The sequence below is a fragment of the Squalius cephalus genome (genome assembly GCF_949319135.1).
Source record: "Squalius cephalus genome assembly, chromosome: 23".
Classification (NCBI taxonomy): domain Eukaryota; kingdom Metazoa; phylum Chordata; class Actinopteri; order Cypriniformes; family Leuciscidae; genus Squalius; species Squalius cephalus.
In genome coordinates, this window is record NC_137144.1 from 7,617,139 (window position 1) to 7,885,037 (window position 267,899).

General features: G+C 39.7%; 9 protein-coding genes and 1 pseudogene across 22 annotated transcripts; 2 read left to right on the forward strand and 8 right to left on the reverse strand.

Annotated features, from left to right (window-relative positions):
• Nucleotides 1–348: 348 nt before the first annotated feature.
• On the forward strand, nucleotides 349–23,582 carry cdk10 (cyclin dependent kinase 10). 5 transcript variants are annotated; one of them, XM_079858619.1, is made up of 14 exons: nucleotides 349–615; nucleotides 1,091–1,329; nucleotides 2,327–2,399; nucleotides 2,524–2,595; nucleotides 11,861–11,963; nucleotides 12,092–12,173; nucleotides 13,078–13,145; nucleotides 14,283–14,335; nucleotides 16,249–16,318; nucleotides 16,412–16,471; nucleotides 20,493–20,616; nucleotides 21,758–21,897; nucleotides 22,126–22,178; nucleotides 22,519–23,582. In XM_079858619.1, the coding sequence occupies exons 3-14, from the start codon at nucleotides 2,363–2,365 to the stop codon at nucleotides 22,611–22,613; spliced, it is 957 nt and encodes a 318-aa protein (XP_079714745.1). In that variant the 5' UTR covers nucleotides 349–615; nucleotides 1,091–1,329; nucleotides 2,327–2,362; the 3' UTR covers nucleotides 22,614–23,582. The 5 variants fall into 5 exon arrangements, with proteins under 5 accessions (XP_079714745.1, XP_079714744.1, XP_079714746.1 ...); XM_079858618.1 differs by having other exon boundaries at nucleotides 350–615; nucleotides 1,088–1,329; XM_079858620.1 differs by having other exon boundaries at nucleotides 422–515; nucleotides 1,088–1,329.
• Nucleotides 23,583–24,381: 799 nt separating this feature from the next.
• vps4a (vacuolar protein sorting 4 homolog A) lies at nucleotides 24,382–39,302 on the reverse strand. The gene is made up of 11 exons (XM_079858616.1): nucleotides 39,042–39,302; nucleotides 36,304–36,415; nucleotides 34,972–35,116; nucleotides 34,820–34,881; nucleotides 34,600–34,719; nucleotides 32,455–32,611; nucleotides 32,226–32,374; nucleotides 31,249–31,330; nucleotides 30,955–31,174; nucleotides 29,372–29,512; nucleotides 24,382–25,004 (listed from the first exon to the last, which is right to left on the reverse strand). The coding sequence occupies exons 1-11, from the start codon at nucleotides 39,060–39,062 to the stop codon at nucleotides 24,903–24,905; spliced, it is 1,311 nt and encodes a 436-aa protein (XP_079714742.1). The 5' UTR covers nucleotides 39,063–39,302; the 3' UTR covers nucleotides 24,382–24,902.
• Nucleotides 39,303–40,221: 919 nt separating this feature from the next.
• sntb2 (syntrophin, beta 2) lies at nucleotides 40,222–68,922 on the reverse strand. Its single transcript, XM_079858701.1, has 7 exons — nucleotides 68,153–68,922; nucleotides 60,775–60,976; nucleotides 60,163–60,370; nucleotides 50,844–50,986; nucleotides 50,464–50,660; nucleotides 49,210–49,388; nucleotides 40,222–41,621 (listed from the first exon to the last, which is right to left on the reverse strand). Exons 1-7 carry the CDS (start codon nucleotides 68,697–68,699, stop codon nucleotides 41,529–41,531), a joined length of 1,569 nt encoding a protein of 522 aa, XP_079714827.1. The 5' UTR covers nucleotides 68,700–68,922; the 3' UTR covers nucleotides 40,222–41,528.
• A 1,649-nt stretch (nucleotides 68,923–70,571) lies between these two features.
• Nucleotides 70,572–133,757, reverse strand: spire2 (spire-type actin nucleation factor 2). The gene is made up of 15 exons (XM_079860185.1): nucleotides 133,154–133,757; nucleotides 106,606–106,646; nucleotides 106,137–106,514; nucleotides 93,725–93,805; nucleotides 93,421–93,585; nucleotides 93,092–93,178; nucleotides 89,820–89,940; nucleotides 89,508–89,674; nucleotides 89,044–89,266; nucleotides 78,281–78,405; nucleotides 77,928–78,065; nucleotides 77,758–77,825; nucleotides 77,603–77,630; nucleotides 75,896–75,987; nucleotides 70,572–71,467 (listed from the first exon to the last, which is right to left on the reverse strand). Exons 1-15 carry the CDS (start codon nucleotides 133,431–133,433, stop codon nucleotides 71,251–71,253), a joined length of 2,211 nt encoding a protein of 736 aa, XP_079716311.1. The 5' UTR covers nucleotides 133,434–133,757; the 3' UTR covers nucleotides 70,572–71,250.
• Nucleotides 133,758–135,170: 1,413 nt separating this feature from the next.
• chst6 (carbohydrate sulfotransferase 6) lies at nucleotides 135,171–140,691 on the reverse strand. Of its 4 annotated transcripts, none has more exons than XR_013819782.1 (3): nucleotides 140,611–140,691; nucleotides 136,619–137,893; nucleotides 135,171–136,442 (listed from the first exon to the last, which is right to left on the reverse strand). XR_013819782.1 is itself a non-coding variant. In XM_079858419.1 (2 exons), the coding sequence occupies exon 2, from the start codon at nucleotides 137,873–137,875 to the stop codon at nucleotides 136,682–136,684; it is 1,194 nt and encodes a 397-aa protein (XP_079714545.1). In that variant the 5' UTR covers nucleotides 137,876–137,893; nucleotides 140,611–140,691; the 3' UTR covers nucleotides 135,177–136,681. The 4 variants fall into 4 exon arrangements, 2 of the variants coding, with proteins under 2 accessions (XP_079714545.1, XP_079714544.1); XR_013819783.1 differs by having other exon boundaries at nucleotides 135,177–136,431; nucleotides 136,591–137,893; XM_079858419.1 differs by having other exon boundaries at nucleotides 135,177–137,893.
• A 786-nt stretch (nucleotides 140,692–141,477) lies between these two features.
• tmem231 (transmembrane protein 231) lies at nucleotides 141,478–146,877 on the reverse strand. The gene is made up of 7 exons (XM_079858626.1): nucleotides 146,283–146,877; nucleotides 146,036–146,202; nucleotides 145,808–145,936; nucleotides 145,551–145,694; nucleotides 145,185–145,266; nucleotides 144,561–144,666; nucleotides 141,478–141,904 (listed from the first exon to the last, which is right to left on the reverse strand). Exons 1-7 carry the CDS (start codon nucleotides 146,419–146,421, stop codon nucleotides 141,742–141,744), a joined length of 930 nt encoding a protein of 309 aa, XP_079714752.1. The 5' UTR covers nucleotides 146,422–146,877; the 3' UTR covers nucleotides 141,478–141,741.
• gabarapl2 (GABA(A) receptor-associated protein like 2) lies at nucleotides 146,873–153,465 on the forward strand. Its single transcript, XM_079858627.1, has 4 exons — nucleotides 146,873–147,057; nucleotides 147,764–147,819; nucleotides 149,974–150,146; nucleotides 153,005–153,465. The coding sequence occupies exons 1-4, from the start codon at nucleotides 147,024–147,026 to the stop codon at nucleotides 153,093–153,095; spliced, it is 354 nt and encodes a 117-aa protein (XP_079714753.1). The 5' UTR covers nucleotides 146,873–147,023; the 3' UTR covers nucleotides 153,096–153,465.
• An 839-nt stretch (nucleotides 153,466–154,304) lies between these two features.
• adat1 (adenosine deaminase tRNA specific 1) lies at nucleotides 154,305–177,191 on the reverse strand (the record flags this gene model as incomplete). 4 transcript variants are annotated; one of them, XM_079858622.1, is made up of 10 exons in its annotated part: nucleotides 177,031–177,191; nucleotides 176,796–176,940; nucleotides 176,642–176,710; nucleotides 176,505–176,559; nucleotides 175,383–175,513; nucleotides 166,737–167,304; nucleotides 164,005–164,150; nucleotides 157,311–157,410; nucleotides 157,055–157,141; nucleotides 154,305–154,437 (listed from the first exon to the last, which is right to left on the reverse strand). In XM_079858622.1, the coding sequence occupies exons 2-10, from the start codon at nucleotides 176,935–176,937 to the stop codon at nucleotides 154,305–154,307; spliced, it is 1,431 nt and encodes a 476-aa protein (XP_079714748.1). In that variant the 5' UTR covers nucleotides 176,938–176,940; nucleotides 177,031–177,191. The 4 variants fall into 4 exon arrangements, with proteins under 4 accessions (XP_079714748.1, XP_079714749.1, XP_079714750.1 ...); XM_079858623.1 differs by having other exon boundaries at nucleotides 176,796–176,877; nucleotides 177,031–177,129; XM_079858625.1 differs by lacking the exons at nucleotides 154,305–154,437; nucleotides 157,055–157,141; nucleotides 157,311–157,410 and adding an exon at nucleotides 160,960–161,075 and having other exon boundaries at nucleotides 177,031–177,137.
• A 3,632-nt stretch (nucleotides 177,192–180,823) lies between these two features.
• On the reverse strand, nucleotides 180,824–237,387 carry wwp2 (WW domain containing E3 ubiquitin protein ligase 2). 3 transcript variants are annotated; one of them, XM_079860182.1, is made up of 24 exons: nucleotides 237,310–237,387; nucleotides 236,485–236,586; nucleotides 234,506–234,662; nucleotides 232,979–233,100; nucleotides 229,467–229,604; nucleotides 211,768–211,846; nucleotides 209,735–209,886; nucleotides 209,051–209,246; nucleotides 208,882–208,971; nucleotides 206,626–206,800; nucleotides 197,110–197,164; nucleotides 195,428–195,509; nucleotides 194,313–194,441; nucleotides 192,247–192,325; nucleotides 192,068–192,139; nucleotides 190,879–190,967; nucleotides 189,591–189,750; nucleotides 186,497–186,630; nucleotides 186,247–186,387; nucleotides 185,091–185,211; nucleotides 184,841–184,945; nucleotides 184,651–184,747; nucleotides 181,607–181,679; nucleotides 180,824–181,503 (listed from the first exon to the last, which is right to left on the reverse strand). In XM_079860182.1, the coding sequence occupies exons 2-24, from the start codon at nucleotides 236,555–236,557 to the stop codon at nucleotides 181,404–181,406; spliced, it is 2,619 nt and encodes an 872-aa protein (XP_079716308.1). In that variant the 5' UTR covers nucleotides 236,558–236,586; nucleotides 237,310–237,387; the 3' UTR covers nucleotides 180,824–181,403. The 3 variants fall into 3 exon arrangements, with proteins under 3 accessions (XP_079716308.1, XP_079716309.1, XP_079716310.1); XM_079860183.1 differs by having other exon boundaries at nucleotides 189,591–189,746; nucleotides 190,875–190,967; XM_079860184.1 differs by lacking the exon at nucleotides 194,313–194,441.
• A 3,531-nt stretch (nucleotides 237,388–240,918) lies between these two features.
• LOC307151635 (putative nuclease HARBI1) lies at nucleotides 240,919–242,191 on the reverse strand (annotated as a pseudogene). The gene is made up of 2 exons: nucleotides 242,185–242,191; nucleotides 240,919–241,837 (listed from the first exon to the last, which is right to left on the reverse strand). The product of its transcript is annotated as a putative nuclease HARBI1 (transcript).
• Between the last annotated feature and the right edge of the window lie 25,708 nt (nucleotides 242,192–267,899).

Below are 267,899 nucleotides of genomic sequence, written 5' to 3' on the forward strand. Positions count from 1 at the left end.
TAGTTTTTGTTGCATTCAGTGTGAAATGCCTGTGTGTTTAAAATATAGGTTCAACATTTCTAAATTAAAATGTAGGCTAATAGTGGAAATGCGTCATCACAAATTAAAAAAGTTTACACAAATGACTTTCATGGTATTTTTAAATGTGGCATAAATCCAACAATTTGATGCAGTCTTTACTACAAAAACACAAACAAACTAACTTATCTAAAAAATGTTTTAAAAAAGTTCACAGTTAAACATAAATAGTGAGAGATTTGTTTTTGATTCACTAAAAAGAACCGAGTCATTTGAGTGGTTCATTTTGGTAATCCTACAACAAGTAGTTGCTTCTGTATGTGTTTAATTCATTAAAAAAGAACCTGCTCGAGGCATTGGATTAAACTGCTCGGGGAGTCTCTGCTCAGGGTGTGTGTTTAGCGGTGTTGTGTGGTGGTGCAGTTGAAGAAGTATTGCGTCTGTAGGAGACTGTCAGTGTATTTAAGAGGAAGAATGCCGGTGCGAGAAATGCCAAAGTAAGAGAAAGAAATATTCACAAACAGAATTATTACAGAGAGAATCATTCCGTTGCGTGATGGGGAATGGGCTCTGCACCAAGAAAGCAGGTTCTCCCAGGTAAAACGACCATTTTATCGGCTTTATGTTTCAAAAACGAGACGTAGTTTAAAATATCCATTTAGACATTAATTTGAATTAACTTAATTTTTAACTAGCCTACTGTATGCAATATTGTTTGTCCTGCGGTCAGATTAATTAGGTTAATCTATAATGTTTTTCTTCTGACGTAAATTTCCCAGTAATCCAATTTAGCGTGCACTTAAGTGTGATTAGAGAAATAAACAAACACACTAAAATATGACATTATGATAATGTAATGGTAAATATAGCCTACTGTAAAATATTTTACATTATGCTGAATCAATTTTCGATCAATATGCTACTCGTTGTAATAGCTAAGCTATTAAATTCAAACTTTCAATATAGTGATACGGCTTATAGTAATTAATGGGTGGTTGCACGTCACTGTTAATAATTTGTAAAATGCTGATTAATAAAGATAAAACTGTACTTTTTTTCTTTCTCACAGTAGAGGAGTCTCTCAGCAGTGAATCATCATCATCATCATCATTATCCTCTTCACCACCACCTTCATCATTTAATAATTCTGCTGTACCTATAATCATCATAACAACTCCATCTCGAGAAAACCTTTTGGAAAGGCCAGTGAGTCTGAAAATAGAAGAAGCTAATAAAGAGCCCCGGCCCATGGGAAGTCCTGTGGTTGTTGGTCGAGGTCGTTTTGTCAAAGGCACAGTCTGATTTAATGAGGTATGAAATAAAAATGTTAGTTATTCTAGACATGGTGGTAAATGTTACCGAGCTAATGTCCTGTTTCCATATAAAGTTATATTTCCTTCAGAGGGTCAGAAAGTTTCATAAAGCAGAATTCTCCACTGAGAGACATTCAAATCGCAGGACTCTTTTATTTTGTACTCAAAACAGTTCTGTATTCATTTCAAGGACTGGTCCAATACAAAGCCAATACAAGCTTGGCCATCCACTAATGTAAAAAGTAGGCTAACTTACGTGACAGCGTTGTCTTGAGTGCTTTTTTAGAAAGCTGAATTGTGTCTAAACCAGAATAATAAAATAAAAATAATTTAGACACATAGCCTACCGTCTGCTACCCTCCGTCCATTTTATACACCTTACTTAAATTACCATCAATCCCTTTGTCTAAACAACAACAAGGTAATGAGAAAGGCCTATAAAAATAACCCCCTTTCAAAAACAAATAAATCAATTACAAATACTCTGTCTTGAAGTCGCTTTTTTATTCAGTATCTGATTGTGCTAATGTACTGCCTGATCTCCTGTATCAGCGTCTTATATTTATTTTCAGTTATCATATTTACATTTGTGTTGTGCGAGAACATAAACTCACTAAACGCTGACGGTTGTCCATGTGGACGTTCAAATGAGCGACTGTAAGCTTTCACGGAGTTACCCTTCCGCTTGTTACTTGAGCTGTACGAAGTTAGATTTGCTCTGTCTTTACGTGAATAGCCTACTTACAGTAATGAAACGTTAAAGTGTTATATTAATCCGTATTGATCCGGACGAATCGGAGTGATTGGAGATGGAAAGCACAGCAGAAACAGATCTAGAGCCTTTAAAGCTGAAATCTTTAAAAACAAACAAGACGTTTGTAATACCCCACAGTGAACGGGTAAGACCTGCTGTCTTTTAAATATAAGCTGTATTTGTATTATAAAACAAGAGTAACATAAACATTTATTGCAGTAATTGTGCGTGATGTGTGTAGTTGGGGAAATGCAGGAGTGTGAAGGAGTACGAGAAGATGAATCGGATTGGAGAGGGAACATATGGAATCGTGTGTGAGTCTCACAGGCAGGACTAATAATGCTCATATCAATGAAAATATAATGCATCATTATATCTGTGATGTGGCATACAGAAATATAATCATTTCTTGATTGAGTGATTGATGTGGTTTTACAGACCGAGCACGTGATACAAGGACAAATGAAATTGTTGCGCTGAAGAAAGTGCGAATGGATAAAGAGAAAGATGGTCAGTTTGATACTTAAAAGGAAAATAGTTAATCCAAAAAAATAATAATATTTTGTCAGAATTTATTCACTCTCATGTCGTTTCAAACCTGTATGATTTTCGTTTTCCATGAAACACAAAAGAAGATCGTGTATTGTTTTCTTAGGCATTCAATGAAAGTGGACCATATTGCATTAATCTGAAAGCAATTTTGTCCACATAGGGAAAAGAAAAAACTGCAATGGTTCTTGCACATATACAAGTCAATTTATTCACAATACACAGCTACATGATATCTATCCTTACTGTGATAGAAAATTACTAATTTTGTGGTCAAGTCACCTTCATTTATATAACGTTAGCGCTTTTAACAATACATATTGTCTCAAAGCAGCTTTACAGTGATAATAGGAAATTACAGTAACAGAGATTGTTTTGGCTTTACAGCAGCTCTAGAAAAAAGTTATCGTCCAGCTAAAGTAAGTTTTTGATTGATTCACTTCCATTGTAAAAAATCATTAGTTATTAACTTGGGGACCGCTTACACAACACCGTTTTAACTGAAAACAGAACACTTTTAATGTGTTCTGGCCATTCATTTGAACGACAGCAGTGTTTTGTGCTCGAGAACGCAAACTTTGAAATAGGGTACAAGGTACAAGTTTTGAAAAATTTTGAAAACGTTATCATCTCTGTGTAAACTTAAAAAACTTGAACCTGGTATAAAATTAGAGGTTGAAGCATTCTTATCAGGGAGCTACGGTAGTATTTCAGTCTTAATCCCCCAATTTTAAATTGATATTGTGATATTTATCGTTACCAACACCAACACCGAACATCATCTTCTCCAAAGTGAATCGCATTAAACATGTTCGAAAACTTTGGACAGGCATCAGAACTGGTGAAAATGTACATCTGATACGAGTTTCAGAATTGGGTGGGGCAAAATGGCTCGTTTATGTTTATTATTTATATTTCTTGGATCTAGTAAGCACTCTAGCAGCTGCACCAAATGGAACTTATTTATTGAGCTTGCAGAACAGCAACCCAATAAAGCACTGCAATAATCTTGAAGTTAAGAACACATTGATTAGTGGTTCTACAATGTGATTATCAAAAGCAAATTGCTATCAAGCACAACATATTTACATTCTTAGCTGTAGAAGATGATGTAATGATACAGCCATCAAGTGACAAGTTCTATTCTAGCATTTTATGTTTACATGTGATTATGTGGTGAAAATCTTTCCCAGGGAAGCAGATACTGTGAAATACTGATCCTTGTGGCACTCAGTTGTGCTTGATCAGGATCTAAAACGGGTGCAAAACTCAGTTCCTGGAGGCCACAGCCCTGCAGAGTTTAGCTTCAACCTTAATTAAACACACTTGATCCAGCTTATCATGTCTTTCATGGCACTTTTGGAAGGGGACACCATTTATAGTGGCGTTCCAAAGAAAGTGAACAACCAAATCCCTTAGCAAAGGGAACATGTGTTGGTCACTCACTTCAAGGAAGTTATTTAATCGTTTGTGGTCATGTGACCCAGGAGGGCGAATCATCATGATTCTTTTTAAATCTAGATTATGGCGGGAGAGTTGGAGTTAATGTATAAACAGAATAATATAAGTTGTTTTGTTTTGGTGTGATGTATTACACACATTGTAGTCATGCATTTCATATTAAGTTTTGAAAGGTTTCATAGGTACAGTAAGAAATGTGTTTAATGCTTTATGTAAAGTGCTTAAAGGGGTCATCGGATGCCCATTTTCCACAAGTTGGTATTATTCTTTAGGGTCTTCATGTAAAGTTTGTAACATACTTTGGTTGAAATTCCTCAAATGTTGTGTAAAACAACACCCTTTTTACCTCCCCAAAAACAGCTCTGTTCACAGCTACTTGTCTCTTTAAATGAAAATGAGCAACTGCTCACCCCACCCCTCTCTTCCATGGGGGGTGTCGACACAAGACACATAAAGTGCTGCCTTGGCGGATAGTATACAAATGTCTGAAGGCGGAAATATGCTAATACGGGACAGTCCGTCAGCAGTCGTGGGCGGAGCATGAGCAATATGACATCATATTGCTCAGAAAATCTAAACGCCTTGATTATTGAGTGTTTATGCTTTTTGAGGAGTGAATGGATTTTTTTCATTGTATGGTGGTTGTGTCCACACACTACAAAGACACATTTATGCAAATATAAAAGTGAATTTTGCATCCGATGACCCCTTTAACTTATAAAGTTGAGAGCACATTGGGAATGCACACACACACACACAATATAATTTGTATATATTAGGGCTGGACGATTAATCGCAATCAATCCGAAATCGCGCTTAAACTGATTTAGATTATGAAATCGCAAAGGCTGCGATTATTTATGCGCAGCTTGTCAGTGAAGCATGGCTCTGTGATCAGTAGTAAAAGCTGCTTCATCTGAAAGCACTGCGAGTTTGACTCGCTTACAACATGCATTTTAAAAGCAACACTTTCCAAACATAAGATGCATTTACGAACCTCTTGTCCAACAAAAGACAACATTTAGTAACATATTCCCTTTCAAAAGCTACTCTCATTGCTGCGCTGAGCGCTATGGAACACTTTTTGTGTGACCGGCTGTGAATAGTGTGTGTATTGTAACAGGCCAATGCAATTGGCCTTGAACCTGAACCTCTGACGATGACGTCACTGAAACACACGCTTGTCAGTTGTGTCTACAGCGTAAAAAGGAAAATGAGCGTCACTCAAGGTTTCTCTGTGTTCACAGCCCATGCCTGAATAAGACACACCAGTTTTGCTTTGCGTGTTTGGGGGAAGAGCATGCTGTTCTTGCGTTGGAGCACGGAGATTGTGAACACTGTGAACTGTTCAGTGCTTCACGCTCGCAAGTCGATCTGGCTGAGTATGCCCCGGCGCCTCTTCGATTCGGGCAGAGGACAGTGCATCTCTTGTTTCTACCGAGATGGATTATGAGTCCGATTACACTGGCCCCAGAAATGAGAGACCCCCTTGACAAGTTAACTCGTTCATAAAAAGAGGCATTTCACAGCAAGTCAGACTGGTACAAACTTGCAGTGCACACCATGGCTGTGTTACAGGCATACCAGGCTGATCTAATGAAAGATTTAAGCACAGCCTTTCATCCAGACTGTGTTTACCTGTCTGATTGATATTTGGCTGCATTTAATGCTGAGGAATTAAATGATGAATACGAAAGTTGTTCAAGCCAGGGTTGTCAGGTCTGCAGTTTTTCCCTATACTAAACACTATTTTTAGCGTGCCTCCAATAATTGCAAATAGCTCTGTGTTTTTTTAATTCTAAAAAGACACAAAGTGGCATCTTTCGAATTCTGGCCATTTTAATCACGAAATTCAAACAATAAATGGCGTTTTGACTAGGGATGCACCGATACCATTTTTCAGATCCGATCCAATACCAAAAATTCTGAGTATCGGCTGGTAACGATCCGATATCAGTGCAGAGATTTTTTTTTAAAAAAGGAAAAAAAAGTAGAATTTCTGTACATCTGTGTGTTGAACTGACAATTACTCTTTTGTGTGTTAAACATCATTATAAAGAAAAACAACACATGAAAAAATTATATGATCATAATCTATGACAAAATACGATTATAAACTAGATTAGTGGGAAATTCAGCAGCAAATGTTACTGTCGAAAAATCATGAGTGCACAATAATTGTATTACATCTAAACATTTAGTGGAGATGAACAAATAAAAGTTAATAAGTGTAGCACTAAATCTTTTAAAATGTTTGTATTGTTGTAAAATACATTTACGAAAAACAAGTAAATATATGTAAGGGATAATGTATAGAGAGGCGGTCGTTATAGCGAATAACAAGCCCGACAGGCTGAACGAGACAAGCCTGAAGGGCTTGTTATTCGCTATAACGACCGCCTCTCTATACATTATCCCGCTTATTACATGGCTACCTACAAAATAAATAAATCATTTGCCACGAAATATTGATTTAAAAAGGAGTTTATTGATTTTAAAACGATTGTATTGCTTCCGCCAAAGAAAATAGTCCGTTCCGCGTCCATAGCAACGCGCTGTTTTTCATGGCAACGGTCTGTTATACTTTGCAGTGGTCTGTTATCAAGAAATAACAGACCGCATTCTACATTGGAATTCAGCCCAGCCATGTAATAATTCTATATAATATATAGCCCTACTATAAAATTAAGACATTTCTTTTAAATGTATAGCGCAGCTGTTTAATGAGGCAGAAACATATTCTAGATAGGACAGAAGAAAGGCTATTATTGCACAAAAGTAATATGAAAGGCTCCAATACAGAGTAGCACAAAGCATTTTTTTTACGCATCCCGTGCACAGAATGATGCGCTTGAAGCAACATGGAATCGCAGCGGTTCGCATTGAAAAGTTTAAAGCCAAAAGGGAAGAGCTATTGATGCGTAGTATTATATCAATGCAATAGTTTATTTAGCCGTTTCTTTTAACAGATTTAAATTTCAGTTACTGTGTGCGTGAAGAACAATTCATAGTGCTCTCTACTCCAGTGCTGTGATCTAAAAGATACCTGGGAGAAAGTTACATGAACAGCAATAAACTCCAGCAAGATAAAGTCATTTTATACCATAGACTTTTCGCTTTCGGGGGTGAAGCTTACCAATACCAGGTTCTTCCATTCAACCTAGCCTCCCCGCACATACACAAAATGCATGGATGCACCTCTGGCTCCGCTGTGACTCCAGGGCCATCCACATTTTGAATTGTGTAGACGATTGGCTGATACTGGTCCAGTCTCAAGAGCTTGTGCACCGAGATCGATCTTCGCTCATCTTGTCTCTCTGGGGTTGAGACGCAATGCCAAGAAAAGTGTTCTCTCTCTCGCCCAGAGGCCAAAGTAATTAGGGTTTAAATGGTCAGACACCATGCGGGCACAACGGTCTCCCGCTCGTGTCGAGACCATTTTTAAACATCCTAAGCATCATCCTTCTACGTCAGGACATTACTGTTAATCAGTCCTAGCAGCCCATGACAACTGCATCCACGGTGATCCCTGGATCCCTGACACATGAGACTGCTTCAGTTGTGGCTCAAAGCCAGGGGATTTCATCTAAGGGCCAAATAAGGGCAAGGGCATGCACTGAGTGCTTTGTGCCCTTTCTAAAATCCATGTTTATGGACATTCACATGCTGAACGCTTCTTGCACTTTATAAAATTCATGTTTATGGTAAGGGTTATGCGCTGCGACATCGTTCCCTTTCTATGCGGCTCAGACCCGGTTCCTCACCTTGGGTCCCACTCTAGGTGCGTGTTGTCGTCGCAAGATGCTAACGACAGACACTTCCCATATGGGCGGGGGAGCGGTCTTAGGTGGCCGTCCAGCCCGGGGATCTGGTGAGGTCATCATCTCGATTGGCACATCAGTTGCCTCGAATTGATGGCTGTATTTCTGGCCCTGAAGTACTTCCCACCAGTAAAGGGGCTACCATGTCCTAGTGTGGGTGGACAACACTACAGTAGTCACCTACATAAACCCCTGGGCGATACTGAACAGGAGGGACCTTCTTTCTCAAGTTCAGGGGACCTTCATAGCAACTGAGGGACTCTGGGCTTTCAGCTGATGTCATAGAGACCACTCTCAGTGCTAGGACCCCCTCCACGAGAAGAATCTATGCCACTAAATGGGGTGTCTTTGAAAGCTGGTGTACTGCATGTCATGCAGACCCAATTAACTGCCAGATTTCTTCAGTACTGGAGTTTCTGCTGGAGAAGTTATCATCCCCTATTGAGGGGTTGGTTGAGACCACATTCAAACCTCTAGAGTCAGCACCTGACAAGCTTTTGACTCTAAAAATGATTTTTCTGATGGCATTTACTTCACTGAAGAGAATTGGGGACTTGCAGGCTCTGTTGACTTCACCATCCTGCTTAGACTTTGCCCAGGGAATGGTGAAAGCTATTCTGCATGATCACCCTGACTACTTGACTGTACATCCGATCACTCTTGAAGCTTTCTGTCTGGAGCAGGGGAAACTTCACTGTCCAGTCCGTGCTCTTCAGACTTACGTCCACCGCACTAGCCAGTGGCGGGAGGCAGAGCTTTTCATTTGCTAAGGGGGTCGTAACCGGTGAGCGGCTGCCACCAAGCAAACAATGTCACACTGGGTGAGAGATGCCATTGCTCTAGCCTATGAGGGCCCATTCTACCAGGGTAGAATGCTTTGGCAAGGGGCGCCCCCTTTTAACAAGTACAGTATGTGATACGACAGGCTGGTCCTCTCCGCATACATTTATAAGATTTTATAGTTTGGATGTTCATGCTACTAGGGGCTCACAAGTCCTTGAGTCAACATCCCAAGCTCATGTCTGAGACCTTTTGCGTGCTTGTGAGCACACACTACACAACCGTGAGGGGTCCAGAAACAATCAATTTTGGGCTGTCCCATACGAAAGATGACCAATCGTGGCAATTTTTGTGGTCGTTGCAACTAAATGATGGTCCTACGTCGAACAGTGAGAGAGGTTCAAAGACGGCTGTTGTCACGATCCTGCGACCAAAGATAGCCTGCGATCATTTCCTGACAATGACAGAAATTTAGCATGATCATCTCACAGTGTGTTGCCGCTACAATCTACGTCAAAATGCAAAAATGAAATGGCGTATTGATCAACGCTACATGACGCTTAAACTTAAAACTACTTACCTAAAGCTCTATTTACAAAATTGGCATTCCTCGTTGGCATCTTTTCTCTAGTCAATACTGCATCCATTTATTTCATTTATAATTTATTTAAATTTTTATAGTCGTAGCCAGTAGGTGTAGGTATCAGTAGGTGTCATCACGGTACAATCTACATACATGTTGCACCCAAGTTTATTAGATCCATATCGTACTGTGTGATTTGTAATGATCTTAAAGGATTACTGAAATCTGTCTGTAGTTTATAGCAGGCATCAGATAAGAGAGACATACAAAAAGTGGTGGGTCCCCAGGACCAGCATTAAAAACCATTGATCTAAACTGATGCTGTTTCTAAGCAAAAAAATTAACAGTTTTAATTGTAATACTTCTACTTTTTTGTAATATTTTTTATAAAAATGGGAGGTTTTAGGCCTATAATTAGCTAATTCTCCAGGATCAAGCTGTGGTTTCCTGGTAAGGGGTTTTATTACTGCCAGCTTGAAAGTTTTTGGTGTGTGTCATAAAAGATAATGAAGAGGTAATATCAGAAGAGGCTTTAATGTGAAAGTGAGAACGGAAGTTTGAGCGTCAGGACTAAAGGCAAGATTTGTAAATTTGTGTCCACACACAATGCTAACCCTAACTTTAGAAAATTTGGAGTATAGCACACACGCCATATGGATTTCTTTTATGGTGCTTTTTGTCCTTGTTGGTGTCTGATAGCCCCATTGTCCATTTATTGTATGAAAAAGAGAATATGGCATTTACCCATCATACAGAAAAAATTTAATATATCATCTAGCTTTTTATTTTCAGAGACATCAGAGTGAAAAATAACCTTACTGACAGAAATATTACATAACTGATGAAATGCAAGAAATATGGAAGCTGAAATTTGAAGCCAAAATTGTTTAGTATAAGAACAGAAGTAGAATAAGTGTAAGATAGATTCTTCCTCCTCTTGGCAAAAAGAGCATAGTGGGGAAATATTACTGTAGAATTTACTTAAATATTTATTACAAGGGTAATAACGATGAATAATTTTTAAATGGATTTCTTTTATTTTATTATGAAACAAAAATTTGTTTGGCACTGTCCATACCTTATGAAATGTTATATTTGGGAAAAGTGCTAACCATTTCCCATAAGCTTTAATAATTGAATTATTACCATCAGTGATAAAGTTTCTTAAAAAAATATTTGTACATTTGTACATCCAGGATATTTATGCCTTGTATAAGTAGTTGAGGGACATTCATATTTAAATTACCATATGATTTATAAGATTTCACCAAAAACAACAAATTAGAAGGGATAGCCTTTGTAAGTTTAATGTAGTTCTGTTTTGATACATTTAAACCATATAGTTCAGTAACATCTTTATAAGAGTAGAAGTCTCCACTATTGTTTACTAAGTCTGAAACAAAAACAATGCCCTTATGAAACCAATCAGGGAAGAAAAAAAGATTTGCGGGCAGATAATATATATTGATTATTCCATATGATATGAGGAGAAAAATTGTGTTTAAAGATCAGCTTCCATGACACAAGAGCTTGCTTATGAAAATTTGAAAGTTTCACAGGTAGTCTCGTACATTTAAAATCACAAGAAAGCAAAAAATTAAGTTTCCACATCTTTTAAAAATCATATTAGGAATCCAGAACCAGACTGAGTTCCCCTTTAAACATTTTTTCAACCAGTTTATTTTAAAGGCCTGGTTCAAGGAAAAAAAATCTAAAACATTCAAACCTCCCTTTGAGTACGGTTGAGTTAAAGATTTCCTACTGATGTGTTCCCCTTTATTTTTCCATATAAATTTAAAGTTAAGAGAGTCAATAGATTTACAGGTAACAGAATCAACATAGAGTGATACAGAAGGATAAACAAAGCGTGAAATTCCTTCAGCCTTAGAATTCTGCCATATAAAGTAAGGTCTCTTTGTAACCACAAGTTAAAAATCTTTTTGGCAGATTCCAATTTAGGATAGAAATTTAGAGAAATTCTCTCCTGGGCAGATTTACAGATATAAATACCAAGATATTTAACAATATTTTTTACTGATATTCCATCAATAGCTCGACCGAACTTGCTTGACGTGCAAGAACAAACTTCTTGCAGAAGCTCAAATGTGCTGCTGAGTAACACAAGAATGAACCTGTTTGGTTGTTGCACGTCAAGTGAACATTAAGCTTCCGTTTATCACAACAGATGAATGTTTATAAGTAAATAAAAGCCTAAATTCAATCTGTTCATCATGTAAAGCGATCAAATCTCTTCAGTTAACTGCTCAATTCAGACGGATTCATTTTACGATCTCTTTATGAACTTTTTGAAGTGTAAAGTGGTTGTTGTGTAGCTGTCAATGGAGGGACAGAAAGCTCTCAGATTTGATCAAAAAGATCTTCATTTGAGTTCCGAAGATGAACGAAAGTCTTGCAGGTTTGGAACGACATGAGGATGAGTAATGAACTATCCCTTCAAGTGTAACATGAACCAATTATTTTACATTTTTATAATAATAAAAAATACAAATATAGTTAATAAACAATACAATGCAAGAAACAGAAACCTTGTATGGTGTTTATTTTGTTTATGTATGTTTAGGGATTCCCATCAGCAGTTTGAGGGAAATTAACTTGCTGATCAGACTGAGACACCCAAACATTGTAGAGCTGAAAGAGGTGGTGGTTGGAAGCCATTTAGAGAGGTGACTAAAGAAAATATAAACTGTTCATTCACAGATCTAAACACAGTTGTATGAAATGTATTTGTAATTAAGTTGACACTTGTTATACCTTGTCTTATTTCATAACGCCTTATTATTTTTAACATCAGCCTCTTTCTGGTGATGAGTTACTGTGAGCAAGATCTCGCCAGTCTGCTAGAGAACATGCAGTCACCTTTCTCTGAAGCTCAGGTGCGTTTGATGAATTACCTTATCTTTATACACTGAAATGCTCTGCCATAAGTCTGAAATCAGAATAGGTTTTTAAAGACATGTTAAGAATTCTCTATGAGAAATTTGACTTTGACTTGAAAAGTTAAATGCATACAGGTATTAAGAAAGAAGCAACAGTCTGCGGCTTGTGTATGGTTTTATCAATATGAATGTGCAATACAGATAAGGATTATCAAATTAGTCAAATGCATACTATGGTTTCAACTTGTGCCCAACCAGAATTTCTGTCATTTAGAATTTTTTAAATAGACGTGCTTTTTTGAGCTCTTTCCTCTGGCTAGAGCATTAGCAGTTTTCGAAATGCTCCTACTAATGATTTATAAAACATCTGTACGCACAAAAAAGTCCTTAACTGCATCCCTCTTAATAAATTGTAGTTCATCTTTAATTCAAGTGAACAAGCGCTTCGACTCCATCTACAGATCGGGCAGAATACAGAATTTCGCTTTATGGTTCATAAGGAGTATGGCGCTCATCATCATGCTAGGCATGGCCCAGTTTCTGGCCAACGTGTGTATGTGTAAATTTACACACAAGAAAATTCATAAACATAAAGAATTAATTTCAGTGATGTAATTATCACAAAGCAGTTAATGTTGCTCACGTGTGCATAGAATAATATTAGTGCATATTGGACATGATTCTCTATTTATCTTTACATTTTAGTAAATTATGTTAGATATAATATTTGTATGCATGCTCTTCTGCTGGCATACGCATAAGAACATTTTCACATCGGTTTTAAAATCCCGTTTTGTTCCTCACTTTTGATGCAGGATGGAAGCCATGGAATTTAGCGTCAAATCTCATTGTATGCGTGTTTATAAAGGAGCTGTATTGATCTTTTGTTTGCTTTTCACAGGTGAAGTGTATAGTTCTTCAGCTGCTTAAAGGACTGGAGTATTTACATCACAACTTCATTCTTCACAGGTCAGAGCGTACTAATATTAATTAAAGCTTGTTCTGTTCAGTAAGACATTTCAGGTCTATTGCTTCAACTGCACAGTGAACACTGAGTGAAAAATAAAGAGCCCCTGCTACTGAGTGTTACTGTACCTGTCAAAGGATTCACCAAGGCTGCATTTATTTAATCAAAAATACAGTAAAAAGAGTAATATTGTGAAATATGATTACAATTTAAAATGATTGTTTTCTGTTTGAATACATTTAAAATGTAATGTATTACTGTGATGATTAAATTACATGATGACTCCAGTCTTCAGTGTCACATGATCCTTCAGAAATCATTCTATGCTGATTTGCTGCTCAAGAAACATTTCTTATTATTATCAATGTTGAAAACAGTTTTTGCTGCTTAACATTTTTGTGGAAACAATAAAACCATTCAAAAATGTAAATTTTTTACAGTATTTATACATTTCTAAATACTATTATCTAAAGTGACAGTAAAGACATTTGTACTGTTACATAAGATTTCTATTTAATAAAGGCAAATAAATGCTGTTCATTGAACTTCCTATTCATCAATGAATCCCGAAAAAAGCATCACGATTTCCACAATATTAAGCAGCACAGGTGTTTTCAACATTGATGATAATCAGAAATGTTTATTGAGCAGCAAATCAGCATATTGGAATGATTTCTGAAGGATCATGTGACACTTTTTTCTTTTTTTTTTTCTTTTTTTTTTCTAGAAACAAACTTTGTTGTATTATTTTCATGTTATCAATGTGAAGCTGCTTTGGTACAATCTGTATTGTAAAAAGCGCTATATAAATAAAGGTGACTTGACTTGACTGAAGGCTGGAGTAATGATGCTGAAAATTCAGCTTTTATCACTGGAATAAATTACATTTTAAAATGCATTCATATAGAAAACAGTTATTTTAAATTGTAGTAATATTTTGCAATATTACTCGCTGTTTTCACTGTATATTTGATTAAATAAATGCAGCCTTGGTGAGCAGAAGAGACTTTGTCAAAACCATTAAAAATTGTAATGTTTCCAAACTTTTGACAGACACTGATTATCCAGTGTGAATAATGTGGAACTTAAATGATGAATTTCGTTATTTCTCATGTTGATGCTTATGATTTTTATTAAAGGGATTTGAAGGTGTCCAATCTACTGATGACAGACAAGGGCTGTGTTAAGATAGGTGAGTGGATATAAATAAACTTTTTTTTTTTTATAAATAAAATTTAGAGAATAGTGTGAATTTGAGTGGGAAATGTGATTTAATTGGCATGAATAATGTGAAAATGCTCTTGCAAGTAGGCTTGATTATCTTCAAGCATAAGCGGAAATCGCAGGGGGGTCGGGACCTCCGATTCGGGTTTACCCCCCTAAAATTATCATAAAAAATCATGTTGTGAATTTTAAATAATAAAATTATATATATTTAAAATAATTTAGTAAGTAGTACGGGGCAAAAAGAAACATTTTGAGTCCTCCCTCCCTTGCCTTACAGTGCTTCGGTCCACTGTAGCCGTGTTGCCAAGTCTGTGGTTTTCCCGCAGAATTTGGCTACTTTTACGCTGTTGCCCCAGGTTGTTTTTGAAGTCCGCGGGTTGAATCGACACCAATAACGTGATATACCAGGGGAACTCTGCCAATAAATGGATTTTACCCTCCAGAATTCTAGTTTTGGGATAGTTTTGAGTAGTGTAGGAAACTCAGAAGCGAAGACCAGGAGACTTGGTTGTATCTTCAGCAGGATTCTTTATTGGGAACACGAGCTGTCATAGCTGCAGTCATCAAGTCTAACTAAGGCAGTTTATATACATTTAGAGGGCAGTGCTTAGAAATGGAGACAAAGCACCTGGGTGACGGCCTTAAACAAAGCATGCAAATGAAGTATACAGCTATAGGAACCCGCCCCAGACTCTAGAGTGTTACCAATCCTAATCCAATCAGCATAACTATTCAACGACTGGGACAGGGGCTCCAAGAGCCATTAAAGACAAAGGGTGAGAGTCTCAGTAATCTGACTAATTTAACTGACAATAGAGCGAACAGGACTGACAGGAATCTCTTGCTTGAAACTTTGCTAAACAGCTGATAACATCATCATAACCTTAAATGCTAAATTCAATGGTCTCTACCTTAGTTTTTCATGTTATATTATGTTATGTTATGTAAGGACATAAGATCAGCAGATCTTAAACAGATTCTTAAATTTGTAATCCCACAGTTGCAATTGGGAGGGTTTTGTTGTGAACCTGGCAACCCTTACCTCACCTACACACAAAAGTCCGGTGGGAGAGTTCTCAGTAGTTGTGGAACTAGGCTTATTTTATTCACTTTAAACATTGGATCAAGTGATTATTTTTTATTTAATACAGATGATGCTGAGTCATCAATAAATAAATAAAATAAAATAAAATAATGATGATATCCAATGCATTTTTCTATGAGTCCGCTATATTGGCAATTAAAACGCTACCTAGCTTGTTTAATACTGTAGCTTGTTGGATAGTACTGTAAGTCACCCACTACATCTAACATGGCGATAAGCCAATGTGTGAGCTGGTATTAGGCTAATATTGTAGATCTACCATTGTGTTGGGCTTTGCTCAATATAATGTTAAGTGGCAGATCAGTGGACTTACTACAGTTGAATTTCTAAGTAAGAGACGTCCTCTGTCCCAGACGTAACCTAAAATACTATGTGGAGGACGCAAGATAATTTAATTATCATAATATGACCACATGGTGAACCTAACTCAAACAACTATCGCTTTGTGTTGTTGTTCACTGTAAACAACTATCGCTTTGTGTTGTTGTTCACTGTTAACAACTATCGCTTTGTGTTGTTCACTGTACACATATCCTTACAAATACAATTTTGGCTGTATTATTTGTGTCCCTTTCAAAAATTGCTCTTGAGAAATTTTATGTTTATTGTCCCCCCCGACTGTTAGATGTTGGGCTGAACTATGACCTAGACAATGTTCTTCGCAGGTTTTATGAGATTCACCCACATATTCTGATTCAGGAACTCAATGAGCTACTCTGTATGTGGACTTCTGTTTTCTGTCAGTAATGGATTTCTGATGGTTTTTTCCTCAGCTGACTTTGGTCTGGCGCGTGTTTATGGTATCCCTTTACAGCCCATGACTCCTCGAGTAGTCACTCTGTGGTAAGCAGATAAACTTCGGGCTGATTAGTCTCTCTATCATCCCGCTAATCCATCAAATCCCTCTTTCCATTACTGACAATGTTTTCTTCACAGGTATCGTGCACCAGAGCTCCTCCTAGGGACCAAAACTCAGACGACTGCCCTGGACATGTGGTGAGAACTGGACAGACAGTGCCAGAACGAAGTCTTGAGTAATCAGATTACCCTTTTAGATATTAGTCAAGACAGAGTGGAAAGAAGCAGAAGGAACGGAAAGTCTTTAAAGACATAAGCTTTTTGGTTGTGTGTCTCGAGCCAGTATTTCAGATTGGTCAAAATGGAAACAAAAAAGTCAGTAAAAATAGGTATAAGAAAAAAATGTGAAAGTGTGATGAATATTTTTTATATATTTAAGTCACCAACTGTACCTAGCACCCCTTTTTTTTACATCAGCTTTGATATTATTACTCTTACTGCTATTATTATTTAACAGTGCATCTCCATTATTGTCATTATACTACAATTATAAGAACATCTAGGTCAATGTAACCCCCGTTCCCTAAAGGAGGGAATGGAGACATTACGTCAGAACTGAACTGACGAATTGGGATCTCGCCTGACAGCCCAATCAACCTTAGACTGTAAACTAAACAAGCCAATGGACATTGGCGTGCGAGATTTGCATCGCACACCCCGCCTCGCGAAGCGGGTATACAAGGAAGCGCGCTTGCACTCACACATTCCCATTTTGCGCTGAGGAGCCGACACGGTGTTCAGCTGTGGTACAGTAATTGTGGCGCCCCAAGGGGTCACGGCTGGTCTTGGGCCTGATATGCCAAGACTATGGTGTCCACTATCCAGTGGGCCAACCTCTGCTTGGTGACAGCCTTTCCCTTCTGCTGGCAGAACAGACAAAGAGCTGGTCTGAGGTCCTGAAGCTCTGCGTTTGGTCCACGTACAGGAAGCGTGAATGGGACAAAGAGCAAAGCAAGGCTGGGTCTGCCTCCTCTGTGGGCAACTTGGAGGCAGGACCGGATTTACCTCATATTGTGACATAGGCAAAAGCAAATTTTGGACCCCCTCACACCATATGACTAAAACCGCTACTTTTGAAGGAAATGGGGGGGGGGGGGGGGGGGGGGCTTGTCTGAAGTTTGAAATCATTGGTTACCTTAAGCCAATCACATAACGTTTGGTTATGACGTCTGTTATGCGCATGCTCAGCCGCATCTAACTTCCACTGTAAACACATGTATGATGCGAAAACAAAACCATCGAGCGAAATACCGGAGTGAACATGGCTGTGAACGACTTTTGCAGATTATGTGAAGTAAATCTACGCATCCACGGTACAATCAGCGTCTACGTAATGGCTCTCAGCCCGCCCTCTGTTCGTTGATTGGCCGGCTGTTTTGAGGCCGGAGGAAAACGGGGAAAACGGTCGCTATCTCAGACTGAGTACAGAAGCGAACTGAAATTGAGCGGAAGTATGAAGTCTGACGTAGTCAGGCTAGCGGCTCTGTAAGCCTTGACCGTAAGCATGGATGAGAACTTACAGGCCTTGGATGGGAGATGTCGATTACAGCACTTTGTGGACACAATTGCATCACAACTGCACGCTCCACCGTGGTGATCTCCATGTTCCCCTTGGCCACCCCAACACTGAGGGTAGTGAGGGGGGAGGAGGCACCAACTCGTTTCAGGCAGAAAAAGGTGCCTTCTACCTGGTAACCTCTTCATGCACTTCCGGAAAGAAAGGCACTGGGGCAGGACGTCTCCACTTGAGCCCGAGTCTCTCAGCCGCCTGGGAAAGCATGACCGTCAGCTAAGGGAGCAACGCAGCCGAGTCTTCATCCCCGGAGGACTCTAGCCCACCTTCGGTGCAGCGATCGACATCTGATCCTCCGCCGGAGCCCTGAATTTAACGCTCGATCCCTCATAAGAAGGACAAGCAATCTCAGCCGGAAGCTCCACAGCTTGCGATGCACTAGTGGAGTGGGGGACCCATGGAGATGTACTCAGCGGTAGAGCCCCCACTGTGATCCTCGGGTCACCCCGTGTATTCACTGAAGTAGCCCTGTGCTGGGCAGAGGAACTAGATCGGGGCATAGGGGAGGTGACTCACCTCGTTTGAGGTATTTGAGCTTCGACCGCTGCACCGTGATGCTCATCTTCCCGCAGTGGGTACATGACTCCTCAGCGTGCTTTAAGCCCAGGCACGTGAGGCAGCAATCGTGACTGTCAGACAGGGCCAGGTGATGACTGCATCCAGAAACACACATCTTAAAAGGACATCTTAAAAAGAAACGGTGTCACACCCGTACTTGCTCTTTTTGGGAAATAGCTCTTTCGTAGTGCTGAAGCGCACAGCGGAAGTATTGCTGCACAGCGTGCAAGACTATCAGAAGCCTGCAAGTGAGCACAGGAACTCTTTTAGCACAATTAATGCAAATAAATGCTCTTTTAGAGGGCAATGTCCCTTTAAATGGCATCCACCGCTGACGTGCCATCACACCAACACTCTCTGGAGCTTCTTCTGGGTTCGTCAACACTCGTAGATGATTGCAGAGTAGAATCTACGAAACGCTCGGCTCAGAAGCAAAAGCTTGAATATGCGAGTATTATTTATATAATGCGCTTCCTTATATACCCAGTTTGCGGGGAGGTTTGCACAATGCAAATCTCACACGCCAATGCCCATTGGCTCATTCAGTTTACACTCGAAGGTGATTTGACTATCAGGCGAGATTCCAATTCGTCAGTTCAGTTTTGACATAATGCGAACATGACTTATCATTGTATTATATCACATCACTGTAATGAAGCACATTCAATTTATATCACCAGACGGCATCTATTTTGCATTAAGGTGAGTGAAATCTCTTGTATGGTGACTTGTAGGCTGTATGTCTGTATAATCAGATGGGTCATATTGCATTAAAGAACATGAATGACCTGAGTGAGTTTTCGAAGAGAAGGTTTGTAGGCGATTTGTTTTGTTCATGATGTGAATGTCTTTCTGTGGTATGTACTGTGTAATGACCCTGTTGGTATGACTGTGGTATGACCCTGTTGACGCATTGTGTTAAGATCTGTCTCAGATGATCTGATTGCAGGTGGTCAGCACTAAATAGATGATGTATGGAGATGTGTCAGAAACATGCGACCACCTGCCGCCTACTCACCTGTCAGTCAACGGGTGTGAAGTAATGAATTACAAATTGATAATGAACATTGAAATTTTATGTTCAACAATAACTCACTCAGTGTTCATTAATTAAAATGACTTTACTTTTTTTTATACATTAATTAAAATGATGATGAGTATACTGAAAGTAACCTTTTCATCTTTTCATATTTGTAGTATTTCCCTGTTGTTTTAGATAGTTTATCACTGATCAGTAATGTATTTTAAAAAGTCAAAATTAAAACTGTTGAATGATACATATTCTTCATTCTTTCTGACAAACTACAAAAGAGAATGTGAATTTCAGTGACTATGGTGTTTATTATAAGGGTGTGGAATCCGCAGCTCAATACTCACAACTCGCTACTCATGAGTACTTTTAAATAAGCTATACTCTTTTACTCAAGTAGTTTTTTGGACAAGTACTTTTACTCTTCCCACACTACAATTTTTGGAAAGTAATGGAATGGTACTTGTACTGAAGTATATTTTTTCAGTACTCTTTCCACCCCTGCAGTCAGCCGCTGCACTAAAAGGGTTTAAAATGGCTTAATTTTATTTATTGTTTATCAACACACAGTGACATAGTAATGCCTATGCCTAGTAATGTATGCAATCAGAGACTCAAAATCTGATTAGAGAAAGTCACAGAAGACACATTTGAGTTGCATGTTAAAAGGTCTAAACAGTGATTTGTCTTGTCTGGCCAGTTGTGATCGGATCACCCAAGAGAGATCAAAATACTGTGTGTGTGAGTGTGTGTGTGTGTGAGTGAGATAAAAACACCCTTTCCTTCAAAACAAAATGTAACATCATCAATTTTGTGGAGAGTGACACTTAAAAGTTATCAGCGGTTACTCTACATATAATCATAATCTGTCGCTTTAAAGTCTAGGTTGTAGATCTTTCTTAGCTCTTTCTCTCCCTTTCCTGATCTTGGACTCCCACAAACCAGAGCAGAATCTTTTCAGCGCTTCATTAACAGATGTCTATGTTCTCCTCTTGCAGGGCCGTTGGCTGCATCTTTGCTGAGCTTCTTGCCCATAAGCCTCTTCTGCCTGGAGCTTCAGAGATCCAGCAGGTGGATTTGATCGTACAGCTATTGGGAACGCCCAACGAGAGCATCTGGCCGGTACTGAGTTTGGCTTCAAAATGAGATCCATAAACATAGGAAGTGTGTTTTAGAAGTGAAAAAATACTTAAAAACTGTGATGAACGTTGATACTACAAGCTAAATGCTTAAAGTCCCCCTATAGTCAATAATTGTAACCCTTAAAACAAATTTGTGACCACCAAAATTCACATATTTCATTTTTGTTTTGTTTTTTCGGTGAAAAAAAAATTCTTCATACCTTAAATTAGCTTGAATGTTGAATTGCTTCATTTAGTATACGCGGATTCATGAATATGCAAATGAGCCCCGTCTCCACTCAATCACACAAGCTCAGAGATCCATTCTGTCAAATTTAGTATAGATTTACTATAGTAAACTTTGTACAATGGCAAGTGGAAATACTGGTTTAATTTAACCATATACTGTATGTTTGAACCAGAAACTGATTCAGAAGAAGTGGAAAAGTTAATTATTCAGCCTCGTCTACTAGTCAATGCTAGTATTTACTAGTAACAACTAGTATTTCCTGGTAATGCGTTTTATGTATCGCTCTCTACAATGTCAGACACAACGTATTCAAGCAAAAGGCTATTCATATTAATTATCGTTATCAAACAGCTAGTAATGTGTTGCTAATGTTACACAAACCATGTTCCCGTTCACCATCTCAGAGTCGGACAGCGGCCTTCTAAAAAACAGCATCCTTAGAGACACTCAGAACATCAGTGGAAAAAGGCATATAGTTCATCATAACATCGTAACATAAATCATTTACATAATTCTCCCGCTATATTGCTAAATGTACACGATTTTTCATATCAACAGAAAAATACACCGAGATAAACTGCTTCTCTTGAGACTCCACTGCTTCAGAGAATAGTAATGATATGCTAAAGCCCGCCCGCATGTTGATCTGATTGGTTACAAGGTAGTTTGTGACGTCAGAAACACCAGCGATTTCAAACCGTGTTTATGAGACTGTCTTTGGTTCACTGCAGTTTTAAAGAGAAAATATTCAGCAATGGTGTTGACTTATGAATTTACACGTTTGTCTTAAAGCATATTACACATTAAAAACACCACAGACATAAACAACATTAAAAACTTGATTTTCACCACAGGGGAAAAATGTAAATGTGGAGTTTCTTGTGAATTTTAGGGATTCTCGCGTCTACCTCTGGTTGGGCAGTACAGTCTGAGGAAACAGCCCTACAACAACTTAAAGAACAAGTTCACCTGGTTATCAGAAGCTGGTCTGAGACTGCTCAACCTTCTGTTCATGTACAACCCACAGCGCAGGTACAATAAACACACATTTCAGATATATATATATATATAGAGAGAGAGAGAGAGAGATTATTTGAACTATTTGAACTATTTTTTTGTTGTTTTTTCTATTTAGATATGTATTTTAAATGTTACATTAGCTTGAATCTAAGTGACAAACAGTCGATGTTTATGGTCCTAAAATTATGTTTATGTGGAAAAAAAATGTCATGCTATTTAATATTGCACTGTTTCTTATAGAGCCACAGCTAACGATTGTTTGGAAAGTTCCTACTTCAAGGAAAAGCCCTTGCGTAAGTACAGGCTTATTTAGTTTTACACATTTCTCTGTAACACTTTATGATAAGGTTTCATTAGTTAACATTAGTTCATGTATTAATTAACATTAACAAAGATGAATAAATACTGTAACAAATGTATTGCTCATTGTTAATGTTCATAAAAATTCAGCTATTCATGTTAGTTCACAGTGAATTGACTAATGTTAACAAATACAACCTTTGATTGCCATCATGTTAATTTAAACATTTATTAATAAATGAACTAATATTTTTAAAAAAATGCTTATTATGATGTGTTCCACATTTATCTGTATTGAGATTTTGCTGATGTTTTCCCCATGTTTCTCTGCAGCATGTGAACCAGAGCTGATGCCCACGTTTCCTCATCATAGAAACAAACGGGGTGGTTCTGTGAATGAAAGCCAGTCCAAAAGAAGCAAAGTATGATATTCTGCGGCCTGATGCGTGACGGCAGTCACATATATCGCAAAGGAATTTCACTTTCCTATTGGAAATGAGTGTTCTTATACTGTAAGATATTTTGCAAATTACATGTTAAAGTAATTCTTACAGACACAAGATACATTGTAAATAATACAAATATCCTTGTTAAGCTAGTTATACTTCAATTATGCTGCTGCATTTTTTTGTACAAATATTAAAAAAACTGTTCTAAATACAATCTAATGTCACTTTTATGTGATTTATTTATATAAAAACGTAACCCTTTGCTGGGTTGATTGTGGGCTTAACCTGTTTTTTGTTAATGTATGAAACAGAAGAATTCATGGGAAATGTAGTTTTGATAAACCGTTGGCCTAGAATGAGCTTAAAAAAGTATGATTTGGAAGGGCCTTACGATGAGATAAGTCTGTCCCGGCAGCTTTATTATCAGAATTAATTGGATATATGCAATGCAATGTATTTCTCTGATAAAGCTTGGCAGAAAGTAATGAATTTCACATGAATGCTTTCTAGTAAAACAAATATATATACATCTACACTTGAAAAAACATTTCAGCACAATATCAATATCAGTATCAGTATGAATGCTGATTTTGTGGAGTATCCTAATTTCTTGCCACATAAAATGAATACCTGGATAGGTACACATTTAAAGGGACATTTAATACTAAACTAAAAATTCTATCATGTACTCAACCTCATGTCATTCCAAACCCATAATATTTTTGTTAATCTTAGGTTTCATTAAAAATATCTTGTTTTGCATTTCTGAGAAGATACTGTCATTCCATTTCATGTCCAGGGAACCAAAACTTGAAAGACCCTGAAAGCTTATGGAGCTTAATTGTAAAACGTATACATATGAACATACAATCATATGTTGACGTTATGATGAACAGATATAATTAATATTTTTAAAAAAATGATTACCACACAAATGTGAAATGTGCGTGCCTCATACACTAGAACAAACCTCATTGGTTTTCATTGCACACACAAGCTTCATGTTTAATGTGCTCTTTTTATTCTTATTTACACACACGCAAACAGAGTAATGTTCGCACACTTGAGTTTACAGCTCCAAAAACATTTATTAATAAACAGCACAACATTTGATCATCAGGAATAAAAGCCTAAATTAAATATGTCCATCATATACATCAGTCATATCTCTTCACAAGACTTGGATTAAATCACTTGATATATTTTTCGTTTTACGACACCTTCATAAACGTTTTGGATCTTTCTAGTTTTGGTTACCTGGACTTTCATTAGAAGGGACGGAAATCTCTCAGGTTTCATGAAAAATGTCTTCATTTGTGTTTAGAAGATTAACCAAAGGCTTATGGGTTTAGAACATCATGAGGGAAAGAATTATAGCAGAATTTCAATTTTTGGGTGAACTAACCCTTTAATTCTTGTATATTCACTTCACAGCATTCTACATTTTTCCGGAACATTTTATGTTCCCTTTCTGAAAACATACACAGCATGTTCAGAGAAAATGATCCTTTGATTAAATCAAAATTGTTAATGTAACAACTATTGTTAGAAGACAAGTTTATCCATTTTAAGCAGACTGGATTGATTAAAGTAAATACAGCTGCACACTTTGTTTTAAAAGTCATGTTTTATCAGGTCAGGTCAGCGTGGTTTTCTTCAGAATAAGTGACAGCTATCAATAACACACAGTGAAATGCTGATGGTGAGCAAATGTATTCACCCCAGAGACAAAAGGGGAAAAATCTGGAAAATTTATGTCACTTTTCATAAAGCAAATTTAAATTTCTATGTGCAGAGATAAAAATCATCAGCATAAATAATACATTTCCTTCCTTTTAATTCAGGGGTGAAAGTGACCCAGGCATTGTCTCGGTGAGATTAACCCAGACCGCGTTCATAAATTAAAGTGCTGCAATACTGAGCTGGACAAAATAGATAAAGCTCAAAACAATCCAAAGTATTGAGAATAAATTCAAATAAATACTCAGCAGTGAGAGCTGAAATGTTAAAGCCCGCTCGAAATAAAGGGCAGACAGGCAAAACAACTTCATTAAATGAACGCTTCAACAAATTTGATCATGTCAATGTAAACATAAAACAATTTACAGCAAGCTTCATGCTTCTGGATTAACATTAAACTGATGAATGTAGTGTTGGGCGATTAGAGATGTTAGATCACATGCTCCTGCTGTTCAGTTTACAGTGGTTGTCCTGGTTGAGTTGGGACAGCTACATATGAATCGATGTTTGAACAAAGCATGTGGTGGTTCAGCCCTCCTGTCCAAAATCCTCTGTGAACTTCTTCACCTTCAGCAGGTCTTCTTTGTTGACGGTGGGGCGTGTGGTGGCCAAAGAGCGCAGCATGTCAGACTACAAACACACACACAAACTGCGTTACACAACAGCACATGTATATAAATTAGCCATGTATTTGCCACCTTAAACTGATTTCCAGGGGCATTTTCACCTTTATAAAGGCCACTTTTTGCAAACTTCATTAGATGTATCATCTTTAATGTCAAATTCTTACATGTTATTTACACAAGTTTTTTTTTTTACATTGCAGAAGAGGCACAGAAAATGATTATAAGGCTTTGTGACGGGTGCGTAGCTGACCTCACATATTTAACTCTACCATGATTTAAATTGGTTATTTTATTTTTATTTAAATCCCCTTAGTATAAGAAACAAACACAGGATACGTTAACAAGTTAAGTTTATTAAAGTTTGAATGTACAGAAGGGTGCACACTTCTTAGATTCTTCTTTGCTGTTTAACTCTACCTGAGTCCTAGATACCTCTGGTCCATGGCGTGAACGGCCGTTCCAAACTAATGCTGTTCCAGAGGAAGTTGGACTGTACCATCACGATCCGATCGGAGGGGATCTTTTATTTCATTTCATTCAGTTTCATTTTTAGTTTGTTTGTTTGTTTGGAGTAGTTTTTGTATTGTGCTTAAAGTATTTGATTGTATTATGTTAGGTATGATACAGTGGATATTTTGTTGTTAATATTATTGTTAATTGGGGAAAGTTTTATTTGATATTTACCTTTATTTTTGTTTGGTAGAGGCTAAAGGAGTATATCTAGCAGTGGTGAATATCAGAGGGGAGTCAGATTTGCCTAGCCATAGTAACATCATGATCTGCTTCCCTTAGTGGTTTTTGGTTTGTTGTTATTTTGTTAACGGGAGATTTATTTCTTTTCTAAACTAATTTTTGTTAGTTTCAGTTTAACTTCCATCTTAAGTCTTTGATTTTTATATGGACTTTATTTTGGAAATTATTTTCATAACATCTGCCCCTGTATATAATTTTTGGAAGAAATAAATCTTCTCATCTGTACACTACCTTTCATGCCTGTTCTTGGCCACACCACCACAGGCTTTTAGATGTATTTACACTTTCATTACAATTACATAAATAATGCTATGAGATAAAATGTAGGGATGTAGCTGTTTAATAGAGTTGTGTGTGAATGTAAAAGGTCTTCAAAGATCAAAATGTTATTGTCTGATTGAACTGATTCTGAAAACCAGAAACATCAGTGATTCTAACAGTCTTCAGTAACTTCCTGCACAAACTTTGCATAATGTCTGCCTATGGTCTTCACTGGCTGCCCATGAACTACTTTGACAGTGTGAGAAATTCACACTGTAGTTGTAGCTGAGGCCTGGAAAAGTTTGGTTCGTGTTTTCATCATGTCGAGAAAACGCAGTTTTTCTGCACTGTGAAAGCAAATCCACTTTGTATGCACTTCCAAAGAACAAGAATCAGGTGCAATTCAATCCGGTTAAACCGACACCATTGTTACTGTTCGTATCGCTGTGTATCTAGTGTTGAGGAAGAGCAGAAGTTCAGATATGTAATCATCGTTTTGTTTCTGACACGTGCTGCAAGCGGTCGACCAATCACAACAGACTGGGCCATCTGACCAATCAGAGCAGAGCAGGCTCTCGGAAAGGAGGGGTTTAGAGAGACGTTAAGTAAGTGTTTCAGGCACTGTGAGAAAAGAAATGATGCTGCAATGTATATTACAAGAAAATGAAAGGGTTTTTTGACCTTGGATGAATGTAAACCTATAGGAGACCTTCAAAACCAAATTAGGAACCTTTAAAATAGCATAATATAATATAATAGGGGCACTTTAAAACATGAAATTATTATTAGTATTTTTGAAATGATACATATACCCCCAGTTTCACACACAATTACAATACTATTGTAGACAATACGCCTGTAGCCAGAGATCTTTCACAGTTCTTTAAATATACGTCGCCTCTCAGTGTTCAGTGCTAGCGATTACTAGCGTGACGTTCTGCTCACTAATCTGCTCTGTGCCAGTTGCTCACGGCCCATGCGAAGCTCCATGTGCCGCCCATGCTTAACAGAAAAGCAAGGTCTGCTCAAATAACATGCCAACATGAAATTTCTATGTAGTAGTAGACTTGTTTCTGTTTGCAGTAGCCCTACTGTGTTGTAATATGGTGTGTGTGTGTGTGTGTGTGTGTGTGTGTGTGTGTGTGTGTGTGTGTGTGTGTGTGTGTGTGTGTGTGTGTGTGTGGCCGTGCTGGGCAACACTGGTGAAATGACGCTACCCTCTTGTTCACTCGTACGCTACGCACTTCTCACATGCTTGGATAATAATAGGACTATACATTATTTGGATAATTGGTCAAAAAAGTAAAGATTTAAATAACCTGTTAAATCTGATTCTGTTGCATAGAACTGAATTAAGAATAATATATTGATATTTAATATTAACACTTTCCCCGCCATTGACAGAATTTTCCAGTTTTCTGTGTTACACGGTAGGGGGCGCTATTACTCATCTTCTGAATAAGTACTGAATCTCCTGATCAAAACACATGCGAAGAAGAAGCAGAAACGAGCGATATCATATGTAATCATATGCATATGTAAAATAACACGATCATCAACATTAAACAGCATATAAATCAAAACTGGCTAATGTGACTGAATGAAATGTCGACCCAGGACGAGCTACAGGACTGTGAAGCTTTGGGGTGTTGATGGACTCGATGATGGACTACTCCATCTGTGTTTTGATCATCGTTCTGAATCCCATCTGGATGTAGTCTTTGACAGAAACGTGATTTTCTCAGCTTTTTGCTCAAAACGTTGCTGTTTAAAGTTTAAAAAGAAAAGGTTCTGTTCTTTCTTTTGATATATTGCATGTTCATATATACAACAAAATATTCTGTGGGCCATGAAATTTTTGTGAAAATGGCCAAAAACACTGGTGGTGGCTGGCAACTTTTTTTTAAAAATGCTGGCGGGGAAAGAGTTACTATATTTTCTGTCCAATTTTAGTGCGTTACTTTTAACACACTGTACTTTTTTATTGGCTTGTACTTTTTAAATTCAGTATTAGGGCTGTCACGATGTTAGATTTTTCACACCACGGTTATTGTGGCCAAAAGAATTCACGATATCGATATATCGCGATATCTATAGAATCTATGGGGGGGGGGGGTAGTTATCAGTCAAATTAATTTTTACTTTGTTTATATAGTTTTTCTTTTTTACCCAACAAACATAAGGATACTGATAAACACAAGGCACATGCATTTTTACTTCTTGCGTACTCAATCTATGGCAAATTTTTGTGAAGGAAGACAAGCATGTGAAGTTTATCTGGTTTCAAACTGAAGCCAAACACTGTCTGAAGGTTTCCTGAAGAACTGAAAAGCTCTTAAACCTGTTGTTGCACTGGCGCCAATAAAGTCATGCAGATAGCAGATTTGAATAAAAAAATCAAGTGCAAATACAAATACAAAAATAATATGAGTAAAGAAAACGGGGTTCTTAATTTTAATAATCACCCTTTATTAAATATATGAACACAGAAACCCCCTGTTAACAGTTAATGCCACGTTTCCCATTCCATGATGACTAATAGCCGCGTCGCGTCTATGACAACTCGAGGTATTGCACACCGGACACGCACTTTCTCAGTTTATGGCCAGCAATATCATTATGTTTAAGGACATTATGGAATTGAGATAATGTCTGTACTATGTTATGATTATACTGTACAAATAAATACAATAGTTGCTGAGTCTGTGATCTGAACACTTTTTTCTGCGCTCTGTGGTGTCGCGGCAGAATTTTGAACAAGGTCCTGAGCCGTTGCTGGGCGCCGCGGACAGACGCCGAATAGAACCGCGCTGTGCTTCTCGTCCGGTGTGTGTACACCTCTATGGTGTACACTCGAATACAGAATGTGTTCGAATTTTAAAGACGTGGCGCTGCGCTTCTCGTCCGGTGTGCGACCACCTCTAAGGTGCTGTTTTCTTTGAAGCCGAAGAACTCTGTTGTTAATACTGGCGAGCTCAGCTTACTTTTTTCGGGTGTGGACAGAGTGTTTCACTCTAGCTGCGCGGGCGCGGACGAGCGCTGCGTCTAGAAAACGCCAATATCGCCAATACCGGTATATTGTATTGCTCTAAATTAACACAATGTCGATATTTCATGCTTTGAATATCACGATTATCGTCAATACCGGTATATTGCAACACCCCTATTCAGTATCATTAAAATTATTGAATTTCAAGTCTAATATTAATACAATTATACAAAAGAAGCATTCTCCTTTCAGTGCATCCTTAATTTCTATGGTGATATATGTGTGAAATAATTAGTACTTATAATGTGCTATGTAGACCAGACTTGAGTTCAGACATGCTAAATGTGAAAAGAAGTAATTGATCTCACCATGCATACTATGGGCTCCAGTAGTTTGTCGCTTGGTACATCCATCCAGGTCATCTCTATGGCCTCAGGGTCACCGGGAGAACACGGGGTCAGGAGGTCATCCACCATCAGAGAGCTGTTACTGCGAGATGGCCCTCGCACCTGATGAGCAAAGACAGCAAAATAACCTAAAACTACAGTTCTAGAACATTGAGTTTGATGTTAAAGATTTAACATTTCATTTAAAAGCCATACACTAATTATGTCTTTTAGTTACCGGTAGTCATTTTCCCCTCAAATGCATGTAATAACGCCCGCATGTGTTAATTCATTAGCGGTCTCAAACCAGATACGCAATAGAAAACTACTGTATCTCTGATGTACAATTCAATCATCCTTTTGCATCAGTTCTTCTCATTGTATCAGTTGAATTAATATTGAACTGAACTGAATGGATGATGATGTCTTCTGCAGAGCTGCCTTTGAAGTCGTTTTATAATTGACGCAATTTGCAACATTGACAGTTATTGAAACAACATTGATTTGAACTGAGTAGAATAATAGAGCTGCTTATAGCTGGAACTAGTGGTGCAACTGATCACAAAACTCAGAGAGAGCGATATATCTCTCTCAGAGAGAGAGATATATATATATTTGGGGGGGGGGGGGCGTAAATGTAACTTTCCTTTTCATTTATTACTTAAAGCTCACTTGAAGTACTTTGATACCACATCAAAAACTGCTAACATAACTGATAAAGTTCAAAGATTATTAAAGACAAGTGAACAGTCTCAAAATAAGAACAAATACACAAATTAGAAGCAAAGATGAATACTAAAAAAAAAAATTGTAACAGTAGTGTTAAGGTACAGAAATTAATAATTAATCCTAAACGTAAAATAACACCATTTGTTCACTGTAGAAATTAAATATAGGTTCATCTCTGTTAAAACTGTATTTTGTTGTTTTATTAACATTAATGACAGACATCAGCAGGAATGTTAGGCTTCACTTTAAGACCGAATAAACTGACAAACATCTGGTTTCTTTCACAACTGTTCACTAATGATATAACCGAGAGATTACTTGCCGAGACGGGTAGTTTGAGCGTGTGTGTCCGTTCAAGTGCAAGGAAACACGAAAGAGGAATCGATTGAGTGTTCGAGCGCTTATCTGAAATGCAGCTCTCAATTCAATTCAATTCAATTCAAAAGTGCTTTATTGACATGACTGTAAATAATACAATATTGCCAAAGCTTGGAATACATAGAATAATAATAAAAAACATAAAAATAATAGAAGACAATATTATAACTACTTAAATTTAAATAAATGGTGTAACAATCTCTCGCTCTCTCTCTGCGTGGCTGTGTGCACAGATAACGCGCGAGTCCCGATTTTTGCCTCTTCTTGCACGTTTAAAATTGTTTGAATGTGTAAATTGGCAAGACAAAATGCGTCCAAATGATAAACTTTCACTCTATGATGGTTCAACTTAGCAGTTAATCTGCGAATCACATCACGGATCAACTGCGATCTATTGCACCCCTAGCTGAAACAAATTTATTTCATAACTTGATGAAACGGCTGATGACTGTGGTTACCTTTTTGAAGTGCGTGGCGGACTGCACTTTCCTGACCGGCTGCATGAGAGCATCTCGTACTATGACGCTTATATCGGCTCCAGAATATCCGTCTGTTTTGCGCGCCAGCTGCCGCAGGTCTGCCTCGGTCAGACTGTGAGGAGTGTTGCCCAGATGCAAGCGGAACATGGCCGACCTCGCAGGCTCCTCGGGGAGGGGGATGTAGATGCGCTTCTCAAACCTGCACACCACGGGGAGTGCAGATTAAAGACTGGTGTAAAACATGATCTTTGTTTTTACATTCATTACACTGACCTCCTGCGAATAGCAGCGTCAAGGACCCAGGGAATGTTAGTTGCACCGAGAACTAATATCCCATCACTGCTATTACCAACACCTGCCAAAGAGAGACGCCAGCAAACCATTACACAATGTCAAGACAGATGAGTTCATAGCAAATTATGAGGAAATCCTGCAACATTCTGTATGTGGGTCAATATTCTTTTTTAATCATGTTTAAAATGTATTCGCTAAGTACTTCACCCTCCTACTACATTAAAAACCTTTATACACCTGTCGTATTCCCGGTTCCAGTTTAATTCCACCCCCAGTTTCGACCCGGTGGAACGTGAGCTTATAAAACCGGTATCATTTTTTTTTTTTAAATCAACTAAAACTATATTGTATCTGAGCAGTCTCTTCTTATTAATGAGTGAATGTGCAAAAAAGTTTTGAATGCTACCGTGGGTAATACTTTATTTTACAGTGTCCTTGTTATGTTACATGTTCTTAACATAGTAACAACAGTAAATTATGCATAATTACATGCAACTAATCCTCAACCAAATCCTAATCCTACCCTAACCCTATAGTAAGTACATGTAGTTGCGTAATATTACTCGGACCTTAAATATACAATTACGCTTTAACAATGACACCTTAAAGTAAAGTGTAACCCTGTGTTTTACTATGTTATTACTACATTTCACCCATTTTTTTATAAAAAATAAATAAAAAAATCCTTTGTAATTTCAAGAAGTCCTTTGACATTTAAAAATTTACAAGAACCACTGTGATGCAAAAATATATATTTTATAATTTTCTTTACCATGGTATACATTTACTATATACTGCAGAATATATTAAGAATGCTAACACATTTATACATGATTTGACAGTTCGAAGGGTTTGGTGTCAATCTACGGTGTCTGTTTTATGATGTAGATGCTCCAGCAACAGTAATATTGTAATTTGTGTTGTGAGAGCTCACAAACTGCCATCAGGTTTCTCACCCTGCATCTGGACCAGGAACTCCGTCTTGATCCTCCGAGCGGCTTCACTTTCATTCTCATTTCTGGATCCACAGAGAGAATCCACCTCATCGATGAAGATGATGGAGGGCTTATGCTGGCGAGCCAGATCAAACAGATTCTTCACCAGTCTGGAAGACAAAATACATCATTCAGAGAGTCCTGCACCTCATGCAGTCGGTCAGTAAAGAGAGCAGAGAATGAACCTCACTTCTCACTCTCGCCGAGCCACTTCGACATGAGATCAGATGAAGACACAGAGAAGAAGGTGGAGTTATTGGCCTCGGTGGCGACAGCTTTGGCCAGATAAGACTTCCCTGTGCCGGGCGGCCCAAACAGGAGAATGCCCCTCCACGGGGTGCGCTTGCCTGCATCACAATGTACACACAGATTGTCTTTAAAATAATAATAAAAACAGCATCTTGAATCATTAAAAGAATGAGCTTAAAAATGACATAAGGACATCAAGGTAAAGAAAAAAAATTACATATTCATTTATAACACAGATTATGTATAAGAAACAAAGGATTTTTTCATGTTTTTGTTATTTTATTAATTTTTTATGCTTATACAGTAAAAACAGTTTTTTAATTTAATATGTAATTTAGGCAAATGTTATTTATTCCTGAGATGGCAAAGTTGTATTTTCAACAGCCATTACTCCAGTGTTAATGATCCTTCAGAAACTCACTTGAAAACATCTGTGCTGCTTAATATTTTTTGGGAAACGTGGTAAAAAACATTTTTCAGGATTCTTTGATGAACAGAAATGTCACAAGAACAGCGTTTACAGGTCTTCACTGAAATTCTTCATCCTTGTTTAATAAGAATAATAATTCATTTATTTTAAAAAATCTTTTGACTGACCCCAAACATTTGAATGGTAGTGTACATGTGTGCCAACAGAAACAGAACCATTTAAAGTCCCCCTGTGGTGAAAATCACGTTCTTAATGTTGTTTATATGTCTATGTGGTGTTTTTAATATGCGATATGCTTTAAGACAAACCAAATTCATATGTCAACACCATTGTTGAGTATTTTCTCTTTTAAACTGCAGTGAACCAAAAACACGGTTTGAAATCGCTGGTGTTTCTGACGTCACAAACTACATTGTAATCCAATCAGATTAACATGCGGGCGGGCTTTAGCATATCATTACTATTCTCTGAAGCAGTGGAGTCTCAAAAGAAGCAGTTTATCCCGGTGTATTTTTCTGTTGATATGAAACATCGGGTAGATTCAGCAATATAGCGGGTGTATGATGTATATTACGATGTTATGATGAACTATATGCCTTTCTCCACTGACATTGTTCAAAGCGTTTCTGATGATTGTTAGAAGGCAGACTGAGATTTTCACAGGATTTTTTTTTTTTTTAAATGAGTTTTTAAAAAACTAAAAAAGTTTGAGTTTTAAGGGATAAAACAGGGGGACTTTGAGGTCTTCAACACTGCTCCTGGGGACCCATACTGTATCTGAAATCACACACTGTATAGTGGGTACTACATTTGGTTTGAAACTTACTTTGCGACCGTTAAAAATATGTGTGTATGAATGAATAGTGTGTATAGTGTGTATGAATGAAATTAAGACACTACATCCACAATACTGTCATTGTCATGTGACCTACAGCGTCAGTTGTGTCGCTTAACTGCCATTCACAAATCTGTAACGTGTCCATCGAATGCACACTTCAGAAACTCGCCAGAAGTACTAGGTCATTCTGGGATTTTTCAACTACTGTTTTGTGAATTCTTTGAATTTGGACATACTACTCGACTCACATACTGTTTTTTCAGCAGTCGTGGCTTAATGGTTAGAGAGTCACACTGGTTATCGGAAGGTTCCGGGTTCGATTCTCAATATCGGCAGGAAGTGACTGAGGCACCAAACCCCCAATCGCTCCCCAGGCGCCACAGCAAATGATGGCTGCCCACTGCTCCGGGTGTGTGTGTCCACGGTTTGCTGTGTGTCTGTTCACTACTCAAATTCAGAGTATGGGTATGAGTATCACATGCCAGTTTCACTTTTACTATACAGTAAGGAAGAAGGGATATTCAGACACAGTGCCTCTGTCCAGCACATCTCAGCTCCAACCCTATTCAAACACACCTGAACTCGCTAATCAAACTCTTCAGGATTGAAAAACCACAGACAGGTGTGCTGAAGCAGGAAATGAACTTTGCAGGACAGTGGGTCCCCAGGGGCATATTTGAAGACCTCTGATTTAAAATGAAAAATAATTTAATACAAGACAGACAGCTGTGTGTTTATAATTGTCCTCGGTCTCTCCTGATAATAAACATTACATAACGCTAAGATTTCTACGATTTCTCTTGATTTCTAAGACTGACCTGTGAACAGGTGTGGAAATTTAATGGGTAGAATGACAGCTTCCTTCAGGGCTTCTTTTGCCCCCTCCAGTCCGGCCACATCATTCCACCTCACATTAGGCTTCTCCATCACAATCGCACCTGAAAACATACATTTTCATCATTATGATCATTAACCAAACAGCAGGTGTGTATTGTTTTGCATTAACAAAAATTAAACACACAAGACATACAGACTCACCCATCAGATGCTCCTGGAGTTTCTTTTTCTCTGGATTTTCTCCCTCACTGTCACTGTCACTTCTGCACACACACACAGTATCAGTGTGAGCGATGCACTCCAATCAATTCATCAACAACATCCAGCAGAACAAATAATAAATGAAAGCGTACTTGTCATTGCTCTGTGTTTCCTTCACTGGTTTCTTGCCCTGTTTGTCCTTGTTTTTCAAGTAGTCCTTGAGTTTCTCGGCTCTGTCCAGATACTGCATACACTTCCCACGTATGCTTTCCTTTGCCTTGTCACTGTGTGCTTCATCTGAGACACAAAAGGATCAAAGGTGCCTCATCTCTTAAAATCTTTTGTAAGAAATGCTACAATTACACGTTTAGAATCCTGAGAAAATGTCATTTCAATTTGATCTAACTTTCATCAAAAAACTTAAACCCCCATAAATGCCTGAAAGGAAATAGTTTATGACTCAAGTAAACATGAAATGCCCCTGACAAGCCTTTTTGATATGAGTTTGCAGTGGATTTGCAGGAGTCTCGAAACAACATCGGCATCTGCTTTCCAAATGGTAACACTTATTTTTCAAATCTCTCATGATCTGCGATTCAACATTATGAGGTCGAGGTGTTTCAGAAGTGGAGACTTGTTTTTATATATATATATATATATATATATATATATAGATAGATAGATAGATAGATAGATATATATTTAGATAGATATTGCGCACCGATTAAAGGTGCAGTAAGTGAAACACTGTTGCAAACTTAAATCAAAACCCAAACAAACAATTTTGAGAATATTTGCTAGATGTCTGTTCAGTGTGTGTGCTGAAAAAAATATATTGTGTCTGTACATAGTCCTGGCTGTGTAAAAAGGAGAAGAAAATAGTGGAGCACCAAAACACTCCCGTAGCCAATCAGCAGTCGGGGGCGAATACGCTCAAGCAGGACATTTGTAGAAAGACAGCAGAAAGAGAGATAACTGAGAAAAAGAGAAAAGGTCAAAAAAATAATTGGAAAAAGAAGGGTTATGATCAGGCAAAAGCTTTAGGACCCGCGTTAATATAAGAAAAGCTTTCCAGCGCTGGAGAGACGTTAGAGAGCGGGAAAATGGACTCAGAGGTTACTTTGTTTCTTGTTCAAATGTGATTAACATTGATTTTGCCTTGTATGTTTCACAGAAACAAGATACGCTGTAGTTGTGATGTTAGCTATAGAAACAGTACAGCTTTGAGTGTCATTGTTTGTCTGGAGCTGCTGCTGGAGACTGTGTTGCTTTGCATGTTGGTTATTTTGGGGGCGGAGCAAAGAAGTGAAGAAGTGTTTGTTTGGATATTCAAATATCAACAGTGTTTCTCAGAAATTGCTTACTACACCTTTAACTGTGCAAAATAAGATCAGGAATGTGTGTTAGAGAGTAGACAGGGTCAATTTTGATTTAATTTTGAATAACATTCTATCAGATGTAGTTCAGCAATAAGCTCGACTCACATTTGATGGCGTGCAGGAAATACTCCACGGCGTGCTGGTAGAGTCTCAGCGCCTCCTCATAGTTCTTGGCCTTGTCCTCCTCTGTGGCTTTAGTCACCAGCTCAATCGCTTTCTGAACAAGAAAAGACATTTAGAGTTACTGATTTAAATAGAGTTACCGAAGGCACAGTGAAATGACAAATTATATTTTAGTATATTGATATTTAAGGCCAGGCCTAGATAGCTAAATCTCAAAGATTTTAGGCTCTTTGTGAGGCTTCATGTGAGAGGTGGTAAATTTTACAATTTTTTATTGGTTATAAGACCAGATAGTATTTGCACTGTTCTTTTCCAACCAAACAAAACTCTGGATTGCTTTACAGTACAAATTCTATTGAAACTAGAAATGTAACAAATTATGTACATAAAAAATAAATAAAAGTTCCAAAACACACTTTTCAAATTTCAAAAAAAAAAAAATTCCCGTGGGTCAATTTTTTGGGTCTAATATACAATTTTATAATTATGCAATTGTTTAGATTGAGAGAAATTAGGCAAACTCCTAGTTTAAAGGTGCTCTAAGTGATGTTGGGTCATGTCACTTCTTGTTGACGTTTAAAGTATTGTCAAACAAAACGGAGGCTAGCTAGACCTTCCCTCCTCCTCATCCGTGCACTAATGGTGCGTTCAAGTCATCTCGTTTAGATCGTATTTACGAGTTGAACGCCACCACAATGTCGTAAATACCAGTGGGGAGCTCGGGATTTTCTCTAAGCTCCGATCTTTACGAGTTGGGGGCGTGTCAGTGATTAACATGGCGGAATACACAATACGTAAAGGTATTTAGCTGTGATATTGTCAGGCTTTTCTATTAACAGCTCAGTTAGCTAATCACCAACACAGAATATGATAGTATTATAATATAACAATGCAACATGAAACGATGTGTTGGCAGTGGCTTCATAAATTAATTAAAAACATAAAAATACAAAGTACACCTGATGCACATTTCTTTGTTCTTCATTTTCTAGAACAAGAGTTTAAGAACCTTACTGTATTTTTGTGTAATTAATTAAGAGAAAGTACTCCGCCATTTTGCTCCGACGAAAGTGACTTGAACGCACATGCCGTTATAAGCACGACTTCCCACCTCATACGTACGAACTTCCCAGGAGGACTTGAACGCACCATAATCCCCCAAACCACACCCCAAATCCTTCTTGTCAGTTATTGGCTGGAACAGTTTGTTATGTTTCGTGGTCCAGGCTGGGCCAGTTTGTTTATGTTGCCGTTTGTGGAGCCTGGGCTGTCTACAGAGACCGCGTTATTTGACCGTGTGTTCAGGGGACAGGCAGCTAGCGGATAGTGAGGAGATGTTTGCTGTATGTGACAAAAAATGTCTTGGCCTAAAAAACGCGTGGCATCGCTTAGAGCACCTTTAAACATCATTTGTTTATCAGACGTTCCTCTTTGCAGACAAAATAATCAGGTTTTGGATACAAAAATGGTCAAATGAAACATTTTATTCCTGGAGCCATACTGACAGACCCATTTGTAAAGAAGTATTCTCACTTATCACACCATGTTCGTTCGTTGGCCAGAGGAGAACTGGTTTCTGAGCCTGGTTTCTCCCAAGGTTTTTTCTCCATTCTGTCACCTGATAGACACTTAATATTCAACAATATTATTGATCTGACTGTACTGACGCTGTTGTATGAAAACTGAACTGAGCTGGATCATGACATTTTTTGCAGAGCTGCTTTATAAATGAATTTAACTAGTTTAATAATTGATGATCTTTTACAACGGAACTGAACCAACACTGAACTGACTTCAGCCGAAATGCATCTTTCCTGTTTATCACTGTGAAGCTGCTATAGAAATAAAGGTGACCTGACTTGACACTTAAAAGTCTATTAAAAGCCAGAAACATTAAAGATATTCAGGTATTTTAAATACATTGGAAGCAATACTCACCCAACTTTTTGTCTTAGTCCAAATTTTGTCTTAAATCAATGTGTTGGGAAGAGACATCAAAGTGTCAGTTAAAAAAAAAAAAAAAAAGCCTTGCAAATGGTGCTCAATTTCTTTTTTTTCCAACATGTTTTGGGAGGATTTCTGTGTATATTGAGTTTCAGAAATTCTGTGTGCATCTAACTTAAACTGTATTACCTTTAAATTTGGCCCTTTTCCAAATAGACAAGAGTGTGTCAGAACCCTTCCGACAGCTTTGTAGAATGGTATTAAATGTGTTCTTTATTCTTATTTTCTCGGAGTGAAAATATTGTGTAAAGAAAATTGAAAATATGTGTGATTGCTTATTTAATTTCAGCAATCGCATGTACTGTGTACATTTGATTTGCTGTCATTAAATTGCAGACCGATAGATTGACAGATAGAAAGGCCTAACGTTACTGGTAATATCTACATCAGCCTTTCAAAAAATAAAATCATTAATGCATTGTACATTTACAAATACATTTCGCTTGAGAGCGCTGCAAAATGCAGTTCAGTCTTAAATTCAATATCTTATAAATTAAAATGAACTGAAATGAGGTTTTGTTTATGGTTGCTTATTATGTGCCTTTAATATATCCGCCGATTTCTGATATCATGTTTACAACTGTTCAAAGCCCCTGATGTGTGTGAATTATGAACGACCAGTAATTACAGATTATTTGTTCAGCCAATGTTCAGTAAATAATATTTACTGAAATATTGATGATGATATGCTAAAGCTAAAGCTAATGTAAACTTACCTGCAGTGTTGACGTTGTCATTTCATCTCACGCGCCTGCGGTTTCACTGCAGTGTCCTATTATTACTCTTTATAATATATTTAAATTGCTCGTTAAATAACGACAACAGTAAAATATTGTAAAATAGTATAATGAAGGTTCATATTATGTGGTATAAATAAGCATAGAAAAGGAAGTTACTTGCTACCATCCAGTGTTCACTACAGGACTGTCCCCCGGAAACAAAAGCTGTACACATTTGTTCCATACCTTAATAATATCAAATAATATCTATATAAACATTACTTATAATAATATAAGTAATGTCATGTAATGGAATTGAATATATCACTCATTTAATTAGATGTTTTATTTATATATGAAATCTACATACAGACATAATGCATAGCTTCTGGTTACAGGCTTTGAGTTATCATACACGCACAAACAAATTTGCTTTTTTGCATTTGATTGTGTACTGCAAGCTGCCACAAGTGAACTTTGGTTTAAACATTTCCTCAAAATAAAGAAGAATCAATCTATTAACTCAAACCCCTACACAAATAATGAAATGAGGCATGTATCTATGGGTCTATAAAGTACATTCATTGTCATGTCAAATATTAGGCTGATGACAAGTCCAAACATATCACTTACACAAGTGCAATTTATTAACCTGGCCAAGTGTTTTTAACACAGTTTTATAGTTAAGACAATGCACAAAGCAATGGGTCTCAGTAAGAGGTCTGACATCATTACATTAATGAAAATAATGAGGCAGCACATAAGATGTCCAAAACTATGATGGATCACCAACCTCAGAGAGCGAAAAAGAAATCAGTAATTACAGCCAAAAGTGTCATCTTTTATTTTAATAGACACTTTAGAAGAAACCAAGAAGGTCTCCGTGTAAATAAGAATTCACTTGAATTTTCACAAATTCACTCTCTTATTTTCAAATATTAATTGTATTAGTACGTACAATAGACTATAAAAATTGAAGGGCACTTAAACACATCACAGAGGTTGTATCTGTGGTCCTTTAAAAAAGAAAAAAAAGGACCAACCCATCTTACTTGTGGAGTGACTCTTATGCTAAAATATTGCTTCTGTTAACCTTGTGCAACGGTTGTGAAGGAATGCGGTTCATACAATCATCTAAATGACATTAATACTTCTATACATTGTCATATTGTTCATATTCTCCTCCTACAAAAACATACTGCCTCCATTCTGCATGCTGTCTAATGCAATGAAGGTTTCGAAGGCATGTTTTCAGTACTGCCCCAATATGGCGTCTGATTGCTTTTGCAAAGTCTAAAGGCTGAAAAGATTGGTTACTATAGGAGATAATGAGCTCTAACTCAGTTTGCATTACATGCATTACATAAAAAGCTAATATGTTAATAAAGAATATATACTGATGCTATAATTGATATTACTGATAAGACAAAGCGAATTTGCCAAAACAAACCACATATCAGTGCTAATAGCATGGTCGCCACACCTTCGGACCAATGAATTCCCACGACTTTTTCAGTTTTGCATGATAAACGGACGATTAAAAGTTGTTTTATAAAGATTGTACTCACAAAAGTCTAAATTGTTTAAGAGCTAAATATATCTAGAAAAAAAAATACAATTTACTATAGAAAAAAATTCTCCATGATTTCTTTCATTTCAAAGTTCATTCATTTTCTTCACATTTCCAAACATGGAAATCAGAAAATTCACTAATATTTGCAGATTTCTAGTGAGTTGGGAATCCCGTAATGAGGACTAATCACTTATCTAATGCGGATCAAGAAGCAGTACATTAATGTACAGTGGAAAAGGACAAAAATAATCAAGGCCTGGAGCTGGTTTGGTCATAAATGAGAAAAAATATTTTTCATGAAATGTAAAGAACAGATATAAAACATTCCTATACTTTATATTGATTTCAAAATATTCTTTGAACTCAATTAATCCTATTCAACACCTTATAGAGGAGAATTTTAACTTTAGGAAGGTTATTTTTGGTCAATGAGAGAATGTATTTAAAGCTTCATTTCTGCATGAACAGCAGTCTGTTACTGCCATCTTCAATTGACATTCATTAAGATTATAACACATAGATGTAACAGTCTTTGCCATGCAATACATATAAACATAAATACAAAAGAGTTACATGAAAAAACAACATAGATAATACAAGAATAGTATTCGTTTTGGTTATTTTGCAAAGCTTCACTGTGATCTTAAGCCTCAAAAAATATCTGTAAAAGCTTGTTGACTCTAGATGAAAAGGCACGACTGGTGTTCCTGATCAGAAGAAAATAAGATCGTATTCTGCTTTAGAAAGCCACACACAGACACACACACACACACACACACACACACAACAACAACAACTGAACAAATGTGTCGGCTAGAGGACAAGTGGAACTATGAAAACACTGCTTGAGTAAAATAGTAGCTGTCAATAAAGCAAAGAAATAAAGGAACCTCAATCATTTCCTGTAGGTTTTATGTGAGCAGTCCCAAGCGAGCCAGTTTGGCGGATAGAAAGGAATGAAGCACGAAGACCACAGGCTTCGGCCCCGAGTGAAGCTCAAACACCTACAAAAGAGAAAACGAGAAAAGTCCTTACTTTAGTTTCCTTTCTACAAAACATTTTGGTTTGCGATCTGTACGGGAGGGCGTTCTCACCCGATGCTCCTAGACTCTGGAATGCACTTCCTTCTCATATTAAAGATGGACAAAATCTAAGCATTTTTAAATCCAATCTAAAAGCTCTTTTTTTCAGGTTAGCTTTTTCTTGGTGGTTTTAATTATTTTGTATTCTAGTGTGTTCTTGTTTTTTGTATGCTTTGTATTTCTGTGTTTTTTCCTCTCTTTTTGTATTTTTATTGTGTAAAGTGCCTTGAGAAACTGCTTTAAAGGCTCTATATAAAATCAAGTTTAATATTATTACACATTATAGAAATAAATGATAAAATGAAAAATGACCTTAAGATAAATGCTTCAGGTAAATAAAGCTATAAGCTGCAAATGATATCTTCACATTCATTTGAAATTGTCCTGTGATATCCTATGACATGTGATTCATCCAAATCGAAATGTTGATTATGAGTCCACACATACACTATATGGACAAAAGTACTGGGACACCTGAACATTACACCAACAATGACATCGCATTCAAAATGCATAGACATTATTAATATGGAGGTCTTGTTTCCCTCTTTGCAGCTATAACAGCTTCCACTCCTCTGGGAATGCTTTCCACAAGATTTTAAGTGTTTCTGTGAGGATTTTTTGCCCTTTCATCCAGTAGAGCATCAGGGGTCAGGGACTGATCATGGACGAGAAGGACTGGCTCGCAATCTCCGTTCCAGTTCATCTCAAAGGTGTTGGATGGGGTTGAGGCTCAGTGTAGGTCAGTCAAGTTCTTCCACACCAAACTCAGCCAACCATGTCTTTATGTACCTTGCTTTGTGCACTGGGACACGTGCTGGAATAGAAAAGTGCCGTCCCCAAACTGTCTCACAAAGTTGGAAGCATAACATTGTCCAAAATGTCTTGGCATGCTGAAGCATTAAGATTCCCTTCACTGGAAGTAAGGGTCCTAAGCTAACACAGCCCCACACTCAATAACACCCTTCTCCACCAAACTGTACAGTTGGCATGATGCAGTCAGGCAGGTAACGTTCTCCTGGCATCCGCCAAACCCAGACCATTCAGACTGCCAAACAGAGAAGCGTGATTCGAAGTTTCCACTGCTCCAGAGACCAGTGGTGATGTGCTTCACACACCGTCCGACGCTTGGCATTGAACTTGTTGATGTGAGGCTTTCATGCAGCTGCTCGACCATGGAAACCCATTCCACGAAGCTCCCGCCTCACAGTTTTTTTGTGCTGATATTAATGCCAATGAAAGTTTGGTGACTTTACACTCGATGACCAGTTCGTTCTGTGACTTTACGTGGTCTTCTGCTTTGTGGCTGAGTTGTTGCTGTTACTACATGCTTCCACTGTCCAATAATATCACTCACAGTTGACCGTGGAATTTCTAGCAGGGATGAAATTTCACAAACTGACTTATTGCAAAGGTGGCATCTTATCACAGCACCACAGGCAATGGGTTTGATTGAAACAACTAAATTAAAAAATTAAGAGTCCCAATACTTTTGACCATATAGCGTAAATTATGTGCAGTATCAACATTAACCACTGCCAATTTGGAGTATCTAACTCAATCCCTCTAGGGCAGGGGTGGGCAAACTACGGCCCGCGGGCCACATACCGTTAGGCTGTTTAATCCGGCCCGCCGAGTATTTAAAAAATTGTCTTAAGATCGCATTAATTTTGCCTTTTTTCTTGCAATACTTTGCCTTATATATTTCGTTGCATATATTTGACAATCGGAATATCAGATATTGCATGCATGCCATAGCTAACAAACGTAAAAAAGGAAAAATGACATAAAAGCTGATCATCATTCATTCAGCGCTGTTGTGGCTGCGGTGCGTCACGTAACAAGCAATGACGCGTCACCATGGAAACCAAACAGAGCGACTTAAGCGCATAGACTGGTTGCACGTTAATGTTTTTTCCTTTTTTGGAAGCTCACAGAGAAAAAAACAGAGTTTGGTAACCGCTTGCACACCTTAGTTTTTCCTTTGATTTGTCTGCTATTTAGTTTTAGTTATTTTAAATATTAGTTATTTATCTCCTCTGGATTTGTGGATGTATCCTGACTGATTCCGTTTATCGCCCGGCTTTCGACTACGCTCGTGTCTGCCATGTAGTGCTACAGAACCCGTTTTTTTTCATTAAATGTTCTGATCTGCCTTTGCTTTTTATGTTTTAATTTATTATTCTTAAAATAAATTTGTATTCGTTTATTTCGTTTTTTTTTCCACAAATGTATGACTTTTGGAAGTGCAAATTGCCATGCAGTTTTGATAAAGTTGAATTAACGTAACCTTCTGTCATTTTTACTCTTCTAAGTGTACACTTGCAGGTATTTTGTTTCTATTTTACTGTTGGGCCCATTAAATAATAATAAGAATAAACAATATTTAAAAAGTATATGCTATCTAACATCTGACTAATTAAAAATTAACATCAAGACATAACATGCTAAATGGGGGATATCTAACATAAAAAAATGTATTGTCAGAATATCGTCTCTCAGTTGTTGAATTTCGCGCAGACGTTGCCACAACGTAAATGTCTGTCTGCTCAGCCCGATCTCATGAAAGTGCGAATACCACGAATTGTATTTGTAGTGCTTATGATACGCAAATTTCGCGTGCATATACGCACTTTTTTGGCATGTAATAGGCACGCACTCCACACCCCTAATCCTAACCAAGGGGTTTACAGTGCGTAGCATATGCACGCAAAAAAAAAAAACAAAAAAAAAAAACCTTTTTGGCGTATAAATGGCACGAGAAATAAAATTTGTGGTATACGCACTTTCATGAGATTGTGCTTCATAATCTGCTACTGGGCCGGCCCTCTGTCAAATTTTAAAACCCAGTGTGGCCCTTGAGCCAAAAAGTTTGCCCACCCCTGCTCTAGGGCCACCAACTGTCCAAAGTAGCTCTCATGTTTATGCTAACAACTTTTCAATCCTAAGGGCTAAAAAAAAACTATTTCCTCTCAAGATGATTTTATTTCAATTTTCCAAATAAATAAATAAATACACTTTTCAAATCTATCCTAGATTCATATCCAGCTCATTAATTTTTCAGTATAATTGGCTCTGATCATATTCAGACCATGCTGGCAAAAAAAATTATCAAAAGCTTTTTTATAAAACAAACTGTTCTCAAATAACGCACACATTAATTTGACGAAAAGCATGTCAAAATGGATGCAAGACTATAGCTGTGTCCCAGATTGGATTTGAGAGTGCATTCTTTAAAGGAAACAGACTTCGAAGGCCATGAAGGTCTCCATAAATGGGACGGTCTGGCCTACGGAAGATTGTTCTTTTCGCCTCGCAACTGTGTCAGCTGCTGATGAGTGACTGTAGCGTTTGTACTGGACTTTTTAAAAAACAGAGGTTCACAAACTGTCTAAATATGTTCACCATTGTCCATCTCTGTATATAATAGAGTATAAACTATATATAATTGCATCTTAGTAAGATATAAGTCAACATTTACATTTGTATCATTAGATATTTAGATTATACAGATATGTAAGTTGTAACACAATACTTATGTTTAAACATGTAATTAGGCAATTTCTCTCAAAAAACATCCTGTCGTCACTGGTGCGCGATGAATTTTGGGATAGGCAAGGTCGCGAAGGATCCATCTGTTGTTTCCTTCATTGCACAGGAAACTAAGGATGCATTTAGAGTAGGGCTGGGCGATACGGCCAAAATTTATATCACAATATATTTCTTAATTTCGGTCGATACGGTGCAATTCTGGTATGGACATGAACAGTATAAAAGCCTCAGAAAAACTGCCAAGAACGTCCTCCACAACGAATGTCTGTATCTACAAATGTGAAATCAATGTCAAATAAAAATAAACAAGACTCTCAATTTATTCATATTAAAATCTTTAACTTTAAACTATAACATATGCTGATTATATTATTCTTATAGATTGAAACAAAAGTGCTTCAGCCAGGATAAAGAATATGAAAAGTGATCAGTTGCTGCAGAAAACAGAAAAAAAAAGATTGAGCAACAACAAAAACACAAGTTGCTTAGGATTGTTGAGTGTTTATGACAATCTGAATTCATTCCCATTGATGAATCTGAATGTGGTGTTTACATGAACAAGTGATCGGGTCGATGTGCGGGCTATGTCACAAGCTTCAAATCAGTATTGATATATTCACATAACAACTATTCTTCTACATTGATTCTTTATTTGATTTAAACAGCAGACTTAATATTTATCCATTTCTGGTCATAATTTAAAGACAATGAACATATGAACCATTGTGCCGTGCTGCTTATATTTATCACACAGTAAAAATGCCTATACGCGTGTGTGTGTGTATGTATATATATATATATATATATATATATATATATATATATATATATATATATATATATATATATATATATATATATATATATATATATATATATATATATATATATATATATACATACAGTACCAGTCAAAAGTTTGGAAACATTACTATATTTAATGTTTTTGAAAGAAGTCTCATGCTCATCAAGCCTGCAGTTAAAAAAAAATAAATAAATAAAAAAATAAATAAAAAAAACCAGTAATATTATGAAATATTATTACAATTTAAAATAATGGTTCTCTTTTTTAATATATTTTAAAATGTAATTTATTTTTGTGATGCAAAGCTGAATTTTCATCAGCAAGTACTCCAGTCTTTGGTGTCTTATGATCGTTCAGAAATCATTCTAATATGATGATTTATGATCAATGTTGGAAACAGTTGTGCTGCTTAATATATTTTTTTGGAATACTTTTTTCAGGATTCATTGATGAGTAAAACGTTAACAGCATTTATTCATAAAAACAGCATTTATTCAAAATAAAAATATTTCTAACAATATAAATCGATACCCTCACCTTTTATCAATTTAACGCATCCTTGTTGAATTAAAGTACTAATTTCTTTAAAAAAAAAAAGTTATTGTTCCCAAACTTTTGAACGGTAGTGTATATTGTTACAAAAGATTTCTATTCTAAATAAATACAGTTCTTTTTAACTTTTTATTCATCAAATAATCCTGAAAAAAGTATATCAGGATATAAAAAAAATATTAAGCAGCACAACTGTTTCCAACATTGATCATAAATCAGCATATTAGAATGATTTCTGAAGGATCATAAGACACCAAAGACTGGAGTACTTGCTGATGAAAATTCAGCTTTGCATCACAAAAATAAATTACATTTTAAAGTATATTAAAAAAGAGAACCATTATTTTAAATTGTAATAATATTTCATAATATTACTGTTTTTTGTTTTGTTTTGTTTTTTAACTGCAGGCTTGATGAGCATAAGAGACTTCTTTCAAAAACATTAAATATAGTAATGTTTCCAAACTTTTGACTGGTACTGTATATATATATATATATATATATTTCTCATTAGATCAGAAGTCAGAGTAGACCAACAGACTTTCATTCTTAACCCCTTAAGCCCTGAAGGCATTTTTAGAGTTGTTTTGTCTGAGTGACACACACAAAACTAAAGACTCATAACTCCAAACCTATAACAAGGAGAGTCAAAAGGTAGGTATCGTTTGATAGAACACTTTTCAAATTTTTCGAAAATATAAATTACATTACATTTGGACATTCTCCTGCCGAGAAACTGCTGATAAATACAAAAAAATATATAAAATATAAATGTATATAATTTTTATAATGATAATGCATATCTTTCTTATTTGACATGGAATAACTCAAGAAGGAAATAAGGTAGGAGGAAAATTCTTTTTTGGGGAAGTCCCTCTACATATGTGCTGCATCTGGATAAAATTCAAAAGTTACAGCATTTGGAACCAAGATAGCATTTTTGTTGAGACCCTGACGCCCCCTCATGGGCATTTTTAAAATTGTTTCACCATGAAGAATATCTTGTCATAAAAGCAATAGATTAAGTTAATTTTGGGCTCATTTTAATTGTAATAATATGCTGTAAAAAATGAAGCCATTTTCAACGATTTTTGAATGTTTCATGAGATGTATGATGTTTTTGACACATTGCAGTACATAGTACTAAAACGTATTTTATAGATTATGAAAAAAATATTCTATTTATCAGCAAATAACTCAGCAATACTTAGGAGTTTTTCAAATTGGCTACATTCACTGTAAAGTTCAGACTCTAAGCTTTCAAATGACACAAATTTTGTGTTAATAAAGGCAATATTTTTGAAAAATATGATAATGAATATTTTCGCAGCTAGGTGGCGCCCGTGGGCGGTACACTCCGGTTTAGAGAGACTAAGTCAGCACTCGTTCTGAGTTGATCGAGTGGAAGTGGAAGCTTTAAAAAGCTGAGATTCTAAGCTTTAAGATGATATATATTTTGTGTTATTCTACGTTCGTGTGTTACAACTCCACGAGGAATATCTTTAGATCTGAGTGATGGATTATGCTGAGTTTGGGCTCTTTTTAATCGTGCGAGTCTGCTGAAAATAATGATGTGCATTTTTCTATGATCTATGCATGCTTCGTGAAGTTATAAATGAAAACCAAACGCAAGTGCTTCATGAGTATATACTAGGATAGGAGCGTCTGAGGTATTTTTTGTGTTAGAACGGCATGAGGAAATATCTTTAGATCTGATTGATGGAATATATTGACCATAACGATATGTTATGTTTGCTACGTACTTCTGTGGATTTTTTGTGTATTAGAACTCCATGAGGAATATCTTTACTTCTGAGTGATGGATTATGGTGGGTTTGGGCTCTTTTTAATCTTAACAATCTGCTGTAAATAATGACGTGTCATTTTCCGCAATCGGAGCATGTTTCATGAAGTTACAAGCAGAAATGTGTCTAAAATTCAGCATCCATATATGGTTTACACATGGGTCTCTTGAGGGGCTTATTTTACAAAAACCTTGCTCAAGTTTAGTAAAAAGCCTGAAACAATTATGCGTGTTTGATTCTACTCATTGAGACCTTTCAAATGACATATGACACAGGACTATCTGAGCTGTATGATGTTTTTGACATATTGCAGTATGTAGTACAAAAAAGTAGTTTATAAATTATGAAAAAAAAAAAAAAAATCTATTTATCAGCAAATAACTCAGCACTACTTAGGAGTTTATCAAATTGGCTACATTCATTGTAAATTTCAGACTCTAAGCTTCCAAATGACATCTATTTTAAGTTGATCCAGGTAATATTTTTGAAAAATATTATGATTATTAATTTTGCAGCTAGGTGGCGCCTATGGGGGGTACACTCGTTTTTAGAGGAATAACTCAGCACTCGTTAGGAGTTGATCAAAGTGATTAGATGCATTAAAAAGCTGAGATTCTAAGCTTTAAAATGATACATATTTTGTGTTGTTCCATTCAGTGGTTGCTTAGTAATTTGATTATGATTTTTTTTCGCGGGGGGGTGTCCTTCGGGTTTAAGGGGTTTAAGGGGTTAATGACATTAGGGACTTTCCATCCCATGACATCATCACAGGTAAATATGATATTTCATGTCATACCATTTCGCCCTCTGGAGCACCAAAGTCCAGGTAAAGATTCCTGACTCCATCATCTGCAGACATTTTGAGCCGCTCATAGGGGAAGTGGAACAGCACAGATTCACCAGATTCCCGTGTCACGGTGAAACCTCTGTCATAATGCAGGATCAGACAAACGTCCTGTCCGTTCAACACACAGCCTGAGGAGTGCAGACAAACATACACAGATATGAACCATGAGAGGGTGAATTAATGTGACTATATTTTATTGCCTGGCTGGAACTCAGGAAGGAAAACACTAAATATTTCCAACATTTCCTCCAGCCAGCTATTGTTCCACACCACAGGAAAATAAGAGGCAAATACAATAAGATCTCTCAATCCAGCTTTTTTCCCACTCAGTTATCCCTGTGCTAAGCCCCATGGTTACTCAGACAAGTGTTACAGAACATCCCACAGGAATGAATTTGGACTGAATTTAGACAGAATTCTCAATAAAATGTACTTAAAATGTTGTACTCACTTAATGGATATTAATCTTACAAGAACCAGAATAAAGTGTGACTTACACTTTATTCTGGTTCTTGTAAGATTAATATCCATTAAGTGTATAACATTAAAAGTACATTTTAAATAATGAATAAATGAAAAGCATTTTATCTGTCTTTTAATTAATTCACTCATTAATTGTTAAATTACAAAAAGTCTTGTGATTAAAAACGGCATAATTTCAGTGCAATTGGTATGATATGGTACAGTGAACATTTATTAACCATCATAACCACAATCAAAACTAAATAAATAGACATTAACCTATTAACATTTGTTGATAGGATGTTAAGATGTGGGTGTTGCACTCAAAGCTTGAGGCAAATGAACACAAGCTTGCAGGGGCGGGGTTTAAGTGAACTAAATGATTGGAGAAGTCCTGCATATGTCACCAGAGAGAAGTCTGTCAGTTTCACCAGAAGATCGAGCTTTTTTATTACTATGAGGTCAAAATAAAAAAGGAAACTTACATTAATCATTCACAATAAGACCTATTACATGAATTTAGAAAACTGTTAAGGTGAATTTTCATTTCATGCCGAAATGATTCAAACTCTTATACATCTATGGACTTACATAATGACAAAAACAATACAAATGTGCCTAATAATAATAATACAGGGATGGCCATCTTCTAAGGTAGGATTGGTCTGTCAAGTTTTTAAGGCGGGGCTTAGCAAAGGGTAGATTCCTTTCTTATTTGTATATTCACACACACACACACACCTATGGAAACCTCTTTGATGAGTTCAGCAGCCGAATGTCCGCCCTGCACCAGTGCACGTGTCCATGTGGACAGATCCCAGTGTGTCTCCACGCGAAACACATGAGACTCGATCCCTCGACCTGTGCCTGTACGTGTAGCAAACACCAAATCTCCACCCAGAGCCGGAGAACTGCGGACGCTGCCTGAGTGAACTAGCCTGTGGACAGAACCAAATACAAAACAGCCGAGGCAGAGCAGTGTGAGTTTATTCAGAGGCTAAACTTATTAAGACAACTAAAAAAAAAAGATGTTAAGTAGCCTGTGTTAATGGAGGGGTCACAGATAGGGTGGAAATACTAAATTACGAATGCTTAAAACTTTGCTAAAGCTAGAGTTTTACCGTGTGGCGAGTAGTGGGTGTGTTAAGAGAGGAGAGGTCCAGCTCTCATACGTCCACGGCACTGACTGGAACAGCAAGATGTCTTTCTCTGTGAGCGCCATGACGACACGTCTGTGCTGATGCCGCCCGCCATCCAGCTCAAGCTAAACACAGACACAACAATCAGCCACTGAATTCATAATCCATTCAGTTTCCATATGCAAAGGAAAAAAATCTCTCTCAACTAATGCTGTAAACTAGGCAACTGTCTTACTTGGAACATCACTATATGCAAATATATTATTGCACAGCTTTAAATAAAAAAATGTGGATATCCAAGTACGGTATATCCAACTTTACCGGCACACAATGGGTGTTTCCCATTCATTAGATAGACTCTGGTTTCAAAAGTTTCATAATGGACCGAAAATATTTTTAAACTCATAAAAGGTCTCTAATGTTGTTTTGTGTTACTGCTTTGGCAAAGCATGTCAAACAAACTCAAATTGAAAGCATGATTTGGCTAGGTGCCGTCATCAGATTGCAAAAGGCTGTGATTTAATTAAATAAATCTATAATCTGATGCGATGCGTGCTCAGCTTGTGATCAGATGGACTCAGAATATGAATTTAACGCGCAAAGTTTCATGCTTAGCGTTTCCCAGTGATATACTGACGAAACAGTTCGTTAGAGACCGTCTCTAAAGTTACATACGACACTGACATACACGTTTCGAACCTCAATAGCATTTGAGAAGAATGACTTATAGTCATAAAACTAATTGTAAAGTGTTCATGTAGGTGTCAGGGATGATGCTTACGGAGCTATGGAGATCATGCATTGACACTCTACTGCTTTTCCTGCAGTTCCCGGATGTGAAATGTTGAATTTTTCTGTCGAATTTGAACCACTGAATTTGTAGAAGCGAATTTGTTTCGGTAGAACCGAAAATTGCCTGTCGAATATTATAGGTTGTATTTCTAAACAGAATTCATATTTTGGATGTGAAATCTGAAAGGCGAGTATGGATTATTGAATTTTTAATAATATAAATGTGTGTGAAATGTTTTGAATTGAAATATTCACAGCTTAAACCAGGTTGAATTTCAGCTTATAAAAATGCAAGCACTTTATTGCAATGCATATTTTTTTCAATTAGTGCAATTCAACAAGCTTTTTTGTTTCAAAAACCATTTGGCCTTATTTTACTTCCATATACATAATCCTGTATCTGAGGCAAAATGATTAAATATTGAGAATGCAACAGCGCGCTTTATATTTTTCTAACTCCAATCGGCCACTGATTGGAACCAGCAGATAAAATCTTCCTTTGATTCGACACACCTCTCAACTTGACACTCAATTAACCGATCGCATTTTAATGATGCAAAAGACACACTGAGGCGAATATGAAAGGCTGAGCGGTGGTGTGTCAGTCCTCACCGGGTTACAGTAAAATAATGACGCAGTTACAAGGTGTGTATAATTTAAACTACTTAGTCAAGACTAACAGAAGCTGCTGTTCAGTTTGCATACAGCTCCTTCTAGTTAATTCTGAACTCTTCCCTCTCTTGGTGAAAGGTGAAAAGGTGAAAGGTTGCCAGTTATCACAAAAAAAGAGCAAAACAAGCCCCTTAAAAACACAGTATAATAAGTAGAACTGTACTGGGGAACATATTTAAACAATATAACTAACATTACTAACATCCTACAAAACTAAAAGGAAGTAAATGTCATTTATTAAGATAAGAATAGACTAGTTTAATATAAAAATAATTAGATAATATAAACTGATTGATGAAGTAAAACAAGAACATGAGATTTAAAAATAATTCAGCAACACTTTATTTAAAGTTTATTTGCACCTACGAGTACTATATATTATACTATAGTACTTTCGTTTACTATATTTATCAATATAGTTTACCAAATAAATAATTTTACAGAGTAAAAGAAAGATCAAACAAGGTGAAGTAATTTCATTTCTAAAGTATTTGAGATTAAGTACTATATAAAGCCCTTTTTGTTGATTTTCCAGAATAACTACAAATATAAATGACTATACCGTGAAACAGAATTTTGATCATATCCCCCCCTATCGAGGAAGATGTCGAACCCACAAAGAGATGCACAATGGAGCAAGCTTTTGTTGATGGACTTGATCTACTCAATCTATGTTTTCATCATCGTTCTGAATCCGAACCAGGTGGAAGTCTTTGACAAAAACATGATTTTCTCAGCTTAGAAATGTAGTTCTCTTACGAGAGGTTCTCTCGTATTGCGTAGTTACTACGCTACGGGAAAGCCTTTCTTTCTCGAGATACTGAAGCCAAAAATTATCCTTAATTTTTATAATCTTGTCAACGCAGTGCGGCAGCCTGCAGACCTAGGGCAGGCTTACTAGCGTGCCCATTGGCTGCCCTGCGGCAACTGCAGCAGCCTACCGCTGAGCCCTTGGCGTGACGTCACGACCAATGAGCGCGCTTGGCGCGCTTAATGCGTCACAGCCCGCGAAAAGGGGTGTGGCTTAGCGTATAAAAGCGGGGCTCGGAGGCTGCTTCTCTGATTTCTGTCTTTTCAGCGAAGCTCTACGCATCGCTGCTCTCTGAGGAAGCCGCCGTCGAAACAAGCGACCAGCACGCCGAGGATCTCAGCCTGAGGACGCCGGCCGCCTTCGCCGCCTTCAGCTTTCCCTGCCTGCTTCGCTATCCGGCGAATATATCCTTTTACTGCTCTGTGTTGTATGTGTTTGTGTGTTCGCCCCGCGACACACTTTGCATCTAAAAGAGCGCGAGGCGTTGTTGCAAATGCCTCGCTCATCCTGTGGCTCGTGCAGAGCCGCGCTCAGCGACGGAGACCGCCACGTGATCTGCGCTCTCTGCCTGGGTTTCGACCACGCAGCCCGCGCCCTTCACGGGCGGCTGCGAACAGTGTGAGGACTTGCCGATGTCGACCCTGCGGGCTCGACTCGCCATGTTTCACGATCCTCCACCTTCTCCGGCTGCCTCTTCCGGGCCGCGTAAGAAAAAACGCCGCTCTCAAAGGCCTTCCGAGCCGGTGGTTATAGCTGAGCGCTCGCCGGAGCCCCTCCCGCGAGCCTCGCTCTCTCCTTCTCCCCCGCCCTTCACCGACGCGCAGCGGCCGGCCTCTGCCCGCACTGCCGTCGCATCAGGGGGTGAAGCAGACCAGCTGGTTACTCCCCTCTGTCAAGCCGCGCAAACGGCGCCGCTCACAAGGGATGTCAGAACGGACGGTCACGGGCTATAGCTTCCTTTACGTTACAAGGAAGCTACCCCCCCCCCGGATGACGCACGCCCTCTCCCCCTCTGTTCGAGCCGCGCAAGGCGCCGCTCACAAGGGATGTCAGAAGTAGACGGTCACGGGCTGGCTTCCTTTACGTTATAAGAAAGCTACCCCGCGTCTCGGTCGCGCGCGTCACTCTCCGGCCACCTCCGTTTCTCACACATTTCTCAGTCCCCTCCTAGCTCAGGCGACTAGAAATATCTATATTGCAGTAAACGAGCCTGTTGTTATACACGCACGCCTGCAAACAAACGATGTCACAGCACATAATGACATCTTCCCGCTCTCTCTCCCTTTGTTCGAGCCGCGCAACTGCGCCGTTCTCAAGGGATATCAGAGCGGACGTCACGAGCACCGGCGAAAGGAGGAAGAGAGAGTGATTTCGTCCCGCTTAGGCCGGACTTCCTCCAATCCTCGCATATTTCTCAGTCCCCTCTAAGTTCAGGCGGCTGGAAATACTAATACTGCAGTAAACGAGCCTGTTTTAATACACGCGCGCCTGCAAACAAACGCTCGGTCATATGCTCGCACTGACTGGAAGCTCATGTGTGCCCCTGTGGCTCAGTGGCAGAACATTAGGCTTCCGCACCAGAGATCCGTGTTCGAATCCGGCTCTGGCAGCAGAAAAACTTTTTTCTGCTTGCTTCTCCGAGTTCGCGGCCAGCTTTCTTACATACAGAAAGCAAACCCGCATCTCACGGGATACATATTTCTCAGTCCCCTCTAAGCTCAGGCGGCTGGAAATACTAATACTGCAGTAAACGAGCCTGTTTTAATACACGCGCGCCTGCAAACAAACGCTCGGTCATATGCTCGCACTGACTGGAAGCTCATGTGTGCCCCTGTGGCTCAGTGGCAGAACATTAGGCTTCCGCACCAGAGATCCGTGTTCGAATCCGGCTCTGGCAGCAGAAAAACTTTTTTCTGCTTGCTTCTCCGAGTTCGCGGCCAGCTTTCTTACATACAGAAAGCAAACCCGCGTCTCACGGGTTAAATATTTCTCAGTCCCCTCTAAGTTCAGGCGGCTGGAAATACTAATGCTGCAGTAAACGGGCCTGTTTTAATACACGCGCGCCTGCAAACAAACGCCGAAACACGACGCTCGGTCATATGCTCGCACCAACTGGAAGCTCATGTGTGCCCCTGTGGCTCAGTGGCAGAATATTACGCTTCTGCACTGGAGAACCGTGTTCAAATCCGGCTCTGGCGGCAGAAAAATATTTTTTTCTGCTGGCTTCTCCGAGCTCGCGGCCAGCTTTCTTACATTCAGAAAGCGAACCCGCATCTCACAGGATGGTGCTTGAGTATTTATGAGCGTCTAAACATATGAGCCATCAAAGCATTTGCTCTATAACGCCGATGGTGTTACAAGTGTAGAAAATGTGCCCACTCCCATGTGCTCACTGCTACACACAAAACACGGTCTCCCCGGTAACGCTCACAGAGCGCACTCTCATAAAGCGGACACATGCCGCTTGAGTACTAAGTGTAGTAAATGTGCCCACAACTCTGTGCTCACACCTAGCTGCTGCCCGCTCTATCACACAGTTACCCGGGTTGCAGATCCTCTAAAGCTCACAAACATTCCGGCTCTGGCCGAAGGTGTCATAAGTGTAGAAAATGTGCCCACTCCCATGTGCTCACTGCTTCACACAAACATGGTCCCCATGGTAACGCGCATAGAGCGCTCTCTCATAAAGCGGACACGAGCCGCTCGAGTACTAAGTGTAGTAAATGTGCCCACAACTTTGTGCTCACACCTACCCGCTGCTCGCTCTGCCATTCAGTTACCTCGGGTCGCACACCCTCTAAGCTCCCAAACACTGGCCGTGTCATAAGTGTAAACTCTGCGCCCGCTCACGTGCACGCGCACTCACTTTTAGACATTACAATCCCCACGCCGCTTTCGCGCCAGGGGTGTTTGTCAGCAAATCGCGCTCCATCCTCTGGGACCGAGCTACCGAACGCTGTACAGCCGGCCAATACTGTTTACCAGCCCCCGTGTTCGAGCACCAGCGGTGCGCACGCCGCTCCATCCTCTCTGATACAGGTTCCCCAATCCCGCGCAGCGCGGCGATCTGAACCCAGAGACCATTCGACCCCTAGCTATGCATGCGGAAGCATGGGAAGCTATTCAGGGCGCGTCAGAATGGGTGCTGAGTACTATAAAACACGGCTATTCGCTTCAATTCGCTCGTCGCCCTCCGCGCTTTCAAGCACAGACGGAGACGAAAGTGAGTTCAGAAGCTGCGCACCTGCTTCAAGCTGAAATAGCGAAGCTGCTGCGCAAAAGGGCTATAGAACAGGTTCATCCTTCTCTGAGCGAGTCGAGCTTTTACAGCCGCTACTTCCTCGTACCCAAGAAGGACGGAGCGTTAAGACCTATTTTAGATCTGAGACATCTGAACAAAGCCCTCATGAGACGGCCGTTCAAAATGATCACAACCAGAAAAATCCTCGCGCAGATTCGCCCAGGAGACTGGTTTATCTCTCTCGATCTAAAAGACGCATATTTTCAGATCCAGATAACTCCCCGTCACAGGCCATTCTTGAGATTCGCCTTCAACGGTTGAGTATATCAGTACACAATCCTGCCCTTCGGCCTGTCTTTGGCACCCCGTACATTACGAAATGCATGGACACGGCTCTCGCTCCCCTGAGAAAACAGGGAATGCGAATACTGAATTATCTGGATGATTGGCTTATTCTAGCGCTGTCAGAGACGGAACTTGTGTCTCACAGAACAGCGCTTCTCAGCCATCTGGAGGATCTGGGTCTCTCGGTCACTGGACCAAGAGCTCGCTATCGCCCCGTCAGTCAATTTCCTTCTTGGAATAGAACTGGACTCGGTGGCTATGACGGCCAGACTGTCGGAGCAGCGCGCGCGCCGCATCCGCCTCCTCGCCGCATCCCTCCAAATAGGCAGCCGGGTTCCGCTGAGGACATTCCAGCGTATCCTGGGGCATATTGCCTCAGCTGCAGCAGCGCTCCAGCTGGGCTTACTGCGCATGCGCCCGCTTCAACGCTGGCTGAAAGCGCGCGTGCCCCACCGAGCCTGGGCGGCCGGCGGCTTGCGAGTCAAAGTGAATCAGAGCTGCATTTCAGCCCTGCAGCCCTGGCTGGCAGCCGTATGGTATCACACAGGAGTGTCTATGGGAGTGATTTCACACCGGAAAGTTGTCTCGACAGACGCTTCCAACCTAGGTTGGGGAGCGCTCTTCGAAGGCAGACCGGTCTATGGCCGCTGGTCAGACCAGGAGAATCTCCTACACATAAACTGTCTAGAGATGCTCGCGGTCGAGAAAGCGCTCAAACACTTCCTCCCATTCCTCCACGGTCACCATGTTCTAGTCCGCACGGACAATACATCGGTAGTGGCCTATGTGAATCGCCAGGGCGGTGTCAGATCAAAGACGCTCTGCACCCTGGCGGAACGCCTCCTCGTGTGGGCTCAGCACTCTGCGCTCGCTGAGAGCCGCGCATGTGCCTGGCCACCTGAACGAGGGCCCCGACAGACTGTCCAGGGACAACGTTCCCCCTGGGGAGTGGTCTCTACACCCCCAAACAGTCCAGTCACTGTGGCGCCGTTTCGGCAAAGCGAAAGTCGACCTTTTTGCGTCAAAAGACAACGCTCATTGCCCAGAGTTCTTCTCGAAGAACGAGGACGCGCTGGCCCAGACCTGGCCCAGCGGCCCGCTGTATGCTTTTCCCCCGGTCTCTCTGCTGCCTCAGGTCATCAAGAGAATCAGGGAAGCGCGCCACACAGTGCTCCTCTTAGCCCCATACTGGGAGAACCAAGCTTGGTTCCCGGATCTAATACAGCTGGCAGACTCAGCCCCCTGGCCGATACCGGTGAAGAGAGACCTTCTCTCTCAAGCCCGCGGCTCGATATGGCATCCCCATCCAGAGCGCTGTCTCTGCATGCGTGGAGCCTCAACGATTACACGCTGATCTGCCAGACGGGGTCATGAACACGATCATACAATCTAGAGCCCCCTCTACGAGGCGGCTCTACATGTCGAAATGGTCAGTGTTTAACAGATGGTGCACTGCTAAGGGGCTCGATCCACAGACATGTGGGGTATCGCGAGTACTGTGTTTCCTTCAAGAGTTACTGGACGCGGGCAGGTCCCCCTCCACGCTCAAAGTCTATGTCACGGCCATTTCAGCGCTCTCTGTTCAGAGCTGGGCCGCGCATTAGGAAGGAACGAGTTCGTCATCCGCTTCCTTAGAGGAGCCAGGAGGATGAACCCCCCGCGACCCCCCTCGGTTCCTATGTGGGATCTTTCACTGGTCTTGGAGGCCCTGAAAGCGCATCCCTTCGAACCCTTGGAAACTGTGGATATGAAATACCTCACGCTCAAAACCGTTTTTCTGATAGCACTGTCTTCAGTCAAACGAGTGGTGGAACAGCTCTTTGTTTCGTTTGGCGGGCGCACCAAGGGTCTCGCCGCCTCGAAACACAGCCTGTCCAGATGGATAGTGGACGCTATTGCTGCTGCTTATGCGTCTAAAGACCTGCAGTGCCCATTGGGCATTCAAGCTCACTCCACCAGAGGCATGGCCTCGTCGTGGGCGTGGTCCAGCGGGATTCCCATTCATGACATTTGTGCAGCGGCAGGCTGGGCCTCCCCCTCCACATTTGTTAGGTTTTACAACCTGGATGTTCCCGCCTTGCAGGCGAAAGTGTTATCAGTCTAAGTCTCGCGTATGCCAGCCCACTATCTGTGCGCGGGCTACGTTGTGTGATTTAGCTCTACTGGTTGAGCTGCACTATACAGGGAATTGTCAGTTCGGACCGGCCGTGCCGCTCCTAACCCCCTAGTGTGTGCTTATGTACGGCGCTAGCCCTCTGTGGGCCGCCCGGCTCTCTGCTATCACGTTCCCCGGGCTCTCCCTGGGACTCATTCAGTGGATGCTGGGCGCGCACGGCGTTGACAAGGGTGTTCCCGTAGCGTAGTAACTACGCAATACGAGAGAACCTCTCGTAAGAGAACGTTTCGGTTACTAACGTAACCTCTGTTCTCTCTAGAAGAGGGAACGAGTATTGCGTAGCCCGCCGTGCTCGCGCCACGAGCTCATTCGCTTCATGCGACAGAAACCAGAGAAGCAGCCTCCGAGCCCCGCTTTTATACGCTAAGCCACACCCCTTTTCGCGGGCTGTGACGCATTAAGCGCGCCAAGCGCGCTCATTGGTCGTGACGTCACGCCAAGGGCTCAGCGGTAGGCTGCTGCAGTTGCCGCAGGGCAGCCAATGGGCACGCTAGTAAGCCTGCCCTAGGTCTGCAGGCTGCCGCACTGCGTTGACAAGATTATAAAAATTAAGGATAATTTTTGGCTTCAGTATCTCGAGAAAGAAAGGCTTTCCCGTAGCGTAGTAACTACGCAATACTCGTTCCCTCTTCTAGAGAGAACAGAGGTTACGTTAGTAACCGAAACGTTTTGTTTTGCTTTTATATGAAACTTACCCACATTCAAGTGTAGATAAATAAATAAAAAATAACAAATGAAGCTAGAAAAAAGAGGTTCTATGCTGTTCTTTCTTTTGTTACATTGACTGTTTACATATTCATAAAACTAAATATTCTGGGGGCCATTGTGAATATGGTGGGGAAAGAGTTAAAGAAGCCAAAATGTAATATTTACATTTACTAGACTGCATCAGCTATTATTTGTACATTGTTAATGAGGATCACAAAAGGTTTGGTAAAGTGACCATTTACTTCACATGTTTTTTGAGCTGCATGTCATGATTGACCTCAGAACGCAAGAGACATTCGGTGTATATGTGTCAAGTCAAGTCACCTTCATTTATATAGCGCTTTTAACAATATGGATTGTTTCAAAGCAGCTTTACAGTGATAATAGGAAATTACTGTAACAGATTGTTTAGGCTTTACAACAGCTCTAGGATAAAGTACATTTTTTGATTGACTGATTCACTTCCATTGCGAAGACCATTAGTTATTAAATTAGGGGGCGCTAACACAACACCGTTCTAACAGGAAAACCCTTAATGTGTGTGTGTGTGAGATACCTGCTCTGCCAGCCAGCCGATGTGTTTGAGCGTGCAGTGTGTGTTGGAGCTAGGGTTGCTCAAGAAGGAGTTGATGTGGGCCAGCATCTGTGGCAAAAGGGCAGCAATGTTTGTGTGGATGGCCGTGAACCAGGAGTGAGCAGTGGCCCCGTCTTTACACCGCAACACCACAGTGTGCTGGCCGTCCGGAGAGTGAAGCTCCAGCAACCTGTACAAAACCAAGCATTACTGAAAACAGTTCTCATTTCAGTGCTGGGGTTACAAGTAATTATATAATCAGTAATTCTTGAAAGTAATGAGTTGAGTATCGATGTTTTTGAATGTACAAAATAATACCCTAGTTTCTATGTATTTATTTCACTATTTTTATAAGCAAATACTGTCATTATTGTAATATCATGAATAATATTTGGTTGAACTAATAATTCACAGCAAGCTAGAGTTCATTTCAGTGTGAAACATAACCTGGAAATGTTTTTATGAGATTCAAATCCAAGTGACATAGTCAACCCCTGGAACAAAATGCTTTTGCTTTCGGTTACTTTCGTAATCTTACACACACACACACACACACACACACACACACACACACACACACACACACACACACACCTGTTTTCCAGGTCAGGCATGGTGAGGTTTCGGCTGATGAAGCTCATTTTAAGCGTGATGACCTTTCTGTCACGAGTTACACTGCTCTTGGGCGACTCGTCGCTGCCGCTGAGGTTTGGAGACTGAAGATGTCCATCCCAAGGCAGATCTGCACTCATTGAGGACTTCTTAAAGAGTGGAGACACCTCCCTGATGTACTTCACTGCACACAAAACATACAGCCTTAGCTGACAATTCACTCTCAGGAACATCCAAAAGAAAAAGACTGCATTCACTGACAAGGCTCTCATTTCGTCACATATAGGTTGCACTGTACAGCCCTGGGCTAATAACACACACACACACACACACACACACACACACACACACACACACTAATCCATTTCATACATACTGCATTATATAAATATATTGTAGCTGCTTCTTAAAGTTTATTGACACATTAAAACACTAAAGAAACATGCATGAATAAGGAAAAACAACACTAATAAGCTACGAAAAAGAATGATAGAGGGATGTTTGGAGAAAAAAAATCCTCTAAACCAATAGAGAGCAGTTTGGTGAAACAGCGTCAAATCATATTGTTAAACTTCAAATCTAGTTTTTGTTTTTATGTCAAGCATGTTCTGGAAGATTTAAAAATTGTTTTGGAAGGATGTGGATAATTATGTTCAGGATGTTCGATAAAAATGGGTGTATTTCATGCATTTTGTATTTTAAACATATAAAAGTAATTAACGGAATAAAGATACTACTATACAGATTAATAATAAAGATGTAAGGAATAAATATATATATATTCAGTGTTGGGTAGGGGTGTAACGGTACATGTATTCGTCCCGAACTGTCACGGAACAGATGTCAAGGTTTGGTGCATATAGTCAGACGACGAATAGTCACAGGCAATCCACTGATTATCTCTGATTATCTTCACTGTGGACATGTATAATAAAATAAAATGACACAACCCTGTATCTTTTTGTTAAATGTCAGTTTTAATGATCAACATCCATTATTATTACACGGCTCTGTGGAATACTTGATTCTGATTGGTCAATCGCGCCATCCAGCGTTATGTTATTCCCAGATAACAGCCGCTGAAAACAGAAACGCAGGCTCATCCGGGTCACCGAAGTGAGCAGCGCTTATACCGCTGCTAGGAACGGGTTTTCTTAATGGAAGTTTTGCATTTGGTGAGCTAATAAAATATTAAAACCCAGTCAAATCAATATTTTGTGTAAAGTTATTTAATTATGCCATCCAATATTGTGGACTCGCTCTCTCGTTTCATACAAATGCAGCTGCTGCCATTTTGTGACTATTGTTTTGTACACTGTTGGATTATAGGATAACAAACAGGTACGATTTTAAAACAGTTTAATCTGAAATCAATATCCCTTATCTCAATTATTTATGTGGGGAAATGCTGTGTATTAAGTGGTAAGACTGTATATGTATCTCTTAAATGTCCGTCTAGTTTGAACTTGAACTCCGCTTTGCGTCGGGGTCCTCATCACCCTGTTGGGGGTTTATTCTGAGAGAACAACTGGCTGGATGTACATTATTCATTACTTAAAGTATAATACGATAAGAAATAAAGACAAGCAAACAGTTTGTACAACTATCTCAGGGGGGACTAAATGCCGCTAGGTAGAACAAACTGTAATTTGCAAAATAAATGAAAAGAAACCTAGCATTGGGGATTTGTTGCTTTTTCCTGTTGTACCGAACTCATATTGAACTGGGACTCCAAAACCAAGGTACGAACCGAACCATGACTTCGGTGTACTGTTACACCCCTAGTGTTGGGGTATGTTACTATTAAAGGCCCCTTTTCACAAGATGTAAAATGAGTCTCTGATGTCCCCAGAGTGTGTATGTGAAGTTTTAGCTCAAAATACCCAACGCATAATTTTTTACAGAATGTTTAAATTGTCATTTTTTGGGGCTCAGAAAAACGCGCTGTTTTAGTGTGTGCCCTTTAAATGCAAATGAGCTGCTGCTGCACGGCACAGGGGGCGGAGCCTCACGAGCTCGCGCTCAGTCTCTCAGGACAATTTCATCTCACGGAAATGATGATAATATCAGAAACTCTCAGTAACGGTGTTCATTTCGAGTCGGACAATAATGCCTACAGAGTCAGAGTGCTGTAGATGGAACAGGTATAGTTTAGTAGTTTAATTACGGTTATAACGTATTTGTCATCTGCTTGTATGTATCCATTATTAATAGCCTACAAGTCTGCTGTTTCGGACCAGGGGCCTCATTTATAAAGCTTGCGTACGCACAAAACGGGGCTGAAAACATGCGTACGCCAGTTCCTGCGCAAAAGGTGGGATTTATAAAGAAAAACTTGACGGGAAAATTTGCGCACCTGCACACAAACTCTGACCCATGCGTACGAACGTTTTGGAGATGGAGCACTTTGGCGATACCGATGGTGAGCTGGAGTTAAATGTATTTTTGGTCACTTTTATACAGAAAATCTAAAGAAAATTAAACATATACAGAAAGATTATACAAATACAATTTCAATCACCAAGCCTGTCACTTGAAGCAAATATCCATTCCTTCTTAAATGTCCGCGGCAGCGAGCGTGTTGAGCCGTTTAGTGAAACTGACGCAAATAACAGTTTAAATAAATAAAATACTTCTGATATAAACATTTATATTAAATATGCCATTCAAATTAATGGAGTTAAACACTTAAACATGAAATCATTACTGAAGTTACAACATTTTTTTTAAATTCAATCATTAGAAATATTTGTTGTGGATGCGATTGTTTTTGAACACTTTTCCTGTGGTGTGCTTTAATGTTTTAACCACAGAGATAATTGCTTATCATGATAATACCAGATTGTCTGAGAAAATAGTTTCGTGCAAATAATGCCCAAGGCCTATCTGTTTCCATTAAAAATATAAATCAATTAAAAAATACAATTCGGCAAGTGGAAAAGATTGAGAAAAACTTTCTCTGAAATGTATTTTATACTATTTGATTTATGTAGGCTATTCAAAAACAAGGCAAGGATAGACAACTACTTGATTTGTATTAATGTAATGTTTCTTGTACCGTTTATATCATTTGCATATGATTATTCATCCACGTGATAACGTTTAAGTTATCAAGTGGATGAATAATCATATGCAAATGATATGTAGATGAGGATCTGCATAGTAAAACTAGGCGTTGTAAGCTCCATATATGGTTATTTCGGGTGGAGACGCATGTACGCACAATCTTCCGCTGACTGGGATTTATAAAGTGAATTCTGCGCAGGTTCTGGCGTACGCATGGTTTTATAAGTCTGAATATTTTTTTGCGTATGCCATTTTTGGCTTTCGGGCGCACGTACACTTTTAGTAAGGTTCCTACGCACAGTTTTATAAATGAGGCCCCAGGTCCGAATGATGATCAAACATATACTGGTGATGAGTTTAATAAAGTTTTTTGTACATCACACAAAAGATGAAGCGTCAGTTTTACTTCAGAAAATCACTATAAGAGCTGAGTAAACACATTAAGTTATAAGAAGTGCGCAAGTACATAAACGAATTTCGGTGGATTTGAGGGAGCATTTTCTTTAAAAACAAAATAATTCCACCTCTTCTTGGCTGCCTCAGATTTCGGGAGTAAATAGAGAGAGAGCTATGTGGATTAATACATCCAGCTACACAACACCTACAACGAGGAGACATTCTCATCTATGGCTGTGAACTCGATCAGGGCGGGTCAAAACAAAGGTGATTTGACTCGGGATGAAAATAACAGCGTCTCGACGACATGGCGACAAACGTGTATTCCTTTTTTGTGTATTCCTGTGGGCGGAGGTTAGTCAAGAAACGGTTCTAGTGACGTCATTAAAGAAGGAAGTAGAGGGATGTAGTCCAAATCAACCGTTCACTGTAGGCGTCTTCTGTTAAATAAAATATCTCGCTTGGCATTGAACTTTGAGCGTTTATAATTTTACAGATATTATTTATACTCTACAACAACATTACACACTAACTAAAGTTTGAAACATGGGATCACGAAGAACAGGACCTTTAAAGGGGTGGTATAATGCCCTTTTCACAAGATGTAAAATAAGTCTTTGATGTCCCCAGAGTGTGTATGTGAAGTTCTAGCTCAAAATACCCCACAGATATTTTTATAGAGCATGTTACAGTAAAACGCACCGTTTTTGTTTTGTTATTCCACTATTCATTTCCTTCTCTCTGGGCCTCGAGTTTTTTCACGTAGTATAACTGCGTAGCGCATCTGTGTTGTACGTCACACGTAGGCTCACTATTGGCCGACGCTGGTCAAGTGTGTGATGCGTGTGACGTACAACCCAGACGCGCTACGCAGTTATACTACGTGAACTAACTCGAGGCCCAGAGAGAGGGAAATGAATAGTGGAATAAAGTCGTTATTTTTGGGGGGGTTTTGCGCACAAAAAGTATTCTCGTCGCTTTATAAACTTAAGATTGAGCCACTGTAGTCACTTGGACTACTTTGATGTCTGTATTAACTTTTCTGGACATGGACAGTATACCGTACATACATTTTCAATGGAGGGACAGAAAGCTCTCGGACTAAATCTAAAATATCTTAAACTGTGTTCCGAAGATGAACGGAGGTCTTACAGGCTTGGAACGACATGAGGGTGAGTCATTAATGACATAATTTTCATTTTTGGGTGAACTAACCCTTTAACATTTACCAGGAAGTTCCAAAAGTCACATTAAAATCCTAAGTTAAAGTTAATTAAATTAAAGTTAATGACCTACATAAAATACTTGAATTCTTACATTATATTTAAATGTTTGGAAAGCTGATGCATTTAGCTAAATGTTACAGAAGTTTGAACATACAGGACTGTAAGAAGAAAAAACACAGACACACACACGAACATAGTTTCTCAATGATACTTGAGCAGAAAAACACTTGGCTGGGCCAAAGACATTTGAGGAATTCAGTTTGGATAGATGAATGCGTGCAAGTATTCGCAGAACAAGAATAAGGCTGGCTGTATGTGCTTTTACGAACATCACAAAATCTACACAAAATAGTAGCTTTTTACTTTTATCTGGGCTTTCAACAAAAAGAAAATTCGACAGGTGCCAATCTACCAACATGCATTATCATGGCGTTGCCTATAGACGAGCACAGACTCCGCCGGAGTAGGTTCACAATCTGATCGAAACTTTATGTGGCAGTGTTTTTGACGTGTTTTCGTGCTCGTCTATAATAGGCAACACTATCTGGGTCGAGAACACTTATCAGTAACCGCACTGATTCCCTCTTCACCGTTCTGGATACATTTTAAGTGCATCATTCTGTATCCAATCATTTGGCCGGATCCCGTGATTTCCTCAAATATAATAACCACTGGTGGTGGATGAGGAGAGATTCCCTGAAATTATTGTAAAGTGCTTTTAAGTGTAGGCCTACAGTAGACATATGAAAGCGCTATATAAATGCCTCATTCATGCATTCATTCATTAAGATGGATATCTTGATCCAGTCTGAAAAGTGTTTTCGCCTGTAGGCTAAAGTCTATTTCGGCGCAGTATATTTCATAATGTCCTATAGCCTAATGCCATGTTGGTAGACCTGTAGATTTTCCTTTTGTTGAAAGGCAAGATAAAAGTAAAGCTATTATTTTGTGAAGATCCAGTTTACACACACACACACACACATACACACGCATGAATGCCTGTGCGGCAATGTGAAATAACGGCAAGCACACACGCAACTTCTACAGAAGACTGTATTCTGGTAATGTTTCGACTTTAATCTCGAAATATTTCGACTTTAATCTCGAAATGCTAGAATCTTTTTTTTTTTACGGATTTTTTTTATTTATTTTTTTTTATGTTGCGGTTCAGGGCTTCCGTAACTTCACAACTGTTTAAAAGAAAAACTTTCAAACCCTATGGTCAGATTAAAACCCCTCCAATTAAAAAACATTTTTAAAAAAATTGATCAAATTTAGCAGCAACAACACCTATTTGCGACCAATTAGGTCAATAACCCAAAGGTTGTGGGTTCAAACCCTAGAAGAGTGATTCTTGAACTATCAAGCGTGGCACTGGGTTATGTTTTTATTGAAAGCTGCTAATTATGGCTGGATATATTTCTCTTCATTTCAGAATTATAGTCTGTGTCAGTATCCTATTCCTTCTGCAAGCTCTTCTCACCTTCTCACTAATCACAGCTGAATTAATCACTCATTGCTGATTCACCTCAGTGTAATAATGTCAATGTTGTAAATGCACATCTTTTTCAGTGGAATATTCCAGTACTGGTATCGTGCATCATCATGGGATCATTTCTAAGCCATTTTAAGATCTCATTAGATCCACCAGGACCATCAAAAATAATTCTGATTTTAATTAGGCCAGTGCCACAGAGGATAATGTATGTGTGACTGTGAGCAGAGCCCATCTCATGCGGACCTGTTCCACATATTTCACTGTCAGTCTCCATCTCTCTTCATGGTGGTCTAGGCCTATTTGATTATGAATGAGTTATGCATATGCATAGTTTAAAAAATTCTTTAAGATACTAATGAAAAACTGACATGTGCTGTACCGTATACATCCAAACAAATTTAAATGAAATCAAGAGCTTGAATTTGAAATCAAATCGATTTGTGATATCGGTGTGAATAGCCATGTTTCCATCAACAAACAACAACAATAAAGCATGAAGTAGGTTGAACTTGATTTTGTCCATTGAGAATCGATTGGATTGTAGAAAGTGGGTATTGCAAACTAAATTAATGTAGGCTAACTGTTTTTGATTAAAGATAACAAAGACACATTTATTACAAAATAAATGAAATGTGTGCACGGAGAAATAATTTATAGTAAATACTGCAGCATTCCATAAAAAAATAGGAATTGTAAAGAACGAAATGAAATTTTGATTTTGTGGAGACATTAAAAATGATGAAAATCGATAAACAGAGATATGTCTTCACAAAAAAGATCGGCTTGATAGCCAAGTAACTTACAAAGTACAACTGTCAATCTCCCTCTCTCTAGGCTATATCCCATTCCCACACGTTCCCTCCGGATGTTTGGAGAAACATTAATAATCATCTGCAAGATAGATGATCTGCTTATTACCAGAAAATACATATTCATGTTAGCACTACTTCAATGAGTTTCATAACTTCTCTAAGTGATTTTCAAATGTTAATGTAACTCGGGCCTCTTATCGACCTGAATTATTTTTCTTTTAAAAGAATAAAATGAACTACTGTTTACTAGTTGAAAACAGTTTGAACTCAAAATAATGCCTAAATTAATGATCAACTGTGTGTCATTCTCAGACGCTTCGTGCGGGCCTGCTGAATCCCCGCGGCTCGAGTGATCGTCTTACCCTCCAGCGTCACCTCCTTCCCGGCCTTCTTCAGCGCCTGCACCGCCGCGTCGTGCGTGGCGTCGCGGAGGTCGCTGCCGTTGACGGACAGGATCGCGTCGCCGACGCGCAGGGCTCGACTCTGATCCGCCGCTAAACCGGGGAAGATCTTTGATATGAGGATGGGCATGCGATTCTCCCGACCCCCTTTAATACTGATCCCCAGTCCACCGGACTCCTGCTTGACTATCCGAACCCTCCGAACCCCCTCCGGCCCCGCCGGGTCACAGTAACCGCTGGACTCCGAGTCTGAGCCGGTCCCGTTGAACCGACCCGGGCTGTCGTATTGCCCGCGGCTCTGAAAAACATCTCGGTTCTGTTCGTTGCCATTGGAAACACCGTTTCTTAAATGCGAGTTGTGCTCCGAATATCCCGCGGGCCCGCCCGGTTCGCCCTCCGCCGTCAGTGTGAGAGTGTCCCGTGTGAGTTCCGCGGAGACCCGGACCCAGCGGTCACTCAGGAGCAGGTCCAGATGACCCTGTTTCTCCGCGCGGGTCCACACGGCCATGATCAAACTTTAACTCATCATAAAGTTTAAACTCTCTCGACACACCCACTCACACGCACATTTCCCCAGAGGAAGCGAGAGGGTTCGATTTTATGTCTGTTAATAAGTTAAAACATCGCTATATCTCTGCAGCGCTTTAAGTTTGTGATCACTGCACGAAGAAACTATAAAATTAAAAACATCCTTAGATCGGACGGCGGAGATAACCATTAGATTTGTATCTAATTAATTATTCATGAGAGGGGCGGGGAGTTAAAACTATGTCTCCTCCCTCCTCACTAAAGCCAACAGTGACAACAATCCGCTGGAGTTTGTGCAGAGCAGAGATTTAATAGGGGAAGGAGAAAACTGTGCTTGTAACGCCGTAGTAATGGACTTATTGCTTTATTTACTATTTGCCTTTTTCTTTTGGTATGGGTAGGATAGAAAAACTTTTTTTTTTTTTTAAATCCCCGCCTCTCTCATTGAAAATTAATTTATTCAAATCTAATCATTTATTAATTTATATTAATAATGCACCAAATAAATAATTTAATCTGCCAAGCAATATAATTCATTGGCCTAACACAGGTGTTGCTGTTGCCAAGAAATGTATTAGGCATTAGTAGATTTATACTGACTAGTCAAGTCACCTTTATTTATATAGCGCTTTTTACAATACAGATTGCATCAAAGCAGCTTTACAGAGATAACAGGAAAATAATGCAACAGTATTAGTTTTTTAGAAGAAAAATAGTGTCACGGTCCAGCTTAAGTAAGTTCAGTGATGGTTCATTTTTGTTGTAAAAAGTTATTAATTTAGTTCATTTATATATCTATCTCTGGAGAAAGCCATGATGACTATATTATATAGACTATTACTGCGTCTTTAGTGGTGCCAGAACTCAATGCATAAACAAATAACATATTTTGGATGTACATACACACTGGTAAAATGACAGATTTTTTTAGAATTTCAATGAAATGATTGTGCAAAATTTTCGTTCGATAATGATTTTTATTTAATATTTTGTATTTTTAAGGGATTTTATGGTACTAAATTATATTTATGCAGAAGTTATAATCCATTTATTCACTTTTTAAGCATGGACTTAAACTGTCATAAATCTTGAATGCTTTGAAGCTCATTAAGTTTGGTCTCTTTTTAAAGAAGACACTTGGCAAGATTTAAAAAGTGAACTTGAATTTTTTTTTTTTTTAATGTACATTTATTGTTATGAAAACTGCACAATTTGTATATGACATATGTATTTTCCAAAATACATTTTACTCTTAAACTGTCTGTAAATCTGTAAAACTGTAAATCTAAACAGGTTGATATCTCAAAAAATGAGCTTTCAGTAAGATTTTGTTTGGCCGATCATGATCTATTCTTATCTGTGACTGAAGGAAACTAAGCGATTTTGTGTTAAAGTTAAATGTTTGGTTGATCTACTGGTCAATATAACACATATGTGTCAGCTCTAAATAATATTGACTCAGTAAAAGATGTTGACTCTTCTCATTTGCTTTAAAGTGTTATTCATACTCTAAATGGCTCGGCTCAGCTTTCATGTACAGATTGTTCATTTATTTACAGTTAATAAATGGTAAATCCTTTTCATCACTTGCGTATGTGCAAAGAAGCCCACAAATTAATAAATAATTTGTTTTCTTTGAGCAAAATATAAGTCAATGTAGTGTTTTTCTTTTGATTTTGGGGTAAAATGTGGCTTGGAGATGTTCTTGACAGGTTTTGAGATGTTCATCCATAGTCTTTTTCAATAACACATAATAATATATAACGCAATAATCAGAAAATACACCCACATTTGGCCCTTGTGTCTCCTCTGAAATAGGAAAAAAGCACATTGGAGAGAGAGCAGCAGTTTTGTGGCACTGGTTTTATTGCAGACTTGCAGACCTTACAAAATAAGAGTGAGTTAAACATGAGCTCGAGCTGCGGATCAAAAGGCCACTTTATTCTATTGAGAATAAGATACTATTATCTGCTTCATTCTGACCTGCACTTTCACAAATCAGTCCCAAGGTAATTACATAACACTCTGGTGCTAAATAGATTGACTCCCATAGCATAAAAATACATTTGCTATTAGAAATATGCATTTACTGATGTCCTGTATAAGGATGTCTGCTTAGCATGGACAGTCCTGGATCAGTTATAATAATTTTCAAGCTAAAAATCAAGCAAAAGGATTGTCTTTTTTTACCATAAGCCTTCAAAACTCTCAGAAAAAAGGTACAAAAGCTGTCACTGGTGCACTACTCTTTCAAAAGGTACACCTTTGTACCTGAAGAGGGCATATTAGTACCTCAAAAGTACATCTCGGTACCAAAAGTGTATAAAGGGTACCATCTCAGTGACAGCTTTTGTACCATTTTTTTCTAAAGGGGGTGAAGCATTGCCTCGCTTAATCTATACAGACAGTCTTGTGGATAGATGTACATAGTGCAGGAGGGGGTGATAAGGCAGAAATGATTCATATCGTCTAACACGGTGAATATTTCTTAGTCTGTGAAGAGGCTTCGATTCAGACATCTGTTGATACATTCACACATGGTTGTGATGTGTTTGTGTATATGTCGAGGTTGTCCGTTTATTTCGTTTTGGTGTGTTGTTGATGAAGTCCAAGCTTCTGCGACTGGAGGAAATGACATCGGCCACAAACTTGGTGCAGTCCGAGCACACATCTCTCAGGTTGCAGCCTGCGGCGTACAGGTGTGGAAACTCCTCCTCGACTGAGTGTCTGGAGAGAGAACACAGAGACCTGCAGAGAAACACACACACACACACACACACACACACACACACACACACACACACACATTCTGTATAATGACAGATCTCATGTCGCAAATAAAATGACTATGAATTCTGTTTAATACAAAGTTAAGCTCAATCACAGTTCACATTTACTTATACAGTGCTTTATAAAATAGATTGTTTAAAAACAGCTTCACAGAAAATAAAAGTAGGCTATGGTATTTTATTATAAGGTGTCCTTGTTATTGTAATTATACTTTTAAGTACTGAGTAATATTAATTAACTACATGTACTTGCAACAGGGTTTGGTTTAGGGTTAGTTACATGCAGTTATGCATCATTAGCTATTACTAAAATATCTACATGTAACGTGTAGCACTATAAAAAATAAAGTGTTACCAAAAGTATTAGTGTTGAAAAAGTCTTTAATTATAAAACAAATTCCATTGAACTATAAAGTAGCTCTACAGAAGACAATGGTGTCTTTATTCAGCTCAAGACAGTTCAGTGTTGATTCAGTTCAATAACAGTGAAAAGTTTAGCAATTATGATACAAATTAAATTATACGTCTGAATTTGTGGCATAATGTTGATTAACACACGAAAAAGTTGACACCCCTTTTGCTTTAAAGAAAAGCACAAATCAAGGTTACAGTGAGATACTTGGGGCCAATTTTTTTGTAAGATTTGAAAGCAAAATTATAAAGCTTAGAATTGTTTCTTTTTTCTTTTTAAACGTACATTCATTCCTGTTAAAACTTGTGTATTATTCGAGCTGTGACGTCGTGTTATGGTCGTTTTAGGGTAATTAGGCATTACATTAATATTCAACAATATTATTGATCTGTCTGTACTGACGTTGTTGTATGAAAACTGAACTGAACTGGACGATGACATCATTTTGTGCAGAGCTGCTTTATAGATGAAATGAACTAATTTAATAATTGATGATTTTTTACAACGGAACTGAACCAACACTGAACTGACTTCAGCTGAACAACAGCCGAAATGTATCATTTTCCTGTTTATCACTGTGAAGCTGCTTTAAAACAATCTGACTTGACAAAAGTTGCAACACTATATCCAATTATAGCCAATGTTTCAATGAAGTTATAACATTTGATATAACTTAACATAAAAAAAGGTTAGTATTTTTTCACAATAAAATCATGTTAACATGACAGTATTTTAACATTTACCGATCAGCTTCATTTATTTCTATTCTAATGCCTCACTACAGATTTTCTTTTTTTGTTTAAGAAAAAAGGGACAGGACAAAATTATTTTTTGTAGTAGTTATCATTACATTATGCCACAAGTGATGTTGACTGAACTTAACTTATATTGAAGCCGCAATAATCCTTTACCAATCAGGGCTGCTACAAAATACAGTTTTTTTTAAATGCATCAATGTGCGTTGCAGTGATATCACAAAACGACACATATTCAAATACACTCTCCTTCTCTTGATACACATACCTGTACACTAATACACAGACTAGATCAACCACTTTTTAAAAGTTAAATCCCATGTTAGTGAACCACCTTGTGTTGTGACAGAACTGTTTTGAACATTTAAAAATATTTTTGTCTAGCAAAATTTCATTTCTTCACATTTCTTGACTAGTTGTCCACTTTATATCTAAATACACTTAATAACACTCTTGATGTCATGATTCCTGTCTTGTGTTCCCGTTGTCTGGACTTGTTATTTCCTGTTCTGTGCCATGTTTTGTAGTCCTTTGTAGTTTTTCTGGTTTATTAGTCTTCCCAGCTGTTTCTAATTAGCCACACCCCCTTGTTATCTTGTTTAGCTTGTTTGTCCCTGTGTATTTATAGCCCTTGTGTTTCACTTGTTACTTGGTTAAGTTGTTGTACGTGTAATGGTTGCCTCTGTGATTCCCCTGGTTTTGTTCCTTTGATCTTTGAGTTCTGTGTTCCCTGTTTCTTGTTACTTTATTAAATAACCCTGCGTTTAGATATTGTCTTCTCCTGTCTTCCTCAGCAACGTTACAGAACAACTGACCACTATGGATCTAGCAGGTATCCGGAACCCAATGAGCAAAATGTGTTCAATTTATCAGTATGATTGCAGCATTGAAAATTATGTGGAGGAGTTCCTTTTTTATGGTCACCTCGTTCCTGGTAATGATGCTATGCTAAAGGACTGTTTCTGGAGTGGACTAGAACAGGACATTAGCTTAAATTTACCAGAGGAAGACCCCAGCTGGACCCTGGCACAGTATATTGACTTTGTCCTGCAGTTTTGTGGATCCCCCTTCACTGTAGGAGAGATGGAGAAGGGTGTTATCACGTCTGCCGATCCAGAGACCGTTCACGTCACGTCTGCCGATCCAGAGACCGTTCACGTCACGTCTGCCGATCCAGAGACCGTTCACGTCACGTCTGCCGATCCAGAGACCGTTCACGTCACGTCTGCCGATCCAGAGACCGTTCACGTCACGTCTGCCGATCCAGAGACCGTTCACGTCACGTCTGCCGATCCAGAGACCGTTCACGTCACGTCTGCCGATCCAGAGACCGTTCACGTCACGTCTGCCGATCCAGAGACCGTTCACGTCACGTCTGCCGATCCAGAGACCGTTCACGTCACGTCTGCCGATCCAGAGACCGTTCACGTCACGTCTGCCGATCCAGAGACCGTTCACGTCACGTCTGTTCCAGTGTCTCCGGACAAGATGGCCGCCGCCGAGCCAGTGTCTCCGGACAAGATGGCCGCCGCCGAGCCAGTGTCTCCGGACAAGATGGCCGCCGCCGAGCCAGTGTCTCCGGACAAGATGGCCGCCGCCGAGCCAGTGTCTCCGGACAAGATGGCCGCCGCCGAGCCAGTGTCTCCGGACAAGATGGCCGCCGCCGAGCCAGTGTCTCCGGACAAGATGGCCGCCGCCGAGCCAGTGTCTCCGGACAAGATGGCCGCCGCCGAGCCAGTGTCTCCGGACAAGATGGCCGCCGTCGAGCCAGTGTCTCCGGACAAGATGGCCGCCGCCGAGCCAGTGTCTCCGGACAAGATGGCCGCCGCCGAGCCAGTGTCTCCGGACAAGATGGCCGCCGCCGAGCCAGTGTCTCCGGACAAGATGGCCGCCGCCGAGCCAGTGTCTCCGGACAAGATGGCCGCCGCCGAGCCTGTGTCTGTTCCTGTGCCTGAGCCAGTGTGTGTTCCTGAGCTGGTGCCTGCTCCAGCCTATTACCCCATAGCTGCCCCCAAGAAAATTTTTGGGGGGGTGGGGGGCTGGGCAGTAGGTCCCGCGATGGGACCATGGAGGCAGCGCCGCCATGGTCTCCTGAACTGCCGGCTCCACGGTGGCCACCCGAAGGGTCTTCTCCGCCAGGGCCACTCGAGGGGTCTTCTCCGCCCTGGTCGCCTGCACTGCCTGCTCCGCCCTGGCCTCCCGTCTTGCCTCAGTCTCCAGGTCCTCTTCCATTCCACGGACCTGGCCCTCCATCCCTCCCCCATTTGCCTCTGTGATTCCCCTGGTTTTGTTCCTTTGATCTTTGAGTTCTGTGTTCCCTGTTTCTTGTTACTTTATTAAGTAACCCTGCGTTTAGATCCTCGTCTTCTCCTGTCTTCCTCAGCAACGTTACACTTGACCTCAGTATAGCTAGGGTCCCTCCTTCAATTTATAGGATTTTTATGCCTTTTTATTATCCACTGCCATAAACTGTAAGTCTGATTTAGTTTACAAAGTAATACATTTCCTCAACACTAGATGTACAATTTGTCATATTATTCATGGTAGAACAAACAAATTCAGAGTTATTTAATAATTATGGTTAGGGGAATTTTTCTTCAGGTTTGTATTGCTTTTACAAAGCCTAAATAAAAGCAATAATCATGCTGAACACCACACTGAAAAACAAATGGTGTAGAAACAATTTTCACTCAGAAATTGCTAGGAAATTTAATAATTACAAAGAAACTGCAAGTAACACATTCAATTAAACATGAAACTTTGAAGTAGAAAGTCTGAAACTCTATTTTCTTGTAAAACATACCACAATAATCTTTGTTTTATTTACAACCTTGAAAAATCAACAAATTACAGAGCACTAATTAGTGAGTGTGATGAGAGGAGACCGGGTTGAGTCAGAATGCTGTCGACATAAGTAAAGTCTCCTCCTACTTATGCAAAGTTGTGTCGATTTTACTTGTAAAACACTGGTAATCACCAGCGACTACAGGCTAATATGTATTGATTGTTAAACTGATTTTAACCCATATCAAATGCTTACTGGACAAGCCCTGACTACAGTAATATATACTGGACGTTTAGGCCTATTTGGTCTTTTAAACTGTGGGGCGAATAACAAACAAGCATAGTTAACATTTTTTTTAGGATGTGAGCACAGACTGTTCCCAGTGTGGAATGTGGCTGTAATCCTTTAACTTAGACATAGTATATATTTACTCACTTATAGACATCACTCTTGTGACTCTTCGCACTGCTGTGAAATCCCACAGTGTACACTGGAATGTGTGCCATCTTTTTGTAGGGAATCTTCATCTGTTAAAAGGACAAATTAAAGCAAAATCACTCATGGAGTTTGTGAGTTTGAAATAATGTGTTATTAGAATTAATTGAGAAAACAGAGTTTAGCAAACAATTTTAAACAAGAAGCCCGTGGTCCTCAAATGGCGGGAGAGCAGGCAGGTAATAATAGACATAAAACAATTATGTTATGACATAACATATAATACAATAATCATGCAAAAAGCAAGTTAGCAAAAATAAATAAACATATTTGCTTTTGGAAGATATAATTTGTTGCTGACATTGAAAGCTGTGCATCCAATCAAACAATTATTATATTTTGGAGTAAATTCATCTATTACTGGCAGATGCCAACATTGTATGACATTGTCCCATCCTCAAAAAACATGATCAAAAATACACAGACTAAAACACACATTAAATATGGGTTCACTTGCCATTATAATGCTATTACCTAGCTTCACTGGGTATAGAAAATGTTAAATAAATAGATATAGATAACTAAAAAAAAACTTTCAATATGAAAATATGATTTCAGGCCTCTAAAGATGCTGATAAGAACATTTTTTTCAACAACTTTTATACAACGTCCAATGTCAAATCTGTTTGCTATGATCATTTGGCGAGAACTACTCATGATATGTGGATGGCCAAGGTTGTAAAGTAACATCTTTGTTACATGGATAACACTAAACACTGAAACATATTGGGGTGTCAAACTCCGTTCCTGGAGGGCCACTGGGCAAATTTCAATGGGAAGTGAGCATCCCTGTGCCCTACTCACTCCGAAGTGCAGAGCCTTTGTGCAGAAGTGGGACTTTTGAGACAGCAGGGCACTTGCGTGTCAATGTAGTTTGGAACGCACTTGGCGAAGGGAGCAACTAAAGACCACATCATTTCCTCATTAGCTTCACATGGAGTGTTGCCAAGACAACGCAAGGCAGCGACAACAGGAATATCTTATTTTTGCTGTTAATTTGATACAGATGAATATACATTTATAATGAAGTTTTTAAAATATGCTTTTATGTGTGAGTGTGTGTGTTCCTGATCTGCTCCTAACTCTATAAGTTAAGCACTAAACATAAAGCATTAAACACATTTCTTACCTATGAAACTTTTTTTAAACTTAATATGAAAAGCATGACAACAATGTGTGTAATTTATCACAACAAAACAAAACAAATTGAATTATTCTGTTTATACGTTAACTCCAACTAGATTTAAAATGAATCACAAGGTCACCCTGGGTCACATGACCATAAATCATTAAATTACTTCTTTGTCATGTTCCCTTCACTAACGGACTAGTGGAAGGGCCCTTCGTGAAGGGACTCGTTTGTTCACTTTCTTTTGAAACGCCTCTATAAATGGCGCCCCTTACCGAAGTGCCCTTGAAGGGTGCAAAAATGCTGTTTGGGATTCGCCTACTGTCCTAGAGTTCAGCTCCAACCCTAATTAAACACCTGAACCAACTAATCAAGGTCTTTGAGATGAAACGTCCAGGCAGGTGTTTTGGAGCTGGTTGGAGTTACAGTCTGCAGGACAGCAGCCCTACAGCAGCGGAGTTTGACACATGTGCTACTATAGAGCTTAATGAGGTTTATATGAAATAAATATTTAGTACCTTTGCACTACAACAGTTGCAGACAGACCTAAAAGAGAAAGAATCACAACTGAATGTTCAAAACAGTGAATCAGACCATGATAACATTCCTTGTTCCAGTTAATATCTACGATATATAATATCTATGTAAATATTTATGAAAATTAAACTGAGACCTTTTACACAGGAGGCACCTGGACGGCCATGAAAACAGTGGAAACTTTACTCGACAACAGCAACATATCTGAGAAACAAGATGAACAAAACAAAGACAAACACAGTTTTCATTGGGCTGTTGGACTGATGTTCCTCAAATTATCCATGAATCATATACAGACATTCACACCTTGCCCTTCCTCAGATTATTAAAAAGCTCTTTGTTCTGCATGTATTTCTCCATCTCAGCCTTGACAAGTATCCGGCGCACGTTGATGACCTCATCCACTGTTAAGGCCAGACTGTCGACTGGATGACAGAATTCCTCCTGTGTGGGAGGGAGATAAAGAAGGTCCTTCAGTCTGTAACAATTTTACAATAATGTAGTCCACTTACAATAGATCACTATAGGGGGAAATTTTGTTAAATATGTTCGTTTAAAGAAACAAAGGCAAATAATTGTCCGTGGTAATCGACAGCATGTTACAGATGCTGCCCACTTAATTCCTTTAAGAACTGGGGCAAAATACCAATACCACTGACCATCCACTGACGTCTCGAGAGCCCATGAGACGCTGCAGCACTTCCTGCACCTTCATTGCTTGTGTCATCTGAGCTAAAGGAGTGACAGGTGGACTGGGGCATCCTGTCAAACACAGGGAATGAGGCTGGAGAAAAAAAGAAAAAGAAAAAAGAAGGAGAAGAGAGAAAGACAGTCAGGCATCTTTATATATACAGTATACCATCTATCTGCTAAATCTGCTTAAACATGCTATCAATGTGCTCAAACATGCTAAAATATTCTAGCTTGAAGGGATAGTTCAGCCAAAAATGAAAATTCTGTCATTAATTACCCGTAAGATCTTCGTTCATCTTCGGAACACAAATGAAGAAATTTTTGATGAAATCCGATGGCTCAGGGTGGGCTCCATTGAAAGCTATTTAATTAACACTTTGAAGGCCCAGAAAGGTAGGAAAGACATCATTAAAATAGTCCATGTGACTACAGTGGTTTAACCTTAATTTTATGAAGCAACGAGAATACTTTTTGTGCAGCAAAAAAAAAACAGACTTTATTCAACAATTTCTTCTCTTACGTATCAGTCTCTGACATGCCTAACACCACAACGCATGCGTAACCTCGCGTGCGTCTTCCTCTGCTTGTAGGTCATATTTCAGAACGCCAGCTCCTGCACGCATGAGTCGTGGTGTTCTCGTGAATGCGCGCCCCTGAGCCATCGGATTTCATCAAAAATATCTTAATTTGTGTTCCAAAGATGAACGAAGGTCTTATAGGTTTGAAACGACATGAGGGTGAGTAATTAATGACAGAATTTTCATTTTTGGGTGAACTATTCCTGTAAACATCTATTGGAGGCAACTGTAACGCTAAATCCAAAGGAAGATGAAGATGATGAGAATATAATACCAGGTTTATTTCAGTAACAGCCAACATGCAAGACAGTGTGTTTACAACAATACTGGACAATGAACAGAATAAAGAGAGGAATTTAAATACACAGTGATGATCAACTAAAAGACGAACAGCTGTGACGATTAGTGTTCGTGTCCATGGTAACAGATCAGTGGCTGGCAAACACAGACAAAGAAACATGTGATGAATGAAAACAAACTAGACGTCATGCAAGCAAACTAACTTAACATAAATGTGACATCACACCCCCCTCCGGCAAGGCACAACCTCACACCATAACGAAAATATGGCAGAGGGAGGGATGGATGGGGTTTAAGAGGTGGATGAAGAGCTGGTGAAGGGATGGTGACAGTAGATGACAGAGGAGTGAAGTGATGATGACGATCCCCTGGAGAAAATGGTTGAGATAGTCCGCTAGAACAGGCCCAGAGCTTGCCAGTGCCGACAATCAGTGGTGCAGAGGCTGACGACAACTGGGGGACGGCCGAACGGAGACAAGGCCGATGGATCCACAGGCACAGACGGAGAGCCGATGGAAACGAGCGACATCGCTGGCACTGGAGACCAAGGTGATTCGGCAGCGACAAACTTTGAAGCTTTACACGAAGGCTGAGGTGGAGCCGGTGTGACGGAGGACAGAGGCGACGACGAGGGGAAGGAGGAACCCGCTGCAGCTGTAGGGGTGGAGGGATGGAACGCAGCAGATGGCCTGCAAGTTTGTGTTGGAAATAGAGTGGTGACTGACCATGGGGGAGCCAGCAGGACGAGGGTCTCCGGTGGAGCCGAAGGTGCGAGGAGCCACAGCGAAGCCGATAGGTCGGCAGGCCGAGATGGAGCGAAGAGATCAGAGGCCGGAGGTGGAGCCACAGGATCCTCTCGAACTGGCGCTGCAGGGGGATGCACGACCTGCGGCTCCACGTCACAGGGACTCCCCGGAGATGGCACAGGGCTGTAGACCTCCGGCAGCGGTGGGGCTGGAGGACTGGCTAAGCTTCGCAGTGCCACAAAACTTGACAGAACCACGGTAAGGATAACACAGTCCATGCAGATCGATGAAGTGAAGAGATCATAGTTCATTCAGTCCTTAGTGCTGTCCAGAAAAAGTGATGAAGGGTGGGGGTCAATTCTTCCTTATTGAAGTCTATCAGCCAGTCTATCATTTTCCGCTGTCACTACTCCCTCGTCTGCTGATGTAGCGGGCTCACACCCCTGGTCAGACTCCCTGTGGAGCTCCACTTCCGGGGCGAGGGTCAGCGCTGTCCTCTTCTCCTCGGGCTCTGGCTAACGCGGCGTAGTGGGCGGAAGCCCTCCATCTGCGGGGGGCTCACACGAATCTTCCTCAGTAGAAGTTGGTGATTCGGGCTCTGGATCTGGCTGTGTCCTGGATCGAGGATGGACTCTCTCCAGACACCTGATGATGGCTTCCTGCCAGTTCAGTACAGAGGTGTCAACGGGGTGATGGTAATTTGCCCCGACCAGAACAGTGACTTCAGGGTCACGTCATCAAAAGGGCAGGGGATAGCGAGACTGCAAAACTCCTCTGAAAAGATAAAACATTTGTGGCTCTTCTGAGCCACTGCAGCGAATTTCAAGGAGTAATCCCAATTTAATTGGTATTCTGTAACGCTCAATCCATTGGAAGATGAAGATGAATATAATACAAGGTTTATTTAAGTAAGGATAGACAGCCAACATGCAAGACAGCATGTTAACATGAACAATACTGGACAATGAACAGAACAAAGGTAGGAACTTAAATACACGGTGATGATTAACTAAAAGACGAACAGCTGTGATGATTAGTGTTAGTGTCCATGATAACAGATCAGTAGTGGCAAACACAGACAAAGAAACATGTGATGAATGAAAACAAACTAGACGTCATGACAGCAAACTAACTGAACATAAATGACAGCTACATGGCTTTTAAATTCACGCTTTTAAAACTACAAAAAAACCTTTTAACGTCAAGCCTTGATACTTAATTTATGGCCAGGCCTTCTCAAGTCAACATCAAAGTTTGTGTAAACAAACTTTTTTTTAAACCTGATGTGTGTCAATATTTGAATGTTAAAATATTTAAATGTTAAAATTCTACTATCCAGGTTTAAATGCAGCATGAAACATTTGTGATTGTTGTTTCTTCCCTATTGTGACTTATCCGAGTCGAGTGTAGAGGCTTCTCAAACGAGAAAGAATATAGGACGGGACCTCATTTTGTCATTTTCGATAAATGACTCGACGCAAATCTAAAATGGTAGATTTAGGTAGATGAAGAGGGAGATGGTGGATTTCTCGCCGGAGGTGGTGAGGGGAGTCCTCGGCGTCTTGGCATGTGTGGGGTGGATCATGTGAGCCGGTGTCCCCGATTTGAGGACGGAGGCTCGATGATGTTGGTGGTTGGAGAAGGATTATAGTAATAAGAAGAAGAAGAATCGTCATCAGCAGGGAAGAGCTCTATCTCAGACATGACAGCAAAAGGGCAGGGCCAAATGCTGTGAAACTATCATGGGACAGAGGTGAGGGAAGGATATATTTATACCGGCTTCCTCTTGTGCTGATTGGTTGATTACCTGAACGTGCTCCTCCCGAACTTTGTTACATAAAACTTCATTTAATGAATGGTTTAGTTCTTCATGAGTCATACACATGATTATCTGTGCATCAGTTAGGCATGAATTAAAGCATATTAGTGTACTCGTATTGTTTCACGAGTTCACACTTACATACAATTAGAGGGGGTTAAGTTTAATGTGTATTTGGCGTGCTATCCGGGGGGAGGGCTCAGAGCTCGGAGTTCGGCCCGAAACCAGAGTACTCCCCCCTGTATGTAAGTGGTTAGGACTAGAAGTGTGGAGAAGGGGTGGTGGAGGGATGCTGATGGATTGAGGTGAGACTGCTGAATATATACACCTCTTACCATTGATTGCTGAGTGCTCTCCACTTGTGTTAATTATATGAACGTGCTCCTCCCGAACTTTGTTAATAAAACATCATAAAGTGTTACCCTCACGGGGCAGAGGTTGAAAACCAGCTCCTGAACATTTCTGTGTGCATGCTATTTATTTAGATGGTGGACCTGCACCAAGACTCTCCCCTGTGAAGGCCTCATCGACACGACAGCCATCCTCAACAAACACGTCTCCATACCGGCGTGATGACTCCGATCTTCAACCAGATGGAACTGGATAATATTCTGAATGTTCTGATCCAATCTGACTTCTGACGTATAATGCTGCCTGAATCATAATCACACACTGTTTGTTCGTTGGCCAGTTCTCCCCCCGACTCAGACTGGTTTCTCCCAAGTTTTTTTCTCCATTCTGTCACCTGATGGAGTTTTGGTTCACTGTCGCCTTTGGCTTTTGGCTTGCTTAGTTGGGGACATTTAATATTCAACAATATTATTGATCTGCCTGCATTGACACCATTATATGAGAACTGAACTGAGTTGGACGATGACATCAGCAGAAAACAGACCTGTTATCACTGTAAAGCTGCTTTGAAACAATCTGTATTGTAAAAAGCGCTATATAAATAAAGGTGACTTGATGTGTTGTTCGCGAATGAGTCGGCTCTATGAGCCGGCTGCTTTAAGTGAACGGTGAGAGTTGGTTCCTGTCTGAGAGCCATTTTTCCTTTTTGTATATTAATACGAGACAGAATAATATTATTATACTTTCGCTACACTGCTCAGCCACACGTCAAGAAGTCACTAACCGGCGATTCGTCGCACGCACATAGGCTACAGTATAGGCTACACATTAATATAACATTCAGTCACTGCATGGCGTGTGTGTGGTCGAGCAATACGGCGAAAAGATCATCCTTAAATATTGGGTCAGAAAACAAGATGAGTAACACACGCAAACGAAGCAGCATTTGTAAGGTAAAACTATCATATTAAGCAGGGACTATAAAGAGTCGGAATTCCCATCATGAGGAAACATCGATTAGTCACGTGTTTTTAATGTTCACTACGTCAGAATTTATTAGGCAAATGCATTTCCATCTCCCATTATTCGCATACACTTTTTCGCACAAGTCAAAAACCATCTCAAGCGAACGTAAAACCTTTCATTCATAAAAAGGGATTTTTATTTGAAATTTGGCATTTCCATCACTCATTTCTGATGCAATACTTCAAAATGCGCATAAAAACAGGGTCATGAAAACACATCCGATATTCTCCCAATTTTTTACGTTCAATTAAGACATAGCCGACTGTGTTTACATGAATTCTTGCCAAAACATTTTGACATAATTTTGTGAGTATTTGTCCATTCAAGCACGAAAAGACACGAAAGAGACCTCAATTCAATATTCGTGCACTGTCTGAGAGGCGGCTTATATGTGCGCAAAGAAAACCGAACCGAATTAAGCTCTCTTTTCACGCCGTCACGCTTTTTCAGATTTATCCATATTTCTGGTCTTCTGTTTCTCTCAGACGTTTACATTTTTTAATGTTTTATGAGACCAAGAGGCAACCTTCCGGTCTCTCTCTTGAATACAACACGGAAGTGACTTAAACTGCAGTTCATCGATTGGCCGATAGAGACAGGCTCCAAAAGAAAGTAAATCCCATAGACCCCCATGTTAAAATGCCCGACTTTACAGCAGAAAAAAGCAGCCTGGCGCAAAAAGTGGTTTTGGTCTATATAGCTAATTTTGCCCTTCATGACAACTGTGAGGGGTGTGAATTTTTTTTATAACTCATCGGTTTAAATTATATTATGCCTTAAAGTTCTGCATAATTAAGGGAGTGGCCACTTAAGTGACAGGTGGATTGCCGCTAGTGTCACTACTAGCCGTTTGTCTGCTGTCTGTTCGCGTCACGTCACCTCAGCTAATCCCGCCTTTTTGTCCATTTTCGGTTATCCGGGAGTGACGCGCAGTGACCACTGATCTATATAGAATGAATCTAAATAGAATGTCACTATATAGATCAGTGGCAGTGATGCGCTTCCAAGATGGTGATGGCCGGAACATTCGGGTGACGTAACGGACACTACGTCCATTGTTTTATACAGTCTATGATGTCCTGTTGGGTAGATCAGCACATAACAGTTCAAATGTGTGCATCTACCACGCAGGACATCAGTTCTGACTGGATCTCTTCCCAAATCATCACTCCCTAACATTTTCATCTCGTTTTGTCTAGATTTAAATAGATTTTTGTCATATTTTTTTGTCATTCAAAACTGTTTTTTAATCGTCTCGTTTTCATCAGTGAAAAAATGTAGTTGACGAAAACTATGACAAAATGTATTCATCAACGAAATTAACATTGCCTTACGGCACACTGAAAATGCAACCCGTACTTGTATTGCATTTTGAATTGGAGTCTGATGCATTTTGTAATATACTGACACACAAAAAATTGCTTGTGTAGCTAGAAGCATCAGCATTCATTTACTTGTGTAGAGCATGTGCTGGGTCGGGTCTAAGGAGTAACTAGCTACAGTAGCAATAGAGTGTTGCAGGGATAACGTCAAAACCCTGAAGACTAATCTTCAAGATTTTCCTATAGGGTTTTATAATGAGGTTTTTCAGTTTATGAGTAAAATAAGGTCTATGGACAACATAACTTGACGATACTTGGACATTTTGTTCTACAACGTTGTGGCAATGGGGGCGTGGTTTAGCGAGGTCTGCAACGGGAGAGAGAGACAGAGGACGAGTAAGTAGGTTAAGATCAAATGATAAACATCTCTCTCTTGTTTCAGTAATTGGGGTGGAGAGACCAACAGGAAATGAGGAACGGGAGAGACACAAACTGGGACTCGCAAGCACGACTGGAGCAGAGAGGAACTGCTGAGTTAAACCGACGAACAGTGAAAAGATTATTGATTTAATTTGATGTGGCTGCGCTGAGCGCCCATATTTTACTTTATGTTTTGAAGAGTGCTAGAAGCAAAAATTCAGGTTTTTACGAGTCCCAGTAAGCTGACCCCTGTCTTCTTTCTTGCCCCACTCTGAACCTTACCACAAACATAAACTACACACACTCACACCCCAAACGTTCTTATCTAGTTACTTATTTGAAACATACATTTAAAAATAAATAAATAAATAAATTAAAGAAATATTTTTATTAATAAAATAAAGATTACAGCTTCTAATTTCACCTTTTTGGGTAACACTTTATAATAATGTTCAGTTGTAAGTCATTAATAAGTGGTTAGTTAATGATGAACTAATCATTTACAGAACATTCATAGATGATTAGCAAGTGATATACTAACATTTTATGTATGTTTTGTAAATTTCGTTACAAGTCATTTACAAGTGATTAGTAAATGATTAACTAATTATTTATGAAACATGACTGCGTTCATAAATGATTAATAAGTGATATGTTCATTATTTTATGTATGTTTTGTAGATTCAGTTATAAGTCATTTACAATTGATTAGTTAATGATTAACTAATCATTTACAAAACATGACTATGCGTTTCATAAATGTTTAATAAATGATGTTACATTTTTTGGTGACACTTTACAATGAGGTTCCTTTATTAAACATTAGTTAATGTATTAACTAACATGAACTAACAATAATCAATACATTTATTACTGTTTTTGTTAATCTTTGTTAATGTTAGTTAATAAAAATAAAGCTGTTCATTGTTTGTTCATATTAGTTCACAGTGCATTAACTAGATTTGAATAAAGTATTAGTAAATGTTGAAATTAACATTAACAAAGATGAACAAATGCTGTGTAAGTGCAGTTCATTATTAGGTAATGTTAACTAATGTAGTTAACTAATGAACCTTATTGTAAAGTGTTACCCATTTTTTTTGTATGTTTTGCTCACATCAGGTGCACAGTTGTGTCAAAAGCTAGTTTAGTCAAAGCTAGACTAAAGACACATCTCTTTGACCTAGCATTCACATAATACATTATAGACTTCTATAATTCAGTGTTAGGCTGCATAGATTAGGTCAGCTGGAACCAGGAACACTTCCCATAAATCCTGATATACTCGTTACATCATAAGAAGAATGGCATCTACGCTAATTTTAGTGTCTTTTGTTTATCCCGAGGTTTTCCCGCAGCCTGCCGGATCCAGGCCGTATCCAGATCTGATGAGGGGCCTTTGCCTGGACCCGATGACAACGCAGTGCTGAAGTGCCAACTAGTCTCTCCCTATGGAGGACCCATTTACCACTCTACAGATAAAGCGTCGTCGGGAAACTCAATTCGCGTACCTACCCCGAATTGATAAAATAAAATAAAATTCTGTATCAAAAATTATAAGGAAACACTTTGTTTAGGCTTGGTTTGTAGGGAATTTCCAAACCTGCGCACATATATTCAAACGCACATAACTATAGAACCAATTCTTAATGCGAATGTGAACGCCATCAGCGTTTCTCACAGGTTCGCGTTTAAAGTCTGTGTAGAGAGAATGGTGTCGTCTTAGCGACCCCTAATTTAATAACAAATGATTGTTGCGACGGAAGCGAATCAATCAAAACTAACTTTAGCTGGAAAATAACTTTATTAAAGAACCGCTATAAAGCCAAAACAATCTCTGTTACCTTAAATTATACGTTTATATCTGTAAAGCTGCTTTGAAACAATCTACATTGTTAAAAGTGCTATATAAATGAAGATGACTTGACTTGACTTGACAGTGGTTAAAGACTCCATGTGTTTCAGAGAAGACAGCTGTCTATACCCTCACCAGTCAGCACTTAAACTGCAGTACACACTACAGTGTTCAACACCTGTTATAGATGTGTAAACGCATGAATAAATAATTTACAACACTTTCTGCATCCCCTAACTAAAGTGTAAACTATTCATCACTTGTAAATGTGTTACACTTACCTGTTACAAATGATCTGTACGTGTATTCAAGGCATTTACAACACTTTCTGCACCCTCTAATTGCTACATACATACAAATTTTTTTTTTTTTTTTATTAAACATTTATGATAAGCATATTCATGTTTTGTAAATGATTAGTCAATCATGATTAGTTAATCATTTACTAATCAATTGTAAATGACTCACAACTGAATCTACAAAACATACAGTACATACAATAATTAACATAATTATTAATCATTTATGAATGCATAGTCATGTTTCATAAATAGTTAATAATTTACTAATCACTAATGGAATTTACAAAACATACAAAAAATGTTAGTATATCACTTGCTAATCATTTATGAATGTTCTGTAAATGATTAGTCCATCATTAACTAACCACTTATAAATGACTTACAACTGAACGTTATTATAAAGTGTTACCGAATAAGCTAAACAGCCAACATGCGAAACAGCATGCAGACACGAACAATACCGGTGAAGGAGTGAAGGTGAAGGAACAAAAACGAGGATAATTAATCATATACAGCTAACACATATGAACTAATGATGACGGTAACAAAGGAGACAAATGAGTGGCGGGATTCTGAACAAAGAAGACACATGACAAATGAAAACAAACTGAAAGTCCATGAAAATGAAACTAAACTGAACAGAATGGTGACAGAGTGTGTGTAATTTACATTATAAAGCAAAGAGTATCGTCAAGATGTTTTCAACATAGTGTAGCTTTGCAGATACCAGTTTGCTTTTGCAAATCGGTTTGTTCAGAGGGTTCATTCCAATTAACTGATTCAAAAACAGAACTGCTTTCCTTTTATCAAGTCAAGTCAAGTCAAGTCATCTTCATTTATATAGCACTTTTAACAATGTAGATTGTTCCAAAGCAGCTTTACATTTATAATAGGAAATTAAAGTAAAGTGTTTTGGCTTTACAGCAGCTAGAATAAAGCTATTGTCCAGCTATAGTTTGATTGATTCACTTCCGTCGCAACGATCATTAGTTATTAACTTAGGGGCCGCTAACACGACACCGTTTTAACAGAAAACACTTAAGTTCTTTCTCCGTAAACTTCAAAAGCGCGAACCAGCGAGAACGCCGTATCACACATCAGTTTTCACAAAAGTACCAGCATGTCATTTATGGTAAATATATTGTTATTAAGTTAAAGTCCCCCTGTTGTCAATCATTTTATCCCTTAAAATTCATATTTGATCATCAAAATAGCATATTTAAACTTTTTTCGTGTGAATTTTTTTTTTCTTGCCTTAAAATAACTTGAATGTAACTCTAAACTCTCGCTTTATCTAGTATATGTGGATCCGTGAATATGCAAATGAGCCCCGCCTCTCACTCATACAGGGTCGTCTACAAGTCGGTGTAGCCTATCAGAATGGTAATGCATTTTATGTATTGCTCTCTACAACGTCGGACACATAACTGTAATTAATATGACAATTAATATTACACAAACCATGTTCGTGTTCCTCAGCTCAGAGTCAGACAGCTGCCTTCTAAAAATCAACATCCTAGAAACACTTTGAACTACTTAGAACGTCAGTGGAGAAAGGCATATAGTTCATCATAACATCGTAATATACATTATATACGTATAACTAACCCACTACGTTGACCTGATTGGTTACAAGGTCGTTTGTGACATAAGAAATACCAACGATTTCAAACCACGGTTTTGGAACTTTCTTTGGTTCACTGCAGTTTTAAGGAGAAAATACTCAGCAATTCTGTTGAGTTATGAATTTGCAGATGGTTTGTTTTAAAGCATATTAAAAACACCACAAAGACATATAAACAACATTAAAAACTTGGTTTTCACCACAGGGGTCCTTAAATAAAATAAATACTGTGTTTTTAAGCATTATTAGTTGTATTTAGTGTAAATGTACTGTATGTGTTCAAGTTTAATGTTGAGACCCTTTTTTTTTACAGAAAAATATAATTATATATTCGTTAAATTTGCTGGGCAACTTTTAAGTCTTACAGATGTTTATCCAGGTCTGACCTTGATAGATGTGTGGTGGTCTGGCCCCCGTCAGCGTGTGTGATCGAGGTCTCTCTCCTCTCAGGGAACCAACGCCTGTGAGCTGAGGTGATTCTGAGCGGGATGACATCATTTCCCCTCTGAGCTCATCCAGGTCGTGTTCAGAGAAGGAGCGATCTCTCTTCAGAGGTGTAGGAGAGCTCTCCACCCGCCTGATATCCACACCATCTGGAGATTCTTCATCCTTCATAAAAAACATAGAGGCATTAATTAAATTAAAAATACAATTCAAACAAACTAAGTCAGGGAGATCTCCCAGAGTTTTCCAACAAACCGGCTTCTGGAATTTACGTGTGAATTATGCTGGTTGAAGTAAGCAAATCTTCCTTAAAGTCTTAAAGTCTACATGTTCTCCTTGACCATTGTTGCCACAAAGGAAAGAGCAAGATCATAAAAGAAATGCTGACTGCACTGAAATATCTTACCTCAAATATATTCATCTCCTCCATTTCTGCAAGTGTTGGAGCTTTTAGAAGAACACGTATGCGGGACGGTGGCCTGTACCCTGCTCCTGCGACTGACAGGTCAATGCAGGAAGTGGATTTGATGTCACATTGGCAGGTGTGTGCCAGACATGGTAATGAGCCAAATGCTGAAGAGTGACAAAACATTGCTGTGTGAGAGATCTACGCAACGCACAATTGAATAGAACTACAGAAGTCAAGGAGGACTGATAGTGTTAAGGATGCTGTTTCTAAAAACTTGTATTGTTCCGGTGTGATATGAGATTAACATACATCTCTTTGAATTGTGCGGCTCCACAGGTTTCAGTTTGTGATCCTGTCTGATCTCAGCCAGGACTCGATCATGGAGCGACTGCGGTCGCTGAGGGGCAGGAGGCAAGCAGCGTTCAGACACCTGCGGACGTCAGGAAAGTCTTCAAACAAAACCATACATACATGTTGCTGATGGTTTAACCACTCTTTCTTTCTCTTCTTCAGACAGAGCTGTGAATGCAATACTGGCTATGATAATTAATATAAATCGACATTTCAAGGAAAGGCAGCCTGCTACAGTATGTTTGAGAAAGATTTTCACAACCAAACACATCAGATCCTAAACACAATTAAAAAACTAGGAACTTTTAAAATACTTGCTAAGTTTTACACCGTGTCCAAACCTGGAACAATGTGCTACATTTCCATTGACAAGTAGTTTGTCTTGTCGTAACTAAAAGCAAAAATGCTTTCAATGTTGTTGTTATATTTAAGTGTCTCTACCTACTATATACTTATATTAAAAAACAGCATTTGATGCAAATTACTTATAAACATATGTTATTACATTGTACTTACATTTAAAAGTAGCTACCTGCATTTAATCACATTTTTAATAGTAGTTAAAGACACCTATAAAATGGTGTATAAAAAGGGACCAAATTAACATTTAAAAATTCAGTTAAAAACAGAACTACCCATAATCATGAAGAGAGATCAATCATATAAGTCGCAGTTACCATGAAAACGGAAATCACAGCACAAGAATGTCTCACTCCTGTCAAGCAATGCAAATAACATAATTAAAGCCGTCTTATAATATCTCTTCACTACTTCTACATTTATATTATGTGAATATGTTGCACCTGCCATACTGACATATTGTCAATCGTTTAGTCATGTACTTTTGTACTTGCGTTTTTGATTCGATTACATTCATTCGCTCATTGCAGCTCATCAAGTACAAGTAAATCTTATAAATGATATTTTCAGTTAATTTTTTTTGCTTAAAAAAAATCTTGAAGCTGGTTGGTTTGGTACATGAAATAGAATTCTTTATAGAAGTTTTTTTTTTTAAATGCCAAAGGAGAAACTTAATGTGAAAAATACTTCTGAAACAAGGGCTGCTGAAAAAGTGGGTGGTCACTGTTCGAATAAACAGTTATGTGGAGAGGAACGATGGATGTTACCCAGTGCAAGACTGCAAAAATGGAAACCAGCTGACAAAACAAAGTATCCTGCTTCTTGTCGTGATTGTGACTAGTACACTCACTGTAAATTATAATTAGTTAGACTTAAGAATGCAAACCGATTGCCCTAAAAAAATAAGTGAAAAAGTAATAGTTATGTTGTACTGACAAATGCTTAGTAAGTATAGTTCACTTACACGAGAGTTCTAAAAAGTTCTAAAAAGAACTGTAGAGAGTACTTGATAACTTACTTTAGATTTACTCTTGACCTACTAGCTACTATGAATTACTCCCAGAGTGCATTGCATACAATTAATAAAAATAAATAAAATTTAAAGGGTTACTTCAGGATTTAGCATTAAGCTTTGTATTAGTAGAAAACCTGTAGTATTTTCGAATTACCATGCTTTCCACCCTCATATCCCCCTGAGAGGAGAGATTTATGTATTTTTTGTCTGGAAAAAATCCTCCGATGACGCAAAAATCGTCATTTTGCGTCATCGGAGGATTTTCTGTCCAGAGGCTAAAGACTACAGCCAGTAGATGGCGTTGTTCCGCATGTTTACAACCCGCCCATACAGGGTGGGATCTCACTCACAGAATGTACACAGTATCAGCCGTCTTTCTTTGGAAGCTAAGCTAGCATGCTCTTGTTCTGTGGAGAAAGCTGAATAATAGGAGAAAGCTGAGTAAGTAGGGGTTACCATCTTCCTTTTCCCGGACTTGTCCGGCGGGCGAGACTGTTAAAAATGTCCGGGATTCAGCTTTTGCGTTCTGCGGTCGCCATTCATTGTTTACATGCACACCTCTCGTTTCAATCTAACTGAATTCATTCCGATTGGTGAATCTGAATGTAGTGTTTACATGAACGCTAAACAAGTGATCGGTTGATGTGCGTTTTACCCTTGCTAAGAAAATTTCCGCTCCTCCGTGAGAGATGCGAGACCCGGCGCGTCTCAGTAATGACGCACCGGCCTCGCGCCGTTCTCCCGCGGCCGTCAGCCTCGTCCTGCTCGCCACAGTAAACATGATGAATGGCGACTGTAGAACGCAAAAGCCGAATCCCGGACATTTTGGGTCTCTAAATCCCTGGCAAACTCATCACTTACTTAGGCTAGCCTTGTTGTTTTCAACTGTGCTCTCTAACCGGTAGGCGTGGCCTCCTAAGGCAGCGAAGCAAGTGCATTCTGGGAGTTGTTGTCTTTCATCCACATAAGCCAAAAATACATTTTCTGGCTTTTCTCAGTCTAGAAAGCTCCAAATTCAAAAATTTCTCCACATTTCTTCTACTTAAATGACCTATTTTAAATACACATTCATCTTCCCAGAGGTGAAGTATCCCTTTAATTGCCACCATTGTTGTGTTTGTCATGCTGAATGTTGACGTCTGTGTGTGACTCAAGTATGATCAATTGCAAGATATTGTTACATATATAGAGGGATTGTATCAACCCAATGAAAAAGTGTTTATCAATATTTAAAATGAAAAATAGATTTCGTCAGAAGCTATAGATCACCTTTTAAAAGCAACCTATTTATTCCCTTCCTTTGAAACCAAATAACTGTGATTCCTTGTTTCATCGCTGCATCAATAGGAAGAGAATTACAATAATATAAATGAAGTTCCAAGTGCCCAACCAAAGGGAACACTACAAACAAAAACATTTTAGGAAAATCAACATCAATTTATGAAGTCAGCTTATGTGGTTCCCACAAATTTTTCAGTTGTATTGACAATTCAATATTCAAGATGATTTTGGGAAATGAGTGAATGCAACTAGAGAAGTAAAAAGTCTATTAAGAATTGCCCCGCCTCAACATTTATTTATTTTTATTTATTTTTTGCTTGACAAAATGGCACTCAAACCAATCAATTATTCTGAACTTGGGTTTTCTGAGTAATCTGGAATGGGTTTTCTGAGTAATCATGGAATAGTATGTGAATAGTACATATTACTATAGAATTTTACAATTAAGTTAAGAAATATAAGTTAACTAAAAAGTGTTAGTTAGAATAACAGTGTAAGAAATTGTATTTGTATTGTGTCTGGTTAGGACATGGTGTTATTGCACATTAGTTACAAGATATTATCTGCGACTAACTGGTTTAAGAGGGGGTCTTGATCTGATAAAGTCCAAAATCATCTCATGAGCATTTCGTTTAACACACGTGGGAATATTTCCATCTACCTGCAAAAGAAAAAGAGGCATAGATTCATGATATTATAGTTATTATCAAACATAAAAACAATGGTTAATCACTGTCATGCTGCATCAGCTGAAAAGTCTTTCCAAAGCCATAATCTCACGCATAATATAGTCAACTTACCGAGTTAGGATAAGATTAATTCAGGGATAAACCACTTAAAATGTGCTTACTACAGCAACCTCACTGCCCTCAGCATGAGTAAGCATAGTTAGAATGGACTCACTACAACTTTGCGAAGTTTATATTTGCGTGATCGAATATCTTGCATGAGCATCTCGAAAGGCGTGAGGCTGAACTCCGTGGGAAGAGGGTTAAACGGCTGTTCCTCCACCTTCTTGAGCTTCACACCCTGCCTCAACTCCTTCATTAGCTGCACCCACAGCCGAGTCTAAATGAACAAAAGACAAACACACACAGTTTCCATTTTTACATGAACCATAGCTCATACACTGCTGGACATCACAAAAACAAATATGAGTAAATGAAACTACCATTTCATCTACTGTTCTAATAAGCACGTCTTTTACCCAGTCTGTGTGTTGAAGAGCATCGAGCTCAGTGGTGGAATTTTCCTCCAGAGGTTCCTCTGTTCTGATCTTCTTCAGCATCTACAGGAAAATATCAGATACTTATCAGAACATAAGAGAGGAGGGTATAAAGCTTTGAATATTAAATTCTCACACAAACTATATAATGTGGTGTTTTATGTGACGTAAAAGCATGTTTTTATCCTCAAGCGAACAAACCCCGCCCGCAGCTAATTCTAAAGTCATTTCAATCACAGGGCTGATTGGCTGTGAACTATTATTACCCCCTAAACCATAACCTTAATCTTAGTATAGTGTTGGCAGAACATCCTGATAGATATTTGGCGCAAATGAATATCCATTCATGATATTTCTGATATTTTTACAAAATATTTCATATTTTGATAAATACCAATACTCCTGTAGTTCAAATAAATCATGCTGCTATGGGACCAGCAAAAGTCCCTTGACTTTGCAGATCTGTTGCAGATCCCTGTCGGAGCAGCATCTAAAAAACACACATGCACCACGATAGTAACCATTTACAAGTATTTGCAATTCAAATTAAACACATCAAAATAAAACGACCAATAATATCTGAATTTGGAGCAAATTAAATTATCGATGTTAAGACCCATTTTACTTTCTTGAAAAATTTTAACCTAGTTCCCTTTTGAAGTGGGACTGTGGCGCTGTGTCATGGAGTTGATGCTATGGGAACGGTATGAGTACAGGAGTCAGCTCGTTATCTGATCTCATCAGCATAACAGTGTCAATCAAATGCATAGATGCTAATCCAATCAGCCTGACAGTATCACCCACACCTTCACATTATCATAGCTTAACTTGGAACAATGACACTGTTCAGGAGGTGCATAAAGACAAAAGGTTAATGTCAGACACCTGGGTTGCTTGACTTAATCTTCTTTGAATCCCATCATCTATGCCTCAAAATGTAAAACACAGTGTACAGAACTTTCTCAGTTGAAATACTATTGTATTGGAACCTAGATGTAACATTTTATAAATTTGTAATACAACACTACCATAGTCAGGTGATGGCACAGGCACGCCAATAGGCTACAAAAGGGCACCTAGAGAAAACGTCATCAGCTTCTTTGTCTTCAGGAAGCCATTTGTTTGTATATTTGGAGTGGAATTGCTAAAGCATTCTAAGGCATTCTAAGATTCAAGCACTCCAATACAATGGATATGAACAAATATGGAATTTTCTAACTCTACTGCTCTGTTCCACAGAAACCTGTTTGAACAAAGCCATTCCGGAAACTGCATTACATCTGCTGGGCTTCCAGCTGTTCAGAGCTGATCGCGATGCAGAATCAGCGGGGAAATCAAGAGGCGGTGGAACATGTTTCTACATCAGAAAAAGGTGGTGGACAGATGTAACAGCGTTGAAGAAGATGAGCTGTCCCGATCTAGAAGCGCTCTTAATCAACTGTAAGCCTTTCTATTCCCCGTGGGAATTTTCCTTGTTCATTCCTTGTTCATTCAAGCATGTGTGAATGCAGCGCTGCAACAGTTGGATGATCAGATCATAGACATGGAGCAACAACACCCGGACTCTGTTATAATCATTCACGGGGACTTTAATAAAGCAACTCTCTTCTGTGAACTGCCAAAATACAGACAACACGTTACATCACGTGTCCTACCAGAGACAGTAATATACTTGACTTGACTTGTTACACCACAATAAAGGATGCATATCACTCTTGCGTTACACGTGCAGCTTTAGGGTTCTCTAATTGTCTGATTCGTCTTATACCATCCTACAGGCAGAAACTTAAATCATCTAAAGCTGTAGTAAGGACTGTGAAGAGATGGACCAACTAAACAGAGTGGGCATTACAAGCCTGTTTAAAGTGTACCGATTGGAGTGTTTTTAAAGCTGCTGACATATCTGGATTAGCTCACAGATTCTGTAACATCATACATATGTTATATATCAGTTTCTGTGAGGATATGTGCATTCTTACCAGAACTCATTTAACATACAACAATAAAAATCCATGGTTCACAGCAAAACTCAGACAGCTTTATCATGCCAAAGAAGATGCCTACAGAAGTGGGGAAATAGTTTTGTATAATCAGGCCAAAAACACAATGACAAAGGAGATCAGAGTGCCTAAGAAAAACAAATCTGCATCCAGCTTTCCTATATGTCAGCCCCTCCGATTCAAATAGATATGGAGGTTGCATTCATTTTGCTTACCCATGTAATCATATATGAATGGGCTATACAGGAGAGGAGAATGGGCATGGAAACAACCAGCGTCTCACTCCCTCATCTGTTGCCCCTCCAGCTTAGTCTGGAGGTGATAGTGTGGACATAGTGATGGTGCTATGTCAATACGGTTTCCTGGCAGTTCACGAGGAGCAATGGAAGGACAGAGCATAAAAGGTGAATATCGTTGCCATTGCGACCCACTCTCTGCCAGTACTTTGGCAGAGGTAGAATCTTCGTTTCCTCTCTACCGTAGGGCTGTTTAACCACTAGCCGACAGGGCCACTTGGCTAACAGGTGGAATGTCCCTTGCAAGTCTTTCAGTAATGGAGTTCTTTGAGAAAGAAGTGGTTGTTATTGCCATGGCACCCCTCTTTCTTCGTGGCTCCCTCCGGATTATGGAGGTGGGGTGTCGTCAAGGACAACGCCCTTTTGGCTGGTCAGTAATAGAGAGCAGAAGGATATGGATGCTGCTATAGGTGCTCCATTCTCAAGTATTCTCTCACTAGGCTTCCTGAAAGCACTTTTCTTAGGTAGAGTAGAGCATGGCTCTCTCCTGAGGCCTCTTCAAGTCCTGAGGACGGGAGGCTTATTCTATGCTTCCTTTGGTTAGGTTACACCTGAGAGCTTATGTCCAGGTGTTCGGATGGTGGGACAGGATTGCTTTGGTCTGCACCCTTCCTCTTGGGAGTTGTGGGCAGACGCAGTGAAGCTGTGGTCTCCCTAGCAAACTCTGCCCTGGGTCATTTTGACTGACATATCGCTTGAGACACTTTATTTTAAGTACTTCTTTATTGCACAATGCACACTTCTTAATATTGAGATTTAAAATGTGTTTAATACCTCTATTAGTATAAGTATAGCAGAGATGTTCACAAGTCTTTCATCTGGAGTCCGAGTCAAGTCTGAAGTCTTTATCACTGGAGTCCGAGTCAATTATCACTGGAGTCTGAGTCAAGTCTGCAGTCTTTTGTCATGAGACCGAGTTGAGTCTTGAGTCATTTCATGCCTTGCAAAAAAAAACTCAAACTACACAAACCCATTATTTGTATTATATAGACAAAATATATGATCTTTCTATTATCTGTTTTGTTTGTACACTCAAAAAAAAAATTGTCTAAACAAGATTTATGTATTTGAATTGCATGTAAAATTTCCATGCATTTGGATTACATAGTTGTAACATAAACCAATCAATACTCTGAATGTGATTCATATTTTTAAGTCATACATAAATGAAACAGATAAGATTTATGTAATTGTATTAATAAACTGAATGTGATTTATATTTGTCAGTCATATGTAAATGAAACAGGTAAGATTTATGTAATAGTACACAGAAAAACGCCCATGTTAAATTAACACTGCTCAGTGTTCATATGTGTGCACACTACAGAGTTAAAGCGGTGTTGAAGTTAATGAGATAATTAAGTGATGATTGAGCATTAATTATGAACACCTGCTGTTAACAAGCAGAATCACTGAAGAACAGAGAAACACAAGAACTACAACTGACTTCAGACACAGTCTTAGATGAAATCAACTGAAGAGAAAAGAAGACATTAAATCTGTGAAGATCTCAGCAGAGGAGGATTAAACAACTCCACAAACAGAATTACCAGCTTCACTTATTACTAAACAGACTGACTTTATTTCATTTCCGGTTTAATGAAATCAATAGTTGTATTTTAAAGTCACCATGATGGTGGTTAGCGTTTGCTTTAGTTGTGCTCTTGACCATTTTCTCTGGCTGCTATAATTATGTGTTTATAAAACACATTTGTTGCAGCGAAAAAGCCAAGAGAAAATGAGATCAAGTGATATTGGCTGTTTATTGATGAAGGTGTAATCATCATATTGTGGCCTGAATCACTTATCTTTTTCAGTGTCTAATGCTTTGATTATTGGGATTATGTGATTTTGTTTTATTTATTATAGTAGCTGTGTGACCTGACAGCATTAGATCCAACAGTTAATCAAATAATATAAAGAATTTTAAAAACATTTAGTGCATTAAACTTTCTCTTTTACATTATTACTTAGACATCAAGAATCAGTGTATGACTCTCAACAATGGTGACAATCAATGAAATGCTTCATACTGCAGTGCATGCTGGGTACCACCAATCAAAACTCACCCATATCTCCCAGCATGCATTGCGGCATTAATAAATTATGCATCAGGATTTTTTGTATCTTTTGTCACCATTGTTGAGATTCATATGCTGTTTCTTGATGTCTGTGTGAGTCTAAGTAATGCCATAGATAAAAGGTTTTTGTGCACTAACTATTAAAAAAAAAAAAAAAGTATATTGTTTGATAAACAACACTGTTAGATTTCATGCTGTAAAATCAAATGGCTTCTGTTATGAATAAAACCATATTAAAAAGCATTAGACACTGAACAAGATCAGCGAATGAGGCAATTACATGATGATGACTTTGTCGTCATCATCATCAATAAACAGCCAACATCACCTGATCTCTTTTTCTCATGGCTTTTTTGCTGCAACAAATGTGTTTTATAAACACATAATTATAGCAGCCAGAGAAAATTTTATATTAAAGAGTCAATGGTCAAGAGCCCAACTAAAGCAAACGCTAACCACCATCATGGTGACTTTAAAATACAACTATTGATTTCATTAAAACGGAAATGAAATAAAGTCAGTCTGTTTAGTAATAAGTGAAGCTGGTAATTCTGTTTGTGGAGTTGTTTAATCCTCCTCTGCTGAGATCTTCACAGATTTAATGTCTTCTTTTCTCTTAAGTTGATTTCATCTAAGACTGTGGCTGAAGTCAGTTGTAGTTCTTGTGTTTCTCTTTCCTTCAGTGATTCTGCTTGTTAACAGCAGGTGTTCATAATTAATGCTCAATCATCACTTAATTATCTCATTAACTTCAACACCGCTTTAACTCTGTAGTGTGCACACATATGAACACTGAGCAGTGTTAATTTAACATGGGCGTTTTTCTGTGTACTATTACATAAATCTTACCTGTTTCATTTACATATGACTGACAAATATAAATCACATTCAGTTTATTAATACAATTACATAAATCTTATCTGTTTCATTTATGTATGACTTAAAAATATGAATCACATTCAGAGTATTGATTGGTTTATGTTACAACTATGTAATCCAAATGCATGGAAATTTTACATGCAATTCAAATACATAAATCTTATGTTTAGACACAATTTTTTTTTTGAGTGTAATAAAGGTCCTAAGATATAAGGGATCATGTAAATCCAGCTTGTTACTTTATAATCCATTACAATGTATAAAACAATCATCCTGGCAACAAGACAAGTAGTTGTTTTCGCTAAGTGGATGTCATTACTGACAGAATTTTCATTTTTGGGTGAACTAACCCTTTAAGAGAAACAGAAAAGTTAATGTGTGCGTTGACTGAAAAGGGACGACTTGGAGAACAATTCAAGGCGAGAAAATATAATAATTCTAGGGCTGAAAGAGAGGTTTGAAGGTTCTCAGCCCACTGTATGTCAGACCAGTGCTGATTCAACTCCACAATTTCGCCGACAAGCAATGCATCATGCCTGCTATAAAGGCCAAGCGCTACCTGGAGGTGGATGGACAGAAAGTCTTCATTCAGCAGGACTTTCCTTCTGCCGACAAAGAAACACGGCAGAGTTTCAACAAATCCCGCAAAGATCTGATTCAGCACGGTATTCGTTTTACTATGTGATTCCCGGCCGTGCCACACACGAGGCCGAAAAACATTAATTTCCCTGCCCATGAGAAGCGCAAGCTTTTTTGAAACATTTTGAACATTTGAAGGTAAGACGGGGATGTGTGGGTCAGGTTTTCAGTTTTTCCTTCATTTCTCACAGTAGGGGAGTTGCAATTTTATTTCATAAAAAAAAAAAAAAATAGGTTTGAGGATATGATAAAAGATACAAGAGGACTTCACATTTTTATTTTAGGCCAGCTTTCTGGAGAGAGAGAGTCCTTATTGGAAGTGTGTATGCCCCTAACACATTTGAACCTACTTTTTTTCCTGAATTAATTGCCAATATATCCACATTTTCTGTTAATCACATTATTATTGGAGGAGAATATAATTGTGCGCTCGACCCCAGCTAAGACCTCAACCCACCTAAACATACAGCAGCTTCGAGACAGGCCGTTAAATTGAACCAGATTTGGGCCTGCTTGATGCATGGAGAATCATAAACCCTAAAGTTAGAGACTTTACATTTTATTCACACCCGCATAAGATGTCCTCTAGAATAGACTATGTGTTTGTGTCCAGACAGATCATGGATAGAGTGCTATAACTGTGCTATAGACATATGTGCTATATCTGATCATAACTCAGTCTCTGCAGTTGTCTCTCCACCTTATCTTAACCCTGCATCTCGTCATTGCCGACTACAATCATCGCTGCTTAGTAACCCTTGTTAGTTTCTTGGGTGTTCTTTATGGAAACTAACAAGCAGCCTGATATAGAATCATCTCTCCTGTGGGAACCAGTGAAAGCTTATATTAGGGGGTCAATAATATCTTATTCTGCAGCACGGAAAGAGTCTTTCTCTCTTAGAACACCTTGTTAAGGATTTAGAATAGGTTTATTAAAAACCCCTCACGTGTTTTGAGGAAAGAATTAGATGCAGCTCGTTCAGCCTTAAATCAAATCTTTACTAGGAAGGCGGACACCTCAATGCTCTTTGCAAGGTAGAGGCTTTACGAATATGGAAATAAGCCAGGCCGTTTACTAGCACGACTGGCTAGAGGCAGGAATGAGGCAAGCATTATTTCATCACTCAAAGATGGTAAGGGCAGTTCAACTCATGATTCAAAACAAATTAACACTATTATGTGACAGTTTTATCAGAAGTTGTACTAAGTTGATTCATATAATTCCTTTTTAAACTGAATCAAGCTCCCTAGCCTATCTGAGGCAGACCTGAATCTGCAACAGGCAGACCTGAATAAGCCCATCTCAAAGGAAGAAGTGCTAGAGGCAATTAAGTCTTCGAAAGGTGGTAGGGCTCCAAGCTATGATGGTTTTGACCAGGAGTTCTACAAAAAAACAAGTAAATTTATTTTAGAACCTCTAACAGAGATGTACATTGATTAGTTTAAAAAGGGCTGTCTACCTGCTACGCTAAACATAGCATATATTTCATTGATTCAGAAAAAATAAACCATCTGACTAATGCGGCTCTTACAGACATGTGAGCCTGTAAAATGTAGACTGTAAGCTGCTCTCCAAGCTTTTAGCAAGAAGACTTGAATCATTCCTCCCTCAGCTAAAAAACAGACAGGCTTTATTCAACAAAGGCTGTCTTTCTCCAATGTCAGGAGACTTTTATAAGATAAATTATGTTAAATCAGAGGTTATGCCCCTAGGGGGAGATTTGTAACTTTACTAGCTCACTGTCAAATTGTCCTTTTAAATTGTCTAGAACAGGCCTCACATATCTTGGAATTTGTCTGTCACCTGATCTAACAGAGCTATGGAAACTTAACCCATCTTATTAAAAGTATAAAAGATGATTTGGAACGTTGGTTTAACCTTCTTTTATCTTGGATGGGAAGAATTAAAAATGAACATCCTTCCCAGAATATTATATCTGATGCAAATGTTACCACTTTTTCCATGTTTCCCATGAAGAATATCTTTTCATATTTCATTTGGCAAGGGAAAACATCTTACAACTGCCGGTAGATGGGGGGGGGGGGGGGGGGGTTTGGGGGGGTTGGTGCGTGCTTTTCTCAACTCGGTGTGACGTCGGTGTCTGGGTTAGCAGTAGCATGATCCGTCAGGCAAGTATTATTTAAATAAACTCCTGATGTACTTACAAACTTTCCAATGCCTCATTTTATGAGTACAGAACCTATTTGTACTACTGTAGAAGTTTGGTACCATTCTGGGCATTATTAGTTGGGTAATTTACGAGAAAACAAATTTAGAGCCAATAGCGCCTGCACTAAGCCATCCGGCTGATTTCTCTAAATAAGCTCTAACTTGTTCAACCAAGGGGAAAAAGGCTTCTGGGGGGGTGTTTGGCTCGATGTCATGGTGCAAAGGACCCTAGGTTGATTTTACTCCGAACCATCCCTTTAAATAAGAGCTAAATAGTGAACAGTGAGATTTCAGAAATGGTATTTCAAATACATTTTAGTATATTTATGTTTCACTAGGGAAATCATTGGTGTCTTTTTAAAGGTGCTCTAAGTGATGTCACGTGTATTTTAGGCCGAAACATTTTTTTGTCACATACAGCAAACATCTCCTCACTATCCGCTGCCTGTCCCCTGAACACATGGTCAAATAACGCGGCCTCTGTAGACAGCCCAGGCTCCACAAACGGCAACAAAAACAAACTGGCCCAGCCTGGACCACGAAACATAACAAACAGTGTTCCAGCCAATAACCGACAAGAATGATTTGGGGGTGGGGGGTTAGGGAGTGGAGGAGAGAGAAGCATGAAGAGGGAAGTTAGCTAGAGGAGAGATGTCCTAGACAACGACAACGACTAATGTTAGAATTATATTCTCTTGAATTTTGTGGCCGACACACGACCAAAAAGACAACATTCCAATGAACAAATAGCAAAGAAGATGGAAAAGGAGAAGGAACGTGCAAAGTCCCGTGCAAATTTATATCGGAAAAGCCTGTTTCAGGAAGCACGGAAGGGAGGGGGAGGGGATGGGATGAGGAGGAGGGAGGGTCAAGCTAGCCTCCGTTTTGTTTGACAATACTTCTTCGAACATCAACAAGAAGTGACGTCACCCAACATCGCTTAGAGCACCTTTAATAAGATGTTTTCATGCTTTGACTAGCCAAAAATCTACTTCAAAAAACTGAATCATGTTCTCCTGTTCTCTATGTTACCCTCATTCCAAGTGAACTTGTATTTAAGGGTGTACTCACACTAGGCGACCTAAACCATGCCAAAGCATGTTTGACCCCAAAATCTGGTTTATTTCAATAGTGTGATTGCTTCGTACCGTGCCCAGGTGGTTCCCTGGCCCCCTTGGAAGAGGTGAGCCAGAGCATGGTTCAGCTGGGCTTGGGCGCGGTACGCATGTGTGATCGCTAACCGTACCGGAGCACAGAACAGCTGCTACTCTTGTGTGCACTACTGTAATCATTACGACAGCAAACATCTTCTATTACTACTTGGTAGTACACTTTTGAATTATTTCAATTAATTTGATTATATTTAGGTTGATAACAGGTCTGGTTCTCACCTTATTGACGAACAGGAATTGTAGTTTTCCAGTAAAGCTGCTAATTCCTCCATCAATGTCAGCTGCCTTCGTAATCTTCTGATGCGTGCAGTACAATCAAGTGAAATTGCTGCGTGGCATAAATGATAAATCTTTTAGGCAGTCTATTAGCGAAAGCACTTTTCTTCCTGTTTTCTTCAAAACAAAAAGTTGCATCGTAAATGACGTATCCGTGCTCCGGCCCTGAACATTAAGTGAAATGTGAGTGCAGGCCAGCAGGCGAGTGGGGAGGGGGGACAATCGCGTCAGGGCACGGTACAAGGCAACCAAGCCTAGTGTGAGTACTCACTAAGTCTTAGCTGTTTTTTTTCTTTTCGTAACAGTCATGTTATGTTTAGTTTCATTATCATGTCTTGTTTAGTTTGTTTCATTGTCATGAGTTCTCATTCATTGAATTCTCCCTCAGTTAATGTCATTAATGTTCATTGTGTGTATTCCCTGTGTTGATTAAAGTCTCTTTGTATCGGATATTCTGTGTCATGCGTCGGTCTTCAGATTTGAACTACACAACACCTGTGACAGAACACCGAACCCTCATAACGAGTAATAAAATAAGAAAGAAAGAAAGAAAGAAAGAAAGAACGAACGAAAGAAAGAAAGAAAAGAGTCTACCCGCTTCTCCTCATGAAGTGGAATCGCTCCTTCGAGGATCACACAAGAGACTTCATAGATCTGACACGTTTCACTCATTACTCCGACTGCTCATTCCGTGTATTCTTCAACACCAGCCTCAGCGAGCGGTCGAGGCTTTTGCTTGAAGATCGGATTCATCACGCCAGTATGGACATGAGGCTGGTCATAGGTCTGTGCAGAGCACTTGTCTGGTTCTTGTGGTCTTTGCTGAGGGTCCCCACTAATGTATTATTTGATGAGCTGGATGATGTAATGTTGTATGGTCTACAGTCTCTGCTGGTCCCGTCCAGTCCCAAGTCGTCTTTGTCTCTGCTGGTTCAGCCCAGTCCCAAGTCATCTTTGTCTCTGCTGGTTCAGCCTAGTCCCAAGTTGTCTTCATCGCTATTGAATAAGACCAGCTCCAAGTCACCCTTGTCTCCATTGGCTTTGCAAAGCTCCAAGTCTCCTTTGTCACCATTGTCTCTGCCCAGTTCCTCTGCACGGCTCCTCTGTGCATCTGCCCTGCTGCTCAGATCCACCATGGGCTTCCCGGTTGTCAGCACCGTCTTGTTCTGAGGATCCCTCCGTGTGAGGCTTCACCGTGGTCTGTCTTCACTCAGGCTTCGCAGGTCCATCGTCACCCTGACTTTGCTTTAGACTTCCAGATCTTCGGCTTTGCCTTGAATCTTCACCCTTCTGACTCTGCCATGCTTCTCCTTCCCTCCATTTCCACCATTGTCACCACTGGTTCAGCCTAGTCCCAAGCCGTCTTCATCTCTGCTGGTTCAGCCCACTCCCAGGTCATCTTCATCACCACTGGTTCAGCCAGTCCCAAATCATCTTCGTCTCTCCTGGTTCAGCCCAGTCCTTAGTCATCTTTGTCTCTGTCAGTTCAGCCGAGTCCCAAGTCATCTTCGTCACCATTGAATCAGACCAGCTCCGAGTCACCCTCATCTCCATTGGCTTTGCCTAACTCCAAATCAAGTTTGTCGCTATTGGTTCTGCCCAGCTCCAAATCTCCTTTGTCGCGGATGGTCCCACCCAGCTTCCCTCTCACTCTCCTCTGCCAAAGTCATCTAGTTCCTCTGCCTCAACTCTGCTATCTCCCTTCAGCCCCTAGGCCCCTCCCTTGGTGCCTCTACCCTGCTGATCAGATCAGCATTGGGCTTCCCAGTCATCTGCTCTGTCACCTCGGCCATGCACGCCTGCAGCTCCACCTTGGCCCCCAGGCCTTTCGTGTCACCCTGGGTCTACGTCTCCTCAGCTCCGCTTGGGTCTCCACTAATCACATCGTCACCTCAGTTAGTAGGACTTTGGTTCTATCCAGGCTCCTCCCTCGATCAGATCTGCCATGGGCCTTCATCCCGTCTCTGCTCTGGGTCATCCTCTGGCTCCTCCCTCCATCACCTCCTCCCTGGCTCCCCCCTCCATCATCTCCACCTTGGTGTTTTTATCTGTCAGCCCCTCTCGGTCACCTTTGTCTCTAGATCCTCGTCATCCTCCGGAACCTCCTCTTTCCCATCTCTGTTGGTCTTTTGCTCTGCGAGGACACGCTTCCCGGGGGGTGGGTTATCATTTCATTTTCATGTCTTGTTTAGTTTAATAGTTTCATTATCATGTTCTGTATAGTTTACAAGTCATAGTTTTCTTTGTCACAGTCTTTGCCTGACATCTCATTCATTTGTTTCTAGGATTCTAATTAGTTCTCACGTTCCTTGTTTGACCATTCTCTGTGAATGTAAACCCTTAGTTCCCACAGTTCAATGTTCAGTGTCATAAACTTTTGTTTTGTGTATTCCCTGTATTGATTAAAGCCTCTTTGTATCAATCATGACACTTATACCTTACATAGTTTTGTTCATGATTTTCAAGGATGATAGCATGTCATACTACCTGTACCTGCTGTCATCTATCTAATTTCACTAGAACTTTGATAACAAAATCAAAGACTTTCTCCTCCCTTTTAAAAGATCAGGCTTTTTATTTTGCTATTTTGACTATGCATATGTTTAGTTATATGTTTAGTTGCATTTTATAACTTTTATTTATATTTTTTTCTCTACTGTACAATATCAGAAATGAATGATGTGTAAACATTTTTTGGTTTGCGAAAAAGCAGTTCAGAACCACTGATCTAGGCTGAGTGTTTTTCCCCCTACAATTTCTACTTTTATTTCAATGTTACATATTTTATTAAAGATGCATGAAATTAAATATTTTTAACAAGAAATATGATCACAGACATGACCCATGTGAGCACCATGGTTCCATCAGTATGGCTTCTCACCTCTTTGGCATCTCTTATCCTGCTGAGGAAGGTCTGAAGCTCAAGGGTCTCCAGAAAAAGTGCCCGACACACGGCCTGGTAGTGCTCTGGTGCCAAAGCTGGATTTGCCAGTCGGCGGGAACAAAGTGTCATCACCTGATGAACAGTATGAATGCCATGCACTTTGCCTTCTTCTTCCTCTTCTTCATCCTCCTCTTGGCCACTGTAGCCCTCATCTTTAGCTGCATTACTGCCACAATGTTTAGATTCGCTAAAGTCCTGACCACCGACCATAAACTCAATAAGCTGTTCAAGCTGAGGGCTCAATTCCCGTTCCTCACTGTCATCCAGTCCCCAGTCCAAAGCACCGTAGATCGCAGCACCCATGGACTGAACCAGCTGCACACATGTAGGGTGAAGAAATGAGGTTTGTTAGGGGATGGAGACCGCAAATATTACATAATTATATAATGTGTCATTATAGTCTCACCTTTCCATCAGCAGCAGAAGCACAGTTAGCATTACTGTCATCTAGAAAAGAAAAAAAAGATTAGAGGAAGAAAACTGCCAATTGCATTTCTAGATGTTTTTGTAACTCGACTGATCTACTAACACTGTACTAGTGTCAGAACCATTATAAGTGAATAAAAATACAAGGAATGCTAAACATTTTAAAGGTTTATGATTGCTATGCCTATGTAAGCTAAAGATTTGTGCAAGCTAAGCATATAAACTTGTCTTCTCTCTTTGCTTACCTTTCAGATTAGCAAACTGTACCAAAACCTATATAACTTAATACACTTTTACTAAATTTGGGTTAAATATATAACTATATTTTAAATGTCTCAAAGCAGGAAATTATTTTCAATTTGAATCTCCCACATGCCAAGTCACACAACATGGTCACACAACAGCCCCTTTTCTGCCTACAACAATAAATTACGAATTACGAAGTAAAACATTGAATTAAATGTAAAAAATTTGAAGTAGAAAGACTGAAACAGTATTTTCTTGTAAAACGTACTCCAATAAATACTTCGACAAATATTTTTTTTACGAATCATAAACATGTTTAGCATAACATGTCAACATTCCAAAAATTGAAACCTGTGTACATATGACATTTTTTCTGAATGTTGCTGAAATCTTAGTTGTCCACATATTTTATTTGCAATACTCATCAGTTTTAGTAAATATGTCTGATATGTTATTTTATTTGTATGTCAAAAGGACTAGATCATACAACAAGTGCCATCTGAGGGGAAAATAATGGTATGGCAGAAGTGTTCCCACAAACACATCCAAGGTCTTCCTCAGGTCTAGACATGGATGGGTTGGTTTCTGTGGAAGATATTAGGTATTGTAGCGCTCCACTACGGGAAAAGAGGAGAACAGACACAAAATGCTGTGAAGCGTCACCCCGGAGGGTGTCTTTATTTTTCCAAGCCGTGAAAAATGAGGTGCAATCAAACTCAGTCTCTGTGTTTCGTGCAGGTGAAGTGTAGTTCCTCCTTGCCCAGCGAAGAGAGGGGAGCTTAGCCAACTAGCTGAGTGATCCACATTCACTTGGGTAAGTCAGTCACTCTCTAGGCAAAGAAAAGAGACACAGGGGTTCGTCATGCACCCAGTTAGAGTCCAAACTGCTCTCCCTTCTTCTTCCTTGCTGGAGCTTATATCTCCCTTTGGGTGATTGCCTCATCGTCATCACCTAGGATAGGCAGGTGTTCCCCATGAATAGCTTTGTCAGGGGTGATGAGGGGGGAGCAAGCAATATTTTGTCCTCCTCCTGTCGTTCTATTTCCAAAGCACGCAGCTCCTCTTCTGAAAACTCTGGTTCATAGAGGTATGGTTCTGGCTCTTGACTGTCTGAGAAGTCACCCTCCTCGTCTCTCACAAAATCCGCCATGTTCATCGCCATTCACTATGTCTACTGTAGGAAAAATAGCCGGCTACTATTCATGCTGGTATGTTGACAGAAGTTGGGGGATTTGAGGTGTTGTGTGATATCTCTGCGCCCAAGTAGCAGTGCTTCGCCTGTGCTTCCCCCTAATATAGTCCCAAGTCAATATCTGCCTAGGAAATCGCCTGGTCTTAATCTGCATTGCTATTTGTACTCATTGTGAATACGTAGGCCACAAGAAGTAATTCATTTTTTTTATTATTATTTTTTTATCACTTTTACTCATGACATTCTAGCTGGCAACCAAGGGGGTAATCTTTCAGAAAAAACTGAAGCTTCCCCGGGGGCCGCCATTGATTAGCAGACCATCACCTGCTGTTAGCATTCCATTGACTCCCATTCATTTTGACGTCACTTTGACAGCGAATAACTTTACATCTGAGGCGTTTAAAGACTCCATTTGTCCATTATTTATTTCTAAAGAAACACGAAAATGTATAAAAGGCTCCATTACCTTGTATCTTACGTTATGGCCCCGTAGAAGCAGTTTTTGTAAAAACAGGCTAACGATTGCGTCATAACCACGCGACTCTCTGTCGCACAGTAGAGAAATTACCGTATGGACAGGAGGAGAAGCTCTTCTCCTTCACTTTTCTCCGTTGAATCCAATGGGGTCGCTGTGTCCATTTCTTTTACTGTCTATGCTGGCAACAAAGGATTCCATTCATTATGCTAAGCTAGGGTATCGGCGGCGCTGCCAAACTAAAACAATGCATGCACTGAGACAAAAATGAGTTTGCCCACCTATCTAAATGTAGGAAAGACGGCGAATAAGCCCTATTTAAAAAAAACGGTGGAGTGTTCCTTTAAATAAACTAAAAAAGTATTTTGACTGGTAAACTATCAGTATACCTAAGTTCACTTAAAGTATAGTTGCAGTTCAAATGCAAAACTTAGTTGTAAACTAGTACTCAAAGTTTACTACTGTTACTCTTAAAGTATACTTAAAAGTATACTTTTATACACTAAAAAGTGGGCCAATTTAGTCCCAAATGGTATTGAAACAGTACACTTACAAGTATACTTCTAGTACATTGATATTGTCAGGGTTCTGTCACTTCTGTCTAGTTCAATTCTTGGTTTTGTGACAGAGCTCTGACACTCCTGGTTTTGTCTCGTCTTTGTCTGAGTGCGTGGTTACGAGCGTGCTCGAGCCATGCACTCACTTGTCTACATGCCTTGTTACATGTGCGGGGCATGGTGTTTGGATCCCGGCACGTCAGTCTAGTTTGGTTTCGGGTTCTGTGTCGGGATTCAGACATCCATGCACCGTGTGTTTGTTTTCTGTTGTGAGCGCACAGGATGAGCTTTTGCGTTCGCTCGGGCTGTACGCGTGTGTTGTTGTGTCCTGTGTAGCACGCTGTTTGTGTTTACATCGGCCATGTGCTTTCATGTCATGTTTTGTCTTGTACTGTGTAAATTTTATGCTGGCCATGTAATTGTGTTTTGTCATGTTTGGTGTGAGCACATGGCTTGTCATGTGTTTCCTTGTGCCATGTGCTCTCCTGTCGATTGTCTAACCCCGCCAACCTTGTTACCTGATTATTGGTTAATTTGCCCCACCTGTCCTCCCTCATTACCTGCCCTTGTTTGCTCCCTATTTATTCTCCTGTGCTGGTTTATTGTTATTTGTACGTGGTATGGTTACCCTTGTCTAGTCTAGTCTAGTCTAGTCTAGTCTAGTCTTCCCCTCGGGGTTTGTTTTGTTTTATTTTTTATTGTTTACCTTTTTCTTCTGCGTTTGAGTCCTCGCCTCATCTCCTCAACCCCAAACAGTGACAGATATTAGTATACTTACTACATAAAGTATACTTAAAAATATACTTAATAAAATTAACTTGAAGTATACTTTTTTTTTCCCATAAGGGTATTACTCGGCTGTCACTGAATCAGGGCTCAACAATGAGAATGGCCTGCTGACTTGGGATAGTTTGAGAAAGTTGTAGGACACTTGACAGAACCATCACTTGCCCTTTTGGGCCAGTGTTGCATTTACATTACATTCACATTTAATCATTTAGCAGACACTTTTATCCAAAGTGACTTACAAAATCAAATCAACAATAGGTCAAATGTCCAATTTCTGACTAGGAAATGCATATTTACAATAATTCCAATAGCATGTGAAGGCAGCATTATAACAGAAGGATAATGTTTTTACTTTTTCAATAACATCCTGTATGTGCTTATTCTCGTTTTAATCTGCATCTCTACAATCCCTAAATTCACTAGCTGCTAGGACTGGCAGAAGCAGAACTGGTTACGCTGGATGGGCCTAGTAACTTAACTTCTGTCCACCCGCTGAAGGAGATGACTGTTGGATGAGCTTTACCACTGGATATTTGATCCAAGTGCTTCTACTGAACTCCCTTACTTTGTGTGGGGAAGATTTTGAATTGATGATGAGGCAACCTGTGAGTCAGTACGTGTGTTCTCATCTGTCTGTGAATCAGCTGACTGTACATTTTCTCCCATTAAGACTCAGCAATTCAGTGTTGTTGGGTATAGGCATAACGGATGGATACTCTCTTCTGTCTGCGATCTCCTCCCCTTAGCAAATGTGACTCAAATACAGAGATAAAGAACCCCAAACATAGTTTTTAAACAAGATTCCAAAAACATGCAAGACAAGTTTTGAAAAAAATTAACAGGAGAACTCCGCAAAATCTGTTACATCGAAGAATGTAGGACAAACACAGGGAGAACACAGGGGAGCTCATAAAAGTTGGCATTAATCTTCTTTCTATAGCACATTCACACAAAAAGATATTTTGCACAGTGCTGAAATTTTTTTCAGGTTTCACAACCAATAGGGCAGGGGTATTCAATTAAAGTTCCAAGAGGTCCGGTCTCTATCTCCTTCCCAGCGGAGGTCTAGATAATACTTTTTTTGGAACATATATACATTTCCATCGAGGCAGTGTCCTTTTTGTCTCGTGCGTTTGTTATTTGTGTATGTGTGTGTGTCGCGTGGATCTTTGGGTGTGGCCGGAGCAATCATGCTCATTCATCAATCTGCAATCATTATCGGCGCGTGCTGCGACTCATCATCACTTCCTTAAATACTCACAGTTTTCTCCTCTCCATTGTCAGATCGTTGTTTGATGTCTTGCTGTCTGGTGTTCCTGTTCCCGTTCTGTGATCGTGTGGTGTTCGTCCCTGGATTACTGTTCGCTGTTCTGTTCGTTGTTCACGCCGGAGATCACCATCACCATCACTTCACTCTGCACCAGCTCAGACTCACCTGTGTTTGACCATCGAGGTCCCTGCGCCACCCGCCAGTGTTTGTTGCCTTATATGTGTTACATCTGTGTTTTCAATAAAGAGTTTATTGCACCTGCTATTGCTTCCTCGTTCTATCAGCATGACAGAACGATCTGACCCAGGCATGGAAGCAGCGCGCGGAGCTCAGATTTCCATGGAGACGTTCGTCAATCGCAGCATTCAACGCATGGACGCCCAGGAGGAGGGGCTTAACAACACTGGCCGTGCTGTTCAGGCTCTGGTGGCGCAGGTGTCCGAGCTCACCCAGCAAATCCAACAACTGCGAGCTCCCACTGCGCCGCCCACACCGGCCATCGGATCCTCTCTCCCAGTCGGAACCTCGTTTACCTGTACCTGAGAGGTATGCCGGAGAACCCAGTTTCTGTCGAGCGTTCCTGACTGGATGCTCAATGCACTTTGCACTGCAACCGAGAACCTTCATCAATGAGCGATCCAAGGTCGCGTTTGTCCTTTCACTGCTGACTGGGAGAGCGGCACTTTGGGGAACGGCGGTGTGGGAAAACCAAGACCCATGCTGCGAGTCGTTCCAGGCACTCTCCGCCGCCATGAAGCGAGTCTTCGACCGTGCGGTCACCGGAAGAGAGGCGGCGAGGGTGCTCGCCGAACTTCGCCAGGGAGAGAGGTCAGTTTCGGACTATTCGATCGAATTCCGGACTCTCGCGGCAGAGTGCCAATGGAACGACCAGGCGCAGTGGGACATGTTCCTGCATGGGCTGGCTGACCGCGTCCAGAGGGAGATCTACGCCTTGGACCTGCCCACTACCTTGGATGGACTGATTGACTTAGCACTACGAGTTGATGCTAGACTGTCAAGAGTCGAGCGACGCGTCCTTTCCAGTCGAGCTCTTGGAGGAGCGGAGAGTCTGCGGTCCAGCGGCACGGACGCGGTCAGCCCTACCAACGATCCCGAGCCCATGCAGGTAGGGCGAGCTCGGCTTTCCCGGGAGGAGAAGGAGAGGCGGAGGTCCCAAGGCCTTTGCCTTTACTGCGGCGGAGCTGGACATTTTTCGAACACGTGTCTGGTAAAAGGCTACGCCCGATAGTAACAGTGAGGCTACTATCGGGTGGGATCTCCGCCGAGAAGACCTCATCGACATCTACCCTCCTCCCGGTAAGACTGAGATGGTCAACACACCAACACGACTGTCAAGCACTATTGGACTCCGGGGCGGAAGGTAATTTTATGGACTGCACTCTAGCACACAACCTTCAGATTCCCCTCCAGTCACTCCCACATGACATTTCAGTTCACGCACTCAATGGTCAAGAGCTTCCCATGATTTCACTATCTACTGGACCCATTACCCTCATCACATCTGGTAACCACTCAGAGACTCTGTCATTCTACATCATGGACTCACCTCTTGCACCCATAGTACTCGGACATCCTTGGCTTACTCAACACAACCCTAAAGTGGACTGGCTCCGGAGGTCCATTACGGAGTGGAGCACTAAATGTCATGAGTCCTGTCTTGTGTCTGCCTGTTCGTCTTTTCCTATGTCTGTGTTACAGGAGGAAGCAATGGATTTGTCTAACGTGCCCGCGGAGTACCACGACCTGAAGGAGGTGTTCAGTAAGTCTCAAGCTGCTTCTCTGCCTCCGCATCGTCCCTACGACTGTGCCATAGATTTATTGCCAGGTAAATCTCCGCCTAAGGGCAAGTTATGTTCGCTTTCTGCTCCAGAAAGGGAGGCCATGGAGAAATACATTTCTGATTCTCTAGCAACGAAGTTCATTCGCCCTTCCTCTTCTCCAGCGGGGGCGGGGTTCTTTTTTGTGGGGAAGAAGGACGGATCTCTGCGACCTTGTATTGATTACCGGGAGCTGAACAACATCACGGTAAAGAATACTTATCCTTTGCCGTTGATGTCTTCAGCTTTCGAGAGGTTGCAGGGAGCGTCACTCTTCACGAAATTGGACTTGCGTAATGCTTATCATTTGGTCCGCATCAGGGAGGGGGATGAATGGAAGACTGCTTTTAACACCCCCAGGGGTTACTTTGAATACTTGGTCATGCCCTTCGGGTTGTCCAACTCCCCAGCAGTCTTCCAGGCCCTCGTCAATGACGTGCTGCGAGATATGGTCGATCAGTTCATATATGTCTACCTGGATGACATAATGATTTTTTCTTCTTCTCTCCAGGAACATGTGCAGCACGTCCGACGAGTACTTCAGAGGTTGCTAGAGAATGGGCTTTTTGTCAAGGCGGAGAAATGCGAGTTCCACGCACAGTCGGATCCATTTCTTGGGTACATCATTTCGTCTGAGGGAGTACGTATGGACCCTGAGAAGATTAAGGCTGTGGTGGAGTGGCCAATCCCAGATTCCTGCAAGGCCCTGCAGAGGTTTCTGGGATTCGCCAACTTCTACCTACGTTTTATTCGTAACTTCAGCCAACTAGCCGCACCTCTGACTGCCTTGACCTCCCCCAGAACTACGATCAGGTGGTCAGACGCAGCTGAAGCCGCGTTTGCCAAACTGAAGGACCGCTTTGTTTCGGCCCCAATTCTGATAGCCCCTGATTCCTCACGTCAGTTCGTGGTGGAGGTCGACGCGTCAGAGGTGGGGGTGGGTGCAGTGTTGTCCCAACGTTCTTCCACGGACGAAAAGATGCATCCCTGCGCGTTTTTATCCCATCGCTTGTCCCCAGCCGAACGTAACTATGACATTGGTAACAGAGAGTTGTTGGCAGTCAAGTTAGCGTTGGAAGAATGGCGTCACTGGTTAGAAGGGTCGGGGGTACCTTTTATCGTCTGGACCGATCACAAGAATTTGGAATATATCAGGTCTGCTAAAAGATTGAACTCCAGGCAGGCTCGGTGGGCATTTTTTTTCGGTCGTTTTGATTTTACTCTCTCGTACCGCCCGGGTTCCAAGAACATCAAACCCGATTCTTTATCGCGCATTTTTGATCGTTCCGAACGCCTGGTTACTCCCGAGTGCATTTTACCCGAGACCCTATTTGTCTCCACACTCACATGGGAGGTCGAATCGAAGGTCAAGAAGGCCTTAGAAGGGGTAACGCCCCGGTCGGTTGCCCACCGAACCGTTTATTTGTGCCGGAGGGATTACGGTCAGACGTTATTCAGTGGGGACATTGTTCCAACGTAGCCTGTCATCCAGGAGTGACCCATACTAGTTTTCTGGTTAAGCAACGATTCTGGTGGCCACTTATGGCCCGGGACATTCACAGTTTTGTTTTGGCTTGCTCGGTTTGTGCCATTGGTAAGTCTTCCAATCGACCCCCAGATGGGCTACTCCAACCGCTGCCTGTCCCTTCGAGACCCTGGTCCCATATCGCACTAGATTTTATTACCGCCCTCCCGCCCTCCCAGGGCAACACGGTAGTTTTAACCGTGGTGGACCGGTTCTCGAAGGCGACTCACTTTATTCCCTTGCCCAAATTGCCCTCAGCCAAGGAGACAGCGGTGACCGTCGTAGATCACGTCTTTCGTTTACATGGCCTCCCGATTGACGTGGTTTCCGACAGAGGACCCCAATTTGTGTCCAAATTTTGGAAAGAGTTTTGTAAATTACTGGGTGCGACTGTCAGTCTATCCTCAGGGTTTCATCCCCAGAGCAATGGTCAGACCGAGAGAGCCAACCAGGATCTGGAAAGAATGTTGCGGTGTTTGGTATCCAAGAATCCTTCTTCCTGGAGTCAGCAACTGTCTATGGTGGAGTACGCCCACAATACATTACCAGTGTCATCCACGGGCCTGTCTCCGTTTGAGTGTAGTGTAGGTTACCAGCCACCTATCTTTCCCAGTCTGGAGTCCGAAGTCGCGGTCCCCTCCGCACACGCCTTTGTCCAGAGGTGTCACCGCACCTGGACTAGAGCCCGTGAGACTCTACTCCAGGTGAGGTCGCGCACCAAGGCTAAAGCCGATCGCCACCGGTCGAAGCCTCCCGTATACGTCGTTGGTCAAAAAGTGTGGCTTTCTACTAAGAATATTCCTCTCCGTTCCGTCTCTAATAAGCTCGCACCCAAATTTATTGGCCCGTTCACTGTCACCAAGATCATTAGTCCGGTGGCAGTCCGCCTCAACCTTCCTCCAGCGTACAGGAGAATTCACCCCGTTTTCCATGTATCCAAAATTAAGCCTGTGTTTCGATCAGCGATTAACCCGCCAGTTCCGGTTCCTCCCCCGCCGCGTCTCGTAGATGGGGAACCTACTTATTCGGTAAATCGTATTCTGGACTCTAGGTGGAGGGGACGCGGAGTCCAGTACTTGGTGGACTGGGAAGGTTACGGTTCGGAGGAGAGGAGTTGGGTACCTACGAGAGACATTCTGGATCACTCCCTTATCGATGATTACAATCGACAGGTAAGGGAGTCTGGGGACGCCAGGAGGCGTTCCTAGGAGGGGGGGTACTGTCACGGTTTACGAATGCATTGCTTCCTTTTTGTCTCGTGCGTTTGTTATTTGTGTATGTGTGTGTGTCGCGTGGATCTTTGGGTGTGGCCGGAGCAATCATGCTCATTCATCAATCTGCAATCATTATCGGCGCCAGCTGCGACTCATCATCACTTCCTTAAATACTCACAGTTTTCTCCTCTCCATTGTCAGATCGTTGTTTGATGTCTTGCTGTCTGGTGTTCCTGTTCCCGTTCTGTGATCGTGTGGTGTTCGTCCCTGGATTACTGTTCGCTGTTCTGTTCGTTGTTCACGACGGAGATCACCATCACCATCACTTCACTCTGCACCAGCTCAGACTCACCTGTGTTTGACCATCGAGGTCCCTGCGCCACCCGCCAGTGTTTGTTGCCTTATATGTGTTACATCTGTGTTTTCAATAAAGAGTTTATTGCACCTGCTATTGCTTCCTCGTTCTATCAGCATGACAGGCAGCCGTAGTACTTTGTACAAGAAAAATCCTGAACACTCAAAATAGTCATCAAAGATGAGAATCCTGTGCCTAGAAAGCCAAAACTGTGATGTCTAAGAATTTTCACCAATATTTACCAAAGAAAAGTAAATATTTCTCCCAAATTGATATGAATATAAAAAGGTTACATCATATGTTTTAACAGGCTATTATTATTATTTTACATTTAGACACCTACGTATATGGCACATAGAGTTGGGACTGAGAAACATACTGTAGGTTTATCTATAAGAAACGTATGGACCATTTTTATATTTTGCTCAAAATAATAAACTACTAAATACAAACAACGTGCATAATCTAATAATAAAAACTCTCATTTTGAGCACAAAACAAAGTTAACTACTAATTTCAAAGTTTTTTGTCTTCCCTTGCCATCTCTAAATAATTTTCCAAATTATAACATTGTTTATTATGAAATGCTCTTAATATGCTGATTAATAATGCTAAATGTATGGGGGGGGGGTTTAGTTGAATGGTCAGAGTCAGATAAAAATAATAAAAATAATTGTATGTGCTGCATTCTCGTTTTCTGCAGTATTTTAGAGAAAGTACCTATTTTGCTGCTCACCGTGTTTCTGCTACTGTTGTTAAAATAACTTTTAACTCTTAGGCTTGTTTTCACAGATAGGGATTAGTTTAAACCAGGATTAAGCCTTAGTTCAATTAAGGCATTTAAGTAGCTTTTATAAAAAGTACCTTATAGAAAAAAAATCTTACTGCATCTTGAGACAAAACAATGGCACTGACATATTTTAAGATATCTTAGTACAAGTTGCTTTCAGTTAAAACAGCTCAAACATGCATTTTAGTCTGGGACTAAGCCTCATCTGTGAAACTGAAATGTGGCGGTTTATGTCTTTAGCGGGAGAGAGAAGCAAGATGCTCAAAGCGGAAAGGACCTGAATGAAGTGCGTTCGCTCTAGATTAAAATAGTAGAGGATAGAGCGTCAAATGATTATTACTAGGGAACCCACATTCTTCCCCGAAGGAGTTATGTGGAGATATACATATGGACTAACCCGAAGGTTGTACTGCATATGAATACTGGGTGACTTAGCCCAAGGGAAACACACAGGCTTCAGTTTAGAAGCAGCCATGGAAGAAATACACATACGGGATCCCTGCAGGTTCACACATATGGGAACCCATACCCGGTTCTCAATGATAAAGGCCTGACACCGGACGCTCCGCCACGTCTGAGCCGAGGGTGTTGGAGGACTCAAAAGGTTTTTCACTCTGGAGCAATAAGGGTGCACAGAAGGGTGCAGTAAGCTGACAGAGCCGGGCCTCTCAGTGCTTCTACCCGTTTAGGGTGAGAACACGGGAGGAGACCGGCTCTACACGTAGGCTATAATATCTAGCGAACGTGTTAGGTGTCGCCCAGCCCGCAGCTCTACAGATATCTGTTAGCGAGGAGCCACGTGCCAGCGCCCAGGAGGATGCAACCTGAGCGGGCAGGGCATGCCTTGTGCTTGGTAAGTCAAGGCGATGACATCCACTATCCAGTGGGCCATCCTCTGCTTGGAGACAGCCTTTCCCTTTTGCCGGCCTCCGTAACAGATCCTGGACTGGATCCAAGAGCTGTTCTGAGGTCCTGAGACTTTGAGTTCTGTCCACGTACAGACGCAGAGCGTGAACGGGACAGAGCAAAGCCAGGGCTGGGTCTGCCTCCTCCAGGGGCAGTGCTTGCAGGTTCACCACCTGTTCCCTGAAGGGAGTGGTAGAAACCTTTGGCACATAGCCAGGCCGGGGTCTCAGTACAACATGGTTGTCACCCGGACTGAACTCTAGGCACAATTCGTCGACCGAAAATGCCTACCCTCTTGACAGAGGCCAGAGCAACCAGCAGCAAAGTCTTCATGGAGAGAAGCTTTAAGTCTGCTGATTGCAAAGGCTCAAAGGGAGCATCCTGGAGTGCTCGAAGCACCAGGGAAAGGTCCCAAGAGGGTATGGAAGGAGGTCGAGGAGGATTTAACCGTCTCGCCCCCCTAAGGAACCTGACGACCAGGTCATGCTTTCCTACTGTTTTGCCATCTATGTGGTCGTGATATGCTGAAATAGCGGCAGCATGTACTTTGAGGGTGGAGGGAGATAGCCTTCGCTTCAACCCTTGCTGCAAGAAGGAAAGCATGGACCCTATCAAACATCTTCGGGGGTCCTCTCGGCGAGAAGAACACCACTCGACGAACAGGTTCCACTTCAAGTCGTACGCACGTCTCGTAGACGGCGCCCACGCAGAAGTGATGGTTTTAAGTACCTCTGGGGGTAAGTCACTTAGAACCTCCGCGTCCCATCCAGGGACTACACATGTAGTTTCCAGAGATCCGGGCACGGGTGCCATAGGGTGCCCTGTGTCTGAGTCAGAAGGTCCTTCCTCATAGGAATGGGCCAGGGAGGGACTGTCGCGAGGAGCATGAGTTCTGGGAACCAAGTCCGGGTGGGCCAATAGGGAGCCACCAGAAGGACCTGCTCCTCGTCCTCCCTGACTTTGCACAGTGTCTGTGCAAGTAGACTCACTGGGGGAAACGCATATTTGCGAGGGCTGGCCGTGTGCCAGTGCGTCTGTGACTAGTATTCCGTCGGTCAGGGAGTAAAACAGCTGGAAGTGGGAGGTCTCTGAAGAGGCAAACAGGTCTACCTGAGCCTCCCCGAACTCTCTCCAGATCAGCTGAACCACCTGGGGGTGGAGTTGCCATTCTCCCGGGAGCACAGCTCGTGATAGCTCGTCGGCCACACGGTTGAGCACACCGGGGACATACATGGCCCAAAGCAACATCAGATGCTTCTAACTCCAGAGGAGGAGATGGTGGGCGAGTTGCGACATGCGACGGGAGTGTAGACCACCTTGTCGTTTGATGTATGCAATGGTTGCAGTGTTGTCCGAACGGACCAGCACGTCCCTGCCCTGTAGCGGCCTCTTTAAGCGGCTCAGAGCAAGACGTACTGCTAGCAACTCAAGGCAGTTGATGTGCCAAAGCAGTTGGGGGCCTGTCCACACCCCTGACACTGCATGCCGTAAAGCCACACCCATCTCGGGACTCGGCGGTGAAGCCAGTGCTGAAGTGGTCTCATATGGAGCAGCCTGAGCGGTGTTACCGCTGCTGCCGCTGCTATATGCCCCAGGAGCCTCTGAAAAAAATTCAGTGAGACCGCCGTCCTGAACATATTCAAGCAGTTCAGCACCAACTGAGCGCGTTCCTCTGTGAGGCGCGCTGTCTGTGCGACCAAATCCAACTCAATACCAAGAAAAGAGATCCTCTGCACGGGGGAGAGTTTGCTATTTTCCCAGTTGACCTGAAGACCCAACTGGCTGAGGTGCCTGAGCACGAGGTCCCTGTGTTCGCATAACTGATCTCGAGAGTGAGCTAGTATGAGACAGTCGTCGAGATAGTTGAGGATGCAAACGCCCTGTTCTCTCATGGGAACATGGGAACGCGTATCTACCCCGAAGTGATAAAATTCTGTATCAAAAATGTTAAGGCCAGACAAGTAGTTTTTTAAGGCTTGGTTTGTAGGGAATTACAAACCTGCGCACATTTATTCAAACGCCCATACCAATAGACTGAACTCGTAATACGCATGTGCACGCCATCAGCGTTCTCACAGGTTTCGCGTTTAAAGTCTGTGTAGAGTTTCCTGTTAAAAACGGTGTTGTGTTAGCGGCCCCTAAGTTAATAACTAATGATCGTTGCGACGAAAGTGAATCAATCAAATTAACTTTAGCTGGAAAATAACTTTATCCAAGAACTGCTATAAAGCCAAAACAATCTCTATTACTTTAAACTATACTTGTATCTCTGTAAAGCCGCTTTGGAACAATCTACATTGTTAAAAGCGCTATATAAATGAAGATGACTTGACTTGACTGATATGCTTGACCCTCGAACGCAAAGCGCAGAAACGCCGAAAGTGTCGGGGACGGATGCATTCGAAAATGCGTTTCTGCGTGAGCATTTTGAACGGTAGCTTGTGGAGACCCCGATTCAAAACTCGCAGGCCCAAGATCCGTCGTGACCCACCGCTTTTCTTGGGTACAATGAAGTAGGGACTGTAGTACCCTGATCTCATATCGGTTGGATGGACCGGCTCTATCGCGTCCTTCGCCAGTAGGACTGCGATCTCCGCTTGCAAGACATGGGCATCGGCTGCTCTCAGTGTAGAGGAGTTGATGGCCCGAAATTTTGGGGGACGCCGTGCGAACTGAATCGCATAGCCGAGCCTGATGGTCTGAATGAGCTAGTGAGACGGACTGGGGAACGCTAACCAGGCTCGCAGAGACTGTACAAGCGGGACCGTAGGCGTACCCGCAGTGGGGCAGCGAGGGACGTAGCTCGGGAGGCTCGTTCTGGGAGGCGGCCCATAGCGGGGTCTGAGTGTGCTGTGCAACACTTACCTGGTTCCACGGGGCAGGAGGCAGCTTGGATGAGTTCTCGAACTGCACGCTGCTTCCCGCTGGCGATAGTAGAAGCGGATGAGAGTGGTGAGTATTCTGTCCTCCCACTGCTCTTGGAAGAAACTGCTCTTTTATTGAAAATTTAGGTAACGCTGGTTTTAAAGCCAGTGGCGGAACACAAATAAAAAAGAACAAAAGATTTTCCACCCGGCCCTCTTCCAGGGGAGGGAGCGGTTGCGGTCACCATCTCCTGGAGAGCAGTCCCATCCATCTCCAGGTCGCACATCCTAGGGCCGCTTACCCCTGGCTTTGCCGCCCCTCTTCGTGGGGGTCTGGACGGGCAGGGCGGCCTGCCTGCGACTGGCTCCTCAGTGCCGCTTAGTTGGAGGCTGCTGCTGCGGCCCAGGGGAGTGAGGGTAGACGCTGGAGGACGCCCCCGGCGACGGCAATGGGGTGGAGGCAGCAGCTGACTGTCGCGGCACGATGTGTTTAATCACCTCAGTCTGCTTTTGTACAGCCAAGAACTGTTGGGCGAAGTTCTCGACCACGTCGCTGAAGAGGCCGGTCTGGGACACGGGGAGTTAAGGATCCTGACTTTGTCGGTCTCCCTCATGTCAGCCAAACACAGCCAGAGATGGCGTTCCTGGACCACCATAGTGGACATCACACGACCCACTGACCGCACGGTTACCTTCGTCGCATGAAGCGTGAGGTCCATTGCGGCACAAAGTTCTTGGAGAACTTGTGGACCATGACCACCCTCATGCAGGTCCTTCAGTGCCTTGGCCTGATGGACCTGCAACAACGCCATGGCGTGTATGGCAGAGGCGGCTTCCCCACAGGCCTTGTAAGCCTTGCCGGTTAAGTCCGACGAGTGCTTACAGGCCCGGGAAGGGAGACACGGCTCTCCACGCCAAGTGAATAAAAATATCTATATGACAGTATAGGCGGTTCTTCCCTGTGGTATTGAAAATCGTTACATTTCAAGCTATCATATCGTAAGCAGTATCGTGACAACACTAGTGTAGGGTGCCACAAATTTTTGACATTTTTCAAGGGTGCCGTGACTGAAAAAAGGTTGGGAAACACTGTATTACATGTTCAGTCTATAGGCACTTCGTGTTTCTTTACAAAGTGACATTGCCAACGTTGCCAATGACTGGCCTTGCAGAAGAATACAGCATTTTTAATCGTTTTCAAGGATCCGTGTGAACGGGGATCATTTTGAAGTGCAAAAGGAAAAACTTTTCCATTTTTAGTACATCGTTGTCATGTAAACGTACCCTTAGAAACGTTAAAATGGCGCAATTATGTCCTGCGGTCCAGATGGAACCAAGCTGGGGTCCGGAAACGGAAACGTGCAAGCAGTACTGGTCAAAATGTTTAGATATTTTTTTCACCATGGCAGTGTTTGAAATCTTGGGGAATTTTTTTTTTTTTATATATACAAATTAAATGTTCCTATTTTTATGTTGACACTGACTGCTTACTATATAATAAAAGAAAATCAGTTTTGTCTGAATGTTTTCTTTTTTTGTCTAAGCCTTTTAGATATAGATATCAACAGTAGGTATAAGTCAATAATTTAGAACACAGAAAAAAATAATATGCACATTTGTATATATTGCATTTATCTTTGCTAAATGTACATTTGCATGTCCATTTTTACATATTTCTTGCATGTAAAGTCATAAATAGAAAAGACACATTATTAAGGCAAGCTCCATAAATGTATATATGCTTCCAAACTTGATTGGTTGATTGGTAAAAAAATTGTGATTCCTATTTCATTAGTATGGAACGTAGTATTTGCCAATTTAGCTGACATCACAAACATTCAATGATGTCATAGATATTTATGGGATATAACATGTACAGTATGTGTGATATATTAAGTCTCAACTCATCAGCTTTGATCAGCAAGCCATGTTCATTTAATTATTGTGCAAATTGTAGAAAATTTTACTTTTGCAGAGAGATCTGGGCCCAGTTGTTCAAAAGTGATCTGATCAGATTTCAGCTATTGGATTGGATCAGATCTTGAAAATGGGTTGTTCAAGAAAAAATGGGTTGGATTCATGGGTTGTTGCAAAAAAAAAAAAAGATTCTGAAATCAGATTAGATCATAAAACGATCATTATGTGTTGTTCAAAAAGTTTTAGTAAGATTGGGATCCCTTTGATACAAAAAACAGGATTATTCTGATCTCAGCAGAAGGGTGGATTTAAAGAACAAAAATGTAATACAATTTTAAAATTGGTTAAAAAATACAACATCTGTATCATGTAATATATATGCACATTTATATTTTTTATTTTGTCTTTATTAGTTTAACCGTTAAAGTAATAAAGTAGTAGTATGCATTAGGCTGTATATTAAGCCTTTCAGTGGAGTAAATAAATATTTTCTGGTGCCATGAAATAATCCCCCAAACAGCTGCCAATATCAAACAAAAATAATTCATTATATTAAAGTTTTTTTAATCCCTAAATATGAACTACACTGGCACAATCATCAGAGATGAACCAGTCAAAAGCAGTTTCTAACTATTGCATTCCTTATTGCATGTATATTTGTTTGTTTTTGTTGTGGGTCACATGAGGGTCTACGGAGCCCCTAAAGGGACATGGTGAAGGGGGAAAAAATATGAGATGGAAGGAAAATATATTTGAGTGTTTTTGTGTTGTCTTGCAAATGTTTTGTGTTCAAAAACTTTGCATTCACTCTCAAAACTTTTGAGTTCTTAACAAGTGATTTTTTTTGCGGAATGCAAAACTTTTGCAAGAGAGCTCAAAAGCACTGAAATATATATATTTTCTCCCATCTCATATTTTTCCATCACCATGTTTAGTGCCTCTATATGGGTCTGATGTTTAAAGGAAATTGAAAATGGATGTTTTCTTTCTCTTCAAATAAAACACTAAAGTGACCCCACACTAATCTACCTGTTGTTCTTTTCATAGTTAGTAGCCTACAGTTGTGAAATGTAAACCCATTTGGAGCATTGGAAATCTGAAAAAGTGTTAATGTGGATCTAATCTTATCCTATTTTGCTTTGGGGAAAAAACAGTTATGGATTACCTGATCCTGGATAGCAAACCATGGGATTTCCAAATCAAGATAATTCTGATCCAGATAAAACTTTTTGAACAACTGGGCCCTGAAGCCAGGTTTCTCATTCCAGGTTCTTAGTCACATTCTAAGCGATTGAGAATTTTTTTGTGTGTGGTATTATTTCTTATATCTATGTCATTTAGGCTATCTTAAACAATCCGTGCTAAATACTACTAAAGTAAAAGACAAATGTCAGTGCATGCTTTATCAGTCAAGTTGTGGCTGTTGAATACATGAACCCATAACAAGTGTAGGGTGAGAGTCAACCCTACAAACAAACACAGCAGCGTCCCCTGGTGCTAGATTTTGTCAGTCCAACAACACTCCTGATGCAGAAGTATTTTAGAGTAAAACATTAGCTAAGTTTTAACGCTGTTTACAACATGCTGTATCGCAAATAAAAAAAAAGAAAAACAATGTTTAAAAGAGAAAGCCCTCAGCAAAACAACACGAGACACCCACTTCATAATTAATAAACAAAGAGCAAGTCATAATGCAGAAGAATGCTTCAGGGATCAATAAGATAAACAAAACATTTGCTGGATGGGGATTAAAATAACCAAATATGGATGCATTTAAGTGCTGTCTTAGTGTTGTATTAATATCAAATCCATAACTTTATTATATTATTTTTATGTGAAAAAATAAACGTTTAAAATGCAATGTTTTAGTAGCCTAATTGCTGATGCAATACATTCGAAATATACATGTAAAATAGAATAATATAAATATTCAGAGGTGAAAAAGAAACTCTTCAACCTGCATTATTCTTGAGCCTGTTGAAGGACACCGTTGAGTTCTTAGAAAGTTTGGTAACACTTTACAATGAGGTTCAGGGCCGTCGCTAGTGGGGTGAAAGGTGGTGACAATTATAGGCCTGGGCAGCGGGGGGCCCACAAAATCCAGCAGTTATACTATATAGGCCCCTGTTGTATGAATAATTCTAATATTTATATTAGTTGCACAAAAACGTGCAATTTGGTTAAATATTTTTTTCCAAATATCTGCTTCTCTTACCTCCCTAAAATGGTTTAGTTTGATCTAAAGTATTTATTAATTATTCAGTCAGTGACAAACATCAGATGGACCCAATAAAATTGTAAGTCCCACCCCAGCTCGTGAACAGAAACAATCAGAGTTGAGGCGGCAGTGCCTGAAGTTAAAGCTGCAGTCCATAGTTTTTCCTCTCTGTCACCATCTCTGTTTTTCCTCTCTGTCACCATCTCTGTTCGAAATCTGCAATTGCAGTTATTCGCGGAATTATCAACTTTACGTGGGTTGTGCCTCGTTTGAACCTTTCTGGATCTGCCATCAAATTGATAAGGCTATAAATCGTTTCGGTTACTAACGTAACCTCTGTTCTCTCTAGAAGAGGGAACGAGTATTGCGTAGTTACTACGCTAAGGGAAAGCCTTTCTTTCTCGAGATACTGAAGCCAAAAATTATCCTTAATTTTTATAATCTTGTCAACGCAGTGCGGCAGCCTGCAGACCTAGGGCAGGCTTACTAGCGTGCCCATTGGCTGCCCTGCGGCAACTGCAGCAGCCTACCGCTGAGCCCTTGGCGTGACGTCACGACCAATGAGCGCGCTTGGCACGCTTAATGCGTCACAGCCCGCGAAAAGGGGTGTGGCTTAGCGTATAAAAGCGGGGCTCGGAGGCTGCTTCTCTGGTTTCTGTCGCATGAAGCGAATGAGCTCGTGGCGCGAGCACGGCGGGCTACGCAATACTCGTTCCCTCTTCTAGAGAGAACAGAGGTTACGTTAGTAACCGAAACGTTCTCTTACGAGAGGTTCTCTCGTATTGCGTAGTTACTACGCTACGGGAACACCCTTGTCAACGCCGTGCGCGCCCAGCATCCACTGAATGAGTCCCAGGGAGAGCCCGGGGAACGTGATAGCAGAGAGCCGGGCGGCCCACAGAGGGCTAGCGCCGTACATAAGCACACACTAGGGGGTTAGGAGCGGCACGGCCGGTCCGAACTGACAATTCCCTGTATAGTGCAGCTCAACCAGTAGAGCTAAATCACACAACGTAGCCCGCGCACAGATAGTGGGCTGGCATACGCGAGACTTAGACTGATAACACTTTCGCCTGCAAGGCGGGAACATCCAGGTTGTAAAACCTAACAAATGTGGAGGGGGAGGCCCAGCCTGCCGCTGCACAAATGTCATGAATGGGAATCCCGCTGGACCACGCCCACGACGAGGCCATGCCTCTGGTGGAGTGAGCTTGAATGCCCAATGGGCACTGCAGGTCTTTAGACACATAAGCAGCAGCAATAGCGTCCACTATCCATCTGGACAGGCTGTGTTTCGAGGCAGCGAGACCCTTGGTGCGCCCGCCAAACGAAACAAAGAGCTGTTCCACCACTCGTTTGACTGAAGACAGTGCTATCAGAAAAACGGTTTTGAGCGTGAGGTATTTCATATCCACAGTTTCCAAGGGTTCGAAGGGATGCGCTTTCAGGGCCTCCAAGACCAGTGAAAGATCCCACATAGGAACCGAGGGGGGTCGCGGGGGGTTCATCCTCCTGGCTCCTCTAAGGAAGCGGATGACGAACTCGTTCCTTCCTAATGCGCGGCCCAGCTCTGAAACAGAGAGCGCTGAAATGGCCGTGACATAGACTTTGAGCGTGGAGGGGGACCTGCCCGCGTCCAGTAACTCTTGAAGGAAACACAGTACTCGCGATACCCCACATGTCTGTGGATCGAGCCCCTTAGCAGTGCACCATCTGTTAAACACTGACCATTTCGACATGTAGAGCCGCCTCGTAGACCCCGTCTGGCAGATCAGCGTGTAATCGTTGAGGCTCCACGCATGCAGAGACAGCGCTCTGGATGGGGATGCCATATCGAGCCGCGGGCTTGAGAGAGAAGGTCTCTCTTCACCGGTATTGGCCAGGGGGCTGAGTCTGCCAGCTGTATTAGATCCGGGAACCAAGCTTGGTTCTCCCAGTATGGGGCTAAGAGGAGCACTGTGTGGCGCGCTTCCCTGATTCTCTTGATGACCTGAGGCAGCAGAGAGACCGGGGGAAAAGCATACAGCGGGCCGCTGGGCCAGGTCTGGGCCAGCGCGTCCTCGTTCTTCGAGAAGAACTCTGGGCAATGAGTGTTGTCTTTTGACGCAAAAAGGTCGACTTTCGCTTTGCCGAAACGGCGCCACAGTGACTGGACTGTTTGGGGGTGTAGAGACCACTCCCCAGGGGGAACGTTGTCCCTGGACAGTCTGTCGGGGCCCTCGTTCAGGTGGCCAGGCACATGCGCGGCTCTCAGCGAGCGCAGAGAGTGCTGAGCCCACACGAGGAGGCGTTCCGCCAGGGTGCAGAGCGTCTTTGATCTGACACCGCCCTGGCGATTCACATAGGCCACTACCGATGTATTGTCCGTGCGGACTAGAACATGGTGACCGTGGAGGAATGGGAGGAAGTGTTTGAGCGCTTTCTCGACCGCGAGCATCTCTAGACAGTTTATGTGTAGGAGATTCTCCTGGTCTGACCAGCGGCCATAGACCGGTCTGCCTTCGAAGAGCACTCCCCAACCTAGGTTGGAAGCGTCTGTCGAGACAACTTTCCGGTGTGAAATCACTCCCATAGTCACTCCTGTGTGATACCATTCGGCTGCCAGCCAGGGCTGCAGGGCTGAAATGCAGCTCTGATTCACTCTGACTCGCAAGCCGCCGGCCGCCCAGGCTCGGTGGGGCACGCGCGCTTTCAGCCAGCGATGAAACGGGCGCATGCGCAGTAAGCCCAGCTGGAGCGCTGCTGCAGCTGAGGCCATATGCCCCAAGATACGCTGGAATGTCCTCAGCGGAACCCGGCTGCCTATTTGGAGGGATGCGGCGAGGAGGCGGATGCGGCGCGCGCGCTGCTCCGACAGTCTGGCCGTCATAGCCACCGAGTCCAGTTCTATTCCAAGAAGGAAATTGACTGACGGGGCGATAGCGAGCTCTTGGTCCAGTGACCGAGAGACCCAGATCCTCCAGATGGCTGAGAAGCGCTGTTCTGTGAGACACAAGTTCCATCTCTGACAGCGCTAGAATAAGCCAATCGTCCAGATAATTCAGTATTCGCATTCCCTGTTTTCTCAGGGGAGCGAGAGCCGTGTCCATGCATTTCGTAATGTACGGGGTGCCAAAGACAGGCCGAAGGGCAGGATTGTGTACTGATATACTCGACCGTTGAAGGCGAATCTCAAGAATGGCCTGTGACGGGGAGTTATCTGGATCTGAAAATATGCGTCTTTTAGATCGAGAGAGATAAACCAGTCTCCTGGGCGAATCTGCGCGAGGATTTTTCTGGTTGTGATCATTTTGAACGGCCGTCTCATGAGGGCTTTGTTCAGATGTCTCAGATCTAAAATAGGTCTTAATGCTCCGTCCTTCTTGGGTACGAGGAAGTAGCGGCTGTAAAAGCTCGACTCGCTCAGAGAAGGATGAACCTGTTCTATAGCCCTTTTGCGCAGCAGCTTCGCTATTTCGGCTTGAAGCAGGTGCGCAGCTTCTGAACTCACTTTCGTCTCCGTCTGTGCTAGAAAGCGCGGAGGGCGACGAGCGAATTGAAGCGAATAGCCGTGTTTTATAGTACTCAGCACCCATTCTGACGCGCCCTGAATAGCTTCCCATGCTTCCGCATGCATAGCTAGGGGTCGAATGGTCTCTGGGTTCAGATCGCCGCGCTGCGCGGGATTGGGGAACCTGTATCAGAGAGGATGGAGCGGCGTGCGCGCCGCTGGTGCTCGAACACGGGGGCTGGTAAACAGTATTGGCCGGCTGTACAGCGTTCGGTAGCTCGGTCCCAGAGGATGGAGCGCGATTTGCTGACAAACACCCCTGGCGCGAAAGCGGCGTGGGGATTGTAATGTCTAAAAGTGAGTGCGCGTGCACGTGAGCGGGCGCAGAGTTTACACTTATGACACGGCCAGTGTTTGGGAGCTTAGAGGGTGTGCGACCCAAGGTAACTGAATGGCAGAGCGAGCAGCGGGTAGGTGTGAGCACAAGTTGTGGGCACATTTACTACACTTAGTACTCGAGCGGCTTGTGTCCGCTTTATGAGAGAGCGCTCTATGCGCGTTACCATGGGGACCATGTTTGTGTGAAGCAGTGAGCACATGGGAGTGGGCACATTTTCTACACTTATGACACCTTCGGCCAGAGCCGGAATGTTTGTGAGCTTTAGAGGATCTGCAACCCGGGGTAACTGTGTGATAGAGCGGGCAGCAGCTAGGTGTGAGCACAGAGTTGTGGGCACATTTACTACACTTAGTACTCAAGCGGCATGTGTCCGCTTTATGAGAGTGCGCTCTGTGAGCGTTACCGGGGAGACCGTGTTTTGTGTGTAGCAGTGAGCACATGGGAGTGGGCACATTTTCTACACTTGTAACACCATCGGCGTTATAGAGCAAATGCTTTGATGGCTCATATGTTTAGACGCTCATAAATACTCAAGCACCATCCTGTGAGATGCGGGTTCGCTTTCTGTATGTAAGAAAGCTGGCCGCGAGCTCGGAGAAGCCAGCAGAAAAAATATTTTTCTGCCGCCAGAGCCGGATTTGAACACGGGTCTCCAGTGCAGAAGCGTAATATTCTGCCACTGAGCCACAGGGGCACACATGAGCTTCCAGTTGGTGCGAGCATATGACCGAGCGTCGTGTTTCGGCGTTTGTTTGCAGGCGCGCGTGTATTAAAACAGGCCCGTTTACTGCAGCATTAGTATTTCCAGCCGCCTGAACTTAGAAGGGACTGAGAAATATGTGTCCCGTGAGATGCGGGTTTGCTTTCTGTATGTAAGAAAGCTGGCCGCGAGCTCGGAGAAGCAAGCAGAAAAAAGTTTTTCTGCTGCCAGAGCCGGATTCGAACACGGGTCTCTGGTGCGGAAGCCTAATGTTCTACCACTGAGCCACAGGGGCACACATGAGCTTCCGGTCAGTGCGAGCATATGACCGAGCGTCGTGTTTCGTTTCGGCGTTTGTTTGCAGGCGCGCGTGTATTAAAACAGGCCCGTTTACTGCAGTATTAGTATTTCCAGCCGCCTGAACTTAGAGGGGACTGAGAAATATGTATCCCGTGAGATGCGGGTTTGCTTTCTGTATGTAAGAAAGCTGGCCGCGAGCTCGGAGAAGCAAGCAGAAAAAAGTTTTTCTGCTGCCAGAGCCGGATTCGAACACGGGTCTCTGGTGCGGAAGCCTAATGTTCTGCCACTGAGCCACAGGGGCACACATGAGCTTCCAGTCAGTGCGAGCATATGACCGAGCGTTTGTTTGCAGGCGCGCATGTATTAAAACAGGCTCATTTACTGCAGTATTAGTATTTCCAGCCGCCTGAACTTAGAGGGGACTGAGAAATATGCGAGGATTGGAGGAAGTCCGGCCTAAGCGGGACGAAAACACTCTCTCTTCCTCCTTTCGCCGGTGCTCGTGACGTCCGCTCTGATATCCCTTGAGAACGGCGCAGTTGCGCGGCTCGAACAAAGGGAGAGAGAGCGGGAAGATGTCATTATGTGCTGTGACATCGTTTGTTTGCAGGCGTGCGTGTATAACAACAGGCTCGTTTACTGCAATATAGATATTTCTAGTCGCCTGAGCTAGGAGGGGACTGAGAAATGTGTGAGAAACGGAGGTGGCCGGAGAGTGACGCGCGCGACCGAGACGCGGGGTAGCCTTCTTATAACGTAAAGGAAGCCAGCCCGTGACCGTCTACTTCTGACATCCCTTGTGAGCGGCGCCTTGCGCGGCTCGAACAGAGGGGGAGAGGGCGTGCGTCATCCGGGGGGGGTAGCTTCCTTGTAACGTAAAGGAAGCTATAGCCCGTGACCGTCCGTTCTGACATCCCTTGTGAGCGGCGCCGTTTGCGCGGCTTGACAGAGGGGAGTAACCAGCTGGTCTGCTTCAACCCCTGAGGCGACGGCAGTGCGGGCAGAGGCCGGCCGCTGCGCGTCAGTGAAGGGCGGGGGAGAAGGAGAGAGCGAGGCTCGCGGGAGGGGCTCCGGCGAGCGCTCAGCTATAACCACCGGCTCGGGAGGCCTTTGAGAGCGGCGTTTTTTCTTACGCGGCCCGGAAGAGGCAGCCGGAGAAGGTGGAGGATCGTGAAACATGGCGAGTCGAGCCCGCAGGGTCGACATCGGCAAGTCCTCACACTGTTCGCAGCCGCCCGTGAAGGGCGCGGGCTGCGTGGTCGAAATCCAGGCAGAGAGCGCAGATCACGTGGTGGTCTCCGTCGCTGAGCGCGGCTCTGCACGAGCCACAGGATGAGCGAGGCATTTGCAACAACGCCTCGCGCTCTTTTAGATGCAAAGTGTGTCGCGGGGCGAACACACAAACACATACAACACAGAGCAGTAAAAGGATATATTCGCCGGATAGCGAAGCAGGCAGGGAAAGCTGAAGGCGGCGAAGGCGGCCGGCGTCCTCAGGCTGAGATCCTCGGCGTGCTGGTCGCTTGATTCGACGGCGGCTTCCTCAGAGAGCAGCGATGCGTAGAGCTTCGCTGAAAAGACAGAAATCAGAGAAGCAGCCTCCGAGCCCCGCTTTTATACGCTAAGCCACACCCCTTTTCGCGGGCTGTGACGCATTAAGCGCGCCAAGCGCGCTCATTGGTCGTGACGTCACGCCAAGGGCTCAGCGGTAGGCTGCTGCAGTTGCCGCAGGGCAGCCAATGGGCACGCTAGTAAGCCTGCCCTAGGTCTGCAGGCTGCCGCACTGCGTTGACAAGATTATAAAAATTAAGGATAATTTTTGGCTTCAGTATCTCGAGAAAGAAAGGCTTTCCCTTAGCGTAGTAACTACGCAATACGAGAGAACCTCTCGTAAGAGAACTATAAATCTCCACCTCCAACATCCTCATATGCAATATAGCCTACTAGCCGAGACTCTTCTTTATGTGTACAGATGTGACGTAATGACACAAAGACATGCTCGAATTTCCTGCGGAAATCCACCAGTACCACTGGAATTAAAAACATTATTACAAGCTTACCGTTTTGAATCGAGCTAAGGAAAGCAGATAGTTTTGAACACTGGCTGGTTATGTACCTGCTCAAAAATTTATTATGGATAATTTTAAACCCAAGAAAGTTAAGGACTGCAGCTTTAACGATGAACTTGGTGGAAGAGCAGGAGACTAACTGACTGAAAAATGTCGGGGAAAAGAAAACATAAATCAGGGTACCAGAAACGACATGAAAAGAAGGAGAGGGAGGCCAGGAGAGTTGTTGTATCCCAGTCGATCAAGACTTTCTTAACAGGTTGTATTGTTATTTCGCTGGGAATAAGAAACTACCGTCTAGGCTACTGTCACTTTTCATTTTCGGTGCGCACCACAATCGACCAAATGATTACGTAGTCAAAATTCCTGTCTTTTTACACTATTGTAAATAGAGTTAAAAAATGTACACGAGTCACGACGCACTGCATTATGCACCTGACCTGCCGGCTGATGATGTATTTATTACATCAAGAAAACACGAATACAACACACTGCACTTGAATGAATAAATGTACTAGCTTTATTTAATATTACCTGTTCCATATTATCTTTATTAAAAAATAAGACAATACATGATTTTATTTTTTACATTTGACTGCATTCTTGTCAATTTCTAAAAGTTTACTTTTTGATTTATGAATTATAACAGACTGATGGGGGAAAAAAACATTATTTTGCTGTTACTTTTTTTAAATTGGTTTTATTATTATTTAACAATTTCTTGCTTTTTGTTAGTTTTTATTAGTTGTAATTTTTATATAAACATTTAACTTAAAATAAATGTAACTTTTAAAATAATATTTTAAAATGAAGATGTTTTTTCAGCATCTTCTGTTAAATGTGGGCCTCCATGCTCATCTATTGTACTGTATATGATATTGGTGGAGGGTGGTGGGGGCCCACATCAATATTTTTTCAGGGGGCCCCGAATCCTCTAGCTATGGCCCTGATAAGGTTCATTAGTTAACAAAGTAGGATATTAACGAACATGAACTAAAAATGAGTAATACAATTGTTAGTAGGCTACTATTTATTAGGCCTAATCTTTGTTAATGTTAGTTAATAAAAATACAGCTGTTCATTGTTTGTTCATGTTAGTTTACAGTGCATTAACTAATGTTAACAAATACAGCCTTTGATTTTAATAACGTATTAGTAAATGTTGAAATTAATATTAACTAAGATTAATAAATGCTGAAGAAGTATTGTTCATTCTTAGTTCATGTTAACTAGGTTAACTAATGAACCTTATAATCAAGTGTTACCGAAAGTTTGAATAAATGAATGTTCAAACTTTGAAGAGAGATATTGAGGAGATTCCCCCTTCCATATGTAAAGCGCTTTGAGTACCCAGAAAAGCGCTATATAAATGTAACGAATTATTATTTGTTATTATTAATGTCAAGAGCTCACCGCTGCTCTCCAGGAGTGCCGTGACGGTCCCGTCCCCGTGCAGGATGATGGAAGCCGGATCTCGGATGAGGACGCGTCGCGCAGGCGCTCTCGGCTCTCCCAGCTCTCCCAGCTCTCTGCAGCACTGGAAACACACAGCCCAAGCCTGCTCCTCATTGATGGGCTGCTCGTAAGACTTCAACACCTCCTCCAGAGACAGTTCCCTGATCTCTCCTCTGTCCGCGGGAGCACATACCCTTGAGTCTCCGTCCTTCCCGCTTCTGTTCGCTGATCTGGCCATGACGAGGACGGTTTTTAGCCTACAGTTTCCTCAGGATCCTCTTGAATCTGTGTGAGAACAGAATGATGATTCTGCGGCTCATTGGTGAAGCGTCAGTCAGTGATGAGGAGACGAGCGGAGGCGGAAGGACATCTCTCGGAATGCGCAATTGCAGCAAAACATAGAACATAAGCGTGAAAAAAAGGGAAAAAAACTTCTTAACAGTATATTGCCTTCATGTGTGGTGTTGTGTGATGCATCTTTCGCATCGGTCAAGTTTCCTGCATCATGTCTGGATGGGTGTCGTTTTCTGCATCCTCTGCAAAGTGTTACTGAGCTCCACCCACATACTGGACCAATGAAGCAGATCAGCTCAACTTGCAGAGGAACTAGTTAGGATGCATAAATAACCGAAGGTGATCTCGAATCTTGAATATCGTTTAACTGTTAGGCTATATCGGTTTTTGTTTTTGTTTTTAAAGGGGAAAAAAATAACGGTTATTAAGTTTAATAAGAATCTAAAAATGAAAGTCAAAACAAAACAAAAAACAAAGTGTGCTGTTGTGACAACTAAAAGGATGGTTTGTAACTCATGATATGTTCCTGGATCAACATTCCTCTCTGAAAACACAATCTTCCTAGCCCTGCCTATAACTTCTCCCTAAAATCAGAGGGAATGATGGGTAAAGGGTAAACTTGACAGAACTGTAAACTTGACCTCAAATCTGATTGGTTGATAGGAACATGTTGTACTCTGAAATCACGTTCACCAATAGAAAACATGGATGGTTTAAATACATGAATTTATTGTGGTTATTTAAATTAATTTGTTTCTCATGTAATTCCCCTTCACCACCCATCCATTCAAATTTCATCATTTTAAAAGGTAAACGAATGGGAAATATGTTATTTCAAAACATCAAATATATAACAAATAACAAACATGGGCTAACAACTAAATTAAACCAGACGTTAAATGTGATCTTATTTCAGTTATTTCCTTTAAGTTAAATCCAAAGTAAATCATCATTTTAAAACAGCAACTTTTACTGTAACCTCAGAAGGGCAGTGTTGGGTCAGATATGATAATGATTTCACTGTAGCACTTTTCTTATTAAAACATGTAGTTTAAAGTTTCCCTTATGACTAAAAACCTTTAGTGTTTGGATATACAGTGTATGTACTGTATTTTGTCTCTTATAGGGAGGGATATGCTTTAACCTGTACCAGACCAAAGATCATATAATAATTTGTCTAATAAGTGCATCCTGCCAATGATTAGGCAATCAATCAATAAATAAAAATGATAAGTGAATAAGAATAGTATAGAAGCCTCTAACTTAAACTTGACATTAAATATACCTCAAATTTGACTGGAATTTTGTTCCATGATTAGCAAGGATGTGAATCCAGGAACATGTTCTGCTTGGTGAAATCATGCATTCAAGGGGGTCAAAATCAAAAGTAGGTGTCAGTATAATGTATCTGTAGCATCTCATCCTCGTGACGGCACCAGATCTGCCAGATCTAAAATGCGTACCAGTGCTGGAAATTAGAAAAGTAATCAAATGTAATCAGTTACATTACTCTAATAAAGTAATTGAAATAGTTATACTACTATTACATTTTAAACAGGGTAACTTGTAATCTGTAACCTTTTATATTTCCAAAGAAACCTTCCCAATATTGTTTATGGTTCATTGAAAAAGCATGAAAAACATTGTTTAAACTCTTTCGAATAGAATCAGTAAATGATTTGGATTTTTACACAAAATTCTATAAAGTTTATTTATCAGTGTGTAACCCAGAAGTGAGCTAAATCTGACCAAACCTCCTTTAGAGTACATTTGAGGATGTATATAATTATATATATCCAGTGAGAACATATCTGTGAAAAAAGAGAAACACATATTTCTATATAAACTATTCACAGTTTTACTCCATTTCACCAAACATGAAATATTGATCAAATAGATTCATTCGTTTTTACATTGAACATATGCAAACAACCAAAACACCAACAGTAATCATAAACCTAGAGACGACTTCCTAACACCAAGCATAAATACTGACATTATAAATGTGTACCATGATTTATTTTTTCTAAAATCCTTGTCTATATATATACATATTTATAACAAAAGGGATTGTGATGGATACATTATCAGATAACAAAATATAATGTTATCTGAAGAGACTCTTGATCTTGTGATTTTTATTTACACTTCAACTAATCTAAGTCACTGTTTGACATGTTGAATATAAATCAATGTGATTCAAACTTCAATAAAATACCAGCTCCCATTGAAACCAAACAATCTCATGAAACGGCAACACCTCTATCAGTTAGCTTACATTTGATCACATTTGAACACAAGTGTACAGAGAAATCCTATATCACAAATCATAAAAGCCCTTTATGAAAATGACAAACAAAAAGCAGTACTGTAGTAACTGTCAAATGCAAATGTGTGTCTGGCGTCTGGGTTCAAAGTCCTTTAAGCTAGACTTTATCACATACTGTTTTATCACAAACAAACGTCATAAATAATCACACACAACCCCACTGTGTCTGTTTAACACTTCAACAACACTTCTTTCACAATGGTTAGTGATGGCTGGGTAGCACATACAGTATGGCACAGTAGTTTTGTAAAAACATTCAATGGGGATTCAAGAAAAATAAAATCTTACACTTACATTCCTTCAACCCGCATCCCTAAGCCCATCTGGAATGCAGTTTTATTTTTTATTTTTTTTACAAAAAAACAAACAAAAACAATACCAACAGCATAATAGTTTCCTTGTCAATAAATACATCTTGAAGTTATATTATTGGACCACAATTTCTTCAAAAACAGCATCCAGTGGTAAAAGTTGTGGACAGACCTTCTAGTCTCTAGTTTAACAGAGAGACTTCCTATTCTCTGCCGGTCACTGGAACACTGCGGCGTCCACTAACGTTTGATTGTTCCTACGTTTCCTTATTACTTTAGTACAGGGTTCACCAATCTCGGTCCTGGAGGGCCGCTGTCCTGCAGAGTTTAGCTCCAACACACCTGTTTGAAAGTTTCTAGTATGCCTAGTGAGACCTTGATTAGCTGGTTTAGGTGTGTTTAATTGGGGTTGGAGCTAAACTCTGCAGGACAACGGCCCTCCAGGACCGAGATTGGTGAACCCTGCTTTAGTATGAAGCAAAGGAGAACAAAACTGTTGAACAGATTCCCCACAATCCTTCAGTCTTAAGACATTTGATCACTGGGTTGACTCTATACTTTAGGGGTGGTGCTTTTGGAAGGTATCCAGCTGAACTTATAGCGTTCGCGCGGCGTCAGAATGTTTAAATCCAGCAGCTTTTGCTCTTTCTCACTATCCACCGTCTGATATCCCAGCAGAGACATGGCTCCTTTGCACACATCCTGGATGCGCTGGACTTTTTCAAACGGTAAGGTGGTTCGCCAAGCCAAGGAGACGTCCTCTGCGTTTCGGGAAGTGATTTTGAAGGCCTCCTTCTTCGATCCCTTGCCCTTACCATGAGTGATGCGGTAAATCCACTCCTGCAGAGTTTCCGTCATCTCCAGACCCACAAACTGGTACATGGCTTCGATCTCCGCCAGTGTGTTACGCACTAGATCCTCATAGCGTATCATTTTGTAGCGCCCCCGTAGGAAATCGGGTGCCTTAAACATGGCGGTCTCATAAATGCGCACATGACTGCGGCAAATCTCCTGTAAGATTTGGTACGATCTATCGTCCTCTGGAACATCAGCCTGTTCCAGTACTATGGCGCTATCTTTCACCAGGGCTTTGGCCGACTGCTCCCTGGAGCGAAGCACCGCTCGCGGATCCCGAACTAGATGGATGATGCGGAGATCCAGAGAGGGGTCCCGCAGTAAGGGGTAAAGGGACTCCAGCTCAAAGAAGCGAACCTCTTTTAACACTACATGGCTGTAAGTCCTGCACGCCGCCTCCGCAAGCTTCAAACCTTGCACGTTGCATTGCTGCTTGCATTCTTGTTCTTTGCTAATCTCGTCACGAGGCGTGAGGAAACACGCGGGCGGAGAGCAGAGCGCACGGCTGTGGCTCCACATGAAGAGTTTGGAGACGTTTTGTGGTTGGGGGATGTACGCATCCATCACTGACATGTCGCACTGGAAGATGCTGCGGATCATATCGCGCACCGCCATTCGCAGGCTACGAGCGCCGGCTTGCTGTATGGACGTCCACACGTGCCACCCTGGCTCCATCAGATAAAACACATCTGGATGCTGGTTGAACACCTGTCCCAGGAAGGACGAGCCGGACCTCCAGGACGAGAGCAGCAGCACGTGCACCTTGCCCTCAGACGAAGAGGCGTTTAGAAGAGGCGGGCGACTGTACCAGCCGTACAGAAGCACACCAGCGACCGCTGGAATCAGCAGGAGACTCAACACAGGGGGTTTCGGCGCTCTCCACCGCAGCATTACGGCAACTTTATAAACCTACCAAAGCACAAAAACAAAGGTTTAAAACAAACTATCATTCTAGTTTAAAGGATTAATTATAATAGCTTTCAACTTTTTAAGCTACACTTTTCACTTTCTCTATATAGATTTTTTTTTTTTTTAAAGTGATACGATTATACTTTATTTATATGCTGCAAAATCACAACTCTGCTGTCATTTTTCAACTAAGATAATAGACATCATATTCATGCATGAGTTTGTAAACGTCTTCTCCCTTTTGATTGACAGGACTTAACTGGCTCAGATGTTTTTTTATTTTTTTATTTTTTTTAAATAAACGATAGCGCAGACAAGAGACAATCTAAGTGTCAAATCAAGTCACCTTTATTCTATAGTGCTTTATACAATACAGATTGTATCAAAGCAGCTTTACAGGGATAAACAGGAAAATTATGCATTTCGGCTGTTGTTCAGCTGAAGTCAGTTCAGTGTTGGTTCAGTTCCATTGTAAAAGGTCATTAATTATTAAACAAGTTCATTTAATCTATAAAGCAGTTCTGCAGAAAATGATGTCATCGTCCAGCTCAGTTCAGTTTTCATACAATGGCGTCAGTCCAGTCAGATCAATAATATTGTTGAGTACCAACAACTACCAAGTGAAATCACATTTAGTACTTCTGGAAATACTTGATCAAAGTAAGAGATGAAACCAGGGCCCCGCTGTTCAAAAAGATTCATCTGGATCAGAATTAAACCCATACACACTTTTCCAGATTTCCAGTGCTCCAAATGAGTTTACATTTCACAATGTAGGCTACTTACTATGTAAAGCACTGCAAAACAGGTAGAATAGTTAACATGGGGTCAGTTTTTAATTTGATGAGAAAATCTAAGGAGCGACTACGGAGCCACTAAAGCAAATTAAGCAAATTAAGTATACATTTTAAAAAAGTAACAATAAATACGTATACTACATGATACAAATGTTTTTCCTGAAATCCACCCTTTACTGGGATCAAGATAATGATTTTTGGATCAAAGAATCCCAATCTAAAACTAAAAAGTTGATGAAGGTTTGATTCAGATCAAAACCAAGATTAGATTAGGCCTATGTGATGTAATCTGATTACAGAACCCATTTTCAAGATTGGATCCACTTCGACCAGATTACTTATATTAACAACTGGACCCAGGATCACACCTACCAAGGCTCATTTGTTCAAAATGTTTAATCTGAATTAGAATGATCTAGATTTCAAAATCCTATGTTTTGCTATATCCAGGATCAGGTAGATCTATCCGATCAGATTACTTATTATAAACAACTGGGCCAAATGAGAGTAAAATTGACTTTAGAGAGTAAATTTAATTATATCCAGCTTTATACACTTAAAATCACAAAGCAAGATCAATAAGATGCCCCTCATTTATGGAATCAAATCTAAGAGATAAAAAAAACCCACCCACTACAGGCAAGTCACCAGTTAGCTTCTCTGTCACACACCTAAAATCTATTTCAGTGAAAAGATTTATCATCAGACATTCAGCTAGGATGAGTCTCTCTCTCCCTCTCTCTCAAATGTAACAACACTTATATCCTAAAATAAAATAAAATAAAAAAATAAAAAAATATAGTAATAATAATAATAATAATAATAATTTTAAAAAGAAAAGGAAATAATAATAATAATAATAATATTAATAATATTCCCTCGCATTATTATTTAAAGGTATAGACTTCTAACGCTAACCAGCAGGTGGCAGTGAAACTACAAATGAGGAGATAAAGTGAACACTAATCTGCAAGATGCGGTTTACTTTTAACAGACAAAATTAAAAAAAATAGAGACAGCGAAAGTCATAAAAAATATTTCTGATACTACTTTCAATCATATGAATCAAAAGAAGAGAAAACAAATGAAATATGTTGTGTAAAAACCTTTTAGATATTTGTTTTAAAAGGATAGTTCACCAAAAAATTTACTCACCCTCATTCAAAACCTGTAATTGAAAAGCAAAACCTCCATAAAAGCGGTCCGTACAATCCGAGGGTTATTTTACATATCTTCTGATGAAATGGCTTCCGAAGACTTTATGAGTCTATACACAAAAGACAATGTGTCCGGGTTTGGAGCCCCAGGTAATATTAATGTCATTATTGCGCGAACTGTCGCTTTAAGAGCGTAATACACCTGACAGGGAAAACAGATGGGAAATAAGGTGTGATAAATTAATAATATGATTAGATTCCGTTGAAAAGTTGAAAAATGACATTTCGACAGACGGTTTGTGTGATCGTGTGATTCCAAACAAGCTAACAGGCAGCATTGCTGAACACCATCATGACTCCTGAAACGCGTTCGCCTCGGAGCGATGATGCCCAAACTTGCTGAACGAGTAGAGGTAACTAGTGTTTGGGGACATAAGACACAAACAAACCAACACAAACTTTTTAACGATTCATTTGTCGGGCTATAAAGGGATTCTTATTTGAATAACTTCATTGTTAAGTCTAAATGCTAACATCGCCTAAATGATAATATAAATGTTATATTAGACACACGCGCCTTCCACTGACCTAGAGGAAACTCGGCTACCATGTTCAGTCATCTACAAAAAATAACGCTCCCACCAAACAGATCATTTAAAGAGTTATATCCTACAAATACTTTAGCTAAAATGCATAACCTAATTATAATACCGTATGTCTACTGTAGACGCATATTATTAAAGCATAGCCTATTTTGCCTTACCTCCTGTTAGAGTAATGTGTCCGTATTCAGTGTTATAAAGTTTCTGCCGTGAACTCTTGATGTGGGGAAAGCTGAGACGTGGCCTTTAAGAGGGACTGGCAGGAGTGGGCGGAACTAATGCCTTCTGTAAGATGATATTTTAATCAACTTCAAATAGTATAGATACCTTTACTCATTTACTTCTCTGTATAGATACCTTTCGTGTTAGGAATAATTCAAATCTCATTTAAAACGTGTATAGGTGTGTGTGTGTGTGTGTGTGTGTGTGTTCTTATGGAAACTACCATTTTGTAGACTACTTAAGATACACATTGCTAACTTACCTAGCTAGTATCTGAGAAGTTTTCCTGAAATATTAATATACATCAACTAAATCTGCAAGATATAAATCCCCATATTTGAGAAGAGCTGCTTGTGTCACATTGTCACAAAAAGGATGAACGAAACAGGAAAACATTACATCTGCATCCTGTCCATTGTGCCAAACTTCCTGTGTTTGATCTTATTGGGGGACATGGACGAGAATATAGAGAATAATAGAAATACATTTATACAGTTTTTATGAATGTGTATCTGTGGAACAAACCGAGACAAAGACAAGAGCCTAAAGCAAACACATTATGTGGTGTTGTTTGGTTTGATTCAACAGTAGTTTGAAAGCACATTATTGACCATTATATCCTCTTGTTTACTTTAGCTTAAACCACTGACATTATGTTTGTCACATAATTTAGTGTAACATAGCCTGTCGAACGACATTAAATTTCCAACCCCAAAGCATGCAGTATCTTAGACACTACGCTAACATTATGAAATGTTTAACAGTTCAACAGTTAGTCGAACATGCTCAAAAAACAAACTTTGTGTAAGGTTTTGACATATTTATTCTATCATTCTTTCACATTGCAACCACACAGCAAAAAATATATATTGTACAGTATGCGGCTGAACTTGAAGGAAACCAGAAAAACCAGAGACTCCACAGGCATCCTGCTGGGAATTCTGCATGGATGTACTTGAACTGAACAAAGAGAATAATATATCGAAAAACTCACTAGCAAACAAGTCCTCAACAATGAATGAAGATTAAAAATATCATAAAAAAAGGAAGAAAAAGAAACCCAGGTCATATCATGAGCTGTGCTGTTTAAACGGTGGTACTGTGCTGGTCGGTAAAACCTGGTTTTGAAAGATGAAAGTTTGAATGTGCTGGAAAACCCAAAGAAAGATGAGCAGGACGCTGACATACTGAATCCAGGCAAACTTAATCATTTCCCAAAAGCCTGGTCGATAGGTAGAAAAAAAACATGTTAAGGAAATTAAACTTGAGTTGCTCAACTGAAGCATGAGAGGCTAGTCTAGGAATGCACAGAAGTCAGGAAGTTACTTTATGTGTCCAATATGTGCTCATGTCATGAGAGACTAGGTTGTAGCCACAAACTAAAAAGCATAATGGGACAATTTCCTATCATGTGTTTTATATCAAAATAATGTTATCTGAAAGAAACTTCAGACCTAGTTTATTTTTTATTATTTTTTTGGTATTAGCATTTTGTTGTAGACCAGATGGTTGATGTTAGTAACCAAGCATGAAACAATAAAAATATGTATTATATAGAGTACCCAATATCCTGTTTGGACTTTAGTTTGAGTTTCCTGTTCCTGCTTTGTAGTCCTTTTGATTCTCAGTTGTTTCTTGTATCCTTGTTTCCTTCTCTTTGTCTTTTTTTGTTCCTAGGTTCCCGTTTTGTTTTTATGAAATATCCCTGTGCTTAGTACCACGTCTCCGCCTGCCTTCATTGCACTTCCTGTATTACACCTGTATATATCCTTGAATAGAGTATGTTTTACAACAAAGGGTTAACTCACCGAAAAATTCGAATACTTTTCTACTATATAGGAATGCGAAACAGTCATGGCTTTTTTCTTCTGTGGAACAATGTTGTTTTGAACCCAACATTCCTCAAAACAACTTCATTTGTAATCCACAGAAGGAAGAAATGAGGACACAATCTATCTCATTGTTGTAAAACATACTCTATTTAAAGATATTTATTGCATATTTTTATTGTTTCATACTTGGTTACTACGACAAAATGGTTTACATTTATGTTTTTTAGCAAGATTTTTTTTAATTAATGTATAACGACAGTTGTACTAAAATGTGTTAAAACGATATAACAAATATATATCTTTGTTATATCGCTTCGCTTCGGGGTCTTGATCAGCCTGTCGGGGTTGTATTCGCTATATCAACCGCCTCGCTCTACATTATCCCGCTTATTACATGGCTACCTACCAAATAAATCAATAATTTGACACAAAATATTGATTTAAAAAGGAGTTTATTGATTTAAAAAACGATTGTATTTCTTCCGCTAAAGAAAATAGTCCGTTCCGTCTCTACGGTTAGAATCCTGCGTCCATAGCAACGCTCTGCTTTTCATGGCAAAGGTGTGTTATACTCGGCAGCGGTCTGATATCAAGAAATAACAGACCGCATTCTACATTAGAATTCAACCATGCCATGTAATAATTCTTGTTATACTACAGGGCCAATGCTTGAATCTGATTGGTTGACGAACGTTCTAATGTGTGCATTATTTTCAGGGAAACGCACAGCTAAAGTAGTTCCAGGCAGGTCTTGACCACATTACAGTTCCATATCACTTCGCGTAGTTAACTGTAATAACGGGAAATAGGATACAATTCATAACAAGAAAAAACATTTAGCCCCATGCGCTTGATCTGCAATTTTCCATGTCTAGCTTCACAATCAATGGAAACATGCAGTTTAATTTGAATAAATAAAGTATATTCCTATCTATAATCAATAGAAAATTAAACTGAATATAGGCTAAATAAATGGATAGTCCTGCAGCACAGATTTTTATTGCAGATAATATAACAAATAAATTATTATTGATAGGCCTTACTTGTTAAAAGGCTTTTTTTTTTCATTTATTTGGCTAGTCTACTGTCATCTGTCAATAATAGAAAAAAAAAAGAATGAACGAATTAATTAAAACGAATTTAATTAATAAATAAATAATAATATTGACGCACATGCTTTTCTGTCTCATTATTGCAACATCTCTCTCTAATAACTGCATAAAGCCGAGCCGGGGACACACTTTAAGCCCGGTTATGAATGTAATTTGATGACTGATCATGCCCAAACGCGTGTTCAGCGCGTTCAGTCTGTGTTCAAAGTCGGTGTTTAAAATATGCTGCGATGAAAACATTCAGAGAATGTGTCAGCTAGTCGTGTTAGTCAGCATTAGTCTGCTATCAGTGGCTCAAACCTCCGTTACTATCTCTAAAATGACGTTTTGGAATTAGCAACGGAGGCACTGGATTAGATGCGTAAGAAATTAGTCCTACATACAAGAGCGTTTTAATGACAAAAACTTTACAAACGTCTTGAAATACATAATCTGAACAATGTTTCGAGGTGTGGTAACTGTAGTTTAAGCAGAATAATTGACGACAGGCTGTTGAATTATTAGAAAAATAATGCACACCCGAGGTGTAACGGTTCGCGTCGTGACCACATTACCACCTCAACGGTCTGTCGTCAATTATTCCTTACATATCAGACCGCTGCTAAGTATAACACACCGTTGCCATGCAAATTCAAAACAGAGCGTTGCTATGGACGCAGGATTCTAACCGTAGAGACGGAACGGACTATTTTCTTTAGTGGAAGCAATACAATCGTTTTTAAATCAATAAACTCCTTTTTAAATCAATATTTTGTGTCAAATTATTGATTTATTTGGTAGGTAGCCATGTAATAAGTGGGATAATGTAGAGCGAGGTGGTTGTTATAGCGAATACAACCCCTTCAGGCTGAATCAAGTCTCAGCCTGTCGGGGTGGTATTCGCTATAACAACAACTCTACATTACCCCTTACATACAACACACACACTGAGCATATAAAGGATATGCAATAGTCTCTACAGGATAGTTGATCTGAGCACTGATCTGGAATGGAGCGTTTGCAGCTCTTCCCACCGTCCACACGGGAATGACGCCGGAGAGATGAGTTGTCACTGTGTGTGAGAAATAGACTGTTTAAAGATAGAGGGGCTGCTGGGAACAAAAGTGACATTTCAGCTAAAACAAAAGCAGCAAAGCAGCACAGGAATGCCTACAATACCAAGATACACATAATGCATGCTTATGATGGGTTGACGTTTGAAATTGACAGAAAGAGTTGATAAATAAGGTTTCAAGAACATATATATATATATATATATATATATATATATATATATATATAAGCTTCATGATCATTTCTGTGTTTATCACCTAATTATATCAAATTAATTAATTAACACACCTAATTAATTAATGATAAACACCAAAATGATCATGTAGCTCAAATCATTCTGGAGTAAATTTTAAAGGTAGGAGTTGAGAAATACAGTGACTACAAATCTGTGTTTTTGAAAGCAATGATGTGAAAATAAGGAAGAGAGCGGTTTAAAACATACTCACAACAATAATAATAAAATGCATCTGTTTATGAATATATTTTGCTTTTCTCAGAACAGGTTCATAATCTTACAGTTTCTCTGCTGATAGAGTGTAATGATGTTGGCCAGGTCATATGTACTCGCAAACGGACTGGATCCATCAATCACTGATTCCTGGAAGAGGAAATGTTTATTCGCACAAATCATAGCCTGCTTATATGAAAGCCATCATTGTTATGTATAGTCAGGTTTGTTCATTTAGAATTTAGGACTATAAGGAAAATCTATGCAAATACATTTCATATTTCCATGTCGACACACGTTTGACAATATTATGGCATTGCAAGTCAAACCAGTTCAGTATCAAAGCTTCAGTTTCACCAATAGATGAATCACCACATTCATTTGTATGTCAAAAAAGGTCATGCATAAATGAACTGTTGTTCAGATGTACTCACATTGTAGGTACTATGTAAGCCTCGGTGAGGAAGAGGAGTTCGCTGGTTTAGCTTCAGGTCTCCACAGATGGATAGCTGAGAACCTGGGACAGGGGAGGAGTGCTGCACGAAGGCAAGCGTCTGCATCACTACAGTAGACATTCGCTAGACAGATGGACAGACAAATGAATCAGATACAGAGAGAGAGAGAGAAAGAGAGAGCAATTTACAGAGAGGCATTTCGTTTGTGGTGTTATATGAATTCACTGAATACACACAAACAGCTGGTATGAGAAGGTAAGGAGGAGTTGAATGCTGAACATCTGCTCTTCTGGCTTGAGTGGGACGCTGATTTGAAGCCTGAGAAGGTCCGATTTCCCATCCTGGTTCCTGTCCTCCTCCTGGACCTGAATAATGAACAAACCCAGTGCAGCTTTGCTTCCAGAGTTCACTATTGCAATAGCTATGGTAGCTAAGTTAATTTGGTTTTAAAATTTCGTACTCACAGAGATATATGGGATACGTAAATTATCTCCGATCAGTCGATTAAAATTGGGAAATGTGCTCCATGCCACATAATTCCCTGCTGTGTCTGTTGCTCCCATCAGGATCATGTCATACTGAAACTGTATAACCGGCTGCTCTTCATATGTGCTCCTCTTCAGCCAGAACCCTGTTCATAGCAACAAACTGAGTCACTTTATTTGATCCCATATTTGGGAAATAATTAGCTTGGAATAAAATGCATCTTACCTTGACTTCTATAAGCCACCAGAAGAGGTGAAATATACGTGAGGCATAAAACCACACAGACAAACAGCGTTGCTCTCGTGCAAACACATGTTCTGTATCTTATTAAAGCAGGATGTGCGTAAACGTCATAAAAGGCCATCGTTATTAATATTGCGGTAAATATGAACTTCCATCCAACAATTCACAACACCATTTAAACACATGTAACGTTATATCATTTGAGCTGTGCATGCGTTGTCAAATATATTTACTAACAACGATCAACAAAAGCATTTTGGATTAATAGTATTACACTATTGAAAACAAAAACTTAGTAAAGATTAATCAGTCCAGCAAACAAACAACACGCGCTTTGATGGTTCCGGTGGCTCAGCGTCGTCTGTTCACCATAGCAACAGCAGTGCGCGAAGTATGTGCAGAATCATTATTCAATAATTATTCATCAGAATTATGTTTAAAAACAAAAACTATGAGTTCGATCGTGTGATTTCTACAATCGCAGAGGTGTTCTTGCTGTAGAGATAAGCGAATTAGTGCATGAAACCCCCCGAATCGACTGAAATGGTACGGCCCCGCTGTGACGTACCCTCCCTCTGACGGGCTGACGTCATTACGGCTCGTCTGAAGACGAATGTCTGCTGCTGTTACATTGTTGACGTTTTTAGTTTTAACATTTAATTGACTTTAAATCATCAGATATTTTCACCAACAGATCGCTCTTCGAGCTATACCTCTGCCAAAATGAAATGGATGTTTAAAGAGGACCATTCTCTGGGTAATTCATCGAAAATGCCATGTTATTATCAACAACGGCCTGTCAGAGACGTGTAATTATTGATCTGTTTGTTAAACCGATGTTTTTATTCTGTCAACCTGCTAATTTGATCTGATTTAACAGCATTTACCATGTAAGAACAACCAGTCTATTTATTTGGCAGGCCTGTTTTTTTGCTCATAATAACGTCTTAATGATGAAAGTAAACCGAGATTACGGCCTAGGCTGACAGTCTGTCTCTGGTGTTGTTGTTTAAGTGCATTTGATAACAGTGTGCATTGGTTTTTCTTTCATTTAGCATGTCACTTGTTTATAAACCATATATGATATACAAATGTATTATTTGATGAGAATATCTCAGTCACATGTCTATGCTTTGGTAGTTGTCAAACTGTGTAATATGTGTGTGTATGTATATATATATATATATATATATATATATATATATATATATATATATATATATATATATATATATGTATGTATATGTATGTATGTATATTTTTTATATATACATATACAGTATATGTATATATATTGATAGAGTTATTAAAAAGAATGCAGATGAGTGTGGTGATTAATGAGAATTCAACTGAGTGCTGTTGATAACACTGGCTGATGAATATTAATGATGCAGAGAGCATTGCATGCTGAGCTTGCATGTAGACTGATCGATGTCTTTTCTTTTCTTTCTTCTGTCATTTAGAGCACAGGTGTGTGGAGTCAGCCAAAATCCGCAACAAGTACCCAGACAGAGTTCCTGTGAGTATAAAAATGAAAATTTCAACGATTTAAACAAGGGTATAGCACTTCTTTATTTTATAATTTATAATGATAAGTCATAATAACAAAGCTTATCACTGATTTGCAACAGCACACCCTTTCAAATCTAGACAACGACAGTATTTCCACACCAAATGTGAACATTCAGCGCAAACAAGATTTAGATTTTTTTTGTTCTTTGTCCTGCAATGAAAGATACGCATATCAGAGCTTTTCATGGTGCTAATGCACTGAAAGCAGTTTTTCCAAACAGACATATTAAAGGGCACCTATTATGCAAAATTCAATTTTACATGGTGTTTGAACATAAATGTGTGTTGGCAGTGTGTGAGCAAAACCACCCTAGAATGATAAAAATCCACCCAGTAGTTTTTTTACTATCTCAATAAATCATAAGCACTGTCTCAGAACGCCCTGTTCTAGATTGCCCGCACTGTGACGTAGAATTGCGCTAAGCCCCACCGACGTGATTTGATTGACATCTGGTTTTGGCATAGACCCCGCCCTCGGTGATCTGTACACCATCCTCCATTGTTTCAACGACAGCCGGTGTGTAATGTCTCATAAGAAGTGTAGGTGTTCTGTTGTGGGATTTAAGAATGGACATAGTAGTCTTCACTGACATCAGAGCCACTGATAACGCAGCGGATGGATTTTATTTATGAAGAAAAGGCGCCACTTAAACTTCCTAAATACGAGAATCATTTTCTGACTGACTGTTTAGTGAACGAGGGTTAAAGTTAATCCTCAAGTGTGGATCGTTGCCTACAGTTCGCGATCCAACGTCACCTCCAGAAGAAGTAAGTGTATTTTATGATTTTTGAGCAAATAGTCATTTCAATCGATGTCAGCCAGTTCAACAACAAATGCGTCTAAAGCTATTTATTGCCATCATCATAGGATGTCTCAACAAACAACGTCAGACAGTTTTATGTCACGTAGGCTATCATTTTTTGCAGCAATTACAAATGTAAATAAATTAAGGTCTGCTCTATCTCCATAGACAGCATATAAACGTCTATCTCCCTCCCCTTAAGAAAAAAATAAATAAATCGTTACTTAGCAAACGTTATCACAGTATTTGTGTGTGTGTGTGTAGTTTAAAAAAATTGTGCGAACGTTATCACAGTTCATGTGTGTGTGTGTGTGTTTGTTGCACATCCATAATTGCAAAGGGGATGCGATTAAAACTTTGTAAGTACATAAATGTATCAAATAACCATTCCGAGACGTTCAGTCCATTCTCATTCGTGTTTACTCTGTGCCGGACTCTCTTCATCATCTGGGTCCAGCAGGGCGGGGATATGCAGCTCATTTACATTTAAGGTGGTACACACCAAAACAGCTCTTTTTAAAACAGGCACCAAAAATGACATTTTCAAATGGTTATAATATATTAACTGTGGGGTATTTTGTGCTGAAACTTCACAGATGCATTCTGGGGACATCCAAGACCAATATTACATCTTGTAAAAAGGGGCATAATAGGTGCCCTTTAAAGCACAAGACCAAAAAAAAAATAATGTTTTTGCAGTTTGTGACTGCAAACCTTTGAACTACAAACTAGTGAGTTATTTTCATAAAATGTTCTGCAAACATTCACACGTTTGTCTTGCATAAGACATGCAATTTGTCTGCCGCTTGTAGTCTTTTGTGTCTCTTACAATTGAAAGATTTATTTTTATTTTATTCCTTACAATGCACAGTATTGTTTCTATTGTAGTTAATGAAGTTTCATTTTAAAAGTTGGGTTCAACAATTCATCTAGTGATGCTTGTAGTAAAGTATATATGATTATAAAAGACACTGGACAGTCTCTCGCTCTTGTATCACAAAGAATGAACACTGGATATTTTGGCAGTGACTTTTATTAAATTCCACTATACAAAAAAACCCAAAGACAAATGACTGTTTGTGTTTCCTCGGTATATGCATTGCTACAATTTGTGTTGAAACTGACAGACCATCTGAAAAGTTGCGCCATCTATTGTGTTGGAGTGAATTTGCTTTCTTGGTGTGTCTGTTTATTCTGTGTATGAGTAAAACCAGTAAAACAACTTTATATTGTCATAACCTCAGGGCTTTATATTTAAAACATTATTGGCTGTAATTGCTCTTTCTTGTGTTTATCAGGTTATTGTAGAGAAAGTATCTGGTTCACAGATTGTGGACATTGACAAGCGGAAGTATCTGGTCCCGTCTGACATTACAGTGGCCCAGTTCATGTGGATCATCAGAAAGCGGATCCAACTGCCTTCTGAAAAAGCCATATTTCTTTTTGTCGACAAAACTGTCCCTCAGTCCAGGTAAAATCATGCTTTATTTATTACAGTGGTTCTACTAATTGCAGTCTCTATAAAAAGTTTTCACTCCCTGGTCATGCACACGGTTTGTCATTTTACTGGACTTTTGTGGGGTTTTAACCACCAATCAAAAGTAAACGATTGAAAGTCGAAACAGATGTGTCTACTGTTTGTGATCTAAAAGAATAAAAATCAATCTATATATTAATATAGCGCACCTAAATAGGAATAGGAAGCAGATGACACAGGAACTCACACTTTCAAGATACAAATGGCCACGGTCGCTCTTATGCTAAAAATAAGGTTGATAATGGCAGAACAAAAGAAAAAAAAAAGAACTCTCTAAGCAATGCCACAAGATTTCCAAACCATTGAATATCCTTTCAAATACAGTCATATCAATAATTAAGAAATGGAAAAGCACTAAAAGCAGGTTGTCCTCAAAAACTGAGTGACCATTCAAGAAGGAAGCCTGAGAGAGGCCAGCAAGAGACCACTGACATCTGTGAACGTTATGAGCTTTTGTGGCTCATGTTAGAGAGAACAGGCATACTGTGCAGTTGCTGGTGCTTAACTAGCCAGCTCTCAGCTAAGAGTAGCCACTGTTGCCAAAAATCAAATGGCGTCTCAGTTATAGTTTCCCAGAAAATATGTGGGAAAAGCCTGAAGCCAACTAGAAGGTTCTGTGATTTGACGAGACCAAAATAACACCTGTTTAGCAATCAGGCTAAATGCCACGTCTGGCAGAAACACACCACGGCAGCATGATGTTGTTGTGACAGGTCCTTGAAGGCTTGAGAGTGTCAGATACAGAGAAAACCTGATGCAAGACTCTGCCAGACGCATACATTTATTTAGATCTTTTTTTTTTTTTTTTTTACAACATCTGTGGTGACAGTGTTTCAAAAGTGAGGCGTGATAGAATTAAATATATGTGATAGAATAATCGGTTTACTGTAGCTGGCCTGACTTGCTGTAACTGTGTGAAAGCCCTGTTTCCTGTTAACCATGCCCACGGGAACATCTGTGGTTTATCTTAATTACAGAATAATAATTGACTTAACAATTTAAGAAGGGGGGTGAAAACTTTTAATAAGGAACTACCTTCCTTTCCACCCACACATCTCATGACAAACATTCCAGTAAGTGAAGAGGACAATGGTAATCTTGCTAAGCAATTACAGCTGTTGGAATTCAGTTTAATTATTCATCCTCAGGAATCCGTTTCCTTGTACACAATTTAGATTGACTTGAATTTCATTCTGAACAAGCAACATTCAAACTGATGAAACTAGATAGGGCTGTGATTGTTGGCCAATAGCTAAAAATATCGCATCAGGTTTCGTATGAAAGTGTGTGAACTATGTTCCAGTTTTCTCAGGTCACACCCAACATCCTCCACTGAAATCCTGAATGATCTCTGTTTACCTTCCCCACCTGCCTTCTCAAATACACTCACCTGAAGTTCTTTAGCTTGGAGGTTACAGCTCACTGAGTGTTGAGAACAAGACAGGTCACAGAAGGGGAAAGAAGAGTTTAATTAGCAAGGAATTATTTTGGATTAATCTGTTCAGAGGGATTCGTTGACATTAGGGCCTCCTCCTTTTGTAATTTTCCTTTCCTATACCAGTGTGTTGAATATATTTTTTGTTTCACGCACACATATCACTCATCAGCTCATACATTACATTTCTGTCATGACATGCAACAGAAAATATAAACATATTTAAAATTGACATGCTTAAAATCTAAATTGAACCCTGAACATTGGAAGTCAACTTCCAACAGTGTAATGTACTTCAACTCATGAAATATGTGACCCTGATCCACCAAACCAGTCACAAGTCGCACGGGTACAGTATATTTGTGGCAATAGCCAACAATACATTGTATGGGTCAAAATGATCGATTTTTATTTTATGCCAAAAATCATTAGGATATTTCACCACTGGAAAGATGAATGTGTATTTAAATTGGGTCATTTATGTAGTAGAAATGTGAAATTATTTTCAATTTGACTGAATTTGGAGCTTTCTAGATTTTTGGCACATGTGGATAAAAGACAACAACTCCCAGAATGCACTTGCTTCGCTGCCCTACGAGGCCACTCCCAAGCCACGCCTACCGGTTACAGAGGGCAGTATCGGAAGAAATGATACAACTAAGCTACTAGTCGACTCGAAACCGAAAAGACGCCGTTTTATCGTGAGATCCCACCATGGGCGGGTTGAACACATGCGGAACGAGCTCCTCCTACTGGCTGTAGTCTCTGGACAAAAAAGCCTCAGATGACGCTAAATGATGATTTTTGTGTCATCAGAGGTTTTTTTCCAGACACACAATACAGAAATCTCTCATCTCAGGGGGACATGAGGGAGGGAAGCACGGTCATTTGAAAATACTACCGGGTTTCTACTGATACAAAGCTTAATGCTAATCGGTGAAGTATCCTCCATGAAGATATTTTGTAAATTTCCTACCGTAAATATACCAAAATTTTATTTTTGTGAGTGGATGCAGCAACATCGAGGACTTCATTTGGACAACTTTAAAGGCGATTTTCACAATGTTTCGATTTTTTTGCACCCTCAGATTTCAGATTTTCAAATAGTTGTATCTCAGCCAAATATTTATATATATTTATTGATATATATATATATGATGTATAAATCTCTATTTAAAAAAAATTGACCCTTTTGTGGTCCAGGGTCACATATGGAAAGAGGAACTTAAAGTTTGAATGTCCGATTTTCAGACTATAGATTCTCATTTTCAGAGTTATGTTTTCTTAAATGTAGCCTAATACATTCATCTGTTTGGATAAATTGTAAGTCAGAACACAATCTTCATTCTTGTTTCAGTCTGACTATGGGGCAGCTCTACGAGAAAGAAAAAGATGAGGACGGCTTTTTGTACGTGGCCTACAGTGGAGAGAACACGTTTGGATATTAAGATCCCTGCATCACCCCCGGCTGTGCAACACATCACTCCCACTTCTGTTGGACTAGCTCGATTGTTCTGTGGTTGGGAACAGGATAGACTCATCTGTGAAATAATCACATAGCAGATGTGTTTGTACTTCTATCGTCACCTGTCATATTGTGCTCTGAATGAGATTGACTCCATTAGTGATTTTTCTTCTTTTGGTGAATGGTGTTGCAGTATTATTACAGACGCTTAATCTTCACACTGAGAATATATAGTAACTTTTAATGTATTAATTTATCTGTATTTTCCCCCTGTAAATTATATATTTAAGATAATTGAAAGGTAAGGTAGCTGGATGACCTAACCAATAAAAACCAAACCCAAAAAGATCGTTAAGATGATTTATTGAGACAAACCCGCCACTCTTAAATAGATCATTTTCATAATTTCATTCATTTACTGTCGTTTTAAACCTGTATGACTTTCTTCCATGGAATATATTTTGGAAGGCAATGGGGTCCAAGCAACAGTATAGACAACTAGACTCTAGTATAGACAACATCTATAGATATTGTACTAAAATACAGAAAATGTCTACTTTTTGGTTCAGCCATACAGGTTTGGGATGACATGAAGCAGCTGAATAACTGATGGTGATATAAGTTTCATTTTTGTTTGAACCTTCCTTTTATTAGTAAAAATACAAATATGGACAAAACGTATACCTTTGAGCAAAGTTCTCCCGATAATGAAAACCTGTTATTGTCCTAAACCCATATTTGCAAAATGTACAATCTACTCTTTCTCATTCTGATGCCCTTTATGATGAGAGGCTTTCAATCTACAAACAAGTACTATGAAAGTGTAATACGATAGCTTTTGTGTAAAAAAAAAAAATTAATTTAAAATCTTCCCCTCTGTCACAGCACATTCAAACTTGGTTGGCCATGAGACGTGAAAGCCAGTGGTGTTTGGCCTCAATGAATTGCTATGTCAGTGAATAATGATTTAAATTTCAGCTCAAATGTTCCTCACACAAAGCTACTGTATGACTTGGGATGCAGCACATTTTTGGTTTATAGCCCCTGGTCACTGCATGCTTTTGATGAATGGAAAAGAACAGCGAGAGTCACTTTTATTACATTTATTAATGTGAACCGTGCTGAAAGTACAAGCTGCGGCTTCTGTTCATGTGATTGGTTCAGGACACTTGTATGGTTAATGTGCGATCCGCTAATGAAAGCGCAGCAGTTCTCGCGGGCCGCGGGGCCACAGTGGGAAGGCCTGCAGTCGCAGCTGTGTCCAGGCCTGCTGATACACTCCTGCAGCCTGCTTATAGTCCCAGTAGGTCCTCAAATCTTCCCCACTTCAGCAAGCAAAGAGAAGAAACAAACACGTCCATCAGACACAACACATACACAAACAACACCTGCGCACCGTAGGGAGCGCGCATGAGATGTCAGAGGTCAACGTGCATGCATGGCATCACATTTCTGTTTCAAACACAATCTAAGGCTAGAAAGAAACTTTACACAAGTTTGCAAACAGGCAAATGGCTGACTCTGATTTAAAAACTGGTATTTGAATAACTGAATCTCGACAGTATTAAACTTTTACACGAAATACAACAAAAACTTAAAAACAGTGATGAACAGCAGTGTCTAACTAGACATGTCTATAAAAAATAGATACTTGATGCCACACAAACTTTCGCAACAATAACAAGCCTTGAGAGTTCATGTATTTAAAATGCAGTTAAAATGTGCCCAAATTTAAAGATATGGTCAGAGAAAAAGCCCCTGTATGGGTTTTTGCCTATATTATATTTATTTCATATGATAGAGTTAAGCAACATCACGAGCGGGGGAGCTGTTTGTTTTTTTTCTCGAATATCAGCGTGATGACAGATGGGATTGATTATATTCAACATTTCAATAAACAAGAAGTTCATATTGTGTTACATTTAAGACTCAATATTTACATAAAACAATATCTGTTTTTTTCCTCTATTTTACCAAGAAATAGTTCCAAACAAAGCCACAGAAAAAATGGAAAAGTTAATTTGTCACTGCTGTTAACTAATCGCCACACAGAATATGGAAAATATGAAAAGCTTTGGGCATCAGCTGTCCACAACAGGCTAAAACCTGAAATGGTACCAGCACAGAAACACACAAAATATCATCCAATTGTAAAAATAAGTCAGAAAATATCAGTTGAATATTAATTATTGTCAAAAGCCCAGAAAATATCAAGAAATAATTTTTCTTCAATACTGTACACCCCAAGTTCCAATAGGCAGGCACAGATGTTAAGGCCATCTACTGCATGTCACTCACTGCACTTAGACACATTTCGGAAACACAACAACAAAGCATTTGTGTTTGGGGCCTTATTAATCATCTGGAAATCCAGCCATCAGTCTCAGTAAAATCTTACTGTCGGAATAATGCAGAAATCCTTTGATGATGAGACTGTGAAAGTGGACGCAGGGTGATGGATGTATTTGCACATGGAGTGTATATATAATGTGTGTCCTGGGATCTTTGTGGATGGATTTTTCTTTGCTCTAGTGTGAGTCTGTCAGCGCTGTAACAAGAGCTGGACACTGGGCAGGATCACTTCAAAGATTCAAGAACTCTGAACAGAAGAACACTGTTCCCTGAGGTCAACAACTAACAAAAGTCTACTGTTCAATAATCATGTTGCTTTACAGGAATAAAACACACCTATTATTACATACATAACACAAATGTACAAAAAAAAATGTGTAATTTTACACCCTGATGCAGTAGTCTAAAACCAAACAGAGTAATGAATCTGATTGCCAAGATTTATGTCAATATGGATTTATTGAGAGGCTCTGGCTAGTTGTTATGTGGGAAAGGACTCCATCTTGATGCCTATGAGTCAAGAGTCTTATAACACACAGGCTTGCTTTCTCTATAGGGGTTTGTATGGTGGTTTCATTTTTGTGAATGATGTCTTCCACTCAAAAATGTTATCATATTTTAGTAATAACTGTAGGCTAAGCATTGGGACATAAAAGCACACTTTAAGTATTAAGACGAGGATATTATCCATAAATGGCAGGTAGGGGAAAGTCATGTTTTACAATTTATTATTATTTTAACCTAATTAATGAACCCTAACCTCACAGTGTGACAACACGTGGGTCATTTGTGTTCAGTGAACTATTTTCTTGTTCAAAAGCTTTTGTAGACGAGACTATTTTTAGAGCTGTTTACAGCAGAACTGAACTCTGTTTGCATCACTGAATCATTATTTTCCTGTTATCACTGTAAATCTGCTTTGAAACAATCTGTATTATATAAAACGCTATGTAAATAAAAGTGACTTGACTTTAGAGTAGAGGTGTAACAATATATATCGTGTCACAATATATCGTAATACAAAACTGCAACAATATGTATTGTGGATAGTTCACCCAAGATAAAAAGTATTGTCAGAAAATAAAATTTGTGTCAAAGAAAGAGTTTTCGTGTCAGTACTACATTAAACTACTATATATAATGTTGAATATAATGTATAATAATACAATGGGGGGATATTTGTGTGTCCTGATAATGCCAGATATCTTCTGTTACCAATAAAAAGTAGCCTACATTATTTTAAATATATCTAGTCAGAGACAGAGTGCAAGCATATTCATCTAAAATAATTCTGTATTTTCAGCTTCAGAATCATGAATATTTTTATTCAGGTGTCTCTATTGTCCTGTGCATTGGGTTTCCAGCAACAAGTCCAAGCCTATTCATTTACACACACAACATAATACCAAATTTAGCATTTTAATCAACAGTAAAAATGTTGATCTCTTATCATATGTGTTGGAGTATCACAATAATATTGTATCATGAGTTTAGTACCGTGATATGTATCAAATCGTGACTTGAGGGTATCGTTACACCCCTACTTTAGAGTAAAACTATTTCAGGTCTCCCCTATATTAAAACACTCACCGGAGGGTCTCTGGAAGCTGAGAGTCTTCAGTTGCTGCCCTCAGTTTCAGAAACGAATGAAAGAGCTCCACTTTACTGATTAAAGATCTACATATGGAGAAATATGAAACAAAATATGCCTGGGCTCAGAACTGGTTATTGTGGTGACAATGTTTTGTGATGACTGTCAACTTACAAAGTAACATTCTGAATGCATACAGCACATCATATCATATGTTATTCTTGGAATGTAAAATATTCGTTATCCTGAGATCACCTTGCTTGCAATGTTCCCAAAGCTTTCTTCGTCACTCCCTGTTTATATCCGTTGGCAGTGACATCTAGAGGATGCTGGGACACTGCACACCAGCTGATGGCTGCAAGAATATTCATAATTCTGTTAAGTCAGGAAAGCAGGAGAAAACCCCAGATCATTAACAGATCAAGGCCTTACTATGCAATATCTGCAAAGAAAATGAATGAAACCAAATCATAACAGACCAAAGAATGACGAAACCCTCAAAAATGATTCTTCTGGGCAGAAACACTTCGAGTTGGGGGATAAGCCCCATAAATTACTGGCCCAACAGTTGAGAGGCTTGCAAGCTAGTAGAGCCATTCATAAGATTAAATCAAAGACTGGAGAACTAGTTATTGATCCTAAAAGTATAAACAATCGTTTTAGGGAATATTATGAAGAGTTATATATGTCAAAAGCAAAAGGGAATGTTTCTGACTGGCTGGAGCATCTAAGACTCCCTAAATTAAGTGCGGCTGCTCGTGAAGCTTTGAATTCTGACATTACCACACAGGAGATTCTGGATGCTTTAAAATCATTTCCCAATGGCAAGGCTGCTGGCCCAGATGGTTTCGGAATTGAACTGTATAAAAAATTTTCTATGAAGATTGCTCCTCTTCTTTTGAGGATGTTCAATCATTCATTTGGAATCCGGAAATTTCCACCCACATTGTATGAAGCTAATATTTCACTGTTATTAAAAGAAGGTAGGGACGAAGCTGAACCTTCATCGTTTCATCCTATCCCACTACTGAACTCAGACATTAAAATTTTTACCAAGTTATTAGCAAATAGGTTAAATAAATATATATCATCCATCATTCACACTGATCAAACTGGCTTTGTCCCAAATAGATTTTCCTTTTTTAATGTCAGAAGATTGATGAATATAATGTATCATAGGTGTATAGTAAGGGCTCGAGGGTGGCTGCCCTTTGCCTAGACGCGGAAAAGGCATTCGATCAAGTGGAATGGGCATATATGGTAAAGGCCTTGGAGGAGTTTGGATTTGGTCGTCAATTTGTATCGTGGATTACAATGCTATATGCTCATCCATCTTCCTCCATTCTCACGAACCAAGAAAGATCATTGCCGTTCCGATTACACCGCGGGACACGCCAGGGCTGCCCCCTCAGCCCATTGCTCTTTGCCATTGCCATTGAGCCTCTTGCCATTAGTATCAGGAATCACCCTTCTATTGAACCCATCCGTCTGGGTAATGTGGATCACCATATTTCCCTATACGCGGACGATGTTGTTCTTTTTATATCACAACCAGAGAAATCAGTTCCTGTATTGCTGGATCTTATTAAAACATTTGGTGAAGTTTCCGGATATACAATTAACTGGCAGAAGAGTGAGTTCATGTCACTGGGTGCGGATCTCAACACTGAATTTTTGCATAATCTCCCGTTCAAAATTACAAACAGGCTGAAGTATCTTGGTGTAGTTTTGCCGAAAGACCCTAAACTAATTTTTAAGCTGAATTTTCTTGAGAAACAGGAGAAACTGAGGAGGGACATTGAAAAATGGAGGACTCTTCCTCTTTCTATGGTGGGTCGTATAAATGCCATTAAGATGGTTTCCCTGCCGAGGTTCTTGTATCTTTTTCAAAATTTACCTATTTTTTTGGCACGATCTTTTTTCAAATCTTTGGATTCGATAATTCTTCCTTTTATTTGGGGCTTTAAAGCACACAGAATTTCAAAAACTCATTTACATAAACCAGGGAAAATGGGTGGGTTAGGACTGCCGAATTTTCTGCATTATTACTGGGCAGCGAATGCTAGAGCCCTGGTTTATTGGCAGGAAGGATATAATATGGAGGTATCTGCCGAGACTCCCCCCTGGGTTGCCATTGAAATGAGTGATGTCAAAAATAGCTCTCTTCCGGCACTTCTTTTCTCAACACCCAGACCTCCTGCAACTGTTAAGATGGATAATATGATTATCTTTAATTGCTTAAAAATATGGCAGCAAATTAGAAAGGACTGCAGACTACCAGACACTTCTATCCATGCTCCAGTATATCGCAATCATGCATTCTCTCCATCCCTCTCGGACGGGTCTTTTAACAGTTGGAGGCTAAAGGGTGTGGTCACTTTGAAAGACCTGTATATTAATAAACAGTTTGCCACATTTGCACAGTTACAAAATAAGTTTTCTCTTCCCGCAACACATTTTTTCCGATATTTGCAGATTAGAAACTATGTTCGTCAATGTGTGCCTAACTTTGAGTCTCTTCCGGAAGATAAAATGATCTATAAGCTTTTGTTGGGCCCACTTGATTCTAGAAAATTGGTCTCTGGCTTTGTAAATATATTCTCTGAACGAACAGTTTATGTTACACACTCTTTGAAAAACTCCTGGGAGGAGGAGCTGGGAATGCAGATTGGAGATGATGTTTGGAGGGAGGGTCTTGGTAGGATCCGATCTTGTTCTATTAGCACCAGGCATCAGTTAATCCAATTTAAGGTGATGCACAGGCTTCACTACTCAAAGACCAAATTGCACAGAATTTTTCCCACCATTTCATTGCTTTGTGACCGATGTAAATCTGCAGAGGGCTCTCTGACTCACATCTTTTGGACATGTCCAAAACTGAATAATTTTTGGTGTAGCATATTTAAGTGGTTTTCTGACATGTACAACTGTGTATTTGAACCTGACCCAATGATTGCATTGTTTGGGGTTTCTCCTTCTCTACTTAAACACAGAGTTTCGATGCAAAGCACAATTATGTATGGAATGGTAGTTGCAAAGAAAATGATTTTAAAACTTTGGAAGTCAGATACTGTGCCTCAGTTTAGGATCTGGTTAAGTGAGCTCATTGGTATATTGCATATGGAGAAGGTCCGCTATGGCATGATGGACAATCTTAATAAATTTTCAGATATTTGGCAGCCATTTTTGGCTCACCTTGACAAATACAACACTGATTTTGACCAGCAAGGGAGTTCATAGTGTGCCAACCACCTTTACCATCTCTGTTTAGTACTTGTGTTGAGATTCTAGTGTCAGCGGTGCAGCAGTGTACTTAATTATTGTTGTTTTTAAATATGCCCTGTTTTTTTTTTTTTTTTTTTTTGTGTCTGTGTTCTGTTTTGCTTGTGGTTTCTATTTTGTATTTTTTTTTTCTGTCTGGTTTTTTTTTGTTACTTGTATACAAAATTCTAATAAAAATATTATAAAAAAAAAAAAAAAAAAAAAGATTCTTCTGCTGAACTACTTTGGAGGAGATTTTTGATGTTCTGTGTGACGGTAATCCCTTTTTTGCATAGTCTTGGGCTTACTGAAAGAAGTTCTCTACAGTAGCAGCAGTGCTGCAGGGATGATGTATTTTTGTAGGCTAAAACCCGGAAACTACTTTGCATTTTAGCATTTACATGTACATCATCTCAAAGGCAATGAGGTCTTTGATTAAATGCTGGGGGAAAGGTCTGTGGTTAAATGCAGGATAGGTGATTTATTCCAGAAACGTTTTTTTGTTATGCTGGTTGAAATTCACATCCTGATAGCAATCACTAAGTTAAGTAGTCTAAATGTATTAATATGTCAGTTTATATCTTCTGTGGAAGGAGTAGGACTATAAAATGTTCGTCCTCTGCGTTCCGAGGGCAACGATGCGATGTCCTACCTGCCTGACATCACACGTCATCAGTGTGTTTCATGCTATGCAGAGTTAGACAGACGTCAGTCACTGAGCACCGCAAACGAAACAGCAGCCATCTTTTACAGTTCCTCCTGAACCAAAACAAGAAGCATATGCCACGTTCACACCCTAACTACTGTAATCTGGAAGAGATGGAAACCTGTGATGTTATACTGTCTAAGCGATTAATGACTTGAATTTAAGCGTTTCAATGCCAACGCTATCAACGCAGAAATGAATCTGCAGCAGTCAGGTGGTACAGGCAAAGACTATAGAATAACACAAGACTCGTCAATCGTATTGTTTTGAATGGGGAAAAGTGCAACGCTCAATATGGCAGAATAAGTCCTGCCTTCTAAATAAGAGCCAATCGCCGATTGGTGAAGTCATTGCGTCACTGCAGCTGCTGTTAGAAGCTCTGGATCCTATAGAAACAGTCAGATGCACTTCCACTGTGCACTAGCTTGATCCAGCCTGAAAAAATTTGTTTTTGTCATGATTCAAGCGTTTAAAAACAAAAAATATGAGATAGTTGTTGTCAGATTTCATTGGTGATTTCAAATATGAAATTTAATCGTAAGCTTGGCAAACAGTTTTGGAGAATTTGATGTTTCCCCATTGAAAGAGATAGGAGCTGTACTTGCACGCCCGGGAGGCATGATTTCAAAGATGGCCGCTGAGTGAAATTACTTGTCCTAAAGGGACTTTGGTATAGGTCAGTGCTCTTTAAATTGTTTATGTTCATTATTATTGTAATGTTGTGTGCTTTGAGACATGAGTTAGTTTAACACTGTCTCTCATGACACTTTTGTTTGCTCTCTGCTGTGCGTGTTGATGTGTTTTGAAGGAGGCGTGGCTTCAGAGATGCTCTGAAGGGAGGGCAGGATCTTATGCTTTCAAAGCTAGCTCGCTATTGCTAGCCTCTCTGAAAATCCCTTACCCTTACCTTTAATAGTCTTATTTCTTAAATATTCTTATATAGTCTTTTCTTCCCTCTTGTGACGTATATCTGAGTGATACAGCTTCTGGAATGTGAAAAAAATGTGGGGCGGGCCTTGATTTCATCCTTGGGAGATGATTGGACAGAAGGAAGTTGGCCGTTGCTGTCTAAACAAAGGCAGATCTGAATGCAAGTTTGCAGGCAGTTGTGGAGGATATTTAGTCCCGCCCTCCACCAAGACACACGTCATGAAGAAAACAGATGCCGTTTCGAGGGGGAGGGGAAGGTTAAGGTTTTTTATAAAATAATTTTTTTTAGATAATGACTTACATGGATAAATCATGTATAATAAACACTGCAACATTCAGTAAAAAAATAAGAATATTCGAGCGTTTAGAATATTTTAATATATTAAATATTTTACTTGTCTTGAAAAAGGCAGTTGTTAATAAGTTAATAAGTGTCTAAATGGGATTACAGAAGTTGTCGGGAACATTAAACATCATCGACTGAACATGGTAAATTCTTTGAGTCACTAGTCCACTTTCACAGCTATGTTGTGTTTATAATCACACTCTTGCAAACTATAACTCAAACTTTCAGGGATTTTTTTTTTTTTTTTTAAATAAAGACTGAAAAAGTTAATGGTGGTGAGATTGAAGCCAATGGAAATCAGCTAACTTACGGGTTGGCCTACAAAAATATCCCTGCAGTGCTCTGTTCATTTTAAACTCATTAAAAAAAAAAAAAAATTCTAAAATGTTAATCGGTTTGGGTGATGACACAATTTTCAAATTGTCACTTTTTTTTTATCATTACAAGGGACAGAAATTAAAGAATGTATCATATACACCAAGCAAGGGCAAGATTTTTTATTTATTAATGAAATGTTTAGCTTAAAAGGATAGTTCACCCAAAAATGAAAATTAGCCCATGATTTATTCACCCTCAAGTCATCCTATGTGTATATGACATTCTTCTTTCAGACGAATACAATCAGAGTTATATTAAAAAATGTCCTGGCTCTTCCCAGCTTTATAATGGCAATTTACGTTTTGAAGTCCATAAAAGTGCATCCATCCATCCATCATAAAAGTGCTCCACACTGCTCTGGGGGGTTAATAAAGGCCTTCTGAAGTGATGTGTTTGTATAAGAAAAATATCCATATTTAACATGTTACAAAGTAAAATTCTAGCTTCCTGCCAAACGGCCGTACACTGTCTACTTATGAAAAAAAAAAAAAAAAAGTTGCGCTTTAGACTTAAGAGGAATCAGTATGTTTGTTTGGCCGGAAGCTAGTTATTTTACTTTATAACGTTTTAAATATTAATATTTTTCTTACACAAACCCAGCGCTTCACCTCAGAAAGCCTTTATTAACCCCCCAGAGCAGTGTGAAGTTCGTTTATGTTGGATGGATGCACTTTGATGTACTTCAAAACAGAAACAGCCATTCAGTGCAATTATAAACCTTGGAAGAGCCAGGACATTTTTTATTATAACTCCGATCATATTCGTCTGAAAGAAGAATGTCATATACACCTGAGATGACTTGAGGGTGAGCAAATCATGGGATAATTTTCATTTTTGGGTGAACTATCCCTTTAACACAGCCTGCTCAACACAGTCTTAAGAATGATATATGACAGATTTGAAGGAAACGCCAGCAGCTGAAACAGACGGGCCATTGTGACCCTGTCTACAGCGAACGTCACACTGAGTCAAAAGCAAAAAAGAGCCATTATAATCAAGACCAGGCGCAGGTGGAAACACACCAACTGACGTCTCCGCTGTAGACATGGTGTCACTGTAGTTGTGAAATCTGCTTTGGGATTATGTACACAATACATTTAAGATTAATGTTTGAAAATCTAACATTGTGAAACTTGTCTACACCGAGTGTGTCCACTGACACATTCAGTGTAGAGAGCGTCACTGGCTTTATTTGCTTTTGACGTAACATGCCACTCAGGATACAAGCCTGAAACTCAAAGCCTGAAATTCCAGCTGAATTAATTGCAAAAATTTGTGCAGTTACATAAAATAAAAAAATGAATGAATGAATATGTTTGTGTGCTCACCTGCCCCACAGGGAGATATTCTGCCCTGTGTGTGTGTGTGTTTGGACTCCGTGTGTGTGTGGTTGTGAGTAAATTCCAGACTGGCCTGCAGAAGCTCTGGAGCTTGTATGGAGAAACCTGATGGCAAACCCCTCACATGAGAACATCTATTAGAGAAGATAAGTGAGTTTTAATTATTTTAATGGAACAATTTAAAATCAGCATGAATTTAATGTCTTTTCTTCCCTGTTGTGATGTATATCCGACTAAAACGGCCTCTAGAATGAGATAAAATGTGGGGTCGGAGTGGGACTTGATTTTGTCCTCGGGATTTGATTGGATCGTAGGAAGTTAACTAAACGAAGGCAGATCTGAATGGCAGTTTGCAGGCAGTTGTGGAGGATATTAAGTCCCGCCCTCCACTGACACAAACGTCATGAAACGGTTTCGAGGGGGAGGGGAAGGTTAAAGGTACAATATGTAGTTTTCCGCCGCTAGGGGTCGCTAACCTCTTCAGAACAATAACAAAGGCGTAGATTGATGATGCAGTGAATGAGAGGAATCATGGAACTTTTCGTCATGCCGATGGATCTAACAGAAGCAGGTCGCGATTGCTAATGTGAGACAGATATCAGCGCCACACGCGGATATAAAGGAATGAGGACATTTCATTCTACCGAACTAACAGCAAGTGCTGAATTACTACTCACACAGGTCAGTTTATTAGACTGTTTACAATTGTGAGATAATGCAGCGCTGTTTCACTTGGCCTACACTATCACACTAAACAGCATTTGAGTGTGTTTAAAGTTATGTTATTCTATGTGTTAGTTTGTTGGCTTTATGAGACTAACAGTAAGCTAGATCAATATTAGAATATCATACTGATCATATTCTAACATTTCATCATGTTGAGCTATATAACATAAGCTATATAAGCTGATATTGATCCTCATTTTATTTCTCCTTTTGTCCCAAAGTCTGCTTGCCATGGTCCATAATGTTTGAGCGAAACAACAACAGCGTAGCTAGACGTTACGCAGTTGTCCATGTCTGTCGCCGTGGTTACTATGGCAGTACAAGCGGAAACCAGGGGACTATTTAACTATTTATACAACTATTTAAAATTGTGAATTTCTCTGAATTTACAAATTCTTGGAAACATTTATAATAGTGTAAGTACACAATTGAACGAAATATGTAACACTGTGCAAGTAGTTTTTGGATATTTTAATACAAAAATCTTGCAAATCTTGTAAATCTTTAAGGATTTTGCTAAAATATTATGAGTGCACATGAATTAAAAAAAAAAAAAAAAAAAAAAAAAAGATTTACACAGATAAATCATTTATAATAAACACTGCAACAAAAAAAAATTATTCTGTAAAAAAAAAAAAAGAATAGTCCATTTTGATTTTATGGTGACTTTAACATGATTTGTTACTTATATGGCTGCTTTCTGTGTCATTCCTCTTCCTCTTTCCATGAAATCTGTCTTTTTACAGATGAAAAAAAATATTTTAAGAAAATAAAATGCATAAAAAAATCCCCTTCCTCATTTAAATGATTGTAAATATAACTGTATAAATACTTTAATATTTTATTTATTAAATTATTATTAATTAATATTTATTATTAAATGTTACAAATATTTATTGAATATTAATTTTGTGTTTTGATGTGCATACAGTGTTTGCATAATTCTCTAAAAGTTCTGTATGTAAAATACTTTCTTCTTAATATGCAGACACATCAAGTTGCTCAAGCATTGCTCTATTTGTTTAAGCATTCTGACCATACCAATTACAAAACTACTAGTATACTTCATGCAAAGTAGTGTACTACATTACTGATTTTGAAGTTGCTACATAAATATATATTTTTTTAAATGTAACAAAACATATATTTTCAAATTATTATAAAAACTACATTTAAAGAAAAAATAATAAAACATTTTAAATATATATATATATATATTAAATTAGCAACATCTAAGAACAAGTTTAGTTCTTCAGAATTCTGAATTTTGTGTAGGGCAGCAAGAAAAACAAAAATAACCCAGTTTCAATACAAGACCCTCTGGAGCTCTAGCATGTGGAAAACGTGCGCTATTAAACAGAGGGTTTATAAGGTCATTTCTGGCTTTTTGGGTGTAACTCCTAATAAAAGTGAACACTGGTTGAAAATCAGCATAAAATGAAACATGGAAAAATAACAAAATGAACACCTGAACTAAGACAAAATTCCAGTTTAAGTATAACAGCAATCCAAAAAACACTAAGAAATCTGATCTCTGGTTAAGCTTTTATATGGCCTGTATCCTGTATGTCTAGTAGGCTGAGACTTTAACTAAACACACACTAATTTCTCTAATTAAACTCTAATTTAAATGTGTATTTAAAATTTTAGCCTATATATATATATATTAGCCTATATTATGTATAACATGTGCGTGTGTATGTATGTGTGTGTGTGTGTGTGTGTGTGCGTGCGTGCGTGCGTGCGTGCGTGCGTGCGTGCGTGCGTGCGTGTGTGTGTGTGTGTGTGTACATATATTACATCTGTTAATTCACCAGTGGTTCCCTCAGTATTTTCCTATGGGTTTTTATAATGAGGTTTTTACAATTATGAGTAAAATAAGGCCTTTGATAAATTTAAGTTGATGACACTTGGGCATTTTGCTCTGCAGTGTAAATTACACAAATCCAACGTTGCACAATGTTAGTATGGTATTTAAACATAGCAACACTTACCGTGTTATCAGTGCTCTCTGCATTGCCTGATGGTTGTATGGACCCTTCCCAACCACCACAGCACTGAAACAGATCGGTCCTTGCAGGTAATGAGACAGCAGGGCACCCTGGAATCCTAGAATGGCCCAGCGGGTAAGTTTATCACTGCACGAGAGAGAAAGTGTGCGTTCCCCACGGCCTGGCTTAACCCTCAAAACCCCAACATTGTGATAGAGTAATCCAGGCTTGAGAGGGTCGGTTGGGCCATCAGGGACACACTTTGCCCCAGTGCGATGGAGGTCCGGCGGGTAGACTTTGTTTACATCCGGTTGATAGTATGGGACTTCATTTAATTGATTATGCTCTTTGTTTTCTGTTATAACTTCATGCTCATCGGCATCCCCTGATTTTCTGAATGATGAATGGTTGTCACTTGTCTTCATTCCAGGACCCTGTCTGGTCTCCTCTAATTCACTCTCAGCGTGTCGCTTCAGGCCTCGTCTCTCTGATTCTTCGTTCTGAACTGCCTTTACTGGCTCACAGGGCTGCGCTTGACTGCCAGTCATAGGGAATATGGAGGCATCACCACCTGAGGATACATTAGCAAAGCACTGACTGATTTACAAACATTTGTGAAAAAATGGGTTGTCCAAAAGAGCTCAGTTAATTTAAGAATGGTGCTGTGATAAGATGCCACCTTGGCAATAAGTCAGTTTGTGAAAATTCATCCCTGCTAGAAATTCCATGGTCAACTGTAAGTGATTTTATTAAATGTTTAGAAACAGCAACAACTCAGCCAAGAAGCAGAAGAGCACGTAAAGTCACAGAACGAACTGGTCATCGAGTGCTGAGGCGCGTGAGTTAAAGTCACCAACTTTCTGCTGATTCCACTGCTGAAGAGTTCCAAACTTTTATTGGCATTAATATCAGCACAAAAAAACTGTGAGGCGGGAGCTTCGTGGACTGGGTTTCCATGGTCGAGCAGCTGCATGAAAGCCTCACATCAACAAGTTCAATGCCAAGCGTCGGACGGAGTGTGTGAAGCACATCACCACTGGTCTCTGGAGCAGTGGAAACTTCGAATCACGCTTCTCTGTTTGGCAGTCTGAATGGTCTGGGTTTGGCGGATGCCAGGAGAACGTTACCTGCCTGACTGCATCATGCCAACTGTACAGTTTGGTGGAGAAGGGTGTTATTGAGTGTGGGGCTGTGTTAGCTTAGGACCCTTACTTCCAGTGAAGGGAATCTTAATGCTTCAGCATGCCAAGACATTTTGGACAATGCTATGCTTCCAACTTTGTGGGACAGTTTGGGGACGGCCCTTTTCTATTCCAGCATGACTGTGTCCCAGTGCACAAAGCAAGGTACATAAAGACATTGTTGGCTGAGTTTGGTGTGGAAGAACCTGATTGGCCCACACAGAGCACTGATGAACCGGATGAACAGGAACAGAGATTGTGAGCCAGGCCTTCTCGTCATAGGCAGAGCGTGTGTAAGGCTGGGGAATGCTTTGCCAAAAATGCACCAGCACATTTAAACTAAATCTAGTAATAAAGTGAAAATGAAAATTAAAGTGTTGATTGCGGGCTTGCAGCATTAAATTTAGATCAGCTTATGTTGCATCATACTTTTTATGTGATCTGTTGAGATGCAATGGGCAATCAGAGGCATTAAGATAATCGCTGAAACACCGGAGTTCTCTTACGAGAGTCCTCTCGTACTGCGTTTTTGTAAAAACGCTACGGGAAAAACTCTTTTTTCATGAAATACTGAAGCAAAAAATTATCCTTAATTTTCCATATATGTAAAGCGCGTTGCAGCAGTACACAGCTATGGCGAGACAGCTTGCTCGCTCATTGGCTGTTCTGCGTCAACTGCATAAGCCTATCGAGCGAGGCCTGAAGCTTCGCGCCCTCCCTTGCCACTTCTCGCCGAGACGGGTGTGGCTAACCTCTATAAAAGGAGCTCGAAAAGGCTGATTCACTTGATTTTCATCTCTTCAGCGAAGCTCACGCATCGCTGGATCACGAGGAAGCACGCGTCGTCTGATGCAAGCACTTCAGCGGGACGAGCCCTCGAAGCCGCTGGCCAACGCCGCCTTCTACTGCCGTACCTGCTGCGCTTTCCGACGCCATATCCTTTCCATTCTATTGTTCTTGTGTGTGTGTGTGTGTTCGCTTTGCAACACTCACCCCTAAAAGAGCTGCGTCTTTTTCAAGATGCCTTCTCATGCAGCGCTCGCGCTCGCTGACGGCGAAACGCCTTCACTCCGAGCCAATTGCCTACGGTGACTCTGAGGACTCGCCGGGCATCCTTTCCGAGGCTGCCCTTCCTGGAAGCGGATGGCGGGATTAGTTTTTCTTTACGTTACAAGAAAAGCTACCCTGCCTCTGCACGCGTCATTCACCGGCGAAGGAGAAAAGAGTGTTCTTAGTCCCGCCGTTGGTCGGTCTGACCTCTTTTCTCTCACATTTCTCAGTTCCCTGTTCGGCGACTGGAAATATTATTGCAGCAAGTGAGTCTGTTATAGCACGCCTGCCTGGTACGCCCTCCCCGCTTCACAGCGCGCGTCGAAACTACGGTGACTTTAGAAGTAGCACATCTACTTTGCGCCGAAATATCAAAACTGATGAGCAAAGGGGCGATAGAGCATGTATCCCAAGCTCAAAGCGAAGGGGGGCTATACAGCAGATACTTTCTGGTCCCCAAAAAGGACGGTGGTATCAGACCCATACTGGATCTAAGACGGCTGAACAGAGCATTAGTGAAACGCAGTTTCAAAATGCTCACGACCAGGAAAATCCTCGCGCATATTCGCCGAGGAGACTGGTTTATGTCGATAGATCTGAAGGACGCGTATTTTCAAATACAGATAGCGTCACATCACAGGCGATACTTGAGATTCGCCTTCGAGGGTCAGACATACCAGTATACAGTCCTGCCGTTCGGCTTGTCCCTGGCACCTCGTACATTTACGAAATGCATGGACGCAGCGCTCGCCCCTCTCAGACTCAGAGGCAAGCGAGTGCTGAACTATTTGGACGACTGGCTGATCCTAGCTCAATCACGATCACAGCTCGTGGAGCACAGAACCATTTTACTCGATCACCTCGAGAATCTTGGTATCACGGTCAATTGGACAAAGAGTTCGCTGAACCCCAGTCAAGCGATTTCGTTTCTGGGTACCATTCTGGACTCACAGTCTATGACAGCGCGGCTGTCGCCACAGCGCGTGCTGCACATTCAGCGCGCGGCGAGATCCTTCCGCTGCGGCGCGACTACCCCGCTCAGGAAGTTTCAAAGGATGCTGGGTCTCATGGCCTCAGCATCGCCAGTTGTTCAGCTGGGCTTGCTCCGCATGCGCCCTCTGCAGTTCTGGTTGAGAGCGCGAGTACCGCGCGGAGCGTGGGTGTCCGGCCGGTTACGTCTCAAGGTCAATCAGAGCTGTGTGGCAGCCCTGATACCTTGGATGGCGGACGACTGGTACCGATCAGGTGTAAGCCTGGGGACTTCCTCGGGAGTGAGGATGGTGTCGACAGACGCATCCACCTCGGGATGGGGAGCGCTGCTCGAGGGCAGACCGTTCTTCGGCCTGTGGTCAGAACGAGAAAAGCTCCAACATATCAACTGCCTGGAAATGCTGGCAGTGCACAACGCGCTGACGCGTTTTTGTCCCCAAATCAAGGACCAACACGTCGTAGTCCGTTCGGACAACACGGCCGTGGTGTCCTACATAAATCGCCAGGGCGGTCTCAGATCCAGATCCCTGTACAGGTTGGCGAAACGCCTCCTAACATGGGCTCAGCACAATTTGCGCTCGCTGAGAGCAGTGCATGTGCCTGGGCTCCAGAATTTGAGCCCAGACAGACTGTCCAGGAACAACATTCCCCTGGGCGAATGGTCTCTACACCCACAAACAGTCCGGCTGTTGTGGGAGAGATTCGGCAGAGCGGAGGTGGACCTATTCGCGTCCCGCGAAAATGCTCATTGCCCCGTGTTCTTTTCCAAGAACGACAGCGCGCTGTCCCGGATGTGGCCGCGCTGCCCGCTATACGCTTTTTCCCCCGTCTCCCTCCTGCCTCAGGTGTTAGAGCGGGTCAGGGAAACAAAATGCTCAGTACTGCTTGTAGCACCGTTCTGGAAGAACCAAGCATGGTTTCCAGTCCTGATGCAGTTAGCAGACATCGCTCCATGGCCAGTGCCATTGAGGAAAGATCTCCTCTCGCAGGCCGGGGGCTCGATTTGGCACCCACACCCGGAGTTGTGGTCCCTTCATGTGTGGGCGCTCAACGGATATCCGTTGATCTCGCAGAGGGAGTGATGAATACCATCACTCAGGCTAGAGCACCGTTGACTAGGTGGCTTTATGCCTCGAAGTGGTCGGTTTTCTCCGGCTGGTGTACAGCTCGGGGCCTATCACCCCTCGATTGTGAGGTGACGGAGGTTCTCTCCTTCCTACAGGAGCTGTTGGATAAGGGCAGATCCCCTTCCACGCTCAAAGTTTATGTGGCGGCTATTGCAGCGTTCTCTGGAACAACGCTAGGTCAGTCACTAGGAAGGAATGTTTTAGTCATCCGCTTCCTCAGGGGAGCTAGGAGGCTGAATCCTCCCAGACCTCCTTCAGTCCCTATATGGGACCTTTCTACGGTTTTGGCGGCCATGAAAGGTGCCCCTTTCGAGCCTATCCAATCTATTAGCCTCAAACATTTGTCTTTAAAACAGTGTTTTTGATGGCTCTCGCTTCGGTGAAGCGCATAGGCGACCTGCACGCGCTCTCCGTGAGCCCAGCGTGCTTAGAGTTTGGACCTAATGACTCTAAAGTCATACTCAAACCTAGGCATGGTTATGTGCCAAAATCCCTCAACACGCCGTTTCGGGCTCAGGTTATCTCCCTGTCTGCCCTGCCGGGATCAAGTGAGGAAGGGGACTCAGGTTTTCTTTGCCCCATTAGGGCTTTAAGAGCTTACGTGTCCCGCTCTGCTGTCTTCAGACAGACTGAGCAGCTCTTTGTCTCGTTCAGTGGACGTTCCAAGGGAATGGCTGTTTCGAAACAGAGCCTATCCAGATGGATAGTTGACGCCATAGCGCTGGCTTACACTGTCAAGGGCCTCCAGTGCCCGTTGGGCGTTAGAGCGCACTCCACGAGAGGCGTCGCCTCTTCGTGGGCTTGGTCTAGCAGGATTTCCTTACAGGACATATGTATGGCGGCAGGCTGGGCCTCACCGTCTACATTTATTAGGTTTTACAACCTAGAGGTTCCCGCCTTGCAGGCTTAGCTACTATCGGTGTAGTCGAATCAGCTGTCTAACTAGAACACTGAAATCGCATGCGCAGCGCGCTACCGACTGTTTTATGGGCAGAATTGTGTAAGACCCACATTTCCCACATTAGTTCAGGTTCCCCACCCTGTCTATGTGATGTCATATTCGCGTCTGCGGACGCGGCCATATAAGGACGGAGGGATCCCCTTTTGTCTCTAGACTCTCTCTATGAGGTCATGTTTTGCGTCTGCGGACGCTACAATATAGGGAATTAAGGTCCCCCCCCCCTTTATTCCCAGACTCTCTGTGAGTCTATCTGGTGATTATGCACTGTATACCTGGGTTAGCTTCCAGTGATCGGTGTTTTATCCCAGCACGCACGGCGTTTTACAAGGGGTTCCCGTAGCGTTTTTACAAAAACGCAGTACGAGAGGACTCTCGTAAGAGAACATACTCGGTTACTAACGTAACCTCGGTTCTCTCTAGAAGAGGGAACGAGTACTGTGTTCTCTGCCGTGCGTACGGTTCACTCTGGTTCGCTTCGGCGATGATAATCAAGTGAATCAGCCTTTTCGAGCTCCTTTTATAGAGGTTAGCCACACCCGTCTCGGCGGGAAGTGGCAAGGAGGGCGCGAAGCGCCCTCATTGGCCTGACGTCACTTCAGGCCTCGCTCAATAGGCTTATGCAGTTGCCGCAGAACAGCCAATGAGCGAGCAAGCTGTCTCGCCATAGCTGTGTACTGCTGCAACGCGCTTTACATATATGGAAAATTAAGGATAATTTTTTGCTTCAGTATTTCGTGAAAAAAGAGTTTTTCCCGTAGCGTTTTTACAAAAACGCAGTACTCGTTCCCTCTTCTAGAGAGAACCGAGGTTACGTTAGTAACCGAGTACGTTTTGTTCAGTGCACGAGCTGAACTCTGATTTATGAATGAATTCTGATTATGTATACTTTAATCATACACCGATAAACAGATTTGGTGATTGTGCTCTTGAGAGCGTGGAAACTAATATAAATAGGATTTTTTATTTACAATGTATTTTTGCAGCATTGAGCAATGTAGCCAATCACAAACATATCTGATGATTTCTTGAATGCAATGGTCAATCAGACGTGTTTAAGTTAGAATCCCCTCAACACTTAATACGCCAGAGTTTTTGTCCAGTGCTGAGATCCGCACACTCAAATTCTCTCGTTATAATTTAACTTGTGACAAAAAAGTGTAGACATTATGTAGGCTAAATAAGTTATCCATTGTACAGTCAGCTTAATCGATTAGCAGAACTTTGTGTAAAGAGGAGTGATAGCTTAGTGATTAGCCCTTGTATGCACGCTTAGGCGATATATAATCCATTCAGAATTTGAAGAAAACGTATGTTTTGCTGCATTAGGTAAGGGTAAGGCAATGGTTAGGCTATTTATTATTCGAATCTAGCCTCTTTCCCAGTGACATTCATCTGACCTTTTCTCTTTTGTATTGGCTCTCTTCCCTCTCTTTCTACATCTAGTCTAGTCTAGAGTTGGTTCACCCTCCACCTATGCTTCTCGTCAGAGCCGCCTTAACCTAATGTTAGGCCCCGGGGCTGAGAGATTTTGTAGGCCCCCCATCCCCTTGATTTATAGAGTCTCATTTTATAAAAGTGTAATATCTAGGTAATCTACATCACAAAATACATTAATTTCTTTCGAGACCTACAACAGTGAGTTTTCCCTCTTTTCCGTCACCGTCTCGAGTGCAGTGCAGGCAAGACAGAAGAGTTCGAGGGCGATTTCACTGTTTTATATGATTTGACTGTAACTAACCACAAACATGGATACGGTTTAATAAAATGATGCATGGAAAAGAAACTGTCGACAGTCTCAGTGAGTTTAATTCATACATTTATAGTTCGAGTGTTGTAGTTTTATGATGCAAGTTTAGCACTGCTGAAGTTCATTTTACAGTTTCCCCTGCATTATGTTGACTATTAGGGACAAGAAAATAGATTATTTGTCAAATTCGGATGACGTTTTAGTAATTTATGACAGTATGAGTGAGTTTAATTTGTAGATTGATCGATCGTTAATCTAGTAAATTATTTAATCCACTGAACACTGCTGTGTGGTAATATAAAAACACTCTCCCAACAGCATACTGTTTCTTTTGAGCCTAATTCCTAGTCAAATTAAAATAATATAGTTGTATCACTTGTGATGGTGTTTTGTATAGATGTGGCCAGACGAGCAGTCTACCAATAACATTAGAGCGACAGCACTACCAACGCCCACAAGAGACTTCACAGTATAGAGACTAGCGACATACAGCGACAGGGGCCTCCCAAGGTGTCCCAAAACACTCGAAATCTTGTGGAAATCATTCCCAGAAGAGTGGAAGCTGCAAAGAGGGGACCAGTCGGTGTAATGGTCAGGTGTTCCAATACTGTGTGTGTGTATATATATATTAGTACAGTTCTGATTAAGCTATTTCATATATTTACATATTATTTCAAAGGTTGGTTATGTTGTTTCCTTCATGATCAATGCAATTAATGTTTCTATGCCTGAAGAGCAAGACTAAATATGATTTTTTTTTTTTTATCCCTTATATTTCTATGAATTCTTAAACTCTAATTAAAGGGTTAGTTCACCCAAACATTTTAATTCTGTAATTATTTACTCATCCTCATGTCATTCCAAACCCGTAAGACCTTCGTCCATCTTCGCAATACAAATTAAGATATTTTGATGAAATCCGAGAGCTTTAGTAGTAAACTGTGCAGCGCTTCCAGGTTTTACTTCAGAACACCAGGTCATTATTGGCTGACGCGGTTCATGTGAGCACTACGACACATGAGATGCTGATGTAGGAGCTAGCCAATAATGAACCAGCGCTCTGACGTACAACCTGGAAGCACTGCACAGTGTTTACTACGTAGCAGACTGACATGGAAGAGAAGAGAGTGTTGGATAAAGTCGTTATCTTTGAGGGGTTTTGCGCACAAAAAGTATTCTCGTCGCTTCATAACATTAAGGTTGAACTACTGTAGTCACATAGACTATTTTAACAATGTCTTTAATACTTTTTAATACTATAAAAGAGGTAATAACATTGTAGTCAATGGAAGGACAGAAAGCTCTCGGATTTCATCAAAAATATCTTAATTTGTGTTCTGAAGATGAACGAAGGGCTTACAGGTTTGGAACGAGTAATTAATGAAAGAAACTAACCCTTTAAATGTACTGACTGATAATTTTCCTTGGTTTACTTTTTGGTTTAAATATTTGATGACTAATTTTCTAAAACATAGGAAATATAGTAATAATAATATAAGAGAAAGAGTATACAAATATCTGACTGGTAGTGCACAGCAGAGACCCTTTTTAACTAAACAAATATTTACATGTAAGACATAAAGCTGGACTCACAGGGTGTTTGACTGGTGAAGAAAAGGAAAGAAACTCCTGGTTTAACTGTCCATTTTCCCTTTCCGGCTCCTGGACAGAAGACATCGGAGCTCTGGCCACTCACAGCCCTGTGCAGCTGCTCCGTCAGATACCTGAGCATAGAAACATCAGTGTGGCCGAGCAAACACTCAAGTGCACAGATTCATTTCAACTGTTATTACTTTAAAACCAAATTTAGTCTCAACAGTGTGACCAAGAAGCACATTCTTTTGATTTAAATTTTTACATTATTGGTGTCTCATGAATCGAGACATTTCATTATTATTTGCCTCGCAGAAAAATGACTAATTCACATCTATAAAATTGTTTTCATTTTAGTACTGTTACATTAAATGACCATTTTTATTTCTTATACTCAGTTTCTATATATATTTCTTATGTTTAAAAAAATATTTATCTTCTATCAACAGATTGATTATTGGAGCAAGAAAAATAAAATCCTCTGAAAACAAGTCTTAATGTCTTATAAACTATATGGTTAGGGAATTTGTATAGTTTTCTTGTTTTAAGAATGTTTAGATGTTTAAGGAAAACAAGAAATATATTTGTTAAGACTGATTTGTTGCACTGTAAAAACATCAAAAGCAAGCCAAGTATCGCATAAAGTAAAAAAATAAATAAAATAAAAACCTTAAAATGGACTTCCATTACAACAACACACATGATCATCCAGAACACAGGTTACAGGACATAACATCCGCTTGACGCTTGTCAAATCCATGTACAAATACAGAAAGGTAAACGCATAAATCCATCAAATATGCCCATAAGATATGTTTACAGTGTAACTGTGAAGGATTGTGATATAAGAAGCAGCTGGTTTTGTGTTTGTGAAGCATCACAAATGCAAAGAAGTTCTGGTAATGCTTTACAATAAGGTTCATTAGTTAACTTTAGTTAACCACATTAGTTAGCATGAACTGCACTTATACAGCATTTATTAATCTTATATGTTAATTTCAACATTTACTAATACTTTATTAAAATCTTGTTAATATTAGTTAATGCACTGTGAACTAAATTTAACAAACAATGAACTGCTGTATTTGCATTAACTAAACTTAACAAAGAGAGTTAAATTACCTGACACACCCCCTTCGAGCAATAACCTCAGCATGACTGTCATTCAGAATATCACCTGCAAATCATCACAATACAAAAGATATGAGATGGCAAAGTAGGTTCGTATTTGACAAATTGTTTAAATCTTTTACGTTTACCCTTCACACTCATAGCAGACTGGCCGATGCATTTGGTGCCCGTCCCCAAAGACACAACCTGCTTTTGAACTGAGATTAAATGGTTAAAAGGGCATTTTGAAGTTTTCATATCGGTGTTTATGAGATGAGCACTTAGTTAAACAGCATCGCTAACCTGTCTTCTGGTCTGAGCTGTCAGTCAGCAGAACTACAGCAGCCAGTAGAGTCCACTCTCTGCCCGCCTCTGGCTTTCCTCTCTTAGGGAGTTTATTAAAGTGATTATAACACAAACTGGCTATTTCATCAGGACTCCACATGATCTGATGGTATACATGAACAGTAGTAATTCATGATGAGACTTAACATGTGTTTTTACATCATTACCGTTAACGCAGTATTTGTGTACTCACACTTAAATGTCTGGTTAACACTCATGCGAGTTACGGATGCAAATATAAATTCAGTAGGTCATAAAAGTGTTCTTCGTGTGCTTTCTCGTGTCTTGGGAAGAAGTCTTGCACCCACAGCAGAAGTAGAATACAATATCAAAGATTTCAAAATAAGAGTCTCCACATTCGCTCGATAGAGGGCGCTTTAATACTAGACAGGGTCTGATCGATACAGCTACAATCTACTCTTCCATTGAACTGTATACATGTCTTGAAAGCAGAGTTCTAGATATTAATTTATTGTTTTATTTGTAAATAAATTAAGTAAAGCAACAGCTTAAACAAAAGTGAACAAACAGGCAATTATTATTATTCACTGACAGTGGCAGAGTCAAAGCTTGCTTTAAACGTTTATTTAGTGTATCTTTACTACATTACATTTTGTTTTCTGTTTGTTTGCATCTCAGTCAACACTGTTGGGGGTTAAAATAGGCCCACGTTTATTACAAAAATGTTGTTCTCAGGTAAATAAATAATTATTTAATTACTTAAAGCCTTTATATAATGCATTATAAACGTGTTTTGTTGCATTAATTATGCCTTGTCATGGACCTTATAATGTAATGTGCTTACAGTTATTCATCCAATGCAATACATCATAATACTTATATATTAATCATCACACCTTTAGAAAGTATAATGCAATAAAACAGACAAACAACCAATTTCAGATGCAAGGAATCTGCTAATATTATAATGCATTAACTCTGTTACAATTATTTATGAAAATATAATTATAACGTATATTATGAATAGCAATATATAATATATATATATATATATATTGCTGTTAAACGATTACGTTATAGGCCTTTCAGGCCTATGACCTTTTTTATTTTCTTTTATTTTCTTTTATTTTACGATACAGTTCTTTACAGTTAAGATTTGATGCCAATAAATAACCAACACTGACTGATGTTGCTGAGAGCTGTATACTGAATGAACAAATGTCTCAAGCCTTCATACAGCTCAACGATACTGGTCCTTATATCAGAATTCACACACTTGATCATTCATTTTCATGACGTCAGCTGTTTGTGATTACAGAATGAAGAATATTTTTGTATAAACATTCAATTTCACACTGATGTTCCAAAGAGGATGCTTTAAAGACTGATCGAATCATATTTCTTTTACTGTCTATGTATTGAACATCCTTATTGTTTACAAGCAATGTTTTCTCTACACAATAACAATATTTAACTGAAATAAAGAAGTTGTTCTTTAATAAAGGGCACTTCTGACTACTTAAAATTAAACATTACTAATAAAATATAATGATATAAAGATAAAGGCTTTCATTAGCCTTCAAATTAACTTTGGTATATTTCAAATTTGGATTCTTGATATTGTGAGCAAGTAATAATGTGACAATAATAATCTAACTTTTGTGGAAAAACATTAAATAGGCCTTGTACACAACTTAGTTAACTGGCAATCAACCTAACCTATGAATTTTGAAATTCTAAAAATTAAAAAAAACGGTAAATTGTCTGCTTCTGAATGAAAATGATCTACTACTGACTGTTTTGGTAATGACAATCAAAAAGCGGCTCTGAGATCATCAGGTAGAAATCGTAAAATATATTAAAGCCATATTGGAAATACTGTAATTACGAAATTCTGACTTGTAGAAAGTGTTCTTAAAATAAACTAAAAACCTGAATAATAATAATAAATTAAAAAACAGTTTAAATGTAGCTTATGTAGTTAAATAAGAGATAATTAAGGTATCTGCAAAACAGCCAGAAACGCATAATCATGAGTCCAAGGATGTGGAACCTCCAAGATGACCGCTAACAATTAGGTTAATCACAACATAAATGTCATGTCAGATCTTCAAACGCTCACTCTGCTGCCATTATAATTAAATATAAACTCAAATATAAACTTGGATAATAGTTGTTTAAAGGTGCAGTAAGCGATTTCTGAGAAAAGCTGTTTACAGTGGATCGGCCAATCAGCAGTAGGGGGCGTGTCCACTGATGATGGGGGAGGAGAGGGAGTGAAGAAAGAGAGGGAAGAGAGCCAATACAAAAGAGAAAAGGTCAGATGAATGTCACTGGGAAAATAAGGGCTATCATCAGGCAAGACCTTTAGGAGCCACATTAATATTAATAAAGCTTTTGAGCGCTGGAGAGACATAAGCGGGAAGGCCTGAATAGAGAGTCAGCACTGATGTCACTTTCCCGCTCATCCGGACTGAGTGGCAGAAGAGTTGCTGCATGACTGGAGTTAATAGGGAAAACTTCGAAAACAAACAATTATCAGTTTAAACTAAAGGTTGGACTCGATATAAGTGTTCCTAACAACTTCCCAAAGATCCAGTGATCCATTGATATACATGCAGCAGGAATCATGTTTCCTGATATTTATGTGCCTGATTTCGACGCCAGGGAAATACATAAAGCAAATTTGCCTGTGAACGCTTTATACAAGTACAATATAGGTAAGTCTAAATCCAGGTAATCACTAATATCAATGTCATATATATATCATCATATAGTCCTTAAACTTGTATAGTTTTTGTCAGTGTTTATTTAAAAACTTCCACTTATGCATTATGTAAGATGGTAAATATTTAATTGATAAGTTTTCAATACAATATATAACAATACAATATATAGGGTATGACTTTTACCCCAAAATTCAACATATTGACAAATTGATAACTGCAAATCCACCTTTCGCTGCCTGGATCCAGTTGTTTCTGTGAATTGCAGCGATCCATTTGCTACTCTGTTCTGTAGCTTTCGGCAGTCTGTAAAAATACACCTCAGATTTCTTGTCAAATCCATTTGTTCAGTCAATCTCAAAGCTCGTTCCCGTTTTAGATGTGTTTTTCGCAGCATTCACACTGAAAACCAGTGCTGCCGCTCAGTGTTTCTGCCACTCAGTGGGCGTAACTGCAGTCAGTGACATCACATGCATAACCTCTATATAGCAACACTGATGTTCTGTTGTTTCCTCTCCGTATGCGAGTAACATTGGTTCATATGTTTCACAGAACCAAGATGCTGTTGTTGTAATGTTAGCTATAGTCACAGGACAGTTTTGAGTGTCACTGAAGCATTATTTTGCTTTGCTTTATTCTTGCATTTGGTGTGTTTGTTTGTTTCTCAGAAATCACTTACTGCACCTTTAAAATGCTTGAGATGGATGGCAGTATTGGGGACAGCCATTCTTTGTTATAAAAAAAAAGTGTACAAATGCCAAATCGGATACATGCTTTTTAAAATATTGTTATTATTTAATTCATTTAAATCATTCAAGGACAGACAATTTCACTTAGGGAAATAACCCTATAATTCCTATAAAAACAAAGACCTCCTAAAACATCATTAATGGTCAAAATGAATACACGTTTTGTTCCAAAATGAGACTCATTTACCTACTGGAGGTCCTGCTGAAAAACAAACCTTAAGATGTACATCTGGAAGAGTTTGGTTTCTTTACCTAATATGTCACGGAGTAAAAAATGATTTTTCTGTCACAATCCAAAATGATTTCACAGTCCATAACTGGATTTTATTTCAACTATTTACAGTGTAGCATGGCATGTCACAAAATAATGAAATCATATCTGATCAATCTCTTTAAAACAATTATTTTCTCAATTACCTCAATGGTCCTCTAGCCCATATACACTGATATGATACATGAGCTCCAGCTACGCGGTTCATGACATTTGCTGCGGTTTATTTTATTATTAGTAGTAATATTTCTGTGTTGAATGCTGCATTATAATGATGGGGTTGAGAATTTCACCTCACACGGAAAATCAGGATTGATCACATTTGGATTTAGGCAATTCAGGGAATTCATTTTAAAAATCTTGATAATGAAATAATGCAGTGACCTATGTCATAATTTGCACTGCTTTCTCTGCATAGAAATGTAAGGTGAAGTTACCATTCCCAGAAGAGGCCAAATGAAATATTACATTCAGTCAAACGCTGGTCCATCAGTGCTTCTGCTCTGCTGTTTAAAGTGATAGTTGAATCCAAAAATGAAACTCATTTTGTTTTACTCATCCTCGTGTCATCACCAGCATTGCTGTTATTTGAAGTTTGAAGAATCCCACACTCCTCTTTTCCATACAACAACAGATCATAGTGATCATTCCTTAAAATTCTTTGTTTCTGTTGCACGGAAAAATAACAGTATATCAGTATAGAATGATGTGAGGGTGAGTTCTCATTTTTAGATAAACTAGTAATTGAACTGTAAATCTGCAGCAACAGTCTGTCCGTTCAGTCCACATTAGTGGTATTAATGGCCTAGTCACAAGAAACTGATTAATAATTTTCTTGGTCCTGTCCTTTCCATGCTCATCACTCTTGTCCGAATCCCTCAGTTTCCTCGATAGCAAACAGAAGTTTTTCTCTGAGCTGTTCCACGTTCTTATAGGGTGGCAGATCCAGACGATTAAAGCTGAAAATGTAAGGCAGGAGGGACAAATAAGTCACAAAACAGTTCTATAAAAACAGTTATTTTCTATTATTTTTCAGATTTAGGTTGAACATTTGCATCTCACCAAGTGTGACTTCTAGGCAGCCACGTTTCCTTCCCCACTTTGTCTATGCAAAATTTTTGTGGCCCGTTACTTCCTAGACAATGAGGCGATAAAATGATAAACTATAAGAAATATTTACACTTCTAAACATTGAATATGTACAATGTGGATAGACTTCAGGTCAAAGCTGAATGGTGTTTTTTCTTTAATTGAATAACTGTATTTATGCTGCCGTAACGTGCTTTCGGAATTATCGTAAATACGAATTTCCTAGTTCAAAATTGGACATGAATGTCCTTCTCAAGTCGTATTTCTCACTGGGAGGCTCTGGGATAATTTTGAGCTGGACGGGGCTAAACGTTAAACATGGCGGAGGGAGAATTGTTCAAGTAGTGCATATTTAATTATAATATAACATGACTCTCGGGGTAATAGGTGGACGGTACGGTGGCCCACCTGTGAAACTGAGGACGCTCCAAAGACTGATCGACTCATATTGGACATCCTTAGCATATTTTTCTCTACAAAAGATCAATATTTAACTGAAATGTTTTAGATCTGTCACTCTAAAAAATTTATAGTCTATTAACTTATTTAATATTATGTAATAAAATAATGTATCATAAGCACTTTCAGTAATTACAGACTGTTCCTCCAAAATTCACCAGTTCCAAATGTTACCAAAAATTAATTAGATGACAGATCAGCAGCCAAAAGAGAAATATTCTTACCCGCTTAATATTTTAATATAATTGTCATGAACACAGCAAAACAGGGTGAATAAAATGAGATTTTATACACAGTGAAAATAGCCTGTATTTGGCCGAAATTCCAGAACTGTCAGCAAGCTATCTAAAGCACAGTGAATGTTTATATGGATGTCAATGAATGGGGACGCTAAATATCATTTTGGCTTTAATAAGATGTTCCCAATAAATTTGCAAGAAAAAACCTGGTGTCCTTCATGATTCATGTTCTTTACAACAACAAAGCGCTTGAATGTGACAAAGCTCGTAATCACAACTTGTGGGAAATAGGACATTTCCGATAGCACGTGAAGGCAGCATTAGCTCATGATACTTCGTTACAATTTTCCAAAGGTTACGCACCTCCTTTCACTGACTGTTTAAGGCCCTATTTTGTACCATATTCATGGACAGTGCCACCATTTCAAGCTTTTCCTTTTGTTTCATCAACATTGTTAAAGGATTTGTTCACTTCAGAATTAAAATTTCCTGATAACTTACTCTCCCCCACGTCATCCAAGATGTTCATGTCTTACTTTCTTCAGTTGAAAAGAAATGAAGGTTTTTGAGGAAAACATTCCAGGGTTTTCTCCATATAGTGGACTTCAATGGGGTCCAACGGTCTGAAGGTTCAAATTGCAGTTTCAGTGAAGCTTCAAAAGCTTCACACGATCCCAGCCGAGGAATAAGCTGTTGTGCCCTGTTAAAGTCCACTATGTAGAATGTTTTACTCAAAAACCTTAATTTCTTTTCGACTAAAGAAAGAAAGAAAGACATGAACATCTTGGATGACGTGGGGGTGAGTAAATAATCAGGAAATTTTAATTCTGAAGTGAACCAATACTTTAAGCTTATCAATCAAAAAGTTGTAAATCCTCCTCCTCTAAACCACTAGGTAAACACGATAAGGCCAAAGAAACAACCATAAAATGCTCCATGTTTGAGATTTTGATAGCATGCAGTAATTTCATATTGTATGAAAACTGTCTATAGGGCAAAATGATTCAATTAAAGGGGTGGTTCAGAATTTTGGACATCGGACCTCATTTACAAGTTAGCCTGTGTGCTATTTATCAATTTTCACCCAGTCCTTCCAGTTGCATAGTTCGCCGGTGCTAGGCTAGCGCGAGTCTACGGTATCTGTTAGCCTGCCATTAAAAACAGTTTTACCCACTCCACAGTACACCAAAAGCAAATAAATTATAACGTCAGACTATCGATGTAAATGTCTGTTGAGGGAATAACATTAGAACTCAAACTACTCTTGCATCTCAATGATCGCATTACATTTACAGGAACTAGTTTCTCAGCAGTAAATTTTACTTTACTTTGTTAGTAGTACTGCGCCGAAAAGTAAACACACTACAGTCGGGACGTCTAGCTAGCTGTATGTACATTTTCTGCACTGGCACCACCGGTCTCCCGATGTTCTGTCCCGGTTCTCTACGGCATCTCCAGCAGCTGTTGTCTCTACAGACAGACATTCTTTCTCTTTCTGCCCTTTTAGCATCCATCTCGATTAGTTATTCGTCTGTGTATTCCGGCTCATACATGTAAGTTACGGTTCGTTGAATAACACACATTCCTCGCCTGCATTGTCTCCAAAGTCCAAAACATTGCCATGGCTTTCAAACGTGGCCATAGTCCTATGTCTTGTTGATTTCTTCGTGAAATATACTCTGCTTCTGCTGTAGTGATGAGTGTCAGCGGCAGGTAAATACACTTGCGTGACTGTCATGTGGACCGGCTCTCTCGGTTGCCTAGGTAACTTAATATCACTTCGCCGCTGTTGTAGACTGTGCTAATAAATACAGGGAACAAAGTATAACTATTGCAATGCGATGAAAGGGTAGTTTGATTTTTAACATTATTCTCTCAACAGGCATTTACATCGGTAGTCTGGCATTATAATTTATTTGCTTTTGGTGTACTGTGGAGTGGGTAAAACTGTTTTTAATGGCAGGCTAGCAGATACTGTTGACTCGCGCTAGCCTAGCACCGGCGAACTATGCAACTGGAAGGACTGGGTGAAAATTTTTGAAAACTGTCTCCACTGATAAATAACACACAGGCTAACTTGTAAATGAGGTCCGATGTCCAAAATTCTGAACCACCGCTTTAATGTGTTCAGCTTGCAGACAAATACTACTGGTGAATCGATGAATACTCAGAATAATAGTAATTATAGTAAAAAGGAAAATTTAACTAATTAGTTAACTAATTAATGTTATTATTATTATTATTATTATTAATATGGTAAATACTGTTATCAAAATGCACTGTTGTGTGTAAAGGTACATTAAGATATTATAGCTGTACCTATCAGTTCTGCAAATCCTCCAACCGGCAGTCGACAAGTTCCTGTGACGAACTGCAGAAGCCGAATTCTCTTCTCATTGTCCATTTCCTTCACGACCTGAGTGACACACAATGACATATATAGTAAAAAGAGAAATGCGGGAGTAGCTGTGACTGCATAAAAACACACAAGACTGAGCGTGTAAATCACCTGCCAGAACCAGTGAATTTGCTTGCTGTTTTTGGTGTAATGCCGATAGATGGTGTTCTTCTGCCAGTCATTCAGATCGATTTCCTGCATCCCGCATAACATCAGCTAAAGCGAGAAACAATCACAATCACACAGTTATTTACAACGGTTTTCTCAGTGATGTGTCTTCGTATGGATGAGGGGTTTTTATTGGACCGTTAAACATCTATAAATGTCAAGTCCTTGCTAAAAACACAACACCACCACCCACCTCCAACTCTTTCTCATCAAAATAACGCAGCCACTCCAGAGGCACAACCTCATTGAAGCCATCCAGGAAGGCTTTAGTTTGTTCCTCCACCCCCCGTGTGAACCGCCAGTCAGTCAGCAGACTGCAAGAAAAACGTGGGATGAGTTTAAAATCACTGTGTTAAAGGAACAGTCCTTAAAAGAGAAAAAAGGTGTATAGATGACGGTGATTGTGGTTTCATGGTTAACAGTGAAGTGTGGGATTTCTGCACAACTAGCATCACCAGTGAGAGTTGCAAAGAACAGGTTTCTCTAACAGTCGACAGACTCTTAAACTGGAGCTGAATAATAAACTGGGATAGGACTCACTTTATCTCTAAGGACAGTACCTGTTATTAGTGTACGAAACACCAATGGATGAAAGGTGTGTTAACTGGCCAGTAATACTCTTAAGACCAATTCACAATCACCAGATTACAGTACGTCACATTCCACGACCCTACAACCACCAATTCAGCATGTTCACCCGGAGAAAACAAGCTCCGACAGACGCCAACAGACACCAACAGGGGTGACACACTAACTCGACACAACCAGACAAAGTGTCTTTTGCCATCTGTCGGTGTAGGGCTGCCCTCGACTAAAGATATTTCTAGTCGACTAGTAGTCGTTAATTTAAGCAATTAGTCGACTAATCGCACGTTTATATTAATTTAATGAATTAAACATATACTGGGTGGGGGGGGGGCTTTCATTCGGATTACCAAATTTGAGAGTTTTTGTTTTCCAGTTGAATTGGTTCGTTTAAAAGTAGCCTATATACGCTGAGTTTCGGTTCATTTTGATGTTCATTCGGATGTTAGATATGACTAGACTAACGTTAGAGCGAGTGGCCAAGTAAAGTTTATGCTACTTGCTATTTCAAATGATAAGCCATTTTTGAGGATGATGAATTATAGGCGAACATTTGGATTTCCTGCCTGACATACGGTAATTACCCGCCGTTAACAATCTGTCCCTCACAGGCTGCGTCACGCACACTTCCCACACTTCCTGTGGATAACTAATGAAATTTGGGTCGACTAAGCCTCTTCTATCGGCTATCAGGGGGAAGCCTTATGTCGGTGCACTGTGAATTGGCCTTTATAGTGAAAAATAAATGAATAGGGCAGCTGTACCCAATATATTCCTCCTTGTTGTCGTGAGTGACGAGCTCATTTTCTCCATCGTTCTTCAGCTGGTGTGTCGTCACCTTTCCCAGAATCTCCATGTCTTGAGCGAAGTACAGCTCCACGCCACACTCTTCCAAATCATTCTCTCTGTGAATGTACACCAGCATGGAGATCAGTGATGCACAGTTTGTCAGAGAACTGTTTTGATTGTCATCTGTACTGAATGAATGAACGCAGCTGCAGGCTTGATACTCACTTGACCCACATGATGGAGTTGTAAAACTCTGGGTCGATGGACTCCAGGTCTTTCAGGGTGGGTTTCTTGTTAAGCATGCGCTTGTAGAAGGGTAGAGTGAAGCCAGTGTCAATGAACTTCCCATGATACAGTGCCTGCAGAGAGCCAATCACAGGTCGAAGGTCATAAAAACAACAAGAAATAGTTTTAAGTCAGCATGAAACAGAAATTGCATCAGTCGTTATGTATGACAGGTTTCTGGAGGCGAGGGATTGAAACTCATTAGCCTTTGTGCCGGTGTGTGAGGGGAAGGCTTTGTTAATGCTTTTGTTTATGATTATAATACACATTTTAAATAATAATAATAATGTGCATAGATATTAATAATTCTGCAAGTTCTGCAACATTCCATAAGAAAGTAATAACTGTCAATTGTGTAAAAAATGTCATGCTATCTACATTTATTTTTAAAAGGATTTTGCTAAATATTTGAATTATTATGCATGCAGCATTTATGAGATCATTAATTGAGGCCACTTGGAATTTTTCAACTTTTAAAAATTAATTTAGAAACAAATCCATGGAAACATTATGCATCATCAACTAGGAATGCAGTCACAGATCATTAACAGCTGAATGGTCAAATTCTGTCCAACCAGGTTTTTGTTTATTGCAGCATGCAAGATTTCACACATAAACTGTAATTTTACAAAATGAGTTCATTCTGAGTGGCCATACACTATGACATCGTGGCTGGAGGGTGAATTGATGGCCATTATAAACATTCATGTTCTATTTAATGTGTTTGAGATGCATCTTATCGGTTTTTAAGAGTCATTATGGCAATTCTGCTGCATCATTGTAAAGAGAAAAAGAGAGGAAAAGAAAGCTGCAGATGGTAAATCCAATTCAATATCAAACAATTATGCAAATGTACATCTGATAAAGCTTCATGTAATGTTAGTGCAGCAGTCAGTCAGTTTAAGCAGACATACACTTACACAAGCCATTTTAAAAGGTCACCAGAAACCTGTCTGTCACGATAAGATAAATACTGTAGCTGCAATAACAGTTTAACCTTCAACAACGGAACCATAAGGAACCTTAACATTGCCTTACATTATTAGTAGTAATTTGTGTTACTTGCAACACTAGAAAAAAAAAGTTAACGAATCATAAATAATAATCATTTGTGACCAGCAATTTTGAAGCTAGTACTGGACATATTGCTTGCAGTTCGTCACGTTCACATTGCTTGTGAATTTATCTAGATTGTGTGATGCTAAAATTGTCAGGAAATTAAAGGGTTAGTTCACCCAAAAATGAACATTATCCCATAATTTACCCATCCTCAAGCCATCCTAGGTGTATACGAGTTTCTTCTTTCAGCCAAACACAATCGGAGTTATATAAAAAAATATCCTGGCACTTCCAAGCTTTATATGGCAGTTAACGGTACCTTTTTTGAAGCCCAAAAAAGTGCATCCATCCATCATAAAAGTGCTCCACACGGCTCCGGGGAGTTAATAAAGGCCTTCTGAAGCCAAGCCATGCATTTTCGTAAGAGAAATATCCATATTTATACATTTATAAACTATAAGAGTGACCTCTGACCCGACGCATGACGTACTGAAGAATGTGGAAGCGCAGAGGATAGAGGAAAGCAAAACACCGGTCAGGAATTAGAAGTCTAAAACGGGAATTTTTAAAGAGAAATGTGAGAGGAGTTTGAGTTTGTTGCCTAGCCCTATTTGCTTGAACTCTCACCTAAGCTTATGCTACTCCTACATCGGGTCAGAGGTCACTTTTCCGCCAGAACTCGACTCTCTCATGAACGCGCGGACGGACGTTACCGGAAGCTAGTGATTACAGTTCATAATTAGTTGTAATTATGTATATTTTTCTTACAAAAAAAATGCATGGCTTTGCTTCAGAAGGCCTTTATTAACCCCTCTGGAGTCGTATGGATTACTTTTATGATGGATGGACTTTTACATCTATTGACTTACTATTGACTGCCATTATAAAGCTTGAAAGAGCCAGGATATTTTTTAATATAACTCAGATTGGCTGAAATAAGAAACTCACATACACCTAGGATGGCTTGAGGGTGAGTAAATTATGGGATAATATACTTTATCCCAATACATTTACCCTTTAACTGTGTGTGATGTATTTGCTACAGCACAATGTAGTGCATGTACTGTACAACTGTGACTCTCTGAAAAATAAATATTTGTGATTGTATCATCTGATCTTAATGTTAAATATCAGTGGGCCTCATTCGTGAAACTTTCGCTAATAATTTAGTAATTATGCACAAATTTCCCAAAAACTCTCCTCTGGATTCACAAACACTCCGTAAACCTCAGACTTGATAGCTAAACGTGTATACGAATTAAAATCATTTGGAATCAAAATTGGCAAAGTAATCAACATGAGCCTCAAATTTCATGATCGGCGCACCATTATAAACTACAGATAAACCCGTTTATACACTTTTTATAATATTTGATAATACATCATGAATATTGTAAAGATTAGAGAATGTGCTTTCCTGAGTTACATCATCCAACATTGCAGGTTTGCCTTTGCTTAAATTCTCTTCTCTCTCTTTTCTTTTTCTTTTGAAAACAAATTTTGTTGCATTATTTTCCTGTTATCTCTGTAAAGCTGCTTTGAAACAATCTGTATTGTAAAAAGTGCTATACAAATAAATGTGACTTGACTTGACTCTGGGAATGATCTCCAAAAACAACACAGACAGAGTCACACAGTCTGTTCAGAACAAGCTCAAAATAGGAGAAACACAAGGGCTGAGAAAGAATTCAACACACAGCACAGAGAATCTCTATAATATATGTTTGAGAATGTCAAACCCAGACGTGCATGGGCTCTTGAAGGGTGTGAGACAAACTCTCTGGATCTTAATATAACACCAGTCACTATATCAGAACACAAAGATTTATTTTCATGCCATGAGGTTCACACTCATCCACACACACACACACACACACACACACACACACACACACACACACACACACAGATGTACAGAAATACAAAACTTCAGTTTAATGTGAAACTACTAGAGTCTAAAGGCGTTCCTTCTCACCATGGCAATGAAGCGTCCGATGAAGCGGAAGTAAGTGAGGTGGTCGGGGTTGATGGAAGAAGCAGGGTTTATCTGCAGACAGTAGTTGTTTTTACCGGCATACTCAAACAGACAGTACATGGGGTTCAACACCTCATGAGACAGCAAGAAAAACCACTCCCTACAGACAGAGACAGAGAAGAAGAGAGTCAGTCACACAACACTCTGAACATTGCCCTTAGCTGCTATTATAATGAGACATACTCTACTTAAATATTCCCACAACACAAACTGAGACAAACTGTGTTGGAAAATTATGCAAGAATAAAGATAGTTTGGAGAATTTTTTGGATACTAACAAATCGAAATGTTTTTTACATTTTTTATTAAAAATTCAATTACAATTTAGATTTTATAGATTAAATTAGGAATGATTTAAACAGATGTCTTCAGTAAAGGGAACATTTAATTGTTTAAATCTCGACAAAGTGTTTCATTATACAACAACTTCATATGAGAGTAATGGGAAAGAATAGACAATACAGTACTGTTTAAAAAGCATAGAATGTCTATTTATGCTGGAAACATTCTGGTAGCTTTTCCTTGAAAATACACCAACTCATTTATTAAAAAAAAAAAAAAAAGTTTTGTTTTTACAAAATGTAGTTTGGAGAAGAAAGTGATATGTAGGCACAAGTTGTTTTTGCCTATAAACCTGAAATCATTCGGAGCCACTTGAAGCAAATCAAATAAAAGAAAACAGATTTACAGAAAAATGCACAAATAATAAAAGGAACCCTTTTTGTGGAATATAAAAATAAAACAAAACATTGTAAAAATAAATAAATGATTAAAACAAATGCAATACATTTTCTTGAGATGGACAGTGTACACAGTGTCACATACAGTGATGACGATGAAGACAGATTCAGCAGCACAAACACACACATCAAATCATAACCAATTCACCAGAACCCAAGGCCTGACCTTTAATCCCAGAGGGTGTTTGGAAAGAAGGTAAAGGGGCAAAGAGGGGACCATGATTGGGGGTGACAGGGGTTTTGGTCACACCACAGGACGACGCAGACACCTCCAGACATCCCGTCCGTGGTTCTACCCTGTGGTAGAACAGCATGACGTAACCTACCATAGGGTAAAACCACTGACAGGACACAGGAGACAGACACAGACACAGGAAGACAACTATGAGGTCCAGACACCAAACGAGCAGTTACACCCGAAACAAGAAACATTCAGCACGAGCAGGAACATGAAGATGACCAACATTGAGATGTCACAGTGAACTTGCCTGGCTATTCCTCCGTAATCCAGTCCCTCCTCTCCTCTCATGATGATGTAGAGTCTCCGACGGAGGTCATACGGCTTCATGTTCATGATCTGAGACGAGACAGGGGGACATCTCATTAGAGCCTCAATACACACAATAGGGCTTGAAAAAGTCTTAAAAATTTTAAAGAAAGTGTCGTTCGAGGGAATGTTGCTTGTCCATCTCAGGAGATCAAACTAAAATGATATGAGCCGTTTAGCCTAAATGAAGATGTCGGTAATTAGGAGACCAATTTTGTTTATTCTCATATTGGGCATAAATGAAAGAAAAAAATACTGTTTGACAATTGTGACCCTGGACCACAAAACCAGTCACAAGGGTCAATTTTTTTAAATGAACATGTATACATCATCTGAAAGCTGAATAATAAGCTTTCCATTGATATATGGTTTGTTAGGATAGGACAATATTTGGCTGAGATAAAACAATTTGAAAATCTGGAATCTGAGAGTGCAAAAAAAATCGCCTTTAAAGTGTATGTTCTTATAACTTTATGTTAAATATTTTTTATATATATATTTATGGTAAGAAATTTACAAAATATCTTCATGGAACACAATCTTTACTTAATATCCTAATGATTTTTGCCATAAAAGAAAAATCTATAATTTTGACCCATACAATGTATTGTTTGCTATTGCCACAAATATACCTGTGCGACTTATGACTGGTTTTGTGGACCAGGGTCACAATTTTCCTTAGAATAAAATTGGTAAGAGGCTTTAATGGAATGAATTTAACAGATAATGTTTTGTCGTTGTATTCAGACAAGAAAGTTATTTGAGGTTATACGAGCCAAAATCATAATGATCTATGATAATGAATTGGGGGACAAAAGACAAACATTTTCTGTGCATTTATTGCTGTAAAAAATGTATTGGGACAACCTCTATACAGACGCTACTCAACATGCGTCACTAAAGCCATTTTGCAGGCATGTCTTCATCATCATCGTGGTAACCACAAGAGCTGGCAATGGTTCTACGATCTACTTAGGCTTACGTATGACAGTAAAAATGTGTCATCCAAGGTTTATACTGCAATAAATCTGCAACACCAATTATGACAAAACAGTGTAGATAGTTTTGGTGATTATAAAAGAAGCGTCAGCGGTCCAAATTTGAGCTGTACCGCATCCTTATCCACTCACCTGTTGAAACGAGTCCTCAAACAGAGTCTGTCGGGATACGGAGATTTTCACATGACTGGGAAGCGCGTTGGACTGCGTAAAGAGGCCAGAAAAAAGAGGAGCCCATACATTAATTTGCAGATGCTAAATGACAAAAGTGTTGCACTAGTATAAGGCCTGTGGTGATTTGAAGAACTCACATGACACAAGAAGCGGAACTGGTGATATTTCCACCTGAAGCTGCGGTCGTACGCTCCCGGAGACCCACCCTGTCTCGAACTAAACAGGAACACAGAAAATAAAGCCAAAGCACTATGAGAACATTCTGATGTCATCTGTTCCATGAGTGTGTGGCGCTTCAGACACTGGCACAGACTTCAGATCAACATTAGCTCTTAAACCCACATGAGCAATAAAAAGGAAAACAGGATAAACTAAGAGTTTACAAATGGCAGAATAAAGTCAGCCATGACACCACTTCCATAAACAGGTGAAAGTGACGCATCATTCAAGACAGAATGTGGGATTCAGATCAGATAAAAATCTGTCGTTTACACGGGGTAGATTTAGGGAGTCTGGTGCTGCACAGCCGTGATAACACAAGATAACACAAGCAAAAGGCATTTCACTTCAATTTAGAGAGAGGGAAAGTCTGAGGAATGAAACATATTTAAGACAACAAAAAGATGCATGAAAGGAACAAAGGAGATACTGAGAGAAACAAAGAAAGAAAAAAATAACACTAACATTCTGTGTAAGTATATATATATATAATATTCAACAATATTATTGATCTGACTGTACTGACGCTGTTGTATGAGAACAACTATTTACAACGGAACTGAACCAACACTGAACTGACTTCAGCTGAACAACAGCCGAAATGCATCATTTCCTGTTTATCACTGTAAAGCTGTTTTATGTGTGTATAATGTATTGTATACAGCGCTATAGAAATAAAGGTGACCTGACCTGATGTATATATACAAATTATACACTACCCTAGCAAAAGTTTGAGGAAAAAAAATTATAATAACAAAATAATTTTGTAAGAAGTCCCTTCTGCTCACCAAGGCTGCATTTATTCGATCAAAAATACAGTAAAAACAGTAACATTACGAAATAATATTACAATTTGTTTTCTATTTTAACATGTTATTTATGCCTTTATTTCTACAGTCTTCAGTGCCACATTATTATTCAGAAATCATTCTAATATGCTAATTTAATGCTCAAGAATTTCTTCTTTTTTTTTTTATTATCAATGTTGAAAACATTGGAAACATGTTTTTTGCTAATTAATATTCTGTGGAAACCGTGATATGCATTCAAAGTTTTGGGGCAATTACAATTACAATATTAGCCAAGGAGATTTAAATTGATCAAAGGTGACAGTAAAGACATTTATAATGTAACAAAAGATTTCTATTTATCAAAGAATCCTAAAAATCTTTTTACTATGGTTTCCAAAAAAATATTAAGCAGCAAAAACTATTAACATTAATAAAACATTAAGAACCATTATTAATAATTGAGCACTAAATCAGCATATTGAGAGATCATGTGACACTGAAGAAAATTTTAGATAACAGCTATTTTATATTGAAATTTCACAATATTACTTAGTGAGCAGAAGAGACATCTTTCGGTCTCATTTGCTAACATTAGTTGATGCATTAGTTAACATGAGCTACCTATGAAAAATATTTTTTTTTCAACACCTATTAACCTTTGTCGATGTTGGTTATAAAAATATGATTGTTCATTGTTTGTTCATCTTAGTTCACAGTGCATTCAATAATGTTAACAAATACAACTTTTTGATTGTAATAATGTATTAGTAAATGTAGAAATCAACATAACCTAAGATGAATAAATGCTGTACAAGTATTGTTTATCGTTAGTTCACGTTAACTAATGTAGTTAACTAAAGTTAACAAACGAAACCTTTTAAATTGTTACCAAAATTTGAAACTTTTGAATGGTAGTGTACATATAGTTTATATAAAAATGTTGAACTTTATTATGTGTCATAGACCTACATTATATTGGCCATCTGCTCAAATTTTCTCAAGATATATTGAAAAGCTCATTTACGTGGATGTGAACCTCCCGCAGACTGTGAAGTTGCTGTGAACCCCTTTCACCATCAGGTCCTTGATCTACTGTATGTGTGTGTGTGTGTGTGTCTCTCTCTCGCAGTGAACTCCTGCCTTCACATGCAATCAAAACAAGCACTCTAAACTATAGCGTGTGTGATGTTTACCCTGACTCAAAGCCCGGTCGAGGGTCTTTAAAGGTGGTGGTGCGAGAATTGTGGTCCACAAAGTATCGCACCCCCTCTGCAGTGTACTTCATCTCCCAGCCGGGCGGCAGGGGCGGCTCCTGGATCATCCTGCAAACGGAGGAGGGCAGTGAGAGCAGCGCACCCTGCTGGACGCTACACAAACAAGACTGGGGGGGGGGGGCTCAAATATAGAGTAACATGCGTTTTTTCTGAACAATCTAAAACGCAAATGTACAAATAAACAAAATGCAAAAATAAAAATAATGAGCAAACAAATAAACAATGTATTGCAGCCTAAGTGGATGAGTTTGATCATGTGTGGTATTCATTATGGGTCTCTATCAAAGGACTGATAAGAACATACCACTGTGGGTGAGCAAGCAACTAGACAAAGCTAGCTAACGCAGCTGCCTAAACAATCATGCTGCTTTTCCCAGTCGTTTTACAGAGCCAGGCATTAAAAGTGAGATCCACACAGCATGTATAAACTGCATGGCCGAGAATCGTCCGCTTTGACGGGAAAAGGCCTGTTTGACTGATGTAAGGCCATTAAGAGCAGTTCATATGTTATGCTATATTTAAGTTGTGGGCAAATCTGAAATTGGAAAACGTTTTTTGAAAAGAGATTTATGCTTGTGGATATGCTGCTCATTTTAACAGCCCGGAAACTACAAACACGACCTTGTTTCCATGTGGGCGATAGCAATCAGACTAGAGCTGGCACTTTTGGCCAACTTTTCTTTCTTTGGCACATTATATGGCGTGACATTATTATTTAGTGTAAGTATTTGAGATGTCAATAACAATGTCTCACATTGATCAAAGCATGTTGCATGTAGAGTTAAGATTTGTAGCTACCTTTCATTAGTAACTTGTATTGCCAACCATTTTTTCTAAAGGGTAGCTTAACTGAAACTGCTAAGCTACAAGCAGGTCATAATTCAAAGTCACTTCCCCAACTGGTAAACTGACGCTTGACCAAGACACACACACTATTTACACCCACTGAGTGAAGTCTGACAAACTCCACTGGAATCTACAGATCACTTGCTATGGACTGTAAGGATCATGTGACAGGAGGAGGACATGATTACCCTTGGGTTCGAGGGTCCTCCCACTGCGTAGTTCGGGTGTTGTGATTGACATAGTACACTCTTCCGTTGTCCTGGCGTTTCTCTGAGGGAAAAGAGAGCACATTTAGAAGTTAATTTTCAGGGTACATATTATTACGTGCAGCTGTTTTGCATTCATAATGGTTGCAAACATACTTTAAGCTTAACGGTCAGTCTAATAAACCAAGATAAAATGCTATGTGTTAAGTATAAGGTGGTTATGCAATAATTATGCATTACAAAAGTAAGTCAATTGAGCACATATTCATATTAAACTGCTCATTAAAGGAACTGTTCATCTAAAAATTAAATCTGTCATTATTTCCTCACCCTTATGTCATTACAAACACACATACCATTTACCTTTTTTACAAAATAACTGCTATTTACTCAATTTAAGCTGTTTTTCCACTAATAATTTCCCCCATCTTGATGGCTTGGGTGAACGATTCCTTATCATATTGAAAAATATACAAAAGTAGTGTAATCTCCCCATGGGCTGATGGGTAAGACGGTGTCAAATCTGACAGAGCTGACTGAAAACTCACGAGTCAGTGGGGCATCTCACTAGCGCGTGCTCCAACATACCTTCTCACATCTCACTTCAGCTTTCGATTGAGTTTAACAAGAACAGAGACAGAAAGAAACCTTCACGATTTAAAGAGCAAAAAAGAAAAGAGCAAATCTGCTGGCCAATTGCTTTTCCACACAGAAAGAAGTGTGTGTGTCCCGTGCCCCTCACCCCCTCATCCACTCTCCGTCTGACATCTTGTTTTCATTAACAGTGGTTTGTGGAGCACACAGTAGCCCTCACATTACTGCACACACAACACTCTCTCTTTCTGCCTTTCCCTTCTTTAACCCCCTCGTTCCCAGCTCCCTTTCACAGTTATATTCCTCAACTCTACTATACTTCTGAAAAAAGAAAACCACCGTTTTTAACAGAAATAAGAAATGAAATAAAATATTTGTTTTGTTTTTCAACAACAGATAAGGATACAGATATATTTTTGGAAAAAATAACACGTAAAGATGTGATTTTAATTACATCATTAAAACATTATTTTAAATAATAATTATAATGAATTGTATTACACATGTCTCTAATGAAACAAATTTTTTGCATAATTAGCACTAAACTGTATTCTTGACAAGCAGTTTCCTACAGTGTGCAAGTCTCATGTCTATAATCGTATCACTCGCGTCCAAAGAATACTTTATTTATTCAGCAAGTATCCATGTAATAACAGCCTCTGCTTCATTTTGTGGCTGTTTGTACATTAATCTTTACTATTATATGCATGTACACGGCTGCTTTGTGAGCAAAATGGTTGCAAATTTATTCTTTGTTTTGGGCTATGTTCAACTGTTAATCATAATATGCTATGCGTTACGTAAAAAGCAATACATAAAATACCGGTAAGTTACTTCACTTGATAGCTGTTGTTTCCTGTAGACCACAGTCAGTTTTTGTTATGGTGATGTGATCCATCAAATTCTATTATTTATAGCACTAGAAAAGTATGAATACTGGAAAAAACAACTTAGGCCAAGCTGATTATAGGCCTCTCTCTTCTACTAAAGTTAACATAAATAAAAAAAAAACTCACATTGAGCTCATAAGAGACACCTCACCTGAAGATAAAGCATGAGTGACGACTTACCCCATCCTGGAGGAAGAGCACCGAGCGGGTCATTCTCCACTGCAACTCCAGACGGCTGTGAGGGACAAACAGAGAGAGAGAGAGAGAGAGACTGGAGTTAGGACACACTTTCTGAACCCCCCTCGCACACCAGAACCCGCAGAAACCAGTTCAAATAAACTACCAACCCAAATAACAGCAGGAATAGACAAATTACAGCTGTACTGCAAAAACCCCTGTGGGACAAGGTGCTGACTCTAAGAGGTGTTTCTAGAAGGCTATGAACCCAACAGATCATAGAGTTTGCCTCCACTTCTCAGAACGGAGACTGACAGAAGTGCCTAGCTAGCGCCGTCCAAATGCTACATGCCCGCTACAGGCAGAAGACGACACACACACTGACACACACACGCATGCAGTGTTCCAGTGATCTCACTGGCTGCTGGAAAACCCCACCCTGTCTCCATCCGCCCAATCGGGACCCCACCCATGCCTCGTCCTCTTCTAGTGGAGCTGTGAAATACACAGGGAGGCGTGATGTCTGAGCGCACTGAAGTGAACATTCATGAGCGCTCCAGATGGCCCAGCCCCCCACCGGACAAAAGCACCTTTATTCACACACCGTGGCCGTGTTTACTCGGAGCGCACATGTGTGTGTGTTTGGCACTGAAAACATCCACCCAGTGTGTGTGCTTTAGGCATAATTATAAATGAAAAACAGACAAACACACTCTGTGGGCATGTTTGTGAATTTATATCCTGAACGTGGTATAAAAACGTATAGAGTAGATTTAGAGTAGAAAAACTTTATTTTCTTTTAAGATAACATTACAAAGCTAAATGAATCGCAGGCTTTTAAAACCGCTGGCTAAATTCAAATATTTTCATACATGCGACACTACCCAACGTCATGAAACTCTTTTTGAAAGAGAATTTCTACTTTTCAATAATCAATTTTATCTACACAAAATCCTTTATCACTTTCAGTGTTAGGGAGTCCGTGAAAAAGTTTAGAGAAAAATATATTATAATTTTATTATAATTAAATTATTATTATATTTATGGTAACACTTTATTTTACAGTGTTCCTGTTACATATATGTTACATGTACAAACCATAGTATTAACAGTAAATTATGCATAATTGCATGCAACTAACCCTCAACCAAACCCTAATCCTAACCCTAACCCTACAGTAAGTACATGTTGTTAATTAATATTACTCAGTACTTAAATATATAAAAACACCGTAAACAATGACACCATGTTTATTTATAAATAAATAATATAATAGATATAATTAAATTTACAGAATTTGACATTAACGTTTTATTCTGTTTTCTAAAGACTTAAAGATTACGGTTACTTGTATTTTATATAGTTATATTTTAGATTTCTCTTCATGTTTATATAACTTAACAGCACCCTAATGATGGGTAGAAAAAAAGGATACAGTACATATGAATATGTTTCTAACAATTTGAACTGTTCAAATGAGTCTTGGAACATGATTATGTATATGAATTAGGATAGGACAAAGAGAACATCATATATAAACCCCTGCTCTAAGAAACAGTAGTCTCGCTGCGGTCGTCTGTGTTCCCGGTGTTCGTCCGTTCACTGATTACATAGGCCTATACACAGAGTATGTGTGATTACAAATTCAAAAGAAAAAGAGAAAAGCGAGCGTGCGTGCATTTAAAATACTAATACATTTAGCTCGCCTGCCCCGTGTTATCGATAATACCACTGTGAACATTTCCTCACCGTGACATCCCTAACAAACCCTAGAGTAATGCTCTCATAGAGTCACAGTTTCAGGGGAATCAACCCATAAAGTCTTCATTATTGTTGTCTCTGCTGGTATATTAGCACTTTAACATCTAATCGCTTCACCTTTAATGGGTAACTCTCGCCAAAATGGAACCTAGGGTCTTTTTGTTAATCTACCCGAGGCGAACTTTCATTTAAAAGCATAATTAGAATGGAAACGCCACTTTTAAGTTTGACCGTATTTTCGTTTTCGGTCAAATTGCCTTTTGAATGGGAGTGCTTGGGGCACTACTATGATAGCATCAAAATCGCTATTTTTAAAGCACTAAGAAGGCTCGACACAACATGAAACTTTGCTCGAAGTATCACCAGGGGCTCTACACATGAACTCGAGAATTGAGAACATTGTTTGTGTACACAGAGTTTACTAAAAAGAAAGATTTTGAACAACTCAGTCAAAAATGACAATCGAAAATACGGTCAAACTTAAAAGTGGCATTTCCATTCTATTTATGATTTTAAACGAAAGTTCGCCTCGGGTAGATTAACAAAAAGACCCTAGGTTGCATTTTGGCGAGAGTTACCCATTAAAGGAAGTGTTAATGTTGCTATATAGGTAGAAAAATAAAGGATCTTTATGGGGGACAAAATCCTTTTTTTCCATTTTACTCTAGCTTGAGAAAAGCACTAAAAATGCAATGACCACTAAAGAATCATGAGAGTTTTGCCATTTTCCTATGGGCCTTACAGTGTCATTACATTCATTTTAAACTCCAGAGGCGTTCCAATGGTTGCAGCCAAGAGCTCTGACTAAGCAAAGTTTCTCACAATAGCCATTTCAATATTGTTTTACCCTTTTTCAAGCAAGTTATTTCATCAGTTGTGCTTGTGGTTGAGGCGTATCTGAAAGCCCACATCTTCATTTATGAATCATTACCAGTTGTATGCCCTAGCTGGGCTAAAGATGGTCAAAAATGAGGGGGATGTTAAAAACTAGTGTGTGTCAGTATGCCCCACCCTCAGCACTTTCTATGACTAAAAAAGGTAGGAAAAAAATGAAAGAAAAGCATGACATCATCTTCACTCCCTCTGCACGATCATTAGATCCAAACCAACCCTCAAAGAAACAGAGAGAGAGAGAGAGAGAGAGAGAGAAAGAAAAGTGATGGCTTGGAGAAAGAGAGAGTGAGCAAATACATAAAAAAGAAGACAGAACAAAACAGAATAACTCAATGAGATATAGAAGGCTCAATGTCCATACAACTGGCAACAGAATAAAAACTTTCCTTTCTCTTAAAGGAACAGTTCATCCCCCAGATTAATTCTGCCACGAGTCAGGGTGGCGCCATATTTAATGTTGACAGGAATGACAACGAGGCATTGAGGGACAGAAGTACAGTGCATTCAATAGATTGTACTGTTGTTCAACAACATGCCATTTGTTCAGCTGACAAAACGTTTTTTTTTTTTTTTACTTCAGTTTTGAAAGTTGAGAGTTTTGAAAATGACATGATTTAGAACCTTAATGCAGTATGCACCATTGTAAAGACAGAAGTCTATCCCTCACAGTCTCATTTTCATCTATGTAAAATTCAATATGCCGTAAAATTGTTGAATTAGCTTTCTACCATATATGCTAAATTTACAACTGTTTTTCATTTTTTATTTATTTTGCTAGTTACTTGCACTAACTTGCATTCTTTTTCTTTTCTAGTTTATATTGGGATTTAATTATCGGCTTTGAGCAATAATTCCATTGATCTTTGCAATGGAAGTGAATCAATCAAAACTAACTTTATCTGGACAATAACTGTTTTCTAGAGCTGCTGTAAAGCCAAAACAATCTCTGTTACTTTCATTTGCAATTATCACTGTAAAGCTGTTTTGAAACAATCTATATCGTTAAAAGTGAGCTATAACTATATCATTACTATTGGTCAGCATCACACGCATCACACACATGACCAGCGTCGGCCAATAGTGAGCCTACGTGCTGATGTACAACCCAGAAGCAGAAGTATTTCATCAAAAATATCTTAATTTGTGTTCTGAAGATGAACGAAAGTCTTACGAGGTTGGAACAACATGAGGGTGAGTAATTACTGACCGAATTTTCACTTTTGGGTGAACTAACCCTTTAATTCCTTTATACCGGTACTTTCTAATTCCTTTATCCACTTGGATGGAGAAGCCCCTTTTTAGTGACAATTCTTTCCACAACATTAAAAACTCCCACAAGACAGGCTTATAATGACACAGCGTGAGGTAAGTTGGGTCAGCTCCTGCAGAATACAATAGCATATAATTTTTCAAGAAAACATTCTATTGTTTTCCACAGAATGAAAATACATATTAACAGCGGTCAAGCTCCAAAATGCAGCCCTTGCAACTTGTACACAATATTCTAAATCTTACAGTAGCTTTAAACAGACCCACATTTAATTCATTATTCTATCTCATCCTCCGAAGCTCATTTTTGGAGCTTGAGAGACATGATCACTAATATTGTTGCTCAGAAAATCTGTCTGAAGATTCTAAAAACAACACAACAACTAATATACTATACTATACTATACTATACTATATTATATTATATTATATTATATTATATTATATATATATATATATATATATATATATATATATATATATATATATACACACACAGTGAGGAAAATAAGTATTTGAACACCCTGCTATTTTGCAAGTTCTCCCACTTAGAAATCATGGATGGGTCTGAAATTGTCATCGTAGGTGCATGTCCACTGTGAGAGACATAATCTAAAAAAAAAAATTCCAGAAATCACAATGTATGATTTTTTAACTATTTATTTGTATGATACAGCTGCAAATAAGTATTTGAACACCTGAGAAAATCAATGTTAATATTTGGTACAGTAGCCTTTGTTTGCAATTACAGAGGTCAAACGTTTCCTGTAGTTTTTCACCAGGTTTGCACACACTGCAGGAGGGATTTTGGCCCACTCCTCCACACAGATCTTCTCTAGATCAGTCAGGTTTCTGGGCTGTCGCTGAGAAACACGGAGTTTGAGCTCCCTCCAAAGATTCTCTATTGGGTTTAGGTCTGGAGACTGGCTAGGCCACGGCAGAACCTTGATATGCTTCTTACAGAGCCACTCCTTGGTTATCCTGGCTGTGTGCTTCGGGTCATTGTCATGTTGGAAGACCCAGCCTCGACCCATCTTCAATGCTCTAACTGAGGGAAGGAGGTTGTTCCCCAAAATCTCGCAATACATGGCCCCAGTCATCCTCTCCTTAATACAGTGCAGTCGCCCTGTCCCATGTGCAGAAAAACACCCCCAAAGCATGATGCTACCACCCAAAAGCATGGTGTTCTTGGGATGGTACTCATCATTCTTCTTCCTCCAAACACGTTTAGTGGAATTATAATCAAAAAGTTCTATTTTGGTCTCATCTGACCACATGACTTTCTCCCATGACTCCTCTGGATCATCCAAATGGTCATTGGCAAACTTAAGACGGGCCTTGACATGTGCTGGTTTAAGCAGGGGAACCTTCCGTGCCATGCATGATTTCAAATCATGACGTCTTAGTGTATTACCAACAGTAACCTTGGAAATGGTGGTCCCAGCTCTTTTCAGGTCATTGACCAGCTCCTCCCATGTAGTTCTGGGCTGATTTCTCACCTTTCTTAGGATCATTGAGACCCCACGAGGTGAGATCTTGCATGGAGCCCCAGTCCGAGGGAGATTGACAGTCATGTTTAGCTTCTTCCATTTTCTAATGATTGCTCCAACAGTGGACCTTTTTTCACCAAGCTGCTTGGCAATTTCCCCGTAGCCCTTTCCAGCCTTGTGGAGGTGTACAATTTTGTCTCTAGTGTCTTTGGACAGCTCTTTGGTCTTGGCCATGTTAGTAGTTGGATTCTTACTGATTGTATGGGGTGGACAGGTGTCTTTATGCAGCTAACGACCTCAAACAGGATAATAAATGGAGTGGAGGTGGACATTTTAAAGGCAGACTAACAGGTCTCTGAGGGTCAGAATTCTAGCTGATAGACAGGTGTTCAAATACTTATTTGCAGCTGTATCATACAAATAAATAGTTAAAAAATCATATATTGTGATTTCTGGATTTTTTTTTTTTTTAGATTATGTCTCTCACAGTGGACATGCACCTACGATGACAATTTCAGACACCTCCATGATTTCCAAGTGGGAGAACTTGCAAAATAGCAGGGTGTTCAAATACTTATTTTCCTCACTGTATATATATATATATATATATATATATATATATATATATATATATATATATATATATATATATATATATATATATATATACACACATACATGCATACATACATACACACATACACACACACACCGATATATATAAAGTGTAAGCATAAGGAACCACAGTGAAAGCTGAGGGCCGGAAGAGCCTTTTAAATGATATAATTCTCTCTGGAGAACCTAATGAGCTGCAATTAGCACACAAAAAGCCCAGTGTGCTGTGTGTTGTGTGTGCTGTGACGTGAGCCGGGGGCAATAGAGTGAGCTGTGTTGTGTCAATGGCAGCGTTCTGTGTCCTCGAACTCGACTGCACACTGCCAGCGCATGTAATGTTGGAATCAGCTGTCACATTTGACACTCATGTGAGGATTAAACCAAAGGCCTCATGAATAAATGCAGTGAACTACCACGTAAACTTCATAACATAATCATTCGTTGGCAAAAGTAGAAACAGAAGTGCTTCTGTAGTAGCATTTAGGTGTTTTTACACAGACTGTATTTAATGCTACTCAGAGGTGGCATAAATGTATTCACACAGCAATTACAATTTTCATTTAGTCTAGCTTTCATGCGGCATTATGTCTTTACAAAGAATTTTGAGCAGGCACAGAGCAGCCTTACTGTATGTTACAGACATTAAACGATTACAACAGTAGCATAACAGTAATATTGTTAAATATTATGAAAATTTAAAATAACTGTTTTCTATTTGAATATATCTTAAAATGTCATTTATTCCTGTGATCAAAGCTGAATTTTCAGCATCATTACTCCAGTCTTCAGTGTCACATGATCCTTCAGAAATCATTCTAACATGATGATTTGATGCTCAAAAAACATTATTTTTTCAGGATTCTTAGATGAATAGAAAATTATATTTCATTTATTTGAAATAGAATCTTTTGTAACATAATAAATGTCTTTACTGTAACTTTTAATCAATTTAATGCATCCTTGCTGAATAAAAGTAGTGATTTATTTTATATTAGAATGATATCTGAAGGATCATGTGACACTGAAGACTGGAGTAATGATGCTGAAAATTCAGCTTTGAGCGCAGGAATAAATTACATTTTAATATATATTAAAATAGAAAAGGTTATTTTAAATTGTAATAATATTTCACAATATTACTGTTTTTTGTATTTTTAATCAAATAAATGCAGCCTTGGTGAACAAAAGAGACTTGTTTTAAAAACATTAAAAATCTTACTGATCCCAAACTTTTGAACGTATATGTGATGATCCATCACCCAGTCTCTCATTTGGCCTATCTGGTTGTTATTGTATAATAATCCATGAAAAATGATGTGCCTTTTTCCTTTTTGGTTTCAATAACAACCAGAGAAACCCAATGAGAGACTGGGTGATGGATCATCATGTCTTTAGATCTCATTATCAATGAACTGATGACTCTCTGCGGTGCGGAGAGACTTACACACTTTAGATTTCATTTGAAACAATACAGTGCTTGCATAACTCGGTCCACAGAAGAGAAATTTTGGAAGAGAAATCCAGAAGCATTTTGGATAAGGACAGTCTTTCTAATATTTGTTCATAATGAGCTAATTTTGGTACACAAGGTTTAGAGTGTTTATCACCAATGAAGATTCATAAAATAATGATAGTTTGCAGTTTAGGCCTCCTAAATGTGAAATTATGGCTTTTAAATATGATGTTGAACAGCTAAAATGACTCATTTTATCCTCAAACTGATTTTTTTTTTTTTTTTTACATTTTATTAGTATTAGTATTGAGCGTGTGAATGGTATCTTAACATTAAAAATATGGAAAGCCATTGCTTGAGTGAAAAGCAGATATAATGTACAGTACTTAGCCAATTTCATTCAGCCATTTTAAAATCCATTCAGCAATTTTTTGGTTATTTACAGAGTTTAAGTGGCTAATGACATGCTAACTTGAAATATGTTTTAGGAGCAAGGATTTAAACGACATTATTTACAAAATTTTAAAAACCTTTATGACTGAAATAATAATTTGATTAGTTTCATCATCATCATCCATGTTTTTAGTTCTTTAAATCCTTTTTAAAGTCCACTGTAGGCACTCACTGCCAGTACTGCACCATATATGATGGCTAGCAGGGCTCCAGACTAACTTTTCCACTGGTTGCACTGGTGCTATCAACTTTTTCAGTTGGTCGCACCAGCACATGATTTGGTCGCACCTTTTTTTTTTTGCTACAACATGGAATTAATCACTGCATGCCGATGAATAGTTGTCTTATCTGCATACCCTAGTTTTGCACTGATGTAAAAAAAAAAAAACTGACAGTGCCACGAGACCTCGTGTTGGCAAAATGTTTTAATCTTTTAAATATCAAATGTAAACCATAAAAAAAGATTTAAAAAAAAAAATTTGCGTGTTTCATCATCAGTGCGGCATGAGCGTGTACGTGACTGATAATAGGGACTGATACAACTGCAACGGTGCTCTTTTGCTGAAGCTGCAGGCGCACGTATTCACACCGGAAGCGTTTGTACAGCGTCACAGCAGCGGCTCCAAAGCTACATATAAGTGAGCATTTTTTTACAAAGACAACGATATTTGTTTTTATAAACTTGATAGTCTTGAAAGTTTGTTAACATGGAGAGGTGTAACATTCGCATGTAAATTGTGAACAACAAACACAACCAAGAAAACAGCTCAGATCATGTCGTTTCAGTCATACTTCGATATGTTTACAAGACAGCAAACTCTGCGGATGAAAAAAAAAAGAAAGAAAAAAAAAAAAGCACACTCGCGTTTGATTTGGTTAGTGCTAGAGCTTATATAGGCTACCTGTCTGTGTATTACATAATAACTAAAAGAAAGTTTATATATCATATTTTTAGTTTTTTATAATACACCATACTTTCATCCAAACTGACTAATTAAAAACAAGTTTGGGTAAATCTTCTATAAATATTTTGATTCTTCATTTTCTTTTCTTGACATACTCCAGTTCTTTTTTTAAACACACAAGACATGCTTATTCTGTGCATTTTGAGCACTTTTTTGTGGGAAATCAAAAGTGTCCATCAAAAGTGTGCTTTCACTTAATTTGAATGTGACTCTCCTGCTCGCGGTGTGAACGCAATCATTGGTTAACATACATAAAAAAAAAATACACGCTACTCACGCTTGCGGTGTGAAACTGCTACTTCTTGACGTTCTACTGTAACCGACTACTACGGGAGAATAGCTGATTTGGCCTAGTCGATAATACGTGACAGATTAGATAAGTCCCTAATGCAAGTGCAGGTAGGCAGACACCGATTGAGTGAGAGCGTGACCATGAACTCAAACTGAATTTGAACTCGCACATTCTCAAAAAATGGTTGCATATGTCGACCATTTTGGTCGCAGTCTGGAGCCCTGGCTAGGTTACTTTATAAGGTAAAACTAGCCACTACTGTATAGATTGTGCACACAGTAATAAAAAAAACATTTGCTCATGAGGTCAATGGAATATGTTGTTTACCTGATAGAGGTATCTCTGGTTAAACTGCTGCATGGCTCCCTGGAGCTGACTGCGCTGAGACTGCCACTGCTCATAGTTGCGCACGGACTCTGCTGTGGGCCGCTGCCATGTTGTGGTTCTGGTGTTGTGATCCACATAGTAAAACCTTCCACGCTGATCCACACGCTTCTCCCAACTACAATACAGACACGAATCACAGATTAACACCAGCTCCAGATAGGTGTATTAAGTGGCCATGTAAAAAAAAGTGAATTGTAAATATATGTACGCAAACAGAGTTCAAGCTGAAGCCAAACTTATGTTTTCTGTTTTCTTTTTTCTTTTTCACACAATGTTGTGATCCACTGACACCACTGTTATAGCTTTATTACTTGTCTTGAACTTTCAGGGGCTGTTCTTGAAGGAAACATCTTGCATATTTTCCAATGCAAACATGTAACACCATTGACTTTTGCCACACATGTTTTTTCAGCATCAACTTTTAAAAATGTGTTTCAAAAGCCTCCCTTCCACTGTAACTCCTGTGTGAACAGCACGTTACAAAACAGTTATGCTAGAAATGTTGCTAACCCTCCGCATTTCTGCACAAAAATCTACATCAGATCTTCTGAAGCACAGTTGTGGTATAGTAGTGTTGGGCTGTTTTGCTGCCTCTGGACTAGGGCAACTTCCCATCATTGATAGATTCTGTGCTATAACAGGAAAATCAACAGGAACATTTCAAGGTGTCAGTCACCCTAAACACGCTGAATGATTAAAGCAGAAGAAATGTAAATGTTTTGAAACGGCAGAAAAGTTTTGACCATAATTCAATAATAATTCAATGGAATTAAAGAGAGCTGATATATGCAATGAATCTGACCCACATCACAGAGCTGAAACAGTGCTGTAAGGAGAAGTAGGCTAAACTTCCTCAATCTGACGTGCAGGACTAACCCACATTTACTGGAAAAGTTTGGTTGCGATATTGTTGCTCAAACCAGACTCACCACACTGGTTTGACACAGTCAAAGGCAGACATTCTTTTTCAAGCTAATTAATTTGTTACATTTATATAGCGCTTTTCTGGGTACATAAAGTGCTTTACATATGGAAGGGGGGAATCTCCTCAACCGCCACCAATGTGCAGCACCACCTGGATGAAATTGCATCAGAATGCAAAGAAGGAGAGAGTGATAAAGCCAATCAGTATATGGGGATGATTAGATGGACAGAGGCCAATGGGCAAATGTGGCCAGGATGGACACCTAGGATTTTTAAATGACCACAGAGAGTCAGGACCTCGGTTTAACGTCTCATCCGAAGGACTAAGACTAAAAAGCTAAAAAGACTAAAAGCTAAGAAGAAGAGCAATACAAATGGCATGATATGTCAAACCTAGGGCAAGTTTGGTTTCTGAAACACCCAATGGTGCAACTTGGACACATCATCAGTGATAAACACAGGGTCATAGGGTGTTTCAGATATTCGATCATCAGACACCCTCGCCATTGACCACCCCTCTTGATCCACAGCCACCTTGAAGCTTTTTCTGCAGCTTCTATGATGTTCTCGTGGCTCTTCTTTCCTAAAACCCTCTAATACCAAGGAGACTGAGTGTCCGATGTACAGACTGTCCTGCAAAGCCCATGCAGCCTCTATCCGGTCTTTCCAAGCGAAGATAAGTTCCAACATGACCACATGCTTGGAACAGTCAGACCAAATCTGGCCTGAATGTTGTCCTTGCAATGTTATCCGGAAACTTCAGCTGCTTCCCTAGGTAAACCTTCAGCTGCCAATCCCGAGCTAAGGCTAGTTGAGGCCCTGGGCTCCACCTGAGGTTTCTCTCCCACCCTGACAAAGGCCATGTTGTGCAATATTGGAAGCTGATGTTTGCTCTGTGCCACCTGTACCTCCCCTCTCCCAAAGCTTTTGGGCATCAGCTCAAGCTCTAAGGAACCTCTTGCCAGGCACAGTGGGCATGCGTGGGTATATTCAGGCACGCATTTCAAAATCATGCGGAAAAACGTTTAGAATTACGTTCATTGTGGTTGTTTCATTGACTACACACTCTGCGACCCATCAGTTGAGAAACACTGTCATCATAGACAATACAATATCGCACCCCTAATCTTAGATAACTTCACCTTTTAGGGTGGTGAAGTAATTTTAGATGTTAAAAGTGCAAATTGTTAGAGATTGAAGTCTACAAACTCCTTCCATAAACATTACCAGGCTATCAGCATGTAAAAGCACGTGAAAAAGACAGATACACACCCTGGTGGGAGGGGTCTCTCCCATGTGGTGGTCTTTGTGTTATGATCCACATAATAGACTCGTCCATGAGGAAGAATTCGCTGTTCCCAACTACAAGAGATGAAAATCATTAAGAAAACTGATATGGCATGTGTTCATGTTTAAAATCAACCCCATCTCTCTGACGTACCCAGTGGGCAGTGCATCAGTGGCTTGTGTCTCTGTGGTTATACTGGTCTGGTCAGTGGTGGGTGGGGTGTCTGTGGCTGGCGGTGGGGCAGGACTGTCCATCCCAGCAGGGGGGTCTGAGCTCAGTGATGGTGAAGACAGAGCTGGACATGACAGGTGACCGCCCTCGATCCCATTAGTAGGTGTCTCACCTTTACCTTAGCACCAAGCAAAAAGACCAACAAAAAAGTCAGAATTAACATCTTACCAAATCAGAGCCCTCAAAGAGTGTTTACTAGGGCCTAAGTAGGGTTGGGTAATATTTATCATGGTGACGATGTTAAGTGTCAATTGAAAGAGTTTTTGCTATATATTTATATCACGTTTTGTAAACATATCTAGCTTTTAGTAGGCAGGAATTCTTAAAGCTACTGACACATCAGAGCTAATAAAATAACACGGATGAAAGAAAATAAACGGCAGGATGTGCTTATTATATTATAAGCACAATAATTCTCATAAAACTTTAACAATTCAACACTACTTTGTCAAAATAAAAGCACCTTTTGTGAATTAACACATTGATTGTAGTATTAGATTGAAATGAGCCCCCTCATCACATTGTATCATAGTGTGCTTTGATCATATTTCACAGCATCCTGAGTGAGTTTGTATGTTTGTAAATTTGAACGTGTGTGTATCTCACCAGCATTGCTCGGGCTGTTGATAGTCGTCTTTGAGTTGCGACGGCATGGGGTTTCTGTGGGTTCTCCATTCAGTTCACCATTAGTGAGAACAGCTCCTCTCATGTCAGCTGGGGAATCTCCACAAGAACCCCCAGATGAACGACCTGAACTTCTGAAAATATATGAGAGATTCATATAAGACACAGTGGAGTGATTGTATGCACGTATGCTGGTTATGCTGGTGCTGTGTATTTCTTGTTATGCTTCTGTAATCCCACACACAAAGTGAATATTTTTAATTATGGGTGTGTACAACCTTTTTGTACGTGGGGCAAGTATTTTTAGTAAATCGGCTGCGTGCCCACCAAAAGTGCATGAAATTATTTTAAACTATCCAAGGATATTTCTTTATTTAGGATCTTAGTAAATCGGGCCTAAAACTAACTAGATAATGTTTATCACTAAAATGTCCAAGCAACACATTTGCTTGCCAGTACAGTGACCCAGTAGTGCACAATGCAAGGAAATGTAAACAACACAGCGGAAACAAGCCACAACACAACGGAAACAAGCCACAATACAACGGAAATGCTCCCTTTCTTGGCCACTTATAGAAGGGTGTTAAAGCTAAGGACCAGAGATAATGGTCTAAAGAAATTCATTAATTTAAAGTGTCATTTAAAAAGCCTGGTAAAGTAAAAGCTGTTTAAAATTAGTAATATTGTTAGACCATTACCTCAGTACGAAGCCCAAATTTTAGCTTTAAAACATAATTTACGTGGCCGTGAGAAACAGCTATGTGAAATAAATTAAACAGTAATATGTGTTCAAAGGTCTATACAAAACATTGGTAGGTAAAAACTGTTAAAAATTTGGATTTCATTAGTCCATTGCCACTAGTATAAATCCTGCATGTTAACTTTAACACAGGTGGTTAAGAAACGGCACTGTAAAATGGGCTGAATGCGCAATAGAATGATAATATATTGCCCCATAGAAATTTCAAGGGTTCATAAAAATATATTGGATATTGAAATTTGGATTTTGTTAGATTATTAGACCATGCATTAAATCCCTCGGCTCATTTAATTCTAGCAGCGATTAATTAAAAAAGACGAAGCGCCGGATTGTTGTAGCTTGTTTCCGTTGTGTTGTTTAAATTGCGTTGTGTTGTGCACTACTGGGCCACCGTATGCCAGTCATGCTTGTTTGGAACATACTGGTGGTGGGTATGGCAACTAAGCTCCTGGTTTGAAAGAACTAACATTTTCGTAATTTGAGTTATAAAATTAGTTAATGTATTAACTAAAATGAACTAACCATGAAAAATACATTTGTTCCTGTATTTGTTAATCTTTGTTAATGTTAGTTAATAAAAATACAGACGTTCATTGTTTGTTCATCTTAGTTCACAGTGCGTTAACTAAAGTTAACAAATACAACTTTTGATTTTAATAATGTATAAGTAAATGTTGAAATTAACATTAACAAATAATGATAAATGCTGTAAAAGTGCAGTTCATTATTAGTTCATGTTAACCAATGTAGTTAGCGAATGTTAACTAAATGAAAAGGGTTACCAAACTATATTATAATGCATGTTAAACCATTTTGAGTCTTTTGTTGAATAAAGGTCATTTGTTATTAATAATCTTATTTTTTGGATTTCATTTCTCAAATTCCAAATAATAAAGAAAATAAAGTTTAATTCACTGGATCACTTAAATATGTACATATAATTATAGTTATTTAATATGTAAACCATAGAAGAATTTCCAGCAAAACTATATTGTTATATACAGATCATTGCCATGATAAAAATTTGGTCATACCACCAACCCCTAACACACACTTGTAATTCTTTAGCCCATTTAGGATGTTATGCAAGGATGCATAACTAGTGTTGCAAAACTAGATGCATAACTAGGACGCAAGGATGTGTTGACTAGTACATGAGAGAGAAAAAAACAGCAGAAGACATGAAACAAAAGTATAAAACACACAAAAAAAATAGTCAGACAAACAATGGTAAAATAAAGATATTTATGCTGACCGTCCACGGGGGCTGCTGGAACTGGGAGTCTCCTCACTATGAGCTCTGTGCAAGTTAGACCTGCTCGAGTGAACTACCTCTGCACAGAAAAAAAACACACAAAACCATCATAAATCAGTGCATTAGGACAACTGATTCACATACATCATGCGGAAAGGTTTGTCATTCCTACTTAAGTGTTTATCTCATTAAAGTAATAATCCATGAGAGGCCATGTGTTACAAGGGGAAAAAAAAAAATCACTAAAAACATGCATTCTCTGTGTTTAAAACTACCTACTTTCCATTACTTAGGAAATTAATGTTTAAAAAGGGTAAAAAAAGACACAAAAGCACAAGTCATAGTCTAATATTAGTGATCTGCTTAAAAATGTGCTGCATGAGTAATAAGTACTGTACAATAGAAAATATTGAGAGAGTTGACTAGGGCTGGGCGATATATCGCATGACATTGTTAGGCATTGTTAATATATTAATATCGCGGACGTATAGCCTGCGATATGGCTCAGCTTGTCAGTTAACTACGGCTCTTTGTAGTGAATGCCGCTCCATCTGAAAGCAGGTGATGGCGATTTACTACTAATCAAGGAACCGGCTTTACTGACGAGATGCGCATAACAATATCACGATTTAAATCCCCCAGCCCTAAGGTATAGTTTAGTTCAATTATGGTTATAACTTATTTTTCATCTTGTTTATATCCACTATTAGTAAAGTCTGTTGTAGAGGACCACGTCCAAATGATGGCCAAAAATTTACTGATGAGTTTATGAAGTTTATTGTACATCACACAAAAGATGAAGCGTCAGTTTTACTCCAGAAAATCACCGTAAGAGCTGAATAAACAGTATTAGAAGTGTGCATTAAAGTCTTATCCATAAATTCTCTCTCTCTCCCTTTCATTATCATCAACATACACTGTGAATTAAACAGAAACACTTGTTACAACTAACAGTAAACAAATATAGACACAGCTTTAAAGGGGGTGCTTAATAAACTGGTAAACTTTATATCCGTAAAACCACTCAGATGAACTGTAATAAAGTGAGCGCTCTCCCTTCCATTACTGCCATGAAAAGTAACGTTAGGCCTATCGATCCGGACACTGTAAGCAGGATCACGAACAGTTGGTACAGATCCATTCTCAAGTAACAACGAGAGTAAATGAAGACTGCCATTCTAACATCTTATAACAAAACACCTCAATCACTTAGGAGACATTCTTGTCTACAGCTGCTCCGGTGTCGACATAATGGCGGACTGTGTACAACTCACTCAGGGCAGGTCTATGCAAATACGGCAGTGTCAGTCAACAGTTGTGGGAGGGGCTTGTGCAAAAGTATGTCACGTTGCCCCGAATCTAAGAACGGGTTGTTCTGAGACAGTACTTAGGACTTATGGGGATTTCAAAAAAAGCACTGGGTGGATTTTTACCTTTATAGCGTGGTTTTGTACACACACTGCCAGCACACATTTATGTTCAAACACCATGTAAAAATGAATTTTGCATAATAGGTGCCCTTTAAAGCAAATTTAAACGTGCTGGCTAATGCTAATCGTAAATACTCTAAGATTATTATTCATCTCTGCACTAATGATGTTCGACTTCACCAGTGGGAAATCACTAAAATTAACATTAAAGAGCTGTGTTAACTCACAAGCCCCCTCCCTGAGTGATAAGATACGTAGCAGACTGTCGTTATTCAATGGCTGGCTGTCTAAGTGGTGTCCGCCGAATAATATAGGGTTTATAGACAATTGGAAAAGTTTTTGGGGAAAACCTGACCTGTTGTAAAGAGATGGTTTTCATCTCTCCTAGGGTGGTGCCGCTCTTCTCTCTACTAATATGATACATAGTCTTAGAGTTGAACCTTGACTAACTGGGGCGCAGGTCAGGAAGAAGAGAGACTGGCTAAACCGACCGTCAGACAAAGAGTCAGACATAGAGACTGTGTCTGCTCCCTGAAATAGTACATACAAAAAACTCCCAAACCCATTTAAGGGAAACAATTTAATTGATGTTCAACAAATAAAAAACAGATATAATACAGATTAACAAATGATAAAGCTTGGATTGCTGAATATTCGATCCCTTTCTTCAAATGCACTTATTGTAAATGATATAATTACAGATCATAACCTAGCTAAAACCAGACGATTACATTACTTTAAATGAGTCCACCCTCCAAGATCACTGTTATAGACATGAGCCTTGGCTGAAAGGCAAAGGGGGAGGTGTTGCTGTAATTTATAGCAATAACTTCAGTATTCCTCAGAAGTCTAGTTTCAAATATAATTCTTTTGAATTAATGGTGCTTTATATAATGCTATCTAGTGTAAGTGATAAATCCTGTTTGACATTTGTGCTGGCTACTGTGTACAGGCCACCAGGGCACCATGCAGACTTTATTAAAGAATTTGCTGATTCTGATCGGAGTTTGTACTGGCTGCAGATAAAGTACTAATTGTTGGTGATTTTAATATCCATGTAGATAATGGATAAGATGCATTGGGATTGGCATTTATAGACAATCTAAACTATATTGGAGTTAGGACCCTTGTCAGGACCCACTCATTGTCGTAATCATACTTTAGATCTAATATTGTCACATGGAATTAATGTTCATGGCATTGAAAACAAACAAAACTAGAGGTTTTTCGCATTTTGTGGAAAAACAGCATACAGAAAGAACTTACCAACTGCTAGATCTGCTTATTTTTAGACCCTCTTAGAAGAAAACAAACACGACCCTAGGTATTTATTTGATACAGCGGCTAAATTAACGAGAAATAAAGCTTCAACTTCAGACCTTTCCAAACAGCACAGCAGTAATGACTTTACGAACTTCTATACTTGCAAGATTGATAATATTATAGAGAAAATTATAACCATGCAACCGACTACTACAGTATCGCATCAGACAGTCCATTGTAGTGTCCCTGAAGAAAATTCCATTAATTCATTTTTATAGGAGAGAAAGAATTGTCTAAAAAAAAAATTACATCGCTTTTAAAAAGCTGGTGCTTAAATTAGCGTCAATTCATCCTTTGCAGGGAGTTTGATTGACATGCGATCTGAGTCTGACCAATCAAAATCCACCATTTTTGTCCGACAAAGCAGTCATGAGAGTTAGTAGATTAACGTCGGTGGATTTGAACTTGGCTTTAACTGAGGCAATCTGTCACGACACATTAAAGAGCCACAAACCGGTAGGCCTATTTATTGTTTAATTTTCTTTGACTGACCAAATTTGAAAGTTGAGACTTTGTTTCATATTAAATACCTGCTCGGTCCTGTCTGTCAGCGCATTGTCAGTGTCCTCTATTTTTCACTGCTTGAGAACATTTAAAGAAGTTTAAAAATAAAACTAATTCAAATCTAATTCAAAATTAGACCAGTCACATAACTGAAAACTATGAAAGCCGTGTGACCGGCCAACAGGTAAAAAAAATACAATAAAAAAATAAAAAACACATTAAAGAAATTATTCTCTCTGATTTTCTGTTTCATTAATAAAGTTTGACTACTCGCAGCAGTCTTGCATGCAGGCTCGTGTGAATTGCACGTATAAAATGAAGTTAACAAACAACCTTGATACATCAAGAAATGCCACATAGGTCGCTGAATTTCACTGCGCTTCAGAAGAGTTTTTCTTTTGCGTGAAGAAGCCGTTCGCCGGAGATGTGTTAAAAGATAGCGGAGTGTATTCATGATTATTAGGCTACCGGTATAATAATCCTCCTGGCGCCGGGTCTGACTGAGTAATGTACTCTCTTACCTTTGTTCTTTGATTATAATTAATGACACTTTAAGACCAGCCGCTGCTGACAGAGACGCGATCTGAGAACGCGTCCCATTTTCTCACAAATCTCATTTAAGACTTTACTTAAATCATTTAAGACTTATGAGGACACTCGACAAAACGGACATTTTGGCATAATTTGTGTGTTATGGTTTGTTCAAGCCCGAAAGAGAACTCGATACTGACGCGCGTCTTTTCTGTGGGTCGTGTGTGTGTGTGTGTAATAGGTAGGGACTTACAGCGCGGTCTCTTTAGTCTTGGTTTAAAAGCTTTCACATTAATAAGACCGTGATCATACAACGGTAGTCAACTACGGATACTGCGTAATTGCGTTCAATATTTTTAACGCTTTAAACTTTTTTTTTTTTTTTTTGCAATGCTGCGGTGGGCAAGTGATGAAACCGGTGTTGCGACTGAACACTGTGTAACACCGGTATCATAACAAGCCGACTATCGTAACAAGCCTACTTATCACCTCTGTACGAACTTGCATTTGCCTTTGCCATCTCTTTCTAGTGTTTTCCACCAGTATGCTTCAGACATCCAGCCCTGCCCCCCACCAGGACCCCCTGAAGACCCGGCAGAGCAGTGTGATGGACATCCTTAAGCCTGAAGCAGCTAATGACCTGCCACGGCAGAGAAAAAAACAGCGAGACTGCAACACAAGTGGACACCCGACACCCAGCCTGAGCCACAAAGAGCTGACCAGCGTCATCTTCTCAGTGAGAGAAGGCACTGGACATGCTCAAGGACGGTGACAGAATGGAGCAACCGGAGAAGATCACTGGTGTTCAGGAGGCTCTGAAAGCAGGTGGGCACCCAGAGCAGCTGTATAACGCCACCAAACAAGACCTTGAAAGAGAACTGTTTCACACAAAGACACAAAAAACAGCCAATGTGGAACTTAAAGAGAGAGACACCTTGAAGGCAATCTGTGTGCAGCCACAAGTAAGAGGTACCCTGCTGAACTTCACATCAGCAGCGCAAACTCCCCCAGCCCTGTACACAGACACATAGCGAGAAGGATCCAAAGTCCTCCACTTAACACTTCACCAGCCAGTATCCTGAAAGCCTCGGCAGCCGCAGAAGGAAAAGGATTAATTCAGACATACCCTGAAACGGCACATGAAGTGACACTCAAAGACATCATGCGAATGGCCAGACAGATCCATGCATTCACACCAGAGCTTGCAGGAGACCACAACGTCCATGCCAACCTACGAGACATTGACTTTCACCTGCAGTCTTTGACGAGTGTGAACCACCAAGATAGACTATCTGCTCTGGATCATATCCAGCCCAGAGTTGTGACGCATTCTGGCACGGCAGCCAGTAAACATCCAATCCGACTATCAGCAGCTGAAACAAGCCATCATAGAGGAATTCTCAGACCAAGAGTCTGAAAGAAGGCTGATCTGCCCTAGACACCAAACATGGCAGACATGAAACTCCCTATGTTTACTACCACAGACGAGCTTTCTTCGGAGCTCACAACGAACCTGGGGAGGAGGACACCAGCTTCAAGAGTCTTTTCGTCCAAAACCTCCATCAGATTGTAAGTCACCATTTAGGCATTACGGACTGCCCCCACACAATGCCTATTCAACAACTGCTTGATCTGACACAGAAGGCCTTTAACAAACACATGGCCTCCTCAAAAAGGGTTTCTTACATACCAGCAACTGTGAACTACAAAACTCAGAATCCAGACCTAGCACCAGAAGGCACACAGCATTGCTAAAATGCAAAACGCTTCTCCAAAAGGTTCCTAGCCAGCCGAGGACAGAAAGGTAACCATGGCAAAAGACCAAGGTACCAGACCTACCACTGGGAGGAGCCATGGATGGGAGCATCCTCATCCTGCAGACACCACAGGATCTCCAACAGCAGGCAGCAACAACATCCTCCTCATATGACCTTCATACAGCGGCCATTCAGAGGCTGCACAAGGATGACTGGACACACCTGCATCGGACCTACAGGAGCTTCTAACACTAGTAAGAGAGCTTGTTGAACAGTACTTATCTGAGGAGTACTGGGAAGAGCACGCTTCTGACCGTAAGACCACTCAGACCAGCTCAAGTTGGCGACGCCGCAAGAGCAGAGTGACACTGCAAACTTAAGTTCAGACTTCTTGTGACTGAGAGCAGAAGCTAACAACCACCTGCTGCCCTTCTGCCATCAGCATTAGGTCTGTTTGAAACTCTCCTCACACTACACAACTCCCATAACCACTTCCTGCAACCACAAACAACCACCTGCCCCACACCAACTGACATGAGGATGACCATGACTCTCTCAAAACACCTGCTGCTTGACAGCAAACTCAGAGACCTAAACCTTGCTACTGGCTACACCAGTGGCCAGGGAAACCACCACAACCTCCAGTCCTGTGTGCCAGGTGTGTGTCTGATCTTCCTGCATCTTCATCATCGCTCGCTGTTGTCTACAGGGCGGACAACAACGACTGCAACAACTTGACCAATCAAACACACCATTGTTCCACTTAATCTACACAACCCCTCACCCAGGCAGACTCCGTGATGTTTGGGTTTCCCCACTGAGATATACTAAATCGCTGTTTAGCTAAAGTTGTGAACCCCTTTGTTAACAAAGGAGCTTTGAAGTAAGGGACTGATTGTTCTTCCAAGCGGTTAAATGACTTCATTCCTCTGTTCTGTTTGGTTTTTCAGTCACTTTCACTTTTCATTCTACCCATTTTTTAGATTAGTTATGTGTTCGTCATTTAGTTAAAACTTTTGTGCACATTCATGCGAGTTGATTCTGGTCTGCTTATAATTCGATGTCGATTAAATCGTCATAATCACAGTTACATGCTAAGAAAGTCATTTTTCAGTGGCTACTGAAAATATCCTTTTTGAAGAGTTGATAGACGATACTTGATTGTAATATTAATTCAGTTACATGAAGTTAACTCGATTAACTGATCCAAATATTTATAATTAATTATAACGAGTTATGATTAATGAATCATATTTCCCTTTTGAGCTAATTTGCTACACTCAAAAATCATCTAAATCAACAACATGTTAGACCCTATACCAACTAAGCTACTGAAAGAGAAGCTTCCAGAGGTCATAGACCCTCTTCTTAATATCATTAATTCATCTTTAGGGGCTTTCGCACCAGGTAGTTCTGGGAACTTAGTTCTAGGAACTAACCACCAGTGTGGTTCCCCGAGAACTATTGATTCCCCTAGGAACATTTTCCTGGTTGTATTCGCACCGCCAGAAGGAACTCTGAAGTGACGCAAGCCACGCTTGTTGTTGTGACTTTTATTTTGACAGCGCTGAGAATGCCAGAGCACACAGTGCTCGCATTTTCCGTGTTCATTAGTTTACGATCTGTCTAACAGTCCTGTCTAATACGTTATTAGATAGAACTGTTATACATAGAAAGTAGAGAGAATATATCTAAGTATTAGCGTATGCCATGTGGTTGATGTTCAGTGTTGCTAGCTGAGCAGAAATACATAATCATGTTTGTTTGGCTTAGTCCCCTCAAAGTTGCGTTGGATTTTCTCCTTAGCCTAAAGGTAAAGAATTCAATCTACGGTTTTCCATGTTCGTAGAGTTAGTTTGTGGAGTACATATATAGGCTATAATCTGTGTGTTTACTTTACACAGCTTTTTAAAAAAATGGCGAGTGCTGGCCTGGTGTTTCGCGTGCATTCGGCCAATCAGCATACACTAACGTCACTGGTAGTTCCTATAGTGCTATAGAACTAAAATCATTCCTAGTTCCTGCGGTGCGAACACGCCAAAATCCGGGTACTTCCGTCAATAGTTCTAGGAACTATGAAAAGGTTCTTCCGGTGCAAAAGCCCCTTTTGTCATCAGGATATGTACCGAAAACTTTTAAGCCTGCTATTATTAAACATCTTATTAAAAAACTGCAACTTGATCCTACAGAGTTAGTCAATTACAGGCAGATCTCAAATCTACCTTTTCTGTCAAAAATAGTAGAAAAGGCAGTATCCTCACAACTATTTTCCTTTTTAGAAAGAAATGGTATCTGCAAGGACTTCCAGTCAGGATTTTGACCGTATCATAGTACTTAGACAGCTCTCATTAGAGTTACAAATGATTTGCTCTTATCATTCGATCATGGTTGTATCTCTTTATTAGTGTTACTGGATCTTAGTGCTACATTTGATACTATCGACCACAACATTCTTTTGGATAGACTCGAAAATTATGTTGGCATTAGTGGAATTGCATTGCCATGGTTCAAATCATACTTATCTGACCGTTATCAGTTTGTTGCAGTAAATGAAGAGGTGTCATATCGATCACAAGTTCAGTATGGAGTACCACAAGGCTCAGTACAAGGATCATTGCTTTTCACCTTGTACATGCTACCCTTGGGAGATATCATTAGGAAGCATGGCATTAGTTTTCACTGTTATGCTGATGATACTTAGCTCTATATCTCTTCACACCCTGACGAAACTTATCAATTCACAAAATTAACGGAATGCATAGTTGATGTAAAAAATTGTAAGACTAGTAATTTCCTACGACTTATTTCTGAAAAAACAGAGATTTTAATCATTGGACCAAAAACCTCTGCACATACTAACCTAAAAAACTGTCTAACACTTGATGGCTGCTCTGTCAATTCTTCTTCGTCGGTTAGGAACCTGGGTGTGCTCTTTGCTACTAATCTTTCATTTGAAAGCCACATTTCTAGCATCTGTAAAAACGCATTCTTCCATCTTAAAAATATATCTACACTACGACATATGCTCTGACAAATGCAGAAAAGCTAGTTCATGTGTTCATGACCTCAAAGCCTGCATAAATTAAGTCAGCCAAAACCGGAAAAAACTTCCTATAACACACCTGATGTACTCGTTACATCATAAGAAGAATGACATCTACGCTAATATTAGTCTCTCTGTTTATCCCAAGGTTTACTGTGGTCAACCAGATCCAGGCCGTATCAAGATCAGATGGAGGATCTGCGTGTAGACACAACCACAACACAGCCCTGAAGTGTCAGCAGAGATTGTATCAAAAAACCTGTCTGCATACCGATGTGATGAATCCAATCTTCAACCAGTTGAACTATATTAAATATTTTGAATATTCAGATTCCCAATCTGACTTCTGACCTATAACAAAGTCCTTTTAGGCAAGTCGTGCCACTCGGCCGCCATCTTGGCAACGCCTCCGGGCAGCTATTTCGGACTAACAAGACCAGGCTCCTATCTAAATGAATGGGCAGAGAGTCAGAACTGCACTTTCACTGGTCACCGGGACATAAAAACTGCATGTATAGAAACAGCAGTAAAATATGATAAAAATCTCTGAAAAAGTTTGATGACTTTGCCCCAAATTAAGTTTTAAAACGCCTTTTTCCCCACAGGTTATACTTTTACTACGCATGCGCAAGGATTCACGTTCATGACACCAACTTCATTCACGTCTCTATCCAGAATGCCGGTGTTGTGCCAAGCACTTAAACAATTATATGTATTTAAATGTCTGAAACCTAAAATAAACATTATGTGGTTAAAAACACTGAACAGTTGTGATATAGCCTATGAAGCGCTGAGCGCGTCCGTCTTTGGCTCAGCGCCAGTCACAGCCATAGGTCACAGCGCGAAAGCACAGGTTGAATATGGCAGTTATGTCACGTCACTGTACATTCGCTCCTTAGTGGTCAGCTGCTGACTGTTAAAAGCAGATGATTGGCTTTCCAGCGGGAGGGGCGGGACATGTGCATACAACAGCCATCTTTGCCGTTACGGGTTTTCCTTATATAGTTGTATTGAGAATTGAGGAAGTGGCATGTCTCATATAAATTGTCTCTGCCTATAATGCTGCATGAATCATAATCATACACTGTTCGTTTGTTTGCCAGAGGAGAACTGGTTCCGCGACTGAGCCTGGTTTCTCCCAGTTTTTTTTCTCCATTCTGTCACCTGATAGAGTTTGGGTTCCTGCCACTGTCACCTCTGGCTTGCTTAGTTGGGGATACTTATTATTCTTAATATTTTTATCTGCCTGCTTTGACAACATTGTATGAGAACTGAACTGAGCTGGACGATGACATCACTGTTTTCTCCAGATAACTAATGATTTTCACAACGGAAATGAATCAACCCTGAACTTACTTAAACTGGACAATGATTTTCTTCTAGAGCTGCTGTACAGGCAAAACAATCTTTGTTGCATTAATTTCCTGTTATTTAATCGTTTTTACATGCATTACAGTCAATAACCTTTAACATCTCCAAGAAACATTTAAGACAGTTCACCTTCATGTGTGTAATTTGTTCCAAATGTATGACTTAATTTATTCCAAAAATTACCCCCAAAAACAGACCATAAAAGAATTCAAGCAATCCATATGACTTGTTTGCTATATTCCTGCTTCCCAAGTTATACAGTATATATTCAGTCTGTTTGACTGTCAATTTGGATGAGCCACATTTATATACACAAACTTGAATGAGATTTGAGAGAGATTATCATCAGTAAATAATGAATTAATGAATTGTTCTGTTCCTTACACAATGTTTTCATTCACTGTATGGAAAAGAACAGAGTGAACACTGCAATAAATTTCTCATTTTCTTTTCCACAGAACAAAGAAAAATATAGTTTGGAATCCCAAAAGAGGAACGATTTCATTTTGTGAATACCCATTCATTTAATAATGACATGCATCTGAAATTAAATAAAACTAATTATGTATTATGACACTGCTTATGTGGCTGTGTTTTATCCTTCTGTTTTTAAATAGTTTCACATGAAAGTGTGTGTTAATGAAGCCTTGCCGTTTCAAATGTAAAACTTAAATCGAGCAACATTAAAGCTTATAGTACAAAAATAAAAAGTTACTGTAAGAAAGCTTAGAAAGTTTAAGCACAAGTTTCTGTTTACTGAGTGTGTGTGTGTGTGTGTGTGTGTGTGTGTGTGTGTGTGTGTGTGTGTGTGTGTGTGTGTGTGTGTGTGTGTGTGTGTGTGTGTGTGTGTGTGTGTGTGTGTGTGTGTGTGTGTGTGTGTGTGTGTGTGTGTGAGAGAGAGAGAGAGAGAGAGAGAGAGAGAGAGAGTGTGTGAGAGAGAGAGAGACTTTCTGGCTTTCCCCAGGCCTGTACACAAAGGCCTGTTTATGTAGTACATGTGTTTCAGAAAAAAACCCCAGGGGAAATGAGGGAAAACTTTAAACCAACAAGAGCAACTTCAGAGTGAACAGAGGACCCTAACAGACCTACACACACTCCAACCTTTATCCACTGTTGAAGGTCAAATAGAAACTTGCACACTGAAAGAACACACTCCAGATCTTTATACTATGCGTGGCTAAAACAAGGACTTAAAATCAGATCACAAAGCCAGTTGTTTTGGTTGTGAAAAGACTAATAATATAAGCCAAACTGTCATTTTATTAAGAGTGTGTGTGTGTGTGTGTGTGTGTGTGTGTGTGGCTGATGGTCAAACACTTCTGAAGGACCAGAATAGTATCCTATTGTGGTGGGCGGACCATTTTGACACCCTGCTTAATCAAGACTCTGATGCAGACCCCACCATCCTGGACATATTGCCTGAACATCCTCCCATCCACAATCTCAGTCTACCAGCAACCTTCCAGGAGGTTCTATCATCTGTCCGTTCCCTTAAGAACAACAAGTCCCCTGGCGCTGATAACATCCCTGCTGAGCTACTGAAGGAGGGAGGGTACATATGTATGTGCACCCTCTACCAGTACATCACCAAGGCCTGGACTGATGAGAACATCCCACAGCAATGGAGAGATGCAAACATTGTAGTCATCTATAAGAACAAGGATGACAAGGTTGTCTGCTACAATAGTAGGAGCATATCACTCCTTTCTGTTGGTGGAAAGGCCTTTGGGAGACTTCGGTGTAGAGTCTTTCATAATAAGAACCTTCATCCCTCCAACAAAGGTCGCCGTATACCAAGCGGCCTGTGTCATTCCCTCCTCTATAGCTGTGAAGCGTGGGTACCCTACAGCCGTCACATCAAGTCCTTAGAGCACTTCCACATAAGCTGCCTTCAGCGCATTCTGGGAATCACCTGGCGTAATCATGTGCCTCACATTGAAATACTTAAAAAGACCAACTGCAGAAGTATTGAGGCCATGATTATTACCCAGTGCCAACTACAGTGGTTGGGGAATGTGATAAGAATGTGTTTAAGAATGAAGAAGTGTGTGTGTATATAGGTTTGGCTATACTTGTGAGAGCCAAATGTCCTCACTTATATTGTGAAATATTATGACAACTGACTAGTAATGACATTAAACTGGTCCTCACTAGTTAAAATGGCTAATAAATCACGCAAAACTGTTTCCTATTATTTTGCACATGTTTCTGTTATGGGTAGGTTCAGGGGTAGGGTTAGGCCATAGAAAACATCATTAATCTGATAGGAACTGGATAAAAAATATTTGAAAACTACTGATCCACAATATGATTTCTGACTTGTGATGCAGCCTAAATCATAATCACACAGTGTTAGTTTGTTAATATTCAACAATATTATTGATTTGACCGCACTGACATTTAGATGAGAACTGAACTGAGCTGGACATCACTGTTCTCTGACATCACTGTTCTCTGCAGAACTGCTTTATAGATGAAATGAACTAATTTAATAATTGATGATATTTTATAATGGATGATTTATGAACTGATTTCAGCTGAACAATGACACTATTTTCTTTTAGAGCCAAAATTAACTCTGTTTGCATCATTTTCCTGTTATCACTGCTTTGAAACAATCTGTATTGAATAAAGCGCTATATAAAGAAAGAGGACTTTGCCTTTTGTGCTTTTGTGTGTGTGTGTGTGTGTGTGTGTGTGTGTGTGTGTGTGTGTGTGTGTGTGTGTGTGTGTGTGTGTGTGTGTGTGTGTGTGTGTACAACAAGTAACTGAAAGAGAATGTCAGAAGGAATCACTGAAAAAAAGAAACACTATCAAAAGCAACAGATTATTTATCTTCAGAACAACAATAAAACACACATAAGAAGCATTTGCAGGAGCGTGTGTTGGTTTTTACTGCAACATCATGGAACACCTAATGGAGTTTGGGTTCCTGCCATTGTCGCCTCTGGCTTAAACATGCGTCATGAGTAAAATATCTAACTGGTCACATTGCCATTCATTTTGTACATTGAGGTTACTTGATTGATAAGGAATACTTTAGTAGTCAGCCATGACTTCCTGTTTTTTAACTGGGGTATAAATATGCAGGTCAAATTCCTATCCATCATAATAGAAAAGTCCAGAGAATACAGTAACAATGTGCAGAAATGAAACAAATCAGTAAAGGGCTATAAGAAAATGGAACAATTGTTGAAAATGCCCATTTCCACTATCAGTTCCACTATCAATAATCAAGATGTTAAAATCAATTGGAGATGTTAAGAATCAGCCTGGAAGTGGACAATCTTTACTGGCATCACACACAATACGGAGGATGGCTTGACACCTGTAATAATGGCATGGCTTATTTGTACTTATGCACACAAGGTAGTAAATACATGCATGCCAATATTTATTTATTTAATATTTGAGAAAATACTTGTTTTACGATAAAGTAAAATAATCAAAAGAAAACAAATATTCTTAAATTAAAGGTTAAATTCTTGTGAATATTTTGAATGAAAAACCAAGAGGATAAATAGCCAAGAATTTTCCACAGCCTGGTTTGCTCATATTTACCAAGGGTACCGATATTAGTGGAGGACACTGTATGTTTACGCAAGGAATATAACGAAAGGCTGTTAAATTACTGAAAAAAACTGCACTACTATGCCTACAATAATGTCTACTTTAAAAATATCAACACTAACACCTCACTACTAAGAAATGTCTTTGCTTTTCAGTAGCAAAAACATTTTACTGATGAAGTCATGAGGCAGTGCTGAAGAGAAGTTTCTGTGCATGTGAATGTCTGTGTGTGTGCAAGTCAGTACATGGGAGAGAGAGCAGGAGAAAGACAACATGCTTTAACAGATAATTATCCTATTGTTTATAACATTGTGTTAGTGACTTTTGCAGTGGTAGTTCTTTAACTAAAATAATTTGGCAAAGTGATATGGAACTGTAATGGTTGGAACTACTTTAGCTGTGCAGTTATTGAAAAATCAATCAACACCTCTAAACATCCGTAAGCCAATCAGAATCGCACATTCTAAAGCGTGGTATAAGTGAGGGATAATCCACGACTAGCTGTGCATTAAATGATTTCAATGAATGGCGTGGAGGCAAAGAACCACCAAAAGCGAGGTGCATTAAAATCGTTTAATGCACAGCTAGCCATGGATTATCCCGCTTATACCAGTCATTTGCCAGCATTGACAAGTTAAAGCTGTTATTGATGTTTGCAGTGCAATGTTTGACTAGAAGGGTAAAAATTTGCAGGTAACGCCTCTTTAGACCTAGTAATCTGCCCACTTTAAACAGAGATAAGGTAGTAATGAATTTATTTGAATTAATTAACGAGAGAGAAAGAGAGAGTGAGAGACAGACAAAGATGAGAGGTGTGTGTGAATTACCAGTGTCAGTGTAGAGACTCTTTCTAACAATGAAGCTGTGAGTTTAGTTACTTCAAAACCAGTGATGTTACTCCCTTGTTGCTGAGAAACAATGTAGCAATTCAGTAGCAAAGCTATTTTAATAATAAAAGTCACGGACAGAGTTGATAACTTTCTGTGCTCCTGAATCCTGAATGTTTCTGTGTATGAAAGCAGTGTATTAATATAGAATGGTGATTAAATTGACTGGAACTACTTGTACATTAAACAGTTTTATTATATGGCTTGGTTGAATTCTAATGTAGAATGCGGTCTGTTATTTCTTGATAACAGACCGCTGCTAAGTATAACACACCGTTGCCATGAAAAACAGAGCGTTGCTATGGACGCAGGATTCTAACCGTAGAGACGGAACAGACTATTTTCTTTAGCGGAAGCAATACAATCGTTTTTAAATAAAAAAAAACTCCTTTTTAAATCAATATTTTGTGTCAAATTATTGGTTTATTTGGTAGGTAGCCATGTAATAAGCAGGATAATGTAGAGCGAGGCGGTTGTTATAGCGAATTCAAACCCTTCAGGCTGATTCAAGACCCCTCCGCTTCACGTCGGGTCCTGATCAGCCTGTCGGGGTTGTATTCGCTATAACAACCGCCTCGCTCTACATTATCCCTTACTTAACGCACACCTTCCAGCCGATCAGAATTTGAGTATATAGTCAGTCCATGGTACAATTAAGCAATGTGACACAGAAGGCTATGCTATATTGTGAATATAGTCGTGGCAGAAGAGAGCTTTTAGGCAGAAGAGTGCTAAGAGTGCAGCAGAGTGGTTTTATAAAATGATTACCACATAACAGAAATATTAAGGATATAAAATTTCATTCAGATGTTATTTTATTAAACACAATTATAAAAGAACATTGCGTGACAGAACAACACTGGCATATCTGCGTCCTCAGGCTCTTGACTGGAGAGATATGAGAGAAGAGGGGACGCCTGTACCGAACTGAGATGAACATCACGACTATGACGAGAAAAAACACGCTTGTGCATTCTGTCCTTTTTAGGAAACGTACTTGGTGCACCAGGGTTCGGATGACAGCGTTCATACTTATTCAAATGAACCGCACTAACAGAGCAATCACACCAGAGTTTGTTTTAATCAAACCAACCTTTGCCAAGTGTGAACAGAACACACCCTTAGTCTCCACAATTTTACAAGCTCTGCATCTGTTGTAAGAATACCAGTGTAATCTGAGACGGCCTGTAACACATTATTGTTATCATAATCGATTATTAAATTCTGGAATCGATACATTGAATTTTGCTATCAGATACATTTTTACACCCCTTCTATATGTGAAGAAGAAATGCACTCTTTGTGGTCATGTTGGTTTAATATGGTTTTGTAAAACTTTTATACCATAAGCAATAACTTTTCTGTGGTCGGGCCTCGGTTGTGGAACAATTTGCCATTAGAAATTAGGATAGCCCCTTCCGTGATCACTTTTAAGTCACTTCTAAAAACGCACTTGTTTTCCATGGCCTATAATTAAGGTTGGTTGGTTTTACTATTTTCCATTGAGTCTGATACTGTTTTTGCCACTCCTGGTTATTTCCATTACATATTCGAGTCTGATTCTGCCTTGCCACCTCTGATTTACAATTTTTTGAGTCTGACACTGTTTTTCCATTTTTTTATCTGAGTCTGATACTGCCATCTCTGTTTTACTATTTTATATTTGAGTCTGATACGGTTTTGCTACACCTGTTATAAGGCTGCCCTTAGCTTTGCTGTGCTTATTTGTGTTGTTATGCAGGTTTTATTTTCTTTTAATTTTGCTGTTCTCTAAAGCACTTTGGTCAGCCAGTGGCTGTTGTAAAATGTGCTATGTATAAATAAAATGAACTTGAACTTGAATAACATTTTCCATAAACCTTGAGTTTTTATAGCTATCATGAATTATGAATACATAAATATCACAAAAAGACCAAAAACATACATTGACAAAATAAATTGGGACCAATTTTTATATTACTGTAATATTGTTTGAGTGTTTGTCTATATATACTGTTTTTCTGTTACATTTTCTCACTTAGAAAAGACATGCTGTAAAAAGGTCCAGACCTTCTGTCGTGAGTCAAAGGTCTTGCTATGTAAGACTAGTTAACGCTGCATTAGAGGGCAGACCGGGTTAGTTCTCACACGGGGAACTTGTCAGCAGCTGCCATAGCACTTCTCAGGTTGGGGTTGTCACATGCAGTTGTCACTGTTATGTCCTAATTACATTTTCTGCTCAAAATAATGCTTATATATTTGTGCTGTTTAACTAAATGTTTTGCTATAGAATTGTTTTATTTCAATTTGGCTAAAAAGCAATAATAGGCTACTGAATGGCAGGTTCCATTGTGAGAACGTACTCATCATCTACAGTAGTTATATAGAGTTAGATATAAAAAAAAATTAATAGCAAGTTGAGGGTTTAGCAATGGGAAGGTTTTGAAGGTGAAATCTCAACCAACCCTTCCAGGAAAATAAAAACGCTTTTGAAAATAAATCTTGAATGAATGAATCTCAAAGTTTAAAGACAACTCTAGATCCATTAAATGCACATTCTCTGTATTTCTCTACTCGTGGCTTCAAATAAACATTAAATTGTTATATGTTGACTGATTGTGCTCTATAACATGCGTCGACATTGCAGCACACACCTTATGCTTCAAAGAGTAGTTAAGAGTAAGTCTCATGAATCTTTTTACAAGCTAGAGATGGTCATTCAGTAACTAAACTCGCTTTCCTGAAGCTCAAGCAGTAGAGCGTGGCGCTAGCAACGCCAATGTCAAGGGTTCGATTCCAGGGAAAGAAAGAACGGATCAAATGTAAATGTGTACCTTGAACACAACATAAGTCACTTTGGATAAAATGTTCTGGCAAATGCATAAATGTAAATGTAAACTCACAATATCAGTCTTTTTACAGTAACAGAATCAATTTAGTACCTGTCTCTAACTGAATGCTTTGTGCTTTCCAAAGCAACTTGCTCCTAATCAAAAATGAGTTTGTGTGAGTCTGAACAGATTAGGTTTGTGAGTGGTCAATAGACCCACTGCCCTCCTGGGCTCTGTTTGTCAGTTGTGAGTACACAGAGGAGAAAAGCCCTCTTGTGAGCATCCGCTTGGTCAAACGCGACTCTTTCCATACCAACCCCTCTCACCACAACCTCCTCTATTCCTGCAGTTAGTTTAGGTGGAGTCACAGCCAAGGCTTTGCAAACTCATGAATGTGCATTTGTTCATGTGTTCTGTGTGTTCTACGAGTGTTTTCTATGAAGTGTGCATGTGTGTCTGTGAACAGGACTTACTGTCTGAGGCAGCATTGCCATTGGGCAGAGATCCTAGATCAACAACCAGGCCGTCCAGACAGACGTTGAGCTCACCTCCTGCTACAACCGAGCCTTTGTTCTCGGTTTGTAGAACCAGACTGAGCTGAACATTCTCCACTGCCAGTCAAAGAGAGAGAGAGAGAGAGAGGAGAGAGAGAGAGAGAGAGAGAGAGAGAGAGAGAGAGAGAGAGAGAGAGAGAGAGAGAGAGAGAGAGAGAGAGAGAGAGAGAGAGAGAGAGAGAGAGAGAGAGAGAGAGAGAGAGAGAGAGAGAGAGAGAGAGCTTTAGTGCTGGTAGATACATTTGTGTTTTTGTTTTTTTATTAAAAACCTAAATATTCAACTTACATTCATGACATTTTATTTGACAGACTCATTGTTTTGGCAAAACACTCACTGGTTCATATTTTGTGTTTTAAAATAGCAGGGAAGAAGCAAAGCTGGTTTAAAAGGGGAGTTTTCAGCTGTTCATTGAGATTTCATTCAATCCCACATTAGCCTTTACATGTCTTCGAACCATAGAAAATAATCATGTATTTCTGACACTGCGATCTGTTGAACACATGCTGACATAATAATCTTGTTCAGACACATTGGTCAGAACCTTATATAACAGCAAATATAAAAAACTGTATCTCTCTTTATCTAGTCTCTCTTTTTAAGAAAGTAAAAGAACAGTTCAATCAAAATTAAAATTATGTCATCATTTACACTCATGTCATCTAAACTTGTACGAAGTTCTTCTGTGCAACAATAAAGAACATCTTTGAAGAATATCCTGTCTTGTAAATGTAAAAAAAATATATGTATATGTATATACATATACTGCTGCTTCTCTGCACGTTTGACAGGAACTGTGATTTGAATCTAAATATAATCTTTTTTTTTTTAAGCAAACCCAGCTGTCTTCTGCTAGACAGACAAAAGTTCAAGAATTTCTCTGAACAATGTGAAGCCCACAGCTGACTCAGAAACAACTTTACCAACTTGACCAAAAACACAGGACTAAAATTGCGGAGTGACTCTGCTGAAAGTCAAACCTCAAATGTTCAGGAAAAACACTGCACTGAGCGGAAAGGAATTCATACAGACCTATGCAAAATCTTTTGGCCAGTAGTGTCAAAAGAACCAGGAATGCAAAAGTATTAATAACAGGGGGTCACAGTTGGAGACACTTAATATTCAAAAATATTATTGATCAGATTATTGATCTGAACAACAGCCGAAAAGCATCATTTTCCTGTTTATCACTGTAAAGCTGCTTTGAAACAATCTGTATTGTATAAAGTGCTATAGAAATAAAGGTGACATATTTTAAATAAGACCTGTTTTGCTTTAATGTCAGTTACAAGGAGTTATAAAAGATCTGAGGTGATCAGCATTGATTTTAACCTTAATATTACGGCTGGGGAAAAAATACTTGTTTAAATTTTAAAATTAAAATTTACTGTTTAAATGTTTAAACTGTTTAAAATAATGACCACAATTAACGCAGAATCTGTATGCTTTCAGTTCTAATGTTGAATGGCTATAATTTCTTATTTTATCCCCATAAAAAAAATAAAAAAAAAAATTATATATACAGTGAGGAAAATAAGTATTTGAACACCCTGCTATTTTGCAAGTTCTCCCACTTGGAAATCATGGAGGGGTCTGAAATTGTCATCGTAGGTGCATGTCCACTGTGAGAGACATAATATTTAAAAAAAATCCAGAAAATCAGGTCATTGACCAGCTCCTCCCTCGGACTGGGGCTCCATGCAAGATCTCACCTCGTGGGGTCTCAATGATCCTAAGAAAGGTGAGAAATCAGCCCAGAACTACACGGGAGGAGCTGGTCAATGACCTGAAAAGAGCTGGGACCACCGTTTCCAAGGTTACTGTTGGTAATACACTAAGACGTCATGGTTTGAAATCATGCATGGCACGGAAGGTTCCCCTGCTTAAACCAGCACATGTCAAGGCCCGTCTTAAGTTTGCCAATGACCATTTGGATGATCCAGAGGAGTCATGGGAGAAAGTCATGTGGTCAGATGAGACCAAAATAGAACTTTTTGGTCATAATTCCACTAAACGTGTTTGGAGGAAGAAGAATGATGAGTACCATCCCAAGAACACCATCCCTACTGTGAAGCATGGGGGTGGTAGCATCATGCTTTGTGGGTGTTTTTCTGCACATGGGACAGGGCGACTGCACTGTATTAAGGAGAGGATGACTGGGGCCATGTATTGTGAGATTTTGGGGAACAACCTCCTTCCCTCAGTTAGAGCATTGAAGATGGGTCGAGGCTGGGTCTTCCAACATGACAATGACCCGAAGCACACAGCCAGGATAACCAAGGAGTGGCTCTGTAAGAAGCATATCAAGGTTCTGGCGTGGCCTAGCCAGTCTCCAGACCTAAACCCAATAGAGAATCTTTGGAGGGAGCTCAAACTCCGTGTTTCTCAGCGACAGCCCAGAAACCTGACTGATCTAGAGAAGATCTGTGTGGAGGAGTGGGCCAAAATCCCTCCTGCAGTGTGTGCAAACCTGGTGAAAAACTACAGGAAACGTTTGACCTCTGTAATTGCAAACAAAGGCTACTGTACCAAATATTAACATTGATTTTCTCAGGTGTTCAAATACTTATTTGCAGCTGTATCATACAAATAAATAGTTAAAAAATCATACATTGTGATTTCTGGATTTTTTTTTTTTAGATTATGTCTCTCACAGTGGACATGCACCTACGATGACAATTTCAGACCCATCCATGATTTCTAAGTGGGAGAACTTGCAAAATAGCAGGGTGTTCAAATACTTATTTTCCTCACTGTAACTATAGAACCAATTCTTAATGCGAATGTGAACGCCATCAGCGTTTCTCACAGGTTCACGTTTAAAGTTTGTGTAGAGAGAATGGTGTCGTCTTAGCGGCCCCTAATTTAATAACAAATGATCGTTGCGACGGAAGCGAATCAATCATAACTAACTTTAGCTGGAAAATAACTTTATTAAAGAACCGCTATAAAGCCAAAACAATCTTAACTTAAATTATACGTTTATCTCTGTAAAGCTGCTTTGAAACAATCTACATTGTTAAAAGCGCTATATAAATGAAGATGACTTGACTTGACTTGACTTGTTATCAGTAATACTGGGCTTCATTCATAGAACTTAGTGAAAAAAGACACCATTAAATATATATTTAAAATACTGTCTGTGGCAAGCAGGACCTCACGGAGGAGCTTCGGAAGTATAAAAAGAGGAGCGACGACAGTGAAGGAAGAGAGAGGAGCAGGCCTGGACTATTTAAGTTATGCTTTGTTTATCTTTTACCTTCGTTTTGTTTTTGTTTATTTTGGATTAAAGTTTTGAAATGTCCGCTGGTTCCCGCCTCCTTCTTCCCTTATCAATGAACCTTGTTACACTGTCTCTGTTGTTTCAACATTAACTTGGAGAATCAATGTAAAAATATATTTATGGAGATTTTATATTGTGATGACAACTTACTCTTGCCATCATGTGTTCGTAGAGTGTCCAGTAAGTCAATGGTGGCACTGCCCAGAAGTTCCTTCCTCAAAGTGTGACAACTCCACAACTTCAGATCCAAACGACTCTGAGGAGTCACGTTCCTGTAAAATTTTAATTAATAAATAAATATATATAAATATATATATAAATATATATATATATATATATATATATATATATATATATATATATATATATATATATATATATATATATATATATATATATATATATACATATATATATATACAGTACAGGCCAAAAGTTTGGACACATTACTATTTTTAATGTTTTTGAAAGAAGTTTCTTCTGCTCATCAAGCCTACATTTATTTGATCAAAAATACAGAAAAAAAAAAATTATATTGTGATATATTATTACAATTTAAAATAATTGGATTTCAAATTATTATACTTTAAATTATCGTTTATTTCTGTGATGCAAAGCTGAATTTTCAGGATCATTACTCCAGTCTATCACATGATCCTTTAGAAATCATTCTAATATGATGATTCATTATCAAAGTTGGAAACAGTTCTGCTGCTTAATATTTTTTCATAACCTGTGATACTTTTTTAGGATACTTTGATGAATAAAAAAAAGAAAAAGAAAAAAGAAAAGAAAAAAAAAGAAGCAAATGTTTTCAAGATAGAAATCTTTTATAACAACAATATACACTACTGGTCAGTAATTTGGGGTCAGTAATTTTTTTCTTTATTTTTTTAAAATAAATCAATAATTTTATTCTGCAAGGATGTGTTAAATTGATAAAAAAGTGATAGTAAAGAAGATTTATATTAAAAAAAAAAGTTTTTATTTTGAATAAATGCAGTTCTTTTTAACCTTTTATTCATCAAATATATTAGGCAGCAGAACTGTTTCCAACACTCATAATAAATCAGAATATTAGAATGATTTCTAAAGGATCATGTGATAGACTGGATGTCACATGTGACACTGAAGACTGGAGTAATGATCCTGAAAATTCAGCTTTGCATCACCGAAATAAATGATAATTTAAAGTATAATAAATTGAAAACCAATTATTTTAAATTGTAATAATATATCACAAAATATTACATTTTTTTCTGTATTTTTGATCAAATAAATGCAGGCTTGATGAGCAGAAGAAACTTCTTTCAAAAACATTAAAAATAGTAATGTGTCCAAACTTTTGGCCTGTACTGTATATAAATATATATATATATATATATATATATATATACACACATATATATATAGTTCTCAAGTGGACCATGATTATGGCTAAACACAGTCCCCTAAAACTGGAAGGGCTTTTTAGAAAAGATTTTAAGAGATGTAAATTAAAAACAAACCAAAAGGTAGAACACAACCAACTCAGAAAAGCAGATTTCTTCACTTTACTGATTACAGAGAGCAATTCCAATGGTCTTAGGTAATTATTTGTTATTTTTACAAATTGTATACTTAAATGAGAAATGAAAAAAGTAACATATATATAAACTTAGTCATGTGATGCCTTACAGGGTGAGGTCTTCATTCCACTGCAGCTCAAGGTGTCCAGTGCGTTTGCCTGTTTTCTTCGTTTCACTGGTCAGACCGTCAGCGGTCACTTCCACAAATGAACTCAGACGAGAGTGACGACTGGGGAGCTTAGGAGACTGAGGCTTAGCAGACAGCACTGTCAAATGAGTAGAACAGAAAAACACCAAACATTATTCAAAATTTCAATGAGAAATTGTGCATTTCACTGTGATCCAAATCATTACAGAGCCATTCATCTCATATCATATTCACTGTTATTAAACTTACAACATACCAGAAATAACAGACCAGGTAACATATCCAGGGCATTTTGGGGGCCCTAAGCAGATTTTCAAAATAGGTCCCATGTAAAGTTTCACCTAACCGCTCCCATGCCCCAATGTACACAACATACGTCCTACACTGACACCTCATTGTAAAGTGTAATCAGAATACTTATCTTTAAACATACTAGAAAAAGAATAAACTGCTGAGTAATAATACCATTTTTGTAGCGTGAATTACCAATGTAAATACAATAAAACAATACACATTGATAAAAAGTATATAGTAAACAAATGTTTCAAACAGATTAAAGTGCAAAAGTACACAACTATAAAGAACAATTATAAAGAATGAGAATATTTTCAATCAATATATATAAAAATATTTTCTGAACTGGCATGTTTAGTCCAGAAAGTTGCACTGCTTTGTGTACAGGGGTAATTTGAATAACTACTGTTTTTCTGCTGTTCCATATACACCACCTACTGTCAGAGTGTGAATGTGCAATTTCATTCAACTAAAATCTGAACAATTCAGAAGGCGTCTAGAATTATTCACTGAATTTTTAAGTGCCCACGATAACAACACTGTGCATTTTCAGTGCTGCAATATATTATAAGGTGACAGTGACACTGTTGTAACAAAAGCACAGCGTCTTCAAATAACAGCAGTCCTGAAATGCTGAACTGAACCGATAAGACACGCTGCAGCAACCACCATTTCAACAAATGTATATCTTGTCAAAATGCAGTACCTTATCTTGCTCCTTTCTTTCATCTTTTTCCTCTTTTCTGCACCAGATTGATTGTGGTGCCTCTTTATTTTAAAACATTAATGCACAGAGTGATACGAGCAAACTTTATCAAAGTTATTTATACCAAGCAAACTGTGGCCATGTAGGGCCGGCTCTGATAACAATAATAAATTCATAACAAACTGCTTCCTTTATTATATCACTTTTCTCAAGAGTAGAGAACGTTTATGAAAAGTTTCAGCATACAAGACATATTACTGCTTAGAGGCGGTTAATGGACAACAGATTTATATCAATAATTACTAAGTGGCATGTGGCAATGACTATGATTCCGGTAACACTTTATTTGAACATTCTGTTGACTATAAGTAACTTTGCAACTACATGCCAACTAACTCTCATTAGAGTATTAGCAGACTGTCTGCTTCATATCTGCTAACACTTTGTGATGTTCCCCGAACAGACATTCTACTGACTATAAGTAACTTTGCAACTACATGTCTTCACTTATTCTAACCCAAACCCTACCAGTCTACTAGTACTCTACTAACACTTTAATGAGAGTTAGTAGACATGTAGCTGCAACGTTACTTATAGTCAACAGAATGTGTTAAAGGGACCATCAAAATAAAGTGAAACCATGATTCCAAGGTGGCAAAAACATTTATAATTTTAATTGCTGTACCAGGAAATGTGAGTAATGTGTCCTGACATGAACGCTCATAGTTGGACTAGCAGTTATGAAGTAAATTATTCAGCACACATCACCCTCTAGAGGAAACACTGCAAAGTGCAAAAACACATGAAGCTCTGATGCTGAAGTTGATGCGTCATATGAGCTGATAAATCCCATCAAAATGATCAGTTCCAGATCAGTCATTTACAGTGCACAGTGCTGATGTTAACACAGGCTGGATCCAGAAAAAGCAGATTTTCTTACCTTTCAAGGTCAACTGTGATTTCTCTGTGGCCTGAACGTTGGCAAACTGAGACACACTGGCAGCTGCCATCATCACATCACATCACATCACAGATCACAGCCCTGAAACACACACACACACATTCATCATCACTCATATTCACTCATCTACTGTGAAATATAATCAGACGATAATAAACCATAGACGTGTGCGTTTACTGAGAGCTTCATCTAGCATTAAAACTCACAGTGATCATCTGAGCACCTCACACACACAAACACACACACACACACACACACACACACACACACACACAAATATTACAGTTTAATACAGGAAGATTTTACTTAAACTGTCAAAGCATTAAAAAAATGTTAGGAGGGTCAACAGTAAAGCCGGGTTGTATGGTTTATAAACCAAAAATATGGTTTATAAACGGTGTCATGATACAATCTGTGAATATCCGAGTCTGACAGCTTCATAGGTCAGAAACGATTGTGATGATCAGACACAAACAAACAGTAATCATCTGACGCTAACTGTTCGGTATGTACATCAGGGTCGGATGATTATAAACACATTTCTTTTCGCCTCCGAATTAGACATCAGAAAGACTCAACCGAATATAATTTCTGCAGCTAATAAAGATTTATGATCATTTATAATCTTAAGTTTAATGCATGTGTAAGACAGTGACGATGTTTGACTAGCTGCACATCATTTATAGAGAAAAGTAACAATATACTTGAAATCGTCAAGAACCACTATAAAAGCGAGCAAGTTAATGTGGAATTTAAACGTTTTCTGTCAATAATAACAGAGACAATAAATGTTTTAATCCCTACCTTTTATCTGCCGTGAGACTGTGGATCGCTAACTGTCATTTCCGCTTTAATGTCATGGTCATGTGACTCTCAGACGAGCGCCGCGGTGAATTGTGGGTCCGGATGCTCCATACCATCAATGTGTCAGGGGTGCGTTTTCTGCTCACAAAAGTGAAGTAGCCTACATTTATGTAAAATGTAAAAGATTTTACCAAACCAGGCTCATAAATATTCACACATGTTCACAAATTGAATGTATGGCATACACTGCTGATCAAATGATTTAGAACACCTAAATGTTTTGAATTGTTCACAGTTTAATGTAGGCCTACTTGGATTAAAACCATAGACTGTAAAAAATAGATTAAAACACATAACAGTATAGCATTCTTTCTAGGAGGTAGGCTAGGCTATGTGTTTTCTTGCTTTAGATTAGGATGAACCCTTGACCAAATAGGCACAGATGTAGTCGAGACGCATAAACTACTTAGACTAGTCTTACAAGTTAGTTAATTTTTTTCTGGTTATAACTTTTTTTAAGTGAGTCACTTAAACAGGTTGGTCTAATTTGGATCCGAAAAGTAAGTCTGATTACCCTTTGGCTAACTGCAAGTTGGTCAGCCTAGTTCTTAGACTTAACATAGTGACTGTTTAACTGGCCCCAGATTCTCCAAAACCCAGACTAATACCAGACCCACTGAAATGCAGATCTAGACCAAGGTCTTTTGTAGAGCCCCAAACCGAGACCAATTACATGTTGATCCAAGAAACAAGCAGTCAATTTTAATGAACTAAAATACAGAAATTATTGTTGCATTCATTTAAAATATATATTAAGTTTTCATTGTTTCCACTTTTTCACATATTGTTATTGTTTCCAGCAAAAAAGGTGTTGAATACAATCATGTTCGGGGAGAGTGGGGACGGTTGCAACACTTTTTGCTTTTTCTTTGAGTTTCTCGGAGACTGTATTGGAAAGACAAAATTTTAATACAATAAACCCACATCTGTGAGCTTCCCACCCACACTGCTGCAACATGTGAATATATACTTATATAAATGTTGCAACTGACCCCATAACAGGGGACAGTTGCAACATTCATTAAAATGTAATAAAATCATTCTTTAACATCGTTTTCAAATTTATTTATTTTACTTGTGCACAGACTAAAGAAAAAGACTAGTAACGGGGGGGGGGGGGGGGGGGGATTTTGATTTAATAATAAGGGACTGAAATTTAATAATACTTCTGTAAACTTCTGTGAAAGCTTACTGGACTGTGTGCGTTTAATTTTGCAAAAATATATTCTTATATTCTTGCGAGGTTATGTGGCAAATGCGTCAGACCACAGTCAAGTCAAGTCAACTTCATTTATATAGCGCTTTTAACAATACAGATTGTTTCAAAGCAGCTTTACAGTGATAATAGGAAATTACAGTAACAGAGATTGTTTTGGCTTTACAGCAGCTCTAGAATAAAGTTATTGTCCAGCTAAAGTTGGTTTTGATTAGTGTCCTGCCTTTATGCTTCACTATGTTTGCATCAGAACAGAGCAACACTGGTGTGCATTTCCTCTTTTGTGGCATAGGCTACTGAAAACAGATCAAATGTAAGCCTGTATGTCTGATTCTTACTCAAAAACTGTTTACTTAAATAAAAAAGGGGAGATACCTGACTATTAACCAGGGTTGTTTATTAATACATACAATTATAATTTTATGTTATGTTATGACAAGGTTTTGCATCAATGTTGTGATAAAGGGACAGTTGCTACACTGACAGCCATGACAAAACTTGCTAGCTTGACACAATACTGTAGATTTTAACACATGCTAGCTATGCCTTTTAGAAGCTAAGAAAACATGATTAAAATGATATGAATTTACAATGCTTCACGCACAAAGTTTAGACAGTATGACAAAAAGATCTGATCATAAAAAAAAAATACTTTTTTAAATTCAAATTAATTTTTATCAGAAGGAAGGTCACATGTGGCTGCTTTCTTACTAACTGAGAAACTAACTGAGCGTGTGTAATATGAATATCATCTCTAGCTCATTCCAGATTTGAAAAAAAAAAACAGTGTCATATTTATTCCAGGCTTTTAGAAAGAAAGAAAGAAAGAAAGAAAGAAAGAAAGAAAGAAAGAAAGAAAGAAAGAAAGAAAGAAAGAAAGAAAGAAAGAAAGAAAGAAAGAAAGAAAAAGAAAGAAAGAAATGTCATATGTGTATTTGGAAGCTGAATGATTCTGGATATCTAAACAAAATAACAAGGTTCTGACAAAATGATAAATGCTGCAGTATATTTAAAATATATATATATATATATTATTTATTTATTAAAAATGATTTATTGGCCTACTCAGAAATACACAAATGCCTTTTTTAAGTCACTTGTCACCACCTACTGCTGTAACAATGTGATTGATACAATCTTTATTTGAAGCTTCAAGTTACTTTCAAAAGTATTTGTTGTTGATTCTCAAGCTGTGGTTGTTCCAGAGGAAGTCAGTTTTAATAAAAAAACAAAAGAAAAAAAAAGGAGAAGTGAATAACAGCCTAGGGCAGAGTCACCAAATGATCAGGACAACACCTGGCGGGGGGAAAACAAAGAAAGCCAAGGTGGTCAATGGTAAACAAGTATCAATAACCAGAAAGCAATCAGTAATAGTTGGTCAAAGAGGTTAGGTGAGTTCACAGTCGAACACTGCAGAGAAGTGACAGCGGCAGAGAAACAACTACTGGAGAGATAGGCAGGGTAGAAGCAGAGAAAGCATCAGACGCTCATCGCTGCAGCTTCGCCTAGACCCCCTGTGCCAGCTATGTAGCTCAATATCATCAACTCTCCGTCTGTGCCCTGGGATCCTTCGGCTCCAACTCCGTCTGTCGTCACCAGGATGTCATCAGCCACATCTATGCCTTGGTTCCTCACTCCGCCGTGGGCTGTCATCCCTGCTGTGCTCTGGGTCTGTGGCATCGGGCACTCCCCATTATCACCACCGGGGTTTCATCTTTCAAAAATGGCTTTCTGAAACCCAGATTAAGTACAGATTACTAACACCTGGACTATGGAGTCCTGAACTAAAATAAACTAGGTTAATTTAAAACCACCTGTGCAGATCTGTATTAGCCGGATGGAGTTTGCCTATAAAACATGGAATGAACCATGAAAAGCTTAAAAGTAGTTAAGCTACAGTAGTTATTTTATATATCCAGGTGTTGTGGATTAATGTAAAAATAAACCTAAAAAAAAAACTGCTGCTGAAGCCCGAAGAGAGAGATTTAGGACTGGCGGAGGACCTGCAAATAAAGAAGCTGATATATATATGAACTTGTCTTGTTTTAAGGAGAAAGTCATATGAAGGCTGGCTACTGAATTCCATGAACGTTGAAGTATCTTAAGGAGGAGCATGAAATGAAGATGAAGATACTGCAAGTAGAACTGGAGATGAAGATGAAAAAGAGCAGTCTCTCAAAGGTCACATCAGTACATAAATCTGTGAAATAAATATTGTTTCTGTAACATACCAGACAAAATATCCATATTACTTTTAAAATATTTTTTTTTTTGCTTATTACATGTGAGAATGTATCAGATCTGAGAGGGTTGAAAAGGTAAACAATGTAAATCTATTTAAAGTGGCACAACGCAAAAGCAGATCTGTATGCATGTCCTTCTCCATGGTCTGATAGAAATGGTGGCACATCTGGATTGTCATCTTCTTCTATTGGGGGATCTGGGCATCCCTGCTGTTCAATGATGATAGTGCAGCATCTTCTTGGTTTGAACCAAAGTGTTTTCCGAAGGCACTGACAGTGACTCTTCCAAACACCAAACATGCTCTCTACTAGACCCCTAGTGCGCTGATGAGCCTGGTTGTAGTGCCATTGTTCAGCTGTTGTTGGGTGCAAGTATGGTGTAAACTAAAGATTCTTCTGAGCATACCCACTGTAACAAAGCAATATTCCATGATGATCTCCTCTACAAACTGAGTGTGATAAGTTGAGGAAAATCCGGGAATCATGAGTTGCACCTTTCCAATGTGCAACAATATTTGAAAACTGCAATTGGGGAGTGCACATACCTTGGACATTTATGGAAAACCAATTCTTTCGGTTCCAGTATTCCCAAGCATCTGGAGTTGAGGGACATTTTATGGGAATATGGGTTTCATATGCAACCTGAGTCCTGGGAAGTTCCCATATTCATAGGATTGTACCTTGTGGTTAGCCTGGGTTGAAGCTTCAGGGAAATTTATGTAATGTGTTCTTAATTCACAAATGGCCCTGCATACTCTGTGAATGACTTTACATATTGTTGATTCACTGACACCACATAAATCCCCAGTTTCTCGGTGAAAGGTGCCACATGCCAAAAACCTTAAAGTTATGAGCACCTGCAGACAAACTGGAACAGGCTGTCCTCTTTGAGTCAGAGATGAAAACCTGGGTTCTAAAAGTGAAATAATCTCCGTTGAATATACTTTATGCATACGAAAACGATCTTGAAAACTTATTTCATCAAAATGTTGCAATGGGTCACTTCTGTCTGCAAGAACGAGTTCAAGTAATGTCTTCTTTGACAAACAACCTTAATCTGAAGTTAAACCTGCCTCCTGGTAGGTTTAATTTAAGCCTCAATTTAGTTCTGGAGTAGCTCTAGTCTTCCTCCAGGAAATCACCTTATTAAACTATGTACTAAACTAAGTCTAAGTCTAAACTAATCTAATCTGAAGTAGGTTTCAACAGTTCGGTAGTTGCCTTTACATGAAGAGAGCTACTGTTCTGGTTATAGCAATAGGGGTGTTCCAGTATCGGAGTTAGAAGATGGTTAACCATAGTTCCAGTAGTACTTCCCCCTTTAGATGCCTTCAGTAAATGCTTCATGGTTTGCACCAGACATTCTGCCAGACAGATGTATGGGTTGGAAAGAATATGTTTTCGTTCAGGAATTTTTCTATCTCTTGGGACACTAACAATGACGAACTGTTCTGGCTGTCCATAATGTGAAAACAACTCTCTCAGGATTTGGAGGGTCAAGTAATCAAGGGAATTACTGGTTTCACTGGCCATTCAGAATGTGCATGCACAGAAGCGAGCAGCATCTTCATCTCAACAGGTCCCACAAAATCTAGATTCACTCTTTGCACTTGGGTGCATCATTCTCTTTCTAGCAAAAGAAGATCAGGGGAATAAAATGCTGACTCCTTCTCTGAGAGATTGGAGTTCAATTCCCACAAGGAGTGGCACATAAAAAAAAAGACTGAACGAGACAGCATTGACCCAGTTGATGAGTCTCCAGGCCCCAAAAATGTGGAATGCATATCAAGCAGCTGCCATCTCCTCTCCACAAAGTGATCCTGACAGATATACTCCAGACTCTAGGTGCCCAGTCGTATCAACCCAGGTCTGCCGATTCTACTCAACCAGATGCTCAGTATCTGAGTGGGTATCAGAGTTACTTTCGTTCTGACCCAAGATTGCCTGCACTGGAGAAATTCAATGGAAATCCTGGGAGGTGTTTTCCTGCCTAGACTTCAAACTTAGCTTCACTGCAGAGTCGTCTACATGATCTCTTTGCTCACAGGAAGGGCGCTGGACTGGGCAACAGCCCTGTGGAAGCATCAATCCTCAGTTACCAGCAGAGACCTGCTTATCATGAAGATCAGGCCATGTCGACTGAGGATGAGCTGGCCACCACAGAGCCAGTTACCGATCTTGAGGCCATGATATTGATGTCGGTCCAAATTGATTGAAGGTGGGGACATGGCTACAACCCTGCCTCCCTCAAGCACCATTTACTTGGGAGTTTTTGGACCTCACAATCCTTTTACAGCCCCCCTGGTGGTAAGCCCAGAGGAACCTATGCAGCTGGGGAGAACTAGACTCTGCTTATTGTGTAGAAACGGGTCACTTTTGAGCCAACAATCCTGTCCTTGAGATCAATATTTTTTTCCGAAACCAGCTGCATATAGTGTCCTAATTCTTGAGATTTATAGACTGCGCACTCACTGAGCAGCTTGGAATTCACTGCCCCTTGACTGTCTTTCCTGGATAGGAGACCCTTGTGACCTAAACAGATGGGTCATTGCAAAATATCACAGAACTGAGAAGAGATCTCCTGAGTTACACTTAATCCTTGACTACCCTTGGCTTGTACTTCACAAACCTCAGATTGACTGGTCTTTAGGATTATTGATTGGATGGGGTTCTAATTTTTGGAATTATTGTTTGTCTTCCCATACCTCTCTCGAGCTATTGCCTGCCACTCCCAAGTTACTACTTGATGTCAGGGAACTGCAAACCAGACTGAGCTGACCCAATTCTTTCCCTGGAAAGACTTTCCTAGCTTGGGTTTTCAGCAAGACTAAAGCAACAATTCTTCTTCCCTATAGGCCCTATGACTGTGCCTTTGACTTGCTGCCAGGTACCTGTCCACCACAAGGTAGGATATTTTTTCTCTCTTCTCACACAGACAATGCCCTTTAGAAATCAATTAAGACATTGGGAACTGTGAACTACTGACAGTGAAACTGGCACTTGAGGAGTAGAGACATTGATTGGAAGGGCCAAAGGCCAAGGAAAGGCCAAACATCCATTTACCACAATTTTATGGACAAATTGATCTACCAGAGTCAGAGAACAACCCCGAGACCATTCTGCTGAGATCCAGTATCATGGCACCTGTCCATTGGGGAAGTGAAGTGACAGTTAAGCAGCGACAACCCAATGTAGGTAATAGCCTTCCAGGACATCTGTTTGTTCTTCTGTAATTCGGTGCACTCTATGTTACATTAGGGCCATGTTTCCCTCCCTGGGTCACCCTGGAACCACAAAGATTTATCATCCAGAGATGGGTCTGGTGGTTGAATATGTTCATTACATTCGCGCGCTCAATATATATGTCTCTGATTGGCTACACTGATCAGCGCTTCAAAAACATGTTGTCTTCACCGAGCGCTTACACAGATACACACGGAACTACAGAGCACTACAGAGCCTTTATAACACCAACCGAGACACCGCCAGCTCCACTTACCGCTCCAGAAAACCCCATAACCAGTTCGGCCTCATCTGTGAACCCATTAGCGTTTCCAGAAAAAATTGACAGAAGCCCAGCTAAGTGTAAGAGATTTCTGTTACAGTGCTTCCTTTTTGTCAATCAACAGCCCACTTTGTATCCTACAGACTCAAGCAGAATCTCATTTGTGTGTTCGTTGTTTGGAGAGAGGATGGATCAACATTCCATCTTGAAGCAAAAGGATCTGGAGGAATATTTGAATGCTACTGATCCCGATCTGACTTCTGACTTGTGATGTATATATATAAACATCATAAAATACATTAAATCTGTATTTTTGTCAGAGGTTAGAATTTGTTGTAATTGTTGTTGTTGTTGTTGTTTGAGGTCTTTTAAAATATCTTTTTTGCAATAATGCCACACAGCACTGGGATCAACTAAGTGGAAAGACTCTCACTTAGTTACTAGAAAAGCAGATTCAACAAAATGTCTGGAAACCTTCTAAAAAATCCTGATGGAGATGATCGTATGGAACACTGGGAGTTAACAGAAAATGGAGGCAATGAGTGGCGGTCCGAGGATATGCCGGGGGACTGTGGACACACTTACAATGATGAATCAATTAACTTGCTAGAAGAGGGTTATGTCCCCGAAAATGTAGATATTGCACAGCCAGCTGTCAGTGTTGAGGACTGGTACTGTGGTTGAACAGCCTGTGGGTGCATTTATACGCTCACTGTGTCCCTACTTGATGAAAGCCAAGAGGTCATTGATGAATTTAAGCCGGATGAAGTGATCCTTGACCCAGACTGCGACGACTGCTCTTGTAGAAAGGTGAGCCACACATTCACAGACCATGGCCCGGGCCTACACTTCATCTCTTTTGAACATGGCGGTCAAGACACCAAGTATTGGCAGGGCTGGTTTTGAATGAGAGTTAAGCCCCGTTCACACCGCCAGCGATTTTGTCGCTGCATGTCGCTAGTCTCTGTACAGTGAAGTTGCTTGTGGGGGTTCCTAGTGCTGTCGCTCTAATGTTATTGGTAGACTGCACGTCTGAGCATATCTATAGAAAATACCATCACAAGTGTTATATAAAACTGAGATATAATTCTAATTTGACTAGGAATTGGTCTTAAAAGATTTAAAAGTAATATTATGCTGTTGGGAGAGTGTTGTTATTAACCACAGCAGTGCAGTGCATTAAATATTTAACTACATTAACAATCGATCAATCAACAAATTAAACTCACTCATACTGTCAATAGTTACTAAAACGTCATTCGAATTTGACAAATAATCCATTTTCTTGTCCCTTATAATCCACATAATGCAGGGGAAACTTTAAATTAAATTAAAATTAACTGCAGCAGTGCTGAAAACTTGCATCATAAAATTACAACACTCGAACTATAAATGTATGTTTCTTTTCCATGCATCATTTTATTATATCCATGTATGTGGTTACAGTCAAATAATAACAGTGAACTCGCCCTCGAACTCTTCTTTTTTTTTATTTTTTTTTTATTATTTCTTTTACAAAGAAGAAACAGCACTGCATTGAATACATTAACAACAACAACAACAACAATAATAAATATAGCTGCAAGCAGCAATTACCGGGGCCAAGCAGAATAAGACGACAAGACATGGCTGAAAGTGTCAGATCAACTGCAACAATGAGCAATTAAAGACATTTAAAGAGGATTTTAGATGAAATGGCTGAAAAATCATAGAAACAGTAATTAAAAATATGATTTAACTGATTATCACTTTCGACAAATAGGTGGCGCAGTTACAAAACTGATGTGATGTGGTCAGAGTGAAGTGACAATGACACATACAAAGTTTGGTGTCAATATATCATGGCATTGCAGAGATAAAGCCTGAATAGTGCTTTTAGCATCATGCCTCAACTTTGCTGCTGCGCTATACGAAAACGGTTTCGTCAATCGACACGAATTCCATAACTTTTAGTCGGCACAGTCTGGAGATGATATGATTCGATTTTGGTGAAAATCGGACAAACAGTCTAGGAGGAGTTCGAAAAAGTAGGTTTTAACTGAAAATCAAGATGGCGGACAGGAAGTTCGGCCAAATAAGGAAAACTTGGTATCTATGTTCTCGGCTTGACCCAGGGAATCTATTAAGACCAGTGTCATTTCAATAGCTAGATTTATTCAAAAGTTATTAGTCTTTTTGGGAAAAAAATTATAACTTTTGACCACTAGGTGGCGCTGTCTCTAAATATTTTGAGTACCTTCAGGGGATGGTGCTGATGGCACATTCTGAGTTTTGTAATATTACACCAATGCATTTGTTTAGTATAGCATTTTATTTCACAAAACTGTATTGAAGTCAATGGGAATTTCATGTTTTGTTCTGTTATAGCGCCACCAAAAGGCTCAGTTACACCATTTCTTTTATGTGTCCTCAGAGTGAGCCCATACATATGTGTGTCGATTTTGGTGAAAATATCTCTATTCGCTTTGGAGTTATAGACATTTATATGAAAAAACACGTAAAAAATGACTGACACATGACTTTGATTGGATTTTACTACCCCTTACTATCAATATTTTCGCATTTGGGCATTATCATTTAGTTAACAAGCTATGATTCCAAACTTCTGATGGTGGTTTCGTCTCGATCGGACAAACGGTTTCAAAGATATCGCCTAATGTTTTTTAAGCGCTAAATCACAACGCTACACAAACCGTAAGGCGAAACCTAGCATGTTTGGTATCGTGGGACTCGGCAACGATTCAGGAGTCTAATGAGATGAGTCTCGTGAAAATAAGTCGACCACACCCAAAGTTATAAGCATTTGAGAAAAAAAATTCACCACTACGTGCCGCTTTTCGTAACATGTTTCGTAGTTTCGTAACATGTCATGCGTGAATGTTCATGCATTCTTAAAATACAGCATTTTAGCACAAAATTCAAAATGGCCGACAGTCAAAATGGCCGATATGGTCAAATTGGATAGCAGTCGAATCAGCATGTTGCCCTGAATCTAACGAGACTAATTTTATGATTTTTGGACAAACTGTTCAGAAGTTATAAGCAAAAATATCAATTTTTCATATCTCCGGACCAGTAGGTGGCGCTGTGCCGAAACGCAGCATGTAGCCTCAGGTCATGCTTGTGAGTACATGTACCAAGTTTGGTCTGAATACGATAAACCGTTGCGGAGATACAGCCTTACAACTGTTTTTGCTAGCGCTACGTAAAATGTATTCGTGCGTTTATTGAAAACGGTTTGACGAATCAATTTGAATTCCATAACTTTTTGTCAGCACTACCTGATGATGATCTGGTTCAATTTTCGTGCAAATCGGACAAACCGTCTATGACGAGTTCGAAAAAGTAGCTTTTTTGGAAAATTCAAAATGGTGGCCATAGTTATATGACGGAAAATGACGTCATAGGGTGCAATTGAATCGGAATGAGCTCAGGAATCAGAGGAAAAAAGAATTTTGTTGATTGGCCTTACGGTTCAAAAGTTATTAGCAAAATAAAAGTGAAATTTTGGACAGGTGGTGGTGCTAGAGGGAATAACTTAGAAACACCAAAATTGGTGTATTTAATGTTGGGACTGTCCTCTATCAGAATGTCAAACCAAAACAACTTTCCCACAATCAGTTCTATGGGCTGCCATAGACTCCCAGTCGGAAAAATGAAGAATAATAATAAGAACGGGAACAGATACAATAGGTGCCTACGCACCTTCGGTGCTTGGCCCCTAATAATAATAATAATAAAAACAATAACTGACTCCTCAACAAGTAAGAAAAAACCGTACATAGTTCTTAAGAAACTTGTTGTTCTGTTATCAATGAGTTTAAAGGTTGTAAAGGCCCAAACATAAATTATCACATTCATCTAATCTTTCCTAACGATCTGCTAGCTGCCCACCCCATAAGCAGGTCGTCAAAAAAACGCGTCTCTGTAGGCAGCCTAGGCTCTGAGATCTGCACACAAAAACAATTGGTTTCACCAACCACTCAAAACCAAAATAAATAGTGTTCCAACCAATCACCGACAGGGGGTGGGTGTTGTGAGGTTTTGTGTTCTCTGACTTCGCGTGCAGCTGTGCACAAGCGCAAAACCTCACATCACCCACCCCCTGTCGGTGATTGGTGATTTCACTCGAGACAGTGACGTGAGCTCCACTGAAAAGTCTTCTTTCCTATTGGTTGTCGCTTGCGAAAATCGCTTCTCATTTGCATGAAGTTGAAATTTTTCAACTTTTGTCGCTTGTCTCTTGTCGCTTGACACGCCCACATTTTGTCGCCAACGGTCACTGTCGCTCGTGTCGCTGGAAGTCGCCAGCGCTCCATTGGAATGAATGGGATCGTGTCGCTTTGTCGCTGCGTGACGTTGGCGGTGTGAACGGGGCTTTAGTGGTAGCTCTGTTACCGTAGACCTCTAAACATCAATCAGAAAAAAATATATGATTGATTGCCTACAAAAAGATTTTCTCGCAACTTGCTTTTATTTTTGCACATGCTGTAATAAGTCAAGTCAAGTCAAGTCATCTTCATTTATATAGCGCTTTTAACAATGTAGATTGTTTCAAAGCAGCTTTACAGAGATAAACGTATAATTTAAGGTAACAGAGATTGTTTTGGCTTATAGCGGTTCTTTAATAAAGTTATTTTCCAGCTAAAGTTAGTTTTGATTGATTCGCTTCCGTCGCAACGATCATTTGTTATTAAATTAGGGGCCGCTAAGATGACACCGTTCTCTCTACACAAACTTTAAAGATCCTCCATAGGGAGAGACTAGTTGGCACTTCAGCACTGCGTTGTCATCGGGTCCAGGCGCAGGTCCTTCATCAGATCTGGATACGGCCTGGATCCGGCAGGCTGTGGGAAAACCTCGGGATAAACAAAAGACACTAAAATTAGCGTAGATGCCATTCTTCTTATGATGTAACGAGTACATCAGGATTTATGGGAAGTGTTCCCGGTTCCAGCTGACCTAATCTATGCAGCCTAACACTAAATTATAGAAGTCTATAATGTATTATGTGAATGCTAGGTCAAAGAGATGACAGAGTGTGTCTGCTTCCCGGACAATGTTAGGAAGACTGTTCCAAAGTTTTGGTGCTAAATAGGAGAAGGATCTACCGCCAGCAGTCGATTTTTATATTCTAGGTATTATCAACTTGCCGGAATTTTGAGATCGCAATAGACGTGACGGACTATAATGCGTTAAGAGCTCGCTCAAGTACTGCGGAGATAAACCATTTAGTGCTTTGTAAGTGATCAGCAATATTTTAAAATTGATGCGATGTTTAATAGGGAGCCAGTGCAGTTTTGACAGAACCGGGCTAATATGGTCATACTTCCTGGTTCTGGTAAGAACTCGAGCTGCTGCGTTTTGAACTAGCTGTAGTTTGTTTATTAAGCGTGCAGGACAACCACCCAGTAGAGCATTACAATAATCTAGCCTTGAGGTCATGAACGCATGAACTAACTGTTCCGCATTTGTCACTGAGAGCATATGGCGTAATTTAGATATATTTTTAAGATGGAAAAATGCAGTTTTACAGATACTAGACACATGACTTTCAAATGAGAGATTGGTATCAAAGAGCACACCCAGGTTCCTAACCGACGACGAAGACTTAACAGAGCAGCCATCAAGTGTTAGACGGTATTCTAGGTTATTACGTGAGGAAGTTTTTTGTCCAATAATTAGAATCTCTGTTTTTTCAGAATTTAGAAGTAGGAAATTATGAGTCATCCAATTTTTTATATCAAAATTAACGGCAACTATGCATTCCGTTAATTTTGTGAATTGGTAGGTTTCGTTTGGTTTTGAAGAAATATACAGCTGAGTATCATCGGCATAACAGTGAAAACTAATGCCATGTTTCCTAATGATATCTCCTAATGGTAGCATGTACAGAGTGAACAGCAGCGGTCCTAGTACTGAGCCTTGTGGTACGCCATACTGAACTTGTGATCGATGAGACATCTCTTCATTTACTGCTACAAACTGATAACGGTCAGATAAGTATGATTTAAACCATGCTAGTGCAATTCCACTAATGCCAACATAATTTTCGAGTCTATTTAAAAGAATGTTGTGGTCGATAGTGTCAAATGCAGCACTAAGATCGAGTAACACTAATAGAGAGACACAACCACAATCGGATGATAAGAGCAAATCATTTGTGACTCTAATGAAAGCTGTCTCGGTACTATGGTACGGTCTAAATCCTGACTGAAAGTCCTCGCAGATATCATTTCTTTCAAGAAAGGAACGCAGTTGTGAAGACACTGCTTTTTCTAATATCTTTGACAGATAAGGTAGATTCGAGATCGGCCTGTAATTGACTAATTCTGTAGGATCAAGTTGTGGTTTTTTAACAAGCGGTTTAATCATAGCCAGCTTAAAGGTTTTTGGTACGTATCCTAGAGACAAAGATGAATTAATGATATTAAGAAGAGGATCTATGACCTCTGGAAGTATTTCTTTCAGTAGCTTAGTCGGTATAGGGTCTAACATACATGTTGTAGATTTAGATGATTTAACGAGTTTAGTAAATTCTTCCTCTCCTATAGCAACAAATGAATCAAATTTTTCCTCAGGGAGACTACAATGCACTGCCTGATGCGATACTGTAGTAGACGGTTGCATAGTTATAATTTTCTCCCTGATATTATCAATCTTATAAGTGAAGAAGTTCATAAAGTCATTACTGCTGTGCTGCTTGGAAACTTCGGTGCTTGAAGCTTTCTTTTTCGTTAGTTTAGCCACCGTTTCAAATAAATACCTAGGATTATGTTTATTTTCTTCTAATAGGGTTGTAAAATAAGCAGATCTAGCAGCTTTTAAGGCCTCTCTGTAAGTAATCGAGCTCTCTTTCCATGAAATGCGAAATACCTCTAGTTTTGTTTTCTTCCAGTTGCGCTCCATTTTTCTGGCTGCTCTCTTAAGGGCCCGAGTGTGCTCGTTGTACCACGGCGTTGGACTATTTTCTTTAATCTTCTTTAAGCGCAACGGAGCAACTGTGTCTAAAGTGCTGGAAAAGAGAGAGTTAAAAGTTTCTGTTGCAATATCGAGTTCTTCTAAGCTATCCGGGATGCTGAGATGATGAAACTGATTAGGAAGATTATTAATAAAGCAATCTTTAGTGGCAGAAGTGATAGGTCTAACATATTTGAAACACGGAGTCGGCTTTGCAGCCTTGGCTAAATGAATTTTACACGAGACTAGATCATGATCTGAGATGTCATCGCTCTGCTGCAGAATTTCAACGGCATCAACATCTATTCCATGTGATAATATTAGATCTAGAGTATGATTACGACAATGAGTAGGTCCTGACACGTGTTGTCTAACTCCAATAGAGTTTACAATGTCTTTAAATGCCAAACCCAATGCATCTTTTTCATTATCGATGTGTATATTAAAATCACCAACAATTAGTACTTTATCTGCAGTCAATATTAATTCTGATAGAAAGTCTGCAAATTCATTGATAAAGTCTTTATGGTGCCCTGCTGGCCTGTATACAGTAGCCAGCACAAATATCAAACGTGATTTATCATTTATACTATATATTTTTACATTAAGTACTAACACTTCAAAAGAATTATATTTAAAACTTGATTTCTTAGTGGTTTTGAAAATATTACTATAAATTACAGCAACTCCTCCCCCTTTGCGTTTCAGACGAGGCTCATGTTTATAACAGTAATCTTGCGGGGTGGACTCATTTAAAGTAATGTAATCGTTTGGTTTTAGCCAGGTTTCTGTCAAACACAGCACATCTAGGTTATTATCTGAAATAATATCATTAACAATGAGTGCTTTTGAAGTAAGCGATCGAATATTCAGCAACCCAAGCTTTAGCATTTGCTCGTCTGTATTATAGCGTTTTTTATTTGTTGAACATCAATTAAATTTTTAACCTTAGATGGGTTTAAACGTTTTTTGGATTTCCAAATTCGGGGAACAGACACAGTCTCTATATGATGATAGCTAGGTGAAAGAGGCTCTATGTGATGGGATTTATCTGACCTGGGTGAGAAGCGAGAACGAGCGCGAAACACGAATTGCTTTACGGCAATTCGACATAAACACACACGCATGTATGATGTATTACCAGATTACCCACCTCGGTAGACATAGCTCCACATGATACAGTTGGCTTGCTCCGATCAAAACAAACGCACATGAGCAGCGGTAGAGAGGGGGAGGAGGCTGCCACAAGTGAGTTTTTTACGACCGTGTTGTGAAATATACGCCCCCCCCCCACAGCTGTAGGGGGAGCTCGTGGGGAAAACATGCGACAACAAAAGGGAAAATCAGCGAAGAAGTGACTAGAGTTCGCTAGAGTTGCCGAGTTCTCCTTTAAGCGGACACCACTTAGACAGCCAACCGTTAAGAGAACACAATCTACTAACTATCTCATCACTCCTGCGAACAGGAAGGGGGCCAGAGCAAATTACAGTGCTTGACATCGTACTTGCGAGTTCACACACCTCTTTAATATTAATTTTGGTGATCTCCGACTGGCGGAGTCAAACATCATTTGTGCCGACGTGGATAGTGATCTTAGAGAATTTACGATTAGCATTAGCCAGCACTTTTAAATTTGCTTTGATGTCAGGCGCTCTGGCTCCCGGCAAACATGTGACTATGGTGGCTGGTGTCTCTATTTTCACGTTCCGTGTGATCGAATCACCAATAACTAGGGCACAATCAACAGAACTCTCAGTGGGTGTTTCACTGAGCGGGGCAAAACGATTTGTTATGGTAATCGGAACGGAAGAGTGTTTTTTTGATCCGCGACTAGAGCGATCCCTCACTGTCACCCATTTGCCTGGCTGCGCAGGCACTAATTCAGCTGGAACCGAATCATGTAAAGAGTTCACTATGCTAGGTGCATCCAAAGCATCTGAAGCTCTAGCATTCTTACTATCCTCAATTAAAGTTTGGATGCGTGTCTCTAGTTCTGAAATCGTCTCCGTTAGCCTAACTGTCTCCTTGCATTTATCACATATAAATCCTATATTGCCAACAGAGAAGGCTATGCTAAACATGTGACATGAAGTGCAGGTGACAATAACAGGACAAGACATTACTCACCGTGTTTGTTGAGTGATTCTTACTCACCTGAGCTTTTTATGAACTCAAAGGCGCGGGTGCGCGAGAGAAAAATAAATAAATAAAAATAGCTGAGCGCAAGGGTGACGCGTTAACAGGCTAGCGAATTGCTAGCGTGTTGTGCTAGTAGTAACGGAAGCTAGCGATGTCAGGTTAATCTGAGATGTTGGGTAAGCTGTATTTAGTAGTAGTATAAACAACTAGAAATTGTAGTAAATGATGGTTCAAAACAAGGAAATACGAGGCTAAGACGGAGCTTACAGCACCGAAGCAAACACACTCACAGCAGCGAGAACTGTGAGTATCACACTTAGATGTGACTATAAGTATAATACCAACAGCTGAAGATTAAACATGTAATTCTAAGCATTAAAAAAGCATCTGACTAGATTAGAATTAATTTTACTTTATTTGTTTAGAGCTTTAAAGTAACATTCTGCTCAACCACTTACTACCTCTATATGCTCCTGCAAGATACATAGAGTTATCTTACATTAATAATGCGCTTCTAAGAGTTTCTTTATGCAATTAGCATCTTCTAATGTGGAATAAAATCCAAATAGGTCTAGATCATGATCACGCAACATTAAAATTTTTAATAATAAACGAATGACAAAAAAAGTACTGCTTTGACAGCGTCTTATGATTCTGCCTCAATTATCGCCCCTCAAGAACAATTGCAGTGCTTTACAACTATAGGACAGGAAGAGCTAAATAAACGTATCATTGCATCTAAACCAACAACATTTATTAGATCCAATACCCACTAAATTACTGAAAGAGTTACCTGTAGCAGAAGAGCCTTTTCTCAATATTATTAACTCGTCTTTATCTCTAGTTTATGTTCCAAGATCGTTCAAGCTGGCAGTTATTAAGCCTCTCATAAATAAATCACAATTAGATCCAAATGAATTAGCAAATTACAGACCCATCTCAAATCTTTCATTTATGTCTAAAATACTAGAAAAAGTTGTGTCTGCTCAATTTTGCTCTTTTTTGCATAATAATGTATGAAAAATTTCAGTCTGGATTAAGGCCTCATCATAGCACAGAAACTGCGCCTGTTAAAATTACAAATGACTTACTTCTTTCTTCTGACCAAGGCTGTATCTCAGAACTAGTTTTACTTGATTACTCGATACTATAGATCATAAAATACTCTTAGATCGACTACAAAATTACACTGGTATTCAGGGACAGGCATTAAGGTGGGTTAGATCGTATTCGTATCTATCAGACTGTTACCATTTTGTCTTTTTAAACGGGGAAAAATCTAAGATAATGTCAGTAAATTATGGAGTGCCGCAAGGATCTGTGTTAGGCCCTCTGTTAATTTCAATATATATGCTGCCACTTCATAATATTATATAAACACTGAATTAGTTTTCACTATTATGCCGATGATACTCAGTTATATATTGGTTTAACTCCTGTGTATTTAACTAATCTTCTATCGCCTTACAATCCATCACACTCTTTAAAGCTACAAAATGTAATTTTTTTCACCGCTAGGGGTCGCTAACCTCTTACAATAACAAAGGCGTATGTTGATGATGCATAAGCGGAATTATGGAACTTGCCGTCATGCCGAAGGATCTAATAATGTTTATGGATGAGTGAATACATTGATGTTTTTTGACATGACTGTGGTATGAAGTAGGTTGCGATTGCTAATGAGAGACAGATATCAGTCTTTCATGAGTCCCGCGGATATAAAGGAATGAGGACATTTCATTCTACCGAACTACCAAGTGCTGAATAATACTCACACAGGTCAGTTTATTAGACGAATGAAACTTGTGAGGTAACGCAGCGCTGTTTCACTTGGTCTACACTATCATACTAAACTGCATTTGAGTGTGTTGAAAGTTATAATGTTATTTATCTGTATGAGACTAGCAGTAAGCTAGATCAACATTAGAATAACATACTGATCATATTCTAACATTTCATCATGTTGTTGAGCTATATAACATTGATTAGTTTTATGTACATTTGCTCACCTCTACATTTGCGCGTCTGATACCCCTTTTCCACCAAAAAAGAACTGGTCCGGAACTGGTGTTGGTTCGCTTTTCCACTACACAGTACCAGCTCGCCTCGGCTCGCTTCGACTCGACTCGACTCGCCTTTGTTTGGTTTTCCACAGCTGTACCTGTACCTGCTTCCAGGTACTTTTTTTCGTACCACCTCCGGCGAGGTTCTGAGCGAGCTGAGGCGATACTAAAATGTGACGTGAAAACACGGCAGACAGCTGATTGGTCAGAGAGAATCGTCACTATTCACTACGTCATCATTGCACACGCCAGACGGAGTATCCTGAATAAAAAACAGCAAAAACAAAAACATCCAAAAACAGCATACACTCGATTTCCTCCATTGTCCTGTGTGTGTGGGTAGCGGGTGTGTGTCGCGTAGAAGATTAGACGAGTCGAGTTGAGCTGGTACTGGTAATGGAAAAGCGCCAAAAGTTGGTTCAACTTGCGAACCTTCTCAGAACCTGTTTGTTTTTCCACTGTCTAGAGAGCCCAGTGAACGACGTTGTTACGTCACTGTGTACGTTGCCATACGTCTTAGCTTTCCCAGAAACGCTTGCGAGTAATCTGAGGGGTATCTGTCAAGTCGAAGTTTGTCACAGCTCTCGGCATCTCAAAAACGCCACGCTGATATTGATCCTTGTTTTATTTCTCCTTTTGTCCCAAACTCTGCTTGCCATGGTCCATAATGTTTGAATGAAACAACAACAGCGTGAGCGTGCTGCTAGACGCAACGCAGTTGTCCACGTCTGTCACCGTGGTTACTATGGCAGTGCAAGCGGAAACCAGGTATAACGCGGATATTACGTCATTGACAGGCGACAAGTGACAGGGACGTGCCATTATTTAAAATTGGAATTTTTCTGAAATTAAAAATCTTTGGGAACTTTTGGGAACTTTTGTAAGGACACAACTGCAGGAAATATATCACTGTGCAAGTGATTTTTGGATATTTTATTACAAAAATCTTACATATTGTAGCTTTAAGATCACAAAAATCTGGGCTTTTGATAGTACCTATTAACAGGATATCTTAAATTAATACATTTTTAGCTAACTGTGATTTGTATATGCACATTTCTGAAATACATAACTAAGACAGTTACCTCTGATAACAGACCACTCTAAATTGTAAAGCTGCTTTGAAACGATGTGTATTGTGAAAAGCGCTATACAAATAAATGTGAATTTAATTTCATTTAATTTAACTGGCAGAGATGCCACATAAAAGACAAGACTTGATTGTAATCACATATTATTTATTTCAGTAATTCAAATGTAAAAAATGTAAAAACCAATTAACTTTGTAATAAGAAATTAATAATTAAAAAGTAAATAAAACCACGACAAACCCCCCCAGCAACAAGCAGATATGAACAGGAGTGAAGAGTGAGCACAGTGTGTGTGTGTGTGTGTGTGTGTGTGTGTGTGTGTGTGTGTGCGTGTGAACATGCTCATTCCACATTGCATTTGTGCTGTAGTACCAGGCCTTTATTTATGTGTGAAAATTTGTATTGATTTTATTTGTCAATTTCTATAAAAATGATCTCTGTTGCAGTCACACCTGTGTATGTGTACATGTGCGTGTGCCTGTGTGTGTGAGTGGACATGTTCGTTCCACAGTGCATTTATGTTCTAGTACTAGGCCTTTATTTCGTGTGGAAATTTTCAGATTTATGCTTTATTTATTTATTTATTTATTTATTTGACAAAAGAAAAAGAAAAATCTATAAAATCTATATAGATTGCACTTCCTGCTCAGCTACTGTTCGGACGCTCTTGCTTACTGCTCCGCGCCTGACCTATCACTTTTATATTTTATCTTCTATATTTTTATATTTTATCTCCTTTTATCACCTAATTTTAACTTCAGCAAATCAGCACAGTGCTCAAACGACAAAGTTTGGATTACTACAAAAACGCAGAATTCTTTTACCCGACCAGCTTACATTCTGGGGAAAGGAAAACACAACTGCCTACATTCATAAGGATAAGAGAGAAAATGCCTCTTCTGGTTCAAGAATCTACTTGCTGCACTAACTGCCACAGACTTTTACAAAGGATTGCAGTTCTTGAAACAAAGTTACTTACAGGACCACCAAACCAGACGGAACACACAACAGAGACACCAAGGACACCCTCAGCATATAGCCGGTGAGTCCCATGAAACTAGTGCTCCTCAACAGGTAGAGAAACAAGCCGATCGACTTACAAATCGATGGCACAAACAGGGAGCGAGACCCAAAGGCACTCGACAGATTGTCACGAGCATCACATATTGCCGCAGTAGCATCCTCTACCCCAGATACAGCTCTGACAAGGATTGCAAACACTGGTTTCCTACCACCGCCTACATCTTGAGAACAGATTTGAAGTACTAAGTACTATCCCACTCTTTTGCTGCAAGCCCCCAGATATCAACCAAAAAACGGCAGGCACCGCAACCACCAAAGCCTGCGGGCCCAGCTCGCCCTCCCCCTCCTGTGAGAGCTCTTCGGCCTCTGCCACAACGCCAGGGCCCACACCCTCCTCCATCTGCTCGAGGTGAACCAAAAACAACTGATACCAGCTCTCAGTGATATGTGTTGGGTCCCCGCTATGATAACATTAACTTTCTCAAATGTTTACGGAACAAGCGGGAACCCAGTGTGCCTGTATCTTTCTCTATTGCTGTTCTGTTACAAGATAGAAAGTCTAAGGCCTTCAATAGCCGTACAGCAAACCCAACTAATCTGGTGCCTATTACACGTCAAACTAAGATTGCTGTGGGGACAAAAAGTAAGACTGTTAAGTTAGCACTTTTAAACATCCGCTCACTTAAAAATAAATCACTTCTAGTCAACGACTTATTAACCACAAACAACCTGGATTTTATGCTTCTAAATGAAACCTGGCTAGAAGACAGCTGCAGTGCAACAATCAAACATCCCCTCCTAACTTTACTTTTATGAGTGTCTGCAGAGCTGCTAAGAGAGGTGGGGATCTAGCTGCTCTTTTTAAAGATATCTATCAATGTAAGCAAATATCATTTGGGAATTACCCGTCTTTCGAATATCTGGGTATTGTGTTAAAAGGTGCTCCACGCATTTTACTTATCATTATTTACAGGCCTCCAAAATACTCTCCAGCCTTTGCTGAGGACTTTATAGAACTGTTATCAACAATTACCTCAGAGTTTGACTGTTTTGCCATTGCTGGAGATTTTAACATTCACGTAGATAATGCAGAAACCAATATGGCAAAAGAAATCAAAACTGTTTTCAAAAATTTTGATCTGACTCAGCATGTACATGGACCCACACACAATCGTGGACACAATCTAGATTTACTTATCAGTAAGGGTCTAAACATTTCATCGATTGTTATTAAGGATGTAGCACTGTCTGATCATTTCTGTATTTTCTTTGATATATTGATCTCTCCTGCCATTGAAGCTAGATCTGTGTCTGTCAAGAAGAGATGCTTAAATGAGAACACTAGTGTACTATTTATGAAGGCTATATCCTTAACACGAAGCATATCTGCTGACTCTGTTGATTTTGTCCTTGATTCTTTTAACTCAAAAGTTAAAATTGCAATTGATGATATTTCATATCAAAATATGAAAAGACAATGCAGAAAAGCAGAGTGCATGTGGCAGAAGACAAAACTTGTAGTCCATTATAACATCTACAAAGACAGCCTTCATGCTTTCAATATGGAACTAGGCAAAGCTAGACAGACTTTCTTCTCAAATATTATAAACAGCAATTTAAACAACACACGCACTCTTTTTGCTACAGAGAGACTGACAACCCCCCTAAGCCAGATTCCCATTAAAATGCTCTCAGACAGAAAGTGCAGTGAGTTTGCTTCTTTCTTTGAGAAAATCAATAATATCAGAAAGGTGATCAGCACATCCTTGAGTTGCGCTGGGGTCAGACAGATCAGACCACCTGAGAAAGTAGTTACTATGTCTGATTTCAAAGAAATTGATGGCAAAACCGTACAGCACCTTAAAACATCAACCTGCGCTCTTGACACACTTCCCACATCTTTTTTCAAAAGGGTGTTTAACAGTTTAGAAGCAGATCTTCTAGAAGTGGTAAATGCCTCACTTCTCTCTGGGAGTTTTCCAAACCGATCTCAAATCTTCCTTTCATAGGCAAGATCATTGAAAAAGTTGTCTTTAATCAGCTGACCAAATTCTTATGCTCGAATGGATACTTTGACCATTTTCAATCTGGTTTCCGACCGCACCACAGCACAGAGACAGCGCTCATAAAGATAATAAATGATATTCGCTTAAATACTGATTCAGGCAAATTATCAGTGCTGGTACTACTCGACCTCAGTGCAGCATTTGACACTGTCGATCACAACATACTTCTTGATAGGCTGGAAAACTGGGTGGGGCTTTCTGGGATAGTCCTAAAATGGTTCAGATCATACTTAGATGGGAGAGGTTATTATGTGAGTATAGGAGACATAAGTCTGAGTGGACATCCATGACATGCAGAGTCCCTCAAGGCTCAATTCTTGCGCCACTCCTGTTCAACCTGTATATGCTCCCAATGAGCCAAATAATGAGAAAGAACCAAATTGCTTACCACAGCAATGCAGACGACACACAGATCTACTTAGCCCTATCGCCTAACGATTACAGCCCCATTGACTCCCTGTGCCAATGCATTGATGAAGTCAATAGTTGGATGTGCCAAAACTTTCTTCAGTTAAACAAAGACAAAACTGAAGTCATTGTGTTTGGAAACAAAGATGAAGTTCTCAAGGTGAACGCATACCTTCACTCTAGGAATCAAACAACTAAAAATCAGGTCAGGAATCTTGGTGTGACACTAGAGTCAGACCTTAGTTTCAGTAGTCATGTCAAAGCAATAACTAAATCAGCATACTATCATCTGAAAAATATTGCAAGAATTAGATGCTTTGTTTCCAGACAAGACTTAGAGAAACTTGTTCATGCCTTCATCACCAGCAGGGTGGATTATTGTAATGGACTCCTCACTGGCCTTCCCAAAAAGACCATAAGACAGTTGCAGCTCATACAGAACGCTGCCGCCCGGATTCTGAGCAGAACCAGAAAATATGAACATATCACACCAGTCCTCAGGTCTTTACACTGGCTCCCAGTTACATTTAGGATTGATTTTAAAGTATTATTACTGGTATATAAATCATTCAGTGGCCTAGGACCTCAATACATTGCAGATATGCTCACTGAATATAAACCCAACAGATCACTCAGATCATTAGGATCATATCATCTAGAAATACCAAGGGTTCACTCTAAGCATGGAGAGTCTGCTTTTAGCTATTATGCCAGCCAGGGCAGCTGGAACCAGCTTCCAGAAGAGATCAGATGTGCTCCTACTGTAACGGTCACCAGCTGGAGTGCCCTTGAGAGCCACCAGAGGGCACTCCACATAAGACTATTATCACTCACAAACTACATTTCCCATAACTCACTGCCCGGACTCATCATCACTTATCACTGATCACATTCACCTGTACCTCATTCACTGATTGCATTCACCTGTGTCTCATCATCCTGTTAGTCTCAGTCTATTTATACCATGTTCATTCATTCACTCACCGCAAAGTCTTGTTTAAGTGTTACACTGCATTTCTGAGCATTCTCCTGGTTTTCTTGTCTCTTGGTTTTGAATATCTTGCCCTGTTTCCTGGATTACTCTCTTGCCTCTGGTCCCTGGATTACTCTCTTGCCTCTGGTCCCTGGATTACTCTCTTGCCTCTGGTCCCTGGATTACTCTCTTGCCTCTGGTCCCTGCCTGTTTTGTTTGTTTGTTTGTTTGTTTCTTTCTTTCTTTCTTTGTTTTGACTGCCTGCCTGTGTATGATCCTTGCCTGTACATTGGATTACGCCTCTGGATTGCCCCATACAATAAAGCTGCGTTTGGATCTCAACCCTCGTCTCGGAGCAGTTCGTAACAGAAGACTTCGCCACACCCAGATCCAGCAGCTATGACCTCCAGGAATCCAGCAGTACGGATCTCGCCTGATCTTCCCAGCATGAGCCGGGAGTTCGCTGGACAGATCGCGGCCTTGGCCCTGGTTAGCCTTGATCTGTTCCAGTACACCTGGGGGTTTGTTCCTCTCGCTGCCTCTTGCTTTCTGGGTGACGAGGCAATTAAGTTGTGTTACCGGCTGGGGGCTAAGGAGGTCGACCCGAGGGAGCTTCCCGATCTCTCCGGTCTGGATTGGAGAGAGGCACTCTCCAGATGTCTGGAGAGCTTCCTTCCGTGGCACGCCATGTCACCGTCTGCACTTCACGTATGTCCAGCCGAGCCTGCACTTCACGCCAGTCCAGCCGAGTCTGCACTTCACGCCAGTCCAGCCGAGCCTGCACTTCACGCCAGTCCAGCCGAGCCCGCACTTCACGCCAGATCTGCCGAAGCCAAGGCAGTATGCGTCATGCCCGCTGCCCCTGAGACTGAGAGCGTCATGCCCGCCGCGCCTGAGACAGCAAGCGACATGCCCGCCAAGCTAGAGCCTTCACCGCTGGTCCCGTCCAGCACAGAGCCCTCTTCACTGCTGGTCCCGTCCAGCACAGAGCCCTCTTCACCGCTGGTCCTGTCCAGTTCAAAGCCCTCTTCATCGCTGGTCCTAACCAGCTCAGAGTCCTCTTCGCCGCTGGTCCAACCCAGCTCAAAGCCCTCGCCGCCGCTGGTCCCGTCAAGCCCAGAGCGTGCTGATCCCGATCCAGAGACTGTTCACGTCACGTCTGCCGATCCAGAGACTGTTCACGTCACGTCTGCCGATCCAGAGACTGTTCACGTCACGTCTGCCGATCCAGAGACTGTTCACGTCACTTCTGCTGATCCAGAGACTGTTCACGTCAGTCCTGCCGAGCCAGAGCCAGAGCTTCACGTCAGTCCTGCCGAGCCAGAGCCAGAGCTTCACGTCAGTCCTGCCGAGCCAGAGCTTCACGTCGTCACTTCTGCCGATCCAGAGACTGAGCTTCACGTCACTTCTGCCGATCCAGAGACCGAGCTTCACGTCACGTCAGCCGATCCAGAGACTGAGCTTCACGTCACGTCTGCCCGTCAAGAGTCTCGTCCCGCCGAGACTGAATCTGTTCCTGAGCCTGAATCTGATCCTGATACTGAGCCTGAATCTGTTCCTCTTCCTCTTCCCGTGCCTGTGTCTTCGGACAAGATGGCCGACTCCACGCCTGTGTCTTCGGACAAGATGGCCGACTCCACGCCTGTGTCTTCGGACAAGATGGCCGATTCCACGCCTCTGTTTTCGGACAAGATGGTCTCCGCCGAGCCAGTGTCTTCGGACAAGATGGCTGCCGCCGAGCCAGTGTCTCCGGACAAGATGGCCACTGCCACGTCGCCTGAGCCCTCAGCAGAGATGGCCGCCGACACGCCTGAACCTGAGCCATCAGCAGAGAAGGCCACCGACACACCTGAACCTGAGCCCTCAGCAGAGATAGCCGCTGCCACGGTGTCTGTTCCTGAGCCGGTGTCTGTTCCTGTCCTTGAGCCGGTGTCTGTTCCTGTCCCTGTGTCTGTTCCTGTTCCTGAGCCGGTGTCTGTTCCTGTGCCATGGCCGCCTGAAGGGTCGTCTCCGCCCTGGCCGCCTGAAGGGTCGTCTCCTCCCTGGCCGCCTGCACAGCCTGCTCCGCCCTGGCGGCCTGCACAGCCTGCTCCGCCCTGGCCGTCTGCACAGCCTGCTCCGCCCTGGTCGCCTACACAGCCTGCTCCGCCCTGGTCGCCTGCATAGCTTGCTCTGCCCTGGTCGCCTGCACAGCCTGATCCGCCCTGGTCGCCTGCACAGCCTGCTCCGCCCTGGCCTTCCGCCCTGCCGGAGTCTTCAGGTCCTCTTCCGCTGCACGTGCCTGGCCCTCCATCCCGCCCCCAGGGTCCGCCTCCGCTCCACCTCCCTCCTGGACAGTTTTAAAGGGGGGGCTATGTAACGGTAACCAGCTGGAGTGCCCTTGAGAGCCACCAGAGGGCACTCCACATAAGACTATTATCACTCACAAACTACATTTCCCATAACTCACTGCCCGGACTCATCATCACTGATCACATTCACCTGTACCTCATTCACTGATTGCATTCACCTGTGTCTCATCATCCTTTTAGTCTCAGTCTATTTATACCATGTTCATTCATTCACTCACCGCAAAGTCTTGTTTAAGTGTTACACTGCATTTCTGAGCATTCTCCTGGTTTTCTTGTCTCTTGGTTTTGGATATCTTGCCCTGTTTCCTGGATTACTCTCTTGCCTCTGGTCCCTGGATTACTCTCTTGCCTCTGGTCCCTGGATTACTCTCTTGCCTATGGTCCCTGCCTGTTTTGTTTGTTTGTTTGTTTGTTTGTTTGTTTGTTTTGACTGCCTGCCTGTGTATGACCCTTGCCTGTACATTGGATTACGACCTCTGGATTGCCCCATACAATAAAGCTGCGTTTGGATCTCAACCCTCGTCTCGGAGCAGTTCGTAACACCTACAGTAGTCACATTCAAATCCAGACTCAAAACACTTCTGTTTAGCTATGCATTTACTGAATGAGCACTGTGTTCATCCGACTGTTTGTACTGTACTGTATTTTATTTTATTTTTCTAAACTGTTTTAATTATTCTTATTTCTTTTTATTATTTTAATTTCTTCTATGTAAAGCACTTTGAATTGCCATTGTGTATGAAATGTGCTAAATAAATAAACTTGCCTTGCCTAAATTTTTTGCCTTTACCATTGATTTTATAATGTGTGTGTGTGTGTGTGTGTGTGTGAACTAAATTAATAACTTTTTTGCAACAAAAATTAACCATCATTTTACTTACTTAACTTAAGCTGGACTATGATGCTATTTCCTTCTAGAAAAAAACTTTGTTGCATTATTTTCCTGTTATCACTGTAAAGCTGCTTTGAAACAATCTATATTGTAAAAAGATCTATATAAATAAAGGTGACCTGACTTGACTAAGGCTACATTGCTACCACAGTCAGTTTTTAATAAAAGGTCATTAGCTACCCTAAGAAGAGCTGATTCTGTGCTATGACCTGATCTAAAACCAGATTGAAATAAGCTTTAGGACTAAACTGTAAGCCACTTGTTTACCATGAAGACAACTGTGTCATTGAAGAGACTTTAGACCAGTAGCTGTAATTATGACCGCCGCTAGCATAGCTAGCGAAAGCGGTCATATAGGGATTGTCAAAGTTTTTTTTTTTTTTTTTTTTCGTCATCTACTGAATTTTTCGTCAACGATACCAGGGACACCGAAACACCGGGGAACATGAAATTTGGTGGGCATGTAGCCCCACTAGACTTTTACGGAAAAATTTCGTTTGGTCCCCGGGGGCCACTCCCCCCCCCGCGCTGGGCCCCCCCAAACCCAAAAAATGCAGTTTTTCCTAAATAACTACCTGAACCGTGGCACCGAGGATGAAGAAATTTTTATGGTATGTTGGTCTTAAGGGCCCACATCAACCTAGCCCATAATCGATTGTCAAAGGTTTTTTTTTTTTTTTTTTTTTTTCGTCATCTACTGAATTTTTCGTCAACGAATACCAGGGACACCGAAACACCGGGGAACATGAAATTTGGTGGGCATGTAGCCCCACTAGACTTTTACGGAAAAATTTCGTTTGGTCCCCGGGGGCCACTCCCCCCCCGCGCTGGGCCCCCCCAAACCCAAAAAAATGCAGTTTTTCCTAAATAACTACCTGAACCGTGGCACCGAGGATGAAGAAATTTTTATGGTATGTTGGTCTTAAGGGCCCACATCAACCTAGCCCATAATCGATTGTCAAAGTTTTTTTTTTTTTTTTTTTTTTTCGTCATCTACTGAATTTTTCGTCAACGATACCAGGGACACCGAAACACCGGGGAACATGAAATTTGGTGGGCATGTAGCCCCACTAGACTTTTACGGAAAAATTTCGTTTGGTCCCCGGGGGCCCAGGGCCCAAAAAATGCAGTTTTTCCTAAATAACTACCTGAACCGTGGCACCGAGGATGAAGAAATTTTTATGGTATGTTGGTCTTAAGGGCCCACATCAACCTAGCCCATAATCACTCATTTGTGATTTGCGCCCCTTCCCATAAAAAATGAAAATGCAATATTATTCTGCTTTAATCGCCCCTATCTTCAGTTGAGATGTTCAGAACTGCACCATATTTCATGTGTATGATTAACTTGACATCCTCTGGGGGTATGCTAAGTTTCGTAGAATTTCATCCATGGGGGGGTATAAAATAAATTCATTTATGTGCACATTTAGTGACTGTACACTCATCGGCCTGTAGATGGTGCTGTTGAGCGAAGGGTTGCTGGTTTAGGATGATACTGTCACACACACACATGCGGTCATATTTTGTACCGCCATGCGGTACATCTAGTTTTATCAAATTTTGCACAAAAAAAAATATTACTCTGATTCTTGAGAAAGGGGACGAAACATGTTTTAGAAGTTAGTTTTTATTATTTAATAATACATTAATTATAAACTGATATATTTGTAGACAAAGGTCTATGAACCATGTAAGGGAACAAGTTTTTCTGAAAATATATTTTTCTAAAAATATACATTTATTCACTTCATAACTTAATTTGTGTCAACTCCGTCAGACGCATTAAAAAGCATGCTATTTTAATTTGATCCATCCAACAACAGTGTAAAGTCTTCAATTATGTAATAATGGTGTTTAGTAAAGGAGTTTAGTATAGTGAAAAATGCATTTTTTTTCCTGGGTTAGGGTTATTATGAAAAATCCATTTCCTAAAATCCTTAATTCTCTTCATATATAATAAATCATATAGTTCAGTTGATATTTTAATATTTTAACAAAATAAATGGAAAGAAGAATAAAATGTTTCTTTCAAAATTAATAGAAACCTTCATCTAATGAAAAACTGATGGAGTTGACAAAGGTCCACCTGAGGTTACAACAAGTGATTGACAAGACAACATAAGACATCTAACACATTTTTTAAGCTAACATTTAATTTAATACAACAATCCTTCCAGTGTTTTGTTTTTCTCCTTTTAGCTGTAGCCTACAGCGCGTCTCATTCTGGGTCTCAGTAGCTCACAGAATACAAGAAGCGTATATGTTAGGTTGAGTGTAATGGTAAGCAGAATTATGTGCCGCCCTGTAGCAGCAACAGGAATGTTCCCAATGTGAATCCAAATGATCTGTATAGCCTGTCTTTAATCCGCATCAATTACGTTCATTTTATTTGTGCCGACCTGCATGACTTAAGCAGAGGGAAATGCCGTCGGATATGTTCGCTCTCTTTGAAGTCCATTATATCAGTGTTTGCTATTGCTGTGATCTCATGTTAGTGACAGGTTGTAAAAAATGTGTACAGATTAATTATTCATAATAAGAACTGCAATATTCCATTAAAAAAAAAAAAAAAAAAAATCATCAATTTTGAAATCATGGTGACAGTAGTAAAGTAGTAAAGATGCTACGTACATAAGACATCAGGCCAAATGTAAAATCATGAAACAACATATTTTAAGGTGACATTACTCAAATAAGTACTGAGTAATATTAATTAACTACATCTATTGAGAGTTATATGTACTATAGAGTTACGGTTGGGGTAGGGTAGTGTTTGGTTTAGTTTACTATTATTACTATGGTAAGTACATGTAGTAATGTGAAAATAAAGTGTTAAATACGTCACCTTAAAATACAGTGTTACAATATATATATATATATAAAATATCACTATATAAAGAGTTTTGTGAGCACTTGTCAACTCCATCAGCTTACAACTCTGTCAGACATAAAACCTGATGGTTTGACGTCTGATGGAGTTGACAAAACTAAATATTTTTCCACCTTAATCACATACAGTGGAGCATTTTTTTCTCTTAGCTGTAGCTGCCTAATACAATCATAAAAAAATGCCAAGATTTAACCCACAACTATTTACAGACACTATTACACCAGGATAGCAGAGTTGACATGTTAAAGCTGTGACTGCAGAGACTTCAACATTGTTAGTATAAAATAAAAAAAAGATACAACATTCAGGACTATGAGTCTGTGAGATTAGGAAAGAGGTCCGCAGAGTTAAAGATGACCATGACATTGCCTGATTTATTCAGAATTATAAAAGATCAACGGAGTTGACACAAAGTGAGGACACAACTTTGATAGGCTTTTTTTTTTTTAATGAAAAAAATGTAATTCTATTGTTTGATACATTACAGATGTGTGCCTTTCAATTTAAATGTATATTTTTGAATTTGTTGCATTTTTAAACACTTTGTTTGGCAGTAGCTATTTACAAGTATAGAGAATGCATTTAAAATAATACTAAAGCAATTATTTAAAAATAAAAGCAATGTCCTGAGTATCCAGATTTCCTTTAAATGTAACTTTTTAAGCCTATTTTTATTTTGACGAATCTCTTTATTTTTAACATAAAGA

Coding starts and splice junctions, on each gene's coding strand:
- cdk10 (XM_079858617.1), top strand. CDS start 2,141: ATGGAAAGCACAGCAGAAACAGATCTAGAGCCTTTAAAGCTGAAATCT. Junction 13,146..14,282: donor CACAACTTCATTCTTCACAG/GTCAGAGCGTAC, acceptor TTTTTATTAAAG/GGATTTGAAGGTGTCCAATC. Junction 20,617..21,757: donor CCAACGAGAGCATCTGGCCG/GTACTGAGTTTG, acceptor TGTGAATTTTAG/GGATTCTCGCGTCTACCTCT.
- vps4a (XM_079858616.1), bottom strand. CDS start 39,062: ATGACAACGTCAACACTGCAG. Junction 31,331..32,225: donor GTTCCTGGTCCAGATGCAGG/GTGAGAAACCTG, acceptor TCTCTTTGGCAG/GTGTTGGTAATAGCAGTGAT. Junction 29,513..30,954: donor CCGCCACGCACTTCAAAAAG/GTAACCACAGTC, acceptor TTTGCTCATCAG/GTGCGAGGGCCATCTCGCAG.
- sntb2 (XM_079858701.1), bottom strand. CDS start 68,699: ATGGCCGTGTGGACCCGCGCGGAGAAACAGGGTCATCTGGACCTGCTC. Junction 60,371..60,774: donor ATGCCTGACCTGGAAAACAG/GTGTGTGTGTGT, acceptor GGTTTTGTACAG/GTTGCTGGAGCTTCACTCTC. Junction 41,622..49,209: donor GTGCTCCAGAGGGCGAAATG/GTATGACATGAA, acceptor TCTCTTTTGTAG/GTGTTTGAGCTTCACTCGGG.
- spire2 (XM_079860185.1), bottom strand. CDS start 133,433: ATGGCCAGATCAGCGAACAGAAGCGGGAAGGACGGAGACTCAAGGGTA. Junction 93,806..106,136: donor GGATAAGAGATGCCAAAGAG/GTGAGAAGCCAT, acceptor ATTTTCCTGTAG/ATGCTGAAGAAGATCAGAAC. Junction 93,586..93,724: donor CTCTTCAACACACAGACTGG/GTAAAAGACGTG, acceptor TTGTTCATTTAG/ACTCGGCTGTGGGTGCAGCT.
- tmem231 (XM_079858626.1), bottom strand. CDS start 146,421: ATGGCCTTTTATGACGTTTACGCACATCCTGCTTTAATAAGATACAGA. Junction 145,937..146,035: donor TACGTATCCCATATATCTCT/GTGAGTACGAAA, acceptor TTCATTATTCAG/GTCCAGGAGGAGGACAGGAA. Junction 145,267..145,550: donor GCTTACATAGTACCTACAAT/GTGAGTACATCT, acceptor TTCCTCTTCCAG/GAATCAGTGATTGATGGATC.
- gabarapl2 (XM_079858627.1), top strand. CDS start 147,024: ATGAAATGGATGTTTAAAGAGGACCATTCTCTGG. Junction 147,058..147,763: donor TAAAGAGGACCATTCTCTGG/GTAATTCATCGA, acceptor TCTGTCATTTAG/AGCACAGGTGTGTGGAGTCA. Junction 150,147..153,004: donor AAAACTGTCCCTCAGTCCAG/GTAAAATCATGC, acceptor TTCTTGTTTCAG/TCTGACTATGGGGCAGCTCT.
- wwp2 (XM_079860182.1), bottom strand. CDS start 236,557: ATGATGGCAGCTGCCAGTGTGTCTCAGTTTGCCAACGTTCAGGCCACA. Junction 195,510..197,109: donor TGCTCTTCCTCCAGGATGGG/GTAAGTCGTCAC, acceptor CTTTTCCCTCAG/AGAAACGCCAGGACAACGGA. Junction 192,140..192,246: donor AGTTCCGCTTCTTGTGTCAT/GTGAGTTCTTCA, acceptor CTCTTTACGCAG/TCCAACGCGCTTCCCAGTCA.